Source organism: Canis lupus, chromosome 25, assembly GCF_011100685.1.
Source record: "Canis lupus familiaris isolate Mischka breed German Shepherd chromosome 25, alternate assembly UU_Cfam_GSD_1.0, whole genome shotgun sequence".
Taxonomy (NCBI): domain Eukaryota; kingdom Metazoa; phylum Chordata; class Mammalia; order Carnivora; family Canidae; genus Canis; species Canis lupus.
Genome location: NC_049246.1, coordinates 25,469,329 through 25,677,546, shown reverse-complemented (window position 1 = coordinate 25,677,546; position 208,218 = coordinate 25,469,329). Strand labels below are relative to the sequence as shown.

General features: G+C 34.8%; 1 protein-coding gene, 1 long non-coding RNA gene, 1 other non-coding gene and 1 pseudogene across 7 annotated transcripts; 1 reads left to right on the top strand and 3 right to left on the bottom strand.

The window, feature by feature from the left end:
• Positions 1 to 10,775: 10,775 nt before the first annotated feature.
• LOC119866027 lies at positions 10,776 to 10,880 on the bottom strand. The gene has a single exon (XR_005378963.1). It is a non-coding gene; the product is annotated as a U6 spliceosomal RNA (small nuclear RNA).
• A 71,031-nt stretch (positions 10,881 to 81,911) lies between these two features.
• ADAM29 (ADAM metallopeptidase domain 29) lies at positions 81,912 to 152,807 on the bottom strand. 3 transcript variants are annotated; one of them, XM_038573631.1, is made up of 3 exons: positions 152,707 to 152,807; positions 138,914 to 139,015; positions 81,912 to 84,790 (listed from the first exon to the last, which is right to left on the bottom strand). In XM_038573631.1, exon 3 carries the CDS (start codon positions 84,586 to 84,588, stop codon positions 81,943 to 81,945), a length of 2,646 nt encoding a protein of 881 aa, XP_038429559.1. In that variant the 5' UTR covers positions 84,589 to 84,790; positions 138,914 to 139,015; positions 152,707 to 152,807; the 3' UTR covers positions 81,912 to 81,942. The 3 variants fall into 3 exon arrangements, with proteins under 3 accessions (XP_038429559.1, XP_038429558.1, XP_038429560.1); XM_038573630.1 differs by having other exon boundaries at positions 81,912 to 84,745; XM_038573632.1 differs by lacking the exon at positions 138,914 to 139,015 and having other exon boundaries at positions 81,912 to 84,745; positions 152,707 to 152,803.
• Positions 152,808 to 153,965: 1,158 nt separating this feature from the next.
• Positions 153,966 to 162,860, top strand: LOC111092449. Of its 3 annotated transcripts, none has more exons than XR_005378214.1 (4): positions 153,966 to 154,149; positions 161,508 to 161,644; positions 161,828 to 161,851; positions 162,154 to 162,860. It is a non-coding gene; the product is annotated as an uncharacterized LOC111092449 (long non-coding RNA). The 3 variants fall into 3 exon arrangements; XR_005378215.1 differs by lacking the exon at positions 162,154 to 162,860 and adding an exon at positions 162,002 to 162,134; XR_005378216.1 differs by having other exon boundaries at positions 154,007 to 154,066.
• Positions 162,861 to 196,789: 33,929 nt separating this feature from the next.
• On the bottom strand, positions 196,790 to 207,375 carry LOC100687361 (annotated as a pseudogene).
• Between the last annotated feature and the right edge of the window lie 843 nt (positions 207,376 to 208,218).

The window sequence follows — 208,218 nt, the reverse complement described above, 5'->3', positions numbered from 1 at the left end:
ATGGATGGATATAAATGCAAGACCAAACTATATGCTACCTGCGGAAGACTCATTTCAACTCTGAAGATACACAAAGACTCAAAGTGAAAGGATGGAAGATGATAATGTAAGCATATGGAAATCAAAAAGAGGCAGGCAAAGCCCTATCTACATCAGACAAAATGAACATTAACCCTAAAGGGGTAACAGGAGACAGAGGTTATTATATAATATAAAAGAGGTCAGTACCTTAAGAAGATACAACAACTGTAAATATATACACTCCTGACACCATAACACTGAAATATATTAAGCAAATATACCTTAGGAGAGAAATAGACAACAATATAATAATATTATAAGACTCTACTATCAACAATGGATAGATCTTCTAGACAGAAAATTAACAATAAAACATTAGAACTAAACCACACATTAGAAAAAAACAGATTTAACAGATGTATAAAGAACATTTCATCCAACAGCAGTAGAATACACATTGAGTTTTGAAAAAAAAAGTAGAACAACCACTGAATAAAAGAAGAAATTAGAAAGGTAATGAAAAATAATTTCACTACAAATTAAAATGCAAATACAACATATCAATTATTGTGAAATGCAGCAAAAGCCGTTCTGAGTAAAAAGCTAATAGCAATAAATATATTAAAAAATTAGAAAGATTACAAACAAACAACCTAAGTTTGTACCTCAGGTAAATAGGAAAAAAAGAGCAAAAACCCAAAGGTAGCTGAAGGAAGGGAATAATAGATATCAGGGTGGAAAAAAATGAAATAGAGACAAGAAAAACAATACAAAGTATCAATTAAATTAAGGGCAGATTACTAGAAAAGATCATCAAAATTGACAGTGCTTTAACTAGACTGAAAAAAAATGGGATAAAATTCCAATAAAATTAGAAATGAAAAAAGGAAACGTTACATCTGATACTATAGAATTACACAGAATCATAAGAGACTACTATGAAAATTATATGCCAACACATTACATAAGCTAGAAGAAATGGATACATTCTTGAAATACACAATTTACTAAGACTGAAACAGAAAAAAGAAAATCTAAATGGACCAATAATGAATGAAGATATTGACTCAGTAATCAAAAAATTTCCAACACAGGAATCTCTGGGACCAGAAGATTCAATGGAGAAGAATTAACATTTAAAGAAGAATTAAAACTTAAAGAAAAATTAATATAGATCCTCTTCAAACTTTTCCAAAATATCAAAGAGGAAGGAAAACTTCCAGAGTCATTCTATGAGGCTGATATTTTCTGGTACCAAAACTAAATAAGGAGACTACAAGAAATGAAAACTACAGATCAATATCCCTGGTGAATATAGATACTGAATTTTTTCAATTATATTTTAACATACTGAATTCAAGAACACATTAAAAAAATTGTACATCAAGACCAAGTGGGATTTATTCCTGGTGCATAAGGAACATTTCAATATTTAAAAATCAGTAAATGTCATATATCACATCAATAAAATGAAACATCAAAATCATATGGCTATCTCAATAAATGCAGAGCAGCATTTGACAAAATACAACATGCTTTCATGATAAAAATCCTTCATAGATTGGGTATAAAGGAACATGCCTCAGCATAACACAGGGCATACTTATCTAATCTACTACTATTATAGTCAAAGGAAGAAAACCTGAAAGCTTTTCCTCTAAGATCAAGAACAAGGCAATGATGCCCAATCTTACCAATCCTATTTAATACACTACCAGAGCTAGAGCATTTAGGCAAAGCAGAAATAAAAAGCATCCAAATCAGAAAGGAAGAAGTAAAATTGTTGCTATTTACTGATGGTATGATATTATATATAGAAAATTCCAAAGAGTCATTCAAAAAAAGGTTGGAATTAATCAATGATTTTGCTAATGTGCCAGGATACAAGATCAACATACAGAAATCAGTTGCATTGTTTTACACGAATGATGAAATATCTGGAAAATAAATAAAACTATCCTATTTACAATAATATCAAAAATTATAATATACTTAGGAATAAATTTAACCAAGGAAGTGAAAGTTCTGTACAATGAAAACTACAAAATTTTGCTGAAAGAAATCAAGTAAGACATAAAGAAACAGGGGGCACGTGGTTGGCTCAGTGGTTGAGCATCTGCTGTCAACTCAGTTCATGATCCTGGAGTCCCAAGATCGAGTACCATATCAGGTTCCCTGCATGGAGCCTATTTCTCCCTCTGCTATTTCTCTGACTCTCTCTGTCTCTCATGAGTAAATAAATAAAAATCTTAAAAAAGAAAGACATAAGGAAATAAAAAGACATTCTATGTTCATGGATCAGAAGAATTAATATTATTAAAAGGGCCATACTACCCAAAGCCATCTACAGATTCAACAAAATCCCCAGCCAAATACCAAAGGCATTCTTCGTGGAAATAGAAGATATAACTTTAAAGTTCATGTGGAGCCACAAAAGACTATTAATAGCCAAAGCAACTCAGAGAAGAAGAGAAAACAACTGGAGATATCATACTTTCAGATTTAAGTTACACTGGAAAGCCATAGTAATAAAAGCAGTATGGAACTTGCAGAAAAACAGACACATCTACCAATGGAACAGAATAAAGAGCCGAGAATTAAACTGTCATATACAGACAACTAATATTCCACAGAGGAGCCAAGAATACCCAATGAAGAAAAGAGTGTTTTCAACAAATGGTGTTGGGAAAACTGAAGAAACACATGCAGACAATGGAATTAATTCCAAGCTACACCATTCAATAAATAAATAAATAAATAAATAAATAAATAAATAAATAAATAAAACTTGAAATGGAACTGAGACTGAAACAAACGACTGATACCATAAAACTTCTAGAAGAAAACATAGGGTAGAAGCTCATTGATATTCAGCTCAACAATTAATTTTTAAACAAGATACCAAAAGTTCAAACAACAAAAGTAAAAACCAACCAATGGTACTACATCAAACTCAAAAGCTCCTCTTCAGTAAAAGAAACAACAAAATGAAAAGACAACCTACAGAACAAAAGAAAATTTTTACAAACCATATATCAGATAAGGGTTAATACCCAAAATATATAAAGAACTCTGTCAATTTAATAAGAAAAAACCCCAAACAATCTGAATAAAAATATAGGCAGAAGGACTAAACAGACATTTTTCCAAAGATAAGAACAAAATTGCCAAGAGGCATATGAAAAGACTTTTAACATCACGAATCATCAGAGAAATGGAGATCAAATTCACAATGATATATCACCTCTTAAAAAGGCCATGATCAAGAAGACAAGGGACAACAGGAAATGGCAGATATGGTGAAAAGGGAACCCTTATACATTGTTTATTGGAATGTAAATTAGTTCAACCACTATGGAAAACAATATGTAGACTCCTCAAAAAAATGTAAAAAAGAGCCGTAACATGCTCCAGCCATTCTACTTCTTGGTATATACTCAAAGGAAATGAAAACAGGATTTCAACAGGATGCATGCAGTTCCCTGTGTTTTGCAGTATTATTCACAATAGCCAAGATATGAAGACAACCCAAATGTCCATCGATGGGTGAAGGAATAAAAAAATATGGGGTACATAAACACAATGGAATATTATCCAGCCATGAGAAAGGAGAATATATTGCATTTTTGACACTCTGGGTGGACCTTGGACACATTATACCAAGTGATATAAGACAGAAAAAGACAAGTACTGTGTGATATGACTTATGTGGAATCTGAAACACTAAACCCGTAAAAACTAGAAAGTAAAATGATAATCACAGAGGATAGGAGAGATAAGATGGAGTGTGTAAGGGTGCAAAATTGTAATGAGTGGTAAATAAGCCATATGAATCTAATGCATAGTATGATGAATATAAACAATACTATAAGTATGTAATGTGATATCACTACATTAGCAATCATATTATAATATGTATGTATAAAAGTAACACATTTCACAGTCTAAACTCACAGAACATTAAATATTAAATGTTTTCATTTAAAAAAAAAACTGGAAAAACCTAGGTGAATGGATTGTGGATAAAGATGGTAACCAGCTAAGAATATGCAGGAGTGACCAATGATGTAGGAGATAAAGTGAGTTGTTTGTCCAAGACAAAAATGACCATAGTATTTCAAAGAGAAGAGAGTGAATCACCCTGTCAAAATCTCTAATAGGTCAAAATTGATTGAAAATTGTTATATTTTTTTAAAAGATTTGTTTATTTATTTGAAGGAAAGAGCATGCACAAGTGGGAGGGGAAGATCAGAAGGAGAGGGAGGAAATCTCAAACAGACTTCCTTCTGAGCTCAGAGCCTGATGTGGGGCTCCATTTGGGGCTTGATCCCACCACTCCAAGGTCATGACCTGAGCCAAAATCAAGAGTCCATTGTTCAACTGACTGAGCCATCCAGGCACCCCCAAAATTGATATTTTGATTTAGCAAGAACTGTTTCAGTGTCATGATCAGGGAAATAGGATGACTGAAGTGAATTTAAGAGGTATTAAGAGCTGTAAAAAACAAGGTCTTGGAGACCATGAGTAGAGAAAAATATTTCAAAGAGCTTAAGTGCAAATGAGAATAAAATGGATCCAGAGAGGAAGAGGAATTGGGATCAAGGGAGGATTTTCATGAGGTAGGGAAAGAATCAATATGTCTGATTCTCTAATTAAGAGTGGGAAGTGGCTGAGGAAGGGATAGAGAAGAGAGGATTGCTGAAATGATGTTTCTGAATAAACCAGAGGGAGTGAAATCCAATGCAAACTTGGAAGATTTAGCTTTGTATTTGAGTACAATTTTCTTCTATAATTACCAGAGAGAGGGTAGAATTGTTTGGTACAGATATCAATAGTTGGCATTAGGAGTGTCTTTTGATTGTTTTGATTTCCCCAGTAATATGTAATCTAAGCAAGTTGACTGATTATATAGATATAGGAGTGCACCCCTTCCCTGGCTACCCCTCTTCACCTAAACTGTTACTGGTGCACCACTGTATTCTTCTTTTGAGAATTATCCTTCAATCAACTTGAGTCAGTTGTGAGGTTGGATGGTTTTATTGTCTTTTTCCTCCTTCTCTCCAACACTTGCTCACTCAAGTAGCCTGCAGCCCATGATTTATACTGAGCTACTGAGCTGGGTGAACAAACCACCATTCCTCTTGCCTCAACATGAAATGTACTCAATGATAAGATTCACATTCCAGAAATACCTGTGTGGATGAGCTCACATTGCATTTTAGCAAAAAACTCATTGTTCCTTAGAACTGTCCCTTCCCCTATCCTGCTTTCTCTCCTTCCTAACACTTTTCTGTCAGAGCATCATCTTTCTAAAGCCTTTGAAGGGAATTCCCCATCACAGGATATGAATCTAGAGAACCTGGTTAAGATATTAGGAATCCAGAAATAGGACACTAGAAAAATTTCCTATAAAGATCCTTTCTTATTTGGAGAACTGAGTGACAACCTACATGGTCAGGAAGTTACTGTTACCCCACTGAGACCATTTCTCTTCCAGCTATCATCAGAAATTTAGGATTTGAAATAAATAACTTGATGAAGTGCCCATGAAAACTGTAATTTCAGTGTCTATTACACTCTAAAGGACTTATCCTTCTCCTGAGCTTTCTAATTACATAACCAAGGCTCTCACCCTGAATGAGATATTGTCAAAAGCTGGCAGATCGACTTAAATATTTTGAACAAGAATGTTAAGGAATCAGCCAATTAAATTACTGTTATTATTGAGACAAAAAAATCAATAAAATGTGCTAATTAGAAAATAATAAAAAATAAGAACAATTAATTACCAAAAACATTTATACAAATTGTCTAGTTAGAGAAGAAGAAAGCAATACATCTGAGTACAAATTACTGCATCTGAGATGCAGATGTTTAGTTAAGCAGAAATAGAATTTTAAAAGGATGCCTTGTCATTTTGTGTGGACGGTTGAGGGCTACTCATTTTACAGCTGACTCAAAGGACATTAGCCATCTGAGCTGGACTTTAATTGAGGCAGAAAATAATCTGTATGCAGATTTTCAGATAGATGGTTTGGGATATGTTTTAAGTCTCTGCATGAGTACTTTTGATGAAAGGATTCCAAAGAACTGCTGCAATTATAAGCTTCCATACCAATTAAGAGGTAATCCACGGTAGAACTCTGATCTGAAAGCAATGAAGAGTTAGAGTCATTTCTCATAAATTCAGTTCCAGAAACCATTGTCAGGCCCAAACATCTTGCATTTTAAATTAAGCCAACTGAAACTCATGTTGATGTAGGTATATTTGCATTAAATGTAAGATCTGTAAATACAGTACAAAATGGCTGGAAAAATAAAAAAATTTTTCTTAAAAATTGTGAATAAAGACATCTCGCAGACACCCAAAATAGCCCTCCACCCACTAAGTAATAATGGGCTGCCTGAATCTTCAGTATAGTCATTTCCTTTTCTTTGTTTCTGAGGTTTTATTTTTAAGTAATTTCTACACCCAACATGGGGCCTGAACTCACAACCCTGAGATCAAGAGCCACATATTCTATGGATTGAGCTGGCCAGGCACGCTTTCTTTTCCTTTTAGATAGAGCAGAAAACAAACAAAGAGAAAGATCTGATTACTGATGTTTTGTATTTTACTCCTAGATAGAAACTGTTGCAACAGCTAAATATTTATAGCTGGAAATCTCTAAAGTGTTAAGCTTTACAGTCTCTGAATGCCAAATTATCTGAAAGCAGAAGTAGGAATCACATTGGGCATGAAAATCTGTGGGGTATTATATCCAACTTGACGCAATTCAGTATTGAATAGATAAGTCATAGTCTAAGATATCCAGATCAAAGTAACAGGAAGCTGTGAAGTAATAGACTATTACTTCTATTGAACTATTGCTTAGTCGTATGTTGACTACAGAATGGGTACTCAATAGATGTTCATTAGCAACATACCTTTTAATGATACAACACAAATGAAACAGAATTCTGACGAAGATACTTTCCCTTCAGTTATTTAGAAAATTTGGGAACGATGGTCTTCCCTGTCCTGATAGTGCAGGTAACTTTCATATTTATACAAAATCAATTATTATATATGAAACCCGGGATCCCTGGGTGGCGCAGCGGTTTAGCGCCTGCCTTTGGCCCAGGGCGCGATCCTGGAGACCTGGGATTGAGTCCCACGTCGGGTTCCCGGTGCATGGAGCCTGCTTCTCCCTCTGCCTGTGTCTCTGCCTCTCTCTCTCTCTCTCTCTGTGTGTGACTATCATAAATAAATAAAAATTTAAAAAAAAAAAAAAATCTATTATATATGAAACCCTTGTAATTGATCTAAAGAGCAAACAGCTTAAACATTTTTTGTATGTGTGTGTTTGTGTATAGGGATGGATGTGTGTGTGTGTGAAGAAAGGAGGAATATATTTACCCAACAAGGAGAGATAGGTCAGTCTTCCATACTTGGCATTGCTGATGTGTATAGCATTTAGTTACAGATATGGAAAAATAAATTTTACCAGTTTTTATTTGTTACAGAATTTTTTAGGGGGGAGGAAGGAGCAGATGGAGAAAAAGAGAATCTTTTTTTTTTTTTTTTAATATTTATTTATTCATGAGAGACAGAGAGGCAGAGGGAAAAGTAAGTTCCCTGAAGGGAGCCCAGTCTGGGATTAGATCCTAGGACCCTGGGATCACAAACTGGGACCAAAGGCAGACACTCAACCACTGAGGCACTCAGGTGTCCCAGAAGAGAGAGATTCTTAATTAGCCTCCATGGGAGCCTGAATTGAGGCTCATTCTTGTGACCCTGACATCATGCATGACCTGAGCTGAAATCAAGATCAGACGCTCAACTGACTGAGCCACCCAAGGAGCCCCATAAAATTACATAAATTTTCAAATAAAAAGGGAACTACTTAAATATATATTAGGAATATAGCCTTTTGAACAAGCAGTTGTAAAAATGAACTTAATAATGACATCCTATCCAAGCCAACTCATTTGTATATTTAACTGTGAAACCTACTGATGGTAGATAACCATTGCAGTATTTGGAAATAAACCACACACTTCTAAGCAACGCCATGGTTCAACAACAAGTCACAAAGAAAGTCAAGTCACATCAGAAAATATTTTGAACTGAGTGAAACTGAGTAAAAAAACAAACCAATGTATAAGGCTTATGGACTGCATCTGAAACAGTGCTTAGTGGAAAACAGATTGTGTCAATAACCTGTATTAAAAACAAAGCAAAAGAACAATCTAAGCATACACCAAGCTGAAAAAAGATGATAATTAAGATGAAATAATAAATCAATGAAATAGAAGACAGAAAAAAATAGACAAAATTAATGAAATTAAAAGCAGGTGATTTATTTTTTTAAAGATTTTTTGTTTATTTATTTGAGAGAGAGAGAGCATGAGCAGCATGCTGAGTAGAGATCCCAATATGGGGCTCAATTCTAAGATCTGGAGATCATAGCCTGAGCCCAAAGACAGATGCTTAACCTACTGAGCCACACAGGCACCCCAGAAGTTGGTAATTTAAACAGATTAACAAAAATGACAAACTTCAGTCAAACGATCAGCATAAAACAGAAAAAGATGGATGTAGATTCATTGGGATTGACTTGAGGGTAAATTCATTAATCCTTACATAAATGCTCAATTACTATTCAACAATATGCCCAGCTAACTCTAGGGGACATGGACATGTCTTTTCTACAATTTTTGTTTGGACAACTGGCTAAACATGTGCATGGAAAAGAGAACTTAAACTCCTAAACTCTTACTTCATGCTATCAGACAATTCAAAATGAGATTATAGACATCAATGTAAGAAAAAAAAATCTACTTTGACATCTAAGAGAAAACGGGAGAAAGTCTTTGTGACCTTCGTTTAGGCAAATGGTTTTAGATATGACAAAGCATGCAGAAGCATGACTTATAAAGGAAAAAAAAATAGGGTTCTTCAAAATGAAAACCTATATGCTTTAGATGAAATCATTAAAGAGAAAAGACAAAGACTGGAAAAAAATGTGCTAATCATACATCTGTAAAAGACTGTATTTGAAATACATGAAGATTCTTAAGACTTATTCATAAGAAGACAAAATCCAACAACAACAACAACAACAAAAACCCAGAAGAGGCACCTGCATAGTTCAGTCAGTTAAGCTTCGGCCTTTGGCTCAGGTCATGGTCCCAGAATACTGGGATTGAGTCCCAAATAGGATTCCCTGCTTAGCAGGGAGTCTGCTTCTCCCTCTCCTCCCCACTCCTGCCCTCTCTCACTCCTTGCCGCTATCTCTGTCTCTGTCTCTCTCTCTCTAAAAAAGAAAGAAGAAAGAAAGAAAGAAGAAAGAAGAAAGAAAGAAAGAAAGAAGAAAGAAAGAAAGAAAGAAAGAAGAAAGAAAGAAAGAAAGAAAGAAAGAAAGAAAGAAAGAAAGAAAGAAAAAGAAAGAAAGAAAGAAAAAGAAAGAGAAAAGGACCGTTTTACAGACAATGGAATAAAGAAAATATATGAATGTTTCACAGGAAATTGGAAAGATTCTTAGCATTGTTATTCATTAGGGGAATGCAAATGAAAACCACAAAGATATATCACTAAATCCACTAGAAAAGCTATAATTAAAAAGAAAATAGTAGGAGTAAAGATGGGAAGATACTGGAACTACCCCCACATTACTCATGGGAATGGAATGTGTTACAGACACTTAGGGAAATTAGTGTGATAGTTTTCTTAAAAGTTACACATAAACTTACCATATGAACTAAGAAAAATAAAAATATATTCACACAAAGACATGTACTTGAAATTCTTGAAGGATTATACACACGAGCCAAAACCTAGAAGCAATGTATTGTTGATGAACCAGTGAAAGGATAACCAAAATATGCTACATCTGTGCAATGGAATGCAATTCACCAATTAAAAAAAAAAAAAAATGAACGAACTGCTAATACGTTTTACAATATACATCTCAAAAATGTTATTCTAAATGAAAGAAACCACAATCAAACAGTTTCATATAGTGGGATTCCATAATATAAAATGACAAGCAAAGATCGTTGTAGAGTCATTGATTGCCATGGTGGAGGTCAGAACAGAATAAAGTCTAAGTATTTGGAAGCTTTTTGAGATAATGGGAATATTCTAAAACTGGATCATAGTCATCATCACACAACTCCATAAATTTACTAAAAATAAAAAAAATATATGTAGACCTGCAATGAGGGAATTTTACAATATGTAAGTTTGACTCAATAAAAAGTTAAATTTTAAAATACTTTAATAAAATAAATATTCCAACAGTGCCATGGAATACTGAAATAGGATATTTAATGTAGATTTAGGATGCTAGTTCTCAGTTAGCTTTTATTTTTATTATTTTAATGTTCTGGCTTTGTCTTTTCAAGCACATCCCACTTGTTCACAAAATAATGCTAATGTAGGCAAGGGGAGAGTGTTTAGTCAATGGCAAATGTACTTTGGCAATATTGTTTTGTTGATCCTTGGTGGATTTCTGTGGTAAGTGGTAGAAATGCAGTAATAGTTGCTTGTTAGAAGATACTTTCAAGAATTGACGAGTAGGCCCCAGATGTTCCAATATTGATCTAATTATTTTACTGGAAATTGCTCCAGTATATTTGATTTAAAAGTTCAATTTTAAATGTTCACTTGTTAAGTCATTTGGTTTCTCTTAAGGTAGCTGAAGTTTTGATGGTGCCCTCTTGCTTCATTTAGATAGGAAGAAGCAGATGAATCATCAACTCTTTTGTTTGTTAATATGGAACATTTTACAAATTTGTGTGTCATCCTTGTAAAGGAGCCATGTTCATCTTGTCAGTATTCTTCCAATTGTAGCCATATGCTGCTGAAGTGAGCATATCCCAACTTTTGAGATTACCTCTTTAATGCTTCAAATAAATCAATTTAATGTGAATTTTTCACAGTATCGATTTTGTTTAATTTATTATTGCCAATTTAAAAGGGAAAATGAAAATGAAAAACTTGGAAAACATTACAAAATAAAATACTTTTATGAAAATTCTTTTGCAATAATATTTAACAAATTTTTAATTTTCCAGGTTTTGAAATTTCCAACTTAAGTTAAATTTTTTAAAGATAACAAAAAATTAATTTAATGACAAAGTTTTGCATTCATTAACTTACTTAATGGTGCCTGTTGGAAGCATATGAATACATATGTATTATATATATACACACATATATAATTTATTGCCTAAACTGTTCAGCTGATGTCCAAGAATAAATAAGGGGGGAAAAAGTAAGTAATTAGGGAGTGTAGGAACAGAATATGCCATCATTTAATGCACTGGGAGGTTTTTTGTTGTTGTTGTTGTTTTTAGATATTATTTACTTATTCATGAGAGACAGAGAGAGAGAGAGAGGCAGAGACACAGGCAGAGGGAGAAGCAGGCTCTATGCAGGGCGCCTGACATGAGACTCTTGATTCAGGGTCTCCAGGATCACACCCTGGGCTGAAGGCGGTGCTTAACGGCTGGGCTACCCGGGCTGCCCTGAGAGGTTTTTTTGTTTGTTTGTTTGTTTGTTTGTTTGTTTCTTGATATTAGTTTGAAATCTTAAAGTATAATCCTTAATGAAATACCAAATAAGAAAAAATCCTCATGTTGAGTCACAACTATTATTGATTGGGTTAAAACATTTTGAAGAATGATATTTTAAAAAATAAAGCATGCTTGGTGATTCCTTATTTAAATATATTGAAGCAAAGATGAAAAAAGCTACTTTTTAAAAAATGTGTTTTTCGCAGTATGGTTCATAATATGAGGCTTTATTCAGTAATAGTATTCAAAGATTTAGAAAGCTGTAATAAAGTAAGTAATGGTATTCAGGTTAGTTCTTAATAGAACAATATCCTATTAAAAGTAAAAGCTCTGTTCAGATCAGTAGGATTTACTATCTTATTTTATCTAGCAAGACCAAAAGCAAACTAGCCACTTGTGAGAATCCAATATTTTACTTTGCTGTTACTTATCTTTATACATTTATTTCCAAATAATAAACATCCTTATGCTGACTTCTGGAAAGGGACTTCTGATTCAGATATGAAAAGTTGTGATTAGTCACTCCAGTGATTTTATTTTGGTTTTTATAAATATTTAGAGATTTAGTTTTGATTTTGTAGAGATTGTCTAATTTTAGGTAGGGAAGAATAAAAGGAAAACTCAAGTTTTAGTAAATGTCTTTTAGCCTTTGCATGTGTGCTGTTATAAACATTCTCTCTCTGAATACTGCAGGCATCATTTTGACAGGAAGTGTAATTGTGCTATCTGTGTGAATTTGCAAGTACTTCATGATTAAATATCGCAAAGTAGGTTTAACTCTAAGATAGTTCTACATAGAACTTTCAAACATTTAGTTTTTTAAATTAAAGCATATCTCTGAAATTTTGAAAAGGACTGTACATGACTAATTTGTTTTACTTATTTTATTCTCACAATATCATAACTGTGCATTTTTTAAAAATCCATTTAACTCAATTTCCATGAATCATAACTTGAGGGGAAACTCTAGAGCCTAGTTTTAAAAAGAAATAGCCAAAAGTTTTTCTATAGTACTTACACCATTTTCACGTTCCCACTAATAATGGTTGAAAATTCGAATGACTCCACATTTTTTTAATATTTGTAAATTGTGGCTGTTCTGTTTCATATTCCTAGCAGTGACTTTGTATAGTGAGAAGTTTTTATTTTGATAAGCCTTATTTATCAATTTTTCATATATTTTCTTTTCTATAGTCTATGAAATTTTTGTGTACTTCAGTCATGAAGATATTGTCTTATATTTTCTGCAAAATCTTTATGTGTTTTGATTTTTAAGCAGGTCCACAGCTTATCTCAATTGTTTTTAGTATGTTGTAAGATAGAGGTTAAGATCCATTTTATTCTATAGAGATATATGTGTATGTCAATGACATCTCTTTAAAAGACTTTTGTTCCCCCATTTTCTGTTACTGAAACATGAATGACCATATACATATTGTCCTATTTCAGGAGTCATTATGTTGTCTTGATTACTGAGGCACTGCAGCAAGTCTGGAAACAGATGGTGTTACTACAGAAATGTTTTACTTTGCAAAGATTTCTGTGGATATTGTAGATACTTTGAAATTCCATATAAATTTTAAAATCAGCCTATCACTCGTTCTACCACACACACACACACACACACACACACACACAGAATTGTGATGAGGCTTACATTGGATCTGTACACCAATTTGGAAATAATGGTTATCTTAGAAATATTGAGCCTTTATATCCATGAACATGATATAGATCTTCACTTACCTAGTTCTTAATATTTCAGTAACGACTTACTGCTCCCAAGAGAGAGGTACTGCATATAGTTTGTTAAAACCTGTGGTTTTCTTTTGTTGTGCATATAATTGTGCATGTAATTTATTTTTTAACTCATTGGTACTGGTCTAAAACTATAATTCACTTTGTAAATTTACATAGTGCCCTATCACTGACTAAATATATGTTTTAATTTAAGTAGTGTGTTTTAAGAAGCCCTTGGGATTTCCTGTGAAAATACCCATGTTATCTGTTAATCAATAATGTTTGACTTTTTGCTTTAAATACACAATGTGAGCTTGGAGCTTCTGCAGTGCCAGAACATGAGGAAGTGCCCTAGAGACAGCATGGTGGTATGTCAGAGGGACATGGGAACTAACTGAAAGTCCTCTCAAAGGTCAAACCTGAACATATTGGACATTTACAACCTACTGTAAAATAAACATCAGTCCATATAGATATGAATAAATGACTGAAGAGAGAAGTAAATGGGGACAAAGAGAACACTTTCCAAAGCAGAAGAATTGCAAATACTCTATGTTGACACTCTGCCCTCAACTCCCACTGTGTAACTCTGGACTACAGATAGTGACTTTTTACCAAATAATCTAGTATGGAAATGGGGGAGGGGGATGACAGTACATTGCGCAAATACCTTTGCTACAAGATGACTGCTAACATTACATGGATAAGACGTGTTGATGGCATGAACACTTGAGATGATGGAGGAAAACTGTATTGTCTTCTTCTCCAAAGCCCTGTTTCATCATCAAAGCCCGCCTAAATTAAGGGGCCTTTGGCAGACACCTGAGCAGTACTCTTGAAAAATGCCAAGGCCATTAAAATAAGGAAAGTCTGAGAAAGACTCACAACCAAGAGGAGCCTAAAGCGGTATGGCAACTAAAAACAATATGGTATCCTGGATAGAATCCTGGAACAGCAACAAAAAAAGAACATTGGATACTAATGAAAGAAATTTGAAACAAGTATGGACATTAGCTAATGATAATGTGTAAACATTTTCTCATTATTTGTGACAAAGTTATCATAGCAATGTAAGATTCAACAACAGGAGAAACTGGGTGCAGGATTTAATTTACCAAAACTCTCTGAAGTATTTTTGGAATAGCTTTATACATCTGCAACTATTTTAAAACAAAAAGGATCTAAATTCATAAATAAATAAATGTGTAAACAAAATTTGCCCTATTAAGGTGGTATAAGAATAGGGAGTCAAACCGATATTTTACATTTTATAAATTTGTACTCAAATTTGGGAAGATATTGGTAAGAAAATAAATGTTAGCCCTTATTTATCTTGAAGTACTATGCAGGTTCAGAAATTACTTTTCCCCTTAAGTTGGCTTTTTCATACAATACTCACATGATTGTTTTATTCTGTTATGCTAGTTTTATAAAATGAGGTACATGATGTCATATATTATATATTAATTTGAAGTTTTCTTATTGAATTTCATTATATTTTAATCCTAGACTATTTGGAGACATGTCTGTAAGCCCTACTGGGGCTGCTGGTTTTGGTGTGGGTAGACTTGACACTAATAATCCAATTCCTTTACCATAGCCTATTCTGGGTTTAAAATTGATTCTGCATATGTCACATTTTCAAAAAAAGTCTGCTCAATTTTTAAAATTTACTCATGTTAAGTTTTTATATTATTTCAATGTTCCTGTTTGTCTCTCGTGGATTGGTTGTCCTGTCCTCATTTCTTTGCCCTGCCCTCATTTCTTTGCCTTATGGTTTTTCATCTTTGTCTTTCATTTTTCCTTAATCAGTATCTCCAAAGATTTTCATATTATAAAAGCTATTAATTCCTAATACTACCTGTTAGAATACAGAAGATACTGTCCTCCCTGTTGAAGGCACTTTGAGACCACAACATGAAGCAGGTGACTCCACACAGTTTACACAGAGTTTTATTCAGGATAACTTACTGTTAGAGAGGATCAGGTGAGCAGCCATACAGAGCAGCACAGCTATTCTCTGCAGTGTCCAGACCTTAGTCCATAGATTTTATAGAGCAAGGGGTCATGCAGAAGGCATTATAATGAGATCAAAGCATTCATATAATTGATAGCTAACCTTTCATTAGATCTCAGGGCACCATCTATGAGTCAGGAAGGTGAGAAACTGTTATCTTTAACAAATTGATGGAGGGCCAGAGCAAGCCTTTCCCCATTCCAGCCTTGGCAGGCATTTTCTAAGGTATGTGTATATTAATCTCGAAGGGGCCTCGGACATGTAGCCCCAAGACAGGACAGGAACAAGATGGAGGGCCAAAAATGGAGTCAGTATTGCCTACATTCCTATAGCACCTTAATTTATATCCTTTTATATGTTATGTACCTTCAGCAATTTCTTTTCTAATTTCTTGGTTATGTACTTTTTAATATTTACTGCTTTTTCTGATGTAATATAATCCAGTGATCTAAATTAACCTCTATCATTTCTCAGCTATCATTTTGTTATGTGTAGCCATTGATATAAATTTTATATGATTTTTAATACTTATGTGTAAACTAATTCTAAGATGATCTGGAAAATACGGATTTTATAATAGTATGAATGTGCCAATTTGTCACAAGAAATTAGTGTTCTAGTTTTTAAAGGAAAATTAGGTAGTATATTTGAAAACTAGATAGTATATATAAGTATAGAATTCTGGCACAGTGAAATGAGAGTCACAAGATCAATATTGGGGATCCCTGGGTGGCTCAGCAGTTTAGTGCTTGCCTTCAGCTCAGGGCATGATCCTGGAGACCCGGGATCAAGTCCCACATCAGGCTCCCTGCATGGAGCCTGCTTCTCCCTATGCTTGTGTCTCTGCCTCTCTCTTTCTCTCTGTATCTCTCATGAATAAATAAATAAAATCTTAAAACAAACAAACAAACAAACAAAAAAACAAGATCAATATTGTAAAAGTAAATAAAATCCATTAAAGAAGTTACTAAGTCACACACCAGAGTTATAGCACTCAAAGAAATATATACACCACCAACATATCTATAGGAATTAAGTTGATGTATCAAAAAGGAAGAGGAAAATTTGTAACTCTTTTTATATAATTTGGTTAGTATAACTAATGAAAAAGTTCAGGTCAAAGTATTGGTCAGGCAGTTGTGTTCGGAAGTAAGTATCTCCATAAGTTTAACAGTGAGATTGTTATCAAATCTGAGGCTGATAATTACCAGTTAGTTCTGAAAATTGAATTTGTATATGAATATATCTATATAAACACATTCCATGTATCTATCATCTATCTTTAATTTGTCTACCACCTACATATCATGTATATATCTATATAAATATTGTATAAGAAGAAAGTTATTGTTGATGCCAAGGTGAAAGCTGTTAATGAAGCAACACTGACATGTAGACCAATCAAAATATTTCCCAGGTTTCCAGACTCCCTTCAGTCCCCTCAGTTGGCACATAGGGAGAAGTCTGTCAAAGAAGAAATGCAATTTGTAGGTTCCCACCCCCTATGTGACAATGTAGAGTACAAAAAGAAAGTGTGGAAGTGAGAGACAGCCAATTAAACACAAACATATGCATACACACACACACACACACACCATCCACAAAGTGTGCCTTTGTTTAGAAACATAAAGAAATTAGTTCCTCGAAGAATTAATCACTAAAATTGTTTAAAATAAATAGAATTATGGTAGGAGTTATGTATTTTGTTAATTGTTTAATGGTTAACAGTTATGATCCTCAATGATGAAAAGTCATGAGAATTTTCTGTCATTAAACATGATGTATGCTGTAATATTTCTGTTTGCCAGGAGACTAAAACTTAACACATCAGAAAGATCATTTGGAATTGGGTTTCTTTTTTGAAATAACTTTTTGCATTTCTTTTTTAAGTTGAAACACCTTGCTCTTCTTTCTAAGATGAACTATGAACCCTGTGGTTTTGTTTCTCTAATGAAGTTGGTGCAGGTGGAGCATTCTGCTATTTTTTTCCTCATCCTTTTCTTCATTTCTTAGAAAAAGCAAGTAAAAAACAACATAAGAAGCAAAATGGAATTATCCCAAGTAGTATCATGTAAAACTTCTTTTGACGCTTCTTCTTCTTGTGAGGGGCTGGTCCACTATCTATGCTGCCTCCAAAGCCTTCTCCCCACAGTCAATAGGGTCCCACTCACCCTTGCATCGGCAGTGATGTCTGCTGTTGCAGACCCCATTCATATTGCAAGTCTCAGGTGAAAGAGTGCTTGCTAAATGTGACATATGGACTCTTCCTTTGGATGAAGATATGCTCTGCACTGTGCTCTGTACCATCTATCACTGCACTAGTATCAAGTATTAACATCCCTCCATGGTAGTCTGTACCCCAGCAGGTGATGTCATTAAGGTGAGTAGAATGCATGGTACAAAATCACTCAGAAGGGGCCCCTGGATGTCTTATTGGTTAAGCCTCTGACTCTTGATTTTAACCGAGGTCATGATCTCAGGATCTTGGATTGAGCCCTACTTCCTGCTCCCTGCTCAGCAAGGTGACTTCTTGTCTCCTTCTCCCTCTACCAGTCCACTGTCCTGTGTGCTCGCTCTCTCTCTCTCACTTGCTCTCTCTCTCTCTGAAATAAATAAATAACTCTTAAAAAACCCTGATCACTCAAAAGAAGAATTTCTGTCACATTCTAAAACTGAATCTTCCCACACAAGATATCATATATGTTATCTAGTATATATGTAGAACCATTTATACCATAGCTATCCCAGTCATCACCTTGGATGTTCATTATCTTATGGCAACTCTGATTTGCACTCTTGGCCTCTTTGCCAAAAATTTTCCTTACTGTTTATCACAAATATTGCATCTCTTTTCATAGAAGTAGCTACCACCTGTGCATTCAACTCCATCTTGCACACACACATCTTCTGAACACTGATAGGATTTCCATCCCACCACTCAGGAAGGTCACATTCATTTACCTGTTATCTACACAGGTCACCTGAAAGCATGATCTTGAGGTCTTTGCAAGAAAGCCCAGCAGCACAAATAGCTCCAGGACTCAGGATGCAGTATGACTCTTGGCATGGATCTTTTTTCCTTTTTTAAGATTTTATCTATTCATGAGAGACACAGAGAGAGACAGAGACATAGGCAGAGGGAGCAGTAGACTCCCTGCAGGGAACCCAAAGCAGGACTCAATACTAGCACTCTGGGATCAACACCTGAGCCAAAGGTAAATGCTCATCACTGAGCTACCCAAGTGCCCCTGCATGGATCTTTTGAACACACATTTAAGGAGCCACAATCACACTCCTCTCCTTCTTCATCCACACAGTTTCCACAGCGTGTGTACTTGAAGACTCTGTCTAGAGTTGGTAAAATATACAAACACTCTGTTTCTGCCACAATGTTCTAATAGTTAGCATAACTGCACTTCCTGAGTTTAGTTGACATCACTGTGAAAACCTTATGCGCCTCTCACCATGTAGCATACCCAGAGAATGGCCAACCTACGTGACATTGTAAATGCAAAATCATACAAGTTTTTTTGTATGAACTAATGACTCCACATGAAGACCATATTACCTACTGTTCTAATTAGGTCATGCCAATATCAATTCCATAGACTTTTTTTTTTTTTTTTTTTACAAAAATAAATGTGAGATCATGAGGCAAATGAGTGCCCAAATCACCATTATTCTACTTGCAAAATGCCACTAGGAGAGGTTTAATAATATCAGTTTAAAGGAGGTTTTGTTCAGTCCATATCTCAATTCCTATTAAAATCACATCAACATTCAGTGATTTAAAACATTGATTTACATAATTGATAACAAGGCACACTGTATTCTGCACATTTGATGGATTATTTTCTTCAAAAACATCGACTGTATCTCATTACTGCCAATTCAAGAAACTGCTTATGGTTCCACCAATTTTGATACCCACTCTGCATCAAAGAGGAACTATCACTTTTAGAAACTTCAACCATTGTGCTACTTCATTATCTGTTAATGCGCATCTCATGAGTGGAAAATGTGTTTCCTCACTGTTGATGTTATATCTCAGATGTTCAAATGTGTTAGAAGATCTTGGGCTTTATTTTAAGCCAAGTCATTTGCCTATAATATTCCTTGAGAGCCCCCAGAACAGGTACTGAGAACAATCAGGGATTATGGGTCCCTTCCACATAACCATGATAGTAGCACTTTTTTGAGACAACAAAGCTGATCCTCAGGGAGAGCACTTTGCTTCGTGTAGGAAACACTGAGATGTTCCTGGACAGAAAAAATTCTTGACCTTCATATGGAATGAAGAATGTGCCTCTGGCCTCCAAAATGCAGGATGTAAGAGACTCAGCTGGGAAGCTTCATGACAGTGCCTGTATCAAGGGAATCACATTTCTGGGGGACCATAGTGACAGGACTACCCAACCTGGAGTCATCCAAGAAGGAACTGACACACCTCTAGTCAGAGCATAGGAGGAGATCCTCATATGCACCAGGGCGTTACCCACACTCATTATGGAGCCACCATATTCAGTCATTAATAAGAGCAACAGACAGCAGTTCAGGAAGCATCATTTTGTCTCCTTCCCCTGAGCCGGATGTGGTGCTGACTTTTAATCTGTCCTCTTGCTCAGTTACACCATTCAAAAGCAGCACTAAAAGAAAAAAAAAAAAAAACACAAGAAGAAGGACAGAGATAAGGATGAGGGTTATCAGTTGGAGGAAGAAGAGAAAAGTGTGGACATGGGTTAATATGGTGAGTGTTTGGCTCAAGATGTGAGTTAGTATACTGCATTGCATTTTGTCTTCAATAATAGTAAGGCAGAGTGAGACTGGGTGTTCAAAACTATAGCCATTTGCCTAGGTTGACATGTACAGAGCTTAGACAAAGGGCACAGACGCAACCATTATACTGTTTCCTAAATATATAAACATGTATGGACTTTTTTTTTTACAATAAATATATAAAACAAAAGGAATGGAAAGGTGAATACCTATCATGTTTTTTTTCCCTAAAGATTTATTTATTTATTTATTTATTTATTTATTTATTTATTTATTTATGATAGACACAGAGAGAGGGAGAGAGAGAGAGACAGAGACACAGGAGGAGAGAGAAGCAGGCTCCATGCCAGGAGCCCGACGCGGGACTCGATCCCGGGCCAAAGGCAATCGGGCCCTGGGCCAAAGGCAGGCGCTAAAGCGCTGAGCCACCCAGGGATCCCCCCTATCATGTTTTTATGAAGAATTCTTGGTGTACACATATGGGCATAGTATAAATATCTATACAAAAGTCTCCTTTTCATTTTTCTTTTTAAAGATTTTATTTATTCATGGGAGACACAAAGGGAGAGAGAGGCAGAGACAGAGGCAGAGGGAGAAACAGGCTCCATGCAGGGCACATAGGGTGCTATGTGGGACTTGATCTCGGGACCCTGAGCCAAAGGCAGATGCTCAACTGCTGAGCCACCCAGGCATCCCTCCTTTTCATTTTTCAATGAATAATTTAGTGGCATTACTCAGGGGAGATGTAAAAATTACTCACATATATTTTTTTCTCATTTTCTGTAATAAATGCTTCCATGTAACAAATTATTAATTATCCTCTTTCCCCGCATTCCTCTTTTCATCCACACCTGTGAAACTGCAAGGATCAAGGCATCAATTGTCTCCACAAATGTTGGTAGCTACTCTAATGATACTCTCATTCTGTAATCAATACATAACAGTGGTATTGCAAGAGTGAGGATATTCAGTTGGTGATGGATACTACTCAAATGCATTTACCTTTGATTCTGCTCTTCAGAAGAACAATATTTTTAAAACCTCTAGCTATATAAAATGGAAGGAAATCAAACTAACTCCTGGAAGGGTAGCAACAGCTGGAGATCGGCATATACTGAAGGCAAACTAAAGTTCCTTCAGAAATGCAAAGGAAATCAATGATCTTAGATAGAGGGAAGAAAGCTTTGAGGAAGGTAATATTGTCTTATGGTGGCAAGGCATCAAAGCCTGTACTTATTTTTAAGATTGCAAGGTAATCACTGTCTTGGGTTAGAGAGTAAAATGTATGGATTTCATAAATAAAAATACATATACATATTTTTCTTGAAATATAGAACAAAAATCGTCTAAATAACACAAATGTATTACCATATATTTGTGAAAAAGAAATCTGGTATCAGCACAATGCCTGGCTGGTAATAGTGATTTGTTGCTTTCTTCTTTAAATAAATACATAATGTGCACACATGGTGCTACACACTTGGGAAACATAAATGAGCATATTGTCAAGAAAATTTAATAATATGGAGCTCAAATCTAGACAGAGTGGATGGAGCAAAGATACACATTAGGAATTTGTAAAATTGAATTCAATATTTGATATATGAGATTTTTATTTTTATTTGTCTGGGGAAATACCCACTGTCTTCATCCGATCATTAAGGTAAGATTGTTTAAAGTAAAAACTGTTGGTGTAGTTGAAAAAAAAAACACAAGATAGTGAAGTTGACTACAAGAGATGTAAAACAGACTGATCAAGTCCACATCCCATAATTGATAATATCTCGAATTATTCTCCTGTCATTTATGGAAACCTCCTTTTATAAAAAGCAACAACAATCATTTCTCTATTAAACTTCTTCATGGATAACTCTGTGGTTATTCATGGTTAATTCTACTACACTAAACCTACCAGTTAATAGCTGAAGAGCATGGAAAGATCAGCAGAGATTTCCCACTCAGAATACCCATAGGTTGTATTATCAGACATCTGGTTGTAGTTCACTCTGATTATCAAACCCACTTCCAACCCCTAAGATGACAGCTAGCCATTCCATTAAACCACTATTTAGCTTATTTTCCTATTCACACACCAACTACCAAAGTAGTCTTACATAAATTTCAAAGAATTGGATGTCTTATTTACTAATGTATTATCCACAGAGATTTTAAAGTACTGGATTTTTTAAAGTTAGGGATAGTAAAAGGCCACTAGACTAAGGATAATTTATATTTTTCAAAATTTTGTATAGTTTTGAATTTAAAACATGACTAGGTCCTTTTCAATCTTCCTCAAACTATATGAAATAAAGTAGGCTTTGAATTATCTATTTAACAAGTTATTTCACATGTTCCCTTAAGTATGTTGACTATAAAATGATTTTTTTTTAATTTCCAGAAAGTATTAAAGGTATTCTCCAGGTAGGAAAAACCCTACAATATTTTCTGAAGTGTGAAATAATATTTAAAAATTTAACCTTTATCAATGGAAAGTTTCAATTCAATTTCAAAATGTAACAACAAAATGAAACTTAAAGCCATTAAAATCGTTTAAGCAACTGATTAAAGGTCATTTGTTATTGTGGAAATGAACACTGTGATAGAGATTTAGAGACTTGCTTTACTCAATTTCTCAGTTCATTTGGGTTATGAAAATTATACACAAGATAATATTGGGTAACGAAACACTTCAGTAAACTCCTTCACATTATGCTTGAAATGTTCAAGATACTTTATTCTGTCACTTCTGGTTTGTTGTTGTTGTTATTGTTGTTGTTATTGTTGTTGCTGTTGCATAAACAAAAGTCAGAATATTCCTTGGACAATATTGAGCATGTGAGAGAGATTGATATGGCTCATGTCATTTTAATTTGCGAGGTCAGTTTGATGTCTTTTTAAAAATAATCACTTGCATTAAATAAATCATAGTAAACAATAGTTCTTATATAAGTTAATAAGAGCATTTCCGTTTTTACAGTAAAGAAATTCTTTTAGTATAGACTTAAATCTAAACATTGAGTTACTTCTTCTTCCAGGGATAAGAATAGTCATGATTAACAGAATATTTATAACAAAGTGCCTAGAAAATACTACCTCTACTTAAAAACCATACCTTGAACATGCTTGTGATAATAATTGTATAATCAAATAATATCTTGACATATGACAACTCTGAAGACAGCAATCTTTAGCATTGAATATCAGCCAAATTAGAAAAAGACATGCATTGTATTTCAGTAAGACCAGACAATCATGATATTTACATATATTGAAAAGAAGAACTAGTAGGTATAACATGTAAATATCATACAAATAAACATTCATGCAGAAAAATATTGTTAGCAAATTAGTGGTTAGTTGAAAAGTTTTGGATCCTTTTTATCACTCAATTGTAACTGGCAAAAAAGAAAAAGGTGTTTAATTCTTGGTCAACAGCACTATCAAGAAAGGCAGTGGTCTTTTTTTTTAATAAATTTATTTTTTATTTGTGTTCAATTTGCCAACATATAGAATAACATCCAGTGCTCATCCCGTCAGTCCCCCTTAATGCCCGTCACCCGAGTCACCCCCACCCCTTGCCCACCTCCCCTTCCACCACCCCTTGTTCGTTTCCCAGAGTTAGGAGTCTTTCATGTTCTGTCTCCCTTTCTGATATTTCCCACTTATTTTTTCTCGAAAGGAAATGGTCTTATAATGATTCCTTAATTTTGAATAAGCCTCTTTAAAACTCAACACTGTATTTAAGGCATATTGAACACTATAGACCAAATGAACCTAAGAGACATGTGAAGAACATTCTATCCAATAGCAGCTGAATATATATTCTTCTCACATGCACGTGGAATACTCTTCAATCTAGATCATATGTTGGGGCACAAAATAATTCTTAATATAAAATGATTGCCATCATATCAAGTATCTTTTTCCACCAGAATGAAGTGACTAGAAATCAAGAACAGAAGGAAACTGGATAAGCTATGAATTGGAAGAAAATAAACAACACAATCCTGAACAACCAATAGATTCAAGAAAAAAAATCAAAAGAGAAAACAAAAAATATCAAAACAAAAACCAAAATACAAATACCAAAATTTACAGAATGTAACAAAAACACTATCAAGAGAAAGTTTATAGAAGTAAACATTTACTCTTAAAAAAAAGAAAGATCTCAAATAAACCAACTTTACACTTCAAAAATATGGAAAAAAATATGGACAGTCTAGCCCAACATTAACAGAAGGATTATGATCCTTAAATAATGATTAGAATAGCAATAAATGTAATAGTAGTAGAAAAAAATTTAAAAATCAATGAAATTAAGAACTATTTTTTTAAAGATAAGCAAATTGGGAAACCTATGCCTAAATTAAAGGGAAAAAATAAAGAAGACTCAAATAATTGAAATCAGGAATGAAGAGGAGACATTACAACCAATGTAACAGAAATTTGAAAAGCTCATATGCAAGTATCATGAACAATTGTACCCCAAATCAGATAACTTAAAATAAATGGATAAATTTCCAGAAAAGTATGACCTACCAAAAACAAATGATGAAGAAATAGAAAATATGAAGAGAACAATAATAAATAATGAGATGGAACCAGTAAACAAAAACTTCCAAAGAAAAGGTTACTCCCAGATGGTTTTATTGGTGAATTCCACTAAACATTTAAGGAGTTATCACAAATTCTTCTCAAAATTGTCCAAAAATTTAAAAAAGAAGGAATATTTTCAAAACAAATTATTAGGTTACTTTATCTCTTCTTTCCAATCTGTATACATTTTATTTCTTTCTTGTTTTATTGGGTAAAACTTCCAGTACAATATTGAAAAAGAGTGTAGCAGGAGACATCCTTGCCTTGTTCCCACTATTAATGATAAAATTGCTAATTTTTCACCATAAATATGATGTTAGCTCTATGGTTTTTCTCCAGGTATTTTTTTTTTATCAAGTTGAGGAAATACTGTTATTTTTTCCTGAATATGCATAACAGGTTACTGATTTTCTTGGTTTAAGTTATCTCATTAGCACTTCTTCATTCCAAACTATCTCCACTTCTTGGCCAGATGAGTTTCTAAAAACAAACTCTAAATATTCCACAATATTGGTTGATTGAAAGTGAAGAGGCAAACTAAATAAAGGTGTAGTCAAGGAAAACTTTAAAGTTCAGTCTGACACAAGTAGAAAGATAAAGTGGCGATTATTTTAACTGAAGAAGATTTGAGAAGAAATATGAGGAGGTTCAGTTTTGGACAGGTAAAATGTAAAGTACCAATATATGCAGATCAATGTAGATATGAACTGATGTGAGATATGGACTGGGAATATACTAATGGCTAACACACTGATGGTATTTATAGCAATGAGGTCACAAAAAGGAGAAAGGAGAGGAAGCAAGAAAGATAAAAATAGAGATTAACAGGGAATCAAAAACTGGGACAGGGGATCCCTGGGTGGCTCAGCGGTTTAAATGCCTGCCTTCGGTCCTGGGCGTGATCCTGGAGTCCTGGGATCGAGTCCCACGTCGGGCTCTCTGCATGGAGCCTGCTTCTCCCTCTGCCTGTGTTTCTGCTTCTCTCTCTCTCTCTCTCTCTCTCATAAATAAATAAATAAATAAAATCTTAAAAAAAAAAACTGGGACAAATTAAGTGCATAGATTTTGGGTAAGGAGAGTAACCAGCTAAGAATATGCAGGAGTGACCAGTGAAATAAAAGGCAAAGTAAATTGTTTGTCCATGATAAAAGTGACAAAATTATTTCAAAAAGGAGATAGTTAACTACCCTGTCAAAATCTCTAGTAAGTATGTCAAGTATGATGATTGAAAATTGACATTTTGATTCCACAGAGGAAAATCATTAATGAGACTGTTAAGAACTATTTTAGTAGCATGATCAAGGAGAAAGCCTGACTGGAGTACATTCAAGATAGTAAGAAGAGAACTTAGAGACTGGAGTAAATTCAAGAGATAGTAAGAAGAGAACTTAGAAACAATTTGTATAGAAAAAATATTTCAAAGAGCTCAACTGGAGATGACAATAAAATACAGCTAGAGAGGAAAGGGAATTTGGAAAAAGGTAGAGCTTCTGTGAGATAGGGAAAGTATCAATATGGTTAATTATCTAATTGAGAGTGGGAAATGACTGAAGAAGAGATAGAGAATGCTGGAAAGGTATTCTTGAATAAACAATAATGACTGAAATCCAGTGCAAACTTGGAAGATTTGGCTTTACATATGAGCAGGAAAATTCTGTAATTTCAGAAGGAAAGGTAGTTATTTAGTATAGACATTAATAGATGGTGTTGGGAGTATCCTTTGATGGTTTGTTTCTCCCAGTGAAAGTGATCTGAATGTACAGTTATACCTATAGATATAGATAAAATATAGATAAATGGTAGATAGAAGATAGATGATAGATGATAGATAGATAGATAGAAAGATAGATAGATAGATATAACAAATCCTCAGGTTAAGGTAGTCTATTTTCAGGCAACTCAGTAGGCTTCCTCATTCATTGTCATACCTAATACCTACAAAGATAATCACAAATTGAAACTAATACAGTAGATGAATTCTGCCTAACTTGGAACTCAACAGAAATGGAATCTTACAGTATTATTTTATCTCTGACTTCTTTCAGTTTTCCTTGAGACTGCAAGATTTATTCATTTTACTATGTATGCTTAGCTCCTCTATTGTTCATGTTTTATTTTACAATTGTTGCACAGAGTTCCATTGTGCAATATTATGTATTATTTATCCATCCTACTATTTAGAATTTGGGTTATTTCCAGTTTGTGACAATTTTATTTTATTTAGTTTTTCAAAGATTTTATCTATTCATTTTTCTGAGACAGAAAGAAAAAGAGTGCATTAGTGGGAGGAAGAGCAGAAGGAGAGGGACAAGCTCCACACTGAGCTTGGAGCCTGATATAGAGCTTGATTTCACAACTCAGAGACCATGACCTTAGCTGAAATCAAGAGTCAGACACTCAACCAACTGAGCCATCGAGGCACCCCTGTGACAATTTTAAATAAAGATTCTATGAGCATTCTTGTATGTGATCCACATAAGCACTCCTTGATGTCTATAAATGCAGTAAATCTTAGAATATATTGATTGGGATTTATTTATTTATTTATTTTAAATATTTTATTTATTTAGTTATGAAAGACAGGGGGGGGGGGGGGTTGGGCAGAGACACAGGCAGAGGGAGAAGCAGGCTCCATGAAGGGAGACTGACGTGGGACTGGATTCTGGGTCTCCAGGATCAGGCCCTGGGCTGAAGGCAGGAACTAAACCACTGAGCCACCTGGGCTCCCCTATTGATTGGGATTTTAAAAAAATTCTATGAATCATCTCTATTCCTCTAGTTTTAATTGTTAATTACTGCCACATTGGTCCTTCTCTTTTTATTTAAAGATTTTCTCATGTGTCTGATCATAATCAATTGGGCATCTGTTCATAAATAAAACATTGATTTAACGTAGGTAATTTGAAAGAGTTTTTCCATAGTTATTTACTTATCAGTTTTCTTCATTTCATAATAGGAAGATTGAGGGCTCATTGAATGTGCAAAAATACAATCATGTCTTTGCTAGTGATTATAAAAGCAACAGACAAAATCAGAAACTATTTCAAATGCCGGATTGTGGAGGACTATGCAACTGGGCACTCTACACTCATTAGGTATCCTAATACTGACTTTTCCATTTTTACTGGCTGTGAATGGATACTCAGAACACGTTATAGATATTCAGCAGTCATATTACCATTATTTTCATGTCACTTCCTCTTTTTTTCCCTCCCTGAAACTTTTTGGGACTCTGAATGAAAGTGAGATTTCCATGCCCCACTTAGACTTTATGAAGTTTCTAGTTCCAACATGATGATTCCATATTTCCAATACTTTAAACAGATGATGTCTATGAACTCTTCGTGTCCTCTCCCAGTAATGATGTTTTAAATTTGTTATCATGTGTCTTCCCTTAGTGACAATCCATTTGTATTAAGGAAGATTCTGTCTACCATTTTGAATTGCTGTATTTAGGTGGTGTGTGTGCATGTGTGTGTGTAGATTAATTGTCACATTTTTTTTGCAACATTAAATTTTGAATTTCTTCTTTAAAAAAAAAAGATTTTATTTATTTATTCATGAGAGACACAGAGAGAGAGAGAGGCACGGACACAGGTAGAGGGAGAAACAGGCTCCATGCTGGGAGCCCAATGTGTGACTCAATCCTGGGTTTTTAGGATCACACCCTAGGCCAAAGGCAGCGCTAAACTTCTGAGCCACTCAGGCTGCCCTAAATTTTGAACTTCTTGAGGTCAAGAAGAATTATCACACTCTCTGGTACTCAACTTTATAAACTTCTCAATACGATCAAAACTTATAATCCATTGAATTTATCACATTTAAACAATCTTTGCCTGTGCATGTCCTCCACATCCCATACTCAGTATAGTTCAAATGTCATGGGCAAATTTCACAAATTTTTTGTGTATTTGTTTGAATCACTTGTTTTCACTCTGTGAGTGATCCCTATATGGAACAAGACTAATCAAAATCAAAAACTATTTATAGGCTAACTATGTACTCATGATCAGAACTATGCTGAGGAAAACCTCAAATTCTGAAGAGTAGTTTCTTTATAAATTCATTAAAAATTAAGCTCACAAGCATGCTTAGTATCAACTGCTAACTCAGACTGATACCTATTTTTACTAGATATTTATGGTTTATTATTCTCTTAGTCATATGGATCACTCTTCTCTTCTCAATCTTGGAAAATCTCTCCTAAATTGACTCTCAGCTAATGGTCTTATCTAATAGTTTTATATATAAAGTAGAAGCAATCAATTTTCTACAAACCATACTTACTTACTTATGGGCATTCATGCCCATACATTCACTTTTTTACACTGGTTCCTGTATATAGCCAAATCCTTCACTTTTGTACTAGATTCTATTACCACTTTCTAAACATGCTTTTATTCCTTTATTTCTTCATAGCTACTTTTTTCAAGCTTACTAATGTCCTCTATGTTATTAACTAAAAAATTCAGATCTCAATTTTTATATCAGTCAGCTCAATCAGAAACAAGATGAGAATGCCAATTCTCATCACTTGTTCAGGATGGTATTAGAGGTCCTAACCTGAACAATCAGGGAAGAAAAAGAAATAAAAGTCAGCCATATTGTAAAGTAACAAAATGATCTCTATGTAAAGATAATATCATATTTTATATATAGATATATAAATATGTATCTATATCAATATCCCTAAAGACTTCACCAAATAATTATTGGAACTAAGAAATGAATTCAGTAAAGGTGCCAACTATAAAATCAATATATAAAAATCTGTTACATATCTCTACAGTAATAGCAAACTAACAGAAAAAACAAAGAAAATAATTCCATTCATAATTGCATCAAGCCACTCCCACCCAAAAAATACCTAGAAATAAACTTAACCAAGGAGATGAGAGACCTGTACAGTAAAAACTATAAAATATTGGGGAGAAAGTTGGACAAGACACAAATAAATGGAAAGATATTCTATATTTATAAATTGGAGGAATTAGTATTTAAATATCCATACAACCCAAAGCGATCTACAAATTCAATGATATCTTTATCAAAATTCCAGTAGCATTTCTTACAGAAAGAAACCATCAATCCTGAAATTTCTATGGAACCATGAAAGACCTTGAATATACAAATCTATCTTGAGAAAAAAAGAACAAAGTTAGAGGCATAATACTTTCTGGTTTCAAACTATATTACAGAGCTAAAGAATTAAAACAGTATGGTATTGGAATAAAAAGAGATGCATAGATCGATGAAACAGGAAAGTCCAGAAATAAATGCACACATACATAGTTAATTAATTTACAACAAAGGTACTAAGAATATGCAATGAGGAAACGACAATCTTCTCAATAGATGGTGTTGGAAACATTGGAAACCATATGGAAAAGAATGAAACTGGTTGACTGTCTTATACAATGCAAAGTAATGAACTTAAAATGGATTAAAAATTTGAATGTATGACCTAAAACCACAAAACTCCTAGAAGAAAACACAGGTGGTAAGTCGCTTGATCAATCCTGGTGATGAGATTTTAGATCTGTTCCAAAAGCAAGGAAATAAAAGCAAATCTAAAGATATATATTCAGTTTTTGTAAGTTATATATTTTTAGGAATTTATCCATTTCTTCTAGGTTGCCCAATTTGTTGGCATATGATTTTTCACAATATTCTCTTGCAATTATTTGCATTTCTGTAGAGTTGATTGTTATTTCTCCTCTTTCATTTCTGATTTCGTTTATTTGAGTCCTCTCTCTCTCTTTCTGTCTTTGATGAGTCTGGCTGCTGGTTTATCAATTTTGTTATCTTTTCAGAAAACCAGCTTCTGGTTTAATTTGTCTGTTCTATTGTTTGTTTGTTTGTTTGTTTTTTTTTTTCAGTTTTTATAAGGTTTGAGCATAAGATTTGGGTGTAAGATTAGGTAGTTTAACTGAGATTTTTCATGCTTCTTGAGGCCTGTATTGCTATAAAGATCCCTCTTAGGGTTGCTTTTGCTGCATCCCAAACATTTTGGTCCATTTTATGTTCATTGTCATTTGTTTCCATGTAATTTTTTAAAAATTTATTCTTCGACTCACTCATTGTTTAGGAGAATGTAATTTAAAGTCTATTTGTCCAGTATAAGTATTGCTACTCTGGCTTTCTCTTGACATCCATTTGCATGATAGATGTTTCTCATCCATTCATTTTCAATCTGTAGATGTCTTTAGGTCTGAAATGAATCTTTTATAGGCAGCATGTAGAGGGTCTTGTTTTGTTTTTCTTTTTATCCATTCCATTACCCTGTATCTTTTCATTGGAGCATTTAGTACATTTATACTCACAGTAATTATTGATAGATACATATTTATTGTATTTTGTTACTTCTTTTGTGGTTGTTTGTGTAGTTTCTCTCCGATCCTTTTTTCTCTTGCTCTTTTTCATGGTTTGTTGGTTCTCTTTAGTTATATACTTGGATTATTTTCTCTTAATGTTTGTGTATTTATTACTGATTTTTGATTTGTGGTTACCATTAGGTTTATATATAACATCTTGCACATATAGCAGTCTTTATGAAGTTGATGGTCACTTAATTTTGAGCCCATTCTCCATTCCTGTCCCCCTGACTACACACATATATTTTAGGTCCATGGTGTCAATTTTACATCCTTTTATTCTGTGAATTCCTTGACGGATATTTACAGAAATATTTATTTTCACTTTTTTTATGTTTCCTACTTTTCATACTCTCATTTATGGTCTTTCCATTCCACTCAAAGTGTTTTTTACTATTTCTTGTAGGGCTCTTTTAGTGGTTATAAATTCCCTTGGTTTTATTTGTCTGAGAAACTCTTTATATCTCCTATTCTGAATGATAGCTTAGCTATATAGAGTATTTGTGGCTGCATATTTTTTCCTTTCAATACTTTGAATATATCATGCCACTTTCTTCTGGCCTGTAATATTTTTGCTGAAAAACCTGATCATAGCTTCATGAGGTTTGCCTTGTATAGAAGTCTCTTCTTTTCTCTTGCTGCTTTTAATTTTTTTCTTTTTTGCTAGTTTTGTCATTTTAATTATTATGCTTCTTGGTGCAGATCTCATTAGGTTGATTTTATTGGGGGATCTCTGTGATATTCTGTATCTGGATATCTATTTCCTTCCTCAAATTATGGAAGTTTTCTGCTATTAGGTCTTTAAATAGGTTTTCTGCCCCCTTTTCTCTCTCTTCTTCTGGGATCCCTATAATGCAAATGTTATTTTGTTTGAAGGAGTCACTGAGTTCCCTAAGTCTATTCTTATTTTGCATAATTCTTTTTCTTTCACTTGCTCAGCTTGGTTAATTTCTGTTACTTTGTCTTTTGGGTAATTAATTCATTCCTTTACCTTATTATTTATTACATTAAGTGTATTTTTAATTTCAATTATTGTGTTTTTCAATTATTGTGTTTTTCATTTAGGATTTTATTTTATACTTCTTTGTTAAGGGACTCACTGATTTCCTCTTGTCTTCAGTCCAATGTGTATCTTAATAATCATTCCTTTAATTTTTTGCCAGGCATAAATTATCTGTTTCTTTTAGGTCTCTTGCTGTGATTTTGTCCTGTTATTTCATTTGGAACATATTCCTCTGTCTCTTCATTTTGCCTAATGCTTTCTCGGTGTTAGAAAAACCAGCAATGTCTGTTGCTGTTGAAAATAATAGATAGGTGCACACTTTTAATAAAATGTCCCTGACCCTCTTCTCACAGGATGTTGCCACTAAACTCAGGCTGGCCTGGGCCTATTCCACAGAGTGCACACACAAGTGGGGATGTGGTACCATGAGCTGTGTATGTAGGTCCTCTTCCCCTGTAGATGCACAGTCACTGGGGAGACCGGTATAGCTAGGACCACTCTATGAACTGTGGGCAAGCAAATCATAGTTGCTGTTTTAACAAGGTACATACATCCTTTCATAGGAGGTCAGGAGATCCAATATTGGCAAGGTTTGCATGAGTCTTCTGGGGGAAGGGACCTGCAATGCCACAATTGAGGCAGGCCAGATGGAGGACAATTGAGGAAAGGCCAGATGGAGGGGGTTGGGCTGTAGTGTAAACAAGTTAAGTAAGGTACCTCCCTACAGGCAGCTGTGCATTCATGATGGGAGATGGGGGACATTAATGGCATCTGCCAGCTTCTTTTTCTTGGAGAAGTCCCTGAGCAAACTCAGATTAGTAATAACTAACTCTCTCTGGTGCATACCTTAGGCATTTTTCAAACTGCTGCTTCTAAGATGTATCTCCTTGGGCTGTTTGTTGTCCTATCTCTTTAAGGGTGGGGACTCAGCTTCCTATCAACCTTTGGGCAGCTCAATGATTTTAAAAGTTCCAAGCTTTAAGTCCCACTTGCTATAAGAATTCATGGTATTTGGCCCCTCTGATTTTCAAAGCCAAAAGCTATGGTGACTTATCTTCCCTGGATAAGCTCCTTGATGTGATAGTTTACTTCTTATCCCTCTCCATGCCCACTGCTCCTTCCCTTCAATGGCCAGATCTAAAGGTTTTAGATCCCCACCATATCTATGCCTTTCCTACCCTCCTCAATTTGGCCTCTTGTCTACATTGTGGAGTTTGTTTTGCTAGTTTTGGGGTCATTTTCTAGGTTATTTGCATTGATGTGAGTGTTACCCAGCTGCATCCATGGGACACAGTGAACCCAGGGTCCTCCTACTCTTCCATCTTCCTCCTTAGCCCCTATTTGACCACTATTTTTCCATAGGGAAGATGTGAAGACAACTGAAGTGTCCATCAATGGCAAATAAGTGAAGAAAATGTGAGTCTTGGGAAGATAGCATAGCGAGAAGATCCTGAGCTTCTCTCATGGACATTTTGTCTGCAACTACATATGTGCAACCCACTGTGAAAGTTACTTGAAGACTAGCATGACAGCTCTTGCACAGCTAAGGATAAAATAAATAAATAAATAAATAAATAAATAAATAGCCACATTGAGAAGGGTAGGTGGGGCAGAGACATGGTTGGAAACCAAACTCTCAGCATGGCAACCCACAAGTGGAAGGGATATCATAGGCATGGAGGTCCTTCCTCAGAAATAACTTGTTTGAGTCCCACATTAATCATCCTCCAACTTTGGGATCTTCACTGGGAAGACCATCCCCCATAAAGTCTGGCTTTGAAAAATCACTGGACTTAGCTCAGAGAGCCAGAATGTTTTAGGAAACTGAAACTTTATTCTTAATGGGACAACACAATATACCATTCCATCCCAAGACCCAGAATAGAAGCCACAGTTTGTAAAGTGCCTGAGTTATAGGTGAAAGTGACTTAGTGACTCTTTAGGGCATTGCCAGAGGAGTAGAAATTTTCAGAAACTTTCCTCAGGAACAGAAGTTATATTTGGCACCATTTTTCCTGTTCTCCTTTAGCTCAGCTGGCCCAACTTTTGTGGGGGCCAGTTCTGACACTCTCCAAGGTACCTAGCTAGTGGCACTTTCTCTGCTTTGGCATTCTCCAGTGACCTGGCCTATCTTACCCACACACCCCACCAGGAACCATTCCAAAATGAATCCCACCACACCAACTGAGAAGCCTTGATAAAGACTAGCATTCCCCCAAAGAGACTACTGCCCTATGAATACATTGTATAGCCCTGGCCAGGACCAGCACCTCTCCAAAGCAACTCCTGCTCTTAGGAGTAAGATGAACCTATCTAATAGCTCACCCACAGCTGTTGCACTTAAGCTTCTCAACTAGCTGTGCTGGGGTCTAGACTTATCTAAAGGCATTCTTGCAATACCAGCAGCCTGGCCTTATAATCAGCCACTCCAAAAGTCCACCAACATGCCTGTACACCAATATGCCTGCCCACAATCCTGGCCCAATCACAGTAGAAGGGCTCACACAGCTAACCAAAGAAACGTTCCTGGATTGCCAGGTTCTCTTGGTTGGAGGTATTACATTATTACACCTCACAGGATGCTATCTACACAAGGCTACTACTTTTAAGATCAAGAGACAAAACTGATCTACCTAATGCATGGAAACAAACACAGAGAGTCTGAGAAAAAGAGACAAAGGAATAAGTTCCAAATGAAAGAACATAACAAAATTTCGGGGGGGGGGGGCGGGTACTAAATGTAATGGAGATAAGCAATCTATCTAAAAAAGAGTTCAAATTTACGGTCAAAAGATGATCATCAGATTTGAAATAACAGCAGATTAACATAGAAGAACTTCAACATATAGATAGAAAATATAAAAAGAATCCAAACAGAGATGAAGAATATGATAACTAAAATGAAAATTACCCTAGAGGGTATCAACAGCAAATTAGAAGAGGTAAAAGAATGGATTAGCAATCTGGAATATGAGATAGTGGAAATTATTGAAGCCACAGCAAAAAGAAAAAAATAATAATAAGGATTGTTTAAGAGACCTCTGGGACAACATCAAGCATACTAACATTTGCATTATAGGTGTTCAGAAGGACAAGAGGTAGAATAATTATTTGAAGAAATAATGGTTTAAAACTTTCCTAACTTGAGGAAGGAAAAGGGATCCAGGGTAAGGATTCACAGAGACCCCCTCAGAAAGATGAATGAAAGGAAATCAACACCAAAACAAGTAATAATTAAAATGGAAAAAAAAAATAAAGATAAAGAGATAATCTTAAAAGCAGAAAGAGGAAGGCAAACAATTGGATACAAGAGAAACCCCATAAGGCCATCAGCTGATTTTTCACCAGAAATTTTGCAGATCAAAAAGGAATGGTATGATATATTCGAAGTGCTGAAAGGAAGAAATCTACAACCAAGAATACTCTACCCACCACGATTATTATTCAGAATTGAAAGGGAGATAAAGAATTTATCAGGCAAACAGAAGTTAAAGGAGTTAATAAACATTAAGCCACCCTTATAGGAAATGTTAAAGGGACTTGTTTAAGTGGAAAAGAAAAAGCCATAACTAGATAAAAATTATGAAAGAAAAAATATTCACTGGTGAAAAATATATATATATTAAGGTAATAGATCAATCACTTATAAAGATAGTATGGAGGTTAAAAGACAAAAATAGTAAAATTAATTATATTTTCAAAGGGATACACAAAATAAAAAGATGTAAAATATGATGTCATATTCATACAATGTGGAGCAGGGGAGTAAAAATATGGTGCTTTTAGAATGTGTTCAAACTTAAGTGACCATCAATTTAAAATAGACTACTATGTATATAGTATGCTATATATGAACCTCAGCAAATTGAATTTGTTGGTTTCCCCATACAAAAGTTTACACTACATTATAGTCTATTAAGTGTGCAATAGCATTATGTATAAAAAACAATGTCAATAACTTATTTAAAAATACTTTATTTCTAAAAAAATGCTAACCACCATCTGAACTTTCAGTGAGTCATAATCTTCTGCTGGTGGAGGGTCATGCCTTGACACTGATGGCTGCTGATTGATCAGGGTACTGGTTGCTGAAGGTTGGGATGGCTGTGGCAACTTCTTAAAATAAGACAATAAAGTTTGTCACATTTATTGACTCTTCCTTTCACAAATAATTTCTCTGTAACATGCAATGCTGTTTAATAGTATTTTACTCACTGTAGGACTTCTTTCAAAATTGGGGTAAATTCTCTCTAACCATGCCAGTACTTTGTCAACTATATTTGTGTAATATTCTAAATTCTTTGTTGTCATTTCAATAATCCTCACCAGGAATATAGTCTATTTCAAGAAACCATTTTCTTTGCTCATCTATAAGAAGTAACTCCTCATCTGGGATTGCACATGTTCAGTCACATGTTCAACGTCCATTTATAATTTTAGTTTTCTTTCTATTTCCACTGCATCTAGAGTTATTTCCTCCACTGAAGTCTTGAACTCCTCAAAGTCATCAACAAGGGTTCATTCAACTTCCCCCACACTCGTTAATGTTGATATTTTGACCTTTTCCCATCATCACAAATGTTCTTGATAATCAGATGGTGAATCCTTTCCAAAAGATTTTTGATTTACTTTGCCTAGATCCATCACAAGAATCACTATCTATAGTAGCTAGACACATATTAAATGCATTTCTTAAATAATAAGACTTGAAAGTCAAAATTATTCTTTGATTTATGGGCTGCAGCATGGTTGCTGTGTTAGCTGACATGAAAATGACATTACTCTCATTGTACATCTTCATCAGCGCTCTTAGATGACCAAGTGCATTGTCAATGAGCAGTCTTACTTTTTTGTTTGTTTGTTTTGTTTTGTTTTGTTTTTTGAGCAGTCTTACTTTGAAAGGAACCTTTTTTTCTCAGTAGTAAGTCAACAGTGGGTTTAAAGTGTTCAGTAAACTGTGTCATACAGAGAAGAGCAGCCATCCAGGCTTTGTTATTCCCTTTTTAGAGCACAGGCAAAGTAGATCTAGCATAATTCTTAAGAGGCCTGTTTCAGAATAACAAATGAGTATTGGTTCAATTTAGCTGCCTTATCTCCTGACAAGAGAGTCAGCCTGTCCTTTGCAGTTCTGAAAGACAGGCAGACATTGACTTCTTTCTAACTATGAAAGTCTTAGATGGCATCTTTTTCCAACAGAAGGCTGTTTGATAGATATTGAAAATTCTGTTGTTCAATGCAGCCACATTTATTTACTATCTTATCTACATCTTCTGGATAACTTGCAGCTTCTACATCAGCACTTGCTTGCTGCTTCAACTTGTACTTTTATGGTACGAAGATAGCTTCTTTTCTAAAACGTCATGAAGCAACCTCTGCTAGCTTCAGACTTATTCTGCAGCTTCCTCACCCTTCTCAGCTTTCAAAGAATTGCATAGGGTCTGGGTTTTGCTCCAGACTAGGCTTTGTCTTAAGGGAATATTGTGCCTGGTTTCATCTTTCATCCAGACCACTAAAACTGTCTCCACATCAGCAATAACTGACTTACACTTTCTTATCATTTGTGTTTATTGTACTAGTACTTTTCATTTCCTTCAAGAACATTTCTTTGTGTTTACAACTTGGCTAACTCTTTGGTCAAGAGGCCTATATTTCAGCCAATCTTGGCTTTGGACATGCTTTTCTCACCAAGCTTATTTCTAGTTTTTTATTTAAAGTGAGAAACATACCTCTTTCTCTTATTTAAACACAGGCAATTGTAAGGTTTTGACTGACCTAATGTTGACAATGCTATGCTTCAGGAAATAGGGATGCCCAAGGAAAGTGAGAGAGATGAGGGAATAGTTTAGTCAATGGAGTAGTCAAAAGACATACAACATTTATTGATTCAGTTCACTGTCTTATATAGGTGCAGTACATGGCAATCTAAATAAAAATAGTTAATTCAGTGATCAAAAATCACTATAATTAATATAATAATAATGAAAACGTTTGAAATATTGCAAGGATCACCACAGTATGATTTGAAAAAACAAATTTAATATCTGTGAAGAAGGAAAAAATGATAAAATAGACTCATTGAACAATGGAACATAATATAGAATCTAGAAGTAGACATAGGCAAATATTGTCAACTAAGTTTGGGAAAATCACAAGGACAACTTGATGAAGAAAAACAATTACAGATCAAAAGGACATCCATATACAATACTAATGAGACTAGTAATAATAATAACCCAGATAGAGACCTTACGCCTTAACATCAAATCTCAAAATGAGTCATATACCTATACACAAAATACAAAACTGAAAAACTTCTAAGAGATAATGTGTGCTTTCCATGGATTTGATGAAAAATATTTAGATGAACCCCAAAAAAACCACAATCCATGAAAGAAAAATTGATAAGTAAAGCTTTATTTAAATTAAAAATTTATACTCTAAGGAAGACAATGTTAGCACAAGTTTAAGACTGAGGGAATAAAAATCATTTGTATATCATATACCTGATAAAAGATATATTGAATATATACAAAGAACTCTTAAACTCAACAATAGGAAAACAAACAACTGAATTAAAACTGGGCTAAATATCTGAGAAGACGTCTCACCAAAGAAGATATACACATTGAAGATAATAATGGGAAAAAATACACACATTAGTTTTATTGGAAATATGCACATTTAATACACTGTATTTTTATTTTTTCATTTCATGTTTTATTTTTTTAATTATTATTTTTATTGGAGTTCAATTTGCCAACATATAGCATAACACCCAGTGCTCATCCCGCCAAGTGCCCCTCTCAGTGCCCATCACCCAGTCACCCCATCCCCTCTCCCACCTCCTTTCCACTACCCCTTGTTCGTTTCCCAGAGTTAGGTGTCTCTTATGTTTGTCACCCTCACTGATATATTCACTTATTTTATCTCCTTTCCCTTTTATTCCCTTTCACTAATTTTCATATTCCCCAAAGGAATGAGACCATATAATGTTTGTCCTTCTCCGATTGACTTATTTCACTCAGCATAATGCCCTCACTCAGCATAATACCCCAGTTCCATCCATGTCGAAGCAAATGGTGGGTATTCATCCTTTCTAATGGCTGAGTAATATTCCATTGTATACATAGACCACATCTTTTTTATCTACTCATCTTTCGATGGACACCGAGGCTCCTTCCACAGTTTGATTATTGTGGACATTGCTGCTATGAACATTGGGGTACAGGTGTCCCGGCGTGTCACTGCAACTGTATCTTTGGGTTAAATCTCCAGCAGTGCAATTGCTGGGTCGTAGGGCAGGTCTATTTTTAACTCTTTGAGGAACCTCCACACAGTTTCCAGAGTGGCTGTCCCAGTTCACATCCCACCAACAGTGCAAGAGGGTTCCCCTTTTCTCCGCATCCTCTCCAACATTTGTTGTTTCCTGCCTTGTTAATTTTCCCCATTCTCACTGGTGTGAGGTGGTATCTCATTGTGGTTTTTATTTGTATTTCCCCGATGGCAAGTGATGTGGAGCATTTTCTCATGTGCTTGTTGGCCATGTCTATATCTTCCTCTGTGAAATTTCTGTTCATGTCATTTGCCCATTTCATGATTGGATTGTTTGTTTCTTTGGTGTTGGGTTTAATAAGTTCTTTATAGATCTTGGAAACTAGCCCTTTATCTGATAGGTCATTTGCAAATATCTTCTCCCATTCTGTAGGCTGTCTTTTAGTTTCGTTGACTGTTTCTTTGGCTTTGCAGAAGCTTTTTATCTTGATGAAGTCCCAATCATTAATTTTTGCTTTTGTTTTCTTGCCTTCATGGATGTATCTTGCAAGAAGTTGCTGTGGCCGAGTTTAAAAAGGGTGTTGCCTGTGTTCTCCTCTAGAATTCTGATGGATTCTTGTCTCACATTTAGATCTTTCATCCATTTTGAGTTTATCTTTGTGCCTGCTGTAAGATGGTCTAGTTTAATTCCTGTCCAATTTTCCCAGCACCATTTATTGAAGAGACTGTCTTTTTTCCCCAGTGGATAGTTTTTCCTGCTTTGTTGAATATTAGTTGACCATAGTGTTAAGGGTCCACTTCTGGATTCTCTATTCTGTTCCACTGATCTATGTGTCTGTTTTTGTGCCAGTACCACACTGTCTTGGTGACCACAGCTTTGTAGTACAACCTGAAATCTGGCATTGTGATGCCCCCAGATATGATTTTTTTTTTTTAAATTCCCCTGGCTATTCGGGGTCTTTTCTGTTTCCACACAAATCTTAAGATGATTTGTTCCAACTCTCTGAAGAAAGTCCATGGTATTTACATAGGGATTGCATTAAATGTGTAAATTGCCCTGGGTAACATTGACGTTTTCACAATATTAATTCTTCCAATCCATGAGCATGGAATATTTTTCCATCTCTTTGTCTTCCTCAATTTCTTTCAAAAGTGTTCTGTAGTTTTTAGGGTATAGATCCTTTACCTCTCTAGTTAGGTTTATTCCTAGGTATCCTATGCTTTTGGGTGCAATTGTAAATGGGATTGACTCCTTAATTTCTCTTTCTTCAACGCTAGGAGCCTTTCCCCTAAGATCAGGAACACGACAGGGATGTCCACTCTCACCACTGCTATTCAACATAGTACTAGAAGTTCTAGCCTCAGCAATCAGGCAACAAAAATAATTAAAAGGCATTCAAATTGGCAAAGAAGTCAAACTCTCCCTCTTCACAGATGACATGATACTGTACATAAATACACTTTAAATATAGTTTTGCCACATGATCCAACAATCATGCTTCTAGATATTTAGGAAACTGAAAATATATCCGCAGAAATGTATGTGCATGTTTATCACAGTTTTGCTCATAATTGCCAAAACCTAGAAGTAACAAAGCTGACTTTCAATAAGTGCCTGGTTAAATGAACTATGGTACATAGAACAATGCAATTCTTTTCAGTGATAAAAGTAATAAACTATCAAACTATGCAACACAGATGAAAATTAAATTCATAGCACTGAGAAATGGGAGTCTCAAAAGGCAACACATTATATGGTAGTTCAGTCTAGTTTATGATTTTTTTTTTAAGGTTTTATTTGTTTATTCATGAGAGACACAGAGAGAGAGGCAGAGAGACAAAGGCAGTGAGAGATGCAGGCTCCATGCATGGAGCCTGATGTGGGACTCAATCCTGGACTCTAGGATTAGGCCTTAAGGCAAATGCTTAACTGCTGAGACACCCTGGCATCCCTAGTTTATGATATTTTGGCAAGTCAAAACCATATAGATGGAAAACAGAGCAGTGGCTTAAAAATGCTATGGGCTAGGTTGGCGAGAGAAATGAAAACGTGAAGACTAAGGATTTTTTTTTAACACAGGGAAACTATTCTGTGTGATATTATAATGGAAGATATGTGATACTTGAATGTATCTTTAATGCACAAAGAGAAAACTTAAGCAACTTTCAAAAATCAATGCTAAGTTATAGAATTCTGCAATGCAATGCTGACAACAGCAAAAGAAAATTTTAACTGTATTGCAAATATGATATTTCACTGAAGTGAGAAGGAAAAAATGATGATAACCTAAATAACTTTGGAATGGGTGGAAAACTGGAAAACAAATTCTGTGTGGTAAATTTGTTTGTCATGAGGATATCCAGTGGTTATATCCTCTGCATATACAGTGCATATACAGTGATCTTGAGCAAATAAGTAAATAAATAGTAAATGCTAAGAGTGAAATCCCTCAGTATTGCATTGTTTGAGGTGAGAGAGTACAGATAATCAAGAGGTAAAGACAAGAATAAACCATATGGTAGTAGAGTAGGATAAGATATATCAGCACATCAGAATGAACTCATTTGTAGCTTAATATAGATTGTTACTATATCTTTATGTGGGTGTTTGCGTATGGGCACACATGCAAACTCACTGCCTATATCTTAGTTTCTAATGCTATTCTACAGTAAAAGGAATTAGGGCTTCTTGGACAGATGACCAATTCTAGAACTGACACAGGTACAAAATGAGCCTAATACATCTTATAATACCAGAGTATTTCAAATAAAAAATGACCTTCTTATGTTAAAGGGATGCAGCAACTAACTGAAAATCCTTCAACGACCAAAGCTAGAGCAATCTGAGTGACAAAGTATAAAGTCAATATCCTGAGTTCGTACTGATATGGATAAATTACCAAATAAATAAATAAATGGGGGAGGACCAATTTCCTACACAGAATAATTCTAAATAATCTATATAGATATTCCCTCAAGGAGTTGGAATATGTCTCCACACCCCATAACTGTGGGCTATGTATAGTGATTACTTTTCAAAGAGTACAGTCTAGAAATAGGATTAAAGGAAGTAACATTACCTGTAGAAACCAAAGGCTAATTCAGCAAGATAATTAAGGTTAACATCATCACTGATAAATCCTGCTGATAGCGTGTACTCCTGATAGCATTGTGATGAAAATGGCAGTCTACCTCTGTGATCCTCCTCCCTAAAATCCATAATCCCAGTTAAGTCAAAAAAAAAAATCAGATAAACCTAAATTGAAGGACTCTCTATAAGAAATCAGACCAATACACTGAAAATGTCAAGGTCATCAAAAATAGGCAAATCTGAGAGTCACAGCTAAGAAGAGTCTAAAGAAATAAAACACCAAGTGTAAGGTCTTATCTCTTATAGAAAGCTGGGATAGGAAAAAAGGTCAGGTAAAATTAATTTTTTTTAAAAATATGGACTTTAGTAAATAATATTGTATTAGTTTTATAAAAATTAGTTGTAACAAATGTACCATAGTAATGCAAACAGTTAACAATAGGATAAACTCAGCATAAGATTTGGTTTCCAGGATCTCTGAACTATCTTTGCAATATGTTTTTAACCTAAAATTATTCCTAAATAATTTATTTAAATAAAGAAATAAAAATAAGTTTACCTTATCACTCTAGCATTGAAGTAGGGAGCCAGACCACAGTTTCATGTGTAATTTTTATTCTTATGACTATCTAGGGGGAAACAACTGACAACTTTGATTATGTTTAATGTCATGCATGTTCAGAAATGACATTGGCTTTTAAATCTTTCCTTTATATACCTTCCATGTATGATTTTTGTAGTTTTTAAAAATCTCCTTTAATGATTGTTTTAAAATAGATTACAATAATTTTACAAAGTTTATACTCTCTACTGTATGCTTCTTTGAAATCATCATTTATATTTGGCATAGAACTTTAGGATTAAAGAGAGATAATGAAAGACATGAAATTAATGCTTGCAAAATAACTAAAATTTATTAATGAAGTTGTTAAACCATAGATCAATGTTACATTATTAAAGAAAATACATGCATCTTTTTACAGACACTGAGGCTGTATTCTCAGGAGTGAGGGGCCCAACAGGATTGCCACATAGGGCTTGTAGGTTTGGTCTTTTATTAAAAGCCAGCCAGGGAACCTAAATCTTTTTAACATATCCATTCATATCACCATTGAGTAGGGACTAATGGTAACATTTTAAATGACTTACTTCCTTTTTAGAGTCAATGATTCCCTTGGTTACCTTAGGGCAAGGTGGTCTGGCTTGTTCTCTTATCTCTAGTTTCCTTACACCTCAGCATTTTGGGACTTTTGTGAGCCTACATCTGTGGTCCCGTCCTAGTCCTGCCTAGTCCTATTTGTCCCTAACTCAATATGTATGACAAAAAGTAAAATAAAGATTCACAATTATTTTTCTTTCATTATTATTAGTATAACAGACCGATGAAAAAAGTTTAGATCGATATTTAGGCAGCTGTGATCTGAGGTAAGAATGTTCATAGGTCAAATAGTGAGATTATCAATTTTTTGTTTTACACTTTGCTTAGTGGTCCCATGTTTAGTATAATTATTCCAAGTACAGTTGACCTTTGGACAAGACAGTGAATTAGGGACAGAGCCAGACTACCCTGCCCTACATGTGGGTGGGGAGGGTGTCTTTTTTTTTTTTTTAATGATAATTATCTGTGACCCACAAAGAATAACCAGACTTTATCAAGGAAGTAAGCCATTACAGATGTTATCACATTGGGGCAGCCCAGGGTGGCTCAGTGGTTTAGCGCCACCTGCAGCCCAGGGTGTGATCCTGGAGATCCAGGATCGGGTCCCATGTCGGGCTCCCTGAATGGAGCCTGCTTCTCCCTCTGCCTGTGTCTCTGCCTCTCTCTCTGTCTCTGTCTCTCATGAATAAATAAATAAAATCTTAAAAAATATATATGTTATCACTAGTCCTTACTCCATGGTAATATCAATGGATATGTTTAAAAGGATTTAGGTTCTCTGATTAGGCATGCAATTAAAGACCAACCACACAAACTTCAGTGGCAACCTTGTTGTGACCCCTCACACTTCTGAGATCTTTCTGTCTTTGCTTAATAAACTTCTATCACTTTACTTACTGTCCTTTGTCTGTGAGACTCCATGGGACAAGAACCAAGCTCTCCTGTATCAATGGGAGTTAGGGACATTGATCTCCTGTGAAGTAGAAAATACACATGTAACTTCTGATTCTCCAAAAATTTAACTACTAATATCCTACTCTTGACTGAAAGTCCTACCCATAACATAGTCAATAAAGAAAAGAAAATATTAAGAAAATCATAAAAGGAGAAAATAATAAGTTTTATACTTATCAAAAAGATCTCGAACCCATGTAGTTCAAACCCATGTTGTTTAAGGGTCAGCTATATTATATCTTCCTCTACATTCTAATTTTCCTGATAAAATTCCCATTACATAACTACATTACTAGGTCATTTGAATTTAATCATGCTGATTATTGGTACAAAGAATGTCTTTTGCAAAATTATTGAATTTAGAACAAATTGGATTTATTAATTGCAGAGACAATATGTAATGATTAATTTCCCCTATTAAACAAAACAAAAATGATTTTAAAATTATTAGAAATTTTTCATTTTATAAAGGGCTCCTTTCCTAAGTCAATCATTATTTTATTTCAAAATATCAGTGCTATTTAATTAATGAATCCTGCTAACTAAAAGAGGCTTTTGATCTTTTTTTTATAATAAATTTATTTATTTATTTATTTATTTTCTTTTTTTTAAAATTTTTTATTCATTTATGATAGTCACAGAGAGAGAGAGAGAGAGAGAGAGAGAGGCAGAGACATAGGCAGAGGGAGAAGCAGGCTCCATGCACCGGGAGCCTGATGTGGGATTCGATCCTGCATATCCAGGATCGTGCCCTGGGCCAAAGGCAGGCGCCAAACCACTGCGCCACCCAGGGATCCCAATAAATTTATTTTTTATTGGTGTTCACTTTGCCAACATACAGAATAACACCCAGTGCTCATCCCTTCAAGTGCCCCCCTCAGTGCCCATCACCCATTTACCCCCACCCCCATCCTCCTCCCCTTCCACCACCCCTAGTTCGTTTCCCAGAGTTAGGAGTCTCTATGTTCTGTCGCCCTTTCGGATATGTCCCACACATTTCTTCTCCCTTCCCTTATATTCCCTTTCACTATTATTTATATTCCCCAAATGAATGAGAACATATAATGTTTGTCCTTCTCCGATTGACTTACTTCACTCAGCATAATACCCTCCAATTCCATCCACGTTGAAGCAAATGGTGGGTATTTGTCGTTTCTAATGGCTGAGTAATATTCCATTGTATACATAAACCACATCTTCTTTATCCATTCATCTTTCGATGGACACCGAGGCTCCTTCCACAGTTTGGGTATCGTGGACATTACTGCTATAAACATCGGAGTGCAGGTGTCCCGGCGTTTCATTGCATCTGAATCTTTGGGGTAAATCCCCAACAGTGCAATTGCTGGGTCGTAGGGCAGGTAGGTCTATTTTTAACTCTTTGAGGAACCTCCACACAGTTTTCCAGAGTGGCTGCACCATTTCACATTCCCACCAACAGTGTAAGAGGGTTCCCCTTTCTCCGCATCCTCTACAATATTTGTGGTTTCCTGCCTTGTTAATTTTCCCCATTCTCACTGGTGTGAGGTGGTATCTCATTGTGGTTTTGATTTGTATTTCCCTGATGGCAAGTGATGCAGAGCATTTTTTCATGTGCATGTTGGCCATGTCTATGTCTTCCTCTGTGAGATTTCTCTTCATGTCTTTTGCCCATTTCATGATTGGATTGTTTGTTTCTTTGGTGTTGGGTTTAATAAGTTCTTTATAGATCTTGGAAACTAGCCCTTTATCTGATATGTCATGTGCAAATATCTTCTCCCATTCTGTAGGTTGTCTTTTAGTTTTGTTGACTGTATCCTTTGCTGTGCAAAAGCTTCTTATCTTGATGAAGTCCCAATAGTTCATTTTTGCTTTTGTTTCTTTTGCCTTCGTGGATGTATCTTGCATGAAGTTACTATGGCCGAGTTAAAAAAGGGTGTTGCCTGTGTTCTCCTCTAGGATTTTGATGGAATCTTGTCTCAGTTTTAGATCTTTCATCCATTTTGAGTTTATCTTTGTGTTATGGTGCAAGAGAGTGGTCTAGTTTCATTCTTCTGCATGTGGCTGTCCAATTTCCCAGCACCATTTATTGAAGAGACTGTCTTTCTTCCAGTGGATAGTCTTTCTTCCTTTATCGAATATTAGTTGACCATAAAGTTGAGGGTCCACTTCTGGATTCTCTATTCTGTTCCATTGATCTATGTGTCTGTTTTTGTGCCAGTACCACACTGTCTTGATGACCACAGCTTTGTAGTACAACCTGAAATCTGGCATTGTGATGCCCCCAGCTCTGGTTTTCTTTTTTACAATTCCCCTGGCTATTCGGGGTCTTTTCTGATTCCACACAAATCTTAAAATAATTTGTTCTAACTCTCTGAAGAAAGTCCATGGTATTTTGATAGGGATTGCATTAAACGTGTATATTGCCCTGGGTAACATTCACATTTTCACAATATTAATCTTCCAATCCATGAGCATGGAATATTTTTCCATCTCTTTGTGTCTTCCTCAATTTCTCTCAGAAGTGTTCTATAGTTTTTAGGGTATAGATCCTTTACCTCTTTGGTTAGGTTTATTCCTAGGTATCTTATGCTTTTGGGTGCAATTGTAAATGGGATTGACTTCTTGATTTCTCTTTCTTCAGTCTCATTGTTAGTGTATAGAAATCCCATTGATTTCTGGGCATTGATTTTGTATCCTGCCACGCTACCGAATTGCTGTATGAGTTCTAGCAATCTTGGGGTGGAGGCTTTTGGGTTTTCTATGTAGAGTATCATGTCATCAGCGAAGAAGGAGAGTTTGACTTCTTCTTTGCCAATTTGAATGCCTTTAATGTCTTTTTGTTGTCTAATTGCTGAGGCTAGGACTTCCAGTACTATGTTGAATAGCAGTGGTGAGAGTGGACATCCCTGTCTTGTTCCTGATCTTAGGGGAAAGGCTCCCAGTGCTTCCCCATTGAGAATGATATTTGCTGTGGGCTTTTCATAGATGGCTTTTAAGATGTCAAGGAATGTTCCCTCTATCCCTACACTCTGAAGAGTTTTGATCAGGAATGGATGCTGTATTTTGTCAAATGCTTTCTCTGCATCTAATGAGAGGATCATATGGTTCTTGGTTTTTCTCTTGCTGATATGATGAATCACATTGATTGTTTTACTAGTGTTGAACCAGCCTTGTGTCCCAGGGATAAATCCTACTTGGTCATGGTGAATAATTTTCTTAATGTACTGTTGGATACTATTGGCTAGTATCTTGTTGAGAATTTTTGCATCCATGTTCATCAGGGATATTGGTCTGTAATTCTCCTTTTTGGTGGGGTCTTTGTCTCGTTTTGGAATTAAGGTTATGCTAGCCTCATAGAACGAATTTGGAAGTACTCCATCTCTTTCTATCTTTCCAAACAGCTTTAGTAGGATAGGTATGGTTTCTTCTTTAAACGTTTATTATAATTCCCCTGGGAAGCCATCTGGCCCTGGACTTTTGTGTCTTGGGAAGTTTTTGATGACTGCTTCAATTTCCTTCCTGTTTATTGGCCTGTTCAGGTTTTCTATTTCTTCCTGTTCCAGTTTTGGTAGTTTGTGGCTTTCCAGGAATGCGTCCATTTCTTCTAGATTGCCTAATTTATTGGCGTATGGCTGTTCATAATATGTTTTTAAAATCGTTTGTATTTCCTTGGTGTTGGTAGTGATCTCTCCTTTCTCATTCATGATTTTATTAATTTGAGTCTTCTCTCTCTTCTTTTTAATAAGGTTGGCTAATGGTTTATCTATCTTATTACTTCTTTCTAAGAACCAACTCCTGGTTTTGTTGATCTGTTCCACAGTTCTTCTGGTTTCGATTTCGTTAAGTTCTGCTCGAATCTTAATTAACTCTCTTCTGCTGGGTGTAGGATCTGTCTGCTGTTTTTTCTCTAGCTCCTTTATGTGTCAGGTTAGCTTTTGTATTTGAGTTCTTTCCAGTTTTTGACTGGATGCTTGTATTGCGGTGTATTTCCACCTTAGGACTGCTTTTGCTGCTTCCCAAAGATTTTGAATGGTTGTATCTTCATTCTCATTAGTTTCCATGAATCTTTTTAATTCTTCCTTAATTTCCTGGTTGACCCTTTCATCTTTTACCAGGATGGTCCTTAACCTCCCCGTGTTGAGGTCCTTCCAAACTTCTTGTTGTGATTTAGTTCTAATTTCAAGGCATTATGGTCAGAGAATATGCAGGGGACGATCCCAATCTTTTGGTATCGGTTCAGACCCGATTTGTGACCCAGTATGTGGTCTATTTTGGAGAAAGTTCCATGTGCACTTGAGAAGAATGTGTATTCAGTTGAGTTTGAATGTAAAGTTCTGTAGATACCTGTGAAATCCATCTGGTGCATTGTATCATTTAAAGCTCTCGTTTCTTTGGAGATGTTGTGCTTAGAAGACCTATCAAGGGTAGAAAGAGCTAGATTGAAGTCACCAAGTATAAGTGTATTATTATCTAAGTATTTCTTCACTTTGGTTATTAATTGGTTTAAATATTTGGCAGCTCCCACATTCGGGGCATATATATTGAGGATTGTTAAGTCCTCTTGTTGGATAGATCCTTGAAGTATGAAATAGTGTCCCTCTTCATCTCTCACTACAGTCTTCGGGGTAAATTTTAGTTTATCTGATATAAGGATGGCTACCCCTGCTTTCTTTTGAGGACCATTTGAATGGTAAATGGTTCTCCAACCTTTTATTTTCAGGCTGTAGGTGTCCTTCTGTCTAAAACGAGTCTCTTGTAGACGGCAAATAGATGGGTCCTGCTTTTTTATCCAGTCTGAAACCCTGCGCCTTTTGATGGGGTCATTAAGCCCGTTCACATTCAGAGTTACTATTGAAAGATATGAGTTTGGTGTCATCATGATATCTCTTCAGTCCTTGTTTTTATGGGTTGTTCCACTGAACTTCTTCTTAAAGGGGAATTTTAAGAGTCCCCTTTTAAAATTTCTTGTAGAGCTGGTTTGGAGGTCACATATTCTTTCAGTTCCTGCCTGTCTTGGAAGCTCTTTATCTCTCCTTCCATTCTGAATGAGAGCCTTGCTGGATAAAGTATTCTTGGTTGCATGTTCTTCTGATTTAGGACCCTGAATATATCCTGCCAGCCCTTTCTGGCCTGCCAGGTCTCTGTGGAGAGGTCTGCTGTTACCCTAATACTCCTCCCCATAAAAGTCAGGGATTTCTTGTCTCTTGCTGCTTTAAGGATCTTCTCTTTATCTTTGGAATTTGCAAGCTTCACTATTAAATGTCGAGGTGTTGAACGGTTTTTATTGATTTTAGGGGGGGATCTCTCTATTTCCTGGATCTGAATGCCTGTTTCCCTTCCCAGATTAGCAAAGTTTTCAGCTATGATTTCTTTAAATACATATTCTGGCCCTCTGGCCCTTTCGGTGCCCTCGGGAACCCCAATTAAACCTGGATTTTTCTTCCTCAGGCTGTCGTTTATTTCCGTTAATCTTTTTTTTTATTTTTTTTATTTTATTTTTTATTTATTTATTTATTTGTTTATTTCCGTTAATCTAACTTCATGGTCTTTTACTTGTTTGTCTATTTTTTCCTCAGTTTCTCTTTGCCATCAACTTGTCTTCTATGTCACTCACTCGTTCTTCCACCTCGTTAACCCTCATCGTTAGGACTTATAGTTTGGATTGCATCTCATTCAATTGATTTTTAATTTCTGCCTTATTGGATCTAAATTCTGCAGTCATGAAGACTCCAGAATGCTTTTTTTTTATGCTTTATGCTTTTTTCTAGAGCTGGAATGCTACAGTGAGAAGAGTTCACACTTCTATCAAGGTAGGAAGACGGGGGAAAAAAGCTTTATGCTTTTTTCTAGAGCCACCAGTAGCTGTATAATAGTGCTTCTGAATTGGCTTTCTGACATTGAATTGTAATCCAAATTTTGTAACTCTGTGGGAGAGAGGACTGTTTGTGATTCTTTCTTTTGAGGTGAGGTTTTCCTTCTAGTCATTTTGCTCAGTGCAGAATGGCCAAAAACAAGTTGTATTTGGGAAAAGGAGAAAAAGAGAGAGAAAGAAGGAAAGAAAAGAGAAAAAGAAAAAAGGAAGAAAAAAAGGGAAGAAAAAGAGAAAGAAAAAGAAAGGGAAAAAAGGGTGGGGGAAGCAAACAGAAATCAAAAACGAAAAAAAAAAAAAAAAAAAACCCACGGGCGAGTATCTTCTGATTCTGTGTACTTTAAGTCCCTTGACTTCTCCTGGAACTTGTCCGTCTAGCTGGTCTTCTGGGGGAGGGGCCTGTTGTGCTGATTTTCAGGTGTTAGCACTTGGGGGAGCTGCTGTGCCCCTGCCTGGTGCAGGGCTCAGTGGGGGTTGTTTACCCCGTGAGGCCCCAGGAGGAACAGCCCCAGTGGCGGAGGCCAGCTCTGGAGCCCTAGAGTCAGCCCCCGCAGGAACTCAGGAGCTCTCCGTCTGCAGGGCCTGGTGGCTCCAGGGCGGGGCCGCTGATCTGCTCAGCTGGGGCAGGAGCGTCCTTGCGGTCCTGGGCCCTCCCGGCCTCTGCCTGTCCACTGGGGGAGGCCGGATCCTTGGCTGTGTCCCACGCCAATGCTCCCGGGGCTGCACAGCCCCCACACGGAGTCTCTTCCTCTGCCGGAGCCGCCGCCGAGCTGCTCCCGGGGCCTCGCAGCCCCCTCCGCGGAGCCGCCGCCCAAGCCGCCCCCCCAGCTGCTCCGGGTCCCGCCGTGCGCACTGCAGCCCTTAGGGAGCTCGGCGCACTCTCCCGGGGCGCAGTTGCTCTGTTACTGTCCCCAGGAGCCCGAGGGCATCCTCGCCCTCCTGGGTCCTGCTCCACCTCCCTGGGAGCCCCTTTCCGCCGGGAAGGTCGGTGCAGCTCCTGCGTCTCCGGGACGGGGCTCTCCTGTCCTGGGGACACTCGCCCCGGCCTCAGCCCGGCTCCTCGCGGGGCCCCTCCCCCTTGGAGGCCTTTTGTTTCTTTACTTCTTTTTCCCCGTCTTCCTACCTTGATAGAAGCGCAAACTCTTCTCACTGTAGCATTCCAGCTGGTCTCTATTTAAATCTCAGGCCGAATTCGTAGATTTTCAGGATGATTTGAAGGTTATCTAGGTAATTTGGTGGGGACAGGTGATTTGGGGACCCTACTCTTCCACCGTCTTGCCCCTCCTCCGGCTTTTGATCTTAATATTCAAAAGTTCTCCCCTCTGCACTCTCTAATACAATTCCCATTATATGTTTAAAATTAGATTCACTTTCATTCTATAAAAGGACTTATCTAATTGATTTTATTATTTTTTTCTGTTATTCCATTTTTTAAAGTTTTTCTTTTAATATTTAAAATAATATATTTATAAATATACAATGGAAGAAAACAGGTAAGAATTCCTGCCTATCCTAATATAATATTTGTTTTAGCATTGAAATCACAATTTAAGGGTTAAATTTTGATTTTTATTTGTAACTAAACCAAACAAAGACAAGAGGTTAGAGCCATCAAGCTTGGCCATGAAGCAAATGGAACAAAGTTTGCAGATTTTGTTATTTTTTTTAATTCTAAAACTTTGAGTGCATTGAATTATTTTTAATTTTGATTAAAGTATAACATACACTAAAAAATGAACATATCACAGATATAGATCAAAGGATTTTCATGGTGAAATATGTCTATTTAACCAATATTGAACTCCAGAATCCTAAAATTACCAGCACATCAAAGGAATCCTTTAGGTTCCCTCTCCTTTTACCCCTCTTGAAGAGTAGGTCCTATCTGATTTCCAAGAACATAGAAGAGTTTTCACTTATTTTGTGACTTATAAAAATGGAATTATACAATATGCATTTTCTTTTGGCTAGTTATTTCATCAGTATTTTGTTTGTAAAATTCATATCTTTATATGACTTTACATCATTCATTCTCATTTCTGTGTATCCCAGCATTTGAATATAAGACAAGCTACTTATCCAGGCTACTGTTGATGGACTTTTTGGTAGTTTCTAGTTTCTTGGCCATCATAATTAGTATTTCATTAAAAAAAAAAGATTTCATTTATTTATTCATGAAAGACGCAGAAAGAGAAGCAGACACATAGGCAGAGGGAGAAGCAGGCTTCCTGCAGGGAGTCTGACCTGGGACTCAATCCCAGGACCCGGGGATCACGACCTAAGCCAAAGGCAGAAGCTCAACCACTGAGCCACCCAGGCATCGTATAATTAGTATTTCTATGAACATTTTATTACATGTCATTCAGTAACAATATGGAGACATTCCCATTGAGTCTATAACTTGGATTGGAATTGCTCCAGAGTATGTACCATCAAACTTAGTAAATACTTCAAAAGCAGTTCTCTAAATAGAGGCATGTTTACATATCTAACATCAATTAATGAGAGTTCCAATTAGTCCATATCCTTACTAACGCTTGACCATTCCAAAATTTTTATTTTAGTCACATTTGTGTAAGTAATATGTTATCAATTGTTGCAGTTTTAATTTCCATTCCCTTAACTATAAAAACTAAATACTTTTTCATGTTTACTGACCATCAAGAATCCATCAAGACCCAATTTTCTATTGGGTCATCTTTCTTTTACCTCTTTGGTTCAAAGTAGTTCTATATATTATGAATATATACCATTTTAATATTTTTTGCAAATACATTCTCCAAATATCCTAATGGCTTATATTTTTATTGTTTTAATGAAAGTTTTTGATAGAGAACCTCTTAACTTCAAAGTGTGATTGAATTTTTCTTTTAAATTTACAGATTTTTTTTTTTTTTTTTTGGTTTGAATAAACTTAGCCATTCCCAAGATTATAAAGTTGACCTGTGGGTTTCTTTTCCAATGGTTTTATTGATTTACCTCTAGCATTTATTATTAAATTCTTCTGAACTATATAGTGTGAACAGAGAAAAAGATATATCATTTCCATATGGATACCCAATTGACCCAGAACAAGTTATTAAAAAGACTATTTGGTCTCTCCATTCTATTTCGTTGGTCAGTGTCCACACTCTTAATTTCTATAGTTTTATCATAGTTCAGGATGCCTGGTAGCATAATCCCCTGCTTTTTTCTTCTTCAAGTTGCTATAGGAGTGGAAGTTTGGATTGGTTGTGTCAGAAGCTCCATATACATTCTCACCAGCACATCAATCACTTATCTAGTGAAAGCTGTTTTTTTTTTTTTTTTTTTTTTAATATCTGGAATTTGCCTAAGGAGATATAACAATTGGAGAAAATCTACCCATAGATTATCCTAATTCTTTGGAAGAAGAGGGATAATCTGTGAGCTCTAATCTCCTACCCCTCTCAGGTTTTATGTCATATGAATTCTGTTCTAAACAGGTGTGGCCAAAATGATGGTGCCCACTTTAACTCTCAACTCCAAACATGGAACTCTGGTTTCATTCAAGCAGGTGCAAGCCACTTATGCAATGTTGTGGAAGCTCACGCCAGGTGGCCATGGCCTAGCCCAACCACTCAGCTCCCACACATAGTTTGGTTCTGCTCCAGATTAGCAGATCCAGAATTCAAACCTCATTCCAAGGTTTCATGTTAAGACCAGCAAATCAAGAAGACCAGGAAACACTAGGCCTTATACAGTGGAAGAGTTACTTCAGAAGTAGACCATTATACTAAAGACCGAAATATCAAGGCATAGACTATGCCCATATAGAGAACCAGTTTGTTTTCTATATTTAGGAATCTGTTTTTTTCTTTTTTAATTTGTTTCTTTTTTCTTTGTTCATGTGTTTTGTTTCTTAAATTCCACATATGAATGAAATCATAGAAGATATAGACAGCTTACAAACACATGAAATGATGTTCAACTCTACTAATCATCAGGAAAATTCAAATCAAAACCAAAATGAGATATCACCTCACACCTGTTCAGAAGAGATAAAATCAAAACCACAATATAACATGTATTGGTGAGGATATGGAGAAAAAGGAATCCTTATGCATTGATGGTAGAAATGCAACTGTGGAAAACAGTATAAAGACTCCTCAAAAAAAAATTGAAAATAGAATTACCATATTAATCCGTAATTCCACTATTGGGTATTTTCTCAAAGAAAACAAAAACATTAATTCAAAAAGATGTATGCAGCCCCATGTTTATTGCAGCATTATTTATAATAGCCAAGATATGGAAGCAACCCAAGTGTCCATTGATAGATGAATGGATAAAGAATATGTGGTATATATATATAGACAATAGAATATTACTCAGCAATAAAGAGAATGACATTTTGCCACTTGCAACAATATGGATGGACCTAGAGAGTTTAATGCTATGTGAAATAAGTCAGTCAGAGAAAGGCACAAACTATTTTAACTAAGTGACTCATGCTGACTTAGTTGCTAGAATTAGCAGATCCAGAATTCAAAACAACTATTATAAATCTATTCCAAGAACTACTATTCAAAAGAAACTACTTTATGAATAGATAAAAATGTAATAACCAAAGAGAGAATATCAATAAAAGATAAGAATTATCAAAAAAGAGCCACATGTGAATTCCAGAGTTAAAAAGGCAACAAATCCAATGAAAAATCTCTAAAAGAATGACTTGATTTGGCACAAAAAATTCAGTGAACTTGAATATATATAAATAGAGAGGATGCAATATGAAAAAAATAATCAAAAATGAAGAAAAATAATGCAACTAAAACATGTTGGACCAACATGCCCATGATGAGAGCTTCAGAAGCAGAAGGGAAAGAAATTGGGGGAAAAAATATTCAAAGTAATAATGACTGACATATCATACTAAAAATTATGAAAGTCCAAGACAATAAAGAAAGTCTTAAAAGCAAAAAGAAAAATGATTTATCAAGTATAAGGAAAGCACAGTAAGTTTGACAGCTGACTTCTCAGAAAAAATAAAACTCCAAAGGCAGTTCAATCACATACTCAGCATGCTGATGGGAAAAAAAAATCAAATAAAAATCCTATATCTAGCAAAAATATCCCCTCAAAATCCAAGCATAATCAATGATGTTTTAGATTTTAAAACATAACAAATAAAACAAAATACAAAAAGAAAAAAATAGAGTGAACTTGTTTTCAGGAGTCTTGCCTTATAGAAATACCAAAGGAAATTGATACTTCTTTTTTTTTTTTTTTAAATTGATACTTCTTTTGGAAGAAAGTGACACCAGACTGTAATTCAATCCCATACACACACACACACACACACATACACACAAAACAAAGAATACCACTCAAGGTAATTATTTAGATACTGATAAAAGATAGTGTAAGTACATATTATTCTCCTCTGATTTTAAAATTATTTGCACAAAACATTAATTATAAAATTATATTGTTGGACCTATAATATAGGAATGTGATGTATTTGACAATAGCAACACAAAACAGGAGGGTAGGACTGAAGTTGGATTAGAATAAGGATAGACATCATTTCGAATACACAGAAAAAATTAAAGTCAGAAAGGGGAATAATATTTATCTGTAACCTCTGACATGTACACTAACATTGTTTGGCTAGCAAACTAAAACTTAAGTTGTGGGAAGATTTATCGGATTTATTTTCTAAACTCAAATTTGTCCTCTTCTTTCTTATAGTAAATCTGAACTACTGTGATTTTCTTCCTCTGGTTATTTTGTTCAATTTTTTTTAAATGTAAAACTTACTTATTTGACAGAAAGAGATAGCACAAGCAGCAGGAGAAGCAGAGGGAGAGGGAGAAACAGGCTCCATAGTGAGGAGGGAGCCCAATGCAGAGCTTGATCCCAGGACCCTGGGATCACGACCTAAGCCAGATGCAGATGCTAAATTGCCTGAGCCACTGGTGCCTCTATTTTGTTCACTTTTTAAAAAAGGAAAATAAATGTAAAAATTAAAATAAAGAAAGGTCTCAACCAAAATGGTAGCAGGTACCTCTTTTCAGGAGTTAGGGGTGGACGGAGGACAGCTTTCAGCACAAGCGTCACTACGTTTTTTGTCATTTTAAAGGACCACTTGACATTGCAGTGGCATTGATTTTTATTGTTTTAGATCCCCTCTATGTTATAGGTCTGAGGCAAACAATCACTTTTCAAAAAAGAGAATTGGACATAAGATGTAGATATATTTTGAACTACATTCTGTGCCAGCTTTCACTTCATCCAATATCAGGTATCATCATCCCATAAAGGTAGTCTGCATCCCAGTGTTGAAATGAGTCTAAAGAATAGTAGAATGATCTCTTAAAAAGTGAATTTTTTTTCATGCTGAACTCTTCTGTACAGGATATCTTAGAAAATACATTTTACATGCTTACCACAGTGACCAAAACAATTATTTTGGGTATTTATTTCTCTGTTACAACTTTGAGTTGCACTCTTTGTTTCATGGCCAAAAATTTCCCTAAGTTGTTCATCATGGTTATTATATTTCTTTTCATAACAGTAGCCACATTCATGGGATCCTGTTCTGCACATACACATCTTCTGGACACTGAAAAGATATCCTATTGCACCACAATGGAAATTCATATTCATTCTCTTCTTTTCTACAATTTCATCTGATGGCATGAATTTGTAGTCTGCAACAAAATATAAAAGCACAGTAAGCCTCAGGACTCAGCAGAGTTTGAAAGAACACCTCTCTTTTATACAGTGCTCCAAGGATCTCTTCTTAGGGAGATCTCTTCAAGCTCCTCTCCTTCAACCACACCGTTGCCACTGTGCTGTAGAAAGATATCTCTTGAATTTTAAGAGTTATGCATAGATCATTTTTATACAATGGTGTTATAAAAATAAGCTGTATTTGCTGCATTTATTTTAAAAACTGCATTTGCTAAATTTACTCATCTCTAACTTTGTTGGATACATTATATACACTTTTTACTCATATGTACACATTTTTTTCATCATGTTTCATACCCAAATTATGATTGAGTTCATGAGTCACAGTGAATGCAAAATCTCTCAAATTGATTCCTCTGAAACTTTCAAATACACAATCAACTTGATGCTTACATATCCCTGCACATAAGTGATACTCAAAGTAATGTCAGAATATTTATTTACAAAAAGATGGAGGAACATCAGGATGCAGGAGAGAATTCAGGCTGATTATCTTCCAAGTGCAAAAATCTTTCAGTGACTTATCTTTATCAATTGTTTGCATGGGGTTTCCTTGACTCCATATCACAAACCCAAATAAAACTGCATCAGTTGCCCGTGAATCAAAATAAGAATTCACTATATCAGTTACAACGCAGATTTCCTCTTGCATCTTTGAGATATTACTTTCTGAATAAAGAAATCAAATATGGTCCACCAACAACTATCAGTTTAACAAGATATATGTGATTCTATTGTCCCTCATAAGAATTGTGTTTCAGAGAGGAATTATTCCTCTCTTAAAACTTCAATTGTTCTACTTCTGTTAAGCCACATTTTATGGGTGGAAATTTTGTCTCCTCAATCAATTTGTCAATCTTATATACCAGATGCTTAAATGTAGCAAAAAGCCTTTTGGGCTCAATTTCATAAGCAATATCATTTATTTATAACATTTCTCAAAAGCCACCAAAGCTGAGGGAAACCAAGGGTTTCAGGTCCCTTTTCATATAATCACAATAGTAGCAGTCATTTTGACCAAAGGCTAGTCCCTGATTTATTAATGAGATGCAGTAAAAAATGGAGGCTCTAACTGCTAGGATAAATGAGGCAGATGAGAGAATTACTGACAAAGAAGACAAAATGATGGAGAAAAAGAGAGATAATTACTGGATCATGAGGGGTGATTTCAAGAAGAGAGATAATTACTGGATCATGAGGGGTGATTTCAAGAGATAAGTGATACCATAAAGTCAAACAATATTAGAATAATTGGCATCCCAAAAGAAGAGGAAAGAGGGGAAGGGGAGGTAGAAGATATATTGAAGCAAATTATAGCCAAGAAATTCCCTAATCCAGGGAAAGAAACAGGCATTCAAGTCCAGGATGCACAGAAAACCCTGCTCAAATCAATAAAAACAGGTCAACTCCACCTTCTTGCAAATCTCAAAGACAAAGAGAAAATCCTGAAAGCAGCTTAAGAGAAGAGGTCCATAACCTGCAAGGGTAGAAATATCAGACTGGCAGCAGACCTATCTACAGAGACCTGACAGGCCAGAAAGGATTGGCATGATACATTCAGGGTGGTATATGAGAATAATATGCAGCCAACAATATTTTATTCAGCAAAAATATCATTCAAAATAGAAGGAGTGATAAATGCTTCCAGGACAAACAGAAAAGAATTTGTGATCACTAAACCAGCCCTACAAGAAATACTAAAGGAGTTCCTTTAAGCGAAGAGAGAATCTAAAAGTAACATAGACTAGAAAGGAACAGAGGCAATACAGAAACAATAAAATGTAATACAGGTAATAAAATGGCACTAAATTCACATCTTCCAATAGTTGTGCTGAATGTAAATGCATTAAATGCTTCAATCAAAAGACACAGGGTATCAGATTGGATAAAAAAGCAAGACCCATCAATATGTTGTCTGCAAGAGACTCATTTTAGGCCCAAAGACACCACTAGATTGAAAGTGAGGGGGTAGAAAAACATTTATCATGCTAATTGACATCAAAAGAAAGCTGGGGTAGCAATTCTTATATTAGACTAATTAGATTTTTTATTTTTTAGTTTTTTAAAAAAGGTTTATTTTTTTATTTTAAAGAGATAGAGAGAGGGATAGAGGGAGAGAAAGTGAAAGAAATAGTCTATGTGGGGGGAGGGACAGAGGGAAAGAGAGAATTCACAGGCAGACTCCCTGTTAAGCATGGAGCTGATGTGAGCTCAATCCCAGGACCCTTAGACCAGAGCAGAACCAAGAGTTGGACACTCAATTGAGTGAGCCACCTAGATGCCCTCAAATTAGATTTTACAACAAAGACTGTAATAAAAGATGAGGAAGGGTACTATATCATAATTAAAAGATCTATCCAACAAGAAGATCTAATAAGTGTAAATATTTATGCCCCTAACATGGGAACAACCTATTATATAAGCCAATAATAGCAAAATTAAAGAAACATATTGGTAATAATACAATAGCGGTAGGGGACTTTAACACCCCCACTCACTGCCGTGGACAGATAATCTAAGAATGTCAACAAAGAAACAAGGGCTTTGGATAACACATAGAACCAGATGGATTTCACATATATATTCAGAGCATTCCATCCTAAAGCAACAGAATACACATTTTTCTCAAGTGCACATAGAACATTTTCCAGAATAGATCACATACTGGGTCACAAATCAGGTCTCAACTTCACTCGGATCATTCTCTGCATGTTTTCAGGCCACAGTGTTTTGAAACTGGAGCTCAATGACTAGAGAAAATTTGGAAATAAACCAAGTGCATGGAGGCTAAAGAGCGTCCTACTAAAAAATAAATGAGTCAACCAAGAAATTAAAGAGGAATTTAAAAATTCATGGAAACAAATGAAAATGAAAAAAAAAAAAACAAGCTGTTCAAATCCCTTGAGATTCAATAAAGGCAGTCCTCAGAGAGAAATATATAGCAATAAAAGTCTTTCTTAAAAGACAAGAAAGGTATCAATTATACAAACTAACCTTACCGCTAAAGGAGCTGGAAAAAGAACAGAAAATAAAGCCTAAACCCAGCAGGAGAAAAGAACTAATAAAGATTAGAGCAGACAAAAAAAAAAAAAAAAAAATTAGAGCAGAAACCAATGAAATAGACAACAAAATAACAGTACAAAAGATCAGTGAAATTAGGTGATTCTTTGAAAGAATTAATAAAATTGATAAACCCTGGCCACATTTATTAAAAAGAAAAGACTCAAAATTGTGAATGAAAGAAGAGAGATTACAATGAATACTGAAGAAACACAATTATAAGAACAATATTATGAGCAACCGTATGCCAACAAATTAGGCAATCTGGAAGAAATAGATGAATTCCTAGAAATGTATAAACTAGCAAAATTGAAACAGGAAGAAATAGAAAACCTGAATAAACACATAACCAGCAAGGAAATTGAAGCAGTAATCAAAAATCTCCCAACAATGAGTCCAGGGTCGAATGGCTTCCCAGGTGAATTCTACCAAACATATAAAGAAGAATTAAGGGGATCCCTGGGTGGCTCAGCAGTTTAGCGCCTGCCTTTGGCCCAGGGTGTGATCCTGGAGCCCCGGGATCGAGTCCCGCATCAGGCTCCCGGCATGGAGCCTGCTTCTCCCTCCTCCTATGTCTCTGCCTCTCTCTCTCTATGTCTATCATAAATGAATAAATAAATAAATAAATAAATAAATAAATAAATAAATAAATAAATAAATAAAAGGACAAGGACCATATGATACTCTCAATAGATGGAGAAAAAGCATTTGACAAAGTACAGCATCCTTTCTTAATTAAAATGCTCCACAGTGTAAGGAAAGAGGGAACATACCTCAGTATCAAAAAGCCATCTACAAAAAACCCACAGTTTTTATTCTCAATGGGGAAACACTGAGAGCTTTTTCCCTAAGATCAGGAACATGATAGGGATGCCTACTATCATGACTGTTGTTCAACATAGTACTAAAAGTCCTAGCCTCAGCAGTCAAACTCTTACTCTTCACAGATGACATGATATTCTATGTGGAAAATCCAAAAGAGTAGAAAAATTGATAGAACTCAAACAAATATTCACCAAAGTGGTATAAATTCAGCAAAGGATGTAAAATAAATGCATAGAAATCAACTGCATTTCTGTACACTAACAACGAGATAGAAGAAAGACAAATTAAGGAATTGATCCCATTTATAATTGTACCAAAAACTGTAAAATAGCTAGGAATAAACCTAACCAAAGGGACAAAGGATATGTACTTAGAAAGCAATAGAACATTCATGAAAGAAACTGAGGAAGAATTAATACTTACTCTTTGAAGCTCTTTCAAAATATAAAAATAGAAGGAAATGGAAAAATGTTCCATGCTCATGGATTAGAAGAACAAATATTGTTAAAATATCTATGCTACCTAGAGCAATCTATACATTCAATGCAGTGCCTATCAAAATACCATCAAATTTTTCACAGAGCTGGAACAAATAATCCTAAAATTTATATGGAACCATAAAAAACCCTGAATAGCCAAGGAATGTTGAAAAATAAAACCAAAACTGGTGGCCTCACAGTTCCAGACTTTAAGCTCTATTACAAAGCTGTAATCATCAAGACAGTATGGTACTGGCACAAAAACAGACACATAGGTCAATGGAAAAGATTAGAGAACCCAGAAATGGATACTCATCTCTATGCTCAACTGATCTTTGACAAAGCAGGAAAGAATATCCAATAGAAAAAAGACAGTCTCTTCTACAAATGGTGTTGTGAAAACATCAGAAGAATGAAACTGGACCATTTTCTTGCACCATACTAAAAAGTAGACTCAAAATGAAAGGAATACCTAAATATGAGACTCAAAATTCTATAGGAGAACATAGGCAACAACCTCTATGACTTCGGCCACAGCAACATCTTGCTAGACATGTCTCCTAAGGCAAGGGAAAAAAAAACAAAAATGAACTATTGGGACTTCATCAAGATAAAAAGGTTTTGCACAGCAAAGGGAACAGTTGACAAAACCAAAAGGCAATCTACTAAATGGGAGAAGATATTTGCAATTGTCTTACCAGATAAAGGGCTAATATCTAAAATCTATAGAGAACTTGTCAAATTCAACATGAAAGAAAAAATAACCAAGTCAAGAAATGAGCAGAAGACATGAACAGACATTTCTTCAAAGAAATATAAATGGTCGACAGACACATGAAAAAATGCTGAACATTACTTGGCATCAGGGAAATACAAATCAATGCCACAATGAGATACCACCTCACACCAATCAGAATGGCTAGAATTAATAAGTCAGAAAATGAAAGATGTTGGTGAGAATGTAGATAAAGGGGAACCCTATTATACTGCTGGTGAGTTGCAAGACGGTAGGGCCACACTGGAAAACAGTATAGAGGTTCCTCAAAAAGTTAAAAATAGAGCTATCCTGAGATCCAGCGATTGCACTCTAGGTATTTACACAATAGATACAAACTTAGTGATCTGACGGGGCTCTTGCACCCTAATGTTTATTTTTTTATTTTTTTATTTTTTAAATATTTATTTATTTATTTATTTATTTATTTATTTATTTATTTATTTATGAGAGAGAGAGGCAGAGACACAGGCAGAGGGAGAAGCAGGCTCCATGCAGGGAGTCCGACGCGGGACTCGATCCCGAGACTCCAGGATTGCACCCTGGGCCAAAAGCAGGAGCCAAACCGCTGAGCCACCCAGGGATCCCCACACCCTAATGTTTATAGCAGCAATGTCCACAATAGCCCAAACTATAGAAAGAGATCAGATGTCCGTCAACAGTTGAATATATATATATATTACTCAGCCATCCAAAAAACTGAAATCTTGTCACTTGCAATGGCATGGATGGAACTGGAGAGTGTTATGCTAAGTGATGTAACTCAATCAGAGAAAAGACAATAATCATATGATCTTACTCATCTCACTCATATGTGGAAACAAAACAAAATCATAGGAGACAGGAGGGAAAAATAAAACAAGATGAAATCAGAGAGGGAGAAAAATCATAGGAGATTCTTAATCATAGGAAACAAACTGAAGGTAGCAGGAGGAGAGGAGGAGATGGGGTAACTGAGTGATGGACATTAAGGGAGGCACTTGATGTAATGAGCACTGAGTATTATTACTGTTGAATCATGAACTCCACCTCTGAAACTAATAATACACTATATATTAATAAATTTAAATTTAAAAATAAGGGAATTACTACTTACAAAGACCATGGCATTGGGAGTACCCAACCAAAGACCACCCAGAAAGGGCTAGAAACTCTTCCTTCCAGAGGAGAGTGATCCTCACATGTACCAGCGTCTCATTCACAACCATTATTGAGGAATCATATGGATCCACTGATGAAAACAAAAGAGAGCAAGTATAGAAATATTGCTGTTCTGTCTCCTCCATCTAAGCTGGCTGTATGCAGTGCTGATTTTTAAGGATGTATCATTTGGGAGATTGAACCATCAGATAAGCAACACTATAAAAATTAAAATAGGTATGGGAATGAGGGCAGTTATGAGCTTACTGGAATGAAGAAGAAGTGTCTGGGATGAAAGTGATTAGTATTTGACTCAAGACATGACTCAATATACTGCCTTGGATGTGTTCTTAATATTGGGGAAGCTGAATGAGATTGGAAAGGTAAAAGAGACAGTGATGAACTACTAATAATTATCAACCTATCAACTATAGGTTAATTATTAAACCTGGATAATTATTAAACCTGGATAATAATTAAACCTGATAATTATTAAACCTGGATAATGGACACGTGGATTCGTTATACTACTCCCTAAATATATCTATGAGTATTTATCTAACCAGTTTTTAAATCAAAAACGTCTTGGGGAAAAGATGAACATAAATCTTGCTTTTCTGGGAGTATTTCTTTTTCTTTTTCTTTCTTTCTTTCTTTCTTTCTTTCTTTCTTTCTTTCTTTCTTTCTTTCTTTCTTCTTTCTTTCTTTCTTCCTTTCTTCTTTCTTTCTTTCTTCTTTCTTTTTCTTTTGTATCTTATTTTTTTATTGGAGTTCAGTTTGCCAACATATAGCATAACACCTTGTGCTCATCCTGTCAAGTGCCCCCCTCAGTGCCCATCACCCAGTCACCCCATCCCCCTGCCCACTTCCCCTCCACTATCCCTTGCTCGTTTCCCAGAGTTAGGTGTCTCTCATGTTCTGTCATCCTCACTGATATTTTCCACTCATTTTCTCTCCTTTCCCTTTTATTCCTTTTCACTATTTTTTATATTCCCCAAATGAATGAGACCATATAATGTTTGTCCTTCTCCAGTGGACTTACTTCACTCAGCATAATACCCTCCAGTTCCATCCACGTCGAAGCAAATGGTGGGTATTCATCCTTTCTAATGGATGAGTAATATTCCATTGTATACATAGACCGCATCTTCTTTATGCACTCATCTTTCCATGGACACCGAGGCTCCTTCCACAGTGTGGCTATTGTGGACATTGCTGCTAGAAACATCGGGGTGCAGGTGTCCCGGCCTTTCACTGCATCTGTATCTTTGGGGTAAATCCCCAGAGTGCAATTGCTGGGTCGTAGGGCGGGTCTATTTTTAACTCTTTGAGGAACCTCCACACAGTTTTCCAGAGTGGCTGCACCAGTTCACATTCCCACCAACAGTGTAAGAGGGTTCCCCTTTCTCCACATCCTCTCCAACATTTGTTGTTTCCTGTCTTGTTAATTTTCACCATTCTCACTGGTGTGAGGTGGTATCTCATTGTGGTTTTGATTTGTATTTTTCTGAGGGTATTTAAATTTATATATGTTGACTTGACATAAATATTAATAATTTTTGCTTTGAATTTCAAATAGTAAGTTATTTGGTCACACTACTCAAGAGATGTATATGTAAGAAACAGTAATAAATTATTTTGAAAACTCTTTCATGGTAGTTCACATATACTGCCCTATAGCACAATAACTTATTTATTATTTCCCCCATATTATTCTCTTCTAACCCTGTAAAACTGCAAGGTGTTAATTTCAAGGTGTTAACTGTTAGTATTCACTGTAATGCTAGGTTAGTTCAATTAATAATAAACAATAGCATAATTTAAATGGGAAGTATTTTTAGATGATAGATGTATGTTACCAAACTGTGTTTATGATTTATTTCATTCTTAAGAAAAAGAACATATTTCAAGTTCTGTGACCATATGAAATGTAAAATAAACTAAATGAATTAGGAAATAGTTGGAAATTGAGGGACAAGGGAAGTAAGGACAAAAGGAAGTGGCTTTAGAATTGAAGAGTAAGGGGCGCCTGGGAGGCTTAGTCAATTAAGTGTCTGCCTTCAGTTCAGGTCATGGTCCCAGAGGCCTGGGATCAAGTCCAGCATCCAGGTGTGCATCCGGGTCCTTGCTCAGCAGGGAGCCTGCTTCTCCCTCTACCTCTGCCTGCTGCTCCCACTGCTTGTGCTCTCTTTCAAATAAGTAAATAAAATCTTAAAAAAAAAAAAAAAAAAAAAAAAAAAAAGAACCGAAGAGGAAATTAATGAATCTGAAAAAGGGAGAGGAAAATTTTTGTGAAAGGTGGGATTTTCTCTGTGGGGGAAAAGCATTAAACTTTAGCATTTTTAGAATTGCAAGAGATCAATCTTCAAATGTATTTATTTTGTCTTTGTAAAAATGAAATATCTGGTACTATCACATCAGCTGGAATACTCTCTTGTTACAGTCTTTCTTTATTAAAGAATTAATATAACCAGATAATGGTGCAGACACTACTACACACTTGGGAAAAAGTAAATGAATGCTATAGGCCTAAATAAGCTAATGGCTAGCTTACTAATTTGGGCAGAGTAGTTAGGATACGAAGAGACTTGAAGGGCTTGTAAAATTGCATTCCATATTTTACATATAATGTGCCTGTTTTATTTTTTTAGAGAGAGAATCCATAGTCCTTATCAGGTTATAAAGATATGAGATTATTTAAGTCAATGACAGTAAGAACCTCTGCCCAGTTAAAAAAAGAAATAGAGGAAAGAGAAGTCTGTTATGAGAGATCTAAAACACACTGATCAAATATCACTTCTCACAGAAGGTAATATGAAAATGAAAGATGCCTAATTCAGCACCTATCATCTCCTGAATGCTTTATTCATGTCTGTCTACATTTTCTACCTTGATTCAGTATGTCTTGACCTCTTCTCTCTCTGGAATTATTTTCCTGTCACTTCCTTTTATGAAAAGCAACACCAATTGACTCTCTCTTCACACTTCTTCATGGAGAGCTCCTTGTTTTTAATTCTACTTAATTCTACTAAAACTTATATCTCAAAAATTTGAAGCCCTATAGAGGGGAGGATTCCCATTGTCAGAATCCCCATGTGTCATACAGATTAGATATTTGGTTATAGTTTTCTTTGATTACCAAAGCCACTTCCAAAACACTAAACTTGGAAGCCATCTCATTAAATCACTATTTACCTTTTTCTAACTCTTACTTCTCAAAGAATTTCATCTCTGTTATATAAATTTATTTTCCACCATCTTATCCATATTCTGACTATGCTTAGCAAGCAAGTGGACAATCTTTGTAAGATTCGGGGTTTTGTTTTGTTTTGTTTTTTACCTTTACAACTCACTTTCATTATCTCTAGCCATCAACCTGTGGCCATGACCTATATTGCATTATCCCTGTCAACCATCCTGGCTCTTCCATCTTAAATAGATCAAAATTTTTATTCTTAGTCTAAAATTATTCTTGAAATAATTCTTAGGGTCTCAAATAACTTTTCTTTCTATTTTATTCCACTTCTTTCAGTAACACATTTTTTTAAATAGACTATTTTTTAAAAAATTTATTTATTTATTCATGGGAGACACACAGAGAGAGAGAGAGAGAGAGAGAGAGAGAGGCAGAGACACAGGCAGAGGGAGAAGCAGGCTCCATGAAGGAAGCCTGATGCGATACTTGATCCCGAGGCTCCAGGATCATGCCCTGGGATGAAGGCAGGTGCTAAATGCTGAGCCACCCAGGGATCCCCCTCAGTAACACATTTTTTTCCATTCCATCCTCATGCAGCCTTGTTCTGAAGTCCATTAATCCAACCACGATTTGCCCTGCTCCTCAATCTAAAAAGAACTGATTCTTTCACTGCTACAATTCTACATTTTTTTTCCCACAAGTTGTTCACATTGAGTTTCAATCATGGTTGTTTAAATATTTAAATCAAGAGTTCCTCATTACTCTTATTTAATACAGGATTCAATATTTGTATTATACTTTGATACCAGGTTTCAGATAAGAAGAAAGAACTTGTTTCAAGCTAAACATTATCTTCATTATTAAGGTGAAAAGAACACCTCATTTACATAAGTACTTTCCTGATATTAATGGGTAGGCACCATGCAAAGTGCCAAAAGCACATAAAAAATAACTCAAGATCACAAGATGAAACCTCTGAGGATAAGCATCTCTAAATTGTGAGTAAAATACTAATTTGATCTTTATGTTTTAATGATATACATTTGTTCCATACTTGCTATGGAGTCCTGAAAGTCATTATAATGGAAAGGGATTACTAATGAAAAATATTGTACTGTTATAAAGAAACTTAACCTATATAAAATTTCATCAGAATGTATTCCTTACACCTCAGTTTGGGATCAGATAATAAGAGGAGAGTAGATGTCAAAGAAATTTTGAGCCAGAATCTTTATCCTCACTAATTAGGATATCCTCACTAATTAGTATTTGATGACTCCAGAGATCAAATTTTCTGAGAGTATAACATTTTCATTCATAAATGTAATAATGCCACTAATAGTATGTGCCAGACTTTCTATGCATCTTATATAAATGCCTTTCCTTTCCAGTTCCTTCAAATTCATCAATATCTGAGCCCTAATTACCACCTCTCTCTTACTCTCATTCATAGCCTAAATCACTGTTTTATAAACTGTAATAACTTCCTAAAACACCTTTTTGTGGATCTCAACAAAATAAAATACAACTGAAAGGATATATTAAAGGGAATGAATCCTAAACAAGATGTGAAAATTTGGCAAGAAATAATCCAATTGTATGTGTGTAAGTGTGTGTGTGTGTGCATGTGTTTGTGCACCTATTCATGAATGCACATGTAGTGGATAATTCTGTTTTCACAGTTAAACTTCTTAAATGACTTAACTAACAGAAAAATTAGTAAGGTCTTCATGATTCTTTCTAACTATATTGCTTATAGTTTTTATCACCAATCTTATGTACAAAGATTTTTACATGGAGACTTCACATGGCAAAGACTTGCCCAGTATCTCTCATTTGATTAAGATCAAGATTTAGCTGCCTAGCAACAGGACTTTTTCAGTTTCATACACCATGGCAACTGGCTAAAGTCCCTCCCAACTGTGGCTTTACCACACCCATCCAAGCTTTACTTCTAATTTCTTTCCAATATGAATAAATCCAACTAGCTTTCTTACCCACATCTTACATTCTTGTTTAAGCACTTCAGTTTCTGTACTTTCATTCATACTATTCTCCTGTTCCCGGATTGTTTCCTTAATAATGAATCATATTGGGAAGCCTGGGTGACTCAGCGGTTTAGCGCTGCCTTCAGCCCAGGGCATGATCCTGGAGTCCTGGGATTGAGTCCCACGTCAGGCTCCCTGAATGGAGCCTGGTTCTCCCTCTGCCTGTGTCTCTGCCTCTCTCTCTCTCTCTGTGTCTCTCATGAATAAATAAATAAAATCTTTTAAAAAATGAATCATATTATAGAATACTTGAAGGTCTAGACAGAAAGTTTGCCCCTATTATCAAACCTTCTCTAAGGAAAACAAACATCAATAATTATCTCTAAATCTCTTTTTAATAATTAAACAATATCTCAGAGACTTTAAGTATCTGCACACAAATATGCTTCAACCTCTAAGAGAGAACTGTTGAACTGTCAGCAAGAAAAAAATAAAAGTAAAATTCAGAAGAAGAGAGAAGTGGACAAAAAAAAGTGTGGGAATAAATTTAATAAGTAGATGGACTAGCTAGCAGTTAAAAATGTTAATCTGGGAAGTCTACATTTAGCAGTTTGTTTGGGATAAGTTACAGAAACAAGTTCAGCTATTTATTATCTTTGAGAGTTCAGCTTTAGGACAGGGGGAGATTTTTTCTGATATTGTTTGCCAGTATGATCTGATAACATCTTTCCTTTATGCTTTTATCTAAATAAGTGTAGACCTGTTCCTTCTCCCTAATTGGACTTTCTCATTTTTCCATAGTTTTGGTCACAACCAGTTCACAAAGGACAAAATTGGACCATGATGATTTTAATATTTTTGGCTTAATTTAATATACAGACATATTTATTTATTTATTTTATTTTTTTTTATACAGACATATTTAATTGCCTAGGTATTAAGTGGGTAGGAGGGATACATGCATGAGAATATCGATATGCATAGTGCAAAAAATTTGGATCTATCCAATTTTCTATACACTTTAGTTTTAATCAGATGGGTAAGACTAATGGTTAATTGGCTAACTTTATTTAGCCATGGTTTTCTTTTCATAACTGACTGTTTTATTTGTTTGCAAATCTTAGGCAAGTATAAAAGATGTATTAGTTTTGTTTTAGTTGAATTTTATACTTGAGAATCACTCATTTATTTAAGACGATTTTTTAAAAGATTTTATTTATTTTATTTTAGAGAGAGAATTTGAGCAGAGGGAGGGATGATAGGGGAGGGAAAAGAAGAGAATCCCAAGCGGACTCAGGGTGTTGAACACAGAGCTGATGTGGGGCTCAAGGTCATGACCCTGAGATCATAACCTGAGCTTAAGCCAAGAGTTCAGTACTTAACCAATTGAACCATCCAGAAACCCCACGACTACTTTAGGCATTGACTTTATATGTGCCTGTTGAATGTCTAAAGTTTAAGTTGTTTCATTTTGGTGGGGACAAACAAAAATTGTGATCACATATTTTGATCTAGGAACTTTGGGCCAGAGTAAAGCCTGACACACAGAGATAAAAATCTAGGGTCTTGGATCACTCATGATAAGTTACTACATTTGGTTCTTAAAGTGAACAACTGAAGGAGTTACATAAGTACTTAAAATGCCCACCTGTCCATATACAGAACACATCTTTATATGATAAACTTGAGAAGTCCTTTTGAATAGTTAAAGAGTACATTGGAAGGGTTTTATATTGAGGAGATAGAAATGTTTTATTATGGCTACGGTAAGAAATAATTACCTATATTTAATAGATCTGATTATGGAGGGAAAAAATTATCTGGGGGAGGTTGAACAAATCATGCAATAGTTTTGTATGATTTCCTAAATAAATATTTGGGCTCTAATTAAAAAAAAAAAAAAAAAGATTTATTTGACAGAGAGCGAGAAGCAGACTCACTCCCATACAAGGAGCCTTACAGGACTCTGGGATCATGCCCTGAGCTTGATTCCAGGACTCGAGGATCATGAACTGAGCCTAAGGCAGATGCTTAACCGACTAAGCCACTTAGGTCCCGAATGGACTGTAATTTCTATAATTAGTTTCGTGTCCCTTTATTTTCTGATGTCTTTGGGTTTCTTTGAGGATATGGGAAATATTAGTCATCAGATAATTTTAAGGTTTTATATATATATATTTAAATTATATATATATGTATTTACATATATATATATATATATATATATTTCTTCTTCATCCATCCATTGATGTAAACACTTAGGTTGTTTACATGTTTAGCTTATTATAATAATGCTCCAATGAACATGGGAATGCAGATATCTCTTTGATATAGTGTTTTTGTTTCCTTTTGATAAATACAAGTGTGCTGCGAGATATTCTAGGTTCGGTTTCAAACCATCACAATAAAGCAAATATCACAATAAATCAAGTCAAATGAATTTTTTGGTTTCCTGGTACATATTATGTTTACCCTATCTGACAACCTATTTAAAATGTACAGTAGCATCATGTCTAAAATAACCCAACATATATACCTTAATTTGAAAATACTATATTGCTAAAAAACACTAAGCATCATATGAGCTTTCAGCAAGTTGTAATCTTTTTGATGGTGGAGGATTTTGCCTCAGTGCTCATGGCTGCTGACTGATCAGGGTGGTGGTTGCTGAAGGCTGGGGAAGGGTTGCAATTTCTTAAAATAAGACTGAGCAGTGAAGTTTGCCAAATCAATTAACTCTTCCTTTCTTCACAAACCATTTCTCTGTAGCATGCAATGCTACTTGATAGCACTTTACCCACAGTACAGCTTCTTTCAAAAGTAGACTCAATTCTTTCAAACCCTGTCACTGCTTTGGCAACTATGTTTATGTAATATTCTAAGTCCTTTGTTGTTATTTTAGTAATCTTCACAGTGTCTTCACCAGAAGTAGATTCCATCTAAAAAAGCCATTTTTTTCACTCATCCATAGGAAGCAACTCCTCATCTGTTACTGTTTTATCATAAGACTGCAACATTTAAATATTATAATAATAAAAAGGTTTGAAATATTGTGAAAATTACCACAAATGTGACACAGAGACATGAAGTGAACAGTCTGTTGGAAAACTGGTCCCCATATAAATAATAGTGAAAGGGAATATAAGGGAAGGGAGAAGAAATGTGTGGGAAATATCAGAAAGGGAGACAGAACATAAAGACTCCTAACTCTGGGAAACGAACTAGGGGTGGTGGAAGGGGAGGAGGGCGGGGGGGTGGGGGTGAGTGGGTGACGGGCACTGAGGGGGACACTTGACGGGATGAGCTCTGGGTGTTATTCTGTATGTTGGTAAATTGAACACCAATAAAAAATTAATTTATTAAAAAAAAAAAGAAAACTGGTCCCCATATTCTTACTTGACTCAGGATTGTCACAAACCTTCAATTTGTAAAATACGCAGTATCTACAAAGTGCAATATAGCAATGTGCACTAAAACAAGGTATGCCTGTACTCAGAAGTGGATTTGCTAGATGATATGGTAGTTCTATCTTAATTTTTTTGAAGAACTTTTATACTGTTTCAATGGTGGCTGCATCAATTTACATTCCTACCAACAGTCACAAGAGCTCCCTTTTATATACATTCTTATTAACACTTACTTCTTGTTTTCTGATAATAGCCATTCTAACAAATGTAAGTTGATATTCATTGTGGTTTTGATTTGCATTTCCCTGATTAGTGATAGTGAGCACCTCTTCATGTACCTATTGGCCATTTGAATGTTTTATTTTGAAAAATATCTACTCATATGTTCTGCCTAATTTTTAAATATGATTGTTTTTTGTAGTTGTTTGAGTTATTTGTATAATTTGGATATTTACTTCTTAACAGATACATGATTTGCAAATATTTCCTCTCATTTGATAGGTTGCTTTTTTATTTCATTGGCTTCTTTTGCTGCACAGAGCTTTTAAATTTAATCCCATTTGTTTAATTTGCTTTTGTTGTTAAATAAAAAAAAATACTAACAAGATCAATGTCAAGGAACCAGTCTTTAACCCATTTTGAGTTTATTTTTGTGTATGGCACAAAACAGTTATCAGTTTCATTCTTTTGCGTGTGACTGTCCCAGTTTTGCCAATATCATTCATGGAAGAGATTATCCTTTCTCCATTGTATATTTTTGGCTTTTTGCCATAGATTAAATGACCATTTATCTGTGGGTTTACTTCTATGCTATATTGTTCCATTTTATGTTTTTATGACAATATCATATTGCTTTAACACTGTAGTTTTGTAATATAATTTGAAATCAGGAACTGTGATGCCTCCAGCTTTGTTCTTCTTTCTCAATATTTCTTTGGATATTTGAGTCTTTTGTGGTTCTATGCAAATTTTAGGAATGTCTATTTCTGTGAAAAATGTCATTCAAATTTTCATAGAGATTGCATTGACTTTGTAGATTGCTTTGAGTATTATGTTCATTTTAACAATATTAATTTTTCTAATCCATGAATAGAAAATATCTTTCCATTATTTGTGTCTTCTTCAATTACTTTCATTGATAGCTCATAGTTTTCAGTATACAGGTCTTTCACCTTCTTGGTTACATTTATTTCTAAGTAAAGCTATTTTAAATGGGCTTATTTAAAAATCTTTTCAGCTAGTTTATTATTATTGCATTGATGGAAAATTATTTTTGCGTGTTGATTTTGTATCCTGCAATTTTACTGAATTTACTTATTAGCTCTAGCAAGTTTTTTAAATAAAGTTCTTAGCATTTTTTACAGAAAATATTATGGTATATGCAAATAGAGACAATTTTCTTTGTTCTTTCATTTTATTTTATTTTTTCTTTATTTGTTCTTTTCATTTCATTTTATTATTTGAATGTCTTTTATTTCTTTTTCTTGCTAAGTTGCTCTGGCTAGTATTTCCAGTACTATATTGAATAGAAATGGTGAGAGTGAGCATTTTTGTCTTGTTCCCGATGATTGAGGGAGAGCTTTCAACCTCTCCTCATCTAGTATGTTATTAGCTGTGGGCTTGCAACATTGTTGAGTTATGCTCCTTTTAAACCTAAGTTTAAAGTTGAGAGTTTTCATCATGAATGGATGTTGAATTTTATAGGTTTAGTTATTTGTGTATGTTGAATCATCCTTGCATCCCATTTAAAGAAGCATGTGCTTCTTTAAATGTGCTGTTTAATTCAATTTGGGGGTATTTTTTTTTTAATTTTTTATTTATTTATGATAGGCACACAGTGAGAGAGAGAGAGAGAGAGGCAGAGACACAGGCAGAGGGAGAAGCAGGCTCCATGCACCGGGAGCCTGACGTGGGATTCGATCCCGGGTCTCCAGGATCGTGCCCTGGGCCAAAGGCAGGCACTAAACCGCTGCGCCACCCAGGGATCCCCAATTTGGGGGTGTTTTGTTGAAAATGTTTGCAACTATCTTCATCAGAGATATAATGGCCTGTGTGTGTGTGATGTCCTTAAATGTGATGTGCTACATTAACAAAATAAAGGATAAAAACTTATAATCATCTCAATAGATGCAAACCTTTTTATTTTATTTTATTTATTTTATTTTATTTTATTTTATTTTATTTTATTTTATTTTATTTTATTTTATTTTATTATTTTATTATTTTATTTTATTTTAATTCAGATTCCTTCACAAAATGAGTTGAGCTGGTGCTGGGCTAGAGCATTAATTAGATTGAGTTCACATGCAGTTAGCCCAACTACTAATCTCCTGCAAAGAACTGAACTTATGAATTGATCTTATCAATGTTTGAGTTAGAGGGGAATGGACTATGGTTTTAAAACATTTTAGTTTACCTTTGCATTCAACTTCAGCAGAGCCCAGTAATCCAAGAACAGTGAGAATGTACAAGAGAGTAAATTTTCTCCACTTATCAAAAGCATTTTCTATGCTTCTGATTTCTTAGCAATCTCAGGGGTAGGATGTAGGTCTAAGTCACATAAAGATTTCTGTGACTGGGGTCCTTGCAAACCCAAGTCTGTTCTACCAGTTTATATACTGTTGGCAAAGTCTCAGTTGGTTTCCTTTCTTTTTTGAGACATCATTGACATATAACATTAGTTTCAGGTACACAATATAATGATTAATGTATATATTACAAAATATTATATGTGTATATATTGCAAAATGTTATATTTGATGCTGATATAAATAAAACTAATTTTTAATTTCATTTCTTTTTTTTTTTTTTTTTTAATTTTTATTTATTTATGATAGTCACACAGAGAGAGAGGCAGAGGGAGAAGCAGGCTCCATGCACCGGGAGCCCGACGTGGGACTCGATCCCAGGTCTCCAGGATCGCGCCCTGGGCCAAAGGCAGGCGCTAAACTGCTGCACCACCCAGGGATCCCCTAATTTCATTTCTTTATGCTTGGTTGCTGAGGGCTAGAAATTGAGAATGGAAACTGACCTTATAATCAGCTACCTTCCTCCATTAACATAATAATTCTAATAATTTGTATTTTCTAGGTATAATGTAATGTCATCTGTAAATAACAAGTTTTACTCCTTCCATTCACATCCTTTTATCATTTTATTTATTGTATTTATCGTATTATTCTGTCTAGTGTATCCAGTAACATGTTCAGAAGTGGCAAGAAGGTGCCATTTCTGTCTCTTCATCAAAGTCCTTAGAAAGTCTTATATACTTCACCATTATATATAATGTTCTCTGTAGGTAGTTTTTGGTCATTTTTTTTTCTAGAGAAATCTAATTATATTTAGGAAATTCCATCCTGGTTCTTATAAGTTATTTTACAAATGAATGTTGACTTTGATGAAATAACTTTTTGTGGCTATTGAGAGATATTTTTCTGTTACTGTTATTGTGAATTATAGAGTTTTTTTAATCAAAAATACCTAAAACTTAAACAATTTGATCATAATGATACATTATAGTTTACAAAAACACTGAAATTTATTTGATATATAAACATTTTAAGAATACTAGATCTAGGCATCTGGGTGGCTCAGTCAGTTAAGTTTCTGCTTTAAGCTCAAGTCATGACCCTGGGGGCCTAGGATTCAGCCCTGCTTTTGGATCCCTGCTCAGTGAGGAGTTTGCTTCTCCCTCTCCCTCTGTCCCTGCCCTCCACTCGTGCACTCTCTCTCAAATAAATAAGTAAAGTCTTTAAACAGTGTATTAGATCAACTCATAAAAGAAATTGCTTTGCAAATTTTGCCCTTATCACGTTTGAGATTTAAGATACCCCATACTCAGAGTTTTGAGCCATTGTTTTTTCCCTAAAGTTCTTGAAAATTAATTGTATATATATCTTGTATTTTTGGAATAGTTGACTTAAAAAATTATCTGGGACAGGCTGATTCTTTGAACACTAATTCAATCTCTTTAATATTTATTTTGAATGTTGGCTTGGTAATTTAGATTGTTCAGTAAACTTGCTTATTTATCCAAATTGTCAAGTTTATTGGTAAAATACTTCCTATTCTTTCCTTATACCAGCTTTTTTTGTGATATCCCCTTTTCATTTTTGCTCATGGTAACCTGTATTTTCTCTCTTTATTTTCTTCATAAGTCAAAAGAAGGTTTTATAATATTTTAATTCAATGAAACAAATTATACTTTTGCTGATTTTCTCTATTGTGCATCTGTTTTAATTTCACTAGCTTTTTCTTCTAGTTTTATTATGACATTCTCTCTAACTATGTTAGATCTAAAGTGTTGCTATTTTCTTAATTTTTGCCATGGAAAGTTAAATCAATGTATCCTCAGTCTTTTTTTTCTTTTCTTTTTTTTTTTTTTTTAATTTTTATTTATTTATGATAGTCACAGAGAGAGAGAGAGAGAGGCAGAGACACAGGCAGAGGGAGAAGCAGGCTCCATGCACCGGGAGCCCGACGTGGGATTCGATCCCGGGTCTCCAGGATCGCGCCCTGGGCCAAAGGCAGGCGCTAAACCGCTGCGCCACCCAGGGATCCCTCAGTCTTTTTTTTCTAATACAGGTATATAAGACTATATTTTCCTTAAAACACTGCTTCAGTTGAATACTAAGGAACTTACTATATTGTAGTTATTTATATTTCAGTTCAACACATTTCTTAATTTTTGTTTTATTTTCTCCTTGACACATAGATTATTAAAAATAATTTTATTTCCAGCTGTGATATATTATGATCTATAGTAAAAATAAATATTTGGCATTCATCCTTATTTTTGGCAGAGCACCTAAAACCCTTAAAATTTCCTAAGTGAGGAGAACAATACAGTTGTCTTTTGGCTACATTAATGAAGCTGCTTTTGGAAATCACATAAAAATGGTGGCTGGCTGCCAGCATAGCCAACAATGTGATTAGAGAGTTAGAACTTTTAGTTTCACCCTGTCCCCCATCACCACTTCTATGGAGGAAAGAGGAGTTGGAGATTGAGTTAAATTACCAATGGTCAATAATTTAATTATGCCTAGGTTGTGAAGCCTCCATAAATCCCAGGTCAGGGGTTTGAGAGCTTCCTGGTTGTTGAATACATGGTGAGGCATGGAGAGGGGCATACCTGATAAGAACATTAAAGCTCCTTTCTCCTTCCACTTACCTTGCCCTATGCATCTCTTCCATCTAGCTGCTCCTGCTCTATATCCTTTTGCAATAAAACCATAACCTAGTAAGTAAAATGTTTCTTGAGTTCTGTAAACTAGTCTAGCAAATTAATCAACCCCAAGGAAGGGCTCATTAGAACCTCCAAACTATAGCTGGTCTGTCAGAAGTACAGATAATACAGAAATGTGGGTGTTGTGCGATTTAATTTTGGCAAAGAAAAGTTTGAAGTCAATAAGGGCGATCGGATTGCACAGCTCATTTGTGAACGGATTTTTTATCCAGAAATAGAGGAAGTTCAAGTTTTAGATGACACTGAAAGGGGTTCAGGAGGTTTTGGTTCTACTGGGAAGAATTAACATTTATGCCAAGAATAGAAAATGAGAAAACATACTTTTTTCTTAAAAATAGTTTTTGTTTAAAGTATTTTGATGTTTTGCACATCTGTAAATTTAATAGCTTTAGCTTTTAAAACTGTTTGGTTTTCTTAAGATTAAGGAAAAGATACCTCTGTTGGGGTCCCATAAAACCTTACTTGCTTATGTTTTATGCATTTGATTATTGTATAAATAAATATATGTGATGACCTAATACAAACCGTTTGTTTTTTTTAATCAAATGTATATCAATTACAGATCCAAAAAACCTTGTATTATTTAATTCACTAAATGCTACCTCTTAAAGTTATTTCATTGCTTTGTAAATCATAAGCAGTGGCTTTCATTCAATAAATTTTTCTTTCACAGATATAAATTATTGTATGAACTAAAAAGATAAAAAGTTGAAGTTAAAAAAAAAAAAAAAAACAGCAATCTTATAGGCCTGAGCCCTACCCTATGTGATCTGGTGCTATTTCCCAGTAGACAAGATTAGAACTGAATTGAATTGTAGATTACCCTGCTAGCATAAGAGAATTGCTTGGTGGTGTTGGGTACTGTCACTGTACATTAGAATGGGTGCAAAATTTTAGTTGGTAATCAAAAGTGAGACCAGTGTCAGGATTGTATCAGGCAACTGGAGTTTTTTTAGTTATCTCTAATGAGGTTGACTTCTAGATTAAATATGTAAGCTTTAGAGAAACCACTCTTCTTGATTAAAGCAATATGAAATTTGTTGATGCATTTTTCTGGCCCACCATAAGGTGGCCTTTGGTAAGAATCTATATGCAGATGAATTAAAGTTAATTTAGCCACTTTTGAGTTTATTATTTCCTTTTTTTATATATATATAATACACCTAGTTTTTAAATATGTACTGAAAATCTTATCCTGCAGATTTATTTTTCTACTTTATCTATCACAATAAAGAGAATTGATTAGAATTATCCCTCTTGGTGATTGTGGATTTGTCTATTTCCATAATTTTCCTTATATATTTGAAGTTATATTAGTGGATGCTTACACATTTAGGGTGTTCTAGCTCTTGATTATTTGCCTTTTATCATTGCAAAATATTCCACAGTTTTTTTTTTCTATTTTCAAATACCTTCATTATATTTGTTTCCCTCACTTGTTTCCTTCTATAGTCATCAAATACCACTTATTATGCACTTTTTCTTCAGTTTCTTATATTTATATAATCTTATCATTTTCATGGTTACCTTAAAGATTGTGGCATGCATTCTCAACATCATGTATCACAATCCATATCATTGATTTACCTCTTCCCAGTACTGTTATATGCTCAGACCTGTTAACTGCCTATTGCATGCCTCCCAGCTTTTGTGATAAATATGTTTGCATTTTGTTCTGTACATATTTGTAATCCATAGATACTAGTAGTATTGTTTTGTACATTAATTTTAATTTTTTATCCACATACTTAGTGTTTTTTGTATATTTTACTCCCACCTGCATATTCATGCTTCTTCCTGGTAGGTTTTTACTTACTAAAAAGAAACATATTTCTTTGAGTGTGAACTGCTGGCAATGATTTATTTACCAAAGGAAAGTTTTGTTCTTCTTCATTCTTGAAGATTGTTTTCATAAATTAAAGAATTCTAATTTGGCAATTATATTTATTGAGTAAATATCTTATTCCATGGGATGCCTGGGTGGCTCAGCAGTTGAGAGTCTGCCTTCAGCTCAAGGGATCCAGGATCGAGTCTCACATCTGGCTTCTTGTGGGAAGTCTGCTTCTTCCCTCTGCTTAGGTCTCTGCCTCTCTCTGTGTCTCTCATGAATAAATAAATAAATATTTAAAAAATATATCTTATTCCATTATCTTCTGCATTCAAACATTTTGTTGAGGACAGCCAACTTTCATTGTCATTCCTTTTAAGATATGATATTATGTACCTGGCAGCTCTTACTTCTCAGTGTCTGGTTTTCAAGTTATACAATGATATTCTTAAGTGTGTGTTTGTTTATACTGCTTGAAATTCATTGAGTTTTTTGGATGGTGTGTTTCCATGCTTCTGGGAAATTCTCTAACTTAATCTTTTTTATTATTTCTATTCAATTATCTTTCTCCTTTTCGATGAGGACTCTAATGATTTTTGTTTTTTTTATATATTTCACATATCACTTATCTTAATCTTTAATATTTTTTGCTATGTGTGTAATTTTTTTCACTGACTGTTCTAGTTAATAGTTAATTGAACAATGCAATATATATTTCAAAGTGTTTACTAATTTCCTAAATTTAGATATTTTATTTTTTCAGCTCTAGAATGATATATTTGATAACTTTGAATAGATTCTAATTTTCTGGTAAAGAGAATCTTTCCTCTTTCACATAGTTCATTTATTTTTCTTTCAGTTTCTCTAAAATAGTAATCATGCTGAATTTTTTTATTATCTTTTCCACTCTGGATCATATTTTAGATGACTTCTGGCTCCTCTTTTACTGTGTTTGTTATTTTCTCTTTATTATTGGTCATAATTTCTTCCTCGATACATGTGATAATCTTATAGTCTGCTACATGTTATGTATAAAGAATCATAGGAGTTTAGGGTAGAATTTCCTTTGACGAGAACTTTTCATTTTTCCTGTTTGGAAGATAGGTCAGGTGACTGATAATTCCAAAACAATTAACAATTGATTTTTGTCAGAAACTCAAGACACATATATCTTACTGTACTTTTTATTGAGAGCCCATATGCTTTTATTTTCTCAGCTATGAAAGCAATCAGTAACTATGTTCTGTTCTGATACGCAAATCTTCTAAACTCAGTTCTCTACCCTATATTCCAATCTCCTTCAAAATCAGGCTAAATTTTTAACGGGAAGATAATACATGTCCTTTAGGAAAATCCCTTCCACTAGGTCTTTGCCTCCGGAGTAAAACAGATTACAGATATTTCTTCCTTTAAAAGCTTCAACCTTCTCCCCAGCCTCCCACAGAGGACTTAAATTCAGCTAATGTGGTGTAGAGAAAAATGATTTTGAATTTGATCCCTATTAAGTGTCCAATCTATCAACCTAGTCTCTTTTACACACTAAGAAGTTTCAGTTTCTCTTTCTTCAAAAGAGGCCTACTAACTGGAAGGGCCAAGTGGATCTTCCCTTTGAATTCAGAATCATCACACTACAGGGAACAATCAGTTTTGTCTCAGGGAAAAAAGTGTTGACATTTCTCAATGTTTTCCTTTCTTTGTAGTTTTTAAGTCTTTTAATCTCCATTTCCTTCACAGTTCTCTGATACTTTAAATATATAATTAAATAAAATGTGTTCTGTATTATACAATTGTTTTGTTTTCTGAGGGGAAAAATGACTTTATCTTCCTAGACTTACCTAGAATCAAAAGCATTTTCTTTATCTCATTTTATAACCAAAGAATCCTCCAAAATGAGAGACAACTGATATTATTATCCTATCCTTTCTTTTTGTGGTTGGAAATTGCAATAAATTTTAGTACTTTACTCAAGATGATCAAGGTCACTAGTAAAGATATATCAAACAAAAACTTCTGACACCTCCTCACTTTCAGTTTCCTTGTTATGCCAAGACTAGTACTGTAACAGTCAGGATTCATTCAGAAAAAGTAAAACCACATCAGTGATTTTAGAGGGATAGAATTAAGTATAAGAATTGGGTAAAAACATATATGGAAGAATAGAACAAGTTAAGGGAGATACTATGCTGCTAACTGGTGAGTAGCCATTAAATACTAATTGTAAGAGAGTAATTTCATTCAAGGAGTTGAGGAGCAAAGGGAAAAGCTTGGGGGTTACTTAAATCAAAAAGACTGCATAGATGTGACACTCCGAACTCTGACAGTAGGTTCTTCTAAGCTGATGAAGAAGATTTGCAATATTGGTAGAAAGCTAAAAAAATCTGAGACTCAGAACTCTGGTGACAGCACACCAGACAGCTATGCTGCTATCTCTCAGTCTGACAATGAAGTTGGTCTGGAGTAAATTTAATAATAATAATAATTATTATAGCTATAATGTAAACAAATAAATGTTATATATAATAGTATATACATTTACTACGTAAAGCTGCCAATGTAAAACATGTTGAGGTGATATTGACATCAAAAAGTAGATAGATGTCTGGATTTCCAAACTCTCACTCATTCTCCCTGTTCCCTATAGGAAGAAGGCTGGTAGAGCAGAAATGCGATCCCTGTAATGCAGTGTACAAAATGGGAAGGGGATTTGAAGCTGAGAAGCAGTAACTTAAAAACACATACACAATCCACGTGCCATGCCTTTCCCCAGAAAATATAGACAAATTTTTGGAAAAACAAATCTTCTAATTGTTTAAAATAATGAAGAGTAAGTATAAATATTTTAGGGATTGCCTTTTTTAATGCACATTTATTTGGGTACATTCTTTGTGACTGATGGCCTTTGTTTCCCACTTGGGCCAACTGTTACGCTAGATTGACTCTTAAGAGTTTGCTGTGATTTTGAAGGCTGAGCTGAAAGCTTTTGCTGTGATTTTGAAGGCTGAGCTGAAAGCTTTTGCTGTGATTTTAAAGGCTGAGCTGAAAGCTTTTGCTGTGATTTTGAAGACTGAGCTGAAAGCTGTTGCTGTGATTTTGAAGTCTGAGCTGAAAGCTGTTGCTGTGATTTTGAAAACTGAGCTGAAGGCTTTTGCTGTGGCTTTGCAGGCTGAGTCGGAGCTTTTTTCTGTGGCTTTGCAGGTTGAGTCGGAGCCTTTTGCGGTGGCTTGGCAGGCTGAGTAGGAGCCTTTTGTGGAGGTTTTGCAGGTGAAGGTGGAATCATTTTCTGTGGCTTTGGGGGTGGAGGTGGGACTTTTTTCTCTGGCTTTGCAGGTGGAGGTGGAACCATTTGCGGTTGTTTATCAGGTTGAGCCGGAACTTCTTTTTTCTTTCTCCTTATACAAAGACAAAGAAGACAACATAATAAAAGAAGCAACCAAAAAAGTGAGGCTATTAACAAGTACTTCTTCTTTATCTTTTCTCTCTTAGGGGGTGGGCCACTATCAATACTACCTCCATTGCCCCTAATGAGGCAGTTGGGTGGGTCCCAGAAAGAGTTGCAATGGCAGTGATGTTTATTGTTGCAAATGCCCCTCATGTTACAGAATTTAGGCGTACAATTACTATCCAAGCCAGATAAATGGACACACTTCCTGTTCATGCAGATATGTTCTGGGCCACACTCTGTGCCATCTTTCACTTCTCCAAGATCAGGTATGGTCATCCCGAAGTGGTAGTCGATACCCCAGCAGATGACATTATTGAAGTGAGTATGAATCACGGTGGAATGGTCTCTCAAAAGGGGCATTTGTGTCACTTTATCACACTGAATTCTCCCACACTGGCTGTCTGAGACATTACATTTTATATATGTAGACTTGAGGATGCCGCAGTTCCCAAAACGGTCCCCACGAGTGTTCATGCTATTGTAGCAACTAGGACTTGCACTTATTGCATCTTCGCCAAAAATCTGCTTACACTGATCATTGCGGTTGTTACATTTCTTTTCATAGCAATAGGCACTTTCATTACAGGGAATTCCATCCTCCACATATACATCCTTTGGGCAAAATGGGGATCTTCCATCGCACCACTCTGGAAGATCACATTCACTGACCTCTTTTCTACACATTATTCCTGGTGGTAATAACTGGCAGTCTTTGCAACAAAGCCCAAAAGCACAAATAGACCCATAGGTCAGAGTGCAGTTTGTCAGACAGCAGGCATCTGTTGAACAACTCTGTAAAGATCCACAGTCACACTCCTCATCTGCTTCAACAATACCATCCCCACAACGCTTCTTTGAAAATATGTCCTTTGGATGTGTCTTGTAGAACAAACATTGTGCAAACTGTAAACTATATGACCAAAAATAAGAATAACTACAATTGCTAAATGCAGTTACTGGTGGGTTTGAAACATGCATTATACATTTAGGATGTCCACACTTACAAAAGGCATCATCATGAGTCATACCCAGATTATGGCCAAGATGATGAGCTATTGCAATTGCAATCTTGTTCAAGGTTTTATTTGTAGTAGTAATAATTGCACAACTTTGCAATGGCTGACACATTCCATTACGATAACCTAAACCACTCATTCCTCGTACTGTTTGATTTATAAAAAGATGTACAGTATCATGTTGCAGGCGCAAACCAAAGTTACTATTTTTCCAAACGCAGAAATATCTCAGAGATCTATGTGCATCATTTACTTGAACATAGTTTCTTTCAGTCCAGAACTCCAAACCAAACAATGACAGTTTAAGACCCATTCCATCATAAATGGAATCCACTATATTTACCATAGCATATAGGTCCTCATTAAACTTTGAAATATTCTTTTTTATATGAACATATAGACTGTGGTCCACCACCACTGCTAATTCCATAATATACATATGGACCCACCAGCTGGAATAAGCACTTTGCTTCTGAGTAGAATTATTCATCTTTTGAGACTCCAGTTGGGATACAGTTTCCTCTTGCATAAAATCAGAGTTCATGCCTGAAATTTGAGTCTTCTCACTATCCATTTTATACACCAGATGTTCAAATTTAGTAGAAAAAGTCATGGGCTTAATTTCATAAGCAAAGTCATTTATCTGTAACAATCCTTGAAAGCCACCAGAACAGGAACTGAGAGAAACCAGGGATTCTGGGTCCCCCTCCACATAACCGTGGTAGTAGCAGTCCTTTGGAACAAAGGGTTGGTCCTCGAGGAGAGCACCTTGGTCTGTGTAGGTGAACACTGGGAGGTGTCTAGACAGCAAATACTTCTTGGCCTTCATGTGGACAATGTGTCTCCTGCCCCCAAAACGCAGGCTGTAAGAGAGCCAGCCAGAAGGCTTCATGCCTCTGCTGGTGTCAGGTATCTTCAAAGGAATCACTACTTCTGGGGTATTCTGATATTGGGGGTCTTCAGCCTGGGGGTATTCACAAAAGGACAGAAATACCCCAAGCCAGGGTAGCAGGGGTATGATCCTCATGTACAGCAGAGCTTTAGTCAGAGTCATTATGAAACCACCATTATGGAAATATTGGTCCAGAAAAGAAGGCAGGCAAAACTTGAGGTCATAGATGCTCTGGCTTCTTATCCTGTGCTGGTCAGTGTGCCGGGCTAATTGTTAAGGATCTATCTTCTGGCAGAGTTGAACCATTAGAGTATCAGCCCTATAAGTAAAACAAAAAGCAACATATGGCTGAACGTGGTTATGCCTGGTGGAGAAAAAGAGAAAGTCATACAATAAAGATATTAGTGTTTTGACCAAGGAATGACTCAGGAAACTACCTAGAATTTGTTCTTAAGTATTGAAAGAGCAGAAGGGGGATAAGGGTATACAGAAGAATGAAAACTGGCCATAGATTTATAGTTAGTAAACCTAGATGATGAGAAAATAAGGATTTACTGTATTATTTTATAAATATGCATATGCATAAACATTTCCAAAATAAGTAGTTAAAATAAAAGGGTCTTTTTTTTAAAAAATAAAAATAAAACAAAAAGTCTTAAGGATAAGGTGATCATATATTGCTGAGAATGTTTCAGTTTATACATGCTAAATTGGCATAAATAATAGTACCTCTTTTTTAACGTAAATGATAAATTACTTATTACCTAAGATACATATTTTTAAAAAATCAGTCTTATGTTATTTTTTAATCTCTCTTATGGTGCTTACCATATACTTCCCCAGAACAAAAAAAAATGTTTATTTTCATTTCTTTTTTCTTCCCTACATTGTTCTTTTTACTAAGCTTTTCTGGAAATACTAGAACATTATTTGTGTCTTTCACAAATTTTAGTATCTCCTATAATGTCTATCTTAACTCTTTATATAACAAAAATGGTTGACTTGACTTTTTTTATTCCTTGGAGTGTTACTCAAAGGTGTTTATACTTTATTACATTTTTAATGCAAAACATTATTCAAAAATTATGGCCAATTTAGTTTCTGGAATGAGGTCACATAAACTCATTTTCCCTGTTTGTTCCCTCTAAATACAACTAAATACTCTGAAAGTAATTCAGTGAAAAAAATAAAACAACCTCTGAAAGCTAAAAATCAAAAGGCAGACTGCCTAGACACTTCTAGACTTGAGGAATGATAACCAGGTGAATTCACTGAGTTTTCTTTTAATTTCTCATGTATATCTTCCAAATTGGGTGCTGGAGAGGCCTTTAACACAGAACCACCAGCACAGACAAAAACCTCAAGAATAGTTTTCTCTTTCTGGATAAATGACAGAGAATGAAAAAAGCATAATAAAAAAAATAGTAAGGTGTTCTAACACCTGCTCTTGAGCCAAGACACACACACGTGTGATTCAGAGTGGCAACTTCAAAGACTTATAGGCTAATCCCAAACATAGTCCATAGTCACTGCACTGATGGACTGTTTAATCCCCCTATTTTGGCAATATAATAGCCTTGGTAGGCAAGCCTAATCCTCATCAATAACCAGATAATTAGTTAACTTATCTGCCTTCAGAGGCAGCAGAAAAATCCAAACAATCTGACCCAATGTCAACTCAACAACTAGGGCAGAAAATATAAGGCTCTCATAAAGCCTGATATCTCCCATCTTTCTACCAAGTGACATAAAGAAACAGAAGTCTGCGGGCTTCTGCTCTTCCTGCCTCCAGATCTGAGCATGGACCAATGACACGAGGTGGTCCAGAAAAGGCATCAGACTAGATCAAGCAGATAAAAGGGATCACTGGACTCCTAGTCAGATAGAGATCACTGTTAATTATTCAGTCAAAAGAGAGAAAAAGACTGGAAAAGAATGAGGAAAACAAAGGACTTATAGAACATCAACAAGAAGATCAAGATCCACATGATGGGAGTCCCAGAATGAGAAGAGTGAGGTCCAGTAAACTCCTTCAAAGAAATAATGGCTGAAAATATCCAATATCTAAGGAATGAAATGGACATTCAGATACACAAAGCCCCAAATGTATCAAGTAAAAGGAACCAAAGAAATCCATGCCAAGACTCACCATAATCAAATTGTAAAAGGTCAAAGACAAAAAAATTTGAAAGTGGTGAGAGCAATATGTCATATACAGAAGAATCACCATTAAAACTATGAGTGAAAGTTTGAACTGAAATTTTGCAGGTTTGGAAGCAGTGAAATGATGTAGTCAAAACATTTAAAGAAAAAAAAAAACCTATCAAGAATACTATATTTGGCAAAATTGTCTTTTAAAATAAAGGAGATATTTATATCCAGACAAACAGAAGAACCCCCTTATGAGAAATACTAAAATGAGTTTTTCATGTTGAAATAAAAGAATGCTAAATAGTAACATGAAAGCATGAAAAACATGAAATAGATTATATACATGTATGTTCATATATAAATATATATACATATATTCACATACACATATATACAGATATGGTATGATTCTATGGTGGGTTAATCACTTTTAATTCTAGTAAAAAAAAGATAAAAGCATGCAAAATAACTATAACTATAAAAAGTCAAAATATGCACAGTAAGAATAGATGTAAATTGTGACAATAACATAAAATATGAGCTGAAGAAAAGATGAAGTATAGAATTTTGGTACGTTATTGGGCTTAAGTTGTTATCAGTTTAACATAGACTACCTTAACTATAAGATATGTTATGTAAGCCCCAAGGTAACCACACACATAGACACACAAACACAAACTATAGCAATTACACAAAAGAAAAAAAGAAACCAAGAATATCAATATGCACACAGAAAATCAACAAAACACAAAAGATTAATAGGAAAGTAACAAAATATCAATATCAAATTGTTCCTTATTGATAATAATTTAAAGTTAAACTCTCCATTGGAAGACACGAAGTAACTGAATGGATTTTAAAAATAAGGCTCAATATATAAGCTGTGTAGAAAAAACTCACTTTAAATTAAAAAAAAACCACACAACTAAAAGAAAATATCGGAAAAAGATTCTCCATATAAACAGTCACCAAAAGAGAGTAGGAATGAATATACTTATATCTGGCGGAAGAGAGTCTAAGTCAAAACTGAAAGAAGAGATGCATACATATATACATATATATGCATCCAACACCAGCACATCTAACTATGTAAACATTCACAGAACTGAAGGGAGAAATTGATAGCATTATAGTAAAGTAGGAAATTTCAATACCCCACTTTCAATACACAATAGAACCTCCGGGTTACATATCAACAAGGAAATAAAGGATTTGAATAGCACTAAAGACTAAATCTATCTAAGAGACATATACAGAATATTCTACCCAATGGCAGCAGGATACAAATTATTCTCAAGTACCCACAGATATTTCTCCATAATAGATCACATATTTGGTCACAAAACAAATCTTGACAAATGCAAAAATATTAAATTACACCAAGGTATATTTTGTAATTATAATGTAATGAAACTAGACATCAAAAACAGAAAGAAAAGCAGAAAATTCACAAACTGTTTGAAAAATTGAAACATTCTGGGACAGCATGGATCAACAAAGAAATCAATAAACAAAATAAACTAGAAAATACCTTGATAAGAATAAAAATGAAAACACACATACTAAACTTTATGGGATGCAGGAAAAGTTGTTTTAGAAGTAAAGCTTATAGTGATAGATGCCTCAAGAAATAGAAAGACCTCAAATAACTTAATTATACACTTCAAGGAACTAGAAACAGAACAAACAAAGCTGAAAGCTGGTAGAAAGAGGGAAATAACAAGCATCAGAGCATAAATAAATGAAACAGAGACTTAAAAGACTAGAAAAATATCACTAAAACTAAGAGTTAGTTCTTGGAAAAAATAAGAAAAATTGATAAACCTTTAGTTTGACTCAACAAGGAAAAAAAAAGAGGGCTCAAATAAATAAACAATGAAAGAGATGTTGCAACTGATACCACAGTAGTCCCTTATGATCCCTTATGATCCACTACTATAAATAATTATACACCATGATCAAGAAGGATTTATCTGTGGGATACAAACGTGGTTAAAATGTAAAAATCAATTACTGTTATATACCACATTAAGATAATTAAGGATAAAAATGTGATCATCTAAAAGGATGTAGAATAAGTGTTTGGTACAATTAAACAATTTTCATGATAAAAACTCTCAAAAAACTAGGAAGAGAGCAAGATTACCTCAGCATAATAAAGGTTGTGTATGAAATCCAACAGCTAAAATTTTACTCAATTGTGAAAAAAAAGAGAAACTTTTTCCTCTAAGATCAGGAGCAAAGTGAGAATGCCCATTCTCACTATCCTTGTTCATCATACTACTGGAAACCCCAGCCAGAGTAATTAGGCCACAAAAAGAAATAAAAGCATCCAAATTGGAAAGGAAGAAGTAAAATTGTCTTCTTTTTGCAGTCAACACGATCCTATACACAGAAAACCATAAAAATTCTATTTAAGAAAACAGTTAAAAATAATATAGGAATTCATTAAAGATGCAGAACACAAAATTGACGTGAAAATCAATTGCATTATCATGTACTGACGATGAATAATCTGAAAGGAAATTAGAGAAACAATCTCATTTATAGTTGCACAAAAGAAATAAAATACTTAGGAATAAATTTCAACAGGTGAAAGACTTGTACACTGAAAACTATAAAACATATGTAGACAGGGAGGGGCAAGATGCGGAAGAGTAGGGTCCCCAAATCACCTGTCCCCACCAAATTACCTAGATAACCTTCAAATCATCCTGAAAATCTACGAATTCGGCCTGAGATTTAAAGAGACAACAGCTGGAATGCTACAGTGAGAAGAGTTCGCGCTTCTATCAAGGTAGGAAGACGGGGGAAAAGAAATAGAGAAACAAAGGCCTCCAAGGGGGAGGGGCCCGCGAGGAGCCGGGCTGAGGCCGGGGCGAGTGTCCCCAGGACAGGAGAGCCCCGTCCCGGAGATGCAGGAGCTGCACCGACCTTCCCGGGCGGAAAGGGGCTCGCAGGGAGTTGGAGCAGGACCCAGGAGGGCGGGGATGCCCTCGGGCTCCGGGGACACTAACAGAGGAACTGCGCGCCCAGGAGAGTGCGCCGAGCTCCCTAAGGGCTGCAGCGCGCACGGCGGGACCCGGAGCAGCTCGGAGGGGCTCGGGGGCGGCTCCGCGGAGGGGGCTGCGGGGCAGGAGCGCGAATCCACCAGCGCAGGCTCCGGAGCACAGGGCGCCGGGACACAGCCCAGGATCCGGCCTCCCCCGGGACAGGCAGAGGCCGGGAGGGCCCAGGACAGCGAGGACGCTCCTGCCCCGAGCTGAGCAGAGCAACGGCCCCGCCCCGGAGCCTCCAGGCCCTGCAGACGGAGAGCTCTGGAGTTCCTGCGGAAGCTGACTCCAGGGCTCCAGAGCTGCGGCAACCACTGCGGTTGTTCCTCCTGGGGCCTCACGGGGTAAACAACCCCCACTGAGCCCTGCATCAGGCAGGGGACAGAGCAGCTCCCCCAAGTGCTAACACCTGAAAATCAGCACAGCAGGCCCCTCCCCCAGAAGACCAGCTAGACGGACAGTGGAAAAACAAATTATTGACCAAGCAGCACTGGAAAGTTCCAGGGGAAGTCAAGGGACTTAGTATACAGAATCAGAGGATACTCCCCCTTGTTTTTTGTTTTTGTTTTTGTTTTTGTTTTTTTTTGCTTGTTGATTTCCGTTTGCTTCCCCCCTTTTTTATTTCTTTTTCTTTTTTTCCCCTTTTTCTTCTTTTTTCTTCTCTTCTCTTGTTTTCTTCCTTTTTTCTTTTTCTTTCCTTCTTTCTCTTCTTTCTTTTTCTCCTTTTCCCAATACAACTTGTTTTTGGCCACTCTTTACTGAGCAAAATGACTAGAAGGAAAACCTCACCTCAAAAGAAAGAATCAGAAACAGTCCTCTCTCCCACAGAGTTACAAAATTTGGATTACAATTCAATGTCAGAGGCCAATTCAGAAGCACTATTATACAGCTACTGGTGGCTCTAGAAAAAAAGCATAAAGGACTCAAGAGACTTCATGACTGCAGAATTTAGATCCAATCGGGCAGAAATTAAAAATCAATTGAATGAGATGAAATCCAAACTAGAAGTCCTAACGATGAGGGTTAACGAGGTGGAAGAACGAGTGAATGACATAGAAGACAAGTTGATGGCAAAGAGGGAAACTGAGGAAAAAAGAGACAATTAAAAGACTATGAGGATAGATTAAGGGAAATAAGTGACAGCCTGAGGAAGAAAAATCTACATTTAATTGGTGTTCCCGAGGGCGCTGAAAGGGCCAGAGGGCCAGATATGTATTTGAACAAATCATAGCTGAAAACTTTCCCAATCTAGGAAGGGAAACAGACATTCAGATCCAGGAAATAGAGAGATCCCGCCCCCCCCCCCAAAAAAAAATCAATAAAAACTGTTCACGCCTCGACATTTAATAGTTAAGCTTGCAAATTCCAAAGATGTAGAAAAGATCCTTAAAGCAACAAGAGGCAAGAAATCCCTGACTTTCATGGGGAGGAGTATTAGGGTAACAGCAGACCTCTCCACAGAGACCTGGCAGGCCAGAAAGGGCTGGCAGGATATATTCAGGGTCCTAAATGAGAAGACATGCAACCAAGAATACTTTATCCAGCAAGGCTCTCAATCAAAATGGAAGGAGAGATAAAGAGCTTCCAAGACAGGCAGGAACTGAAAGAATATGTGACCTCCAAACCAGCTCTGCAAGAAATTTTAAGGGGGACTCTCAAAATTCCCCTTTAAGAAGAAGTCCAATGGAACAATCCACAAAAACAGGGACTGAATAGATATCATGATGACACTAAACTCATATCTTTCAATAGTAACTCTGAATGTGAACGGGCGTAATGACCCCATCAAAAGGCGCAGGGTGTCAGACTGGATAAAAAAGCAGGACCCATCTATTTGCTGTCTACAGGAGACTCATTTTAGACAGAAGGACACCTACAGCCTGAAAATAAAAGGTTGTAGAACCATTTACCATTCAAATGGTCCTCAAAAGAAAGCAGGGGTAGCCATCCTTATATCAGATAAATAAAATTTACCGCGAAGACTGTAGTGAGAGATGAAGAGGGACACTATATCATACTTAAAGGATCTATCCAATAAGAGGACTTAACAATCCTCAATATATATGCCCCGAGTGTGAGAGCTGCCAAATATATCAATCAATTAATAACTAAAGTTAAGACATACTTAGATAATAATACACTTATACTTGGTGACTTCAATCTAGTGCTTTCTACACTCAATAGGTCTTCTAAGCACAACATCTCCAAAGAAACGAGAGCTTTAAATGATACACTGGACCAGATGGATTTCACAGATATCTACAGAACTTTACATCCAAACTCAACTGAATACACATTCTTCTCAAGTGCACATGGAACTTTCTCCAGAATAGACCACACACTGGGTCACAAATCAGGTCTGAACTGATACCAAAAGATTAGGATCGTCCCCTGCATATTCTCAGACCATAATGCCTTGAAATTAGAACTAAATCACAACAAGAAGTTTGGAAGGACCTCAACACGTGGAGGTTAAGGACCATCCTGGTAAAAGATGAAAGGGTCAACCAGGAAATTAAGGAAGAATTAAAAAGATTCATGGAAACTAAGGAGAATGAAGATACAACCATTCAAAATGTTTGGGATGCAGCAAAAGCAGTCCTGAGGGAGAAATACATTGCATAACAAGCATCCATTCAAAAACTGGAAAGAACTCAAATACAAAAGCTAACCTTATACCTAAAGGAGCTAGAGAAAAAACAGCAAATAGGTCCTACACCCAGCAGAAGAAGAGTTAATAAAAATTCGAGCAGAACTCAACGAAATCGAGACCAGAAGAACTGTGGAACAGATCCACAAAACCAGAAGTTGGTTCTTTGAAAGAATTAATAAGAGAGATAAACTATTAGCCAGCCTTATTAAAAAGAAGACAGAGAAGACTCAAATTAATAAAATCATGAATGAGAAAGGAGAGATCAATACCAACACGAAGGAAATACAAACGATTTTAAAAACATATTATGAACAGCCATACGCCAATAAATTAGGCAATCTAGAAGAAATGGACACATTCCTGGAAAGCCACAAACTACCAAAACTGGAACAGGAAGAAATACAAAACCTGAACAGGCCAATAAACAGGGAGGAAATTGAAGCAGTCATCAAAAACTTCCCAAGACACAAAAGTCCAGGGCCAGACGGCTTCCCTGGGGAATTATATCAAACATTTAAAGAAGAAATCATACCTATTCTACTAAAGCTGTTTGGAAAGATAGAAAGAGATGGAGTACTTCCAAATTCGTTCTATGAGGCCAGCATCACCTTAATTCCAAAACCAGACAAAGACCCCACCAAAAAGGAGAATTACAGACCAATATCCCTGATGAACATGGATGCAAAAATTCTCAACAAGATACTAGCCAATAGGATCCAACAGTACATTAAGAAAATTATTCACCATGACCAAGTAGGATTTATCTCTGGGACACAAGGCTGGTTCAACACTAGTAAAACAATCAATGTGATTCATCATATCAGCAAGAGAAAAACCAAGAACCATATGATCCTCTCATTAGATGCAGAGAAAGCATTTGACAAAATACAGCATCCATTCCTGATCAAAACTCTTCAGAGTTAGGGATAGAGGGAAGATTCCTCAACATCTTAAAAGCCATCTATGAAAAGCCCACAGCAAATATCATTCTCAATGGGGAAGCACTGGGAGCCTTTCCCCTAAGATCAGGAACAAGACAGGGATGTCCACTCTCACCACTGCTATTCAACATAGTACAGGAAGTTCTAGCCTCAGCAATCAGACAACAAAAAGACATTAAAGGCATTCAAATTGGCAAAGAAGAAGTCAAACTCTCCCTCTTTGCCGATGACATGATACTCTATATAGAAAACCCAAAAGCCACCCCAAGATTGCTAGAACTCATACAGCAATTCGGTAGTGTGGCAGGATACAAAATCAATGCCCAGAAGTCAGTGGCATTTCTATACACTAACAATGAGACTGAAGAAAGAGATATTAAGGAGTCAATCCCATTTACAATCACACCCGAAAGCATGAGATACCTAGGAATAAACCTAACCAAATAGGTAAAGGATCTATACCCTAAAAACTATAGAACACTTGTGAAAGAAATTGAGGAAGACACAAAGAGATGGAAAAATATTCCATGCTCATGGATTGGCAGAATTAATATTGTGAAAATGTGAATGTTACCCGGGGCAATTTACAGGTTTAATCCAATCCCTATCAAAATACCATGGACTTTCTTCAGAGAGTTGGTACAAATTATCTTAAGATTTGTGTGGAATCAGAAAAGACCCCGAATAGCCAGGGGAATTGTAAAAAAGAAAACCAGAGCTGGGGGCATCACAGTGCCAGATTTCCAGTTGTACTACAAAGCTGTGGTCATCAAGACAGTGTGGTACTGGCACAAAAACAGACACATAGATCAATGGAACAGAGCAGAGAATCCAGAAGTGGACCCTGAACTTTATGGTCAATAATATTGTTAAAGGAGGAAAGACTATCCACTGGAAGAAAGACAGTCTCTTCAATAAATGGTGCTGGGAAAATTGGACATCCACATGCACAATAATGAAACTAGACCACTCTCTTTCATCATACATGAAGATAAACTCAAAATGGATGAAAGATCTAAATGTGAGACAAGATTCCATCAAAATCCTAGAGGAGAACACAGGCAACACCCTTTTTGAACACGGCCACAGTAACTTCTTGCAAGATACATCCACGAAGGCAAAAGAAACAAAAGCAAAAATGAACTATTGGGATTTCATCAAGATAAGAAGCTTTTGCACAGCAAAGGATACAGTCAACAAAACTAAAAGACAACCTACAGAATGGGAGAAGATATTTGCAAATGATGTATCAGATAAAGGGCTAGTTTCCAAAATCTATAAAGAACTTCTTAAACTCAACACCAAGGAAACAAACAATCCAATCATGAAATGGGCAAAAGACATGAAGAGAAATCTCACAGAGGAAGACATAGACATGGCCAACATGCACATGAAAAAATGCTCTGCATCACTTGCCATCAGGGAAATACAAATCAAAACCACAATGAGATACCACCTCACACCAGTGAGAATGGGGAAAATTATCAAGGCAGGAAACCACAAATGTTGGAGAGGATGCGGAGGAAAGGGAACCCTCTTACAGTGTTGGTGGGAATGTGAACTGGTGCAGCCACTCTGGAAAACTGTGTGGAGGTTCCTCAAAGTGTTAAAAACAGACCTGCCCTATGACCCAGAAATTGCACTGTTGGGGATTTACCCCAAAGACACAGATGCAATGAAACGCCAGGACACCTGCACCCCAATGTTTCTACCAGCAATGTCCACGATAGCCAAACTGTGGAAGGAGCCTCGGTGTCCATCGAAAGATGAGTGGATAAAGAAGATGTGGTTTATGTATACAATGGAATATTCCTCAGCCATTAGAAACAACAAATACCCACCATTTGCTTTGATGTGGATGGAACTGGAGGGTATTATGCTGAGTGAAATGAGTCAATCGGAGAAGGACAAAGATTATATGTTCTCATTCATTTAGGGATTATAAATAATAGTGAAAGGGAATAGAAGGGAAGGGAGAAAAAATGGGTAGGGAATATCATAAAGGGAGACAGAACATAAAGACTCCTAACTCTGGGATACGAACTAGGGGTGGTGGAAGGGGAGGAGAGTGGGGATTGGGGATGAATAGGTGATGGGCACTGAGGGGGGCACTTGACAGGATGAGCACTGGGTGTTATTCTGTATGTTGGCAAATTGAACACCAATAAAAAATAAATTTATTATTAAAAAATATATAAAAGATATGTAAATGAAATTAAAGAAGACACAAACCAATGGCGGGACATCCCAAGTTTCTGAATTGGAAGACTTACTATTGTTAAATTGTCCACATTACCCATCAAAATCTAAATATTAGAAAAAATTCCCATGCTATCTCTATCAAAATCTCTATTGCAATTTTACAGAAATCGAAAAAATAATACTAAAATTCATATGAAACCACAAAAGGCTACAAATAACCAAATAAATCTTGAGAAAGAAGAAAAAATCAAGAGGGCCTGATTCTGAAATATATTACCAAGCTACCATAATCAAAATAATATGGTACCATCAAAAAGGCAGAAAATCAATGGGACAGGACAGAGAGCTTAGAATGTAATCTACACATATATAACCAGCCCAACTTTGATTAGGTTACCAGGAATACCAACAATGGATAAAAGAGAGTCTTGTCAACAAATGATGTTGGGAAAAGTGGTTATGCATATGTAAAAGAATGAAATTGTACTGTTATACCATACACAAAAATCAACTCAATTGATAAGGGGGTACAGAGGAGAGGATAGAATGGAAGTCATCAATCAATGGGTATAAAGTTTCAGATAAACAAGATCAATAAGTTCTGTATATTTATTCCATAAGATTGTACCAACAGTAAATCATAATATGAAAGAGAAATGAAATTTAACCAATGCCAATATTGAGATAAACTATATGCTAAAATTATGTGACCAGAATTTTAAAGCAGCCATTATAAAAACAACTTAAATAAGCAGTTATGAATTCTCTTAAAACAAATGAAAACAGAAAATCTCAGCAGAGAAATAGCGATAATAAAAAAAGAACAATTGAACATCCATAGGTAAATAAAATAAACCTCAACTAAAACTTACATCTTAAACAAAAAAAAATCTCAAAATTGATCACTTACTTAAATGTTAAATGGAAAACTATAAAACTTTTAGAACAAAATATAAGAGAAAAATCTTCAGGGCTTCTGGGTGGCTTAATCAGTTAAGCATCCGATTCTTGATTTTGGCTCAGGTCATGTTCTTGGGGTCATGGGACCCAGCCCCATGTCAAGCTCCAAGCTCAGTGAGGAGTCTGCTTAAGATTCTCTTTCTCCTTCTGCCCCTCCCCCACATGCAACCCATTCACACTTTCTCATTCTCTCTCTCAAAAAAAAAAAAAAAAAGAAAAAAGACAAATTTTCATAATCTAGGACTAAGCAAGAAGTTCTCAGACTTGACTTTAAAATCAAAATCCAATCAAGGAAAAGTTGATGGTTGTACCATATAAACAAATTAGCAAACAAATAAATTTCTAGGCCAAAAATTCAATAAAGAGGATAAAAAGGAGTTATTACATACTGGGTGAAAATATTTTTAAATCACATATTTGTAAAAGAAATTGATTCCATAACATATAAATAACTCTCAAAGTCAATTTTATAAAATAAGCAATCTGATTACAAAATGGTCAAAAGGCATAAATAAATATTTTATCAAGGAGATTATATAGATGTATAACAAGAACATAAAAGTATCATCCACATAATTAGCCAGCAGAGAAATTTAAATTTAGACCAACAGAACTGTCATTATACACTTGTTAGAATGGCTAACATAAGAAATTCATCAGGAATGTTCTGTGATTTCTAGATCTCTCCTTTCATAAAAAGCAACAATAATATTATTTCTATTCACACTTTTTCATGGAGAATTCCCAATACCTGCTCCTTTTATTAAAACCTGGCTCTGGGGATCCCTGGGTGGCACAGCGGTTTAGCACCTGCCTTTGGCCCGGGGCGTGATCCTGGAGACCCGGGATCAAATCCCACGTAGGGCTCCCGGTGCATGGAGCCTGCTTCTCCCTCTGCCTATGTCTCTGCCTCTCTCTCTCTCTGTGTGTGCCTATCATAAAAAACAAAACAAAACAAAACAAAACAAACAAACAAACAAAAAACCTGGCTCTGGAGCCACTCTGGTGGCTCAGCGGTTTAGCGCCACCTTCAGCCCAGGATGGGATCCTGGAGACCCGGAATCGAGTCCCGTATCAGGCTCCTGCATGGAGTGGAGCCTGCTTCTCCCTCTGCCTGTGTCTCTGCCTCTGTCTCTCTCTCTCTGTGTCTCTCATGCATAAATAAATAAAATATTAAAAAAAAAAAACTGGCTCTCAACAGTTTGAAGCCTTATGATGTGGAAGCTTCCATATGCAATATGGTTCAGAGGCTAGAGCCTTTCTTCAATTGTCAGTGACAATTCCAAATCACAAATTCAAGAACCACTTAATTGCTTTTGACTTTGGTTCTTACTCTTCTGTAAACCTTCCAAATCAATCCTACATAAACTTCAATATGTATTTTTTTCATTTATTTCTCAAAATATGTATTTTTTATTTAAATTTATTTCTCAAAATCATAGAAACTTTAACTGAATATCTTTTCTTTTATTACCATAATTTTTCAGTAACTTACTGGCTTTTACTTCTGTCCCTAGAAAGTCTTATTTCAGACTTCACCAATTCAACCAATTGGATTGGCCAAAATCCTCAACACAAACTAGATTGATGCTGACACCTGCTTTCTCTGACACCAAAGTGGCCAGCATTGATGGAACAAAAGAAACAACAACAAGCAGAGAATATCACTTCTAGGTGAAGCTTAAAAGCAGGAGACAAACAGAATTGGTGTGTTATATCCTGAGACTAACAAATTCATGACACATTTTGAACCTTCTGTTTTTTCAATGCATATATTTTGTTCTTTTATCCAGTGCCTTTATAACTCTCTGACTTCCAACACTTCTTCATGGTGCTTGGAAGCATTTCTAGTGCTAACAAGAAGACATCTAATTTCACAAAATACCTGGAGAAAGGAACAACATTAGATAAAATTTCTGAGGCAAACATGTCTAGCATGAGTAAAACCCTAATATTTTTATTTGCTTTCTGTCTTTCCTTGATTTAAAAAATATTTAAATATAATTTGCTTGAGATATATACACATACACACATATTTGCTACATATTATCGAATATCATTTTCAAGAAAGAAAGGAATTCTGAAAGATATTTCATTGTTGATAGCCCAAACCATGTAAATCTTTATTAAATTTATTCCTTAAGGGCAGCCCGGGTGGCTCAGCGGTTTAGCACTGCCTTCAGCCCAGGGCCTGATCCTGGAGGCCTGAGATCTAGTCCCACATCAGGCTCCCTGCATAGAGCCTGCTTCTCCCTCTGCCTGTCTCTGTCTGTCTCTCTCTCTCTCATGAATAAATAAATAAAATCTTTAAAAAAATTTATTCCTTAAACTTCAGGCTGGAAAGAAATCATAAGAAATGCTGGCTGAGGTTATGCACAGAAAGAGTAGTTATTTATGACTCCTCTAATCTTAGAGGCTAGCTGTGGAGCATAGAAGAGATTTTCTCTGGGTACATATGACAGTTTGACACCTGTTGGTGTCTTCCATTCTAGTAGTCCAAGTCAGCAATATTCTCCTCACTGAACTTTTTCTGTTTCTCTGACTTCAGTCAAACCATCCTAATGGAACGAATTTGAACATGAGCATTTCATGTTCTTTAACTTAAAAAAATGACTATATAATAACATTTTGTTACCAGAATATTAGACAGAAGACCAAAGTAACAAAACACATCTATTATGAGAAAAAATTGGACTTATTAATTTTCTTATATTCTAGGCCAGATTAGAATAAAGAGTATAATGATCAGTTTAGTCATGTTATTAAACTAAATGACCCTGTGTTTTTGATAGTTTTGAATATCATTTTTTCTAAGCACTTACCCAGATAATTTTATTTTTATTGAGCAGCAAATAGTTAAGAAGAGTTCTATTATTTAGTATTGATTTAGTCTTTGAGTTTCTACTTACCTGCTGGATATCTAAATTTTAAGTTGTTTTATTTATTTAAAGAGAAATTATATATCACATATTCTAGCTTAGGAACTCTGGAAATACCTGTACATACCAATGGAATTTTGTATTGTGGATCACTCCTGATAGGTTAGTACATTTAACTATTGAAGAAATGTGAGCAACTGAGGAAGCAATTTTATGTAAGCTCAAAGAGCACTGATCCATCCACAAAACAAATCCCTAGTGATACTAAACTTATTTTATAGTCAAAATATTTGAGGCATATATGAAATTCTACCAGATAGAAATTTCAAATCCCCATCTTCTCTAAGTATTTGAGAGAAGTATCCTCTTTTATAGAATAATACACATTCATTGGGCACACAATGTAATAAAAATCTTTTTTAAGATTATTTATTTATCCATTACAGACACAGAGAGAGAGAGAGAGAGAGAGAGAGAGAGTGAGAGTGAGGCAGAGACACAAGCAGAGGGAGAAGCAGGCTCCATGCAGGGAGCCCGACGTGGGACTCGATCTTGGGTCTCCAGGATCACACCCTGGGCCAAAGTTGGTGGTAAACTGCTGGGCCACCGGGGCTGCCCTGTAATCAAAATCTTAACAAGGAAATATTGGAAGTATGTAGCTGACAAGGTATTAAATATTTTCTCAACATAGCCTGGTAAGAAAGTTTCCTGTAATCTTTGGGGCTGATATGTGATAGGTTTCTATTCTCCATATGCGACAGTCCACCCAGTGACCATGAACCCATCTGATTATTGCCTCTGTACTTTTAGAAATTTCTCCCATGGTGAAGCTTCTTTCACCCATGGTGAAATCCCATGGTGTCCTTCTTTCGACGAGTCTTGCCTTATGCTCCATTAAGCAGTGTTTTGACCACTAAGGCTTGGTTATTGCAACTTTCCTCCCAGAGGATCCAATTTCTTAATATCACTGTCCAAGGAAGAATTATTTGTAGCATTATTTGTTCAATGTATTTATAATATATTACTTCAAAGTTGTCAGTCTATAGCAACTGTTTTATGTTTAAATGAATAAACAATTCATAGAAGAATCATTAAAGAAAAATTAAATTATAAGGGATGTGCTTAAATTTTAAGGCTGAGACAGACAATTTTTTTTTTTTTTTTTTATGATAGTCACACACACACACACACACAGAGGCAGAGACATAGGCAGAGGGAGAAGCAGGCTTCATGCACTGGGAGCCCAATGTGGGATTCGATCCTGGGTCTCCGGGATCATGCCCTGGGCCAAAGGCAGGCACCAAACCCCTGCACCACCCAGGGACCCCGAGACAGACAATTCTACTCTTCCTTACCGTTATTTTTTTATACAACTATAACAGAAAGCTCTTTGTTTGCCTCCCTTTATTATGCCTTTTCTTGTCATTATACCCATGGATTGGGTTATATGAAAAGTAATTAGCTTTAAAAAAAAATTTTACCCTCTCCTCCCTCTAGAATGTTCTATCAAACTCGTCTGCTTAGTCATTACAAGGCTCACTTCCTCTGTGAACCATTCTTTAATTTATCACTTCCTGGAATTGAGTGAGCAAATAGTTATATACTCTATTAAATTTTAAATCTCCATTACATGAATTAATATTATCCTAATTAAAGATGACTTTTCATTCTATTTTGTAACATTACATGCTATATATATGTAAACAGCACCCTAAAGAGGATGTATATGATTCATTTTATGGACACTACATACTCAAAGCATTGGTTGAAAGAGATAATATATATTAGATTCTTTAAATTCTTTACCTCTATGAGCAACAGGTACTGTTTACAGTGTCATATTTTATACATTTCTTAGCTAGCAAGTTGAGTCAAATAAATAATGTAATACTCAGAAATACCCTGAAAATTTGTGACATTGTCTTCATGGCATTCAAAATCTAACATACTTAACATATTATTTTTAAAATGGTTCCCATAGCTACTTAGCAATAGCAAATATAATGTCTCTGTGATGTCCTTCATTACTCTTAAAAATCCCCAAACTCAGTGTACATAAAATTCTGATGATTTAAACAAATGGTGGTGAGCATGTAGTTTGCAAAGCAAGAGTATAAAAGTCTATCTGAACTATCTGAATCACAGGCCACTTTGAAAAGACACATTAAGGCAAATACATAGAGAGACAATAAGAAGATCAGTGGTTTCTGGGTTTGGGGTGGGGTGTGGATAGATAGGCACAGAACAGAGGATCTTTAGGGCAGTGAAAATGATATTATACTGATAGATATTTGTTAATGATTGTCCAAATCCATAGAATATATGACACAAAGAGTAAATCCTTTACAAAGAATTCTCTGATAAATCAGGCCTCAGTATCTGTTTTATAAGAACAAAGGATTTAATCTTTTTTTCCCCACTTAACCAAAATATTTATTGAACACTGACAATGTGCCAGAAATTCAACAAGTTATTGGGGTTACAGTGATAATAATAAAAAAAAATAGAAATAACTTGTCTCAAGTGGGTGAAATTTAAGTGTAAGAAAGAGCTAGCTGTGCAAAGAGCCAGAGGAGGAATTCACCAGATCATGAAAGTCTTAAGTGAAAATTTCAGAGAAGGAGCTCACTGTTTATTATGGAGTCACATAAGATAGAACATATTTAGAGAAAAGAAAAAACTAAGTGTTGTAGAAATTAACATTAGAGAACAAAGGAGAAGAAGCAACAAAGGAGACAAAGAATTAATAACTAGAGAATATGTTGTCATGAAAACAGGAAAAAGAGAGCCTGCCAGGTCAGGAAGATGAGTAGTGGACCTGCCTATTTGACATGATGGATCACAAATTATTAGGTACCTTGATAAGAAGAGTTTTACCTCTTTGATGGGCAGCATAGTGCATGAAAGAAGGAAGAGAGCATATGTGTACAGATATCCTTAGAGGAATTTTGCTGTCAAGATTATAAAGGCTACAGGAAGAGGAGTGTTTGTAATAAAGGTGTGATTTTAGATGATGGAGAAAGAGCACAATTGTGTACAGAAAAGATTGATCAAGTAGAAAGAGGAAAAGCTATAACGTTGGGTAGGAAACCAGTAAAGTGGAGAAAAGGGAGTGAGAGCTATATATCTAAAGGAAAATATCTTTGAAAAAACTGAAGAGGATATTGAACAGAACCAAATAGAATGATGTTTTTTTTTTTTTTTTAATTTTATTTATTTATTCATGAGAGACAGAGAGAGAGAGGCAGAGACACAGGCAGAGAAAGAAGCAGGCTCCATGCAGGAAGACCGATGCGAGACTTGATCCCCGGACTCCAGGATCACGCCCTGGGCTGAAGGGAGGAGCTAAATCGCTGAGCCAACCAGGCATCCCTAGGATGATGTTCTTTTTTTTTTTTTTTTTTTTAAGATTTTATTTATTTATTCATGATAGACACAGAGAGAGAGAGGGAGGCAGAGACACAGGCAGAGGGAGAAGCAGGCTCCATGCCGGGAGCCGGACGCGGGACTCGATCCCGAGGGTCCAGGATCACGCCCTGGGCCAAAGGCAGGCGCCAAACCGCTGAGCCACCCAGGGATCCCCTAGGATGATGTTCTAAATGAAATTTCAAACCAATTGAAATGAAATGGTTTTTGTTAGGGTGAAGAAATCCCCAAACCTTGTATTTGTAGATTTATCTGTGGTTCTATGAAGGATTTTTGTTTGTTGAATTCTATTTCTCAGTAAGCTCTGAAGCTAGATTGTTAGCTAAGAGAGAACAATGGAAAGAAGTGGGAATTACAAAGAAGCTAAAAAACATTTTATTAGATATCACATTGGTGATGTATTTGTCTCTTATACCATAACTTCTTTTCTATAGCAAGGTTTGCACAAATCTTATTTAAGTAAATAAGTATAAACTTATTTAGATTTATAACCTTATCTCTCTAACTTATATTACTTGAAGTAAAATACCATTTTTATTTCTTCTAATTAATGTATTCTTTTCCCAGAACTTTATCCCACACAAAATATCTTACAAAAACAACTGCCTAGTAATATATATGAATGTATTGAGTTGGGTTGAGTCATACCTAACATTTACATGTCTATTTATTCTGTTAATTACTTAATTAGTTGTAATGAATTAAGAAGCTCAAGTTATGAAACACAGTGTCAAAAAGTCTGAAAACGGCCTATATTCCCAAGAAAAATATAGTATAAATCCTAAAGGCTTATCTCAAAACTAAGAATAGAGTATGGAGAGGTTGCCTTGCTTGATACTCTGGTGTTCTTTAATTCTGACCTGATATATTTATCTATATATATAGTGTATATATAGTAGATTTAATGCATATACTATATATGCTTATATATAGTATAAATAATGTATAATATCTAGAGATGTATAATAATATATAGGTGTAATATATAAAAAAACCAGTGCAGTTATAAAAGTTTTCTTAGGATTAGTGATATGGCAATAGTTCCTATACACCAGTTGGAACATCTAGAATTAGAAAAACAGGATACTTTCTCTGACATTTGATGACTTTCAACTAAAGACTGAGTAACCATCACTGTCCTGGTTATTAAAGACATAAAGATGACAAAAATATAATTCATTTCAGAGATGTATATACTACTTTATTGGGACTCAAGTATCATTAGTATGCCAAGGCTGCCATATTAAAGTACTACAGGCTGAGTGGCTTCAACAACAGAAATTTACTTTCTCATAGTTCTGGAGGCTAAAAGTCTGAGACCAAGGTGTTGGCAGGACTGATTCTGCTAAGGGTCATGGAGGAAGGGTCTGGACTATTTATTTCTCAAGCCATCTTTAAGCTTTCTTTTCCCTGACTCTTTACATTATCTTCACTCTGTAAATGTCTGGGTCAAATTTCTTTTTCTTATAAGGATACCAGTCATATTGGATTAGGGTACACCTCAATGATCTCTTTTTAACTCAATTACCTCTTTAAAGGATTACCAAATGCAGTCACATTGTGAGATACTTGGGGTTTGGACCTCAACATATGACCTTTTTGATGGTGCAATTCTTCCTATAATAGTGTATAATCATGTTAAGAACAAGAATGTAAATTCTGAAGTAAAAAAGAGAATAAATGGATTGAGCTTATATATGCAAATCAACAAGTTATTTATTAGAATTTAAGCATATATGTATTTATATGCAAACATATATAAAATATGTAACTTGTATACATATAGCATAAACTGATTTATATCTTATAAAACATTTTTTGTAACAGTGTTATTTTCCTTCTAGTATACAATATTTGGAGTAATTTCTATTGAGAGAATTAGAAAATCAAAAGAATATGAATAAAAATAATATTCATAATAATTCACTGATTATGCAATGAAAACTTGAGAAAAGTGAGAAAACACAAATTTAGAACTTATCCCCATGTTATTTGCAACGAAAAATGTACTTAATATATGGAAGCAATTTAACACAATGCAACATAGTACAATCAAGTAAAAACAGATAAAGGGCATCTAGTTTGAAAAGGAAGAAGTAAAACTTCATGCAAATAGCATGATCCTTTATATCAAAAGTACTAAGAAACACACTAAAAACTTACAGTGAGTACAGAAAGACCACAGCAAACAAAGTCAATATTTAAAAAAATCAAATACATGTCTTATACTATCAATGAACAATAAAAAATTGATATTAAGAACACACTTTGAATAACAGAGCATAAAAAATTAAAATACTTAGAAACAAATTTGACAAAAACAGCAAAATAAAACAAAGAGCAAGATTTGTACACTGAAAATTAGAAAGCTTTCCTGAAGGAAACAAAAGAAGATTTAAATAAATAGACATTGTATCCTCAGAAGTTGGAAGATTCATTATTATTAAGTTGGAAATCATTCTCAGTTAGTGTATAGAGTCACCTCAAACCCTATCAAAATTTCAGGAGGGATATTTTTAAAATACTGACTAAGTAATTCTAAAATTTACATGGAAAAACAAAATACCTAAAATAACCAAAACAATTTTGAGAAAAAAAAAGCTGAGGGATTATCACTTCCAGAGTTAAAAATATAAAACTGCAATTATCAAGAAAGTGTGGTACAGGTGTAAGGATAGATATATAGATGAATAAAACAGAATTATGAATGCAGAGATAAATCTTTATTCCTATAGACATTTGATTTTTGAGCCACCTGGGTGGTTCTGTGGCTGAAAACTTAGTCTAAAAAGAGGGACTGGGACCTCTGGGTGGCTCAGCGGTTGAGCTGCCTTTGGCTCAGGTCATGATCCAGTGATCCTGTGATGGAGTCCCACATCACGCTCCCTGCAGGGAGCCTGCTTCTCCCTCTCCCTATATCTTTTCCCCTCTCTCTGTGTTTCTCATGAATAAATAAATAAAATCTTTTTAAAAAATAAACTCTTGCCACACACCATATTAAATGGAGAAATGGGTTGTTCCTGACTTCAGTTCCCCTCAATAGAAAACCAACCATTAGCTCTCCAAAGACAAAGCACCATTGCAAAAATCTCAGAATCTAGAGGCTGAAGCTATTTTAATGTGCTCTGTCAGACATGAGAAAGCTCTTAAGGACATAATCTTCGAAACTTACAATACCCTTAAAAGTCATATTTAAGAGTTCAAATATCAGTTTTACAGCTCATGAGCTATTGTGATATAAATAATGCCTAAGTTGAACTATATTTTAGATTCTTTCTAGATCTCAATACATTTGTTTGCCAGAGATTTCAGAGTCATTCATTTAACAAAGAAGATAAATTCTAGGTTTCCAATAATTATGCAATTATTTGTTTACCTTAATTTATGCTAAAGAGAGAAAGAATTACTATGAGTAATCTAGAATGATTAGAGAAGCCTAAAATCAATAAACTAAAATGAAATAAAAAGATAGAAGGAAATACCAAGGTATATGAAGTGTAATAAACTCTCAATATTAAGGAAAAGTTTCATGTTAAAAATATTCTTGGTACAACTACATGAGAAACCTATGGGACTAATAATTCTTAATGTTGTTGTCAAAAAATGTTTCTATAGCTAGTTATGCAAATTCTTCATCAGTTAAGCTTTCTAAATTTCATTCTCAAAATAATTAACTCATACCAACAGACAAAACACCCCTAGATAGCAAATCCTTTTGTATTCCACACACTACAGTGAGGCCTACCCATTGTCAACTTCAGTGTAGTAAAGAACTTCCAAATAAATGTTGCAATGATAATATGATCTTACCAGATAGTTAATAATTTCAGTATTTTTAATAATGCATTTTCTCTTCTGTTAATATGCTTACCAGAAAAAATACAGACTTCCACTCTTTTGAAATTATACTTATGATTCATGGATGGGATGTTTTAGGGGAAATATGTAGTGTTCTTTCAGGAGTAGGAAGACAGATTCCAAGTGTGCAAAGCCTGCATATATATATAGAATTTTCGGTATAATATAGACTGTGTTTCCAATTTTGGTGAAGCAATGGTGTTCTACTATGTAAAATCAAGTATATACACACACTGTCAGGTCTAGAAAACCTGCTCCCTGATAAATATCCTCAAATGATCATAGATATCCAGGAGGAGAAATAAATCAGAGCATTATTAGTGAGAGGAGAGAGTGGTATTTATCTGATACTGAACATTAGAGGGATGGGATAAGTAAAGTGCAGTGGAAACACATTATAGAAAGTTTGCAGCTTTGTAAGATAATCTATTTTGAGATCATTTGATTAGCAACTTTGATTCCATATGCAACCTAAGTTTCCCTATCCTTGGTAAGTTAACATATTTGCAGGCTTCAGAGATTAAGACACAAATTTTTGGGGAAGGCTGTTTTTCTACCTACCACACTCACCTTTTCCCATTCATTTTCCTGGGAACTCATTCCATTGTCTTTTAATCTGCATCTATTCTCTTATTTGTTATTTTTTTCTGGGAATATAGAGTTCATATCTTTCTCTTTTATATTTATCAAAATGTCATACAATAAAAGTGATACCAGCAAGCTTCTATGTTGGTCATCATATGGAGGTGGAAAAGTGGCATGCCCAGAATGGCCATGGAAGCTCACACACTTGCCCACATACTTTGCTTTATATAGCTCTTCAATCTGACATTTCCTGAGTTATATCCTTTTATAATAAACCCGTGATCTAGTAAAGTAAAATGTTTTCCTGAGTTCTAGGAGTTCCTTTAGCACATTAATCAAACACAAGGAGGGGTTCATGGAAATCTCTGATTTATAACCAACTGGTCCAAAACACAAGTGACAAACTGGTCTTGAAATTGGTGTTGAGTATGAGGAGGGGAGGGAAGGGGCTGTCTTGTGGTCTGAGCCCTTAACTTGTGAGATCTGATACTATATATGGGCAGATGATATCAGAATTAAGTTAAATTGGAGAACACTCAGTTGGTGCTACAGAGTTGCTTGGTGTGAGAAATAAACCCATCTATTTGGTGATCAAAGAACCAGAAGAGAAGTAGACTAGTGAGTTAGGGACAGATAAGGCTGGGCAGGGAAAGATAAGGGAAAGGCCCAGAGTCAGGTTCTCACAAATCTCTGGGCTCCCATAAATCCCCAGGACAGTGAGATGCAACAAAAACAGAGACAAGGAAGTAAATCTTGGCCCCTAGCTCTATAATGCTAGGGAGTGTCTTCCTCTGATGGCTATCAAGTCATCACGGAGACTCAAAACTGTCAAATGTCATTCACTCAAGAAATCTCTAGGCTTCAACTCTCTAGTCAGGTATTCTATAAAAGGCCAGCCAAAAAGCCCTCAGTGGCAACTCTGTCGGGACTCCTCTCACTTCTGAGAGTTTTCTCGGTATCTTTGCTTAATAAACTTCTATTGCTTTTACTCACTCTCCTTTGTCCACGAGAATCATTCTTCAACTCCACGAGGTAAGAACCAAGCTATCCCCCATCACTCATCTGTGAGTAGATCATTGAGAGTAGAGGAGAGCTCTGTTTTGTTTTGTTTCTATTACACTTGCTATCAGAAAGGTGGGGTTTATCAGAATGGCCCTAGCTAACAGAAATATGTGGTTTGGGAAGAGAAAAGATAAAAGGGCAGGAAATGAGGAATCTTTAAATCCTGGGTGGTCACATGGTCACCCATGGCATGCAGCAGCAGCTGTACTGCAATCAATTATTAAAGGTAAAAGTTACTTAGAATTTAGAAGTGGATCAAACTCCTGGGGAGTTGGTCCACTGGATGCCTAAGGAAATGCAAACTAACAAAAGAAGTGAGAAAAATTCAATTCCTTGGTTATTGTTATATGTAATAGCTAAAATGAAATTAAGAGAATACTGGCTTGATTATGGATGTTAGATCACATTCAGAGTCTAATAGCAGTTTTAGCCACTAAACTTAAAGCTGGCTTCTGAGGGAAAACATTGTTAGAGACAACAGAAAGTATCTCCAAGACTTCTTTGGTTATCAAGAAGATAGTCCATGTCAGGGAAGAGCAAAGCCAAGAAACTATTAAAATTGGGGATACAGCATGAAGGAGCTGTGTCATTTTGTGGATGCCAATCATCACTTCCTGAAGAACTTTTACTAAAATGGATTGTAAGAGTAATTCAGAGGCATTATCTTTGGTTTTGAATGCCACAGGGTGAAAAAGTATGTTTGGCTTGACACAAGACCCACAGCACGCTATCGACAATCCTAGATGGCTTTACATGATCCAGACACAAAGTAGGTTATTTCCAGAGAAAAAAATCAGCCTGATAGTCTGAATAAAATCCTCTATAAGGTCTGTTTATCCTGAGAGGGGAAAACTGCCTGTCTACCTCCTATAAAAGCCAAGTGGAACACTCCAGAAGAAGCAGCTGATATACTTTATCTGCAAGTTAGGTGTTCCTAGGCTCTTGATAATTGGGATAATCACCCACCAAGTATGCTAATTATCCAGGCCCTGATAAATGTCCTGGTTAAAAGAAACCCCATTAAAACTTATGGCACAACTAAAAGGAAGTTCAGATCAAATTTGGTCTCTGAGCTTTCCCTCTTGGGTCTTCAGATGGTAACAAAAACATTAGGTTAATTAACAGGAGAAGACAGAAAGGCAGAGCAGAAAGTCAAGGCATTGGATTTCATAAGGTGGAGATAAGACAATTAAGAAATAGGATGAATAAAGCAAATAGTGATGAGTGAAACAAAGAAGAACCAAAAAGGGAAGTCAGGAGATTTGTTCCAGAAGGATGGAAACCTTTAGAGAGTTGTTAAGAAATGTGATGAGTGGGGATCCCTGGGTGGCTCAGCAGTTTAGCGTGTGCCTTTGGCCCAGGGCGCGATCCTGGAGTCCCGGGATCGAGTCCCACGTGAGGCTCCCTGCATGGAGCCTGCTTCTCCCTCTGCCTGTGTCTCTGCCTCTCTCTCTCTCTCTCTCTCTCTCTCTCTCTCTATCATGAATAAATAAATAAATAAGTCTTAAAAAAAAAAAAAGAAATGTGATGAGTAATGCAGACATTGATGGGGTTAAAACCAAGGTTTTTTTTTTTTTTTTAAAGCCTCTAGTGATTTATTTTTTTTTTAATTTTTTTTTTAATTTATTTATGATAGTCATCACACAGAGAGAGAGAGAGGCAGAGACACAGGCAGAGGAAGGAGCAGGCTCCATCCCCGATGTGGGATTCAATCCCGGGTCTCCAGGATCGCACCCTGGGCCAAAGACAGGCGCTAAACCGCTGCGCCACCCAGGGATCCCAAAACCATGGTTTTAAAACAGCACTAGCAAAGGCTGGATAGGCCCCTAGCAGGTTCCCTAACATTAAGGGACCCCCAAACAATTCTGCTATATTTACCTCAGCTTGGAGAAATTTAAAATGCCAGATACAGAGATTACAATGAGAAACTTGACCAACAATGCTTGGGGATTTATATATTTATACAATATATATAAATAATATATATATTATTATATATAACAAATATAATGTATACTTGGATTAATCATATAAATTATTTTATATTAATTACATATAATTAAATTATAAAACATAATATTAGTATATTAATATCAATATATTATAATACATTAATGTATTATTATATACCATCAATTATATTAATTATATAATCAATAAATATAATATATTGGTATGTATATATATTTTATGATATAATATGATATATAAAAATTATATATATACATATGCATCACAGTTAGTGACATTTGAGGAAACAAGTGTTTCTAATACAGAATATAGAAGGATAAATTACTGCATTACAGAGAAAGACTAACAACATGGTCAAGATCCAAAGTTTCCTTTTAAGTAATTGTTCCAAAGTAATATTCAGTGAGCTTTACTTATACATTTGAGCAATTTCTAATTTCTGAGAAAGTTATATTAATTATACTTCATTTTTTAAGTAGAATAGTATGCAGTTGACATAAGTCATATTTTCAAAGGATATTAACTGATATGTCAAAATACTTGGTATTTATTTTTAACTATAAAACATGATAGAAAACAAGTAATATGATCCCAAGTTTTTTGTTGTTTTTTTAAACTTTTTTGATCCTAAGTTTTTGAAATGATGTGTAATTATCACATCTGTTTATGTATGTGCATTACTATCTATAAATATTCTTATTTGTATTTATTAATTTTTGTATAGTTTTTTATAAATATTAACTTTGGTTTTCTCTGGAATTGTGAGTTTAAGTGTTATTTATGCTTTCCTGGTAACACTTTTATGTAATTTCAATTTTTCTTTCAAATACATATGAATTCTATAATCAGGACAAGGAAGCTTTTTTTCTTTTTAAGTGAAGACATTTTACAGGGTTCCAGGGTTCAGCAGTAGAATTTTGACATCCTATATGGAAGTTGTTTTTATATTTTGCATTTGGTTATGTGGTTTTATTTAAAATATACAATGATAGTGGGGTGTCTGGGTGGCTCAGTCAGTTGAACATCTGCCTTCTACTAAGGTCATGATGTCCGGATCCTAAGGTGGAGTCCCGCCTTTTGCTCCCTGCTCAGTGAGGAGTCTGCTTCCCCCTCTCTCTTTGCTTTTTTCCTTGCTTGTGTTCTCTCTCTCAGATAAGTAAATAAAATCTTAAAAAAATAAAATGTACAAAGATATAAAAAGGACAATGATGATGACATTGTAAAAGAAAAAGATGCTGATGGTAATTTTTCTAAGTCAAATACTAGAAAATGAGGAAATTAAAGTGTCTAATGACAGATCTTATGTGATGGGAAAGTCCCTGTGGCCACTGAACTCTCCTGTGTGCAGCTACTTTCTACTTTCTCTCTTTTTCTCTCTTTTCCCCCAGGATTATCCCTTGCATGCAGAACTACCAATAGCAACAGTGAGGGAAGTAGGATTCTAGTAAGTTTCTTTTTCTTTTTTTTTCTAGTAAGTTTCAAATTAGGAAATGAGTTTCATAAAATTCAAGGAACTGGTAGGTTATTTGTAATGATGATGTGTGAGAGTTTTATATATCCCCCTTAGACAGTAGAAATTTATAATGCACATTTAATTAATGGTTCATTATAAGGAAGTCAGAATAGTGTCATATTGGGCCCAGTGCTGCCAAAATATTTCTTTTTACTAGTACTAAGGTCATTTTTGAAAGTTTATTTTTTTTAAAACTATATATTCTCCTTCAGATTTCTTTCTTATATGGACTCATGTGATAAGATGACATAAAACTAAACATAGGTAGTCAGTGAAATTTAAAAAAATCTAAATTATAATAATGGCCTACATATACATATACATATACATATACATACATGTATGCATTTGAAGGCCGGCAGCACCAACTATGAAACTGATGTGGAAGCTTATGTGAGCTTGTATATTCCGGACCTGTGGTGGGAGTGGCAGCCCTGAGGATCTCTGAAAGGACTTCAGGGTCATTCTTCCCATGTTTTAAAGTGTAGTGTATGTTTGCAGCCAAATAGCTATATGATGTGGCAGTATAGGGTCTGAAAAGCCCACGACCTTTTTTAAGACATTTCGTTCATTCTCTGCCCCCTTCAGTTTAAACTGGCAATTTTCCTGCTAAGGTAATTATGTCCAATTCCAAAACTGCTTCCACATTTTAAGGTATTTTTAACAGCAACATTTCACTTCCACCTACCAATTTTTCTCTGGGTCACTTTGGGTTGCTCTATACCATAGACTGGATAGTTTACCCGATAGACATTTATTTCTCCCAGTTCTGAAGGCCGAGAGGTCTGAGGTCAAGGCACTGACGGATTTAATCCTGCTTAGAGTCTGTTTCTTGGTTTGCAGACAATTTCCTTTATAATGTTATTCAAGGTATTAGTGTTTACATGGTGGAGAGAGAGAAAACCCTTTTCTTTTTTCATCATCTTATAAGGGCACTAATCCCATCCCCTTATAAGGGCTCTACCCTCATGACCTCCTTTATCTCCCAAAGGCTCCACTCAAAATACTGTCACATTGGGGATTAGGGCTTCAATTTATAAATTTGAGGAAAATACAGACATTCAAACTATACACTTGTGATTATAAGTAAAAATTAAAATGAAATCAATAGTATATTTAAAACTTATGGCACAGCGCCTAGCACTTATTAAGCATTCCAGTATCACTGAGAGTGTGAATTTTTAATATAACATGGGATGGCACATATAAAGACTCTTATTAACTATGTATATTCTAGAAGGACATATGTATCAAGGAAACTGAGTAGAGTATGCAATTAAGTGATTGTATACTAAAGGTTTTTTACTTGATGGAATGAATATGCTTTTCATATTGCTAGTATATTTCTAGTTTTACTCAACAGTTTTTTCTGTGTATCATGCACAGGTTATATTTTTGACATATATTTTCTTTAGAATATATAGCTTAGCTAGAAGTTAAGTCTTTATGGAAATTTTACTATACGAATATTTTAAGATATAATGTCAATGCCGTTACTTTTAGAGAAAAGGTATTTCAAAGCAGTCTTGTATACTTCCTTCAATTTAGAATACTTTTACATGTAACTAGAGGTGTGCATCAAAGTATTCCAAAATTTGATAATACACAGAGACTTTCATTCTTGGAGAAGTTACAGTCTCCTTATCATCTAGTTAGGATATTGGACTAGATGCTTTCTAATTTTCACACTGCTTCTATATATTTACTTTTATATATAAGAAACATGTAGTCTTTTTTAAAATTTTTATTTATTTATGATAGTCACACACAGAGAGAGAAGCAGAGACACAGGAAGAAGGAGAAGCAGGCTCCATGCACCGGGAGCCTGACGTGGGACTCGATCCCGGGTCTCCAGGATCGCGCCCTGGGCCAAAGGCAGGCGCCAAACCGCTGCGCCACCCAGGGATCCTTATAGTCTTTATTTTTAAGAAGCCTATACTTTGGATAAATTAATTTTTGAAGAGTTCAAATGATATTAGGGATAAAATAATCATGATGAAATATGATCAGGGCTGTGGTGGCTCCAGATTTTCTATATACAAGAACCTTAGGTTGAGAAGAGGTGGTTGTGAGAAGCTAGGAGACTTGTTTTAAGCTGCATTTCCTCAGTCATTTTGCTGATTTTACTTAGATTATATACTTTTGAAATATTTCAGGATGCTGAAGAAATTTATTAAGGCTCATTTCCTGCCCCTCCATCAACAGGCCACAATTTAGCTTTAACAAGGAAATGAGCCCTTGTGAAAATAATTATGATCAGAAAAGGTTTTAGGGATGATTTTAGAGAATATAAACATGACTTGAGTCGTGAAGAATAATAGAAGAGTCACAAGGAGAATCACAAAATAATATTTGGCACACAGAAGGCCATCACAAACATATCGATTAGACTGATGGGGGGGAAGAGATAAAAGAAGGTTGCTCCATACAGAGATACCATTGTGTAAAAAGTCAGAGAGATATGAGATTTGCTTTATTGCCCTGTGTAAGGATTTGGACAGGAATAGAAAGCCGAAATGTGCCTTGTATTTGTTACAAGGTTTGTATTTTATATTTATTATATAAAGTTGTTTCAAAGTTATGAGAAAAAACCGAGGGATTCTAAGAAGGTGAGTTATATGGCAGATTTATACTTTTACAATGTGTGACTCTAGCTGTTGTGAAGAATAGCTTGGGGTTACCAAAGCCTGGAGCAGAAATGTCTGTCAAAAAGTATTGCAATGCTTCAGGTGGTAAATGAAAGGCAGAACAAAAGTTCTGGAAATAGGAGCACAGTCCTTATAGTTTTTGGGGCTAGTTCAATACAAAAGCGAAAGGTAGACACATACACACACACACACCTTTCTGTATTTCTGGCTAATGGATGGTCGGGCAACTTCTATGGACATTTACTATAATAGAATATTGGAAGAGAGGAACAAGTTTGATGAGACGGTACATTTAATTTTGATCTTAATAAAAGTATCTCTAGAAAACATTTCTTATTCAGAAATGTGTCATTTGAAGACCAAAACATTGGGCATCATCAATATATAAATAATAAAGATAGGTGGTTGAGGCAATATATAAAATGAGAAAAGAGACTCAGGGTAGGAATGTAAGGAATGGCAATATCTAATACATAATGAATTTAAGGAATGGTGGTACCTAATATGTAATGAATAAAAAATGATCTTTTCTAGATAAATATAGAAGTATCACAAAAAAATGCATGTAGGGGTTAATTGAAGTTATAGCTTGAAATTCACAGTGAGATTTTTGTATTTTAAGCTGCATTTTGAATAGGAGGAAATGTTATGTAATGGTTGGTAGGAAGAACATAGCAGCTGAAGTGACATGATATAATAAAGGCGGGTCATTAAATATTTCAATTTCCTCTGCATATAAACTTAATTAACTAAAATTAATGTTTTTATTATATGTTTAAAATATGTACTGAGTAATCTTGCAAAACTATAATTTAGTAAGAGAGAGGTCTAACATTTTGTACTTGATATATATGTCTGCGTTGGGTTTTTTGTATTTGTTTTTGATGTTTTAAGGTGTTTTTTTTTTTTTTTTCAGTTTTTGTTTGGTTGGTTGGTTTTCCTTTTTTCTCTACATAATGTTGTAACCAAGAGTTTCCAGTTAAGAAGAACTTCTCAAAAAATAACTAAAAGTAAACATCTATTCAGCAAAATCTCAACTATCATAATTAGCCTTATTGATACAAATTATTTGTTATTTTGAATTGTTACAAATTAATACTGAACATAATTTGCAGACTCTTTACGATATTAATCAAGTGAATTTTTTTGAGGCATTCATTTATTTAACTGAAACAAAAATGTGTTGGTTTATGACTTACATTAGAGATATATAATTATTTATTGAGTACTTACAATATGCCAGACATTATTTTATGCCTTTAACTTTATATTCCTTAATTTTAAGTGCTTGCACTCTATGAAGTAGTGTTAATCCACCTTTACTTGGGAGGAAACTAGAATTTAGACAGAATAATTATCCTGAGGTCTTAAAATTAGAAAGTGACATAGCCAAGTGAGATTATCTATAATATATATTTTGTAATATGAACATTGAATATAGATATATATAATTTTCAGATTAAAATATATGCTATTTTTAACACTCTGGAGGTCCCTCATTCTTCCTCCCAGTGACTATCTAATGCTTCCAAAGGTAATCATAATTTGAACCTCTATTACAGTAGATAGGTTTTACCTAAGTTTGAAATGCATATGAATGTAATTATAGAGTATATGTTTGTTTTGTTCTGGTTTCTTTCACTCTTTATTATGTCTATGAGATTCATTTATATTATTAGAAATAGTTTATTCTTTTTGTTTTTGTATGTTGTTACACTGTACAAATATTGTAGTTTATCCACTCTACTAGTCAGAAAAAGCCTTTTTCCAGTTTGGGGCTATTTTATTATTTTATTTTATTTTATTTTATTTTATTTTATTTTATTTTATTTTATTTGAGAGAGAAAGCATGTGAGTGAAGTGGGGTGGGGAGGGGCAAAGGGGGAGGAAGAGAGAGAATCTTAAGCAGACTCCAGACTCAGTGCAGAGCCCCACACAGGGCTCGATATCACAGCCCTGACATCATGACTTGAGCCAAAATCAAGAGTTGACACCTAACTGACTGAGCTACCTAGGTACCCCGCAACAATTTTAAATAAAGTTAAAAAATAATAAAATAAAGTTGCTGTAAGCATTTTTGTAGTTGTTTTTTGGTTAATATAAGAAATCCTTGAATGCCATCAAACTCTGAATATTAATTATTTTCAGAATTAATATAGAATTCTATACTAATAGAATTGTTTTAAAAACTTTCTTCTGTTCCTGAGTTGTCTCAATTCCCTTCAGCATTATTTACTGTTGCCACATTGGTCCTTCTATTTGTTATTTTAAATTTTTCTCATACATCAGGTCATCTTTAGTTGTCTGGACTTATTTTTGATTGAAGGATATATAGGTTTAGTATAGACAGTTTTAAAAGATTATTTTTGTAGACACATCAATTTCTTTATTGTACAATTGGATAGTTGACATCAGTTGTCAACAATAATGTACTCTTAACTTAGTGTGAATAGAAATAATAAGGAAAGATTTCATGTGCTAAATCACAGAAGATTTTGCCCCTGGGTGTTATATCCATGTTAGGTGTTCTGACCTTATAATATATTCAGTCAGTCTTCACCTAGATCTTTGGTTTCAACCTGTATTATATATTCCCCATCACACTGAAGGTGAATGAGTAGATATTGGGAACACATGTACAGATATTTGCTTATGTATCATTATTATTTCTATCTCAATTCCCACATCTTTTTTTTTCTTTTTCTGAAACTTCCTGGAACTTTGAAAGGGAGTGTGCTCTTCATTGCTCATTTAGACTTTTCCTTGAACTTTCTGGTTATACACTATGATTCTATATGCATTTTTTCAAAAGTTTATCATTTTATCTTTTTAAATAAGTTTTTGTTTAAATTCTAGTTAAAATACAGTGTAATATTAGTTTCAAGTGTACAATTTAGTGATTCAGCACTTACATACAACACCTGATGCTCATCACAAGTGCCCTCCTTAGTCTTCATCATCTATTTAACCCATTCCCCTCCACCTCCCGTCTGATAACCATCAGTTTGTTCTCTACAGTAAATAGAGTCTGTTTCATGGTTTGCCTCTCTTTTTTTTTTTTTTAATTTTTTTTAAATTTTTATTTATTTGTGATAGTCACAGAGAGAGAGAGAGAGAGAATGAGGCAGAGACACAGGCAGAGGGAGAAGCAGGACCCATGCACCGGTAGCCCGACGTGGGATTCGATCCCGGGTCTCCAGGATCGCGCCCTGGGCCAAAGGCAGGCGCCAAACCGCTGCGCCACCCAGGGATCCCTGCCTCTCTTTTTATGATCATTTGTTTGTTTTGGGTGAAATCATATGGTATTTGTCTTTCTATGACTGACTTATTTTACTTAGCATAATACTCGTAGCTTCATCTATGTCATTGCAAATGGCAAGATTTTATTCTTTTAGATGACTAATATCCAAGATATGTGTAAATATATATATATATATATATATATATATATATATATATATATAATCACATTTTCTTTATTCATTCATCAGTCAATGGAATTTGGGCCCTTACCATAATTTGGCTACTATAGATAATGCTACTATAAACATTGGGGTGCATGTACTCCTTCAAATTAGTATTTTTGTATTATGGGAGTAATACCTAGTAGTGCAATGGCTGAATCATAGAGTCGTTCTATTTTTAACTTTTTGAGGACCCTCCATACTGTTTTCCAGAGTGGCTGCACCAATCTGCCTCCCCACCAATAGTATAAGAGGGTTCCCCTTCTCCACAACCTCAACACCTGTTTCTTATGTTGTTAAATTTAGCAATTCTGACTAGTGTGAGGTGATATCTCATTATATTTTGATTTGTATTTTCCCTGATAATGAGCAAAATTGAGCGTCTTTTCATGTGTCTGTTGACCATCTGGATGTCTTTGGGAAAATGTCTATTTGTGCTTTCTGTTCATTTTTAATTGGATTATTTGTGTTTTAGGCGTTGAGTTTTATAAGTTCTTTATATATTTTGGATACTAACCCTTTATTAGATATGTCATTTGCAAAAATCTTCTCCCGTTCCAAAGGTTGCCTTTTAGTTTTATTTCCTTTGCTATGCAGAAGATTTGTATTTTGATGAAGTGCCAATAATTAATTTTATCTTTGTTTCCCTTGTCTCAGGAGACATATCTAGTAAGAAGTTGTTATGGCCGTGTCAAATAAGTTACCGTCTGTGTTCTATTCTAGGATTTTAATGGTTTCCTGTCTCACATTTAGGTTTTTATCTGTTTGAATTTATTTTTCTGAAGGTTTAAGAAAGTGGTCCAGTTTCATTCTTTTGACATCTGCAAACTCTTCTGGTATAAATTACTATAAACTACTGCTGCTTTAAACATATTCTCATGTGTCTGTATTTACTGGCATTCCATTTGAATTTGGGAAGGTTTCAGTTTCCCCTTTTGAATTACTGCATTTAGGTTGCTTGTGTGTATGTCTGTGTGTGTAGGACAAGTCTCTTAAGTTAGATGCTTTAGATCATTCATTTTAAGCAATATGTATGAAGGCTTCTTCAGTTACTCACATTTGAGGACATATACAACAGGAGTTAAAAGAATGGAGAAAAAAAAAGAAAAAAAAAAGAATGGAGAAGAGAAGACATTGTCAAAAAATATTAAATTTTCAACTAGTTGATAAGCTCAGTGAGGCATTCAGATACACAAACAGTTCTTAAGTTTATACTGAGAGACTAGGTTAGTGATTATGCCACTAACAGTGTATAGAATGCAGGTATCTAGTTAGGAAATCTGACCAGAGAGATGAAGAATAACTTCAAAAACAGTCCAATGTAGGATATTTAATTGCTGATACTGAGCATCTGCAATGTAGTTGTTATTGGTATGGCTTACATCCATTTTTCCCCCCTGGGTGGTTCTGATTTGTACCTGTTGTCTCAGCATACTTAGTAATACTCTTCCCCTTTTGCTCTCAAAAGTATCTCAAAGTTTTGACAATAAATTATATAGTCATCTTGTTTAGTTAACATTTGGGGCATGCTTTCTATGTTTCTATCAGTACACTAAAAACAATGCGGTATTACTTCATACAATTCTCCGAGGCAATCTTAAGAGTTAAGTCCTATTACTATGCCCATCTTCCAAATGGTGAAACTAAATCTTCACAAATTTCACATAACTATGTGATTCCTGCAGTCCAAAAGCAAACCCAAATTTCCTGACTCACAATCCTACCTTTTTTTTTTTATCATTGGGCTATACAACTTTTCCAATAATTATTGAATGAATGATGAAGCAAAATACTTTAGTAGATGTTCAAAGAAGGGAGTAATCAATGGAACTATGATATTGTGAACCCATTCAAACAAAACTTCTATATGAATTGAGACAACCAGATTAATTTGACAATTTTGTGAATTTAATTTGCTTCCCAGATACCTACGCCTCAAGTGTATTGGAAAGCAGCAAGAGGAAAAAGAAAATCTTACCATTAACTATTTGTGAGGTACAAATTCATTTTAAGAGTAAACATTTTAATTCAATAAGAAGTATAAGCAGGCTCCTTAAGAGCTGGACCTACATCTCATTCATTCCTGAAGCTCCAATTCCAAAGGGAGCATAGGTATTCAATAAAAATGTATCTATGAGTATTCATATTGTTTTTGTCCCAACATTTACACATACCATATATAGAGAAATCAGTATGTACTTCTCTGTAATGGATAATTGAAACTACAAAATATATTTTTAATTGTAACATTAAATCCTACACTTATGTCTTATTTTACTGTGATATTATGATTTTTCCCCTGTTAGAGAAGTCTCAGTTTGTACCAGACTGTTGTAATAGTATGGGTAAAATTCAACAAGTTTTCTCAAAACCGGGATTCAAAATGATACCATAATAGTGGCCCAGGTCCACTAGTTAAAATGTAATTTTTATAAAAATATATTTATTATATATATATTTATTTATACTATATATACAAAATATATTTATATATAATATATATTATGAAAGATACACTGCAATTATATAATTTTCATTTATAGAGAGTTCTTTTTTAATGATATAAATTTTAATGATAGTGAGGCATGCACATGCTTTAACACTTTGGAATACTACACAAGTTCTGTGCTATATTACCCAGCTTGCATTGATTGCTCTGTTGGGTCTGGTCTTTCACAAAAGACATAAATGTTATCAATGCTACATTGTATTATATTACATTTGAATAAAAAAATACTACAAAGAGAAAATCCAGGTGTAACCTCCTCCAAGAATTGTTCACTACGGTCTCAACTCTCACAGTTCTAAAAATTCTCACAGTGTTCTAAAAATGTGCTGTTTGTACATGTGATCATTGAGCTTATGGACTTTGCCCCCCTTACTTACATATTTTATTCTCACAAGAAACCGAGTTTCCTATGGGAAAGAACCTTGGCATATAATACACATTCAATGCATTTCTTATGACATGTCTTGCACTAAATGCAGATACTTCCATTATGTATGTGTTATAATACTGTTTCGGTTAAAAGGTGACAAATATCGACTTTTTCCAGGAGATTACTGGCTTTTCCGGACAAGAACCCCATCAATGGTGTAACTGGGGTACTTTAACAAAAAAAGAAAAATAATCCACAGATCTGGCAATTCTTTCTCTTCATGTTATGAGGCCTATAATATACAAATATATTTATAACTATATGTATGTACGTATGTATCCATACATTTTTTTCTCTGTACATTTGAGTAATCTAATATATACTACACAGGTAAATTGAAAAGACTACTTCTCCTTAGTAGGTACATCTTTCTAAGGGAATAGGGCATTGTTTTTACCTCTTAACCTGTCTTTTTGCATCTAATTATGTATCAGAGAAGTTAGTTATGAGGCAAGTTGAAGATCTCATAGACATGCTAAATAAAATGCTGATAGACCCTTCAAACTGAACTATAACAACGACTTTCAATTCTATCTATGCGTTACTATATCCTGTAGAATCTGTAAAACCCTAGAACTTCCGAGTCAATCTCTGGAGAAGAAGCTTAGATACATTACCTTAAATCATCTCAACAGATACACAGCCCACAGTGAAAAGCGATGTGTTAGAATAATGCACATTAATCAGACTTTTCAACTGCATCTCTTACGTGCAAATTTGATAGGATCCCAGGGGAACAGTATGATGTGAAAAGCAAATTTTCTGAAAGGAATTGCTTTGTGTATATAGATTTCTCCTTGTTGAAAGGATAAAAGTAATTAAATAAAACTCTACTGAGCTGATAAAAGACCCATGAAGCTACATAAAAATATGTTTCACCATAATCTGCAGGTCATTTAAGACATAGTGGTATGGAAAATGTTAATTTGCCAGGGTTAAAATAGTCCTTTAAAAATCTAGATTGCTGCAATTTCCAAAAAGAACAAAATGTATAAAGAGAAATAAAATAATATTGACCTTAGTGTTCTGTAGAATTTTAAATTCCCAATTCTGTTGAAAACTGTGGAGGATATTCACTGAAAAATATTGTGAACCAACCTCTTCATTCATTTATAGACCAAATTAGCAGGAAGATTCCTGAAGTAACATTTCCAAAATTACATTATCTTACATGTTTATTTTAAAATTATTATAAAAATATGTGCTCTGATTACTAGAGAGAGGATTTATGATTGAGAAAGAATATGGCATAATTATATGAAAGTCTGGAATTATATATGTGCAGAACTCTCAATCCATTAAAGTAAAATTCAGATGAAATCTTCAGACTATCATGAAGGATTGAATAGATGCACTTATAAACATATAAGAATATAGAGGAGTAGCAATTATTCTCATTCTATACATTCTCATTCTCATTCTATACATTACAAGTGTAGTCACCAAACCTCATCATTTTAATATTATTGATTATATTCTCTGTGCTGTATTATTCATATCTGTGACTTACTTATATAACTGGCAGTTCATATGTCTTAATCTCCTTTATCTATTTTACCTATTGCCCCCTTCTCTGGCAACTACCAGTTTGTTCTTCACTTTTAAGAGTCTACTTTTTTCTTTGCTTGCTTCTTTGCTCATTTGTTTCATTTCTTAGATTCCACATATAGGTGAAATCATATGATATTTGTCTTACTCTGATTTACTCGACTTAGCATAATACTCTCTAGGTCCATCTATATTGTTGCAGATCTCATTCTTTTTTATGGCTGAATAATAATTCAACAAATATATATACATCACCTACTAATGTATTCATTTATTGATGGACATGGGTTAATTCTGTATCTTGGATACTTAAATAATTTTGCAATAAACATTGAAGGGTACACCTGTTTTTTTCAAATTAGTGTTTTTACTTTTTTTTTTTTTTTTTAGATTTTATTTATTTATTAATGAGAGGCAGAGGGAGAAGCAGGCTTCATGCAGGGAGCCCGAGGTGGGACTCGATCCCAGGTCTCCAGGATCAGGTGCTGGGCTGAAGCCAGCACTAAACTGCTGAGCCACCCAGGCTGCTCGTGTTTTTACTTTCTTTGGGCAAATTGTAGTGGAGTTACTTGATCATATTTAAACTATTTTAAAATAATTTTTAAATTATTTTATTTAAAAATTATTTAAATTATTTAAAAATAATTTTATTTAAAATAATTTGTTTTTAGGAATCTCCATAATTTTCCACAGTTGCACCAGTTTACACTCCCACCAATAGCACATGAGGGTTCCCTTTTATCCATTAGAAAAAAAGTTTAAAGTTCCATCATGTTGTAACATATATCAAATAAGTATGATGTCTCTTGCTTTGTTCTTTCTCAAGATTGCTTTGGCTATTTGGGGTCTTTTGTGCTTCAAATGAATTTTTATTTTGTTTCTATTTCTTTAAAAAATGCCATTTAAATTTTGATAAAAACTACATTGATCTATAGATCACTTTTGGTGTCTTCCTCACCAATGTGTATAATCATCCATGTACACGTTTCTCACCTCCTTGGTTAATTTTATTCCTGAGTATCTTATTTTGAGAGATGCTATTATAAATAAAAGATTATTTTATTAATTTCTCTTTCTGATCACTTGTAATTAGTGTATAGAAACACAATTCATTCTGTGTTCTGATTTTGTACCCTGCAACTTCACTGAACCAGTTTATTAGCTCTAACAGTTTCTTTGTGGCATCTTGGTGGTTTTATGTGTATAATATTGTCATCTGAAAACACAGACAATTTTGCTTCTTCCTCTGGATACATTTTAGTTTTGTTTTGTTTTTTGTTTTGTTTTGTTTTGTTTTTGTCTTACGTCATTGCTCTAGTTAGGACTTCTAGTATATGTCAAATAGAAGTGGCAAGAGAGGCACTGTTGTTTTCTTTCCAATCTTAAAGGGAAAATTTTAGTTTTTTATTATTGAACTATTTTTAGTTGTGGATTTGGCATAGAAGACCTTTATTATGTTGAAGTATATTCCATCTAAACCCAACTTATTAAGAGTTTTTGTCATGAAAGGATGTTGAATTTTGTTAAATACTTTTTTTTGCATCTATTGATTATATGATTCTTATCCTTCATTTTATTAATGTGATATATCTCTTTTATTGATATGTGTATGTCAAACCATTTTTGCATCCCAGGAATAAATTTTACTTAATTTGGTGTATGATCCTTTTAATACATTGTTCAAGTCTGTTTGCTGATATTTTAAGAAGTTTTGTATCTGGGATGCCTGGGTGGCTCAGCAGTTAAGTGTCTGCCTTCGGCCCAGGGCGTCATGCTGGAGTCCCTGGATCGATTCCCACATTGGGCTTCCTGCATGGGAGCCTGCTTCCCTCTCTTCTTGTGTCTCTGCCTCTCTCTCTCTCTCCATGTCTCTTATGAATAAAATAATTAAAATCTTAAAAAAATTTTTTTTGCATCTATATTCATCCAGAATATTGACCTGTAATTCTCTTTTCTTGCAATGTCTGTCTGCCTTTGATATTAAGGTAATGCTTCTCTTGTAAAATAAGTTTGAAACTGCTCCATCCTCTTCAATTCTGGGGAAGAGTTTGAGGGACTGGTATCAAATCTTCTTTCAATGTTTGGTAAATCTGACCAAGGAAGCCATCTGCTGCTGAGCTTTTCTTTGATAGGTGGTTTCTGATTACCAACCAATTCAATCTCCCTCTTTGTAATTGGTCTGTTATGATTTTATATTTCTTCATGATTCTATATTGGTAGATTGTATATATCTAAAAATTTTCCCATTTCTTCTAAGTGGTCCAATATGTTGAGGTATAATTGTACATAGTAGTCTTTTATGACTCTTAGTATTTCTATTATTTCAGTTGTAAGTCTCCTCTTTCATTCCTGATTTTGTCTTCTCTTGCTAAAATGTCATTGATTTGGTTTATCTTTTAAAAAAAAGTTCCTACTTTTGTTTCTTTTCTAACATCTTCCTATTCTCTATTTATTCCAACTCTGATATTTGTTATTTCCTTCCTTCTACTGATTTTAGCTTAGTTTATTCTTCTTTTTCTAGGTCTTTGTGATTTTTTAGATTATCTGAGATCTTCTTTTGTTTTTATGATTTTATTTATTTATTCATGAAAGACACAGAAAGAGAGAGAGAGGCAGAGACACAGGCAGAGGGAGAAGCAGGCTCCATGCAGGGAGCCTGACGTGGGACTCCATCCCTGGTCCAGGATCATGCCCTGGGCTGAAGGTGGTGCTAAACTGCTGAGCCACTCAGACATTCCCTGAGATCTTTCTTCTTAATGTATTTTGTAGCATTTATTGCTACAAATTTCCCTCTTACAACTGCTTTGGTGCATCTCAGTTTAGTATGTTTCTGTTTTAATTTGTCTCAAGATTTTCTAAAACATCCTTATTAAATTCATCCTTGGCCTATTGTTTGTTCAGGAGCATGTTGTCTAATCACCATGAAGTTGTGAATTTTTCAATTTTCCTCAATTTTTCAAAATTCCTTCGATTTTCCTGGACTTGATTTCTAGTTTCATACCACTGTAGTCAGAAAAATTACTAGGTATGAATGACTTCAGTCTAAAATTTGTTAAGACTTGCTTTGTTACCTAAATAAGATCTTCCTTGGTATATGTTTTATGTCTACTTGAGAAGAATATGTATTCTGCTGCTATTGGATGAAATGTTCTATGTGTCAATTAGATTCATCTGGTCTAATACATAGCCAAGTCCACTGTTTCCTTGTTAATTTTCTGTCTAGATTGTCTATCCATTATCAAAAGCAAAATTTTGAAGTGTCCTTTTGTTGTATTGTTATTTATTTCTCCCTCCAAATCTGTTAATACTTACTTTATATGTTTAGCTGCTCAGATGTTGGATGCATAAGTATTTGTAATTATTATGCCTTCTTGATGAATTGACATCTTTATCATTATATAAGGACCTTCTTTGTTCCTTACTACAGTTTTTGACTTAAATTCTATTTTGTATGGACAAGCATAGCTATCTCTGCGTTTTTTGTTTCCATTTCCATTGAATATTTTTGCATCTTTTCACTTCAGTCTATGTGTGTCTTAAAGCCAAAGAGAGTCTCTTATAGTGAGTTTTAATTTTTTCATCCAATCACTTTTTTTTTTATTGGGGAATTTAGTCCATTTACATTTAAAGTAATTATTATAGATGTGGATTTACTGCTTTAATTTTGTTAATTGCTTTTGTGCTGTTTTCTAATATTTTTTTCCCTTTCTTCCTCACTTGCTTGATTTATGATTGGATGATTTTTTTTTCATGTATGCTTTGATAGAGTTCTATCTTTTGTGTGTATAGAGGTTTTTATTCTGTAGTATCAGGATGCTTAAAACATCTTAAAACAGCCTACTTTTGACTGATAACAACCTAACTGGATTTCATACAAAAGCTCTACATTTTTATTCTCTTACTAAACATTTCATGTTTTTGATATCACAATTTATATCTTTATATTGTGCATCTATGAACAAATAAGCTATTGTTATTTTAATGCTTTTGTCTTTTAAATTTTTTATTATTTATAAGTGATTTATACACCACTATTTTAACATTAGTGTCTTCTAAATTTAACTATATTTACCTGATGTTAATTGGTTAATTGGTAACCAATTAACATCCTTTTGGTTTCAGCTTGAAGAACTTCTTTTAATATTTATTGTAAGGCTGGCATATTGGTGATGAACTTCTTCAGCTTGTTTGGGGAAAATATCTAGCTCTCTCTCAATCCTGAAGGATGAATTTGCTGGGTAAAGTATTCTTGTTTGGCATTTCCCCCTCGGCATTTTGGATATATCTCACTCCCTCTGGACTGCTAGATTTCTGTTGAAAAATCCACTGACACTCATCTTAAGAGTTCCTTCATACATAGCAAGTCACTTTTTTCTTGAAGTTCTTGAAGTTTCTTGAAGTAACTTTTCTTTTAAGTTCTCTTTGCCTTTAGCTTTTGGCAACTTAATTATAATAGGTCTCTGGAGTCTCTTATTTGGTATTCTTTGGTCTTCCTACATCTGGATGTCTCTTTCTTTGTACAGTTTTGGGAAGTATTCAGCCATTACTTCTTTGGATAAGCTTTCTGCCTTCTTTCTTTCTCTTCTCTTTCTGGGATCCTGTAAATCATGTATTATGTCCCATAAATCCTTTAAGCTATCATCACATTTTTCATCTTCCTTTCTCTTTTGATTTTCTAATTGTATGATTTCTATTCTTTTTGAGTTCATTAATCTTTTCTTCCATTTGATCTAGTTTGCTGTTAAACCCTTATACTGAATTTTTCACTTCAATAATTGTATTCTTCAGCTCTATGATCTCTGCTTGGTCCTTTTTTATATTTTCTGTCTTTTAGTGAAATTCTCATTTTATTTCTGCATTCCTTTCCTTATTTCAGTGAGCATCTTTATGATTGTTTTGAGCTCTTTTTGGGTAAACAACTCATGTCTGCTTCTTGAAGGTCAGTATCTAAACATTTTGTTCTTTTGTTTGGAACATGTTCTCTTGCTTGTTTATTTTCCTTGCCATTGATTTCTACACATTATGTAAAATAGTCACCTCTCCCAGTCTTGACAAGACTGGCTCATGGAGGAGATAAATCTTGTCAATCAGTCTAGTCTGAGCTCTTGGTTATCTCTCAAACCTTTGTGTTTGTTCAAGCTGCTGTGTGGATTCTTAGTGGCTTCCAGTAGATTAGGGTATACTAACACCTGTCACTGTTCCAAAGTTTTGGGAAATGCCCACACATCTCTTTAGGTTCCTGGAGAGCAACTAATTGCCTGCCTTTAGCTCCCTGATGAAGACTAATTGAGATATTGACCCTTCAGTCAGCAGCGGAGAAACTCAGGACGTTCGATATGCAGCCCAGCCCCTATCAGGAGAAATCAAGAATTGTGTGTTTTTGCCTACTCATTCTCTGCTGAGCCAGAGGGAATAGTCACTGGAAATGCTTGTACACCCATATAGAACTACTTCTTTAATATGTGTAGTCCTAAAGAATTCACAAAAGTCAAACCTCATTAGCTCCCAGAACTAGGTGACTCAGGAACCAGTTTCTTGTTTGGAAGCCCTAACGGTTGGGTGCTAGATTTAAAACAAAACAACACCAACAAAACCTTCTTCTAGGAAAAAGCTGGAAACTTGGTTTGAATGTGCCCACTAGCTCTTTCATGTTCCTAGGAGGATCCCAGTAAGCCTCTCTCCCATGTAGGCTAATTAGAAGCCAGAACCACAGGCAACAGATGAAAATGTATGCATCGTGTCTCTTTCTGAAAGAAACTGGGAGATGAGTGTTTTTGTCTTTCTTCTTCTCTGAGCTCAGTGTTTATTTGTGGGGAATATACATATACCCACTTAAAAACTGCTTCTCTGTTTACTATAGTCCTATGGGAGTTGTGAGGGAGTTCGTTTATTTGGAAGCCTGTCCTTTGAGTGGCAGCCAAGTTGGGGTGCTAGATGTGTGGACATCTTTCCAGGGAAAGCTGGTGGCTTTGTTTTATTGTTGGAAGAAGATGGAGGAAGACTCTGGGGGAAGTGACCATTACCTTTTTTCAGGCTTCCAGGAAGATCCCAATCAGCAGCCAGGTAGATGAAGGCTAATTAGAAGGCAGTCCTCAGGCAGCAGCTATATATTTCCTTTAAGATTTCTGATGTTGAGCACTTTGTCAAGTACTTGTTACTCATCTGTATGTCTTCTTTGGGAAAATAGCTATTCAGTTCCTCTGCTCATTTTTTAATTGGATTATTTGGATTTTTTCACTGAATTATATAATTCTTTCTATATTTCATATATTATCCCATTATCAGATATGATTTATAAATATTTTATCCCTTTCAGTAGGTGGTCTTTTCATTTTGTTGGTTTATTTTGCTATTTGTTTTGATGTAGTCCCATTTTTTTATTCTTCTTTTGTTGCCTTGGCTTTTAATGTCAAACTCTGAAAGTATCACTGCCAAGACCAATGTCTAGGAGCCTACTATCTAGAATTTCTTCTAGGAGTTGTCTGGTTTCAAATTTTACATTCAAATCTTTTATCTTTCTTTAATCTTTAAGAATTCAAATCAAATTGAGTTCATTTTTGTGTATGGTATAAGATAGTGGTCCAGTTTCATTATTTTGCATGCGGCTGCCCAGTTTTCCCAGCACTGTTTATTAAATAGACTATCCTTTCCCCATTGTATTCTTGGGATCTTTGTTGTAAATTAATTTAGCATATATGGATGGACATATTTCTGGTCTCTATTATGTTCCATTGATCTATGTGTCTATGTTTATGACAATACCATACTGTTTTGAAATCTATAGCTTTGTAATATAGTTGTGTGTTTTTTAAATATTTTATTTATTTATTCATGAGAGACACACACACACAGAGGCAGAAATATAGGCAGAGGGACAAGCAGGCTTCCTGTGGGGAGCCCAATGTGGAACTCAATCCCGGGACTCTGGGATCATGCCCTGAACTGAAGGCAGATGCTCAACCACTGAGCCACCCAGGTGTTCCTAAAACTTTAGAGTATCTTTGGGTATATTTAAAGTAAGCTTCCTGAAGCTCATATATAATTTGGTCTTGTTCTTTCATCCAATCTGAAAATCTCTGGAGTGTTTGGGTCATTTACATGGGATATATTCCTTTTTATTTGTTGGAAGGGTTTGAGAAATATTGCTATTAACTCTAAATTTTTGGTAGATTTTATCAGTAAAGTGATCAGTACCTGCACTTTTGTTTGTTGGGAGGTTGTTTTGTTTTGTTTTTAAGATCTTTCTTTCTTTCTTTCTTTCTTTCTTTCTTCTGGAGGGAGGGAGGGAGGGGGCTGTAGGATGGGGGGAGTGAGATGATTTGGGTGCGTGGGGAGTCGTGCGTCTTGCGCGGTGGTTTAGGTTTGGGGGTTCGTTTTTTCTTTTTCTTTCTTTATTCTTGTCTTTTTCTTTCGTTATGTTTTTCTTTACTTTCTTCTTCTTTTCCTTCTTCTTCCTTCCTCCTTCCTTCCTTCCTCCTTCCTTCCTCCTTCTTTCTTTCTTTCTTTCTTTCTTTCTTTCTTTCTTTCTTTCTTTTTTCTTTCTAGAAAGCTGGGAAAGGAGCAGAGGGAGAGGGATAAGCAAGCAGCCTCTGTACTGAGCACTGAGCATAGAATCTGAGGCTGGGCTTGATCTCATGATTCTGAGATCATGACTTGAGCCAAATCAAGAGTCGGACACTCAACCAACTGAATAACCTAGGCGCCCCTGTTGGGAGGTTTTTGGTTCCTGATTCAATCTCCTTACTAATATTGGTATATTCAGGTTTCCTGTTTCTTCACGACTGAGTCTTGGTAGAGTGCATATTTCTGAGAATTTATCCATTTCTTCTAAATTGTCCAACTTGTTAGTGTATAATTGTTTATTATAGCCTCTTACAATCTTTTGCATTTCTGCGGTATCAGCTGTAACATTTCCTATCTCATTTCTGATTTTATTTACATTCTCTCTTTTTTCTTAGTGCGTCTATTAAAGGTTTCTCAATTTTACACCTTAATAATTCCAACTCTTATTCTTTGCTGTTTTTTTTCTATCTTTAGGTCTGTTAAAATTTGCTTTATATATTTAGGTGGATGCAGAGATATTTACAAATGTTCTATGCTCCTGGACTGAGGAAAAGTTTCTCTGTAGGCTAAATATTCTTGTTCATTTATGACTAGGGAGCAAAGTAGACGTCAGTCTGAAGCATTATTCCTGAGTTCAAATCTCAGCACTTATACTTACTAGATATGTGAGTAAATGATCATACGTTTGGTTTCTTTTTTTTGTAAAATGGAAATGAAATAAAATAGTAATGTGTACTCCCTATTAAGGTTTTGATGGTTAAATGAGATAATCCAGCTTTAATATTTAGGGCAATACCTATCATACTCTATGTATTTAATAAATAATAGTTATTATTATTTTTAATTACAACAAGTGGTTTCTCATTTCCAGGTTATTCTTTTTAACAATAAAATATGCTTTCTTGTATACTGAACAGGAAACAATTTTCTAAATAAATGTATTTGGAGGGAAACTAAGTGTTTAGAGCATTTGAGACAGTGTTTCTTTGTTTGATCTCATATCTGTAGAAACATGTGTATGGGAACTCTGCTTTCACTTATCTTTTAGTAAGCCAGAAAAAAAGAAAATACACATCATGAATTTCTAGATTTTTTTCTAAGTCTTTTAAAGTAATTTTGTCATTAATTTTCATCTAACATTTGATCTTCCGTCTGGTTTGTTTCTCTGTTTTTCAGAGCGCAGGCCTTTGCATCAGAAACTGGTTAAGGACTTCCTTTTTCCTTTGAAATGGATACATTTCCTGGCCTCTTAATTTTGGCATTAGTATAAGAGGTATGAAAACTCTTTCAGATTTAATAATGTAAAACAAATTCTGTCAGAATATTTGTATTCAGTAGTTGAAAAGGGAAAACTGCATAAAATCACTACCCTATCACACTATAGGGTGTTTTCTTTCATCCTATCTTTAAAAAAGACCACTTAATCAATTCTATATTTGTTAGCATGAATATATGAAAGGAGTAAGATCTCTTTGATAGTTTAATAGTTTTTTTTAATGCCAACTTTTTTAGAAGTTTTAGATTTACAGAAAAAAATTTCAAATACAGTGCAGAGAGTTCCCATATACTCCCATGCCCATTTTTTCCCTATAAGTAACATATTAAATTATATGGTGTGTTTTCACAATTAATGAACCAATATTGACATATTAGACCAAGTCTATGTTTTTTTTCAGATTTTTTTTTTCAGATTTTAACATTTTTATCTAATGTCTGTTTTTAGTTCCAAGATTCCATCCAGGATACCATATGAAAACAAGCCACCAATGCCTTCTTAGGGTCTTTTGTCTGTGGCACTGTTTTTGATAGAAAAAAGCCTTTCATAGAGTTCTGGCAGGTATTTTGTGGAATATCCCTGATGTGAGGCTTATCTGATTTTTTTTTTTCATGATTAGACTGAAACTATACATTTTTCTAAGGAAGGCCACAAAAAGTAATGTGCCATTTCATGACACTATATCAAGGGTACCTATTAACATGATTTATCACAATTGATATTGACCTTGATCAGCTGACCTGGTAGCATTTGTCCAATTTCTCTACTGTAAAGTTACTCCCTCCTCCTTTTTTATATTGTATTCTTTGGCAATATGTCATTTTGCATAGCCCATATCTAAGGACTGAGGAACTATCTACTTCGCCTGAATTCCTAACACCCACTAATCCTTGTATTGTCTTTTTCACTGTCTTTTACAGAATCTTATTTAAATGAAATCATATACTATGTAAACTTTCCAGATTGACTTCTTTCACTTAGCAGTATGTACTTAAGCTTCATCTATGTCTTTTCATTGATAAATTGCTTTTTTTTTTTTTTTTAAATTACTGAATGCTATCCTTTATATTGATATACCACAGGTTGTTTATTCACTTGCATATTGAAGGTCACTTTGGTGGTTTCCAGTTTTTGGTGATTAAAAAAAGATCTGTTCTAAACATTGATGTGATGACATACTGAAAAAATTTTCAAATTGTTTGCATAATACTCAGGAGGGTGATTGCTGGATTTTATGGAAAAATTATATTGAGCTTTGTAAGAAACTTAGAAAATGTTTTCCAAAGTGTTTATTTATACCATTGTGCTTTACCAGTAAGAATGAGAGTTATTCTCGCTCTGCAATTTTTTTTTTAAGATTTTATTCATTTATTCATGAGAGACAGAGAGAGAGAAAGGCAGAGACACAGGCAGAGTGAGAAACAGGCTCCATACAAGGAGCCTGATGTGGGACTCAATCCCAGGTCTCCATGATCAGGCTCTGGGCTGAAGGCAGCACTAAACTGCTGCGCCACTGGGACTGCCCTTGCTCTACATTTTTACTAGCAACTGGTAGTGTCAGGTTTTTTTGGATTTTGCCCATTCTTAGACCTATATAGCAGTATCTTATTTTAATCTTAATGACAAATAATACTGTTTGCTGTTTGTTTAACAGCAATTATCTATGTTCTTTGATGGGAGTGTCAGTTCAAAGTTTTTTCCCATTTTAAAATTTGGCTTATGTATTATTGTTGCTGTTTTATGGGTGATTTGTATGTTTTAAATTATGTCTACTATCATATAGGTGTTTTGCATATATTTTCTTTGGGACCGTGACTACTTTTTATTTTCTTTATAGTATCTTCTACAGAACAGATGTCTTTATAATTTTTATGAAATCCAATATATCATCTTTTTCTTTTATGTTACTGGTGTTTTATCTTAAAAATTATTGCCAAAGCACCTAGATGTTGTCCTGTGTTTTCTTCTGAAAGTGTTACAGTTTCATGTTTCACATTTATGCCTATAATCCATTTTTAATAAATAGTTGTGGAAGTTGCAAAGTTTGTCTTTTGATGATTAATATTTCCAGCACCATGTCAAGATGGTCTTTTCTATATTGAATTGCCTTTATTACCTTGGCAAAAATCAGGAGAGTTTAACATGTTTGTGTGGGTCTGTTTCTATGATCTCTATTTTGTTTCAATAAAGTGTATATTCTTTCACCAATACTATGCTGTTTTTATTACTATACATTAAAGTGAATCAGAGGGCATGGGTCCTCCAACTTTGTTGTTTTTCAAATGTTGTAGGTTAAGTTTTTGACCTTTCCTTAAAACTTTAAAATCCATTTTTCAATATCTACAAAAAAGCTTCCTGGATTTTATGGGAATTGTGCTGAGTCTGTAGATCAATTTGGGAAGAACTGATATATTAAAGGTATTGTTTCCAATCCATAAACATGGAATCTCTTTTTTTTATGTGGATATTCCTTGACTTCTTTCATCAGAGTTTTTCTTTTTCCCCACATAGATTCTGTACATATTTTATTATATTTAAACTTTTTTTTTGGAGCTAGTGGGAAGTTTTAAAAAAAAAATCTCCAAATATTTAAGAATTTCTCAGCTATTTTTCTATTTTTTAAAATTTCCTATGCAATTATGCAGTGATCTAAGAACATATTTTGAATGTTATATATTCTTTTAAATTTATTAGATTGTGTTTATGACCCAGAATATTCTATATGAGCTTGAGAAATGTGTATTTTGCTGCTGTTGGATGGAATAGTCTACAAATGTCAGCTAGATCCAGTTTATTGAGTTTTGTTCAAGTCAGCTATATCCTTACTGATATCATGCCTACTGGATCTATCAGTTACTGAAAAAAGAGCATGTTAAACTCTCCAATTATAGTGGGTTGCCTATTTCCCCTTATATTTCTCTTCATTCTTGTTTCCTATATTTTGACACTTTGTTGTTAGATGTATGCATATAAAAGACTGTTAGATCTTCTGAGATAATTGAGTTTTTATCAGTATGTATTTTCATCCCTGATAAATTTCCTTTTTCTGAATTCTGCTTTGTCTACTCTGGCAGTCTTATCTTTTCATTGGTGTGTTTAGGTGGTATATAATTGATATCATTGGATTAATATCTTTTATATTTGTAACTTTTGTATTCTTTGCACTTGTGCTTTGTTGTTTTTCTTTTCTACTCCTTTTTATCTGACTTCTTTTGTTTTAATTAAGCATTTTATGATTGCATTTTCTTTTTTTTTTTTAATTTTTTTTTATTTTTTATTTATGATAGTCACAGAGAGAGAGAGAGAGAGAGAGGCAGAGACACAGGCAGAGGGAGAAGCAGGCTCCATGCACCGGGAGCCTGATGTGGGATTCGATCCCGGGTCTCCAGGATCGCGCCCTGGGCCAAAGGCAGGCGCCAAACCGCTGCACCACCCAGGGATCCCTTATGATTGCATTTTCTATCCTCTCTCAGCATATCACTCTTTTTTGATAACGTTTTTTAGGTCTTGCTTTATTATTTATACTGTATACTTATAACTAATCTAATTCTACCTAAAGCAATGCTAGATCATTTCACATGCATTGCAGGTATATTTTAACAGCATTTAAAATTTTCCCTTCTCTTCTTTACAACTTTGCTGCCATTTATTTCACTCATCTATATGGTATAACTACCCAATACATTTTTTTTTATTATTTTAACTACTAAATTATTAATATCTAGATTAATTACAAAAAAGGAAATGGAAGTATTTCATTTTATTTTTTTTTATTTTATTTTATTTATTTATTTATTTTTTTTTTAGTATTTCATTTTACCTTAACCTTTTCCAACACTCGTCCTTGATTTTGTATATCTGAGCTTCTGAGCTATATAGTTTTTCTTCTCTTCCTTAAATTTTTTCTTTTTTTTTACCATTTCTTGTACTGCATTTCTGTTTGAGGAATAATTTCACTGGATATAGAATTTTTGCATGGTGAATTTTTTCCCCAATAGCTTAAATATCTTATTCCATTCTATTCTTATTTTTATGGATTCTGATTTTTAAAAATTACATGTAATTCTTATCTTCATTTCTCCCTAAGTAAGATGTTTTCCCCTGGCTTCTTTCAAGTTTTTCTCTTATTCTTGATTTTCCATAGTTTTAATGCGACATGCCTAGGTATAGAGTTTTTGGTATTTATCTACATGGTGTTTGGTTGGCTCTGTGTTTTTTATATTCATTGATTTTTGACAATTCTCAGCGATTATTACTTTAAATATTTTCTCACTGTTCGTTTTTCTGTTTCTTTTTCTGGTATTCTTGTTATGTTATGATTTGTGTAATTGTTTGACAGTTATTGCATATTCTATTTATTTTCATTCTTCTTTTCTCTTTGCTTTTTAAGTTGGGAAGTTTTTAGTGGCACATCTTTAACCTCATTGATTATTTCCTTGGCTATGATCAATCTATTGATGAGCCCATCAAAGGTATTCTTCATTTCTTTAAGTGTTTTGTTGTTGTGTTTGTTATTGTTGTTGCTACTAGCATTTTAAGACTACTTTCTTAGAGGTTTTTTTTTAAGATTTATTTATTTATTTATTCGAGAGAGAGAGAGAGGCAGAGACAGAGACAGGGAGAAGCAGGCTCCATGCCGGGAGCCCGACGCGGGACTTGATTCTGGGACTCCAGGATCGCGCCTGGGGCCAGAGGCAGGCGCTAAATCACTGAACCACCCAGGAGGGTTCCCTCTTTCTTAGAGTTTTTGTCTATCTGTTTACATTACCCATCTATTTTTGCATGTTATCTGCTTTTTCCAATGGAGCCCTTAACATATTATTTATGTTTAATTTAAATTTTGTTTGATCATTCCAAAATGTATGTCATCTCTCAGTCTAGTTCTGATGCTTACTTTATCCCTTTAGGCTGTTTTTTCTGCCTTCAGGATGAGTTATAATTGTTTTCTTAAAAGCTAGACATGATGTACCAGGTAAAGGAACAAAGCTAAATAGGCCTTTGGTGTAAAGATTTATGTTACTTTACCTTAGAATTGGGTTGTGTCTAATGTTTGCTGTAGCTGTAGATATCAGAGATATCAAATCTTTTCACTTACTTTTTTTATTTTTGCTTCCTTTGTTTTAAAGCTTTTCCTAATAACTCTTAGAGTTGTAACTTTTAGCTGTCATAGCTATCCTGCTAGTACACTGCACCCTATTAATGTAGTGTTAAGATATGAGAGAAAGGAAGCATTCTATAACTTTGTGATTACATTTTAGTCTTTTATGGGTTTTTGTCCACAGTCTGCGATCTTCACAAGTGTTTTGTAGCTTCCACATCCCCTTGGATGAGACAGGAAAGCTAGAGGTGGTACAGGTGATTAAGTGTCCTTCTCCCAAGTGAAATAAAGCTCTACTCAAATCTTTTTCTTTGTTAGGTAGACACTTGTTGTGAGGGATGTTCTGGAAATATTTGAAAATTGTGTCTTTGCCCTGCCTCATTCCAGAGCTATGAGGATATCTCTTTTGGCTCTTCACCATTTGAACTTGGTAGGGTTCCTGGAAGTAAAACACACAAAAGGGTAGGGAACTTCATAAGGTAACTTCTCTCCCAACGAGATTTTTACTCTCATGCTAACCTACACTCTAGCCCTAGAGTTCATCAAAATTACTTTGAAAATGTTCCTACACGTTTATGCCTTCAGTAACTTCTGCTCCAAGTAAACAGATCCTAAGTGTGACTATATTTTCCTGTCTCTAGATTTTAGATGAGAATTTGTTTTGTGACTTCAACTTTCTGATGGGTCCCAAATAAGTCATTTATTTCAGTTTGTTTACTTTTTTTGTTGTTGAAAAATTGTATGTGGCAATTTTCAGGATCTTAAAATGTTGGAGACAAAACCAGAATTCTGCCATGATATTTTTAGGACTTAAGCTGATCATAATTGGATCTGTAGGGATATTTCAACTAATTAGTTACTGCTGTCAACAGACTTAAAAGGAAACATTGTGTTTTATTTACGTTGTGATTATTAATATTCCCTGGTGACAGTTACATTTCACTTTTTATTTGAAGTTATATATGAATCTGAAATTGCCTTCACATTTTGAAATACTTAAGGAATTTTGACACTTAATGTTCATTTCTGCCAAACCAAGATCTTAATGATTAAAAAGAATAATCATAGGCTAATTTATCAGTTGGATAAGTAATAGAGGGATTCCAGTTTGGTCTGATTAATTGTTAGCATAACTGTTTGAATCTGGCTCTCTAATGGACTTATTTATTTCTCTTTTCATTGCATATTTAGAATTTCACGTGAAAATTAAAATTATTTTACTAAAAACTTCCCATGACTTCTATACTCTTGTAGCTTAGAAGCTCTTTAAGATTTGACCATAGGTGAGCATTCCCAGAGACACAAATAGGAATTATTTCCACATATATCCACTGTAACAGGTAATAATATGCCTTCTACACATTGACACCTTTATTTAATAAAGGTTTGTTAAATCCTCAACACATAAAATAACCACAGAGATATATTTGTATCACATAATTTATAATATATAATATCATGTGCTATTTCTTCTCAAATGATAGAATCATGCTATGTGCATATCCAAATTAGATTTAAATCTAAATTTAAAACTCTATCATATTTAAGTGTATGCTTTGCTTACTTTAAAATTATAACTAAGGTTATTTTAGGTGTCATGTATATATATGTGATATATGGTTCTGATGATTATACTCATAAAATGGAATACTAAATATTCTGTAAATGTTATTTATACATGTACATGCAAAATGTTATTCTATATCTGCTATTCATAAAATTGTCTATAATTTTACATGCAGTCTCTATTGAACTTACATTTTCTATTTAAAAATTAAGTATAATTGGGAGAAATTGATAAATATTTCTTATGTAATCTCTGATTATATTTTATAAATTTTACATATATTTTAAGAAAAAAATATTATCCTGGGGCAAGAGTTTGAAAGAGCAATGTAAATAATCAATTTATTTTAAAACATAATTTTATTGTTAAAAAAGAATTCTTTCCATTTGATGTTTTAATTTCATCGTTCACCATTTCATTTTAGATCATGGATTAAATACTATAAGAGAGTAACATGTTTCTTCAATTATTTCTTCAAAAATCTGTCCATTATGTACTTATTTGAAAACCACTATAGACTTCAGTATTCTAACATATTCAAAACATCAACAGGAAAATACAATATTGAAATTCTACATTATTTTTTATATAATTTGACTAAAAGTTGCTGTACCAGAAATGAATCACATTACAGATTTTTAGTTGATAGTGTTTTGCTATTTTATTTCTTTAAATACAGAATACTTGAGTACTTTAGAACGTTACTAACAAAACCAAAAGAATAATTCTGATGAACTGAGAGCATTATTTTCAAAAATATACAGAAAAGGTATTTATTTACAATATTGGATTAAAGATTTTGCAATAAGCTTCCTATTCATATGAATTATATAAATTATTTCATGCTCTAGAACTTACATAGAGAAACTATTAAAAATGGATATTATATCAAGAATAGTATTATGAGATATTGGGGAAACAATCTATTGCTTGCACTGAGATTAGGTTAGATTCTACCCAAATTGTACCAAGTTGAAAAGTAAAATTGGCTGGAGTCCAGATAAAAGCAATGGATATAAAGCACAGCACTTTCTAAGTACCTCGCATGATTTATATTGGTAATTAGTTGGAGGATTGGAAAAAGAAAAAGCGAAGAAGAAAAATTTAGAAGTTATTTAATAAAATGTTACCTCGTGATTATCTCACTAACTTCTTCTGTTGAAAGTTTCTCAACACAGAATCAGATGTCATAGAGAAGAGGTGGGAGGAGAGATGAGGAGGGTTGTACCACTCTGTTAGCAACAAATAAAAACATTTGGTATGAAATGAGATATGTATAGTATGTAAACAATCAACATGTTTTAGGGTAAGCATTTTGTGATTTTTTTTCTCCCAAATCCAGCATATTTGGGAAAAGGGAATATGAACATATGCTGTACATAAAGGAAAATATATACCTTACTGGGCTGGCAGATACATGCGAAGGTTTTGTGAGAGAAGTAGTATAAAGTAATTGATTTCTATAGAAATGAAATTTACAAAAGTAACATATAAGAGAGTAATTCCATTATTTCTGTGCATTTGCTCAGAACATTAGGTACATATACACACATCACAGTAGTACGAAACAAATCATCTTTTGTATACTGACTGCACCTCAAAATCCTCGCTTCTACATTTCAGAAGATCAGATACAGATGATTTGCTTTCAAAGACTGTTTCTTCTTCTTACTCTATAGAAACTATCTACTATCTTCTACCCAATCTTTTATCTTAGTTCCTCATTAGTACTTTTTATCTACTATTTTCAGTCTCTTCTTTTCATCATTTCTTTTCTTATCTACTGCCTTTAAACACTCATTTTTCATTATTAAAAAAAATAGGAAATTTCCTTCAACTTCCTTCCATCTTGGAAAACTTTCTAATTTTTATCATTTTTATTTTCATGGTCAAATTTTAAACTTGTTTGTTCATTTGTTTTATATGATTATTTTGTTTTTTTATTTTTAAATATGGTACTTTTGCATGTATGACATGGACTTTTAATTTTCTATATTTTCCCTAAACTTATTTTAAGGCAAATTATGGAAACCATAATATTACATTCCATATACTTTCATAAGCATCTCTAAAGAAGTATTTTCCTGCATAGTTAAAATAACACTAAATCTAACAAAATTAATTATTATTTTTAACACCAACTAATATCTGGTGCATATTTAAATTCCCACTTATGCTCAAAATGTTCCATATAACAAGTTTGTCCAAACAGAATCTAACAAAAATAGTCTTTGTGATGTGATCTTAGAACCAAAGTTTGGGGCAGCCCTGGTGGCTCAGCGGTGAGCCGCCTTCAGCCCAGGGCATGATCCTGGAGACCCGGGATCGAGTCCCACGTCAGGCTCCCTGCATGGAGCCTACTTCTCCCTCTGCCTGTGTCTCTGCCTCTCTCTCTATGTCTCTCATTAATAAATGAATAAAATCTTAAAAAAAAAAGAACCAAAGTTTGGTTTATCACAAATCATCTTTTAGATACTTTTTCGACTTACTGATAATTCTTCCTAAAACAATAATTTTGTTACACCTGGCAAATAGTAATTTTTTTTACTTTACTTTCATTTTCTTTTCATTTTTAACATACAATATAGGCATGTCCTACATCATTAAATATTCTTGGAGAACAAGATCATTCATGGCTTCCTAATAGTTCATTGTATGAGGGTGCCATAACTTCCAATTTCTCATTATTGAATACTTAGTATTTTCTAATTTTTCATTATTGTAAATTATATTTTTATTAATTTATTTATCTGTATTTTTGTTTGAATTTTGCCTGTTCTCTTAAGTTTGAGTCCTAGAAAGAGAACTGCTCAAATTTTATGAATATTTGTAAAGGTTTGTTATGCAGAAAGCAATTGGCTTCCAGAAAACTATTTTTAACACATTAAAAAAAACTCACTTTTATTAAATAAGAGAGATTAAGTTCAGCCTAAATAAACCATTTTAAAATCCGATATATGCTCCCTTGTTACAATATAGATTGTAATCACTCAAAGGCATTCTGATTTCTTTTGATAATGATCTGCATAAAAGTTGTGCTTTCTGTAACTTTCAAGGCAGAGGGTGATTATTTAGTAAATGCAGGTTTATAATATATTTATGACCTTTCAGAGAGGAGTCATATAGATGTATCTCTGATATCTGTGAATATTTCTTTATTTCTACAGAATCAACTAATATTTATGGCTTATAACTTTGGCTACTATGAAAATATATCGGGATTTTGATGGACTGACCAGTTGTCATCCACTTTATGAACAATTAGTAAAACATTTCATTTCTAAAATTCAAAATGGTCCTCTCTTTAATGCAAAAGAATAATGCCCTAAACACCTACTTTGTGCTGACTTAAATCAGCCACTTTTATAGGGAGAAAGAATTCTGAAAGCACTTAACAAAAAATAGCAAAGCTCTACAACTTCTTTTTTTTTTAAGATTATTTATTTCAAAGGGAGTGGGAGAAGTAAAGGGAGAGGGAGAGAGAAGCAGACTCCCCACTGAGCATGAAGGTCAATATGAGGCTCAGTCTCCCAACTTAGAGATCATGGCCAGAGCCAAAACCAAGAGTTAGATGTTCAACCAACTGAGCTACCTAGGTGCTACAAAACTCTATAACCTCTAAACCATCAATTAAACCCTAAAGGGTAATTTTTTAAAGGTTTATTTATTTATTTATTTGAGAGAAAGAGAGCACATGAACAGGGGGAGGGGTAGAGGGAGAGAGAGAATCTCAAGCAGACTCCACACTGAGCATGGAGCCCAACATGGGGCTCCATCTCATGATCCTCAGATCCTGACCTGAGTTGAATTCAAGAGTTGGACCATAACCAACTGAGCCACCCAGCACCTCTAAAATATTTTTTTAAGTATCAAGTAGAAGTCACAGATCTGAATTCAGTCTAAAATAACTGAACTGAAAAAAAATACACTAGAGGGGTTCAACAGCAGGTTTGATGAAACAGAATTAAGGATTCATGAATGCAGAGGCATATCAGTGAAACTCTCCCAATCAGAGTAGAAGAAAGAAAGAGAGAAAGAAGAAAGTAAGTTAAGATAGAGTAAGGCACTTTATGGCTTTATGGGACAATATCAAGAAGACCAATATTTACATTATAGGGGTGTCCAAAGAAGAGAATAAGAAAAGGGCAAAAACATGTTTGAAGAAATAACAGCTGAAACATTCCCTAAGCTGAAGAAGGAAACAGACATCCATCCAGAAAGCCCAAATTATTCCAAATAAGTTGAATCCAAAGAGATATACACCAAGACATATTATACTTCAAATATCAAAAGTTAAAGACAGGGGAGGAATCTTAAACCAGTAAGGGAAAAATAACTTTTTATGTGCAGGGGAAATCCCATAAGGCTAACCACAGATTTTTCAGCAGAAGCTTTACAGGCCAGAAGGAGTGGCACAATATATTCAAAGTACTGAAAGAAAAAACTTCCAGCCAAGAATACTCTACCTAGAAGAGTTAATCATTCAGAATTGGGGGGGAAGACAAAGAGTTTTTCAGACAAGCAAAGTTAAAGAAGTTCGTTACCATTAATGGTAAAAAAGAGAGTGTTAATGATTAGTTACGCATATCAAGATAAAAAATGTAAAATGTGACATCCAAAGCTGAAAAATGTTGGAGAGAGTAAAAATGTAGAGCTTTAGAATCCATTCAAACTTAAATTGTTATCAACTTAAAATGGACTACAATGAGCATCTGGGTAGGTGAGTCAGTTAAGTGTCTGTCTTTGGTTCAGGTCATGATCCCAGGGTTCTGGGATTGAGGCCCTCATCAGGCCCCCAGCTCAGAACGGAGTCTGTTTCTCCCTCTCCATTTGCCACTCCCTCCCTTGTGCTCTATCTCTCTCTCACACACACACTCTCATAATAAATAAATAAATAAATAAATAAATAAATAAAATCTTTAAAATAAAAAGGGACTGTAATAAATATGTTATACACAATCCTCATAATGATGAAGCAAAACCTATAGTAGTTACACAGAGGTAAAAATGAAAGGAATCTAAGCATACCACTATTGAAAGCCATCAAAGCACAAAGGAAGAGAGAGAAGAAAGAAGCAGAGAGGAACTCCAATACAGCCAGAAAACAATTAACAAAAAGTGATAAATATGTACCTATCAATAATTACTTCAGATGTATATAGATCATATATGTATATATATATGCCATATCTTCTTTATCCATTCATTTATTGATGAACACTTGGGCTGCTTTCATAATTTGGCTATTGTAATAATTCTACCATAAACATAGTTGTGCCTGTATCCCTTGAACTAGTGTTTTCGTATTTTGAGGGTAAATTATAATTGCTGAATCATAGTTATATTTTTAACTTTTTGAGGAAACTACATATTGTTTTGCACAGTGGCTGCACCAGTTTACATTCCCACCAATAGTACAGGAGAATTTATTTTTCTCCATATCCTTGCCAACACTTACTGTTTTGTTTTTGTTTTTGATTTTAGTCATCTCAACAAGTGTGAGGTGATATCTTATTGTAGTTTTTATTTGCATTTCCCTGATGATGAGTGATGTTGAGCATCTTGTTATGTGTCTGTTGGCCATCTGAATGTCTTTTTTGGAGATAGGTATGCTCATTCCTTCTGCGCATTTTTTTTTTAAAGAAATTAAAGATGACACAAAGAAATGGAAAGACAGTTCATGTTCATGCATTGAAAGAACTAATATTGTCAAAATTTCTATACTACCAAAGCAATCTACAGATTTAATGCAATCCTTATCAAAATACAACAGCATTTTTCAGAGCACTAGAACAAACAATCTTAAAATTTATATAGAACCACAAAAGACTCCAAATAGCCAAAGCAATTTTGAAGAAGTAAGCAAAACTGGAGGTACCACAATTCCAGACTTCAAGTTATTTTACTATACAAGCTATCAATAGAATAGAAAACGGAGAAATAAATCCACAATTATATAGTCAATTAATCTTCAACAGAGACAGTTTCTTCAACAAATGGTGCCTAGGAAAATTGGACAACTACATACAAAAGAATGAAACTGAGCCACTTTCTTACAACATACACACACACACAAAAAATTCAAAATGTGATACCTAAAATCATAGAAATCCTAGAAAAGAGCACAGTTAATTTTTCTGACATTGGCCATAGCAACATTTTCCTGATATGTTCCTGTGGCAAGGGAAATAAAAGCAAAACTAAACTAATAGGATTACATCAAAATAAAAAGCTTCTGCACAGTGAAAGAAACAACAAAACTAAAAGGCAACCTACAAAATAAGTAAATAAATAAATAAATAAATAAATAAATAAATAAATAAAGGCAACCTACAGAATGAGAGAAGGATATTTGCAAATGACATATCTGATAAAGAGTTAGTATCCAAAATATATGAAGAATTTATATAATTTAACACCTAAGAAATAAATAATCCAATTAAAAGCTGTTTTTTTTAAATTATATATAAATATTGACAATGAGAATCAAAGTCTAAAGGGCTAGACTCACCAAGAAAAGGTGAAGAGGCTTAAACTTAGAAATGAAAGATTTGGCTTTACAAGTGATACCACAGCAATATAAAGCATCCTAAGAGACTAATAATTATTTGCCAATAAATATGAACACTTATAAAAAAGCATAAATTTTTAGAAACATACAGTCTACCAAAACTGAATCATGCAGAAACATAAAATCTGAACAGACTAGTTACTAGTAAGGAGATTAAGTCAGTAATCAAAAACTCCCAAGAAATGAAGGACCAGGACTAGATGGATTTACTAGGAAATTTTACCAAACACTGACAGAAAAATGAGTACTAATCTTTCTCAACTTTTTCAAAAAGAAAAAAAAGAAGAAGAATAAAAAAAAAAAGACAAAGACAAGGAAGAGGAGGAGGGAACACTTTCAAACTTATTTATGAAGCCAGCATTACCTTCATTCCAAAAATTAAGAATGCCACATAAAAAGATTACAGGCCAATATCCCTGATGAGCGAACATACAAAAATATTCAACAAAATATTAGCAAACTCAATTCTGCAATACATTAGAAGGATCAAGTGGACTTTATTCTTGAGATGAAGAATAATAAATAATGAAATAATGTGGAGTATATAGGAGACTGTATCTCAACACAATAAAGGCTGTAGATAACAAGCCCTCATCTAACATTATATTCAACAGTGAAAAGATGAAAAATTTCCCTCTAACGCCAGCAGTGAGAGTGCCCATTCTTGCCACTTTTATTTAATATAGTATTGGAATTCCTAGCCAGAGCAATTAATTGAGAAAAAGAAATAAAAGGTAAACAAATTGGAGAGGAAAAAGTAAAACTGTCACTATTTGCAGATGACATGGCACTATAGAGAACTCTAAAGGCTCCACCAAAAAACTTTTAGAAATAATGAATAAATTTAGTAATATTGTATAATACAAAATCAATGCACAGAAGTATGCTGTCTTTATACACAAACAACTGTCAGAAAGATAAATTAAGAAAATTATGCCATTCACAATTTTATCAAAAAGTTGACATACCTAGCAATAAATGTAACTAAGGAGGTGAAAACCTATACATTGAAAACTATAAGACATTTGATATAAGAAATTGAAGGCAAATGACCTGGAAAGATATTCCATTGTCATAGATTGGAAGAACTAATATTAAAATGTCCATAGTATCCAAAGCAATCTACAGATTCAGTATAATCAATATCAAAATTCCAATGGCATTTTTCACAAAAATAGAGCAAATCATACTAAAATTTGTATGGACCATGAAAGACCCCAAATAGCCAAAGCAATTTCAAAACGGAACAAAACCAGAGGCATCACAGTCTTTGGCTTCAAACTATATCGCAAATCCATAGAATCAAAACAGTATAGAATTGGCATGAAAATGAGCACATAAAAGGGCACCTGAGTGACAGTCAGCTAAGCATCTGCCTTGTCTCAGGTCATGATCCCAGGATACTAGGATGCAGTCCTGCATCAGGCTCCCAGCTCAACAGGGAGTCTGCTTCTTCCTCTCTCTCTGCCCCTCCCCTCCTGTTCATTCTCTCTCTCAATAAATAAACTCTTAAAAACAAATAGGCACGTAGATCAACGGAACAGAATAGAGTTCAGAAATAAACCCATGAATATATGGGCAATTAACTTAGGACAAAGGAGTCACAAATATACAATGAGAAAAGGATCCTTTCTTCAATAAATGCTGTCAGGAAAACTGGGCAGCCACATGCAAAAGAATGAAACTGGACTTCTATCTTAAATATACACAAATAACTAATTCGAGATGGGTTAATGACTTGGATATATGTTTCAAAATCATAAAACTCCTAGAAGAAAACATGGGCAGTAACCTCCTTAACATCAGTATTGGGAGTGATCTTTCTGGATCTAACTAAAGCAAAGGCAACAAAAGCAAAAATAAACAAGTGGAATTAAATCAAACTAAAAACTTTTGTACAGGTAAAGAAAACATCAACAAAAGGAAACCTGTGGAATAGAAGAAAATATTTACAAATTATATATATTTACAAGGAATATATAAAATATATAAAGAATTCATACAACTCAATAACACAAAACAAACAATCATATCAAAATATGGGCAGAAGACCTGAATGGACATTTTTTCAAAGAAGACATATGGATGACCAACATGTACATGAAAAAAATGCTCATCATCATTAATTATCAGAGAAATGCAATGAACCCATAATGAGATACTACCTCACATCTGTTATAATGGCTTTTATCAAAATGATAAGAAATAAAGTTATTGGCAAGAATGTGGAGAAAAGGGAACCCTCATACACTGTGGGTAGGAATGTAAACTGATACAGCCACTGTAGAAAAAGATGTGGGGTTTCCTTAAAAAAATAAAATAAATAGAATTTTCATATGATATAGCAATTCCACTTCTGAGTTTTTATCCAAAGAAAACAAAAACACTAACTCAAAAAGATATATGCAGACACCTGTTCATTATAGCATTATTTATAATAGCCAAGATATGGAAACAACCTAAATGTTCATCAATGGATGAATGGATAAAGGAAAAACAATATATATATATATATATATATATATATATATATATAGCCATTTTCAACAACATGGATAGACCTTGACAGCATTACACTAAGTGAAATAAGTCAGACAGAGAAAGGTAAATACCGTATTACCTTACTTGTATATGGAATATAAGAAACAATGACAACAATAAAAATGTAAAAGCCAGAAAACAAACAAACAAAAAACCTCATAAATACAGACAACAAATTGGTAGTTGCCAGAGGTAGGGAATGGGTGAAATGGATGAAGTGGGTCAAAAGATACAAACTTTCTATTTTTTTGAAGGATACAAACTTTCAGTTATAAAATAAGCAAGTCATGAGGATGTAATGTATTGTACGTTGACTATAGTTTATAATACTGTACTATATATTTGAAAGTGGTTAAGAAAGTAGATCTTAGAAGTTCTCATCACACACACATACAAATTTATAACTATGACAGATGTTAACTAGACTTATTGTGATGATTCTTTTGTGATATAAAATCGTTTTGTTGTACACCTGAGACTAATATAATGTTATATGCCATTGTGCCTGAATTTAAAAAAATGAAGAAATTTTGCCACATTTGAAAATATAAGAATAGGAAATTGGAAATATTTGAGTATGGCAGTACAAAATGTATGTGGTGAGCATAAAGAGAGTTAGTACTAGTGAATAAGGCAAAGAAGCAGTTAGGGATGGCCCTGATTATTCTATAGCCTACATTAGTTACTAATAAATAATTACTAAAAACACCACAGCTAAAATATATAAATATAAATATAAATAATAAGTAAATACATCACTGCTACTTTTGCAGGAAAATATATGTACTCATTATATAAATAGTAGTTTCTGTAACTCTCCTTTTTGATGTCACTCTGTATATATCTTTCAGTACTCTGTGGGAAAGCACCATTTAATATTTTTATCTTCTGTTATATATAAACATGAAAAAGAGGTATTACAGTGCATAGCCATATAACACTACATAAAGTGAATGTTAAGAACCATTAATCATTTCTTTTAAAGCGGCTTCTCTGTGTTAAAAATCCTATTTAAAAATGATCTCATTATCCAATATGCATTTTTTACTCATATTTTAACCTTATTCTTCATAATTCCATTTTAAACAATGCTATAGTTTCAACTTTATGATCATCCTCATTGTGAAAAAGATGAATTTCCTTTCAGAGCATTCTCATGCATAAATCTTATCTTCATAGGAAATACTTAATTTCTGGATTTTATTCCTTTATACTACTGGAAGTTATCCAAATGTTACAGACCAATTTAATAAATTGGTTTTCAAACAAAAGTTTCATAATACAATTATTATGTATACTTCTGAAGATTAAGAAAAAATCATTTCATTTCATGTGTGTGTGGAGAGAGAGATGGAAAGACAGAAAGAGAGAAAGAGACATTGCTTTGATTTTTATGGTATTTAACACAGATATCTTTTTAAATTGACTAAATATTTTCTTGAAACATTACCAAGTATTTATGCAAATATATTCAGATATATAAATTATAATTATATTTTACTTGTCCTTAAAATGAAAAAAAGTAACTCAAGGATACATACTCATTTTTAAACAATTCAGCCTTCTATAGAATAAGAATTGAAAACTCTTTTCTTATTCTTAATCTCATGCTTCTTCCCAGAAGTAACAATCATTAACAAGTGGGTGTATATCTTTCCATTTATTGTTCTATAGATTTATATTTTCATAGTACTTGTTTTGTGTGCTTTCATATCTTTTAAAGATTAAACATTGATCCTAAATTAACACAGGGTATACAGTTAGAATATGCAACACTCATACATGGAATTTGTATTTCACTAATAATGCAGTGATATATATCTTTTATTCTTATCCCCTATGAGTATCATTAGTTTTAATATGAGAGTGAATGTTCTCCTATTACATATCTGTGATGCAAACATAATATTCAGGTGTCAATTTTTTTATGATTGAAAGGAATACTACCTATTAAATGTATACTGATATTTTCATCTATATATTTTATGAGAGCAATCTATAGATCTGCATTCTTATGCAATCCTTGTTCCACAGCATCTCATTCAATGGTCTATTGAAACATTTTTATTTCATTATATAACACTTTTGGATACTCTGTATTTTCAAAGAACCATGCTGAGTATACATACTGTATATCCCAGGAGTTATTTTCTTGAAAACTAGCAGAGTAAAAAGAAAAAAACAAAAAAACAAAAAAAAACTAGCAGAGTAGTTTGTAGTTTTTAGAATATTTCTTTGATGTTTTTAGGCTCACTCTTAAGTTCTAAGGATATAAACATTGATTATTGTTATTTGTAATTGCTTATTTCTGATTTGTCCAAGTTGACAAAATTATATTGTTTTCCCCACTTTAGCTTAATACAGGAAAAAACAACGTGTTGTTGATTTTGTTGGAGTATAAAAGGGCAATAATGATTGTTTTCTATGGAAAAAATTGCTATCCTTTGTAGAGCAGTGATTCTCACTTAAGCATGCCTAACAGTCCCTTGTTACACACACAAAATTATGGGTGCTACCACATGAGATGCTAGTTTTTTCAACATTGGTTCTTTAAACACTACTCTCTACTATTATCCTTACATTGAGTAGTTACAAGAGCACTTTGGCAAATATACTCCTGGAGGAGGATCTACATTGTTGCTGAATTTCTTGCTTATGAACAAACAATTATGTCATCGTCAATAGGCAACTACTCACCTCATTGTTTCCTAATCCTAAGAGTCTACAGAACCAATATGGGAGTTTTAGCCAAAATATTCAATTTAATGATTCTTTGTTCCCCAGTATATTAACAGTAATTACAGTGAATAGTAATATTAATAGCAATATTTAAAATGCCAGATTAACTTGTAGGAAATGCAAGCACAATAGTCTTCTCCTAAAATCACATATATCCACCCTCAAAACACAACATTATATCTAAAATGACTCTATTCTGGACTACTGCTTCCTTTCCAATTAAGTGACATTCTTGGCTAAGAGTTGATGACATTGTCTTATTTCCCCTGGCTAGTCTCTGAATTATATATAGCATGTAGAATCCACTCTATTTTGGGTTCTTTTATAAAAAATGAGGAAGGCCTGAGCAGAGAACAAAAAATTCCAGAATTCCCTTTGAGTGATTAGGATTTGGATCCTAAGAATAAGGTCTGGTTTATATCATTCTTTAAGGTCTATTTATTTATTTGAGGGAGAATGAGAATGTGAGTGGAAGGAGAGGCAGAGGGAGAAAGAGAAAATCTCAAGCAGACCCTGTGCCAAATGAGGAGCCTGAGAGGCTCAACACAAGGCTTGACACAGGGCTCTCATGATTCTGAGATCATGATCTGAGCCAAAACCAATCTAATGTGTAACCGACTGTGCCAGCCAGGTGCCCTAGTTGATCTCATTCTTAAATTCATTTAACTCTTCTTCTGAGATTTAAAACTCATGGACCAAAATGGAAAGCAGATGGTGTCTTCAGTGACAAACCTTAATGTAGATATCCATTTAACAAGGTAACACATACCAGTCTGGTTTTTGGATAATAGCCAGTAAGCTTTTATACTGCCAACTAAATGTCAGTTATTGGGGATTATTCCATGATCTGTTTCTGATCAAAATTTCCTTATAGGTTTATCAAATAGTATTATATAGTTTTGGCACCACTCATTAATAGATAATGAAGTTTGTTTCTTCACTAATGTTGATTGAATACAGTGGCCAATTTGTCCTAAATATGTGGGTAATGACATATAAAGTTTTTTCAGGATTTCATATGAGGTCACAGGCAGCCACTCTAGGTGTAAAAGGGATTATTTCCATGTGTAATAAATACTTTTTTCTAACTCTGGAACAAAAGAACTGCATTGTATAATATTTCATAATATTCTCTTTGAGTTTCTACAGACACGATTTGTTGTTGTTTTGTTTTGTTTTGTTTTGTTCTGTTGAGAAGTAGGATTTTGGTTGGGCTTAATGTTTGGCATAATGATCAACCAGGACATTTACATTTACTTTGATATCTTTTTGAATGGGCTTCTGTCTTGAAAATAGCCAATTCATTAAAAAACATTACAACTATTAAATGCCTATAATCTGCTGACCATTCTAAATTAGGGTTCCTTCTTAGGTTAAGCACTTTAATGCTCTATAAAGCTTTCCAAAACAATAAACTATACCAAAAGCATTTCCACTATTAGCGTATATATAAAACCACTTCATTTTACTTAGCCAGGAAGCTACTGAAGTGACAACAAATTCTGTCATCTGGACATATTTTTGCCTCTGGGAAGGAGTCGTATTCTAGCGGTAAGTTGAGATCTGTTACAATGTATCCTGCCTGATGTTTTCCTGGTTTTAGTCTTAAAATATAATCAACAGACAAACATTAAACCTAGATTTCTAGGCATGTTGTAATAAACTTATTAAAGGCATTTTTAAAAGCCTATTAGATATTTAAGAAACAGTGTTTAAAGAATTACGAGTTTCCCTTCTATGGGGAAAGAGAGGCAGGATTTAAAGCTGCCAGTGGAGAGCAGTAGGTTTTTTTTTTGTTTGTTTGTTTTTTGTTTGTTTGTTTGTTTTGTTTTTAAATTCATGATAGTCATAGAGAGAGGAGAGAGAGGCAGGACACAGGCAGAGGGAGAAGCGGGCTCCACGCCGGGAGCCCGACAGGGGACTCGATCCCGGGTCTCCAGGATCGCGCCCTGGGCCAAAGGCAGGAGCCAAACCGCTGAGCCACCCAGGGATCCCCCAATAGTTTTTAAAAGCTGAGGATCTCAGTGCCATAGCCACAAGGAATTAAATTCTATCAATAACCTAATGAGCTGGGAGGAGGACCTCAAGCTCCAGAAGAGAACTACAAAGTGGCTAATGCCTTGATTTCAGTTTACAAAGAACTGAGCAAAGGGCTCATATAAGCCTTGTCTGGACTCCTAACCCCTGGACATTGTGACATAATAGGTGTAGGTTATTTTAAGCACCTAAATTTGTGCTTTGTTGTTCAGCAATAGGAAATTAATACCTTTGGAACTCATAGCTTTCCAGTGAGACTTAGGAATCATCTGTGTGATCTCTTACTTACTAATCTGGGAAATTTATGAAGTGTTACACGTTTTTAGGAGTGAAAAATATCCCTCCTTGGGATAAATTATGTTCCAAAAAAATAAACTTTAACAAAATTTTTACTTCTTTCAGAAAGCGCATAGCCTATTAGAGATAAGACATAAAGTAAATAGAATTACTTTCAGAGCTCAGTTGCATTTTAGAGTACTGTAAAAGATGATCGACATGTGAAATAAAAAAAAAAATAGGACGGTTTAGGAATCCTTGTTGAGGACTTTGATTTTCCCAGGAGGAAGCAATGAAATGACTCTTTGGATAAAAAACGATGCTAAAAGAACAGAAAACAGATCTATAGTTATGAAATATGCAGCTTTGTGGTGCACAAAGATAAAAGAATACTCGGATTTGCTACTACAGGTAAGTAGGGAATGATTATTATATGTATGCTGCTAAGATTCTGAACAAATCTATATCCCTACTATTTGGATATTTTTTTAACCTAGAGAAAAGAATCATTATAAGGAAGAGTACAAGGGTTAAGGGCTCATTTTTCTATTAGATTTTCATCTTCTTGATTTTGGTACCCTTTGGTTCTGGTTTTAGAGAATATAAGGTGAATCTTGCTAGATGTTTGGAGGGACTGATAGATTGAGTCCAAATTATATTGGAAAATTAGTATCACTTATGCTCAGAAGTATGATTACTTCTTAGATCTTTGACTTCTATTAAGAATACAGGTAAATCATTGTTTAAATTATCTATGACCTGATTATGAGTCCTCAGGAATGTCCAGGAATGGGCCATCAGGAGAGCATCTGTTTTATAGTAAATCCCCCACACTACACCATTTAGTTAGTGGATGTGATGTCACAAAGGAGGAAAGAATGTTTCTCAACTAAAAGTCTGACGGTAACAGTTGGGCTGGGCATATAAACTGTTTGATGGTTATTGAAGGTACTTGGCCCATGATAGTTGTTGGCTCCCAGGGAGAGGTTAAATAAGAGTGTTAGAATATATGAGAGATGTCATAAGGCATATCGATCAAACCCTGCAAGATTATCATTTAATATTTAGAGAAAATGGATCTTATATAAAAGGAAATGTCACTTGATTCCATCTTGGATAAATTTCATTAATTGCCCCCACTTTATTTTTTTCTCGGTAGTTTTTTAGCTAAGAGAGTGCAATTATTTATCTAATACTCTTTCTGTTCAAAGTATGTAAAAGTGAGGAATTAAGAAAGAGTCTATACGAAAGATCTTCTAAAGAAAATCTTTTGCCTTTGCTAAGTAGGATTTAATGTTTCTCTGTCAGGTCTAGCTTTACTCTTTTTCTATATGAAATTTCACTTTATCCTCCACTCTGCTGCTCACTGGAACAGATCTTTTCCTTACATCTTTCCCAAATAAATTCTACTTTTATTTTTACTCACATCTTCTCAGTGTGGTGGTCAGGAGCTAGAGAGATGAGGGTTTTTCTTTGCAGTTCAGGCTAAGCTGCAATCCTAGTAAGGTACTATAAACATGTCCTAGATATGATGCCTTTACAAATAGCCCTTCCCCTCCTCCAGAGGTCATGTTGGGCTGAGTATGCATTCCATCCTCCCTGGGGGGATTTTTCCCCTTCTTTTTCTCTCACAACTACAGTAGGTTCTCATCTGTACTGTCAGGCAACAGATTTTGATGATTTTGCATATTAGGGCTCTGTTTCCATAAGGAGATAGAGATGATGAGACAGGGCAGATGTTAGCTAAGACATTGTTTCACTCTCCAGATCGCATCATCAGGAAGTTTTCTTAAGAAAAAAGAAAAAAAGATATATGTATCTCCAGTCTTCTCTGTAAACATTTGTGGGGTTCATGGAGGAAAAACCTGTAAAAGAACAATGATGTGAACATCATTGGTCCCATGTGATGCATTCAGCTTTCATGCTTGTGCATTCAGACATTAGCAATCGGTTAAAATCTTCTAATTGATTCTTATTTTTTTAAAAAAGATTTTATTTATTTATTGTACAGAGAGAAAGAGAGAGAGTAGACATAGAGGGAGAAGCTGACTCCCCATGGAGCAGGGAGCCCAACGCAGGGATCAATCCCAGGACCCGGATATCATGACCTGATCCAAAGGTAGACACTAACCACTGAGAAACCCAGGTGCCCCTACTTGATTCTTCTCACCAGCTTATTCGCCATTCAATATTTTGTCTCAAGTAAGCAAATTCCTGGGTCTTGTTTCTCCCTGAGAGTGCTTCTCACATTCCTGATTTTATGTTAATATTTTCCCATTGCAATTTTCATGATCTAATTAGAAAATCACAAACTTGCAGTTTTTCAAGTTTGTTTTTTCTTATTGTAAAGTAGGAGGGAACACAAATTCTCCACATCTCTGAAATAACATCAGAACCCAGTAGCTGTTTTTTAATGCAATTTTCCTACCATTTTGTTGAAGTAAATCTAAAGTGTTTTCCAATACTGTGTCTGAAACAAAGCCACTTTTTCTGGGAAGTCCGTTGATCACTAGCTGCGTAAAATAGTTGGGAGATTATAATAAGTAACAGAATAAATTAGAAAATAATGTTAAATGCTAAGTTCCTATTTCCATTTTTGCATGACTGTTGTAATCAATTTTTGAGAACAGAATACTTATAAGTCAAAACAATAACTCATGTGTTTTTTATTACATGAATCAATACTAAATTCAAAAGCAATGAATTTGTTTAGATGGAACTTGCAATAATAATTTTATACTTTAATTCTATATTCCATAGTTGGTAGTAATTTGTCAACAATGATCCTATATATGAGAATATCAAGCCGTACAATAAATCAACTTTTAAAATTAATAGCAATGTGAAACTAATAGTTTAACCAAAATCCTAACCTCAATAATATGTATTCATATCAGAGAGGAAAATGTAATTTCAGGTTTAAATTATTGGCAAGGCACTGAAAGATATTCCCACTGATCCCACCAGTGAATTACATTTATATATATCTGTATCCATATATAAATATCTATAGGCCTATAAGTCAAACTCTGGTTTATTTTGGGGGGAGGTTATTCTCAGGTTAAACACACAGTAATCCAAATAAGTTTGCATTTCCTTTTTCTTAAATAATTCAAAGTGTAACGCACCTGGGTGTCTCAGTTGGTAAAGTATTCGACTCTTGAACTCAGATCAGATCTTGATCTCACAGTGGTGACTTCAAACTCTTACTAAAAAAAAAAAAAAATTCAAAGTATAGGAAGCAGCCCTCAAAGGAACTAAATTCTGTCATTTTACTTCTCGTACTTGACCAGTACACAAGCTTCTATAAAAAGTCAAAGGGAATAAATAAATAAATAAATAAATAAATCGTCAAAGGAAACAGAAATGGAGTGTGTATCACACATGTCTGTGATCATCTTTCTTAAATTATCAAATCATGTCCATCAGTCCGATGTCTGTTTTGTGAGGCCAGGGAATGTGTAAGAGGCCAAATATCATTTTAGTTAATCCTGTTATGATATTAAATGATATGGGTTATAAAAAAACCCTCTTGGTTATAGCATATAGCCTGGAGTAATACTGAGTATAGTAAGAAGTACAGTTTATTTAAATGCATATGTTGTGCTACAAACTTAATTGAAATGAATCCTGTTTAAATTCCAGATGAGCGGGGCACCTAGGTGGCTCAGTCAGTTAAGTGTCTACCATTGGCTGAGGTCATGATTCCGGGGTCCTGGGATCAAGTTCCACATCAGACTCCCTGCTCAGTGAGGAGCTTGCTCCTTCCTCTCTCTCTTCCATTCCCCCTGCTTGTGCTCTCTTACTCTGTTTCGCTCAGTCAAATAAATAAGTAAATGAATAAATAAATACATTCTAGATGAAATGTACTATGTTAAAAATTCACAATTGTCTACCCTACAGAAAGACAACACTTCAATTAATCCATTAGTGCCCAGTTATCATTAACCTAACAAATAGAAAAAAAAAAAAAAACACAAAAGCCTATTCTCTCTCTTCCTGTTACTGAAAGTCATCCTAAATATTGAAAATATTCAAATCTCTCAAAAAAAATAAAAGCAAAAATGTCCAGAATCATCACAAGCAGAATGACAAGGCCTACAATGAACTGTACATCTCTCATTTGAAAGCAATTCCAACAATTAATTTCCATGATCCAGTTTTGCATTCTATCTCTTTTTTTTTTTTTTAAAGATTTTATTTATTCATGAGAGACACAGAGAGAGAGGCAGAGACACAGGCAGAGGGCGAAGCAAGCTCCCCACTAGGAGCCTGATGTGGGACTCGATCCAGGGACTCCAGGATCACGCCCGGAGCTGAAGGCAGATGCTCAACCTCTGAGCCACCCAGGTGTCCCTGATTCTATTTATTTCTGTCTCTTCCTCCAAATTGATTTGTACCAGCTAATTCATAAATTTATTATTTAGCAGGGTCATTTCTCATAATTCAAATTGGATCTCATTTTACAGAAAAATAGGATTGACAGCAACAATTAATATTCAGATTTTTTACTTTTGTGATCATATATTTTGAAATAGCAAAAATATTTTGGTTCTTATAATAGAGGGCTCAACAAGTATTTCATGAACATAGGTAATTAATGGAAATTGTGCTACCATGGAAACTGTAGTAATCATCATTATAGGAATACTTTTCATCCATAGTGATGAGACAAAATTATAAAAGTTAAAGATTTTTATAGTGAAGTTGAATAATTATAAATTTATAATATGAAAGAGTAGCATTTATTGATCCTTTATAGTCTATTTTTAAATTTGCTTACCTTTAATTTACTTATCATAGTTTTTCAATAGTTTGTGAAGTAGTGCAAAGTTGTAACTTATGTCATCTAGAATAATTTTAATGAGTAAACAAAAATAAACTATTGAGTTATAAAATAAGTTTACAAAATATGTAGAGAAATGTAAAACATGTAAGGTTTATTATTTTATTTCTGTCACCATCTGTAATTATTTACAAAGTCCAATTCAAATGAATTCTATGTTATAGGTATGCTTTCTAATCTATAGGAATTTTCAATGAAGAATCATTTCTTAAACATACTTTGAATAAGCTGAGTTTTATCATATGTCAGGAAAGTACAGCCTTATTATTAACTTAAAGCATTTATTTTAAATTAAGTTTTGAAAGTCATATAATTTCTCTAAATAAGTATCCCATTATTTCAATTACTTATTGAAATAACAAAAGTTATTTCAATATTTGCTTATTAATATTGTGGTAACATGGCATCATATAAATATACATTATTCTCTAAAAACAATGCCTCTCAAATAACCAGGAATAATTGTCACTTCAGGAATGGTATGATTTCCTAAACAATACCGTTTTTTTTTTTTTATTTGAAAAGCATATTTGCAATATTATTGGTAACTAAAAGAGGCAAAAGTGGCTGTAGGTATGTGGAACAGGACAGTGAATGAAATGAATAAAATACTTATAGAGATAACAAAGTTGTGGAAAGTAAATGAATAAAAAGATCATTTAAGAAATGCTATAAAAATAATACACTTAATTTCATATTTGATATAAAATGTTCTGGAACTGAGTAGTTGTGCTAGTTAAAATTGAGAGCCCAATAAAGGGGACTATTACATTTGAGCCAATACCTGAATACAAAAGAGCAATCTGTAATGCAAAGATCTTCGTGAAGAACTTTTTGCCTAAGAGGAAAGTACTATGCACTATGTTGAAAGTAATTCTGAAAACAGGAGAAAAGATCGTTTTGACTAGAGTATAGTAAACAAGAAAACGTTTACAAAGTAAGCCTTGAAATAAGCAGAGGCCAGGTTTGGTAGCAACTGGGAGGCAGGCCTGGGTAAAAGGAATTAATTTTATTGTAAGGAACGCTGGAGGTTTTATGCAGTTTCTTTTAGGAAGGAGTGTGAAATTATTTCATTTATATTTTTAGATGTTCTATCATTTTTCTGAAAGATTTTCTCCTCACTCTGCCATTACTCATTACTCTGGAAAGACTAGATAACTTTTGTTACATGAGAGTAGGCAGACCAGTTAAAAGGCTATTACAATGTTCTAAATGAGAAATAATGGTAGATCATGTGGTATTTGTAAAGATAGTGAAGAGTGAGGGAATTTGAAGTATACTGAAAGTAAAATTACTGAATTTGCTGATGGGTCTTATGTTGGGATCAAGATAAAGAGAATCAGAAATGTCCCTTAAGTTTTGAAGTATATGGCCACGCCATTGTCTGAGAAGTAAAGATCTGGAGGAGAAACAATTGGCGGGGATGAAGAAGGTAGTTAAGAGTTGCATTTCTGGGGCAGCCAGGGTGGCTCAGGAGTTTAGCGCCACCTTCAGCCCAGGTCGTGATCCTGGAGACCCGGGATTGAGTCCCATGTCTGGCTCCTTGCATGGAGCCTGCTTCTCCCTCTGCCTGTGTGTGTGTGTGTGTGTGTGTGTGTGTGTGTGTGTGTGTGTGTTTCTCATGAATAAATAAATACAATCTTTAAAAAAGGAAGAGTTGCATTTTGGGCCTTAATTTTTTTTTTTTAATACTCAAAATATATCTAGGAGGATCTGTCAAGGACTCAGCCAAAATACGATTCCAGAGCTCCCTTGAGATATCAGACCTGAAAATACAAATTTGAAAGTCTTGGTCAAGAGGACTAGATGACATCACACAAAAACTATGTGGTTAGTGAGATAGGTGTCTTATTAGGAATCCTGAGGAATTCCAACACAAAGAGTTCAAATAGAGGACAAAAACCTAGGAAGAGACAGAGAAGGAGCAACAGTGGTTAGAAGGGGAATCAGCTAAGTCTTGTATCTCTAGAGTCAATGCTGTCTCAAGAGGAGATATCTGAGGACTAGGACTATATTTTCTGAGAAGTTGAGTAATATAAAAAGACAATGCTGTATCCACTGTACCAGAATGACAGGAATTTAAATCAGTCAAAGGGTTGCAAACAGACTAGAAGTGAAAGAAGTAGAAAGAAAAAGTATTCGACTCTATATGCTTGATGAGTTTCTCAACTTTTTATTATATCTATTTTTAGATTTTTTTAAATAAACCAGAAATAAATAAGCAAATAAATAAATAAATGTCTGTTTGTTGGTCTATTCTTATTCTAATAGGTTCCACAGCTCCTTTTCTCTATCCTGTTTTTTCCTCCCAGTGTCATTATATGTACTTATGGTCTGTTATTGGAGTTTCATATATAATTCCAGGTTGGGGCTTGGTGCTTTGTACCAAAATGTGGTTAAATTCTTTTGATTCAGAAGCAATTTTTATGCCATTTTTTAATGACTCACTCTGGCCAGAATCTCTGACAATAATGTACAATCACATTTACATCTTCTGTAGGGTCACATTGTATTGCTTAGACTCCCTCTATCAATATAGGATATTAGAAAAATTATTTTTTATCTAAATGCAGTTTTTTTGAAGTTATTGAAATTCATCTGCCACTTTGTGGCCCACTCACACTCTCTTCCTGTGATATTTCCCATTGAATTGACATTTTGCTGCAGAAGAAGCCTTAATGTTGAGTGAAAAGTTTTAGAGAGTACTACCAATAAACACTTTGTAGACACTTGAGTCTATTCCTTTGTTGATTTCTAGCAAGGAAGTAGTTGTCTTTTAACTAACCAGAAAAGTTCTGTTAAATCCTCTTTGACAAAGTTAAAGATATGGGAGAAAGAGTGATAGAAACTCTGAACATTCAAACTGTGTGATTTGTTCCAGTTTACACAGTGGGGAAAAAAATGAACTTATGGTTTGTAACATCAATGTGCTTTTGAAAACATCAATTATGATAATATTTTATAATCTCCAAGAAACAATCCTTAACAATTCACTTTTTTATCTCTAAGAGCTCTTTTATTGCTGCCTGTTAACTTCTTTTTTTCTTTTTTCTGAGGGGTTCTCCTTTTGCTTCATTATCACCTCTTGGTTACTTAGAGCCAAGGCCCAGTATGATAGTCTTAACATGGCTAAGTGACATTTCTAGCTACTTCTTAATTTTCCTAAAAGAATCCCAAACATTTTATGACTTAAACAAATTTAAAGATTAGTTTGTTTGTTTCCCAGAAACATTCTAACCAATACTTGTAATTAAAGCTTCTAGAAATAATAAGGCCAAAAGAAAGCTGTATATGAAAGTAGGGAAGGAAAATAAAATGTGTTTTTTGAATAAACAGTATAAAGTATATATTTTAAGAGAAAAAGACTAATTTTGTCCTAATGTAGAATGACTGTTGTTTGTTTTCAGAATGTGAAAGAGGAAAAATATAATATAAACAATTATTTTAAAAGTTGTAGGTCTAGAGAAAAGGAATTTTGGAAAGAGAATTTCATATATGGTCAAGCTGACTAGATTGAAATGGACTATTTAAGTTTTTAAATAATGAGTCAATATTGTGAGTACACTGGTGTAAAATGAGAATTTCATTTCTTCCAGTTAAAAGAACAAAGTTTTCTTAAGCTATTTTAATGTGCTTTTGATAGACATAAAAAGTTTTTTTTTCTTTTTTACCTTTTGGGTAATTTTTTTGGAGAGCAAAGATTTTAAATCTTATCAAATAATTTCCTATGCTTCATGTTGTCTTTATCAGATCTTTGATTACTTAGAAAACTGAAATTTCTCAATATTAAAAGAGCTAAGTTTTGTTCATAATTATCTAGTCTTATATTTGCTTTTAAAAACTTCTGTGGTCACTGTGGTTAAATAGATTTTGTATTATTTCATAATGATCTGTGGTTCAAGTTAGTCAAATGTTCAAAACTTTTGATGTTTTTGACAACTACCTAAAATCAATTTCTAGGGATCCCTGGGTGGCTCAGTGGTTTAGTGCCTGCCTTTGGCCCGGGGCATGATCCTGGAGTCCCGGGGATTAAGTCCCACATCAGGCTCCCTGCATGGAGCCTGCTTCTCCCTCTGCCTGTGTCTCTGCCTCTCTCTCTCTCTTTCTGTGTCTCTCATGAATAAATAAATAAAATATTTTTTAAAAAGTAAAAAAATAAAAAAAAAATTAATTTCTAAATGGGGGTCTTTTTAACTTCAAACTAACCTTGAGATATCCCAGATGATCCCTGGAAAATTACAGAGAATTTCTCTGTCACACTGTAAAAGAGGATGTTAAAATTAATTAGATTTATTTAATATATTAAATTACATGGGAAGCATTGTCAGAAGCAATGATAAACTCTAAGTTGTATGTGTATGCATATACATTCCTAACATAGGTATTGTAGAAATTATTTGAAATTCATAGAGTTTGTCAATACTCTCAGTCTATTATAAATATGTTACAGAAAAAGTGGCATTTCCTTTTTTTTTTTTTTTTAGATTTTATTTATTTATTCATGAGAGACACAGAGAGGCAGAGACAGAAGTAGGCTCATGCAGAGAGCCCTATGTGGGACTCCATCTAAGGACCCCAGGATCACAACCCAAGCTAAAGGCAGATGCTCAAGTGCTGAGCCACCCAGGCGTCTCAATGGCATTTCCTTATTAAATAAATTATCATTAGATCTTTAATCATGGCCATTTTTTTTTTTTTTTTTTTTTTTTTTTAGTTTTCTCATCATTTGCAGCAGTTTGACCCTGACACTTTTGCAAAAGTGCTTCATCTCTAAAGAGATTTATGGAAAAGACTGACAAGTACTCTAGAATATAGTTTTCTGATAACTATCAGATCATACCACTGATATAGGTAAGAAACTTGATAACAAGTGAAAAAACTGAATTCAAGCAGAATAAGAAATAATAACATGAGTCTGAAAAAACTGATAGGCATGATTATAAATTTTCTTACAACTTTTTCTTTGAAACATTGCTAGTGCCTAATGTGTTATTTTCCTGGATTTAAGAAAATATTTTTTTCTTTTTTCTTAAGCTATCTATGACTTACAGCAATTTGGTAAGTATACCTTTGTAAATAGAATTGAAATATTTACTTTTTCTCTCTACCTCATCCTTCTAGAATTTGGGAACTTACTGAGTTGCCTTATTTTTTTGGTAATGTTATTATTTGCATAAGTTCAATAAGAATTTGTTCTCCTTATAACAGGACACAATTGGAAACCAAAGCTTTAAATGGAATGTCATACTTGGGAATATGCATAAAATCAGATAAAACAACACAGTTAAAGAAAAATAAGGATGACTTCATGGAGCCAATAAAGTTTCTTGTTAAAAAAGAGCCTTGTATCTTGCCTACAGGGTTCCTGGCAGCCTCATCAGCTGAGTAAGGAAAGTTATTACTCAGGATATCTTGAAGACCTCAAGATGAAAGGAATTAAAACTATATAGGTACAACAAGTGAAGCCTGATGGCAAGTCTCTGATGTGGCTTCTTAGTCTGCAGAGGCTTTAAAAGTCCAATCTAATATCATGTGAAAAGTTCCAGCAAAACAGATTTAAAAAGAGCCTATGTGGTCAGTCACTATTCTTGCTGCACTTATATAAATGATCAGTCCATGTTTAAAGAGAACAGACTTGTTTTTTTGTTTTTGTTTTTTTTTTTTTTTTGTAAAGAAATTAGTTTTACTATAATTATATTTGCTAGAAATGAGATCTGGATGCCAATCCTATCAGTTTTCTCAATTATCTGACCATGAGTCTAGAAACAACACTTCTAATTTTCTCCCATTCTTCTGATTTGGAATCTTTAAGTACAAAGACTGTTTTTGAACCTTCTTGGAAGAGGCCATCCTTCTCACTACCCAGATAGCTGTCAAATTTCAGGGACTCGAACCTTGGATCTACCTCTCCCAATCTGATCTACTGCTCCCAAAAAATATTTTATAAATTACAGTATTCACATTTCTGAAGCTTATTCAGCATTTAATTGAATACTTATTAGTGTTTAAAGTTACCCTAAGGCTTTTACCAAACACTAGTTAACTCTCAGTATATTTTTTGGAAGTGGATTCCATAGGAATTTATAATAAGAAATCATTCAAATATCAAAATACAAAATAGCTGTTAATAAAAAAACGTAATGCCCTTTACCTGTACTTTTATATTATTTATTTTTATTCATGTATATATACATGTATGTGTATATATTGTATATATTGTATCTACATATATATGTATAGTGTGTTTGTATATATATATATATACACATATATACATACACACACAAAAAAGAGAAATGTACCTTAATGAAATGATAAACGATTTTTAGTTACAAGATGACCAATTCAGTCTTATTGCTAAATTTGTAGGTTTTTAGCCTAACATCTTGTACCACAAAATATTTTATTCATAAACTATGTGATCCCTACTTCACTGAGATGATTTAAAATAGCAAGATTTAGAAAGATTTCTTTCTTTTTAAACCACAACCTTTGAAAGATAATAATTCTAATCAAATGGTTTGACGTTAGCAAATTTCTTCACTTTGAAGAAATGTCCAAGTTAACATACTTCCAACTACAATATTTAATATTGAACAGTGTTTAGTGTTCAATGACCTTACCTCTATGATGACTTTTTGTTTATTTCTCAATTTGTTTTTTTATAGACTTTCATGGGAACAAGGGAAGTGGTTGAATGTAGCTATTTCAGCTCTTCAATGAGGTTTTGTCTCAAAAAATGCCTTGATATCAAAGTCACACAACTGAAGGAAAGCACTGAAAGATTACCAAGCAAAATATTTGATAATCTAACCAAAATAAAAAGCAATTTTTGATATAAAAAATACTGTTTCAATTAGGATATTCAATATTGCTTCTTAGAGTTATATTATGTAATATCAGCAACTGCAGTGTTTTTTCCAAATTAATATGAATGCCCTTGAATTAAAATTATATAATACATCAGATAAAAACAGAAATCTCATTTATGAAAAGAATACTAATCAAATAACTAGATAAAATATAATAATATTAAAGATGTTTTATTTTTGAAAAGATATAATTTCAGAATTAACCTACAAAATCCACAAAAAAATAGCAAGCCAACCAGTGACCTATAACTTTTAAAATGTACTTCTCCTGAGTTCTTAAATTCTAAATAGATAAAACTGTTAAGAAACAAAAATTAAAAATATATCAGAGTCCTTTAACCTTTCATCACTGTGTGCTATGCTTGAAGTGAGGTGTCTGATATATTCTGTTCTTATAGGAAAAAAGTCATCCAAATTCCACAGAATTAAGCACACTTTATTTAGCAAGGCTCCAAATACACAGTGAGTGTTCCTTAAATGGTACATAATAATTATCACAACAATGGATCATACTATTGAATAATAATTCTGCTTGATACATGTGTTATAGGATACATTTAAATGCTAATTTAAATTCATTTAAATTTGAAAGCAATATCTTCCTCTTTCAGAATGAAATACTGCCTTAGCAATTGCTCATTAGTGGAACTTTAATGAAAAGAATAGGCTTAGGCAATCATTAAATCTTTGTTTTATACTAAGTAGAGTTTAGTGTTATTACCAAGACATTGTTACGTAATAGGAACACTTTTCAGAAATAATCTTAACTTCCAAATGTCTGTAAACTTTCAAAGTTCTCAATGTTTGTCTTTATGATTTGTCAAAAATGTGAGATGACTTTCAAATAGAGACATACACAAATATATTAATGCCATTTGTATGTTTGGTATAAAGAAGTTTAAACAACTACATAAGCATCCTCATTTTGGGTATTTGTTTTTTCTGATATTCTATATCACTTAGGTATAGTGATTATAAATGGTTCTGCTAACATGACTGAGGTCACTGTCTCTATCTGTGCATATATGAGGCAGTTATGATCAAGTGTAAAATAATGGTAAACCTGACTAGTACTATGAAGTTTGTTATAATTACGTTTCCTTTCTTTATAGTATCTTAATGAAAACTCACTATTGTCCATATAATGACACATTTCACAAATTTATTTGGCTAATTTCATGCTGAGTTATTTCAAATTCTGTGTCCTTTCCCCAAATCACATCATACCAAATTTCATATCACTACCTTTCTGGGAAGTTGATATGGTGATTGTTACATTATTCAGTATACTAAATGTAAAAGAAGCAAATGTATTTATTCTCACTTAATGCATCCTATATGTATTAAATAGCAAAAATTTAACTGAGTAAATTTGAGGATCTAATTGGCTTTATTGAATGATTAATGAATCACACAGCATCCCATCTAAGAAATAGAAAATGAGGTCCAAAGAACTACTGAAAGGGAACGGTTTTTAAAGTCTAGAAAAGGAAGTCATAAATGAAATATACATATTTCAGGCTTAGGCAACCTACCTATGGAGGGATAGAAGGAGACTATGTGGGCAGATTATCTCATTATGTTAACCAGAGAATTCCAGATTGACCAGTTAAGATTACATTCCTAAGGAAGATTGTAACTATGATTAGGTTAGGTATTGAGTCATCATGGGCTTAGCACAAGTGACTCCACTGGGGCCTGTTAATTTCTATTTTTAATGATTCACCCTTTTGGACCAGACTCTCAGCTTAATTGAAAGATGTAATCAAAATTAAGGTATTAGCACACTCTCAACAATCCTCTTCTATTCTCACAGTTCTGTTGTTCCTTTGTGTGATATCTGTAAATTATGGTGTTTTCACTTAACCCCTGTGATATTCACAGGTCATAGCTTCAAGTTCACAATCTTTAATATCATCATTCTCTTCACTCTTTTAATGTTACAGTCCTAACGGAATCATTTGCTTGACAGTTAGTGGCTACAAGCATGAAGTTGAAGCTTTCCAAAGAATACAATGCTCCAGGGCATTATTATGATTATAATAAGCAGGATAACTTCCAGTGTTTGGTATGCACTTTAGAGCTATGGTTTCTGAGACCCAAATCAACCAAAATCAGATAAGTCAAAGAAAGACCCTGCTGAAGGAATCACCTTTTTAAGCCAAATGGCTTACTTAGTTATATTTGGAATTGAGTTTGAAGTTACCTTCAAGAGTTAATCCAGATGTAGCAGGTGATGTTGACCACAGCACAGACTCCTCCTTTTTAAGCTAAGAGATAATTAAGGGCTATAATATTATGAGGGACAATTGTGGCCAGAGTCTAAGGATCTTTGTTGGGCAGCTATTATTAGCAATAGGATCTGAAATCTCTTCAAGAATTAAGGACAGTTCTCTGAACACATTTCCATTTGCATTTACTCCCAACCAGGGAGGTATGACACTTGCCAAAGGAAGCAAATCCTGAGTCAATCCCCCAGTAGGTCCTTTCTAACTCAATAATGTAAATTCAGGAGTTTGTCAATGATATGTCTTAGTTCACTTGTGAAAAATTAGATACACAGTTTTTTTATAGCCTTTTTTTAAAAGATTTTATTTATTTATTCATGAGAGACAGAGAGAGAGGCAGAGACATAGGCAAAGGGAGAAGTAGGCTCCATGCAGGGAGCCTCATACGGGATTCGATCCTGGGACTCCAGGATCATACCCTGGGCCAAAGGCAGGCACCAAACTGCTGAACCACTCAGGGATCCCCCTAGGGGCACAATTTGATACTATAAGAGGCATTGCCTGGATGTGCACCAGTCATCTAGGCATTCATAAGTCCAAAGAGAAAGATAACCACCATAGACAAAGATAAACCCTGTTGGGACACAAACCATTCCTGTTAAGGAGATACTGTTAATAGATTCATTCACAGAGATTGCTGCATTTATCCATTCTAGCCAAGGATCAGTGAGATTTTTAGCACATATGGTAAGAAAATCTCCTAGCCTGAAATAGAGTCATTCCAAATAACCTTGTAGGGATGGGTGCTTCTAATCAGATATCTTAGTGAATAGGGGCAGATCTGATCTAAATAATTGTGGGAACATGGGGTACAAATGTACTAAGATTTCCATAGGTTATTGTCTAAATGGGGTTGTACAGATATAGTCAGAGAAAAGACAAACAAGGTACTGGATAATCTGGTTGTAAAAGTGAAACTCAGTAAGACACTTCTAAGGGGAGGTCAATTGTAGTTTGCAGTAACATTGGGATTAGAAGAGATATTAATCACAAGGAGGATCAGGGGATCTCTTGCATCATGAATAGATCAGAATTTTTTATGACAAATGCAGCAACATGAAAGGTAATCCACTTGAGCAATGGCCTGAGAAATATGAATAAAGGCATTATCTTTCCAGGCCAATGCTAGAGCAAAGGGAAAAAGAGAAAAAAATAGATAATAATAATATAGATATTAACAGTTTGTCCTTTTGATTACTGGTGTCTCTGGTAAGGGCATGAAGCTCTGCTTGTTAAGCTGACTTAGCTTTGGGAGGCTTCTCCTTTCAAGTAGTTCATATCGTGTAGTAATAACATAACTAGCTCAGAAATACTTTTTCATATGTACAGTATGAATCATCAAAAAATAAGATTAAATTCAGGTTAGTTAATGGAATGTCTTGTAAATCAGGACATCGTATCACAAAATGGGATGTTAGTGGGACTAACTTATATTAGTCCCACTAATATAAAGTTATGGGACTTGCTTATATTATGCAGAGGTAGTAACCACTGCAGAATTAAGAATGTTGCAACATTTAAGATGCAGATTAGGTGGTGAAGCAGGAGAATCTCATAGGAGGTTGGTTCACTTGTAGAGAAATGTTGAGCCAATTCAGAATTAAGACTTTGAATAGTGTATGATTTCTAAATGTCATTTCTTAGGGTTAAATCTGCTCACGCTTCTACTAATTTTGTGGCTGCAGCTATAGCCTTAAAACAGCTGGGATAGATGGGCATGAGCAACTAAATCAAGTTATTTGCTATAATAAGCAACAGGCCTGTGTTAATTACCAGGTTCTGGTGTGAGCCTTCTCAGGGCTTGGTTATCTCTTCCATGCATTAACAAAGTGAAAGGTTTTTGTACAATTAGGTAGCCCTTGGGCAAGCAGTTCTTACACAGCCTGTTCGAGTCTTCTGAAGGCCTTTTTATGTTTATTTTCCCGAGGAAGGAATTCAGGAACTGAAATTTTAGTAGGTTCTTAGAGTGGGGAAGCCAATGGGCAAAAAATAGGAACCCATAGTCTACAAAAACCAGCCAAGCCTAGAAATCCATGAAATTCCCACTTGGTGGTGGGCCTAGGATATCTTCAGATTAGTTTAATCCTTTTTAGGTAGCTGGATCCCTTAAGTGCTTAGATTATGACTTAAGTAATGAACAGGGATAATTGTAATTTTTCCTTAAAGACTTTCTGTCCTTTTCAAGTAACTTTTGCAGCAAATAATTGCAATCTTTTATGGATGCCTCTGTAGTAACTGAGCACAGCAAGAGGTTGTCTACATATTGCAAGAAGTTCTGTTTCCCAGGGAACTGAAAGATACTTAAATCAAGATGGAGTACTTAGAAGAAATCAGAAGAGGTCCCAGTGAACCCTTGAGGTGTGGCTATCCAGCTATATTGTTGATTGTTCCAGGTAAAGGTAGATAGATATTGCCTGTGGAGGTCTACAGGATGCTAAAAAAACTGAACAAAAGTCTATAAAAATGAACCACTTTGAGTCCAGTGGGACTTGGGACAGGGGTTTTGGGTTTGGAACAATTGGGAAATTGAGAACAACTATGCTGTTAATAACTCAAGTCCTGGACAAATTGCCATCCCCTCACATTAGGTTTCTAAATTGACAAGATGGGTCTATTATAGGAGCTGGAACAGGGAATGGTTAGCCCCTGGGCAAATAGATCTTTTGTTATTGGAGCGATACCTTGTGTAGCCTCAGGCTTTAATGGATATTGAGCAATTTAGGACACGATGTGGGATGTGGTCATATTTATCTGAAAATTTATAGACTCTGCAGTTTTTATTCTCCTGATGTCAGTATTAGAAGCAGCCCACAGACTTTGGCCCTAACGATGACTCTAACTAAATTCTTCATCTCCAACAATTCTAAATGTGGATAATGAGACTGGAAACAGATTGAACCAGCAGACGTAAACAAATGAGATCTGCAGAGTAACTCCAAAAAATGCAGAACCACAGCATGCAGTTCCTAGAGTGGAATCTGAGGATGGAACCAAGGGCTGGGGTCACCAATCAAATGGGAAATTGTGGTCCAAACCACTGGAAGTTCCTAATGTGGAACTAGTGATTCCACAAAAATAGAGAACTGACTAGAAAGCCAATTGGATCAGGAACTTGATGCAAAGAGAGCAGAGCTGAAAACTAAGAAGAACTTAGCTACAGCCTTCAGCAATGGTCAGAGAGTTCTGATTTCTCTCAAAAAGGAGTTTGTAGGTACCATGCTTGTATTTCTCAAAGTCCTTAATGTTATCAGAAGTTCACTTCACATCCCACTGCTGCCACCAAATCTGTTAAGTAAGAAAAATTCACCCAAGGAAATTAGAAGATCTAATTGGCTTTTTTGAATGATTCACAAATTGAGCATTTTATTTAGCAGATAGAAAAGAGCTCCAAAGTGCTATAGAAAGTAAAAGGTTTTTAAAGCCTGAAAAAGGAAATCATGAACAAACAAACAAAAGGATTATTTCAGACTTAGGTAACCTACTTATGGCAGATAGGAGGTGAGTGGCAGATTTCTTCACTGGTGCCGACCAGAAGATTCCATGCCAACCAGTTAGGATTACATTCCTGAGAGGAAGTTATAACTATATTTAGGTTGGGAATTAAGTCTGAGTGGGCTTAGCACAAGTGATTGCATTTAGAGTCTGTTGTTTCTTTTTTTAAAAGAATATGGATCTTAATATGTACCCAGCACTGTTTTTCACATGCATTGAAAGTGTTACCTCATTTAATCTTTATAATAACCTTATGAGGTAGATCCCACAATCTATATTTTATAGATCCGGAATCAGAGGTTAATGAACTTTCCAAGATCAGACATTAACTGGTACTTAAACTGGAATTAGAAACCAAGGAGATTGGCTCTAGAGACCATGCTCTCAGTTTGCCATGCTGCCTCTCAGAGCATAATGTGGGAGCCACACACAGCCTGCAAACCCCACTCCCACCATCCATGACGTGTTTAACTTATATAGGTTTGAGTCATCTCCAAAAAAAGAAAGAACTGAGACAGGAAACTGGAATAAATAATGAGGGAAACTTTTTCTTTTTTCATGAAAGCTAATTTTTAGAAACCTTTTAAATTCTCTTCCCACATTTCCAGTTTTCAGCTATTTGTCTGATAATTAGAGTAATAATCTACATTATATTCATGAGGATTAACTTTAAATGGCCTAATTATCCAAGCCCTTTATCAAAGACATACTCCACTATATACTGTTAATTAAACAATTTCATCTCTTGTTAAACCCCTATTTTTCTTCGTTTCTCACAGAAGTTAACAAAGATGTTTATTTTCTCTGAACTTTATAAACCCATCCATACTTTCATAAATTATGTATTTTCTACTGTGAATATCTTCTCCTTCAATCATTTCTAGTTCAATTCTGCCCTGGCTGTCATGGCATATATAAAATCTCAATCGGGAGTTTTTTCCCTAAACAAAGCAAAACAAATTTGTATATGTAAACATTCTTGCTTATGTATTTCTGGGGGTGCTTGGGTGGCTCAATTGGTTAAGCATCTGCCTTCAGCTCAGATCGTGATCCTGAAGTCCTGAGATTGAGCCCCACATCAGGCTCCCCGCTCAGCAGAGTCTGCTTCTCCCTCTGCCCCTCACTCTACTTGTGTTGTCTCTCTCTCAAGCTTTTTCTCTCCCAAATAAATAAAATCTTTTTTAAAAAATCTGTATTTCTGTCTAAGTTGTATTTGGAAGAGGGAAAGCACTAATGCATTCTACTCTACTCTCCATAAAGTAAGAAATATCTGCATATAGTAAATGTGTAGGACAATGAATTAGAAGCTATAAAGGATATTTCATATAATCAATATTTAATATTTTTGAGTTTCCAGGACACCTCAGATATTTTACATAATGATGTCTGATTGATCTTACTTGAAAATTCAAAATCCTTTTTAAGTTTTGTTTTATTTTATTTTTCAAAAATATTTTATTTATTTATTTGATAGAGAGAAAGAACACAAGCTGGGGGAGCAGCAGGCAGAGGGAGAAAGAGAAATGGCTCCTCCCTAAGCAGAAAGCCTGACGTGGCCTCCATCCCAGGACCCTAGGATCATGACCTGAACTGAAGGCAAATGCTTAACCAATTGAGCCACCCAGGTGCCCCTGTTTTATTTTACTATGATTTGCATCAGCACTGCAATTTCTAAAGGTAGTTGTCTTTTATATAGCACACTGACTTTCAGGGATATATAAGTGATTTTTTCTTTCATTTGGTTCATTCCTATACACACACACGCACACACACATATATGTATATACACGCATATATATGAAATAGCCACTGATACAGTCCAAAAGTAATAAATTAGTTTTAAGTCCATCTAGCTCTCCCACTGACTAGTTGTGTTACTTTGGTAAGTCACTCAAAAGGCTTATTATTCCTATAATCTTCAGTTAAGGGATTTAGGGGGTAAAGTCAATGAAGGCAATGGATGCTTTAAATGTCCCTTTCATAGTAGTTTTTGGTTGATAATAGGAATTTTTAAAGATAAAAGATAGTCTAAAAGTAAAATTTTATTTAAAAGAAAGCAAAATAAAACAAAGACATTTAAGTAGAGTATAAAATAGAAAATTATATATTTAAATTGACATAAGTAGACTATTGTATATCTACTTCTAAAATTAGAACAAATAAAATACTAGGCTTTCTTTAAACTATGACTATAGCAAATGAGAAGGCAAAATATTTTCCTTAAAACAAGTAGACAAATTTATTTGACTCATGTGAGCATAGCAGGAAACAAAACAAAACAAAATACAACTGCACCCATTATGCAGGAAAATGCTGGCAATTAAAATATAAAATAGATCTTGAAACATTATTACTAATTATATATGAATAAAATAGGAATAAAATAAACTTTTCTATGAAAATAGAAACCAAGTATTTCATATGCTCATTAAGAGTTCATGGCCAACATCTTCTCACTATGTCCTCACATGATGGACTGGTCTAAGAATCCTCTGGAGCCTCTTTTATAAGGCACTAGTCCTCTTCATGAGTATTTTATCTTCATGACTTAAGCAACTCCCAAAGATCTTACCTCCTAAGTGTCTTTGGGGATTAGGATTTCAACGTATGAAGAGGGGATACAAACATTTGGACTATAACTATTGTATTAATTAAAAAGATTAATATATAAATAATGAAAGAGTGCCAGACCAATTTTGTTTAATTTTACCAGAAATTTTTTTGTAACACTTTGCTTAGTTCATTAGTAGAAAAATTATTACTACTTGCTAAATTTATAAAATGTGCAGTAGTTTTCTATTTCTGCATAAATATAACAAAGTTTGTTTCTTAACACAATTTTATTTTCTCCCAATTTTTCTGTGTTAGGAGTCTAGGCACAGATTATCTGTCTTCTGTTGAAGGTCTCATCAGATAAATCAAGGTGTTTGTCAGGAATGGGTTCTTGTTGCATCTAGGATCTTTGCCCAAACTCATTCAGGTACCAGCAGAATTTAGTTGCCTGTGGTTGTAGGACTGAGATCCTCTTTTCTCACTTGCTATTGGCCAGGCAATGCTCTTAGTTCATAGAGGCTGTCATGTACCTTCCAATACTTCCAGTCTCTCTGACTTCAGGAAGGTCTCAGTCCCTTTTAAGGAGAGTTCATCTAAATAGATCTCACCCACCCAGACGAATCTCCCTTTAGATTAAAGTCAACAGATTAGATTCCCTGCTCAAGCAGGAGAGAAGTACACAAAGATGAATATACCAGAGGGCAGAAGTCTTGGGGCCCAACTTGGAATTCTGCTCTACCACAATGTATATTGTTAATATATTCTGTATCACTAATGTCTATACAGAGAAATCTCTCTCTTGACAAAGCATATATACATCCTTTTTTGGAAACTTTATTAATGGAGGTTAAAAGGCAAATCAGGTCCTTATTTTGAAGGATCCTGGTACCACAGTAAATATATACAGGGATTAATCCCCTGGTCTTGCCCCAAATGACCTGTATCCAGTATTCGAGTTAATTACATATTATAGAAAGAGAAACTTCAGATCTTCCTAGAGCTGTTGGAAAAAGTCTGGGCTAAGTTTGGCAAAATAAAAACAACACCTCATCATAATCCACTGTTTAGAATGGGTTGAGGGTATAGAACTATATGATAGACTCCAAGACTTAGTCAATTGATAGCAGATTCAATAGGTCTGTCCACACCCTCTGTGATCATTTTCACAGTTCCTAAGTATGTTATCATGAATATACTTAGTGGCTCACAGAACCCTTACATTGGCTCCCTGCTGTGTAGAATTAGAATAATTTGGGTAGAAAAGAAATCTCTGACACAGCTTCTTCCTTGCTGGAAGGAGAGTAAATTAGAAACGCTACTGCATTTCTAGTTAAATGGTAGAAGTTGGTGTCAACTCAAAGCCTTAAAAAAATTAAGTTTTGTCATTTTCATTTATATCCTCAATTAATTCACAAATAGGAACCTGCAAGAAAGTTCAGATAGGTCATGGTAGATGACAATGAAGTTTCATTCATTCAACTATGTATCAGACCCATTCTCACAGCTTCTGTGCCATATCTGGTATATTTTCTAGAAAAGAACCACAAAAATTCTGTACTTGGTTTGTAGTTATGGTAGGCACAATAAAGTCTCCACAAAGATGTATATGTCTTGATCCCCAGGACTTGTAAATATGTTAGGTTATATAGCAAAGGAGAATTAAGGTTGTAGATGGAATTAAACAGAAGACCTTTAAATAGGGAGATTATCCCAGGTTATTCAGGTGGGCCAAAGAGTCCTTAAAAGCAGGAGAATAAAGAGGAAGAGAACCAGAAAGATGGCAGTGTGAGAAGACTTAGTTCAACATTGCTGACTCTAAATATGGAAGGAGGAGGCCAAGAAAAATAGGCAAAATCTAGAGACTGGAAAAAGCAAGGTAAAGGAAACTTCTCTAGTGCCTCCAGAAAGGAATGTCCCCACCTGCCATTAATCTTCACCTAGTGAGATCTGTGTTGGACTTATGATCTAAAGAACTGCAAGATAAGAAATTTGTGTTATCTTAAGCCACTAAATTTGTGATGATTAGTTACAGCAGCAATAGAAAAAGAATATAATAACTGTTAACTTAGTAAATGCATTTCATTTCCCAGTCAGGAGAGAAAATAAAAAACATTCATTGAAATGGACAGTAAATAGTACATGATCTTGCCCAAGAATTGTGTTAACTATGCTATACTCTGTCACTTTGTAGTTTTCTAGGGGTCTGGCTTATCTGATCATTCTTTTTTTTTTTTTTAAGATTTTATTTATTTACTCATGATAGACAGAGAGAGAGAGAGAGAGGCAGAGGGAGAAGCAGGCTCCATGCCGGGAGCCCGAGGCGGGACCTGATCCCAGGACTCAAGGATCCCGCCCTGGACCAAAGACAGGCGCCAAACCGCTGAGCCACCCAGGGATCCCCTTATCTGATCATTCTATAGAACATCTCTCCGATTCTTTGTTGAGGACTTAGTAAGCAGAAGTAGCAAATACTATATGCCTTTTTAATCAAGGGCCTGCTAAAACAATGGGTCTGCCAATTCATGAAACTTTTAAAGGTCCAATGACATGGCACATGACAATGACCTGGTACATGACAAAGTATTGGAAATTTCTGCCACTAAGAAAGAGTCACAGTGCTTCTCTGATTCATTTATCAGGTGACTTACAAAGCTGCCAGTTTAAAGTGGGGCCTAGAGCAGAAAAAGGCTCAGCAGCAGATGTAGCCTGCAGTACGAACAATTCTGCCAGTTGGGTCATATAATCTAGCAGATCCAATAATGTTGTAGAGCAGGAGTCAGCAAACTGTTCCTGCAAATGGCCAGAGGGTAAATATTTTAGGCTTTGGGAGCCATAGGATCTCTATTGCAACTACTAAACTCTGCTGATATAGTGCAACTATTCAACTCTGCCAGTATAAGATAACTACTTAACTCCATACTTAGAGTGCAAATAGAGCCATAGACAATACATAAGCAAATGAATATGGCTGTGTTCCAATAAAATTTTAATTACAAAAACAGGCCATGACTCAGATTTGGCCCACATGCCATAGTATTCTGAGCCCTGTTACAGAAGAAGAAAACAAACAAACAAACAAAACACTAATATTATGTAGAGTCCTTGGAATACTCCAATGGGAGAGTCACAGCACAGACCACTGTGGTTTTGGTATGAGATCTCCCCATCTTCAGTAAGGAACTGTTTACTACTTGCAGTACAAATTCTGGATTTGGGGTTCAGTGGAGACTGCATGTCTAATTGTGAAGCATCAAATGACTATGTGATTAAAACTGTCCAGCATATATAGATTATTGTTAGATCTATTATGTCATAAGCTCATGCCACATAGCAACAAATCACGTGAGTTGTGAAAGGTAGCACAATGCACCATTTCCAATATGTCTTTTTGGCACAAGGATTATCTTGAGCTGATTATTTTTGAAAAACCACAGATACAAGAGAAGCTCTGAAAACAAGGGTAGAAGTTGCCCTTCTACAAAGGAAAATTACATTCATAAAGGAAATCTCCATTTTTGAGTGCCTCCCTTTCTATACCAGAAAGAGAAGGATCAGTCAAAATCACCTAATACTCTATCAATGGGAAAGCACTGACTTAACTGCATAATAAACTTTATCCTTATTGACTTTTCCTAGTAACCTTCCATAACTGCCCCAAAACACATATATCTTTCTTTCTTTTGTTTTTAGTTGAGGATAGTATTTAAGATGGTGGCTTGGGCCATCTCAAAGTGTTACTCAGTTTCCCCAGGTATTTCCTATGTGTATGAGGTATGTATGTTAATAAACTTCTGAGTTTTTTTTCTCTTGTTAATTAATCTTGTCTTTTATTACAAGAGGTCTCAGCCATGAAGTCAGAAGGGTTGAGGGAAATTTATTTTTCTTCCTCTACACTAGATATGAACTTTGAACTCTAGAGCACAGAAGAGGAAGTAGAGGGAAAAAGAAAGTTAAAGAAAGAAGAGTGGAATTGACCTACTATTGATTCCTTCCTTCCTTCCTCCCTCCCTTCCTTCCTTCCTTCTCTCTTTTCTCACTTGTACTTTTTTGTAATCACTCTTCAATATTAGATAATATCAACTGACAAAAATAGGGACTTGAGTAATGAATTTGACATCATTTATTCAAGAGAAAACAATCCATGGATTGGAGGAATATCATTCCTTAAAAGCAGGAGAGTACTCTTTTCCCAAGGAATGTTTGGACAAGAGTGAGTTTTATAGAGTATTGGAAGAAGTAGTGCAGAAAAAAACATGACTGGCTAGGAGGTCATGGATTTCCATACAAGACTAGCAGGTCAATCAGGGAATAAGGAAAGATAATTTGGCTTAAATCGTTTGTATGGGGTTGCATTTCTGACTTATTTTAGAACAAGGAAATCATTACAGATATTTGGCAGTGGGGATTGGTTGGCTGCATAAATTGCATATCTGGTCAAGTGGAGTATTCACAAGGGCATAAAAGTTATCTAAGGTTTTCTTTGCAGACATGATACTTTGGGTTGGAGTGGCTCCATCTTGGATGTAGACATTTTATTTCAATACTAGGTTCTAAGAATGTAGGAATGTTCTATTGATGTAAACTGGCTCAGTCTGAAGACCCAGAGGGGGTCCGAGAGGACCAGTCAAGAGTTCTTGGCTCTGTGCAGGATAAAAATCAAATGCTAGCAGAGAGGAAGTGAAGGTAGAGTTGATTGAATAGCATAAGTGGTAGAATACAGCAGATGGAATGTCTGAGAGACTTGGGAAGGAAATGAGAGAGACAATAGCATCTTTACTTGGGGCCTGGGTTTTTTACTGAGGATTATGGTCCAGTGTATGTATCCTCTCAGGCATCCAGGAACTGGTCAAAATAAGGGTGAGTGCTCAGGTGTCTTCCATAAGTCACTTATGCCCTGGAGCCAGAAGTCTAGGCATCAAGGTGTCTTGAATCAATGGTCTTGGAAAACATACATGATGACCTTTCCCAGCCACTCTTTAGATTGTGCTGGAAGACTCCAAAGAAATCTTTAACTCCTTGAACTTTATAAGGAGAACATGCATTATCACTACTATAAGGGGTGTAGAAGGTAGGAGATGCAGGTCCTAGTAAGAATTGAAGCAGGAGAAACAGCAAAAGACCCCTTCATGGGTCCTTTCCATTTCTGTATCTCACAATAGTGAGTGAAACAAACATCAAGTATCAAAAGAGCCAAATATATTATTATAAAAGTCATAAGTGCTAAGAAAGAAAATCAGAGTACTAAGAATTACAATGGTAGAACCACTTTAAAATCCAGTTTCTCCTCTAGGATTTTGATGGAATCTTGTCTCACATTTAGATCTTTCATCCATTTAGAGTTTATATTTGTGTATGATGTAAGAGAATGGTCTAGTTTCATTCTCCTGCATGTGGATGTCCAATTTTCCCAGCACCATTTATTGAAGAGGCTGTCTTTCTTCCAGTGGATAGTCTTTCCTCCTTTGTCGAATATTAGTTGACCATGAAGTTGAGGGTCCACTTCTGGATTCTCTATTCTGTTCCATTGATCTGTGTGTCTGTTTTTGTGCCAGTACCACACTGTCTTGATGACCACAGCTTTGTAGTACAACCTGAAATCTGGCATTGTGATGCCCCCAGCTATGGTTTTCTTTTTTAATATTCCCCTGGCTATTCGGGGTCTTTTCTGATTCCACACAAATCTTAAGATAATTTGTTCCAACTCTCTGAAGAAAGTCCATGGTATTTTGATAGGGATTGCATTAAATGTGTAAATTGCCCTGGGTAACATTGACAGTTTTACAATATTAATTCTTCCAATCCATGAGCATGGAATATTTTTCCATCTCTTTGTGTCTTCCTCATTTTCTTTCAGAAGTGTTCTGTAGTTTTTAGGGTATAGATCCTTTACCTCTTTGGTCGGGTTTATTCCTAGGTATCTTATGCTTTCGGGGTCAATTGTAAATGGGATTGACTCCTTAATTTCTCTTTCTTCAGTCTCATTGTTAGTGTATAGAAATGCCACTGACTTCTGGGCATTGATTTTGTATCCTGCCACACTGCCGAATTGCTGTATGAGTTCTATCAATCTTGGGGTGGAGGCTTTTGGGTTTTCTATGTAGACTATCATGTCATCGGTGAAGAGGGAGAGTTTCACTTCTTCTTTGCCAATTTGATTGCCTTTTATTTCTTTTTGTTGCCTGATTGCTAAGGCTAAGATTTCTAGTACTATATTGAATAGCAGTGGTGAGAGTGGACATCCCTGTCTTGTTCCTGATCTTAGGGGAAAGGCTCCCAGTGTTTCCCCATTGAGAATGATATTTGCTGTGTGCACAGGCAACACCCTTTTTGAACTTGGCCACAGTAACTTCTTGCAAGATACATCCATGAAGGCAAGAGAAACAAAAGCAAAAATGAACTATTGGGACTTCATCAAGATAAGAACTTTTTGCACAGCAAAAGAAACAGTCGACAAAACTAAAAGACAAAACCTACAGAATGGGAGAAGATATTTGCAAATGACATATCAGATAGTATAGTATCCAAGATCTATAAAGAACTTACAAAACTCAACAGCAAAGAAACAAACAATCCAATCATGAAAAGGGCAAAAGACATGAACAGAAATCTCACAGAGGAAGACATAGACATGGCCAACAAGCACATGAGAAAATGCTCCACATCACTTGCCATCAGGGAAATACAAATCAAAACCACAATGAGATACCACCTCACTAGTGAGAATGGGGAAAATTAACAAGGCAGGAAACAACAAATGTTGGAGAGGAAGTGGAGAAAGGAGATCCCTCTTGCACCGTTGATGGGAATGTGAACTGGTGCAGACACTCTGGAAAACTGTGGAGGTTCCTCAAAGAGTTAAAAATAGACCTGCCCTATGACCCAGCAATTGAACTGCTGGGGATTACCCCAAAGATACAGATGCAGTGAAATGCCAGGACACCTGCACCCTGATGTTTATAGCAGCAATGTCCACAATAGCCAAACTGTGGAAGGAGCCTCGGTGTCCTTCGAAAGATGAATGGATAAAGAAGATGTGGTCTATGTATACAATGGAATATTATTCAGCCATTAGAAACAATAAATACCCACCATTTGCTTTAAGGTGGATGGAAATGGAGGGTATTATGCTGAGTGAAATATGTTCATCAGGGAAGGACAAACATTATATGGTCTCATTCATTTGAGGAATATAAAAAATAGTGAAAGAGAATAAAGGGAAAAGGAGAAAAAAATGAGTGGGAAATATCAGAAAGGGAGACAGCACATGAGAGACTCCTAACTCTGGGAAACGAACAAGGGGTGGTAGAAAGGGAGGTGGGTGGGGGGTGAGGGTGACTGGGGGACAGGCACTGAGGGGGGCACTTAACGGGATGAGCACTGGGTGTTATTCTATATGTTGGCAAATTGAACACCAATAAAAAATAAATTAAAAAATAGATATACGTTCTAAAATAAAATAAAATAAAATAATAAAATAAAATAAAATATAAAATAAAATAAAATAAAATAAAATAAAATCTGGTTTCTCTGTGAAAGTAACATTTAAGGAAATTTTAAATATTTTTGAAAAATTAGAGGAAATCAGTAATGCAAAGACTGAAATTAAGAAAGTTCAGAAGAGTTAAGGCATTGAAACAAGGCTGAAATGATTAGTATGCAGAGATAGGTGGGGAATTTGACGAAAAGAGAGGTGCGTTCTCAATTGGGCCAATAGCGACCCCAAGGGGACAAAAACTGGTTTTCTGTGAATAGAGGGTGGGTGAATCCTACTCTATGTATATAAAATCCAGATGTGCATATAGTACAAAAAGAGATACAGTACATTTATGATGTTAAAATGTAATGGGAGAAGTGACTAATTTAAAAAAATGTCTAAAAAGACTATTTAGGTGAGGAAAATGAACCCGAGCTTGAGATCACCAAATAGGGTAACACTATAAGAAATCTCCAATTTTGGTGGCTTAGCACAGTAAAATTCTTTTTCTCACTAATGTATCCATCTGTACCTTGCTTTCCTTCACTCAGACTGCTTCTAAATTTTGGGTCACACAGTCCCCAAGGCCTCAGAGATCTCTGCTCAAAATCCAGGACCTTGCTGTCAGATACACATGTGGTTTTATGTCCCATTATATAGAAGACAGTATATGCCCATTCATTTTACAGTTAAGGATCAAGAACAAGACATTCATAATAAAAACACTTGAACAAGGGTGCTTGGGTGGCTCAGTTGATTGGGCATCGGACTCTTGGTTTTGGCTCAAGTGATGATCATTAGGATGTGAGATCAAGCCCCTAGTCGGGCTCTGCACTCAGCACAGAGTCTGCTTGTCTCTCTCTCTCTGTTCCCCCCAACCCACCCCAAAATACACACACACACACACACATACACACGCATGCACTCTCTCTCTCCATCTCTCTAAAATAAATAAATAAAATCTTAAAAAAAAAAACAAAAACATGGGATAACTTGTTTCATGGCTCAGTGGTCGAACATCTGCCTTAGGCTCAGTCATATCTCCCAGGTCCTGGGATTGAGTCCCACATCGTGGTCTCCTTAGGGAGCCTGTTTCTCTCTCTGCCTGTCTTTGCCTCTCTCTGGCTCTCATGAATAAATAAATAAATAAATAAATAAATAAATAAATAAATAAATAAATAAATAATTTTTAAAAAATAATAAAACAAAATAAAAAAACATAAACACCTGAACATTCAGAAAAAGGAAGAATGGGAAAACACATGAAAGATGTAATCCTGTATGAGGGCACCATGAAGACCTGCTCTGGCAGCAGTGGAAGTTATTTGATTAGACCCCTATTCTGTTCTTTGAAGCCAACAACTCAGAACATTGTTCTTTATGAACCTGGACTGCAGTCTGCATAGTTTTTTCTAGTTGGAGTTCCTGCTTAGATACAGGTGAGGTGGGTGTTAGTGTTATACAGTCCAGGATGGTTGTAGAGTTTTGGCAGTCTGCTTTCTGCTTAGGCAAGTTTGGGGATCTGATGGTGGTTTAAGGAATGACATTTTAACAAATATCAAAAGTTTTCTGTGCCAGGGATTTGTTTTCTTTGGCAATAAATTTACCTGCAACTTGGGCACATTTTCCTTTTAGTCAGTTGTAGGTACATAGAGCCATACCAAAATCTTTTTTCAGAAATATTTTCTGGGGCTTCTGGGTGGTACATTCGGTTAAGCATCAGACTCTTGGTTTCCACTCAGGCATTGTCTCAGGGTCGTGAAATTGAGCTACATGTCAGGCTCTGCACTGGGCATGGAGCCTGGTTGGGATTTTTTCTCCTTCTCCCCCTACCTCACTCCATTTTCTCAAAAAGTAATTAATTAAATAAATAAAATGTCACGTTTAAAAAGAATACTTTCCCAGTTTGTCTTATCTCTTGGTTTTTCTCTCCCACACCTTCTACTCTCATTTAACGGTGGCTATCCTGAGGCCATCTAAAATAATAGAATTAAAAGGGAAAGTTAAATCCATACATTATCTTTACTTCAGTATTGAGTCACTTGTATTAAAATAATCTTACTAGGCCTTTGTTGTCTTTAATTTGTTTTTAGTCTTATTTTCCCCTTGCAAAATTGGATTGGATTCTCCCAATCTTGCTAAATGATAAATTCTTTATTCCCTCTTATTTTAGCTCTCAAAATGGATAATTCTTGCATGAACTTATTTCTTAGAATCCTAGTCTAAATGTATAATAATAATAATAATAATAAAATAATAATAATAATAATAACACTACCAACTATACTAATGCTTTTAATTTTCAGAATCAATTTTCCCAAGAGCTACAGATCCAGTGAAATCTTGGTCCACTTTCCATATTATGGCAAGCAATGATTTTACTAAATATTTGTAACATAATAATAGTTATCCAACAATTCTATCCTGAAATATTGTTTCTTAGTTTGTTGCTCAGCTATTGATAAATTGCCATATATGTCTATGATTAGTTGCAGTAGAACCCCTCATCCAGTATTATTTCTATGTTAAATAGAGTAATTGTAAGGATGTGTGAAATAAAAAATGAAAAAAGGTGAATATCTAGACAGCATATAAACTAGACCTGCAGAAACAGAGTTTTCTGGGGGGGAACTCAATCAATGTTAGACAAGTCCTTCATTACTCATTAGGTTCTAGAATCATGTTCCGGGATCTAGCAAAGGCAAGGTGCTAAGCTTCAAAAGAAATTTGGGGGGTATGGGATTTTTATGCCTTAAAAGTGCAGCTTATATAACTTGGCAGGTGAGTAAACAGAATCACCCCTTCTGCTGCCTACTAAGATGAACTGCCTTAGGCACTCATCTACAGCTGGTTTTCATGAACATTTTCAGAAGACCTTATGTGTATCCTGTCTGGCCACTCACATTTGTTAATCTGTCATTCTTGATAAAATTAATCCACACATCCCAGCATTCTAACAAATAAACCCCAACATTTCAGTGAGTTAGCATATTGAAAAGAATTTTTTTCTCTTATCTATCAGAACTACTAGTTTTTTCTATTATGCAGAAGGCTGTCTTCTATGAAGCAAATCAGAGAAACAGTTCATTTCAGTGTATGGTTCTGGTCAATAAAAGTAAAAATGGTAGGGGGTGCATTGAGTGGGCACAGAGCATACATATGATTTTCTCCTTTGTGTTGGCCCAAAAGTGGTACATAGGATTTTGTCAAGAACTATAAAAAGTCAGAATTTACCTTACTTGCAATTTAACAAGTTAGACTACCTCAATTTCATGGATACTGCAGAAGACATGAAATTTCTCACTCCGAAACAAAGGATAGTTTATTACTTACCCCAACAGCAGTAACCAGAGTATCAATATATATTTTGCTCCTATACTCTTGAGTCCTCATATTAATATGGTGATACCACGAGGACCAGATAATATTTGCACATAGAGTGAGTTACATTCTACTGGAGAGGAACCCTAAGTTTAGGGAATGTGAATATTTAGCAATGGGCAAGACACATGCCTGTTGTTTGCTCTGAGGGGAATATTAACTTTATTATAGGAGGCAGTGAGTATGCATACTGTGTCCTGAGGGAGATACTATTTCTATGCATACATTCCTGAAGATTGCTCAAGGAAACAATATTCAGTGTCTTTGCTTGTAAGACATGGAGACCTAAGAGATCCTGAAGAGAATTGTTTCACCAAAATATCCATCCATCCTTTTGACATCATCTTGGTTTTTAATAAAATTTCTGATTAGATTATGCTATTCCATTAGCTACTCAAAAAATATGGCAAAGTCCTTCATTTTTCTTGTATAGCCTTTAGTTAAGGCTATTATCAATAGGACTCCAAGAAGCCAGATGTGGTCTATCTACAATATTAATCTCAAGCATGCCTTGTAATGTCCCAGCAGAATAAGTCTCATGAACCAATAAGATCTACCTTAGAAAGCCAGGTGGCTTTTTCAAAGTTCTTCATTGAAATTGGCCCATGACATCAATCCAGTAGGTTATGTGATCATATAGACTACTCTGGTTCTTAAGGATAAAGTCTAAGGCAATTCTAGCTTGTGAATTAAGACTGACTTGAATGTTTCTAAAGCCCAAATGGCATCATGCCAGCTGAAGTGAGCACATATACTGTATGACCTTTTCTAAACGTCTGATTCCCATTGTAGGGAAATTGACCTAATTCAATGACTACCTGATCTAATGGCAATGTTCTCAAAAACACTTTGAATTTTCCTAATAATTACCATTAAAGTATAAGTAAATATAAGTTAGGGTGAAAGGCAAGTTAATAACTAATTTCTATACAAAAAAATGTAGTCATAGGTTACAAATTATGCTTTAGAATAAGAGGCTTGTTTGCAACTATTGGTAGCCCTTTCTCAGGTACCTACATCTTTCTGGGGGCCTGGCTTGTGAGACCTCTGACATGGCCTTAGGATTTACTATTCATCTTGAATAATTTAGTCAGTTATTGATTTTTGGAAGGACTACTTGAAAGCAGTCAGTCAAACCTGTCTTGTTGTCCATGTCACTATCCATATGCAATCATTTGTCTCATGGAATGAATGAGTTATAGCTGTAGCAATGGAGATTGAAAAGATATTTGGAGGTGATGATATTTGCCTTGTATGGAAGGTGGAGGAGCTAGAGCTACCCTCTGCTGTCCCAATAGAGTTATCAATGAGATAGATGATCAAATTGTGTTTGAGCCATTTAGTAGTGATAAATTATTGATCCAGCAGTATTAAAATTAAAGAAGCTTCAAACTGTTTGTGAGAGAATATATTAGTCAAGGTCTCCAAAGAGACAGACTCAAAACAGAAACGATAAGAAGAGATTTATTATGAGAGATTGGCCTCTGTGATTATGGAGGCTGAGTTGTCCCATGATCTATCATCTGCAAGTTCGAAGCCCAGAAAAGCTGGGGATGTAAATCCAGTCCAAGCCCAAAAGCCTAACAACTAGGGAAGACAATCCTGTAAGTTCCAGTCTTATAGTGGGGCCAGAATCAAGAGCACTGATGTCTGAGGGCAGAGACAATGAATGATTTAGTTCAACTGGAGAGAGTGAACTTGCCCTTTATCCATCTTTTGTTCTACTGGCCCTCAGTGGGTTGGATGATGTCCACCTGCATGGTGAGGGCAATCTTCTTTACTCAATTTACTGATTCAAATGATGATTTCTTATAGATATCCTGACAGACACACCCAGAAAGAATGTATTACCAGCTATCTGATCATCCTTTTGCCACAGGTTAACAAATAAAATTAACCATCACATAGCATATAATGGGTCATTTTTCTCCCATAAGGAAGTCTTCTTGGGTAGTCAGAAAGCTGAAAAAAAAAAAAAAAATCAATGTTCTTTCTTCTCCCTGTATCTGGGGATCTAAGGTATTTCTTTCCAAAGTACAAGTCTCTCAGATGAACAAGTTATTGCTGATAATAGCTCTATCTCTACCACAGGTCCCCTTTTTAAATGTAAATTGTTCATATAAATATAGATTTTCTTTATTTACAAAATCTACTCTCCTTTCACAGCTTCTGTGCCTGCAGTTTCTCAAAATAACCAGCTCAAACTAATTCTTATGCCAAGAGGCATTATTTTGGGCTGTGAGATATTTTGCTACCTTTCAGCAGTTCCAGTCAGAAAGGGGTCATTGGCACAGCAGATCTGAAATACAGCTGGACCAATGTTTGGCATTTCTTGATTAGTTTTCAAGATCTGAGGATAACCCTCCATGTCAGCTGCACTCTCTGGATTTCTCCTTTTTTTTATGGAAGGTAGGACACTTCTGAAGCTGAATAATTTTATCAGTCTGTTTCCTGCCAGTAGAATTTTGGAGATCCGACAACTGCCTTTTATTTTATACTCTGTCACTTTCAGTCCAATAAGCAGAGGTTTTAGGGGTTTTCTTATGAGCTTTTCTTTTCTTTCTTTTTTTTTTTTTTAAATAAACTTCTCAAAACTTTCTAGGTCTCCCTTTGATTTCAATGGGGTTAGCTTCATTTGACAAAATTCACCTCCACAGATTTTTCCAAATTAATCCTTTCTATGTTTTAGTTTTCTGCTGTGATAGATAAGGGTCAATGCTCTAAGCCTCCTGGAGGCCCTGTGGTTTGATTAAGAGGATCAATGAGACACACCCTTAATCTCTTGAAAGGGTGCTTTGTATGAATGAATGCTCTTTGTATTTTTTCTGAAGTTTTAGCAAAGGTTTATACAGCTACCATCCTTGACTTTTTCCCCTAAGCCAAGAATTCTGAAGTGATGTCTGAATTTTGCATCTTTTGCCATTTTATATGGCGAGAATTTCCAAATTCATCAAGTTCTGATTCCTTTTTGTTTAGCAGTTTTAGCCTCAGTTTCTTTCTTCTGCATTTTACTATAAGCAGAGGAAAAAAACCATATACTATAAGCAGAAGTAACCCTTCATTACTGTGCTTGGAAATCTTTTTCCTAAACAAACAAGTTCATCACTTACAATTTTGCTTTTCCTCTGACATCAGAAGACAGTTTTGCTGAACTTTCTTCACCATATACATTGAAAGGTGAGAATCCTGGGAAGCTACCCTACATTTGAGGTCATCCCAAATCCCAGTTAGCTACAACCTGCATTTTTTTCCCTCTCTCAATCATCTTCTACTTAAGCACAAACCTTTTGTCTGGAAAATTCATATACAAGAAGTACAAGGAAATTTTTGTAAAACTTAAACAAATCCATTACAGGGCAGCCCGGGTGGCTCAGCGGTTTAGTGCTGCCTTCAGCCCAGGGTGTGATCCTGGAGACCTGGGATCAAGTCCCACGTCAGGCTCCCTGCATGGAGCCTGCTTCTCCCTCTGCCTTGTGTCTCTGCTTCTCTCTCTCTCTCTGTGTGTGTGTGTGTGTCTTTCATGAATAAATAAATAAAATCTTAAAAAAAAAAAAAAAGAAAGAAATCCATTACATTCTCAAAAAGGTCACATATGGGTCATTCTGTGGCAACCTGGCCAACAGAAAACTGCACCAACCAGGCCAGGCTGGAGTTATTGTTGGGGGGAAAGAAAGAAGTTTCATACCCTGAGATGGTCAAGGCATAGTACTGAATTTTCAAGTTAAGTCTACTAACCTCCACCATTTTCATCCTGGTCATTACCTAAGAAGCACCCAAGAGGACATATTGACTTTCTTGAGATAGCTGCATTTGTTGACTAATTTATATTTCCAAGGTATGGGAAATCAGAAAGAGGTACAAGATGCAGAGTCAGAAATGTTTTGAGTCAGTTTTTGAAAAGGTTATTCCAATGTTTAGTAATATCAGTTGCTATGGATAGTATGTTCATTAAATACCTTATCTAATAAGCCCATCATTGATTCTAGTTGGTATTATCAGAAAACAAGCACTTTTCACAAATATTTAAATGTGTGAACTAGGGAGTCTAAACAGTAACTGCAGTTTGTTTCTATCATTCATAATCCCAGAGAAGGATGTCTTTAATCTATCAGGTTGCAATGTTTAAAATGGCATACCAAATAGCTAGGTTATTTGCAGTGGTTAATGATTCAGAAAAATTATATATTTAAAAAATGTACTAAAGAGGGTATTGGTCAAAGATAAGACAAGAGCCTTTATTTTTACATACTCAGTGGAGTGACCATCAATGCTTTTGTTTCTGCATAGTTAGAAAAGTTGAATAGTCTAGTAACCCAGTGGATACCTTTAGTGATCCAGGATCAGGCATTTAGGGAAATCTCTCAGAACTGTGAGTCCCACTGAGCTAGCAATTTTGCTTTAGGCCATAGAGTGGGATATTATGTTTTCCCCAAAGAAACAGCTGCCACTTTTTAAATGTAAAACAGATTCTAGTGAAAAAAAAAAAAAAAAAAGGCTGGCTTTGTTCTAGAATGTACCATTTCTATTTAACAAGTAAGGTCTGTTAGGTCCTTTCTCTCTTTTTGATCACCAAGGCTGAGTTGAACCACCCTAAAATGAAAATATCAGATAGGACAGTCACAATGACTCCATAAATCAGGTATTTAGTTTTGAAAAAAGTCAGTAGCAAGTAGTAGCTGCCTTTCAAAGGGTCTGTTCCTGATAGTCATATCAGGGAGGTGATGAACTCAAAATTGCATGTTGCAATTCTAGGTGGAAACCAAAGGCTATATATTAGTTCCCTAGGACTGTCATAACAAAGTACCACAATCTGAGTGGCTTAGAACAAAAGAAACTACTTCTCTCATAGTTCTAGAACCTAGTAGCCTGAAATCAAGATATTTAGCAGGGCTATACCTCCCCCAGAAGGCTCTAGAGAAAGCTCCTTCCTTGCCTCTCCCTTCTTTCTGGTGGTCGTCAGAAGGACTTTTTATTCCTTGGTTTGCTTCTGTGTCACTCCAGCCTCAACCTCTACCATTACAGGGCCCATTTCCTTATGTGCCTTGGGACTTCATGTGGTGTTTCCCTCTCCATGTGTTTGTGCCCAAATGTACTTCTTAGAAGGACACCAGCCATTGGATTAAGACAACCCTAATTCTCTATGATCTCATCTAAAATTGATTATATCTACAAAGCTCCTAGTTCCAAATAAGGTAACATTCACTAGTACTGGTAGTTAGAATTTCAACATATCTTTTGGAAGGATACAGTTCAACCCACTATAGGTTCCAGTTATCAAAATGATCAGTCACTGAAATTCAAAGAGGTTGGTGGGATTGCAGTACATTAAAGGCAGAAGCACTTCTCTACATTGACTCCTGGGAGCATCTCCCTGACACTACTGGGATAAAAAGTGAAACATAAAATATATCACTTCCCGCTACATTAGAGGTAGAAGAAGACAAAAAAATACAAGGTCACATTGGCATCTCTCACCTGTTATGAACCCTAGCTAAACTGTTCCAGCTATATTTGGGTACTCCTTTCCCCATGGAAGTGAGTACATAATCTCTTTGGGTACTGGATCCAACATAGTGATAAAGGTTTGAAATCCTCCCTATCCCAAAGTTCAAAGTGTTTATGGTCTTCAGTCCTCCTTGGGATCAGAAAGATCTTGGCTCTACCACTTTATCCTTAAAGCAGATGAAACTGGAATAGAAGAATGAGTCAGATGAGTGAAGAGGGTGAGAGTGGTTCCTCATTAGTGACCAAAGCACATTTGTTTTCACTTTCAGCAGTCACTCATGGCTCAACCAAATAAATTCTAATGCTTTCAGTACACGTAAAGTTCCAAATTGCATTGCAAGGTACTCATTGCCAACATTATTTCAGCTGAGAAACTGGATCAGTAACCATAATAAATGACCTTTCAGATGAAGCTGTGGAGAAGCCACCCCATCTTCTTCTTCTTCTTCTTTTTTTTTTTTTAAGATTTTATTTATTCATGAGAGACAGAGAGGGGCAGAGACACAGGCAGAGGAAGAAGCAGGCTCCATGCAGGGATCCTGATGCGGGACTTGATCCCCGGTCTCCAGGATCAGGCCCTGGGCTGACGGCAGCATTAAACCATTGAGCCACCCGGGCTGGCCCCATCTTCTTGATAATACCTCTTCCTCTGCTTGCCCTGATAATACCTCTTCCTCTGCTTGCTTGACCAAGGTACCATTTGTGCCATTTGTTTCAAACATATTTTTCACTAGTCAGCCTTTAACTTCCATTACCAGGCAGAGCAAGTGCTGCCCATTATTCCCTTCCCCCATTCAACACTTGGATGACAACACCCATTGGGTAGTTTTCTCTTTTCACTGATCCCAGAACGCGGGGCTTTTGTCTTTCCTCTTCCAAAAATCCATGTCTCTGTCAGCATCCCATCTTCAGAGCCAAAACCATCAAGAACTGTGAAGAGTTTGAGTTTTTACCCTACTTGCCAGCTAACCTGTGAAGGGGACCAGAATATGCAACCCTAAAATATACAACTTTCACATAAGACTTATTTTCAGCTGAAGGCAATTGAAAAGCAGACACAGGAAAAGCTCTAAACAGAGCAATATTTTTCGTAAAGGAATTTTGCATTTATAAAGTAAATTCAAATTTGTAAATGCATCTTCTCCTGTACCAGGAAGAGGAGAACAACTCTTACCAGAGGGACACTTAATCATCTGAGATGACTGGCCTCCTATTAGTTCAGACTCTGCATAACAAACCTTACTGGAAAACTCTTGTTTACCATATGTTCCTCATCACCTTTCCATAATTTACTCCCTCCTCAAGAGGCTTCAATCCTCTATTGCTTTGTCTAACATCCTCCTCACACTTTGTCACCCTTTGGGATAGTATACAAGGCACCAAATTCAGGCCACCTTCTGGAGTCATATTTCTTTGTGAACTCCCATCTGCACATAAATTATTAAATGTGTTTTTTTTCCTCCTGTTAAACTCTCTTTTATCAGTTTGATCTCAGGGCCCCAGACTTTGAACTTAGGAGGATAGCTAAAGAGGTTTGTTTTGTTTTGTTCTTTCCCTTCCCTGCACTGACCACAGCTTCATGGTCAGCATTTCCGAATGCTTTTGGAAAACACAAGACTCTGAAGTCAGACACAAAAGACAATTTATTAGTTACGCAGTAGTATACAAGGCAGTGTCAGCTTTTTTTTTTTTTTTTTTTTTTTTTGCCTGTGTCCAAGCCTTGAACTCTACAGGGCAAAATAAAGAAGGGCAGATACCTGAACACACAGTGGGTTATTTTATAATAGAAAATCTCTGAGCTTACAGAACTAGAATTTTTGGTAATAGGTATAATCATGTCCATCCTCTGCTTCCAAGGAAATATTGTTATTATTATTTTTATTATTATTTTAGTACTTCTATGCCCTATGCTCCACAGGTAGACACTGTCTTCATTTTCCAAGGCTGTAAGTGAGCTTGCCACTTTCTCCAGAAGGAGACATTATTTCTATTTTCTGGGGCCATTTTACTATGCAACTATCCTTAAAAATGTTGCCCTAAACAGAATGTAGTCAATGCCTCTGTTCACAAGACTCACAGAAATGTAAGAGAAACATGAAGAACTATCTGCTATCACACTTTAACTCACATTTTATTGATAAGTACTGGTTCCAAGGCCTCACCTAGATGAGAGTAGACCTGGGAATAATCTAGTCTCTGGCTGCATAGTTTATTCTCATTTATAACCTAAGAATTAAAATCATGAATTCTCTTAAGCAGGTAGCCTTGGTTTCTTAAGTCTTATAGACAAATTATGGATTGTAAAATTTTATATAAAAATTAAAATCAATAAAGTATAGTAAGCAAATTTGGGCTTTCAAATTACCTTTCCAACATGAAGAAATTTTCTCAAGGCACTCGGCCAGTGAAATGGCATGTTCTACTCCTAACCAATTAACTTTCAGATTTTTAAGTTTTAAAAATCACTTGCAAAATCGTGACAATATTCGTGTCTTTATAGTCTCAATTTATTATTAATATTTCATGATGTGTCATACAAAGATTATGTTGAGATACTATTTATTTTAAAACCTTATGATAAACATAAATAACTTACTACATATTACTGCAATTCAAGTATTTATTATTTAAAATAAAATTAAATTTGATTCATGAAGTCATGTGAACCACCAATCATACACTACAGCACTAGCTTTTGTTTTTGTTTTGTTTTGTTTCTATTTTTGGTGACGGACTCAATCCTCAAAGCTCCTGAAAACCAATTAAATGTGTCTGTGAATGGCTAGCCAAGGCTAGCAAAATACCTACCTGAAACTGAAACTCATTAGCACCATAGTTCTTACGGCCTGACTAATAAGCTCTAGACTGTCATGAACATTCAATATAATTTTAAAACAGAAAAAGAAAAATTAACCTCAAATGACTCTAAAATATACTCAGATATAGGGAATACACCATGTCCAAAGAAATAAGAAATGAGGTCATATTCTTTACCTCACCACTTTCAGAGGTGGATAAAATTAATAATTAACATTCAATACACAAAAGTCAACATGATATAGGCAAGAATATTGCCTTTGGAATCAGATAGGCATTGGGGCTGAGTCAGATCTGCTCTCTGCTGTTTGACCATAAATAAGTAACATAACCTCTGTCTTAAAAAAACAAAATTCAACTAAGTAAATTTGAAAGATATTATTGACTTTATTCAATGATACACAAATCAGGAAGCATCCAATCTAGCTGATAGAAAGAAACTCCAAAGATCTATACAAAATGAAAATCTTTTATAGGCAGAAGGGAGCAGGAACAAAGAAGTTATATTAGGCAAAAAAAAGTGGTTGGTTATTGCAAGGTTACTTTTCCTTAGATGATGGCAGGTGTATAACAGGCAGATTTTCTAACTAATACTGATCAGACAATACCTGATTGACTGGCTTAAGATTCCATTACAACCAAAACTGTAATTAAGTATTAGTTTAGTGATATGGGGCTTAGTATTAGCAACCCCATTTGGGGTCTGTTGTCTTGCCCTTAACTTCTCCAAGTTGCAATTTCCTCTTCTATATTATGGAAATAATATTGGTGACCCCCTTGAGGGTTATTGATTGAATTATATAAGGTATGTGAAATTTTAACTCAGTGCCTGAAACATACACAGTCAATGTCGGTTCATATTTTTATAGCTTATCCAGTACCTGCTAAGATTAAGGTGCTTCCCACCATGATGTAAATATCCTGATTTTATATTAGCTAAGTGCATATGTCTTTGAAATAAGTCCTAAAAAAGCATAGATTTCCTAGTTTTTAAAAACATTTTGGAGAAGAGATTGAATCAGTCATACAAGGAACCAGTGGATTAAACTGTTGGAATTCAGAGGCGATTCTAATCTAGGCATCCTAGATGAAGATTCATGTAAAAAAACAATGGGAGAACATGGGAACTCACTATGCATTCTAAGTTAGCTTAGACTACTGTGACAAAATAACACAGATCAGGTAACCTAAACAACACTTATTTCTCACAATTCTAAGGACTAAGAAGTCCAAGATCTAGGTGCTGGCAAATTCAATTCCTGGTGAGAACCCTTTTCCTGCTTTGTAGATGGTCACCTTCTTGCTGTATTTCTACATGTCAGAAACAGAGCTCTGGTGTCTCTTTCTCTTCTTATAAGGACACAAGTCCCATCATGGGGGCCTAGCCTCATGACTTCATCTAAACCTAATTGCCTCCCAAAACCTCACTTCCAAAACCACCACATTGTGGGTCTGGGCTTCAGCATATGAATTTTGGTTAGGGGGTGGGGAGATACAAATATTCAGTCCAAACATATACTCTTATGACTTACAGTTTCTATTTAACGAATTGTCATGAACATTTTTTCTTGTCAATAAATGTCTGAAAACATGAAAGAAAAATCTAGAAAAAGACTTGCTCAGAGAGTTGGGTAAAAATCTGGAAGTATGCATTGTATTTCAAGTGATTTGAGGCAATTTAACTGGTTTGAAGTTTATGATCAAGTTGTTTTCACAAAGAGCAGCACTGGGAACAAAGATCAAAGGGTTAAGGAAAAAGGTTTATCAAACAGACAGAAAACTTACTGAGTAACTTAGGTATAACAAACAAAGCCCAGTAATTGTGTGAACACATTTTCAGACTAAGTTATCCCAAACACAGGTCATGGGAGTGGGAGACTTTCATCAGCAGTGGTCCATTAAGGGGTGGGAGACCCTGGCTTGCTGCCATGCAGTGTCCTAACCAGTTTGTAGATTAGATATGTGGAAATCTTCACTTGAGGGGGTGCTTGGGTGATGCAGTCAGTTAAGTATCCGACTCTTGGTTTCAGCTCAGGTCATGATCTCATGGGTCTGGGAATGAAGACTTGTATCAGTCTCTGCACTCAGCATGGAGTCTGCTTGGGTTTCTCCATCCCTCTCCCTCTGCTTCTTACCCAGTCATGCTCTCTCTATCTCTATGAAATAAATAAATAAATCTTTTTTTAATGTTAAAAAAAGAAAGAAAGAAACAAATCTCCACTTGAGGCAAGTCATCTCAGGCAGATAGTACTGTTACTGTACGAACGTAATTTTCTCAACTTTGAACTCCAGGAGCAAGGCTTACAGGTCATGTTTTACAGTTTGTGTTTTATATTTCTCTTAAGATCCATCATTTTCTTTTGATTGAGAAGAAAAAACATATAATATTTCTTTCAGTTTATTAAGAAAACAGCTTACTGTAAATGGAATACACCACAATTCTCAGACTAAAACAGCTCTGAAATAATATATGATTACTTATTTAAATTTTATTGTGACTAAACCTATTATCCTAAAAGATGTGGTTAAACACATAAATAGTCATTTATTTATTTCTTTTCATATTTATGTTGCCTTGTCCTCACATTCATAATATTAATGCTGCTATATTTTCTCTAAAATTTGAAATCATTTATATATTAATATCATACTAAAGCTTTTGAGGGAAAAAGTTGTAAGATTCATATTTATATGTGAGTGTACCTGAGAGGAAAGAAAATAAATAAAATATCTGTCACATATACAATTTATGAGATCTTTTTGAATAAGAAATATTATTTTATAGGTCCTGGTTTGCAGATTTGTAAATTTCTTATTTTCTAGATATAGAAAAACCTATTTTTACAGACAGTTTTATGAGAATAAGAAATACATAATACCATAAATTGGAGAGGATTCAATAATGACTATAATAAGCACCTGATTTACCCAGAGAAGCATTGGGAAAAAGAAAATGACTGAAAAAATAAAAGGCATAGTCTTCACTTTTGACCTCAAATCTCATCTTTCATTTGAGAAATGCCCTGTAACTACTTCCAAATTGAATTTCCTTTTGGTTAAATGTCAAATTTTAACAATAAATTTGATTTTTAATGTCCATTTATAAAGAGAAAATGTAATTTTATTTGATATTGTCCTAAGGTTTTTCCAGCTTCTAAGAAGTTACACAATTTTAACACAACCTAGACCCACAACCATGGATGAAACACATGGTTCAAATCATGGGATTCAAAGCCTCAAAGATAATGTATGAGCATCAAATAATGTTGAAGTAATTATTTGTAGGGAGAAATGGCAGATCATGCTAACTGTATTAAAGCCATTGTGCTATAGATTACAGTAAGACACAAGCAAACTCCCCATATCATTATTCACCACGGGTATTTAAGCAAAGTAAGGAAAAGAGAAAAACAAACAAAAAAAAGAGCAATAGCCAATATGAACCTATTTTTGAAAGTCTGTGACCAAGCTAAGACCTCTTTGTCACAAATATGGAAAACTGGTATAGCAAACATGAGTAACCACCAATAGGCCATTGTTTAGCAGAGGAGACAACAAGAAAAATGCCAAGGTTGATTTTGGATTATTATAAATTTCATTTTATGCTGCAGAAAAATTAAGACACTCAAGTCAAGTGTCTATATGTTCTTTTTACTGGGGGACAAGTTTATGTAGCATGACTAGAATATGAACATTTGGAAAGGTGGGAGAATAATATTTTCCACAATAGTTTTTTTTTTTTTTTATATTGAGCACTGAGGAACTTGGTTTTGAACTCAACGTGCATTGTAAACAATTTAATTATTCTGAACATCTATATTCTTTTTCCCAATTTATATGGCAGAAAAAAGAGAGAGATACAGCTACTTGTTTCAGATTTTTGTATTTTCTTGTATACAGAAATTCCTTAGATCAAGGTGATGATTTTTCTTTTTGTCTCCTGATTTCTTTCTTAAATGAGCAAATAAGATTATTTACAGAAGGAAACCTTTATTTGTTAGACTTCTTTAGTCTAGCAATAAAAGAAGATAAAAAACAAGTCCACAAAATAAAATTTCTCTGACACTGCGTGTTCCTATTTACTCTTCAGGAAATCCAGTCTTCCTCAATTTCCTCCTACCTAATTTTGAGAGGTTCCTGAAGTGTCGATGCTCCAAGAAGTTAGTTGTCACCATGACTACAGCATGATTTTTAGCATTTTGTCTTTCTTTTTTTTGCTCTCTGAATATGCCAGTTATTGCTATCGCTAAAGTGTCAACTATGCCATCAGTACCTACCAGAAAGACAACTCCATCGGCGACCACCACAGATTTAAACATCTGCCCTGGGGCCTGACCTTGGTGCTAAGGTCTATACCAATTATTACTGACTGCTAATGTTGAGGACCTCATTGACTAGACCAGGAATGCTGCCAAATATGCCATCCTGTCTCCATCCATTAGCATAAATGTCATCTCTGATCCATGCTCTCAAATTTTTAAGATCTTACATTATGGAAAAACATCTATTTCCCTTCTCTGTCTGTCTATTCCTCATCCTCTCTGTCTCTGTATTTTTCACTGTCTTTTTTTTAAACAAAATTTATTTTGTTTTAGATAATACTTCAATATTTAAAAAGCTAAAAATTTAAAATTCAAAATACGTTGACTAGGTTTTTCTATATACTGTATTTATATAATGATTCTGATTTTACCTTTCCAAGAGCAGTTGCCCAGGATGAAGGAAAGGCAGTCTGTAATAATCTCTGAGGCTTGTACTGTCTTCTCAGGCCAGGTGTCCCATAGCAGAGCAAAGAATTAAAGTGAAGAAGTAAGTGTCCCCTCTTCTCCTTTCTCGTTTGCTTCCTTTTGTTTTAGGGAATGTATAATTATAAATATATAACAAATGCATAATTTACATAATTTATAATTATAAATATAACAAATGCAAAATCAGAATTGGATATAAAAAGCTAGATGACTATCCCAATTCAGAACTGTGTTTCATTAGAGGAGCCCTAGCATAGACAGCTCATGAATTGCCTCTCATCTACAGAGACACTGTGACAGAAGTCAAAGTCACATGTAAAAGTCATTTGCAATCTCTGAGTAAAGGCACAGCTAGCATCAACTGGGTAAAATGAGGGCATTTGACCAGATGGTCTGTCACATGGCATCTAGTAGGGAAAGGCTAGCTTCTAAGCACAGTTCCTCCAGACTGGAAGGACTTGCCCTCTCTCTAAGGAAGATTCTGGAAGGAAAGTCTATTGTACTGTGGCACCAAATTTCTGATATAAAAAAAGAACTATATTGAGAGTAAAGTAGATCAACAAAGTGAAAATTTTTGTCATACTTGTGGGATAAATTAATACTCAATAGTTTAAAGTTTATGTATGCTATAAAACTATGGCAAACTATAGTCTTAAATAAACCAAAGACAGTCTCATGGTGTTATTAAATTTGAGTAAGCCCAGTGAATTACTAAATTCTGAGAGCCCATAATCTGCCCATCCATTATATAGTTTTCCCCAGGTCACCTGGACAAGGGGATTTCTTATTTTATGGATGCTCTGAAACACCTTTAAAAAAGACACTGAGAAATTATGACTCAAGGATTTTAAGGCAAAGCCTTATTTTTACAGAATATAAAACACTAAAAGTGTTTCTCCCACTTCTAATAGTTCATTAAGAGAAGCCACTACTAAATCGTGTTCCTACAGCATTTTTGGAGAGCAGGGACATAATTTGCTCAGTCCTTTACCAACACCATATAGGAGTGATGAGCTTCAGGTCTTGGACTCTAGAGATTGGGATGATCTGTAACCTGATACCAGGATGATTATCCTTTTCTGCCTTAGTTATTTGGGGTGTTGCTATAACCTGTTCTCTCTCTTTTAAAGACAACACTTTTCAAATTCTATCTTATTGTTCAGCTCTATTGATGCTATATCCATTTCCACAACTAAAGAGTCAGAGGTAACAGAATCATCCTTCCGTGATTCTGTTTGGGTCTTGCAGAATATTAAGAACAACTTTTTTACAACTCTTGTATTGGTACTGCCCTGTTTCCAATGGCCTCTTTGTACAGCCCAATAAAACCAAAGTGACTTGACTTGCCAACAACTTTGCTTTGGAGTTCCAGAATTTCGCAAATATCTTGGCCTCAGGAATACCGGACAATGTGGTAAATATTTCATTGGAAAGTACATACTCTTCAATGTGCTACAGACATTCTGTGAGTGTGTTGTTAATTTTATTGGACAGTTCAAGCAAGTGTACTTTCTTTTCTTCATTTTTTCCATTCTTTTCCATAATGAAATAAACATTTGCTTTATTTTTCCTTTTTTGTTTTAAATTCCACAGGAGGCCGTTTATAGATTTTCCCCTTAGATTTCTACAAGTCTTCCAGTTGTTTCCTTCGATCTTCTGCTGTGATATTCTTAATATTTGGATTAGTTTGTGTCCCATTTGGGACTCTACTTCCATTTATGGTTGTGTTACCAGCTTGCTTTTGGGAGCTGTCTTCAACATGGAGTCCAAAGTTCATGCTTTTTGTTGATAGTTGTTACTGCATTTGTTCCCATTGGTTCCATTTGTTGTTGTGTTAGGGGTGCTTGAAATGACTGAATTAAAACTGCCAACCATCAAATTAGGCCTTTGGCTTATGGCTTTTGATTCTTGAAGTGCATATGATGTCCAAGATGTAAAACAAGATTGAGTGGATTTCTGATCTTGCTGTGTTTGGATGTCTGTTATAGCTTTTCAGAAACACACAGGGGTTCGTTTTACATTCTGCTTAGTAAGAGTGTATGACTATAATTTAGTTTCATTTGGTTTTTCATATTTATCTTTATTAACCTTTATATCCTTTATGTCCTTGACCACTGATTTCTTTGATGCTTAAGGTCTACTAAGGGTCTGAACATATTGAGAAGGAATTGCTTTTGGGAGTTTTTCTCCCAGTCTTGAAAGATTTGTTCCTCTAGAGAGTTGCTGTGACCACTAGTGGAATCCTAATTTGTGTTTCTCCAATAAATTGTTTATTAGCTCTGTCTTTCAGAACAGCTCTATTCTCCAGGGCCTGTTTATGAGCCAAACTGCTCTTGGTTTGATGATAAGAGTTAGTATTCAGCTTACCTATTGTCCACAATTTAGGATTTGGCTTCCTTTCAGAGTCTGGTAAGATTTGGGTAAGTTCTCTTTGTTCATATAGTTTGGAAAGCTATCCAAGGATTCATTTTCAACATAGTTTTTGTCCACAAAGTCTGCACATTTAGCATTTCCTTGATCTGCTACCTGCTTCTTTTCAGTTTTCAATTTCTATATTTTAAGTAACCCCATGGTTTTTCTAGACAGTTTTCCAGTAGTGGATGATCTATCTTCATGCTGTTGTTAACTATTGCTAGAAGGCTTACAGTTTGATTTAAAAGAAAAAAGTATATCCTGAAGGCAGCCTTTTGCCCAAAAGCTTTGGTGGCTCCAACATTGGCCTCTGGGATCCTGTGATATAGGCAGGTCCAGGCTAGAGTTTAAAAATGATGGGTCCTATAGCTTTAATAGGCAAAGCAACATGATTGGTAACATCCTTTTTGGGTATAACAGTAGATTTAGGAATTGGAAGATTCAGGGACACCAGGATGACTCAGTTGGTTAGGTGTCCAACTCCTGATTTTGGCTTGGGTCATGATCTCATGGTTCTGGGCTCAAGCTCTGCATTGGGGGGTCCACTTTCAGTGGGGATTCTGCTTGGGATTCTCTCTCTCCCTCTTCTTCTGCTTCTCCTCCCCTCTGTGCTCTCTCTCTCTTTCTAAAAAAGTAAATCTCTTTTTTAATAAAAAGGTGGAGGATTCAGGCAACTACTCTTGGTTTTAGATAAGGCTTGATTTTTTGGTACTTAAGTTTTCCCTTGGCTGCTAGGTCTCCTGGAGCTTCCTCTGCCACTCTTTTTCCTTGCCATGACTCCTCTGTGACAATTTTTCTTCCTATATTTTTAGTTGTCTTGTTTTTGTGTCTTAGGACACAGAGAAATGCAAGTGGAAAGTCAAAAGGGATATTTACCCCTTGGAAATTATCTTAGGGGAAGAAATATAAAAAAAAGTTAGTAAGTAGATAATCATTACCTATTAAGTGAATGAAGTGAGTAATGTGATAGAAAATAATAGGTATGGTGGACTGCTTTACATATGTTAGGGAAGCCTTTTTTGGGGATTATTTAACTTGAAACATAAAGAATAAGAAAAGTTAACCATGCAGAGCATTGAATATTCAATTTAAGGCAAGAGCAAATTTATATTCTTTAGGCAAGACAGAGCTAAGTATATTAAAGAACTGAAATGAAGCTAATTCATCATTTAATTTATATAACTTTTAATAACTTTTTTTCTTAGTATTCACTTATACATGTACATAGACCCTACTGTTTTCTAAAATGTTTTAAATATGCCTATATTAAAATGAATACAGTTTAGGCTCAATTGAAGTCCTCTCTATAGGTCAAAATATGTGGGAGTTAAAAAGGCCAAGAAATCCCCAAAGCTGTGAAAACCTAAAAAATTAAAAACAAAACAAAACAGATTAGGCTTTTTAAATGAAACTATAAGAAATGAGGTTTCTGGTCCAGCAGGTAAGAAACTTGGAAGTTGTCACTTCATGCTAACAAGTAGGAAGCTGAACTACTAATAATTTTTCTTAGACCTGAAAGAGAGAAGTGATGCCACAGAGCAAGCCAATACCCCTCAAGCTGGAGAAACCAACAGACAAATATAAAGAATCTTAGTTCACTAGTCACTAGAGTAGGAACTCATGAGCAGAAATCATCACAGGGAAGCAAATCCTGCACTATAAATAATGAATTGCTGAAGGCTCTGGGTGAATAAGTCTGAGAGGTAAAAACTTCAGGGGGCTCAGAGTCCTAGGAGGGGCCCCATGCTTTTGTGAGTTTTACGACCTGGAGCTCTACCAGTTTATTACAATAAGTATCAGAGAAAAATCTCTTCCTGCTTACTGCAGGGGGAGAGGAAAAGGAACCATTTTGAAATACACCAAAGCATTCTATTCTAATATATGCCCTAGGAGAAACTATTTAAGCAAAGCCTAAGCTTCTGTGTTTTATCAGAGCCTAAATAACCTGAGAGGAAGTGTGCTTGGCTCACTTAGTCAGAAGAGTGTGTTCCTCTTATCTCAGGGTCATGAGTTTGAGCCCCACATTGGGTGTAGAGATTACTTAAATATTTTTAAAAATGACCTGATGAAAGAGAAATACCCAACTCTGGTCCTTTCTAGCCATCCTATACCACCAAACGGGTAAAAAGAAAAAAAATGGGGAAACATTGTGAAGATTGCAGTCCAGAGGCTCATACCTTACCATCACATTACTAAAGGCCTATTTACAGTTGTTTCATCATTTCAATTCAACCAAATATTTTTGGATTGGAGGCTTCAACACACCCCTATCAGAAATGGATAGATCAGGGAGAAAATAAGTAAGGACATAACTGAATTCAATATCATCATGAATCAACTGGATATAATGTATACCTCCATTGTACAATGTACTGATCCAACATCAGTAGAATACACATTCTTCTCAAGTTTCTCATGAAGCAATTTCTAAGATAGAACACATTCTGTGTATGTGCTGCCGAAGCAAGAATGAAGATAGAACACATTCTGGGCCATAAAACACGTCTTAATAAATTTAAAATTATAGGAATTATGCAATGTCTACTCTCATATCCCAAGGGAATTAAACTAGAAATGAGTAACAAAAAGACAGCTGGAAAATCCCCAAATATGTGGAGATTAAACAACATACTTTTAAATAGCATATGGCTCAAAGAAGAAATCTCAAGAAAAATTAAAATATTTTGAACTAAATAAAAATTGAAACATACTTTATTAAAATTTGTGGGATGTAGCAAAAGTAGTACTTATAAGGAAAATTGCAGCATTGAATGAATATATCAGGAAAGAAACAAGATGTAAAATCAATTATCTATGCTTTCACTTTATGAAAGAAGAATAATTTAAATCCCAAGTAAAACAAAACAAAAGCAATAATAAAAACTGGAGCAGAAATCAATGAAATTGAAACAGCAGGTGAAGGGGTAAATATACTATGTACTTCCAGAGAATGGAATATTACTCAGTGCTAAAAAGAACTATGCTACTAAGCCAGGAAGCAACCTTAAATGTATATTACTAAGTGAAAAAGACCAATCTGAAAAGGCTACAAACTGCATGATTCTATTTGACATTCTAGTCCAGGCTAAAACTATGAGACAGTAAAAAGATCAGCAGTTGTCTTGGGTTAGTTGGGGAGATAGGGGTGAACGAGTAGAGCACAGAATATTTTTAGGGCAGCAAAACTATTCCATATGATACTTTATTAGTGGAAGCATGCCCTTTACATTTGTATAAACCATAGAATGTAAACACTAAGGGTGAACCCTAATGTAAACTATGGACTTGGGGTGATAATGTTCAAATGTAGGCACATCAATTGTAACAAATGTACCAAACTGACAATATTGATGATGGAGGAGGCAGTGTGTGTGTAGGCCTGGAGGCATATGAGAAATATTTGTACCTTTGCTCAATTTTGCTGTGAACCTAAAAGCTCTAAAAAAAATCTAATGAATTAAAGAACAAATAGAACTGTAAGTACTTATGTTTATTAGGCATCAAACTAATTTAAGTAATCAAGATCAATGTATGACAACAAATCTGAAACACATTATGTTAATGAAAGAAATAGTCATACAAGACCACCTGCTGTATGATTCCATTTATATGAACTGTTTAGAATAGGGTGGTCGATGAAGATAGAAAGTCTATTAGTCATACTCAGGGGCTGGAGACAGGAGAGTAATGAGACATGGCTGTTAATGGATTTTTTTTCATAATTAAAATCTTCTAAAACCAGATACCAATAATAATTGCATAGTTATTTGAATACACTTAAAAAAAACACTGAAATGTACATTTTTAAAGAGACAAATTTTTATGGTACAAATGTAAATTATATCCCAATAAAGCTGTTATTTTAAAAGTTAGTAAAATATAAATATCTTCAAATATTAGAATGTTGTTTTATAAGTGGATAAAATCAAATAGTATAGACTTACAAATTTTTCAGATAAAAACAATGGAATTTTCAAAAGGAACTCAAAAGAAGTCAGACTGTTTTTAGAGGGACTAAAGAGTAAAGAAGAATGTATGAAACAAATTATGATGTTTATTGTATAGATAAGTCACCAAAGCTAATAAGTAAGAGCCAGGACTTTTGCCAAGGTAACAAGGAGAGTAGGTGCCCATGCTGGTACCTGAATTCAGGCCAGTTTTAGCCAATCTCAAAAATATATTTTTCCTCTTGAAGTTGTCCTAAAATTCTTGCATCTTAGCAAATAAATTTCTTTCTCATATTAAATCATATTTCTAGGACACAAATAAAGAATCTATAAGGTGTTAAAAATTCATACTTTTAAAATATTTACACTTCTAAGTTTTTTCCTTCAGGGCAAAAGAAAGTAAAAATGCATATTAAATACTCCAGATAGGTAAAATTTCAAAAACATCCAGAAAATGACTAATAAAAATGCTTTGTAAACAAACAGAATTCTAATCATTGTGACCACAGATTTGAAACTGCTCCTAAGAAACATTTGTTTGTATACATGGCATGAAAGCTGTTTCATTTATTTTGGGTACTGAATTCTGAAACATCTTTTTTGTTGGTATCTGTTTAGTATGAAAAATATCTTTTGGCATGAAAATAGCCATTCATCAGTCCTGTCACAATTAAATGAAGGCAAGTCAATCTCCCTGGATAAAAATCCCAACTTAACAAAAAAGATGCTACATCAATTGTTATTAAAATATATATTTAATTAATTTATCAATTCTAAATGGCCCTCTAGTCCATGTTCTGTGTCAAGTACTTTAGTAAGTTTTAAGACTGTGATATAGACCAACAGAAGATATCTTTAAAGGTCTTCCTGGTTTAGTTGAAGAAACAAGCATGAAAATAAAAAAAATTTGAAATACAACAATTTTAAAGTTGATGCAAGCATACGGTATAGAGAAGGGACACACAAATATATTGAGTGGATAGATGAATGGTGGTGTCGAAATAAAATTTATCAATTAAACAGCTAAGAATTTCTTTTTTCAAAATAAAAAATTTGTGAAGGCTATTGAAACTGCAACTGTTCCAGTTTCAAGTAAAAAGTAATCCCAATACATGAAAAGGGGCTCACCACTACTTATTATCAGGAAAATGCAAATCAGAACCACAGTGAGTAATCACCTCACTCCTATTAAATGACTACCATTAAAAAGACAAGAAGTGACAAGTGTTAACAAGGATGTGCAAGAGAGGGAACATTTGTGCTGTGCTGTTGGTGGGAATGTAAACTGATGCAGCCAGTATGGAAAACGGTGTGGAGGTTCCTCAAAAAAATTAAAAGTAGAACTATTCTATGATCTAGCAATTCCACTTCTGGATATTTACCCAAAGGAAATGAAAACACCATGTCAAAGAGATATCTGCACTCCCCATGTTCATAGCAGGACTATTTACCATAGTAAATAGCCAAGTTAGAGAAACAACTTAAGTGTCCACTGATAAATGGACATGTAAAGAAAAAATATGAAATATTTAGAAATATAATAGAAATAGAAATACAAGAATATCATAAAAATAGAAGGAAATCTTCCATTACTAGCATGAATGGATCTTGAGGGCATTATACTAAGTAAAATAAGTGAGACAGAGAAAGACTAATCCTCTGATCTCTTTAGGAAACTAAAAACAAAACAAAACTCATAGATACAGAGAATAGATTGGTGGTTGCCAGGAGTTAGGGTTAGGGGATGGGCAAAATATGGATAGGTGGTCAAAAGGTACAAACTTCCAGTTATAAATGAGTCCTGTGAATGTATTGTAGAGTGTGGTGACTAAAAGAAAAAAATCAGCCACCCTAACTTCCATGCTTAGAGAAAAAGAAATGAGTGTAGTTTTAGACAAATTAGACACAAAATTATACATAAATTTAACGAATCACATTATCCCCCAACTAGATCATGTACCATATACAAAACAGAACATTTAAGAGTATGAGATTCATTTAAGTGTTTGTAATGCAAAGTATCATAATTTTTCTGATATTATAGTACTTTTCAATTAATATACTGATTAATACCTTTGAGGACATTAGTATCTGGAACATTCTATTATAAGACAAATAAAAGGATGAATAGGGGCACCTGGGCAGCTCAGTCGGTTAAATCCACCCCTTGATTTCAGCTCAAGTCATGATCTCAAGCTCATGGGATCTTGCCCAAAGTCGGGTTCCACATTGGGCATACAGCCTGCTTAAGATTCTCTCTCTCCCTCTCCTTCTGCCCATCCCTACACTCTGCACATGTTCATTCTCTCTCTCTAAAAAAAGAAAAAAAAGAAGGAAAGAAAGAAAGAAGAAAAAAGAAGAGAAAGAAACCAACTATACTAATTTGTAATCTGACTAGGGAAAATCTTTTGTAATAAAAATATGATTAAATGCTTTGGAAGCAAATTTATGTAATTCATAGAAAAATCAGTTCAAAAGAAAATACACAATGTACATAACTTATTCAGATAGACTTTAAATAGTATCTTTAGATAAGATACTTCTGTGTTTTATGTTAGTATTACAGATAAAAAACATAATATTCTGAGGATAATTTTGATAATAGGGGCTAAAAAGTTAAATTTGTAATAGATGTTCTTTAACTTCAAAAATGAAAGAACACATTACATCAATTAATAATTTTATTTTTTATAGCTCTTCTTTATTTTCCTAAACACTACACAGAATGAGGCTAAGTCATTATTTACAAATCAAAATTTCTGACGGTAACCCATAAAACAAAATGTATTGTTCATTAGTCATAGAATTCACTCATAAATATTGCCTATCTAACATAATAAGTCTTAAATTTTTAAATAGCAATAAATATGAGGGAACGAAATTCTGACAAAATTGTACATATAGTAAAAACTACTTTGATTCATGTCAGCACTTTTTACGTAATTCAAAGAATATGAGAAAAACTCTTGTGTTGGTAGCCCACAGAAAACCTGGCCTAAAAATGTTTAATTCAGTTATAATTTGCCAAGACCATCTCCCAAACAGTGTGTGCCAGGATTTCTAAGCCCTAGTCATTATGGAAAAGCTTGCCAAATTATTTATTTCTCTACCTTGTGCACATCAAATATAATTCCATAAAAAATACATAAATTAGGGAAGCATTAAGTGCATTTTTTTCCCACTTATATGTCGCCATTTCCCTCTCTCCATTTAAACCTAAATATATTTATCTTAGGGAAGTGGTTCAAGACAGGTATCCCCAAAATATACTGCTTTAGCATAATGATTATTTTGAGATTAAAGCAATCAAGACCCAGTAGATTCAGGAAAAGCTCTTTGCCATCCCTCAATTGCCTAAAAGGATTTAGATAGAGGACCTGCTCTGGGAAGAGAGCTAGCACCATAGATAGATAGCTACCTTAGGATATAAATTAGATATAGCAGGCAGGGAGGAACCAAGCAAGGCCAGTTTGATCCAAGTCCTCTCTGTCTCATGGTTTCTGAGTAGCCCAGCAAACATTTGCGTACTAAACATTTACACTTTTTCATTCTTGCTGAGGATTGCATTCCTTTGTTTTGAAGACCCAGATCCCTACCTCCTTCTGCTTAGTTTAGAATGACATATATATCTCGTTTTGCCTGGCTTTGGAATTTCCATTACTATGTACATTCCTATATGCTATTAAATTTTATTTTCTCCTGTTAATCTGTCTTATGTCAACTTGGGTCTTAGTCCAGCTAGAAGCACCGTGAAGGGGACAGGAATTTTCCCTCCTTGACATTATATAAATAGACCAAATAGACTATATTTTCTTATATTTAGAATAGACTAAATATTCTTATTTCTATGAGCTTTCTAAGTTTTGAGTTTCATATGAGTCATTTCATTATTCCAAATGCTTTACTACAATTACAAAAGTCTGCAAAGCACTGTAGAATAATAATGGCTTAATTTCTGAATATTATTAAAATGCTGTAATGCTTTAACATTTACCATAATATTTTGGGCAGTATGTTTGACAATATTTATTGCATTCAAATTTTATACACTCATACTATTTTTATTTTTGAAATTTAGAAATTTTATCAAATTTGACAAACTCCATTAGTAATCATGTTTTATTTCTTAAATTTGTTAATACTTGATTATGTTAGCATATTTTCTTTTTTTAAGCATATTTTCTTATATCAAAAGATTCTTGTCTTCTTGCTACAAACTCCACTTAGTTACAGAGTACTTTTTCCCCCTTAGCTAAATTGCTGGATTCTTCTTTTTTTCTAATTGTTAATTTAGATTTTTGCATTAGAATCTAGCTGAAGGCTTGTGGTATTTTTCTCGATTTTAAATTTATCAATTACTCGTTAACTTAAATTATGCTTAGCTTTTTTTTTCTTTCCCAACCTGCTTAAAGCTCAGTGAGTCTCATCAATCTGATAATTTAATTCTTTATTCAACTCATTAAGAGATTTCTTTTTATATTTGTTATTATCTCTTAAGCTCTATCATATTTTATTAAGGAATTCCAATCTTTTTTGTTATTTTTATTGTATCTACTCTCTAAATGGCGTGTTGCTTGAAGTTTTTTTTTTTTCCCTACCATAACTTGTGTAGCTTTATATCTTCACTCTGTCCTTTGAGACATTTCTTCTGCTAGATTTTCTAAATCTGTGAGTGGGTTCACACTATCTTTCAGTTTACTTACTAAAGTATTTACTTGGGAAGTCCTGTTAGCTTAGCTCCAGAAAGCATTTGTGATTGGGATTCACTTGAGTTTTCCTAAAGGTTTTTGTTAATTGTTCAAGTGGCTTTCTGTGTCTTGCAGCAACTCTATTTTGTTGGCATGAAATGTGTTTGTGCTGACTGGATCTTCCTTTCTCTGGCGGTTAGAATCTCTTAGATGATTTGTTATTTTCTCTATCAGCCTTTAGATCTGTTGGTAGGAGTAAACAAGTGGGGGCAGCTTGGTTAGTTTTTACAACCCTGAGCTAGTGGTACAGGGGTAGAAAGGCTGCCAGTCCCCTGCTGAGTAGCAGGATGAAGCCTTTGCTGTTCCCAAGTCTCCAGGCATATTCCCAATTTCAAGAGAAGACATAGTCCAGTTCTTTCTTTATTTCTAAGGTGACACATATTGGATAAACTTTCCCCGATGTCAAATTTTCCTCTAGGAATCTCTGTGTGCCAGGTTTTTGCCGAGAATGTGGGGATTCTATCTTAGCCCAAGGAAGAAAGAATCCTCATTCATTTTTTCTGTCAAGATCTCCTTCAAGCCTAACGCTTCTCCTGTTCCAATCAATGGAATGATTTCAACAGCACACTGACTTGGAAAAGAAAGTAGGCAGGAGTTTGGAGAAAAGGTATAGAGAGTCCCATGTATTAGCTTGGCAGGTCTGCCATTTAAGAGGTACCACAAATGGGGTTGCTTAAACAACAGGAATGTATTGTTTCACAGGTATGGAGGCTAGGAGTCCAAAATTAAGGTTTTAGCAGTTGTTTCTCTCTGAAGGCTATGAAAGAAAGACCTGTTCCAGGCCCCTCTCCTTAACTGGTAGATGGACATTTTCCTTCTGTGCCTCTTTCATCTTCTTTCTATGAATATCTATCTCTATGTCCAAATTGCTCTTTTGATAAGGATACTAGTCATACTGCATTAGGACCCCTCCTAATGATTTGTCTTAACTTGATCATCTCTATAAAGATTCTATCTCCAAATAAGGTCACACTTTGAGGTACAGAAGATTCGAACTCCAAACATACCTCCATTCAGGGGATATGATTCAACTCACAACAGCCATATTTAGGTTGTTTATCCATGATACTTTATTGAATATATTAACTAAGCCTAAATTGGTCCTGATCCCACATATCATAAATGTAGGCAAATTGCAACATAGAATCTGGAGGGAGCTAGAATAATAAAAAGATTCTCATCCAGAGG

Bases quoted from the DNA above. Each gene is read 5' to 3' on its own strand.
- ADAM29 (XM_038573631.1), bottom strand. From the start codon at position 84,588: ATGACTCTGACTAAAGCTCTGCTGTACATGAGGATCATACCCCTGCTA.